This window comes from Hemitrygon akajei, chromosome 18 (genome assembly GCF_048418815.1).
Source record: "Hemitrygon akajei chromosome 18, sHemAka1.3, whole genome shotgun sequence".
In the NCBI taxonomy this organism is placed as follows: Eukaryota; Metazoa; Chordata; class Chondrichthyes; order Myliobatiformes; family Dasyatidae; genus Hemitrygon; species Hemitrygon akajei.
The window spans coordinates 38,563,066-38,851,423 of record NC_133141.1 but is presented as its reverse complement, the minus strand read 5'-3'; the positions used below and the strand labels follow the sequence as shown (position 1 = coordinate 38,851,423).

Genomic DNA, 288,358 nt, shown 5'->3' with positions numbered 1-288,358 from the left:
GATATAAATAATGCCCTGAACACCAGTGATAAACATACATGTTCTTATATTCTTAAAAGCAGAAGCCCTTTGTTGACGAACAAGCACCTATTTACATTAATTGTGCACTAATCATATTTTTTATTCTCCCCACATTCCCATCAATTCCCTGCAGATTCTGACACTAACTTACTCACTTAGGGGCAATTTACAGTGACCACTTAACCACCAACCCAAGTCTTTGCAGTGTGGGAACAAAGAAACCCACACAAAATGCTGGAGGAAATCTGTAGGTCAGGCAGCATCTACGGAAAAGAATAAACAGTTGATGTTTTGGGCCGAGACCCTTCATGAGGTCTGGAAAGGAAGGGGAAAGATGCCAGAATAAAAAGGTGGGGGGAGGACAAGGAGGCTAGCTAGAAGGTGATAAGTGAAGCTAGGTGGGTAGGAAAGGTCAAGGGCTGGAGAAGAAGGAATCTGATAGGAGAGGAGAGTGGACCATACGGGAAAGGGGAGGAAAGGGGACCTGGGGAGAAGTGATGGGCAGGTGAGAAGAGGTGAATGGCCAGAGTGGGGAATAGAGGAAGAGGGAAGGAAGAGGGAAAGGCAAAAAAAAAGTACCAGAACAAAGTGTTGCATCAAGTGGAAACCCATGCAGTCACAAGGAGAACATGCAAACTCCACACAGACAGCCTTGTGGGGCCAGGATTGAATCCGGGTCAATGGTGCTTAAGGTACCATCTCTACCAGCTGTGCTATTGCACCGGCCATCATTTGGATTGTAAGTTCAGATCTTTTACATCCACCTGGGAGAACCTGTTTAGTGTTTCATCTGAAAGATGGATGAGGTTAGACTAACTCCACTTCAAATATTTGACTATAGCACAAATTATGCCATGTATAATTCATATTCTGAACTAAATTCCAGAGTGGAAGTAATGAATTAAATCATTTCTTTTTCTTAATCACTCTGGTGCTTGAACAGTTCAGAGCACAACAGATTAGCCAGATCATCTGGTGCATAGATGTGGTGATTAACCTGAACCAAACCCCCAGCAGGGCATTCTTACTTCTGAAAACATCAACTATACTTTCCTCCAATCTTTATGTTAAATAAATCTTTATTTGATTTTGAATTATTTCCAAATAACTCTAATGATTAGTGACTTCTGGAAACAGTGAAACAACCTACAACACAAGCTATTCAGAGGGCCATAAGACTATAAGACATAGAGCAAAATTAGGCCATTTGGCCCATCCAGTCTGTCCACTGATTCATGGCTGATTTATTATTCCTCTTAACCCCATTCTCCTGCCTTCTCCTTGTCACTTTGATGCCCTGACTAATCAAAAACCTATCAACCTCCACTTTAAATATATCCAGTGACTTGGCCTCCACAGCCGTCTGTGGCAATGAATTCCACAGATTCACCACTAAAGAAATTCATCCTCATCTCTGTTCTAAAGGGTGTCTCTCTATTCTGAGGCAGTCCTCTCTAGTCCTAGACTCCTCCATAATAGGAAACATCCCCTCCACGTCCACTCTATCTAAGGCTTTCAATATTCAATCAGTTTCAATGCCCAAAGCCACCGAACGCTCCTTTCATTCTCAGAATCATTCTCATGAACCTCCTTTGAACCGTCTCCAATGCCAACACATCTTTTCTTTGACATGGGGCCTAAAACTGCTCACAATACTCCATTTGCAGGCAGACCAGTGTTTTATAAAGCCTCAGCATTACACCCTTGCTCTTATATTCTAGTCCTAAATGAAGGTGCTTACCTTCCTTACCACTGGTTCAACCTGTAAGTTAACCTCGGGAATCCTGCACAAGGGCTCCCAAGTCCCATTGCACCTCTGATTTTTAAATTTTCTCTCCATTTTGAAAATAGTCTATGCTTTTATTCCATCTATCAAAGTGCATAGCCATACACTCCCTAACACTATATTCCATCTGCCACTTTTTTGCCCATTTCCCCTATCCTTCTGCAAGATTCCCTCCTTCCTCAACACTTCCAGCCCCTCCACCTATCTTTGTAGCATCCACAAACCTGGCCACAAAGCCATCAATTCCTTCATCCAAATCATTGGCATACAATGTTAACAAAAGCAGTCCCAACACTGACCTCTGTGGAATACCACTAGTAACCTGCAGCCAATCTGAAAAGGTTTCCAACAATGCAGCATGGCTCAATGCAAAATGGCTTAGATTTTAGTATTCAGGTCTCCAGAGCAGGATTTCAATCCACTGTCTTTTTTTCAGGAATTAGATTCAACCCAGTAGACTAGAGCTTTAGGATTAAAAGAAAGAATAACCAACAGTGCAGCTTATAATAGCAATCATCTGCAAAGTGCATTACTTACAGACTTCGCCCTTAAACAAAACTATGTTATTTTTACAGATAAAAGTGCTGTCAATGCTTACTGTCTCAACCTGCATGTGAAATATTGGTAAGAACAGAATAATACTTCTGCACCTGCAAAATCAAAATGTTTGAGATAGAAATGAAATATAAAGAGTCAAGCTTCCTGTTGAGTACAATGAGCTATCAGATATTTTAGCTTGACTTGTTTGAGTGGAGCAGGAAAAATTATTGTTATTTGGTTTGTGTTATCTCAGCCAGATCTCATGTCAATTAAGGTAAACCTCCCTCCTATTGCATCACACTGTCCCAAAGAAATTCATGCCCAGACCAATATTTAGAGTCATGGATTCATAGAGCAATACAGCACAGATATACTGCAAGTCTAAACAGTCCATAGTGACTAGGGTGCCCGCCCAGCCAGTCTCAGTTTCCTGCCCATATACTTCTTTGGCTTGCTCTCTATGTACTTACTCAATTGCTTCTTAAATGATACGATTATTTGTACTAGCCTCAACCACTTCCTCTGGCAGCTCCCTCTAAATGAAAAAGTTCAAATTCAGATTTACTTATCACACGTACATCAAAACATACAATGAAATGTGTCATTTGCATTAACTACAACCAACACACCCAAGGATGTCCTCCAGACTTCACCCGGTTTGATCTTCAAGCCTCTACTTCTGGACTTACATGGACCTCATCCTCCAGACTCACACAGACCTCCAGGTTGCTCCTCAGGTCCCTTCTAAACCTTCCTTGCTCATCCTAAATCTATACCCCTAGTTTTGCACACCCCTACTCTTGGGAAAAGACTGTTACTGTCCACCTTACCTTATTAACTTCTATAAATTTTCCCCTTATTCTCTCACAATCCAAGGAATAAAGATTTAGCCTGGCCTATCTCTCCCTATCATTCAAGCCCTCTAGTCCTAACAACATCTCTGTAAAACATTTTTTTATATTCTTTCCTGTGTAACCAGGTTTTTCCTATAAAAGGATAACAAAACTGAATACAGTACTCCTATACTCAAGGCCGTGACTGATGAAAACCAGCATACTAAGTGCCTTTCTTGCCACCATGTCTACCTGTGACTGGTTTCAATGAACTATGCAGTTATACCTTTGTACCTTCATTCCTTGGTCCGTCTGTTTCCTCCTGTTTATCCTCAACAAGCACCTACAAATTTATTGGCAAAGTGATTGCAACTTGTTTTTCCTTCAAAATAATGTCATGTCATTGACACACACAGGTCATTGAATGAAGGGCACTTTGGAATGCAAGTCTTTCCTTCTCTTTCTTTTCAGTGTAGCAATCAAAAGACATAGAGGAGCAGAATTAGGCCATTTGGCACATCGAGCCTTCTCCACCATTCCATCATAGCTGATTTATTATCCCTCTCAACCCCATTCTCCTCCTTCTCCCTGTAACCTTTGACATCGTGACTAATGAAGAATCTATCAAACTCCATTTCAAATACACCCAGTGACTTGGCCTCCACAGCCGTTTGAGGCACAGAATCCCACAGATTCACCACCCACTTGTAAAAGAAATTTCTCCTCATCTCTGTTCTAAAGGTACGTCCTTCTATTCTAAGGCTGTGCTCTCTGGTCCTAGACTACCCCATTATAGTAAATATCCTCTCCATGTCCAATCTATCTGGGACTTTCAATATTTGATAGGTTTCAATACGTTCCACCACCCCCCACCACTGCCATTCTTCTAAACTCCAGTGAATACAGGCCCAGAGCCATCAAACCTCATATTAAATGCGTTCATTACTCTTAAGTGAAGATGAGTCTGTACAAATTGAACTGCTTAAAAACAAATTATATCATACATTGCACTTTCTTTTGTTTACAGAATCATCAGAAAAGACTTCAAATTGTTGAGGCGATTTTGTATTTTTGTTCAGGAAACAAGGAGAATTAAGCCTGGGGGAAATTATGAACTTTCTTTAAGTTTATTATTGTGATGTGTCAAGTGTTACGTGTAAGAGACATCTGATAAATGACAAGGGAGAGAAATAAAATGTTGGCTTATTGCCTTGTGATGACGAACGTCAGCACATTGGTTTCAATAAGTTGATGTAACATATCTATCTATTACAATAGATCAGATATGTTCATGAATGAATCTTCTCTACCCCATGGACCTTTGGATGTGTAGTCACTGAAGGTATTGAAGGTTAATAACTTAAAGATATTGGATTTTATGAGAATCAAGGGATTTTGCACTTGAATTACATTTGTATGATATTCAATGGTAAAGCAGACAGGAGTGACTTAATAACCTTCAAAAGCCTCTATTAGTTTTATGAAAGATCTGTGACATTTTATCATTAACATTAAGCCAATGTGTATTAGATTGCCAAAATGCAATGACAGAACACAGACTGTTGTATATTATCAATTTGCAGCTGTGTGATGTGCACTGAAATATCAAAATAAATAAGAGCAAATAAAAGTGGAGCTCAGTTCCAGGAGCCAATTCTTGCTGGCACAGTGCCCCCGCCCTGCACCATGCCGACTGACAACTCACTACCTTCTACTTGATCTGGATGGAGTGGGCTCACCTCACTGGCCCAAGTGCTGGTAAGGCCTTGAACGGTTCTAATGCGCAGAAACATTTGAATGTGGGTAACTAACTTTTTAAAATAAATATTTAAAAATATAAGACACAAGAGATTCTGCAGAGGCAGAAGTCTGAAGCAACACACACAAAATGCTGGTGGAACTTGGCAAGTTGGGCAGGATCTATGGAGGGAAATGAACAGTCCTGGTGAAGAGTTTCGGTCCACAGCATCGACTGTTATTTACCTCCATACATGCTGCCTGACTTGCTGAGTTCCCCCTGTATTTTATGTGTGGTGCTTTTAAAATATAAAATCAGTTTAAATGAATATTGGAAATAATTAAACATAATTGAAATGACTAAAAGGAAAGAAACTTAATCCCCTTTGCTTTCTTTCCTGCTGCCCTACTAGCCTCTTTGGAATCAGCTGGACCATGGATGTACAGGTGTACTATGGAGAGCATTCTGACAGGTTACATCACCGCCAAGTCTGGAGGCTCCAATGCACAGGATTGGAAAAAGCTGCAGAGGGTTATAAACTCAACCAGTTCCATCACAGACACCAACATCCCCACCATTGAAGACATCTTCAAAAGGCGATGCTCCAAGAAGTTGGCATCCATCATGAAAGACCCCCACCACCCAGGACATTTAAGAGATTCTTAGATAGGCACATGGCTGAAAGATAAATGGAGGGCTATGTGGGAGAGAAAGGTTAGATTGACCTTGGTGTAGAAACATAGAAAATCTACAGCACAATACAGGCCCTTCAGCCCACAATGCTGTGCCAAACATGTACTTACTTTAGAAATTACCTAGGCTTTACCCATAGCCCTCTATTTTTCTAAGCTCCATGTACCTATCCAGGAGTCTCTTAAATGACCCTATCGTATCCATCTCCACCACCGTCACCGGCAGCCCATTCCATGCACTCACCACTCTCTGCATCAAAAACTTACCCCTGATATCCCTTCTGTACCTACTTCCAAGCACCTTAAAACTATGCCCTCTTGTGTTAGCCATTTCAGCCCTGGGAAAAAGCCTCTGACTATCCACATGATCAATGCCTCTCATCATCTTATACACCTCTATCAGGTCACCTCTCATCCTCCATCGCTCCAAGGAGAAAAGGCCGAGTTCACTCAACCTGTTCTCATAAGTCATGCTCTCCAATCCAGGCAATGTCTTTGTAAATCTCCTCTGCACCCTTTCTATGGTTTCCACATCCTTCCTGCAGTGAGGTGACCAGAACTGAGCACAGTACTCCAAGTGGGGTCTGACCAGGGTCCTATATAGCTGCAACATTACCTCTCGGCTCCTAAACTCAATCCCACAGTGATGAAGGCCAACACACCGTATGCTTTCTTAACCACACAGTCAACCTGCGCAGCAGCTTTGAGCGTCCTGTGGACTCAGATCCCAAGATCCTTCTGATCCTCCACACTGCCAAGAGTCTTACCATTAATACTATATTCTGCCTTCATATTTGACTTAACAAAATGAACCACCTCACACTTAGCATCCTATCAATGTCCTGCTGTAACCTCTGACAGCCCTCCACACTATCCACAACACCTCCAACCTTTGAGTCATCAGCAAACTTACTAACCCATCCCTCCACTTCCTCATCCAGGTCATTTATAAATATCATGAAGAGTAGGGGGTCCCAGAACAGATCCCTGAGGCACACCACTGGTCACCGATCTTCATGTAGACTATGACCCGTCTACAACCACACTTTGCCTTCTGTGGGCAAGCCAAATCTGGATCCACAAAGCAATGTCCCCTTGGATCCCATGCCTCCTTACTTTCTCAATAAGCCTTGCTGAAATCCATATACACTACATCTTTTGTTCTATTTTCCTCAATCTGTTTAGTCACATCCTCAAAAAATTTCAATCAGGCCCTTGACAAAGCCATGCTGACTATTCCTAATCATATTATATCTCTTCAAATATTCATAAATCCTGCCTCTCAGGATCTTCTCCATCAACTTACCAACCACTGAAGTAAGACTCACTGATCTACAATTTCCTGGGCTATCTCTACTCTCTTTCTTGAATAAAGGAACAACATCCGCAACCCTCCAATCCTCCAGAACCTCTCCCGTCCCCATTGATGGTGCAAAGATCATCATCAGAGGCTCAGCAATCTCCTCCCTTGCCTCCCACAGTAGCCTGGGGTACATCTCATCCAGTCCTGGAGACTTATCCAACTTGATGCTTTCCAAGAGCTCCAGCGCATCCTCTTATACCTACATATCTACATATGTACATGCTCAAGCTTTTCAGTCCATTGTAAGTCACGCCTACAATTGCCAAGATCCTTTTCAATAGTGAATACTGAAGCAAAGTATTCACTAAGTACCTCTGCTATTTCCTCCGGTTCCATACACACATTTCCACTGTCACACTTGATTGGTCCTATTCTCTAACGTCTTATCCTCTTGCTCTTCACATACTTGTAGAATGCCTTGGGGGTTTCCTTAATCCTGTCCACCAAGGCCTTCTCATGGCCCCTTCTTGCTCTCCTAATTTCATTCTTAAGCTCCTTCCTGCTAGCCTTATAATCTTCTAGATCTCTATCATTACCTAGCTTTTTGAACCTTTTGTAAGCTTTTCTTTTCTTCTTGACTAGATTTTCAACAGCCTTTTTACAACACGGTTCCTGTACCCTACCATCCTTTCCTTGTCTCATTGGAACATACCTATGCAGAACACCACACAAATATCCCCTGAACATTTGCCACATTTCTGCCGTACATTTCCCTGAGAACATCTGTTCCCAATTTATGCCTCCAAGTTCCTGCCTGATAGCTCCATATTTCCCCTTACTCCAATTAAACACTTTCCTAACTTGTCTGTTCCTATCCCTCCCCAATGCTATGGTAAAGGAGATAGAATTGTGATCACTATCTTCAAAATGGTTTCCCACTGAGAGACCTGACACCTGACCAGGTTCATTTCCCAATACCAGATCAAGTACAGCCGCTCCTCTTGTAGGCTTATCTATATATTGTGTCAAGAAACCTCCCTGAACACACCGAACAAACTCCACCCCATCTGAACCCCTCACTCTAGGGACATGCCAATCAGTATTTGGGAAATTAAAATCTCCCACCACGACAATCCTGTTATTATTACCCCTTTGCAGAATCTGTCACCCTATCTGCTCCTCTACATCCCTGTTACTATTGGGTGGTCTATTAAAACACCTAGTAGAGTTATTGACCCCTTCCTGTTTCTATCTTCCACCCACGGAGACTCCGTAGACAATCCCTCTATGACCTCCTCCTTTTCTGCAGCCGTGACACTATCTCTGATCAACAGTGCCGAGCCCCCACCTCTTTAGCCTCCCTCCCTGTCCTTTCTGAAACATCGAAAGCCTGGCACTCAAAGTAACCATTCCTGCCCCTGAGACATCCAAGTAGTTTTAAGGGTCGCCACAACATTGTGGGCCAACGGGCTTGTACTGCGCTGTAATGTTCTATGTTCTATATTGTTATTACTGCATCAGGGAGGAGCTACAGGAGCCCAAAGACGGACACTTCAATGTTTTATTTATTTAGCAATACAGCGCAGAGTAGGTCCTTCTGGCCCTTCATGCCATGCTGCCCCAGCAAACCCTGACAAACCAATTAACCCTAACCTAATCACAGGACAATTTACAACGACCAATTAACCTACCCAGCACGTCTGTGGACTGCAGGAGGAAAGCAGAAGACCCGGAGACAGCTTCATCCCCCCACCAATTTCTGAAAGTCCATGTGCCCATGAACATTACCTCTCCATTTTACTCTCTTTTTGCACAATGTATTTATTTTTGCATATGTATTATTTTAACTTATAGTTTTTTTGTGTGTATTGCTCTGTACTGCTGTCACAAAACAACAACTTTCAGGACTTATGTCAGTAATTAATAAACCTGATTCTAATTTTAATTCTGTTTCTGATCCCGCTCCCTGGGGTTGATCAGACTCCAGCGCCAGACACTGAGAGTGTACAGAAGCAGAGTGTTACACCACATCCAGCATCCATTACTGCTGCGTTTATTCAGACTTTGATAGCTGGAAGAATTTAAGATGCTAATAACTGTTCAAAGCTGTCAGTATCAGCAGAAACTAGGTCAAAGTGTTAACATAAAGCAATTGCTTACACTATGGTAGTTAGAGATTTTAGTTTCTTTCATTTTTCAAGAGGATTTATGTTTTCCTTTTAACAACAGTCCATAGTTCCTGCGGCCAAATGGAATGCCTCCCACCAGGCAGAAGATACAAAAACTTGGGAATACATACAGATTCTATCCTGCTGTTGGAAGACTCGTGCGTGGATCTGCTATTTACAGAAGATGAACGTTTTATCTTTCATTTTATCTCATCATGGCCCTTGCGCTTCATTTGTCTACCTGTACCACATTTTCTCTATAACTGTAACACTATATTCTGCATTCTTTTTCTTTCTTTATTTATTTAGAGATACAGCACAGTAGCAGACCCTTCTAGCTCATGAGCCTGCACTACCCAGTTACACCCATGTGACCAATTAACCTACTAACCCACATTGCTTTGGAATGTGGGAGGAAATCAGAGCACCAGGAGGAAACCCACAAGGTCACATGGAGAATGTAGAAACAGCGGCCAGATTCGAAGCCAGGTCACTACCACTTCAATAGTTTTACATTAACCGCTATGCTTTAGAACTACATTGATATACTTATGTATGGTATACACGAGGAAATCCGCAGATGCTGGAAATTCAAGCAACGCACACAAAATGCTGGTGGAATGCAGCAGGCCCCAAAAGTTTATTCATTCATCAGGGACCTCTCGACCTACGAGGGGGCGCTTGACGCCCTCAAAAGACAGTACCTGTGGCCAGTGAACGCAGTTTATGCCCGGCATCGCTTGGCAACACGAAAACAGCGGCCTACGGAGTCGACTGCTGAATTTCTCCGAGCTCTACAGGCACTTTTGCGGACTTGTGACTGCAAAACGCTCACAGCGGAACAGCATGCGGAACTCTTGGTCCGAGACGCCTTTGTGACCGGAGTCAAGTCAGTGTATTTGCGCCAGCGGCTGCTGGAAAAAGCTGATCTGACCTTACGCTCAGCGATAGAGACGGCTGATACGTTGGAGGCTGCACAGCTGTACGCCGAGGCGGTCCAGCCGTGCGATTCCCCGGTTCCGAGCGAATTCGCCAATGCCGCTGCCAGTCGCGGTATCACGAACTCCTCGAACTCGCCAGGCATAAAACTCTGTTACTTTTGTGGGCTTCGGAAACATTCCAGAAACAGCTGCCCGGCTCGCGAAGCGACTTGTTCCAGCTGCGGGAAGAAGGGCCATTTCGCCAAGGTCTGTAAATCTAAACCGCGCCCGGGGTCGAGTAGCGCTGCGTCTGAGACCTGGGGGCCGCCATTTTGCATGCCCGGATGTGAATAACCATCTTTGCCGGCGTCACCATGCCCCGCCCCTACCTACCCGTGTGCGACCTGGGAGCCGCCATCTTGCATGCCCGGATGTGAGCGGCCATCTTTGCCGGCGTCACCAGGCCCCGCCCCCGACTCGCCCCGTTCAACGCTGGCTACCGTGACCCTCGATCAAAGCGCTCCGCACCAGCTCGCAAGGTCGATGATGGACATCCTGGTGGAGGGACACAGGACTAACTGCCTGTTTGACATGGGCAGCACTGAGAGTTTTATTGACTGGAAGTTAAAACATGGAAACCGTTTTACACCCAGAACGTTTAGATTTGGACCCCCAAGACCCTGAAGCAGCTCTTGCAGTCGCGATATTTCTCGTCGGGCAACGATTTTGAAGTGCAGCATCCAGCAATGGAGGGATTCAGAACAGGCAAAACCAGCTCCTACCGCAGGATGTTTGCAGAAAAACCGATCAAAGTTACAACCAGCCGTCGCAGCTATACGGTTCGCGGGAGTCCGCAGAGCTTGATCACCACTTACCCCGCCAGAACGAGTTACAGTATGCCAATCAAGGCGAAAACTACGAGGTTTGTGAGGAGCAGTGGTCCGATTATGGCTTCGAGCAGCAACCTCAACTTCGCTGTAGTGGATGCCCTGAACACGGAGTTTAAGGTGAACCGCAGCAATGAAAAGGCTGAGATGATTGAGCTGAACGACCGCCTGGCCAGCTTCCTCGACAAGGTGAGGGCACTGGAGCAACAGAACAAAACCCTGCTTGTCGAACTGGAGCAGCTGAAGGGTAAATGGCCATCCAGAAACGGAGACCTATATGAGCAGGAGCAGTCAGCAGGGTCTGTGGGAGGAGCCACAGGAGCAGTCCAGGTGCATTCCACCAGCATTTTGTGTGTTTTGTTATGTATGGTATGATCTGTCTGGATGCCTTGCAAACAAAAGCTTCTCAGTACATTTTATTTTGTAAAGGAGTGGTGTTATTCTTGCCAAGATTTAACCTTCATACAATATTAATGACAGCAAGTCATGTGGCAGCTACATAAAACTTTGGTTAGGCCACACTTGGAGTGTTGCGTGCAATGCTGGTCGCCATGTTACAGTAAGATGTGGAGGGTTTTGGAAAGGGTATGGAAGAGATTTACTGGGATGCTGCCTGGATTTATACGTATATTATACATAGCTATAAGGAGAGGTTGGACAAATTTGGGTTGTTTTCTCTGGAGCATCGGAGGTAGAGGGGAGATCCTAAAATTATGAGAGGTACAGACAGAGTGGACAGTCACAATCTTGTTCCCAGGTAGAAGTACTAGAGGAAGTGCATTTTAAGGTGGGGGGGGGGTAGTGTAAAGGAAATGGGTCGGGCAAGCATTTTCCATTGAGAGTGTTAGGTCCCTGGAACTAGCTGCTGGGGAGAGTGGTGTTAAAGAGGCTGATGAATCTGCAGGGATGGAGGGGTATGAGTCATGTACAGCAGGAGTCACCACCCTGTTTTGCACCGCGGACCGGTTTAATATTGACAATATTCTTCCGGACCAGCCGACGGGGGGGAGGGGGGGATGTTAATCACGACTGGAACATAGGTGAGTCTCTTATAAATGGGTAATAAACTTAATTTTGTTTCTAAAAGGGTTTATCTAACAAATTTAATATTAAACACACAGCACATATTTTCCTCGCATGAATATAGTGATAAATCACTTATAAGTCAATAGCATCATAACATTTTAAGCAACGTTTGGATATTAAACACACAGCACATATTTTCCTCGTATAAACATATAAAATCATTGCAACACGCTGAATCAGTGGGAGCCCTGGGCTTGTTTTCCTGCAACAAGACGGTCCCTTCGAGGGGTGATGGGAGACAGTGATACTCAAAGGGGGTTCCTTATGTCCAGTCTATCCCACAATTTAGTTTTCGTGGCTCTCAGCACTTGCTTCTGTCCCACTTGCTCAGGTTTTTCTGCTCAAAAAACTCAACGGGTTTGTCTTTAAGTGCAGGGTGCTTGGACTTAAGGTGCCGAAACAGTTTTCAGTGCTTCATTAGACAGCCGGCGGGCCCGAACTCCAGCCTCCCGCCCGCCCGTCGCCAGATGCCTTGGCCAGGTGCAGCTGGTCGTGGGTGGGGTGAGAGGACAAGATCAGGCTAGAGGTCCCTGTGCCGGGGCCGGGGCCGTTGCAGTCTGGAGAGAGCGACCAACCGAGCGAGGAGGAGTGCGACAGGGTGCCCCCCCACCCCGTAGGTATGTAGGATCTATCGGCCGACAAAAGTTTGGCTCGAGGGATGACTTTCAGTAGATCGCAGCGAGGTAGCTGCTCTGCTACTTATGAAGCCCTGAACCCGAATTAGGTCATCTGCGAATATTTTAGCACCGGGCTCCTCACAAACGTTCGGTGTGCTAATCAGGTTTAGAGGCAGCGCCCATCTGTCTGCACTCCAGGCCAGTAGCAACGGCACTTCTCGCCGGCCAGAGACCAACCAGTGACCCCTGGCGCAAGGGTGTCAGTGCGTTTAGGCGACCGATGACCTTGCGTGGGTAATGACTTCGCGTGCGTTCAAGTTAAACAGTGGGCGTGACAGGGAATGAGGAAAGGTGCAGCTGACTCATATCATTTCATATTGCCAAATCATATCACTTCCTCGCAGCCCGGGGGTTCGGGACCACTGATGTACAGGCAGAAGAGATGTTGTTTAATACAACATCATGCTCAACACATATATTGTGGGCCAAATGGCCTGTTCCTGTGCTCTATATTTATGTTCCATTGTAGCGGTGTGCTACACGCAGCACTGAAATAACGACACGGAGTCAGTGAGCTGCAGTTGCAAAAGAGATTTATTGAAACTTCATGGCCTCCCTTTAAAGCCTTCCTGATCCCGCCCTCCCCGGGCGGGAATGCTGTATTCACAGTCCCGTCCTGCGCGCAGGCTTGGCGCCCTCTTTGGGACCGGCCTCAATGCCGGCGCGCGCCGCTTTGTGAGCCGGTTCGAGTGCGCTGGGAAGTGGGTCGCCACAACATGACAATTAGGAAATTTGATGGTCCTTATAGCCAGTCATATTTTGTGTCATATTTACTTAATTAAGCAGTTTGAAATTCCTCAGCTGCTGTAATGGACTTTGAATTCATTTTACTGCATCATTTCTCCAGTCCTCTGGAATGCTAGTTCAGCAACACAAATACTTGGCAATCATTGCCAAAATGACTGCATATACATACAAAGAAATAAATGTTATAAGTAGCAGGGATCTGAGGATCTTGGAAGAGAAGACAGAAAACCTGCCAAAAAGTAAAATGATGAAATGCAGAGCATTGTTTGTCAAGAGTACTGAGATAAAAGTCAGAGGAAATCAGCAGTTACTGATTGGCCAAAGTTCAGAAGAGAATTTATGGACATACAGTAATTAAAATGTAAAGGAAATGCATGCAGAGGACGCATGTAAGGATTTACTGAGATGAAACAGGACTGAATTAAATGATCTAAAATGCAGAGGCAACCCTGACAGAGCATGAACAAACATGAGGACATGAAAGGAATGTAAGCCATGCAAGTCCATTAGTGAGCCTCCAGAGAAATGTAGAACTCCGTGGAATACTCTAAAATAGTAAAAGCACTGTACGTGCACTTTCGGAGACTCTCGTTCTCTTCATTTTCAATGTTGTCCCTCAGGACTAACCCGAAGGCACTGTCGTTCTGTATAGCTTCACATCCAAATCAGTTGCCTGGACTGTTGTCTTTTATCATACACTGCAACTCTCATACAACTGATGTTCAAGTAAAAATCTCTGCACATAAAGACTGCCTTGATCTTTCATTGATATTATCTCTATAGTTCCTTACCCATGAATCCTGGGAGTGTACAGAAAATTTCATAGCTAGGAAATGTCACATCTGCCCAGCAGCCGAAATCAGCTCAATCACATGTCAGCCATATGAATATATTCTCATAAAGAACTCCACAACAAAGTCTGTTCCAGGAGCTGAATCATAGTTTGTGAAAAGAAAGAGCAGGTCATTAGTCAATGAAATTTAAGAAAGAAATTGCATTGATTGCAATATCTTCCTCTTCTCCAGAACATCCCACGTTCCTTTGCACTTGAATTGTTCAGAACTAAGTGTATTGCTGTAACGATAAGGCATATGATAACTAATCTTCACACAGGAGCCTCTTACAAACCATGACGAGGTAAGACATCATGTAACTTGCTTTTAAAGATAATGATTGAATCTTAAACATACATTCAGTGGCCATTTTATTAGGTACACCTGTGCACCTGCTCATGTATGCAAATATCTAATCAGCCAATCATGGGGCAGCAACTCAATGTAGAAAATCATGGAGACATGGTCAAGAGGTTCAGTTGATGTTCAGACCAAACATCAGAATGGGGAAGAAATGTGATCTAAGTGACTTTGGTCCGTGGAATGATTGCTGATGCCAGATGGGGTGGTTTGAGTATCTGAGAAACTGCTGATCTCCTAGGATTTTCATGCCCAACGGTCTCTACAGAAAATGATACGAGAAACAAAAAACATCCAGTGAACAGCAGTTCTGTGGGCGAAAACAGCTTGTTAATGAGAGAGGTCAGAGGAAAATGGCTAGACTGGTTCAAGCTGACATGAAGACGACAGCAACTCAAATAACTACATGTTACAACAGTGTAGAGCATAAGAGTATCTCTGAATGTATAACACATGTCGAAATGGGTGGGCTACAAAAGCTATACACTTAGTGGCCACTTTATTAAGCACAGAAAGTACCTAATAAAGTGGCCACTAGGTGTATGTCGAGAGACCAAGGAAACAATTTTGCTGTTGGATCTATATCAGTGGGAATTTCCTTCTGATCCATCTGGGAAGGAAGGAAGAGTCTGGTTTAAAATTCCATTGAGAAGAAGCAGGCAGAAGTACTGCCTCATTTGGATGTGCTAAATGCATAAAGTAGCCATGCATTGACTTTGATTGAAAAGACTGGAATAGAATGGATATACATTAGTCTAACATGCTTTTAACACATTGCTGATGTCAAATTTGTACCTCAGCACCTCCGGCAAGACCATAAGACCACAAGGCATAGGAGTAGAATTAGACTATCTGGCCAATCAAGTCTGCTCCGCCATTATGGCTGGTCCTTTTTTTGTTTTATCTCCTCCTCAACCCTAGTTCCCGGGCCTTCTCCCCATAACCTTTGATGCCATGTCCAATCAAGAACCTCTCAATCTCTGCCTTAAATGCACCCAATGACCTGGCCTCCACCGCTGAATGTGGCAACAAATTCCACAAATTCACCACCTTTTGGCTAAAGAAATTCCTCCGCATCTGTTTTGAAAGGGCGCCCCTCTATCTTGAGGCTGTGCCCTCTTGTCCTAGACTCTCCCATCATGGGAAACATCCTTTCCACATCTACTCTGTCTAGGACTTTCAACATTTGAAAGGTTTCAATGATTTCCTCCCCCCCCCCCCCCCCCACCATCCTTCTGAATTCCAGTGAGTACAGACCCAGATCCATCAAACATTTCTTGTATGATAATCCCTTCATTCTTGGAATCATCCTTGTGAACTTCCTCTGGACCCTCTCCAATGCCAGCACATCTTTTCTAATATGAGAGACCCAAAACTGCTCACAATACTCAAGGTGAGGCCTCACCAGTGCCTTATAAAGCCTCAGCATCACATCCTTGCTCTTGCATTCTCGACCTCTTGAAGTGAAATGCTAACATGGCATTTGCCTTCCTCACGACCGACTCAACCTACAAGTTAACCTTCAATGTGTTCTGCACAAGGACTCTCAAGTCCTTCTGCATCTCAAATTCCTGGATTTTCTCCATTTAGAAAATAATCTGCACATTTATTTCTACTACCAGAGTGCATGACTATGCATTGTCCAACATTGTATTTCATTCGCCACTTCCTTGCCCATTCTCCTAATCTGTCCAAGTCCTTCTGCATCCTACCTGTTTCCTCAAAACTACCTGCCGCTCCAATAATCTTCGTATCATCTACAAACTTAGCAACAAAGCCATCTATTCCATCATCTAAATCATTTATATACAGCATAAAAAGAAGTGGTCCCAACACCGACCCCTGCGGAACACCACTAGTCACTGGCAGCCAACCAGAAAAGGATCCTTTTATTCCCACTCGCTGCCTCCAACCAATCAGCCAATGCTCTAACCATGTTAGTAACTTTCCTGTAAGACCACGGGCTCTTAACTTGGTAAGCAGCCTCGTGAGTGGCATTTTGTCAAAAGCCTTCTGAAAGTCCAAATATACAACATTCACTGCATTTCCTTTATCTATCCTACTTGTAATCTCCTCAAAGGATTCCAACAGGTTCATCAGGCAGGATTTTCCCTGAAGGAAACCATGCTGACTTTGTACTATCTTGTCCTGTGTCACCAAGTGTTCCATCACCTTGTCCTTCACAATTGACTCTAACATTTTCCCAACCATTGAGTTCAGGCTAACTGGTCTATAATTTCCTTTCTGCTGCCTTCTTCCTTTCTTAAAGAGTGGAGTGACATTTGCAATTTTCCAGTCCTCTGGCACCATGCCAGAGTCCAATGATTTTTGAAAGATCATTTCTAATACCACCACAATCTCTAACACTACCTCTATCCGTCACGAGGTGGGGACAAGGGTGCTGGGAGAGGACTCACACGCAGGACACAAACACATCTTTCTCAGGTTCAATAAAATAGCGTTTATTACTCACTACACAGAAAATCAGGAAATCAAGGAGGACAAAGAGGAACACGAACCTCGGACTAGGGGACTAGGGACTTGGATCACCGCAGACCTTGGACTTGGACAGTGGGAGCATGGACAGCCGCGGACCTTGGACTTGGACAGTGGGAACATGGATCGTCGCGGCCATGTCTGGGACCCTGGGGACTGGGACCGTCACGGCCTTTGGACTTGGAGACTGGGATCCATGGATCGCCGCAGCCGGGAACGTGGAACCTGGATCGTCGCGGACCCTGGGCTAGGAGACTAGGGCCTTGATTCACCGCAGCCAGAAACGTGGACACCATGGATCGCTGCAGCCAGAAACGTGGACACCATGGATCGCTGCAGCCAGAAACGTGGACACCAAAACACAGGACAGGAACATTGAGCCAGGACTCCTCCTCCAGATCAGGCATCGAGCCGGGACTCTTCTTCAAGGGGTAGACACAGACAATGGGCATGAACATTGAGCCAGAACTCCACCTTTCACTCAGGCACCGAGCCGGGACTGTTCGAGGGGTAGACATGGACAATGGGCATGAACGTCGAGTCAGGACTCCACCTTCAACTCACCCCTGGTAGACTGACCTTGCCCGGACCCACTCTGGAGACGGAAGGTGAATTGCTGGTACTCCGATGCGGGCTGGATCACTCTGGCTTGTCGTAGCGCCAGCGACTTGCTAAGGCTTCTTAACACTCTCGCCCCGAACGGCTAAAGCCAGGGGCTTATAAGCTGCCGGTTCGGGTCGAGAGTAGATCACCTTAATTGCCAAGCTCAAGGGACACGTGAAACGGAATTAGAAGGGAACAAAGAGTCAATGGTCCAGATCATAACGCAACCTAACTAAATTTAAAGGGGAACTAATCCGGACCATGACACTATCAGAACCCTAGGGTGCAGTTCCTCTGGTCCGGGTGACTCATGTACCTTTAGGTCTTTCAGCTTTTTGAGCATCTTCTCTCTTCTAACAGTAACTGCACCCACTTCTCTTCCTTCACACACTGCAACATCAGGCACACTGCTAATGTCTTCCACAGTGAAGACTGATGCAAAATACTCATTTAGTTCATCTGCCATTTCTTTGTCCCCCGTTATTATTTCTCCTGACTCATTTTCCCATGGTCCTATACCCACTCATGTCTCTTTTATTTTTAACATACTTGAAAATGCTTTTACTATCCACTTTGATATTGTTTGTTAGCTTGCTTTCATATTTCATCTTTTCCCTTCTAATAATTTTTTTAGTTGCTCTCTGTAGGTTTTTAAAAACTTCCCAAACCTCTATCTTCCCACTAATGTTTGCTTTGTTGTATGCCCTTTCTTTTGCTTTTACAATAGCTTTAACTTCCCTTGTCAGCCATGGCTGTGCTATTTTACCATTTGAATATTTCTTCATTTTTGGAATACACATGTCCTGCATCTTCCTCATTTTCCCCAGAAACACATGCCATTGCTGCTCTGCTGTCATCCCTGCCAGCATCTCCTTCCAATTTACTTTGGCCAACTCCTCTCCCATACCACTGTAATTTCCCTTACTCCACTGAAATACTGCTGCATCAGACTTCACTTTCTCCCTATCAAATTTTGAGTTGAACTCAATCATATTGTTATCACTGGTTCCTAAGAGTTCTTTTATTTTAAGCTCCCTAAATGCCTCCGGTTTGTTACATAACACCCAATCCAGTATAGCTGATCCCCTAGTAGGCTCAATGACAAACTGCTCTAAAAAGCCATCTCTTAGGCATTCAACAAACTCACTCTCTTGAGATCCATTATCAACCTGATTTTCCCAATGGACCCGCATGTTAATATCTCCCATGACTACCATAACATTGCCCTTTTGACTCGCCTTTTCTATTTCCTGTTGTAACCTGTGATCCACCTCCCAGCCACTGTTGAAGAGGCCTGTATATAAATAGCATCAACGTCCTTTTACCCTTGCAGTTTCTTCACTCAACCCACAAGGTTTCAACATCTTCCGATCCTATGTCACATCTTTCTACTGATTTGATGCCATTCTTTACCAGCAGAGCCACACCACCCCCTCTGCCCACCTTCCTATCCCTCCGATATAACGTGTAATCTTGGACGTTCAGCTCCCAACTACAACAATCCTTCAGCCATGATTCAATGATGGCCGCAACATCATACCTGGCAATCTGCTATATTGCAACAAGATCATCCATCTTATTTCTTATACTACACACATTTAGATACAACACCTTGAGTACCATATTTGCTATCCTTTCTAACTCTGCATCCCTAATGATTTGATACTCAGCCTATTGGCTGCAACTAAGTCCCATCACCTGCCTGCCCTTCCTGACAGTCTGACTGCACGCTATCTTTACTTTTTTTTACCATTTGTCCTATCCTGAATCCCTTCACTCCAGTTCCCACCCCCCCCCCACCCCCAAGTTAGTTTAAACCCTCCCTAACAGCTCTAACAAACCTGCCCACAAGAATATTGGTCCCCATCAGGTTCAGGTACAATCAGTCACTTTTGAATTGGTCATACCACCCCCAGAAGAAATCCCAATTATCCAAGAACCTGAAGCCTTACCCCCTGAACCAGATTTTCAAAAATTTATCTGCCAAATCATCTTGTTTCTACTCTCACTGGCGCATGGCACAGACAGCGATCCAGAAATTAGCAGCTGGGAACACAGAGATCTCAGAGGGATGAAGAGACAAAAGCTGAAGGAACACAAAGATCTCAGAAAGGTTGAAGGAGACAAAAGCTGGAGTAAAACAGAGATCTCGGAAGGCTGACATGACAAAAGCTGGGAGAACACACAGATCTCAGAGAGCTGAAGGAGAAAAATGCTGGAGGACACAGCAATCTCAGAGGAACACAAGGTTCTCAGAGTGTGGACGAGACAAATGTTAGAGGAACAAAGAGATCCCGGAAGGTTGAAGGAGCAAGAAGCTGGAGGAACACAGCGATCTCAAAGGGTTGAGGAGACAAAAGCTGGAGGAACACAGGGTTCTCAGATGGATAAAGAGGCAGAAGCTAGAGGAAAACAGGTTTCTCAGAGTGTGGAAGAAACAAAAGTTGGAGGAACACAGATCTCAGAGGGCTGAAAAAGAGAAAAGCTGGAGCAACACAGAGATCTCAGAGCACTGAAGGAGACAAAAGCTGGAGGAACACAGAGATCGCTGAGGGTTGGCGAGACCAAAGTTGGAGGAACGCAGATCTCAGAGGGATGAAGAGAGAAAAGCTGGAGGACTACAGAGATCTCAGATTGCTGGAGGAGACAGAGGCTGCATGAACACAGCTATCTCAGAGGGTTGAAGGAGACAAAAGCTGGAGGTACGCAGCTATCTCAGGGATTGAAGGAGATATAAGATGGAGGAACACCGAGATCTCGGCGGGTAGAAGAGACAAACCCTGGAGGAACAAAGTGCTCTCAGATGGTTGAAGGAGGCAAAAGCTGGAGGAAGAGAGATATCTCAGAGGGTTGACGAGATTAAAGTTGCAGTAACCCAGACATCTGAGAGGGTGGAAGAGACAAAAACTGTAGGAACACCAAGATGTCAGATGGTTGAAGACACAAAAGCTGAAGGAACACAGTGATCTCAGAGGGTCAAAGGGGACAAAAGCTGGAGGAGCACAGAGATCTCAGAAGGTTGGAGGAGCAAAAGCTAGACGAAGACAGAGATCTCAGAGGGCTGAAGTAGACAAAAGCCGGAGGAACACAGATCTCTTAGGGTTGAAGGAGATAAATGCAGTAGGAACATGGAGATCTCAGAGGTTTGAAGAGACAAACTGTGGAAGAACAGAGAAATCTCCGGGGGTTGAGGGGACAAAAGCTGGAGGAACACAAGGATCTCCAAGGGTTGAAGAGACAAAATGTTGGAACCACACAGATCTCAGATGGTGTCAGTACCTCCAGTTGAACTTTGGCTTTTTGTGTTATCCTCCTAGCTGTCAGTCGGTTGTTTTGTATTGCCATGTGCTCTTGTTTGTTTTCATGCCCCATGTGCTTCTGTCCTCATGTTGTAGGTTCTTGTCAAGAACACAGAGTCTCAGAGGGTTCAAAGAGATAAAAGCTGTAGAAACACAGATATATCTGAGGGAAGAAGAAGACAAAAGTTGGAGGAACACAGATATATCTGAGGGAAGAAGAAGACAAAAGCTGGAGGAACCCAGACGTCTCAGAGGGTTGAAGAGATTAAAGGTGGATGAGCACAGAAATCTAACAGGGTTGAAGAGACAAAGGCTGCAGGGGCATAGAGATCTCAGAGAGTTAAAGGAGACAAAAGCTGGAGGAATACCGAGATCTCAGAGGGATGAAGGAGATGAAAGCTAGACGAACACAGAGATCTCAGTGGAATCTGGGGAAACACAAAGATCTCAGAGGCTTGAAGGAGACAAAAGCAGGGAGAACATGAGATCACAGAGGGTTGAAGAAACAAAAGATGAAAGAACACAGATATCTCAGGGGGATGAACAGACAAAAGCTGCAGGGACACAGGGATCTCAGAGGGTTGAAGAGGTAAAAACTGGAGGAACACAGACATCTCAGAGGGAAGAAAAGGACAAATGCTGGGAGAACACAGAGGTCTCAAAGGGTTGAAGGAGAGTTGAGAGATGAGCAAGGGAGTAGGTGGATCTTAAAGCATGGACTGAAACATTGCTCTACTGGGAGCTAAAACTAGTGAACAAGCATGTGGATGACAGTTGAATGGAATGGCAAAAATTAGTTGAATTAGGAAGACCAGTCTGGAGGCCATTAGCGTGATCATGCAAATTGATAAAAGAAGTAATAACCTGCGTATGTACTGAGGGGGTCAGCAGAGTCAAGCAATGCTGTTGCAATAACTGGCAACAATCGGTGATTTGTGGCTCTTGGGGAATGGGGTTAAAATGCAAGCACCAATCATGAAATGAATTAATGGTCCTGCATTAAATTCCATTTCCACTACAGTCAAACAACACACACAAAACGCTGGTAGAACACTGCAGGCCAGGCAGCATCTATAAGGAGAAGCACTGTCGACGTTTCGGGCCGAGACCCTTAAAAGGAAAGTCTAAGGTGCAGCTCAAAGGGCCAGGAGGGCCTATTCCGTGCTGTATCACAACAAATAAATAAATAATATGCAGGAAGAGTTCAAATGACAAAAAGGTTGATGGTGGTGGTAATGAGAAAAAAGATCCCTTTTTGAGTTCATTTTCCACCATCAACCCGACTGGTCCCTTCCCAGCCTTTAATTGGTTTCTACTTGGTCTGAGTTACATTACTGGATGAGCAGAAATTTCCTGCAATTAAATATTAGAAAAAAAAAAGCCCGAGTCTTCATTCACAAGTAAATTGTCTGTTCTAGTCTTGCAATTGTCTACATTCCTCTCTTCAATGCAGGTCTGAAAATCAAGAAGGTTACTTGCAAACATTGACTGTAATGGAGCAAACACGAGGAAATCTGCAGATGCTGGAAATTCAAACAACACACACAAAATGCTGGTGGAACACAGCAGGCCAGGCAGCATCTATAAGGAGAAGCACTGTCGACGTTTCGGGCCGAGACCCTTCATCAGGACTCTCAACATGCATCCTCCATCTTATGGTCTTTTTCTCCTTCACCCATACAATTCTCTCCCTAATGCACTTCTGATATGTTGTAATTAGTTTGAAATCTTACTGCTGTCCACTGATGCTTCCTAATTTGCTGAGTGCTTCCAACAATTCTTGTATCCATTCTGATTTGTTGCTGCGCATTGTTGCATATGAAATTCCAGCCATCGGCTGGAAGTATATCAATTACTTATCGTGTGAATATATTGCAGATAGGAATTTATATTTTAAAAGCAGCACCAAATTGTTTAAAACCACGCAGCTTTAGTTAAGTTCTGTCCTGTTGTAACTGATGTTCGAAAAAATGCTTCTAATCATTCGGAGCTGAATGATAAGAGGTAAATGCAATGGCCGAAAGAAATGTGTCTTGACAGCCATAAACTATCATCCCATGAGAGATGCATGAGTGGATGGCACAAAAATGTGATGCTTTTAAATTTTGATAGCTGCATCAATGTGTTGACGTCAAATGCAGTTTTCTGAAAATAACATCCGCAATTCTCAATGCTTTATCAGAAATATGGTGTTCTGTAAAAAAGTATCATCTTCATGAAAAAAATATTAAATGGAAGTGGCTTGTCAGCCTGAAAATGCATAAGATATCAAGTTAATGCAAGAAGGATGAAGTGGAAACATAACAGCTTGTCTTGATCCTAAATATAGAATCACTTTTTACTTGATTTGCAAGTGTGTAAACAGAGACAATGTAGCTTCAAATGAATGAATATACTTAAGCTTATAAACTTCAGCCTTTCACCATCTTCCAATGTGCCTTCCTTTCAGATTCATTTATTTATCACATGTACATCAAAACATACAGTGAAATAGGTCATTAGTATTAACAACCAACACAACCTATCGTGCTGCGGGCACATGTCGCCACACATTCCAGCGCCAACATAGCTCAACATAACACAGAGCCCAACAAAACAGTACACAACAAGCAACAAAACAACAAAAGCAAAACAAGCCCCTTTCCTCCCACAATCCACCCGTTTCTTTTGATGGGTAGTCACAATTGTGACAGAGGAAGTACAGTAACTGCTTCACACCTAGAGAAGATTCACAAACAGCAGCATGATAATTACCAAATTATCTAAATATAGGTGTTGGATGAGGGATAAGTACTTCAGCCAAAAACCAGATACAACACTCTTGCCATTCTTTGCTATATCCTACATACAAAAAATTGTGGAGGCCAAATTTTGTACTTTATTTATTTCCTTCCAGTTTAAGATAGTGCTGGTGAAGTATAGTGATGCCTTAGTGGCAGTAAACAAAACTAACTACTCTACTAATCACACTTTTTCTCAAAAGCGATCACTGCAATCAATAGTCTGCCACTTCCCTTTCGGAGTGGAGCTTTATGACCTGTATGACCTGACATTTTTGCAATATGAACTGAAGTCTCGGAAGGTGCAGAATGGTTGCATCATGGTGTGTATGGGCTGAATTGAGGCGGCAGGGCCCGAGATTGGGGAATGAGCCAATGTTTGGCCATTGCTAGAGCGGACTTGGAGCCGATTCGAAGTGGCAGGTCCGAGGTGAGGCAGAGTCAAGGCGGCGGGGCCTGGGCTCAAGAACAAGGAAAAAGCTGATGTTTGATTGATGTAAGCACCGGGCCACATTGGAAAGGTCGAGTATGGGCTGAATCGAGGCAGCAGGTCCCAGGTCCGAATGTGTATCGAAGCGGCAGCAACGAACCACTGTTTGGCTGATTTAAGCACCGGGCCAGAGTGAAAAGGTCAGGGTGTCAGTGCCGAAACAGAAGGACAGGCCGGAGTTCATCTCACTGCTTCCGAGGTTTACTTGTCTCAGCACTGAACTGAGGTGGTGGCCTTCAACTGACATGCTCCGGGACTAGCTGTGACTGGCTTTGTTGTTGTAGACTCACTTTCATGAACTTCAGTTCTGAATGTTATTTGCTTACTTTTATTGTTTTCATGATTTGTTTTTTTGGGCACTTTGGGTGTTTGACAGTCTTTTTCCATGATGAGTTCTAATGGGTTCCTTTGTTTTGTGGCTGCCTGTCAGGAGTAGAATCTCAAGGTTGTAGCAATAGTATACACACTTTGTTAATAAATGTACTTTGAACTTTTCTTTCAAGCTTGGCAAGCACATTAGTCTGCTAACTCGGCCTTTACAATGATTATGCAAAAGACAAACTGCCAAAGATCAAAACATTTACACTAGATAAGCACCGAACAGCATCATGAGCAGCTTGGAGGAGAACAACAATCAACTGTACACACCCAGCATTATATATATATTACAATAGAAATGGAGTGGATACAATTGTATCAGAACCTCAGCATAGATTAAATCTCTGTAGGTTCTAGTGAAAAAATGAGACTGCTAACTTCAGCTGAACTGAATATATAGCAAGCATTTTTTCATAAAAATACCATAGCATAGAAGGAGAGCATTCATCCCATTAGAATCCAAGCAAATGTATTGAAGTCCTCCTGCTGTCCATAAGACCATAAGATATTAGAGTAGAATTAGGCCATTCAGCCCAGCGAGTCTGCTCTGCCATTCCAGAATGGCCGATTTATTATCCTTCTCAACCCCATTCTTCTGCCTTCTCTCCATAATCTTTGATGCCTTTACTACTCAAGAACCTATCAACTTCTGTTTTAAATATATTCAACGACTTGGCCTCCATAGCCATCTATGGCAATGAATTCCACAGATTCACAACCCTCTGGCTCAAGAAATTCCTCTTTATCTCTGTTCTAAGTAGACGTCCCTCTATTCTAAGGCTGTGCCCTCTGGTCTGAGACTCACCCATCCACAGCATCCATTTCACATCCTCTCCACATCACCCTATCTAGGCCTTTCAATATTCAATAGGTTTCAATGAAATATCCCCTCATTCATCTAAACTCCAGTGAGTACAGGCCCAGAGCCATCAAATGCTCTTCATACATTAACCCTTTCATTCTCAGAAATTTTCTTATGAACCTCCTATCGATCTTTTCTAATGCCACCATGTCTTTTCATTGATAAGGGGCCCAAAATTGCTCACAATACTACAAGTGTGGGGGACTAGTGTCTTATAAAGCCTCAGCATCCTCATTCTTATATTCTAGTCCTCTCAAAATGAATACTAACATTGTATTTTCCTTTCTCAACCTGCAAAATAGCTTTTAGGGAATCCTGCACAAGGACTCCCAATTCCCTTTGCATCTGGGATTTTTGAATTTTCTCCCCATTTAGAAAATAGTCTATGCCTTTTTCCTTCTAGCAAAGTGCATACTGATACACTTCCCTACACTATATTTCATCTGCCACTTTTTTTGCCCATTCACCTAATTATCTAAGTCCTTCTGCAGATTCCCTGCTTCCTCAGCCCTACCTGCCCCTCCCCCTATCATCATATTGTCTGCAAACTTGGACGCAAAGCCATCAATTCCATCTTCCAAATCATTGACACTAATGTGAAATTCTGTTTGGCTTCTGGTGACTTATGGTGTTCTACAGGAGTCAGTATTGGGACCCCTGTGGAACACCACTAGTCACCAGAAGTCAACCAGAATAGGCCCCTTTTATTCCCAATCTTTGCCTTCTGCCAGTCAGCCAATCTTCTATCCATGTTAGTATCTTTCCTGTAATACCATGGACTCTTATCTTGACTAGCAGCCTCGTGTGCAGCACTTGGTCAAAAGCCTTTTGAAAATCCAAGCAAACAACACTGACTCCTTTGTCTATCCAGCTTGTTATTTCCTCAAAGAATTCCAATAGATTTCCCCTGCACAAAACCCTGTTGACTTTGGCCTACTTTATCATGTGTCTCCAAGAACCCCAAAATCTCATCCTTAATAATGGACTCCAATATCTTCCCAAACACTGAGGTTAAACAGACCTATAATGGCAGGATACTTGGTAGTGTGGAGGAGCAGAGGGATCTGGGGGTACATGTCCACAGATCCCTGAAAGTTGCCTCACAGGTAGATAGGGTAGTTAAGAAAGCTTATGGGGTGTTAGCTTTCATAAGTCGAGGGATAGAATTTAAGAGTCACGATGTAATGATGCAGCTGTATAAAACTCTAGTTAGGCCACACTTAGAGTACTGTGTCCAGTTCTGGTCGCCTCACTATAGGAAGGATGTGGAAGCATTGGAAAGGGTACAGAGGAGATTTACCAGGATGCTGCCTGGTTTAGAGAGTATGGATTATGATCAGAGATTAAGGGAGCTAGGGCTCTACTCTTTGGAGAGAAGGAGGATGAGAAGAGACATGATAGAGGTGTACAAGATATTAAGAAGAATAGACAGAGTGGATAGCCAGCGCCTCTTCCCCAGGGCACCACTGCTCAGTACAAGAGGACATGGCTTTAAGGTAAGGGGAGGGAAGTTCAAGGGGGATATTAGAGGAAGGTTTTTCACTCAGAGAGTGGTTGGTGCGTGGAATGCACTGCCTGAGTCAGTGGTGGAGGCAGATACACTAGTGAAGTTTAAGAGACTACTAGACAGGTATATGGAGGAATTTAAGGTGGGGGGTTATATGGGAGGCAGGGTTTGAAGGTCGGCACAACATTGTGGGCCGAAGGGCCTGTAATGTGCTGTACTATTCTATGTTCTATGTTCTATGTTCTATAATTTCCTTTCCTCTGCCTCCCTCCCCTTCTAAATGAATGGGGTGACATTTGCAATTTTCCAGTTCTCCAGAACCATTCCAGAATCTAGTGATTCTTGAAAGATTATTACTAATGCCTCCACAATCTCTTTGGCTACTTTTTTCAGAACCCTGGGATGTAATTCATCTAGTCCAGGTGACTTATCTACCTTCAGGATTTTCAGCTTCCTAAGCACCTTCTCCTTCGTAATAGCAACTGCACTCACACCTGTCCCTTGACACTCCTGAACTTCTGGCATACTGGTAGTGTCTTCCATAGTGATGACTGATGTAAAATATTTATTAAATTCATCTGCATTTTCCTTGTCCCCCATTACTACATCTCCAGTGGTCTGATATCCACTCTCGCCTCTCTTTTATTCTTTATATATCTGAAAGAACTTATGGTATCCTCTTTCAAATTATTGGCCGGCTTACCTTCGTATTTCATCATTTATCTCCCTATTACTTTTTAATCACCTTCTATTTGTTCTTAAAAGCTTCCCAATCCTATACCTTGCCATTAATTTTTGCTACATTATATTTGCTCTCTTTTGCTTTTATGGTCTCTTTAAATTCTCTTGATGATTGCCTCATCCTCTCTTTTGAATACTTCTTTATCTTCGGGATGTATCTATTCTGTGCCTTCTGAATTGCCCCCTGAAACTCCAGCCATTACTGTTCTGCCATCATCCCTGATAGCATCCCCTTCTAATCAACTTTGGTCTGCTCCTCTCTCATGGCACAGTAATTCCCTTTACTCCATGTAATACTCTGAATTTATCTTCTCCCTCTCAGACTGCAGGGTGGATTCGATCATGCTATAACCACTGTCTCCTAAGAGTTCTTTTACTTTAAGTTCACTAATCAAATCTGGTTTCAGAACTGTCTTTCCTCTAGTGGGCTCAAACATCTGCTCTAAAAAGCCATCTTGTAGTCATTCTACAAAGTCCCTTCCTTGGGATCCAGCGACAACCTTATTTTCCCAATCTAACTACGTATTGAAATCCACCATGGCTATTGTAACATTACCCTCATTACAGGCCTTTTCTATCTCCTGTTGAAATTTATGTCCCACATCCTGGCTACTGTTTGGAGGCCTGTACATAACTCGCATCAGGGTATTTTTACCCTTGCAGTTTCTTAACTCTACCCACAAGGATTCTACATCTTCTGATCCTATGTCACCTCGTTCTAAGGATTTGATTTCACTTTTTCCCCCAACAGAACCACCCTCCATACCTACCTGCCTTTCAATACAATGTGTATTCTTGGATGTTAAGCTCCCAACTATGATCTTCTTTCAGCCACGACTCAGTGATGCCCGCAACATCATACCTGCCAATCTCTAACTGTGCTACAAGATCATCTACGTTATTCCACATGCTATGAGCATTCAGATTAACACTTTCAGTCCTGTATTAATCCCCCTTATTAATTTTGTCCCTCTGGTAACTCATCTCACTGACTGCAATTTTGCCCTATCTGCCTGTCCTTTCTCACAGTCTCACTGCACACTGCCTCTACTTGTACACAATTGCCCCATCTCTTTGTACAGATCATACCTTCCCTTCCCTTTCAAAGAAATAAAGACCTAACCTAGCCAACCTCTCCTTAATTCATCTATTGCCCCCAAAGTCCAACTAAATAACAAACATAGTCCATGTTCCTTTGCTGCCTGATCTGCTAAGTTCCTCCAGCATTTTGTGTATGTCACTCTAGATTTCTAGCATCTACAGAATCTCATGTTTATAATAGTGGTGAATGGCCTTGATTCATGAATCTATGGATTACAAGGCTAGCAACTTTCCTTGCACTGTGTTAACGGGTGAAAACTAGTTTCATGGTCATTATTCACTTGCTCTTCAAATTTCGAGATTTATTTAGTTGCTTGATTTTGAATTCTTCAGCTACCGTGGTGAGATTGAACTCATTCCCAGATCAATAATCCAGGTCTCTGAATATTAGTTCAGTGATTTAACCAGAGATACCAACCCAAGTAGGCATAATTTTTTTAAAAAATTTGTCCTAAACTTCCCTCTGAGATCCTCAAACTTCTCTTCTAAGAACATAGTGGAAATAACTATTCAAGAAGTTATCTCCCCATTTAGTTTTTCTATGTGGCCTTTAAGCATGGTCATTAGATAGATAGATAGATAGATAGATAGATAGATAGATAGATAGATAGATAGATACTTTATTCATCCTCATGGGGAAATTTAACATTTTTTCCAATGTCCCATACACTTGTTGTAGCAAAAACTCATTACATACAATACTTAACTCAGTAATAATATGATATGCATCTAAATCACTAACTCAAAAAGCATTAATAATAGCTTTAAAAAAGTTCTTAAGTCCTGGCAGTTGAATTGTAAAGCCTAATGGCATTGGGGAGTATTGACCTCTTCATCCTGTCTGAGGAGCATTGCATCGACAGTAACCTGTCGCTGAAACTGCTTCTCTGTCTCTGGATGGTGCTATGTAGAGGATGTTCAGGGTTTTCCATAATTGACCGTAGCCTACTCAGCGCCCTTCGCTCAGCTACCGATGTTAAACTCTCCAGTACTTTGCCCACGACAGAGCCCGCCTTCCTTATCAGCTTATTAAGACGTGAGGCGTCCTTCTTCTTAATGCTTCCTCCCCAACACGCCACCACAAAGAAGAGGGCGCTCTCAACAACTGACCTATAGAACATCTTCAGCATCTCACTGCAGACATTGAATGACGCCAACCTTCTAAGGAAGTACAGTCGACTCTGTGCCTTCCTGCACAAGGCATCTGTGTTGGCAGTCCAGTCTAGCTTCTCGTCCAACTGTACTCCCAGATACTTGTAGGTCTTAACCTGCTCCACACATTCTCCATTAATGATCACTGGCTCCATATGAGGCCTAGATCTCCTAAAGTCCACCACCATCTCCTTGGTCTTGGTGACATTGAGACGCAGGTAGTTTGAGTTGCACCATATTAGATGCTGGCCTTCCAGGGGCAGCCATGCTTTTGTGTGAACTGTTTAAAGAACAAAATCTTTCAATTCTGTTTACTTTGCTTAATGTTGTCAAACACCAACTTAGGTTTTCTTTTTAGCCCCTGTCTCTTTCCACTGCTCCCACGACCACTTTACAATCTACTCCTACATCCATTTCTAGTTCAAGGGATGGAGCTTAGTCTTTATTGAATTCCATTGACTACTGATTTCCCAATCTGTGGGCATTATCAAACTGCCATCATAGATTCCTCCTTTATTATATTTTATCTTGACCATCTTAAAACAGAATAAATATTGCTACACATTCAAGATGCTGGAGGAACTCAGCAGGTCAGGCAGCATCTATGGAGAGGAATAAACAATTGATGTTTCAAGCCAAGATTCTTCATCAGGACTGGAAAGGAAAGGGAGAAGAAGCCAGAATAAGAAAGTGAGGGGAGGGGAAGGAGTACAAGCTAGAAAGTGATAGGTGAGGCCATGTGGGTAGGGGAGGGGGATAAAGTGAGAAGCTGGGAGGTGGTATGTGGAAGAGGTAAAGGGCTAATAGGAGAGGAGAGTAGACCATTGGAAAAAGGGAAGGAGGGAGGACACCAGGGGGAAATGATAGATGGGTGAGTAGAAGAGGAGAGGTAATAGGGGAGCTAGAGCTGGAAGTGGAAAAAGAGAGAAGGGGGAGGGTGGAAATTGCCAGAAGTTAGAGAAATAGATGTTCATGCCATCAGGTTGGAGGCTACTCAGATGGAGTATGAGATGTTGTTCCTCCACCTGAGAGTGGTCTCATCATGGCAGTAGAGAAGGCCATGGACCAACACGTCAGAATGGGAGTGGGGAATGGAACTTAAATGGTTAACCACCGAGAAAACATGCTTGTTGCAGACAGAACAAAGGTGCACAACAAAGAGGTCCTCCAGTCTATGTCAAGTCTCCCCATTGTAGAGGAGGCCGCACTGGAAGCACCTGCTACAGTAGCCAACCCCTACAGATTTTCAGGTGAAATGGTGCCTCATCTGGAAGGACTGCTTGGAGCCCTGAATGGAGCAGAGGGAGGAGGTGAATGGGCAGATATAACACTTCTTCCGCTTGCAAAGATAAGTGGCAGGAGGGAGATTAGTGGGGAAAGATGAATGGACAAGGGAATCACGGAGAGAGCGATCCCTGTGGAAAGTGTTGCGTGGGGGAGGGGGAAGTAAAGATGCATTTGGTGATAGGATCCTGTTGAAAATGGCGTAAATTGCGGGGAATTATTTGCTGGTTGCAGAGGCTTATGGTAGGAAAGGACAATATAACATTGGTTCGATGCAATCATATCCTGTGCAACAAACTATCTGCTGGAGGAACTCAGCAGTCTGAGCAGCATTGGTGAAGGGCAAGTTATTGTCAGCATTTTGTTTCAAAGCCTTACATTCTTTTACCCCCGCAGATGCTGCCTGGCCCACTGAGTTCCTCCACTAGATTGTTTGTTGCCTCAACCTCCAGCACCTACAGTCTCTTATGTCAACATAAAACCACTTTTTCATCTGTGTTTTGTTTACCTTTATGCCTCTGCCTTATTTTTAAGGACGCTTTCAGCTTTGCTCTGCTTTTAAAATGTGTTTCTTTGTTTTCTCCTCAAAAGCAAAGCGATTTAGTTGCGAATAATGACTAAGGAGGTAAGAGGCAAATCTGAAGTCCATTTCTTTAAGGATAAGCACCACCGTGCACAGTGGAAATGATTTTGATTCCAGCTCAGCCTGTGAACCTAATTCTGCCAAAGCCTTTCATCTGTGAGGATCATGATAAACCCTGTCAGTTTCTCCTGTTCATCAGAGCAAATTAGACAGACGTCAGAATGTCAATATGATTCAATATCTACCCAGCACTGAAAATAGCTTAATTCTGGTCTTCACCTGATAGGGCTCCAGTGTGTGCATGTTGGCTGCTGAGCATTGGTAGTTTCATGTCAGTAGTTTCATTGGTAGTTTTATGTGTTCATAAATGAAAAATTACTGAAACATGTCTTAATAATGGCATTCACCCTTAAAATACTTTCTCCCTCCTTCGAAGATCTTGTTTATAAATTGTGACACTGTTTGTCAGCACAATTTTTCTATCTTGGTTAAAGTTAACAAAGGCAGGAGAATGGGATTGAGAGGGACAATAATGATCGAATGGTAAAATGGAGTTGATGGGCCAAGTGGTCTAATTCTGCTCCTATGTCCTACGGTCTTATGATCTACATTTAAATTTGAACTTTAGAAGTTCGGAAGTTCTGAAATAAGATGAGGCCTAGAAATAGTCATAGAGATGTACAGCAGGGAAAAGGCCCTGCAGCCCATAGTTATCCATGCTAACCAAGGTTGGAATTGGTCACATGTACCAAGATACAGTGAGTGAAAAGCTTGTCTTGCGTACTGTTCATACAGATCAGATCATTACACAGTGTAGTGAGGTCAAACAAGGTAGAACAATGACAATGCAGAATAAAGTGTAATAGCTACAAAGAAATAGTGGTGGCACTGCACTGTAATGGTTAGCATAATAACATGCCGATGACTAAGGTTCAATTCCCTCTGCTGTCTGTATGGAGTTTGTACATTCTCCCCGTGACTGAGTGGGTTTCCTACAGGTAGAAACTACTACTAGTTTCCTTCCACATTCCAAAGAAGTAAGAGTTAGTAGGCTAATTAGTCACATGGGTGTAATTGGGCAGCACAGGCTCATTGGGCAACAAGGACCTGTTCCCGTGCTGTATCTCTAAATAATATTTTTTTAAAAATCAATGATCATAGATGTATATTCAATCTAATCCCATTTCCCAGCACCTGGCCCAGATCCCTCTAAACTCCTCCCATCCATAGATCTGTCCACGTCCCTCTTAAATGTATGTACTGTACCTGCCCCAACTAGTTGTTCTGGCAACTGGTTCCATATATCTAACACCATCAAATTCTGTATGCTTAGCATATATCCTGATTGCTTTGTCTGTTATTTACTAGGTTTCCTGACTTTCATGTATTAACTTGCATATGCACAGCTGCATCTGGGCGATGTCATTATGACAACTTTGGGGCACTTAGGATCATAGGGATAACTATAGTGAGGTCCCATATTGGTCCAATTGGTAGTGAATGATTGGCAAATAAAAATATCTGCTGCCTAAGATGATTGTTGATATGATTATGAATTGACATAATTATAAATTCTACTTTGAGTGGTGCTGTTGTGGTAATTGGTGACAATGGCACAGACAAAGCTCACCCCATTATTTTTTACATTTACAAGGAGCACTGCCACAAGAAAGCAGCATCCATCATCAAAGGCTCTCACCATCCAGGCCTTGGCCTATTCTCACTACTACCATTGTACAGGAGGTAAGGATCTTTAAGTTGCACCACCAGGTTCAGGAACAGTTATTACCCTACAACCATCAGGCTCCAGATTACTTCACTCACACTACTCCAAGCTGATTCTATGACCTACAGACTCACTTCTAATGTAAGTCAACTTGTCAAGTCAAATTTATTGTCATTTAATTAGACACACGTATACTATCACAGGGGTCACCAGCCTTTTTTGCACCGTGGACCAGTTTAATATTGACAATATTCTTGTGGACCGGCTGACGGGGAGTGGGTGGGGGAGGAGTGTTAATCACAACCAGAATATAGGTAATAAATCAACTATAAGTCACTTATAAGTGGCTAATGCACTCAATTTCGTTTCTAAAAGGTTTATCTAACTAATTTAATATTAAACACACAGCGCATATTCCTCACATGAATATAGTGATAAGTCAATTATAATTCACTTATAAGTCAATAGCATCATAACCTTTAAGTAACGTTTGGATATTAAACACACAGCGCATATTTTCCCCGTATGAACATATAAAATATTTGCAACACACCAGTGAGAGGACAAGGTAAGGGCCGTAGGTCCCCGTACGGGGCCGCAGCAGTCGCAGTCTGGAGAGAACGACCAACCAACCAAGGAGTGCGACAGGGTGCATGCCCACCCTCCTTGTAGGTAGGTAGGAACTATCGGCCGACAAAAGTTTGGCTCGAGGGATGACTTTCAGTAGATCGCAGCGAGGTAGCTGCTCTGCTACTTATGAAACCCTGAGCCCGAATTAGGTCGTCTGTGAATATTTTAGCACCGGGTTCCCCACGAATATTCGATGTGGTAAACAGGTTTAGAAGCGGCGCCCATCTGTCTGCGCTCCAGGCCAGTAGCAACGGCACTTCTCACCAGCCACGCGAGGTGGCCGATTACCCGAGGCCAACCAGTGATCCCTGGCGCTAGGGTGTCAGTGCGTTTAGGCAACTGATGACCTCACGTGGGTAATGACTTTGCATGCGTGATGACCTGGCGTGCGTTCAAGTTCAACAGTGGGCGTGACAGGGAATGAGGAAAGGTTCAGCTGACTCATATCATTTCATATCGACAAATCATATCATTTCCTTGTGGCCCGGTACCGGTCCACAGCCTGGTGGTTGGGGGCCACTGTACTATCAAACACGACAATGTTTCTCTGGACCAGGGTGTAAAGCACACTAGTACACATAACACTCATGTAACACACAATAACTTGGGAAAGTAAGAATTAAATCTACAAATGAATTACACATAAATAAACAAAGTAAAGTGCATAAATTAAATATTGCCAGGTACAGAACAGATTAATCAGTGACTCTTTGGATACAATGCGGCCGGGAATTCAAAGGCTGAATGGACTGGGAGAAGAAACTGTTTCTCATCCTGACCATTCTTGTTTTTGTGCATTATAGTCTCCTGCCTGATGGCAGAAAGTCAAAGAGGATGCTGGATGGATGGGTGGGATCCTTACTAATACTAAGGGCCCTGTGTGTTCCTGATAAATGTCTCTGACAGATGGTAGGGAGACCCCTATGATCCTCTCACAGTCCTTTGTAGGGACTTCTGGTCCAATGCTCATTTTCTCAGTATAATTCTCATTTGCACATTAGTTGTTTGTCAGTATTTTATATATTTTTATTGTATTTATTTTTCCTTGGAAGCAGCCTGCAAGAAAATGAGTCTTGAGGTAGTATGTGGTACTTTGATAATAAATTTACTCTGAATTTTTGAACTTTGACAAGCATGAACAAAAACTATCCAGAATGTCTTCAGTAATAAGGTTTGCATATCATGGAGTTTTGGAGATACTTTCTTTTGATCTGTGTAGCAGCATCTTTTGCTGAGACAGCTGAATTTCATTCATTCAGTCTTTCATGATTGCATTAGTTCTATGGTGGCATAGTCAAATCCAGGTGACCACAGTTGGTGTTTGAAGTTTTAATTGTTTATTCAAATCATGGATTGAGGATGTAGAAAGGTTAGAACTCTTTTTGATTAGAAATGTCATTGCAGTAGGAAAGGAGTATTTTATTTTGTTCTCATCTGCAGAAGCAAAGACAAACAAGTCGATTTAAAAACCAGGAGAGGAGACATTTGAAAATCTTGTAAACAAACTGAGCAGCGTGAGTGCATTGTTAAACAGTACAAGTTTACAAAGCAGAATCAGCCAAAATGAGGTAGATTGTGGGGGCCAGAGTCCATCTTCTTAAACAAAAGTCTATTCAATAATCTTGCAAGAGCAGTGTGGATGTCCTTGAGCCTAGTGGTACATGCTTTCAGGTTTTTGTATCTTCTGCCCGATGAAGAATCCCTTAATTGTTCCTATTAAATGACCCTATTGTATCAGCCAATTAGTCAGTTTTCCATAAGTATCCACAAGATTATTTTATCATTAGTCAGAAAGTGCAACAAATCACTTGATAAACTAACTATACCTCTGCAGTATTGTAATGAATTGTGTTAATGAGAGTTAATTAATGTGAATATACAATTATTATAAGACCATAAGACATAGGAGCAGAATTAGGCCATTTGGTCCATCAAGTCTGCTCCGCCATTATGGCTGATACTTTTTTTGTTTTATCTCCTCCTTAACCCCAGTTCCCGGCCTTCTCCCCAAAACCTTAAATGCCATTTTCCAATCAAGAACCTATCAATCTCTGCCTTAAATACACCCAATGACCTGGCCTCCACAGCTGCACGTGGCAACAAATTCACCACCCTCCGGCAAAAGAAATTCCTCTTCATCTCTGTTTTGAATGTATGCCCATCTATCCTGAGGTTGTGCCCTCTTGTCCTAGACTCTCCCACCATGGGAAATATCCTTTCCACATCTACTCTGTCTAGGCCTTTTGACATTCAAAAGATTTCAATGAGATCACCCCTCATCCTTCTAAATTTCAGTGACTACAGACCAAGAGCCATCAAATGTTCCTTGTATGATAACCCTTTCATTCCTGGAATCATCCTTTTTAAACCTCCTCTGGACCCTGTCCAATGCCAGCACATCTCTTCTAAGATGAGAATCCCAAAACTGTACACAATATTCAAGGTGAGACCTCACCAGGGCCTTATAAAGCCTCAGCATCACATCCCTGCTCTTATAGTCTAGACCTCTTGAAATGAATGCTAACATTGCATTTGCTTTCTTCACCACTGACTCAATCTGCAAGTTAACCTTCAGGGTGTTCTGCACAAGGACTCTCAAGTCCCCTTGCATCTCAGAGTTTTGGATTTTCTCCCCGTTTGGAAAATAGTCTGCACATTTAGTTCTAGTACCAAAGTGCATGGCCATGCATTTTCCAACATTATATTTCATTTGCCACTTTCTTGCCCATTCTCATAATCTGTCTAAGTCCTTCTGCATCCTACCTGTTTCCTCAAAACTACCTGCCCCTCCACCAAACTTCGCATCATCTGCAAACTTGGCAACAAAGCCATCTATTCCATCATCTAAATCATTGATATACAGCATAAAAAGAAGTGGTCCCAACACCGACCCCTGCGGAACACCACTAGTCACTGGCAGCCAACCAGAAAAGGATCCTTTTATTCCCACTCGCTGCCTTCTTCCAATCAGCTAATGCTCTAAACATCTTAGTAACTTGCCTGTAATACCACAGGCTCTTAACTTGGTAAGCAGCCTCATGTGTGGCACCTTGTTAAAGACCTTCTGAAAGTCCAAATATACAACATCCACTACATCCCCTTTATCTATCCTACTTGTAATCTCCTCAAAGGATTCCAACAGGTTCGTCAGGCATGATTCTACTCTCTCTATACACATGACTGTGTGGCTAGCCATAGCTCAAATACCGTCTATAAATTTGCTAACGATGCAACCATTGTTGGTAGAATCTCAGATGGAGACGAGAGGGCGTACAGGAGTGAGATATGCCAACTAGTGGAGTGGTGTCGCAGCAACAACCTGGCACTCAACATCAGTAAGACGAAAGAGCTGATAGTGGACTTCAGGAAGGGTAAGATGAAGGAACACATACCAATCCTCATAGATCTCTGAGGACCTAACCTAGTCCTAACATATTGATACAGCTATAAAGCAGGCAAGACAGCGGCTGTACTTTATTAGGAGTTTGAAGAGATTTGGCATGTCAACAAATACACTCAAAAACTTCTATAGATGTACTGTGAAGAGCATTCTGACAGGCTGCATCACTGTCTGGTATTGAGGGGCTACTGCACAGGACTGAAAGAAGCTGCAGAGGGTTGTAAATTTAGTCAGCTCCATCTTGGGTACGAGCCTACAAAGTACCCAGGACATCTTCAGGGAGCGGTGTCTCAGAAAAGCAGCATCCATTATTAAGGACCACCAGCACCCAGGGCATGCCCTCTTGTCATTGTTACCATCAGGTAGGAGGTACAGAAGCCTGAAGTATTAAAATATTAATACTGGACCTGTATTAAAATATGATATTGCTTTCACTGTATTTATTTTACTTACAATATAAGAATATTGCTTGTTGAAGTTTCATAAAGGCCTCTTAAGACATTGTAAATTGCAGTCAGTCTCTCAATCAGATGAACCTGTGCTGGAATCAGAAGTTTCCTCACCTTCTCCTGGAAGCTATTGTAATAAAGGACATTCTTTGAAATGATATGTTTCCAGCCACTGTTGGTCTTGCTTCTCAACATGGTAAAGAAGTAAATTTGTAAGTAAGTACTTCTTGTACCTAATAAAGTGGTCACTGAGTGTGTGTCTGTGGTCTTCTGCTGCTGTAGCCCGTCCACTTCAAGGTTCAATGTGTTGTGCAGTCAGAGATGCTCTTCTGCACACCACTGTTGTAACTTGTGGTTACTTGAGTTACTGTCACCTTCCAGTCAGCTTGAACCAGTCTGACCATTCTCCTCTATCCTCTCTCATTGACAAGGCATTTTCATCCACAGAACTGCCACTCACTAAATGCTTTTTTTTGTTTTTCACACCATAATCATAAGCTCTAGAGACTGTTGCATGTGAAAACCTCAGGAGATCAGCATTCTGTGGTCAAAGTCATTTAGATCACATTTCTTCCCCACTCTGATGTTTGGTCTGAACAATGACTGAACCTCTTGACGATGTTTGCGTGCTTTATGCATTGAGTTACTGCCACATGATTGGCTAATTAGATATTTGCTTGAACAAGCAGGTGTACAGGTGCCTAACAAAATGACCACTGAGGGTAAGTTTTACAGTTTTATTATTTTGGGGCAGTATTTATGCTTTACTAATTTTGGTGTTCCTTCATCCAAATGAAGAGGAAAGAGACGCGACATCTTTAGGGCACTTGGGATTCTGAGCAATAAGCAATGCTTATTGTGCGTTCAATGTGCTCCAGTACATGAGTGGTACAAATTAAAGCTGGCTGCTCTCCAGCACTAGCATGGAGTAGTTCATCCCACAGTGATGACTGTATTTTACGTCATTTCTACAGTGTTTGAATACATACTAAAAAGTGCTTTCGTGAAATACAAACAGTATGCAAAACTGCTTTCTATATCACTTCTACCAATTTGAACCAGACAAGCAAGCTGTGTAGGTGGTGTGGGCATTCACACTGAAGCAGGACTTAACCAGAGTGTTGAGGTCAGCCTCAGCCTTAAATAGGGGTTTACTTTTCCATTTAAATGTTGTAATGGTCCCTTAAACCAAATTATGTTGAAGGTTAAGGCCTCATCAATGATACCTGTGTCATACAACTCATTACTGATTTGTCTATCAAAGTGTAATCTGGATGGATGTTGAGCTGACAAGCGTTGTGGGCAAATAGCAGCATGGACAAGGGCTCGGAGGTCCATGCAGTCAGGAAGCACATGGGCCAGTGACCCTCTAGGTACGCAAGTGGCAAGTCCAGAGTTCAAGGCCTAGAGTTTGGAGTCTCGTCATTGGTGAGTCCTGAAGTCTGGACAGAAAATTGAAGAATGAAGGTCGATCAGAAGTTGGGAAGCCGAGGCCCGATGGCCAAAGTCCTGGGTCTGCGAGTTCATTGGGGAAGTCAGAACCCCAATGTCCATGAGTCCACAAGTCCACTGGAGGCTGGAGGCCTGTCCTGGGATTGGAGGATTCTGTGTGTGTGGGTAGGTGGGTGGGAGGGGGGGAAAGGGGACTGTTTTGCTGTTGTTGGTTTGTTGCTGTTGTTGTTTGTGTTCTGCTGAACATTATAGGCATGTTATGTTGGTGCCAGAATGTTGGCGACACTTACAACACACACACAAAATGCTGGAAGAACTCAGCAGGCCAGGTAGAGTAAACAGTCGATTTTCAAGCCAAGACCTTTCATCAAGACCCTCCAGCATTTTCTGTGTGTTGAATGAATTTCTCTTGGATTTCTCTTCCTGGGATACCTACCCTGAAGAAGTTTAAATCTTCTTTTAAAAATCCTGATGAAGGGTTTCTGCCCAAAATAGCAACTGTTTACTCTTTTCCATAGATGCTGCCTCTCCTTTCAGATTCTCCCTTCTCCAACCCTGTATCTCTTTCACCAACTTCCCAGCTCTTTACTTCATCTCCGCAGCTCACAGTTTCACCTATCACCTACTATCTTGCATTTCTTCCTCCCCACCTTCTTACTCTGACTTCTCATCTTTTCTCTCCAGTCCTGAAGAAGGGTCTCAGCCCGAAACGTCGACTGTTCACTCTTTTCCATAGATGCTGCCTGGCCTGCTGTGTTCCTCCAGCATTTTGTGTAAGTTATTATCTAAACAGAGGTCATCTTGCACTAAACAATAATCCTCTGAAAGTTTCAACCTTTGGGATATTTCTCCAGTTTGTTTTCCTTCTCACAGTAATGTTGTTCCCACCACTTTCCTTTGTCAAAGTACTGGGACTAAAGTTGGTGTTTTGGGAGCCCACTGTTCTCCAAATGTAAGTGCTACAGCCATCAGACTGAAACCTCAGCATACGGTGGGAACAAAAAGATTAATTATCAGGTCACAATCTAATTATTTTTATGAATATATAGAATAAATTTAAGGCATAGGAGCAGAATTAGGCCACTCAGCCCATCAAGTCTGCTCCATTCTGAAATATAAACCGCATTTGCAATTAATAACTTTCTTGAAGAGCAGATGTAGTCAACTTTACAACATTTATACAGTTATCTCTTTTTTACAATGAACTTTATGAGAATTTGTCCACTTTCAGAATTGGTGGGAGGATTGTTAATTATTATGTCTCCAAATTGACAATATGAAAATATTAAGTGTCTCTGGGTGCCTTTGTTAAGTTAATGTATTACATTCCATTAGTGTTTGAAATACAGGGCTCCATGTCCTCCATTGCATACTCAACTGCCCTATATTTCACAATGTTCAAAGTTCAAATTAAATTTATTATCAAAGTACATACATGTCACCCTTTACCAGCTTGAGATTCATTTTCTTGCAGGCATTCACAGCAGAACAAAGAAATGCAACAGAATCATTGTAAAATTACACACAAAGACTGATACACAACCAATGTGCAAAAGAAGATGAACTGTGTGGAAGCAAAAAAACAAACTTAAGTAAATAAATACGGAGAACATGAGTTGTAAAGTCCTTGAAAGTGAGTACTTAGTTTGTGTTTGGTGATCAGGTCAATGTTGAGGTGAATGAAATTGTCTACGCTTGTTCAGGAATCTGATGGTTGAAGGGTAATAACTGTTCCTGAACCTAATGGTGTGGGACCTAAGATTCTGTACGTTCTTCCCAATGGCAGCATCAAGAAGAGGGAATGGCCTGGATGATGGAAGTTCTTGATGATGGGTGCTGCTTTCTTGTGGAGTACTCCATGTAGCTGTGCCTAATGGTGGGGAGGGCCTTCCCTGTGACTGACTGGGCTGTTCCCACCATTGTTTGATAAAAACTATTATAAATCAGCAAAACCTGACCAGCTTCTGAAAAAGCCCGCTTGATATGATAAACCTGCAACCTTAATTTTATTTCTAAAAAGCTTTCTTGAAATGCTTTATGCAAAAGTCTGAGATTTCCTTTGACATGTTAACAATGTTGTCATTACTAGCTCCATTGGATGTAGAATTAAGCACAATAAGTTTAATTCCCAAATCACAATTTAATTATTTCAATCAATATACAGAATAAATGTAACCTGAAATACAAATATGAATTCATTTTAGCAACAGGAAGAGATATTGGCATTGACATTAGTTATACATTATCATCTTTACAATATATATTTTTAGGCAGATTTGCAGTTTAGTTAGACCATTAAAGTTCCTACATACCTTTTGCTAAATTTGGAGTTATCTAACACCACATTAATGTGTTATTCTGTTAGCAAACCGAGCTGAAGTATCGAATTTCACTGCAGCTAACTGTTTAATCTGACTAATACTGCGTTATCAAAATCCATGCTGATGTGGGAAGATAGATTCAAGATTCAAGATTCAAAAACTTTATTGTCATTCTAACCGTACATCAGCTCTGCAGGGCAGAATGAGACAGCGTTTCTCAGGAGCAATGCAATCATAACATAACAAACGCAACACTAAATAATAAACATAACAATAAATAGTAAAACACAACAGCCACATGTCAGTTAAAAACAAGTTAAAAGTGTCCAGTGCAAGTTAAAAGTGTCCAAAGCATAGTCAGGTAAAGCAGCTATTTAGCAGTCTGACTGCCTGTGGGAGGAAGCTGTTTAGTAGCCTTGTGGTTTTAGTTTTGATGCTCCTGTAACGTTTACCTGATGGCAGATGAACAAACAGTTCATAGGGAGGGTGTGAGGGGTCTTTAATGATGTACCGTGTCTTCTGGAGGCATCGACTCTGAAAGAGGTCTTGGACAGAAGGTAGGGAGACCCCAATAACCTTCTCTGCTCCCCTAACCACCCTCTGCAAGGCTTTTTTGTCGGCAGCACTGCAGCTGGAGTACCAGGTTGTGATGCAAAAGGTCAGCACACTCTCAACCACGCCTCTGCAGAATGTAGTTAAGATGTTAGTGGGGAGTGATGCTTGTTTAAGCTTCCTCAGAAAGTGCAATCTCTGCTGGGCTCATTTCACAATCCCAGTGGTGTTCCTGGAATCAGAGAGTCAGCACCTACTTCTTGTACCAGTGAATAAAAATGAACTACAGCTTTAACTTGACTGTTTGTAAAGCCAATTTAAAAGCTGTAGATTCACTTCCTCAATCAATATGCTTTCAAAGGAAGTCAATCACTAAATTTAGCCCTAACTATACTGAAATGGCTCTTTCATTCTGGTTAGTGACTCATCCACATCCTCCCTTTGTGCAGATGTTTTGTTAGAGCCAGCAAGCTAATCTCAACTATAGTCCCATAAGGTGGGTCTGTTTCTATGTTGTAGGGAACAGGCACCAAGAGTCAGTAACGTGAATAACATCGATAACATGACACATGGATGTTACTTGCTGTCTCTCCCTATCCAAACAGACCAAGTGGCAACTGGAAAGCCCTTTAAATTGATAAAGTCCCTGAACATAATTGCCTTGTTAGAACACCAACTGCTACTTTCCTGATTAAAAGATTAAAGTTTTTCTTTATCTGTCACATGTACATCGAAACATTGAAACATACAGTGAAATGCATTGTTCCTGTCAACGACCGACACTGTCATGGAGGAAAGACAGACTCTGATATAGGGATGGCGATGAGAGTTTATTCATAAATATTCCAAAAGAACATCAGTAGCTCAGCCAAGTGACACCGAGAGAAGTAACATTCTCAAAACTAGGACCCAGCGATCAGTGCGAATTGGGCATCCACTTAAATAATATAAGTGTCAGGGTCCGGTCTGGTCCAGAATCCATGTTCCGGGTCTCGATCCGGTCCGAGGGCTCCGGACTCCGGGTCCTGCAGTTGTCCCTCCCGTCACCCGTGATCTAGTTAGGACCATCCTGGCTCAAGGAGGCACACCTGTGACTCATTGAGCTGCAGGTGTTTATAAGGGGCCTTGGGACTGGGACCAGGCAGGTGGTTGTTTTGTTGTTTCTCCGCCAGCTTCGAACTCTTCTCTGCATTCTGTTATCCTGCCCGGGCTCAGATCTACTCCTCATCATGAGTCTCTGCCCCGTACCAGTAATGCCAGGTTGGTCCTCTCCCCCACCTTTCTTCCCATGCGTTGGTCCCGCTTCTCCGCTCGTTTGTTTTGTTCGCGCGGTCGCGCCGTCTGCCGGCCGTTTCCGATTTTCCCGCTATCATGGCTGTTGTGTTGGTCACCCTGAACCTATGCCCGTTCCTACCCCTTGCCTCCGTCGGGCAGGTCCGACCAACCTTCTGCTGCCTGGCGGTGGTTCTGCCCCATCTTCCTCTTCCGCCCGAACCCTGGGATTGTGCCCCGCACCTGCCTAGGGGTCCGCATCGTGCCCAGGCCTCCAATGTTTCCACCTGGGAGGCGGCCCTACCCGGGATATATGCCCAGGGAAGGCTCTCTTCTGCCCCATCCTCTTCCGCCCGAACTCTGGGATAGTGCCCGCACCCGCCTAGGGGTTCGCGTCGTGCCCAGGCCTCCGGTGTTTCCGCCTGGGAGGCGGCCCTACCCGGGATATATGCGGCCCGCCCAGGGAGGGCTCTCCGCCAGCCTATCGCCACCTAGACCTGACTGCCTGCCTGAGCCCCAGGGACCTGTCTGCCCACCTGCCTGAACCCCGGGGACCTGTCTACCTGAACTCGAACTCCGGGAGCCCGCTCTGCCCTGCCTGCCTGACACTCTATCTACCTGAACCCCAGCTCTACCCTTAAATGCCATGGTATCCCCATCCTGTCCTCCCCCTAGTTCTTCAGTGTCTGCGTCCTGTGTTTGGGTCCATCCGGCCGCGTTCCTAACAATAAGTCTATCCAAATAAACATAACAAGCTTAAACAGAAGGCACCAGAAGACCACAGAACAAAGAGCAAGTAGCTCAAGAAAAACACAAGGAGCTCTAAACAATTAATGATTCTCGTTAAATAACAATTAACCAATTCAGGTGCTCAAAAACCCTCAGAGCCCAACAGTCTCTGGCGCCCCACACAGACCCGAAGTACTCATTACAAACACAGTCCAAGAAAATGCTGGTGACAGTCAGCAAATCAAGACGCTTAGATATCAGAAGGTCAGCAAAAGCTGAGTTGGAACGTTCAGATATTGTTGGCATTCAGTAGAGTACTACTGCTTCTAAACTGAACTCTGTGTACATGAAAGAAAGAAATGAAATTTCCTACCACTAGAAGGATTTCTACAAAACATCTGATTTGAGCTATCCGCCCAGTCTCTGGAAAGGTTCATTCCCTGAGCTCCAGTGCTGTGTAGAATTAGTTAAAAGATAAGCTAACATCGGCCAACATGTTGTAGAAGTATCTGCTGGAGTTGATCTTGTCAACTAATGCTACAATGGATAATGCAACATCCAACAAACAAATGGGATCAATAGGTCATTTAAAAGGATGCTGCCTTTAGATGCATTTATAATTCCCTGGAAATGTGTATATATTAACCACTTGGATGATCACCTGAAATTCAGCTCAATCTCAGAAACATGTTAAAGCTAATTAACTTCATGCTTGTGCCTTTATTTAGGAACTAAAGTGAGAACTACTGTATTTCTGAACCACTTCTGATGATGAAACATACTCATTTACTACACATAAATAGGTTAATTTGGAATGCGTAGCGGTTAGCTCAGGGCGTCAGAGTTTGGAGTTCAATTCCATTCTCTTCTGTAAGAAAGTTTGTATGTTCTTCCCGTGTACACGTGGGTTTCTTCCAGGTGCTCCAATTTCCTCCCACAGTCCAAAAACGTACTGGTTAGTAGGTTAATTGATCATTGTAAATTTTCCTGTGATTGGGCTAGGGTTAAATTGGTGGGTTGCTGGATGGCTCTGTATCTCTGGTATTCTGAAATAAAAGTATCGATATAATTGCTAAAATTAAACTATTCCTCGTGTAGTTTTCTTTAGCCCCACATCCCCATTCCACAGTACACCTCACTTCCACAAGATGCAAATTAATTCAGATCCTGCCCAGCCTCCTTGGAAGAAGATAAATGATTAGCTTTTTTTTGTCACATGTACATTGAAACATATAGTGAAATGCATCGTTTTGCGTCAGGTCAAATCAGTGAAAGTTTGCTGGGCAGCCTGAAAGTGCCACCATGCTTCCAGTGCCAACAGAGCATACCCACAACTTACTAACCCTAAACATTCTTTGGAATGTGGGAGGAAACTGGAGCACCTGAAGGAAACCCACATGGTCACAGGGAGAACATACAAACTCCTTACAGACTGCTGTAGGAATTGAACCCCAAACTTACAACTGACACTGTAATAGAGTTATGCTAACCACTACACTACTGTGCCCCCGCCTTCCAAAAGCCATTCTTTATACTTGCAAGCATAAAATTCCCCCCTCTACAATATGATTATTTTTCAGGTTTAACTGTTCAACGATTTACATATTAATTTTAATGTGTGTCACGAGAACAGTGATTGCTCACAATCTTTTGACTGGATCTTTCCAGTGACTCATATTCCTTTCCAGGACCTCTGCCTCAATCATAGGTCCCTGAATGGCAATTATATAACTCTGAGTGGCCTCTTATGTTTTGTAACTTCAAAACATTAAATGAATTCCAAGGAAGACACTGGAGTCCAAAATCTGAGTCAAACTTCGAGTTTACTTTAAGCGAGGTGCACACGTATCACATGGTAGCGTGAAGACTTATACGATTCACGTATTTATACATATAACCTGTAATTAATTATCTAAAAGAACAAGAATGCTTAATATGGGCTAGACAAGAGCATTAAGGTCTAGACTGGTGGTTACCATGGTCAGCACAGACGAGTTGGGCCAAAAGGTCTGTTTTCATTCCACTTGACTCCATGACCCTGACTCTTTTATCTTCTAACTCTGAAACCTCAAGAGTAATCTTTGGTGTCATGCCACCACTTTATACAGGCTTTTGTCTTGTAGATTTGCTGTTTGCCAATGATCACTTGCTACTGCAAATGTCCGTCTACAGGGATGGATGTAGAACTTCTTGCACCCATAGACAACTGCCATGTGTTGTTTTTTTTTTGCTGTAAATCTTGTTTCTGTGATGTGAGTGCTTTGGCTGCATGAGTTACCGTGGTGCAAAAATTGTTGTGTTGTGTAGATTTATACCTTTATCACACTATGATCTATTTTCTTTGCTTGTTGATATTCTAGATAATTATATATAATAAACAATCAGATAAAACTTCTAAGGATATATTTTCATCAATGAAAGCAGGATTCAGCATTCCATGTGACCATATGCAATTCCGATCGGAAGTATATGCTACTAAACTTAAATGAGAGCTCAACTCAGAAAAACGAAGATATCATCACTATTGAAGAAAATGCTAACCAATGGAAGAGCGTGACCCTTCATGGAAGACATCTCCACAATCTGAGCAGTTTAGATGTTGACAATGAAGCATCAAATGCCTGGCTTAGAGTTGGAGACCTCTTCCCAGAAACAGAGAGGTTTCTTTGTGGCAATTCAGGAACAGGTGGTTTACAAAAAATTATCAAAAATACCTATTAAAAGACCAACAAGTTCAAGATGATAAATGCAGAAAATGCCAAGAAAAACCAGAAACAATCCAACAAGTTTAACTCAATCTGATTACTTACACAGGCACAATTAAGTGGAAATCACTAAAATCTTGCTTTGAAATACAAATCAATAAAAGAAATCATACCTTACTATAAGTACAAGTCTGTATTAGAGTCAGAGGTCAGAGTCCTATAAATTATATTACGACCATTCCATCGTTACAGATAGGACAATCCATAATAATCGTCTGGACATAATAATGCAGGATAAACAAGCGAGAACAACTTATTTAACAGATATACACCACTAAATGTAAATGAAAGCACAACCCAGAAAAATAAAGACAATATCACTATAGAAGAAAAAGTTAACCGGTGGAAGAACATGACCCTCCATGGCATATATTCCCATGATCTGAGCAAAAAATACCGACTGTTTATTCCTCTCCATAGATGTTGCCTGACTTGCTGAGTTCCTCCAACATTTTGTGTGGATTACTGTAGTATACAAATAGGAGGGAGCCCTAGACATTGACTGTAGAGTGCAATACTTAATTTAAAAATTATAATAAGAAATATATATATTATATAAGTTAGATAAATACTGCAAAAAGAGAGCAAAACATGGTGAGATGGTGTACATGGATTCATTGTCCATTCAGAAATCTGATGGGGTAGAGTAAGAAGGTGTTCCTGAAACACTGAGTGTGTGTCTTCAGGCTCCTATACCTCCCCCTTGATGGTAGCAATGAGAAGAGGAACATGTCTTGGGTGATGGGGTCCTTAATGATGAATGGAGCTGGTTGAGTTTGCAACTGCCTGCAGCTTTTCCCGATCCTGTGCAGTGGCCCCTCCATAATAGTCGGCAATGCAACCAGCTAGAATGCTCTCCACAGTAGATATCTCAAGTCTTTGGCAACATACCAAATCAGAAACTCCGAATGAAATATAGCTGCTGCTGTGCCTTCTATGTAACTGCATCAATATGTTGGGTCCAGGATAGATCCTCAGAGATGTCAACACCCAGGAACCTGAAACTGTTCACCTGCTTCACTGCTGACCCCTCGATGAGGAATGGTGTCTGTTCCCTCGACTTCCCCTTCCCCTTACTGGGTGGGGGACTTAATTACCCTTGGTGATGTCGGCACAAGAGTGACTGAACTGGTCATAGCTGCTAGGCTGGGTCTGTGGCAAATGGTGAGCAAACCAATGCTGCTGGATGTTCTCAGCAGGTCAGAGAGCATCTATGGAGGGAGAAGAGTAATATCACCTGAACTGCCAAAATGATAGAGCTGGATGCTTGGACAAAAAAAATGTGTTGTATGAATTCACAGACTACTGGGGTATTTCATGGATTTGACAGAACCTAGGCTAAAGAATATATGTTTTCATCAATTACACACAATTAATGGGGCATCTAATTCAACAGTTGCAGAATAACAAATCAAGATCTTGGTATTGGTTCATTACAGGGGTCAACAGGCTTTGGCAAGAACAGGTGGAGGCAATAATTAAGTTTCAAGTAAAAAAAAAGTCTCTCTTTCTTTGCTTAATAGTGCATAGCCAATGCATTGAGAATGGATCCAGGGTTAGAGTTCTTCGTGTGAGATGTGGGAACTCTAAGAGACCTTTAATATCCCTGATAACTACTGTACATATGCATGAAGTGCATTGAGCTGCAGCTTGATGACCTTAGGCTCATATGGACAATGAGGAGGTGATAGATAGGAGCTACAAGGTTTCCCCCGCTATCCGAAGGTAGAGCGTTCCTATGAAACGCTTCGTAAGCCGGAATGTTGTAAAGTGAAGAAGAAATTACCATTTATTTATATGGGAAAAATTTGTGAGCGTTCGCAGACCCAAAAAATAACCTACCAAATCACGCCAAATAACACATAAGGCCTAAAATAACAGTAACATATAGTAAAAGCAGGAATGATCTGATAAATACACAGCCTATGTAAAGTAGGAATACTTTTCTGCAATTATTGCAACGAAAATCTCACGCAAGTGCTCTCGGCAGCACTCGCGGCAAAAACACTCGGCGCAAGTGCTCCCGGCAGAAGCTCTCTTTCTAGTAATCTTTAAGCTATGAAGCTGCTGAATAACACATAAAAATACACAGCCTATATAAAGTAGAAATAATGTACGTCCAGTGTAGTTTCACTTACCGAAATTGGGAAGGCAGCGAGCACACTGATGATGGTGTGTTTGGCTGAGTCGTCGGAGGTTGGGGTGGTGGGACACTGGGGTGTCATCTCATCGTCGTCTGTTTACATCAGGGCAGGCAGGTCACCTTCTTCTATGTCTGCCTGCCTGGATGTCGCAGGTCGAGTTTCGTCGTCTGATGTGGCTGATGTGGAAGGCTTAAAGAACGACAGTATGCTTGACTGCTTAGCCTCACACATTTTTCTATCATACAGTTCTTTGTTAGCACTCAAACCATCCTGCAAATATGCCCTAAACCTACGTACCCTTTCAAAATTAAAGTCATACTTTTCTGCAATCATTGCAGCGTTGTCAATCACAGCTAATATCTCACGCAGTTGCTTCACGTTCAGTTCCTGGACGACTTCACTTTCGGACCATTCGCTACTGCGTTCGGTTTCAATTATTATCCTTTCCTCTTCATCAGCTCTTCATCTGTCAGTTCTTGGTCATGGGATGCCAAAACCTCTTCAACATCATCTTCGTCAACTTCCACAAACCCTTAGCCAAACTTCGTTCACCACGATCGAAACGCTTTATTATGTCTAGTTTTACGCTAATTGTAACACCCTCACGCGCTCTTTTAGGCTTTTCCGATACCTTAGAACTCATCTTGCCAAAGGATGCACAAAATAAATCGACATAAAGCACATCCACATCCATTAGTCAAAAGCGTGTGTGGGTTGGGGACTACCGCTGGCCTTTTTTCGTAACAGTGAAAACACCTTCTGTTAGCGAAAACAGGTAGGTCTTTTGTAACAGCGAGGTGTCGTAAAGCAAACATTCGAAAAACAGGGGACACCGTACACGGAGGTAGTCACGCTTAAATTGCAGAAGCCAGGTAGCTGGGTGGTTGTCAGGAAAAAGAAAGGGAAATGGCAGCCAGTGTAGAGTACCCCTGTGCTTGATGCCCTCAATAATATGTATACCACTTTGGATATTGTTGGGGGGGATGGGAATGACCCACTGGGGGGAGCCACAGCGATTGGGCCTCTGGCACTGAATCTGGTGCTGTGGCTCAGAAGAGGGGAGAAGAGGAGTGCAGTAGTGATAGGCAATTCCAAGTAGACACGGATTCTGTGAACGTGATAGAGACAACCGGTTGGTATGTTGCCTCCCAGGTGCCAGGGTCAGGGATGTCTCAGATCAGGTCCACAGCATTCTAAAGGGGGGGGGGGGGCGTGCACAGCCAGAAGTCGTGGTATATAACGATACCGATGACAAAGGTAGGAAAAGTGAGGTCCTGAAGAGAGAATATAGGGAGTTAGGTAGGAAGCTGAAAAGCAGGACCTCCAAGGTAGTAATTTCTGGACTGCTGCCAGTGCCACATGCCAGTGAGGACAAGAATAGGAGCATTTGGCAGATGAATGTGTGGTTGAAGAATTGGTGCAAAGGGGCAGGAGTTCAGATTTCTGGATCATTGAGATCTCTTCTGGGGAAGGTATAACGGGTGCAAAAGAGAAGGATTACACCTGAACTCCAGCGGCACCAATATCCTTGTGAGCAGGTTTTCTCGAGCTGTTGGGGAGAGTTAAAACTAATTTGGCAGGGGAATGGAAGCTGGAGTGAATGGGCTGAGACTGTGAGGAAGGACAGGCAGATGATGGGGCAAAATTGCAGTCAGTGGGATGAGATGAAGTGCAACAGGGGGCCAAAATCAAAGAAGGGTGATGAATACATGACTGAAGCTGTTATATTTGAATGCCCACAGTATGCAGAATAAAGTAGATGATTTTGTAGCACAGTTAGAGATTGGCAGGTATCACATTATGAGCATCAGTGAGTCATAGCTGAAAGAAGATGATAGTTGGGAGCTTAACACCCAAGGATACACATTGTATCAAAAAGGACAGACAGGTAGTCAGAGGGGGTGACGTAGCTCTGCTGGTTAAAGATGAAATCAAATTATTAGAAAGAGGTGACATAGGATCGGAAGATGTAGAATCCTTGAGGGCAGAGTTAAGAATCTACAAGAGTAAAAAGACTCCGATGGTTGTTATATACAGGCTTCTGAACAGTAGCCAGGATATGGGCTACAAATCACAATGGGAGATAGAAAGAGCATGTAAAGGGGGCAATGTTATGATAGACTTGGGGATTTTCAATATGCAAGTAGATTGGAAAAATCAGGTTGGTGCTGGATACCAAGAGAGAGGATTTGCAGAATGCATATAAGATGGCTTTTGAGAACAGCTTGTGGTTGAGCCCACCAGGGAAAAGGCAATTCTGGACCGAGTGTTGTATAATGAACTGGATTTAATTAGGGAGCTTAAGGTAAAGGAACCTGTTATAAGGCTCACCCCTTGTAATAATTATCAGGGTGGCACAGAGAGAATCTATATTTACTGACAAGTAACCTTTATTGTCTCAACTAAAAAGCATGTGGGTTCACAAACTAGCTACCTGTGTGCACCCCACTAGAAATCCCTGACCCTCCATGAACAGTCAATGAAGAGAAAAGGCATTGCCCAGGAAAGGAGTCTATGCTGACCAGGCATTCCTCGTGGTCCTGATCTCCATGTGTTGGTGGGGACCTCCTAATCTGTGATGGTTATTCTCTGGTTGCTGAAGAGTCATCACAGCTATGTATTTGGAGCTCCTGACTCTTAGAGTGTTCCTCGTCCATTGAAATGATGGATTTCCATCCCATTGGCTCAAAGTCACCTGACCTATCTGGGTCACTTTCTTGCTGGCTCTAGTCCAGGGCTACAACCAACGTTGTTCTATGGTTTTGACCCCACCCTAGCCTTGTTCCTTTCATCTCTGATTGGTTCAAACTAGTCAAACCTAGGTGACCTAGACTCTGAGACTAATGAGATTACAGATCACTTCTCCGGTAAGTCTGCCACTTTACGTAATGAATAGCTACTCATCTGAGGCTACGTCCACACTAGACCGGATAAATCCATAACCGAAGCTTTTTCTCTTCATTTTGACCCTCTGTCCACACCGAAACGGCGTTTTCTTCCCCCAAAAACGGAACTTTTCTAAAACGCCCTCCAGATTGTGTAAATTTGAAAACGCCGATTGGACAGAGTAGTGCGGTCGAGCTAACCGGAGATTTTTTAAAAACGCTGTCATGATGTGCTGGAACAGATGGTGGCAGCAGCACGGCATTTCATTGTTTTCTTGAAAGTACTTCTCTGACAACAGATGTATAACAGTCTAATGTGACATTGTATGGAAATACAAGATAACACTGATGCAGACATGTTTTATACATTTAACAAGGTGCTTTATTAATGCAACAGAGTTAGTCAGTTTTTCAATGTTCGTCATCAGCCGGGTCAATCTGTCCGTGAACTCCCTGTCGGTTGCCTCCATACGCTCCAGTATTTGTTTTTTTTAGTTTTAAGTCCTCCTGCGCAAGAGCCAACAGCTGTCTGTCATTTGGCAATTTCCTTTTAAATTTTTCTAGTCTGTAACTGCACAAGCACACACTTTCACAGCGAGATTCGACACCAAACATGTCGCTTGTTTTCTGTAGAGGTGTCCTGCGCATGTGCAGTAGTAGGAGATTCGCCCAAATACCCTTTTTAATGTGGATGGAGTTATTTTCAAAAGCGCTTGGTGTGGACGCCTATCGTTTTTACGTGAAACCGGCCTAGTGTGGACTTAGCCTGAGAATGGTCTCAGGTTTAGCAGGTCATTAGCTGAAACTGAAGTCCACATTAAGTTGCTCTGATTAGATCATCCAGAGCAAGAATCAGTTCAGAGTCCACAAAATGGGGGAGGAAACAAAGACAATTGGTTTGTTTGCTTCCCCTGTCCTTGATTAATCCGAAACCACTAATTTGTAGACTGTAGTTCTTTTTGTCTATTTCCACTGTCCTTGATTCATTCAAATTCACTAATTTGTAGAATGCAGTCTCTTCTGGCCACAAACCCTTAGGAGGCAGTGATCCAAATCCTAAGGACTTTCTACAGGGGCACAATTGAGAGCATCCTGACTGGCTGCATCACTGCCTGGTATGGGAACTGTACTTCCCTCAATCGCAGGACTCTGCAGAGAGTGGTGCGGACAGCCCAGCACATCTGTAGATGTGAACTTCCCACTATCCAGGACATTTACAAAGACAGGGGTGTAAAAAGGGCCCGAAGGATCATTGGGGACCCGAGTCACCCCAACCACAAACTGTTCCAGCTGCTACCATCCGGGAAATGGTACCGCAGCATAAAAACCAGGACCAACAGGCTCCAGGGCTGATACAATTGTATTTCTATGTTATATTGACTGTCCTGTTGTACATACTATTTATTGCAAATTACTATAAATTGCACATTGCACATTTTGACAGAGATTTAATGTAAAGATTTTTACTCCTCATGTATATGAAGGATGTAGTAAGTAATAAAGTCAACTGAATTCAATTCAATCATAATATAATAGAATTCACTCTGCAGTTTGGGAGGGAGAAGACAAAGCCAGATGTATCAGTATTACAGTTGGAGTAAAGGGAATTACAGAGGCATGAGAGAAGAAATGACCAAAGTGGATTGAAAGGGGACACGAGCAGGGATAATGGCACAATGGCAATGGCTGGAGTTTCTGGGAGCAATTCGGAACGTGTGGAATAGATACATCCCAATGAAGAAGAAGTACTCAAAAGGTAAGATGAGGCAACGTGACTGACATTAGAAGTCAAAGACATCATAAAAGCAAAAGAGATGGCATATAATAGTAGAAAAATAGTGGGAAGTTAGAGGATTGGGAAGCTTTGAAAAACTAACAGAGGGCAACTAAAAAGACATAAGGAGAGAAATTATGAAATATGAAGGAAAGTTAGCCCATAATATGAAAGAGGATGCAATTTTTTTCATAGATATATAAAGAATAAAAGAGAGGCAAGAATGGATATTGGACTGCTGGACAGAAACGCTGGAGACGTAATAATGGGGGACAAAGAAATGGGGGACAAACTTATTAAGTATTTTGCATCAGTCTTCACTGGGGAAGACACTAGCAGTGTGCCAAAATTTCAACAGTGTCAGGGGCAGGAGTAGTTGCTATAACTAAGGAGAAGGTGCTTGGGAAGCTGAAAGGTCTGAAGGTAGGTAAGTCATCTGGACCAGATGGACTACACACCAGGGTTCGGAAAGAGGCAGCCAAATGGGCAAAGAAGTGGCAGATGGAATATCATGTCAGGAAGTGTATGGTCATGCACTTTGGTAGAAGGAATAGAGGGGAAGACTATTTCTTAAACAGGGAGAAAATTCAAAAAGTCAGAGGTGCAAAGGGACTTGGGAGTCCTCGTGCAGGATTCCCTAAAGGTTAACTTATAGGTTCAGTTGGTGGTAAGGAAGGCAAATGCACTGTTAGAACTCATTTTGAGAGGACTGGAATATAAGAGAAAGGATGTGATGCTGAGGCTTTATAAGGCATTGGTCAGTCTGCACTTGGAGTACTGTATTAATTACTATGATTTTCCGATTTATTTTTGGATAATTGTTTTATGTCTTTTGAACAATTATCTAATAAATATAATTTGCCCAGATTTCATTTTTTTAGATATTTACAGATTAGGAATTTCTTAAATACTGTACTTCCTACTTTTCCAAATTTTGTGTCTTCAGGTATTTTGGAGAATTTGTTTGAACTAAATCCTTCTCAGAAAGGGCTAATATCAAAACTTTACAATATAATTATGAAGATACGTTCAGAGCCCTTCTATAAGATTAAAAATGATTGGGAAAGAGAACTTAACCTTACTATCCCTATTGAGAATTGGGAAAAAATTCTTCAATTAGTTAATACATCATCTATCTGTGCTAAACATTCATTAATACAGTTTAAGGTTGTGCATAGGGCGCATATGTCCAAGGATAAATTGGCTCATTTTTATTCCTATATAAATCCTATTTGTGACAGATGTCATTCTGAGATAGCGTCTTTAACTCATATGTTCTGGTCGTGTCCGCTTTTGAAAAAATATTGGAAAGACATTTTTGATATTATTTCTACGGTATTGAACATTGATTTACAACCTCATCCTATTACTGCAATTTTTGGTTTACCAATGATGGACTTACTCCATTTATCCTCTTCCGCTTGTCGAATGATTGCATTTCTTACATTAATGGCTAGAAGATCTATTTTGTTGAATTGGAAAGAAATTAATCCTCCTACCGTATTTCATTGGTTTTCTCAAACTATGTTATGTCTAACTTCTATTAAATTTGAAAAGATACAGAGACCATTTATTCAATATTTTCATATGATGTAATATGACCTTGTTCCAAGCCTATTTGTTTTTCCAGTTTCGATTTTATATATGTTGAGAGGATCGGAGTTGATGACACTGATGATTTTGTATTTTTGTGAGATATTATAAACAGCCCTTTTTTCATTTTTTCTTTTTCTCTTTTTCTTTTTTTGTTTTTTTTCTCCTTATTAGTTATTAGATTATTAGATTAGGTTTTTTTGCATAATTTTTTTTCTTTTTCTTTTTTCTGTTTTTTTTAAATATATATTATGATATACCTAGGTTTGCCTTGTTTATTTGCAAATTGTATCGTCCATGATTTGGAAATACTCATTTATACTGTAACCATTGCTTATGTATTCTTTCATGTTCAGTTGAAATGTGTATGTTTGTAATCCCATTATCTATGTATCAATTTTATCTTGTTGATATTAATAATAATAATAATAAAAAGATTGGAAAAGAAAGAAAGAAAAGGAGTACTGTATTGTGTAAAGATGTGTTGGCATTGAAAAGGGTCCAAAACAGGTTCACAACAATGATTCTAGAAATGAAAGGACTAACATACAGTATGAGGAGCATTTGATGGGCCTGGGCCTGTATTCACTGGAGATATGCAATCTGCTGAGAGTCAGATCAAAGGCATTCTAGTCTGGAGACCAAGCAAGTCCCAAGAGATACAGATACAATTCCGGACTAAACTTAGATCAATGAAGGATGCTTGACAGCTGTGGCAGGGCCTGAATGCTACCACCACCTACGAAGTGAAAGCGGCACAGGTGACATCAGGGCTTGGCTTCAAGATGAGCTCAATGCCAACTATGCTTGTTTTGACCGTCAAAACATGGAGGAACATCATGAACTCCCAAAGCCCCCAATGATCCTGTGAGTTCAGTCTCTGAGGCCAATGTGAGAGCATCCTTCAGGAGGGTGCACCCACGGAAAACATCTGGCCTGGATGACATACTTGGCCAGGTACTGATGACCTGTGCTAATCATCTGGCTCTTTAACCTCTCGCTTCGATAGTTTGAAGTTCCCACTTGCTTCAAACAGGCTTCAATTATACCAGTGCCTAAGAAAAACATGGTAACCTGTCTCAATGAATATCATCCAGTAGCACTTGCATCCAGAGTGATGAAGTGTTTTGAGTGGTTGGAGATGAAACATATCAACTCCTGTCTGAGAAGCGACTTGGATCCACTCCAATTTGCTTACAGGCACCACAGGTCCAAAGCAGATGCCATTTCATAGGCTCTTCACTTAACCCTGGAGCATCTGGACAGCAAAGATGCATATATCAGGATGCTCTATATCAACTACAGCTCAACATTCAATACTATCATCCGCTCAGAGCTAATCAATAGGCTTCAGGATCTTGGCCTCAATAACTCCTTGTATAATTGTATCCTCAATTCCCTCACTTGCAGAGCCCAGTCAGTTCAGATTGGTAATAACATCTCCTCCACAATTTCCATTAGCACAGGTGCACCAAAAGACTGTGCTTAGCCCCCGCTCTACTCACTTTACACTTATGACTGTGTAGCTAAGCACAGCTCCAATGCCATATTTAAGCTTGCTAACAACCCCATTGTCATAGGACGAATCAACATACAGTAGGGAGAATGAAAAATCTGGCTGAGTGGTGCCACAACAAGACCAAGGCGATGATTATTGACTTCAGGAGGAGGAAACCAGAGGTCCATGAGCCATTCCTCATCAAGGGATCAGAGGTGGAGAGGATCACCAACTTTAAATACCTCGGTGTTATCGGTGCAATTACGAAGATAACATAACAGCACCTGTGCTTCCTTAGAAGTTTACAAAGATTCGGCATGTCATCTAAAACTTTGATGAACTTCTACAGATCTGTCGTGGAGAGTATATTGACTGGCTGCATCACAGCTTGGTATGGGAACACCAACGACCTTGAATGGAAAATCCAACAAAAAGTAGTGGATACTGCCTCGTGTGTCACGCTACTTTTTAAAAAAGGATGTAGGCAAAAGACGGGCAACTATAGGTCAGTTAGCTTAACATCTGTAGTTGGGAAAATGCTTGAAGTTGTCATTAAGGAAGAAGTAGCGAAACATTTAGAAGGGAGTGGTTCTATTAGACAGATGCAGCATGGATTCAGAAAGGGCAGGTCCTGTTTGACAAACTTACTGGAGTGCTTTGAGGACATGAGTGCAATGGATAGAGGGGAATAGGTGGATGTCGTATACTTGGATTTCCAGAAAGCGTTCGATAAGGTGCCACACAAGAGACTTACAAATAAGATACAGATGCATGGAGTTGGAGGAAGTGTATTGGCATGGATAGTGGATAGTTAACCAATAGAAGGCAGAGAGTTGGTATAAGTGGGTGTTTCTCTGGCAGTCTGTGGTGAGTGGGGTGCCGCAGGGGTCGGTACTGAGTCCACAGCTGTTTACCATTTACATTGATGATTTGAAAGAGGGGACTGAGTGTAGCATAGCAAAATTTACTGATAACACTAAACTGCGTGGAAAAGCAAATTGTACAGAGGATGTGGAGAGTCTGCAGAGGGATATAGATAGGTTAAGTGAGTGGGCCAAGGTCTGGTGGATGGAATACAACATTGGTAAATGTGAGATCATCCACTTTGGAAGAAATAATAGAAGAGCAGATTATTATTTAAATGGTGAAAGATTGCAGCATGCTGTTGTGCAGAGGGACTTGGGAGTGCTTGTGCATGAATCACAACAAGTTGGCTTGCAGGTACAACAGTTTATTAAGAAGACAAACAGAATGTTGGCCTTCATTGCTAGAGGGATTGAATTCAAGAGCAGGGAGGTCATGCTGCAACTATACAGGGTACTGGTGAGGCCGCACCTGGAGTACTGTGTGCAGTTCTGGTCTCCATACTTAAGAAAGGATATACTGGCTTTGGAGGCAATGCAGAGAAGGTTCACCAGGTTGATTCCAGGGATGAAGAGGTTAACTTATGAGGAGAGATTGAGTCGCCTGGGACTATACTCTCTAGAATTCAGAAGAATGAGAGGGGATCTTATAGAAACATACAAAATTTTGAAAGAGATAGATAAGATAGAAGTAGGAAAATTGTTTCCATTGGTAGGTGAGACTAGAACCAGGGAACATTGCCTCAAGATTCAGGAGAGAAGATTTAGGATGGAGATGGGGAGAAACTGTTTTTCCCAGAGAGTGGTGAAGCTGTGGGATTCTCTGCCCAGGGAAGCAGTTGAGGCTTCTTCACTAAATATATTTAAGATATAGTTAGATAGGTTTTTACATAGTAGGGGCATTAAGGGTTATGGGGAAAAGGCAGGTAGATGGAGCTGAGTTTACGGACAGATCAGCCATGATCTTATTGAATGGCGGGGCAGGCTCGATGGGCCAGGTGGCCTACTCCTGCTCCTGTTTCTTATGTTCTTATGTAGTCCATCATGGGTAAAGCCCTCCCCACCTTTGAGCACATCTACACAGAGCATTGTCACAGGAAAGCAGTATCCATCACAAAGGAACCTCACCACCCAGGTCATGCTCTATTCTCGCTGCTGCCATCAGCAAGAAGGTACAGGAGCCTCAGGACTCTCACTTTCAGGTTCAGGAACAATAATTACCCCATCAGGCTCTTGAACCAGAGGGGATAACTTCACTCAACTTCACTTGTCCCATTGCTGAATTGTTCCCACAACTTATGGACTCATTTTCAAGGACTCATTATCTCATGCTCTTGATATTTATTGTTTTCTTAATTAATTTATTTATTATCTTTTTCCTTTCTTTTTGTATTTGCACAGTTTATTGTCTTTTGCACACTGGTTGTCTGCCCTGTTGAAACGGTCTTTCACTGATTCTATTACTATTATTAGACTTATTGAGTATACCTGCAAGAAAATGAATCTCAGGGTTATATACGAGGGGTGATTGATAAGTTTGTGGCCTAAGGTAGAAGGAGATGAGTTATTAACTTCAAACTTTCTTCATTTTCACTCGAAGAATAAACTGCATGTGCATGTAACGAGAGCTGTATAACTCATCTCCTTCTAACTAGGCCACAAACTTATCAATTACCCCTGCTGTGTACCACTTCTACAAAGAAGGGATCCGTATGCTCCAGGACCGCTGGACTAAGTGTGTAAATGTAAGAGGGGACTATGTTGGAAAATAAATGTGCTAGGTTTTCTGAAATTAACTCCTACTTTAGGCCACGAACTTATCAATCACCCCTCATATGTGACATATATGTACTTTGGTAATAAATTTACTTTGAACTTTGAGTTTGGAAGAATGAGGTGGAATTTCATTGAATAGTGAAAGCCTTAGGTAGAGTGGACATGAACAGGGTATTTCCTATAGTGGATGAGTCTAGGACTAGAGAGCACAGCTTCAAAATAGAGGGACATTCATTTAGAACAGAGATGACTGGAATTTCTATAGCCAGACGGTGGCGAATTGTCACAGGTGGCTGTGGAGGCCAGGTCATTAGGTATATTTAAAGTAGAGGTTGATGGGTTCTTGATTAGTCAGGACATCAAAGGTTTCAGGGAGAAGGTAGGAGAATGGGGTTGAGAGATCTAATAAATCAGCCATGATCAAATGGCGGAGCAGATGTGATGGGCCGAATGGCTTAATTCTACTCCTATGATTTATGATCTATTATTGTCACATGTACCGTGATACAGTAAAAAGCTTTTGTTTTGCAGACCATCCAGACAGATCATGCCATACACAATTACATGGTGGTACAGAAAACAGAATGCAGAATAGTGGTGCAGTGGAGAAGACAATCGGAGTGCAAAGTCTATGATGCGTTAGGTTTAGAGCTCAACACTACATCTTCTAGCATATGGGAAGTCCATTTAAGAGTCTGAAAGCAGTGGGATAGAAGCTGCAAACACAGCTCTTTGTATGCAATGCATAAAGTCAATTTGGAAAGTTCTTCCTGTCCATTTATATAATAGCACTTAAAACTCCCACCTAAATCTCAACAGGCTGCAGAAGGTACCCACCATTGAGAGCATTTTCAAAAATAGGTGCCTCAAAAATGCAGCATTAATCATTAAGGACCCCCATTTCCAGGCCATGCCCTCTTATTGCTACCATCAAGGAGGAGATACAGGAGCCTGAAACTACACACTCAACTATTCTGGATCAGCTTCTTCCCCTCTGCCATTAATTTCCAAATGGGCAATGAACCCATGAACACTACCTCAGCATTTCCCCTTTCTTTTTGCACTACTGTACTTATTTCATTTTTTATATATTTTTATTGTAATTTATATTTTAATTATCATTGTACTGCTTTAATTATTATTGTATTGCAATGTTCTGCTGCCGCAAAACAAATTCCAGCAGAATGCCAGTGATATTACTTCTTTTTCCTCTCTGCTATGATATTTCTGAACAATTCATGAATAATGTCATTACTTTTCATTTGTAGTTATTTATTTTTGTAATTTATTGTAATTTTGTCTTTGCACTGTACTACTGCAGTAAAACCACTTCATAAAACAGTGATAATAAACCTGATTCTGACAGTTGAATTCCCCGACTGCAAGCTAAACTTTATATAGCAACAAAATATAAATAAAACTATTATAATTCTCAACAACAAATTATTTTATCGCTATAGTCTTCGCTTTTATGTATTTCTGCAGCAGACCTGCTTGTTACAAATACTCCAGAAGACTCCCGCCAAACAGCCAATAACTATGTCCCAACCACCAATCAGAGCAAGAGAGGCGGGATGATGGCTTAGAAACATCCAATCAAGACGGCGTTGGGCCGGCTGGCGCCAAATCCTGAAGTTACTTTTTCGCGGCAATCGGAGCCTGAGTGTGGAGAGTCGGCTAGTGTTTCTGTCCGTGTGGTGAATTCAGCGGTTATCGAGGGTAGACGGCGTCCATAATCTCGGCACCGGGTCATTTCCAACATCCAGTCTAGGCAGAAGCAGCATCGAGTACCTTCCCGAACGGAGCAGCAGCCGGTGAGTGGCGGAGGGTGCAGACCGGGCCGGCTTGCTATGGCGGTCCGGGGTAACAGCCGGTGAGTGGCGGAGGGTGCAGACCGGGCCGGCTATTGCTGTGGCGGTGTAGGTCTTGAACGGAACAGTAACCGCTGGGGAGCAGCTTACTCTTTGATTATTTGAGGCTTCATCGTGTTAAGGGGTTACGTACAGGTTTCGAAGGGCCAAATAGTCTTCGACACATGTTCTCAATGATGACTGTTTGTCTCGCAGATTGTACCCAGTAGCTATCGCCAGCATGCCCACCACCAATGCCCGCTTTCAAACTACCATCAATTTCCCGAGAAAGAAATGGCATCGCAGTTGCAAAGCGACTCCGGATATTAACAAGGAGCTACCTCCACCCAGAGAGCTGCCTCTCAGCCCCCGCAAGCGCCTAGGTAATCTTTTATTTCGGTCTAATATTTGTCCTGTGTGTAGAACTTTATGGGGGGGGGGGGACGAGGACGATTTGTCTTTGCCTACTTAGTTATTTTTAGTTTTAATATTTATTGCTTTATTTTGTTTACTGAACGTTTTCGGTAGTTTTTGGTTCTTTAACTTCAGCCAAAAATAGCCTATCAATATCTCACCACTCATTGCTGTGTTAAGTACCTTCCCATGGCCTCTATTAGTAGTCTGTTAAATTTAGGAATATTTTCCATGATAACGAGAACTGTGAAACCTTTTTTTTAAAAAAAACAAAATTTTGTTAGTCTGATTTCCAGGTAAGAAAGGTCTATTCGGTGCAATGTTAGCATTGGTTTGGAGAGGGCTAGATGTAATGCTGAGGATTTATAAGGATTGGTCAGATCACATTTGAAGTTTTGCCAAAGGTTTTGGGCTCCATAGATGGGATGTGCTGGCAATGGGGAGAGTAGGGTGGAAGTTTGAGAATGAAAGGGTTAATGTAGAAGCACTGTTTGATGGCTCTGGGCCTGTACTAACTGGAGTTTCGAGGAATGTGTGGGGGGGGGGGGGGAGGGATTCTCGTTGACACCTATGGAATATTGAAAGGCCTTGATAGAGTAACATAGTTGGCGAGGAACTTCTTGGGCCGGGGTGGTGAATCTGGCATTCAATGCCACAGATGGCTGTCGATGGCTATTTTAAAGCAGAGGTTAGTAGGTTGTTGATTAGAAGGTGGTCAAAAGTTAAGGGGTGAAGGCAGGGGAATGAGATTGATGGAGATAGTAAATCTGCAATGGTGGAATGGCGGAGCCGTCTCATGGGACCAAGTGGCCTAATTCTGCTCCAATACCTTGTGGTTGGCAAGAGAACAACGCAAATTTGCTGTGGCATCCTGCCTGCTCGAATATAGTGATGGAGAAGGAAACCTCTACACTCTACAAGTTTAAAACTGTATGAAAGTCTGAAATCATGTTGGGAGTACAGCATTTGTGTGATTAAATAATGATATTTGTGGGGAGAGTCTTAAATATTGAAGAAACTAGTCCGTACAAAGGCAATGAGTGATCGATCAATAAGTTCTGACAGCTAGTGATGTAAACCACAGTAAAAAATGAAAGTAACGATTTTGATTTTGGCGGGATTCCAAGTCATGTATTTGGTGGAATTGTTGATCAGAGATTCCTTTTTACATCAAGGTTCAAAGAATATTGCTTTTAATGAAGTGTCTTTAACTTTAGGTGGTGAAAACCTGTGTAACATTCCTCAGTCTCTGCAATGCTCTCCCTCAAAGCAGAAGAAGGAAAATCAGCCTGTTACTCCTTCAACACCTAGGGGTCGGAAGTTGGAGTTTAGTAATAGTCCATTAAAACACTCTCCAGGAAAGCTTGAACTATCTGCTGAGAAATCACCAGAGCGGCCATTGTGTCTCCCCCAGAAAGGAGATGAGACCCCTTGTTCAACGGTGCGCTCCTGGCGGATGGTGAAAAGTCCTGTAGAGCTTTTTAAAAAGAAAGGTGTGTTCAATATTCTGTTTACCATTGTTTTTCCTTTTTCTTAGCGTTCCTCAATTGTCAAGTCATGGAATGATGGGTTTTAATAACACTGGTATTGTTTTAGGGAGGTACTGGAGTTTCGTTTACTTGGTTTGAGTTGTGACCAAATCATGAGATGTAGGAGAAGGGTTATTTGACCCATCAGTCTGTCCTGCCATTTGATTTAATGTCCCTCTCCTGCCTTCTCCCTGTAGCCTTTGCTGCTCTATAATCAAGAACCTATCAACCTCTGCTTTAAATGTTCGTGCCTTGCATTGAATTGGCAGAAAGTATAATGTGAGACCTGTTAGCTTAATAAATTAGAGAATGTCACGCAAAATTTGGTCCGATATCTGCTTGAGCCAGTTGATTTAGTGGTGTGCAGCAGGCTGGAGGTATTGAAGAGGATGCCTGCCATCTTGGGCCATTCCACTTTCTCTTCCTTTTGGGAGAAACACAGGAGTTTGAAAGCCCAGACACTGCAGCTTCTGCACCCCTATAAAACCTCTGAAACAATCATCTTGCACCCCTTCCCATCAGTGATCACATGTTCTTGTATTCTTGTAAATTGTCCTGTGATCTTGGGGTTAAATCGGTGGGCTGCTGGCAGTTCGAAGGGCCTGAGCTGTATCTCTAAATAAATAGTTTGCCTTGGTTATTCTATTACTGGCACTAGCACTTTTGTATTAAATCAGGTTGCTCTACAATCTGGCTGTTTGACATTTGTGTGCTTATTGTATTACTGTATATACTGTTGTTTTTTGTGAACAAAGCATTTAATTGGACCTCAAGTATATGACAATAAACTATCTACTCTGTATTACAATCGTATGGGTTTTGTGAAATGTATTGGAGTGCAAATCATAGTTGGCATCTTTAACACCAGTCCAGTGTGCAACGTTGTGATTCAGCAGAGACCAATGGAACTTCAACTAATTGCTTTTTTAAAAAATTATTTCAGATCTATGTTACCAACAGACCAAGCAGGTTTTAAACACTGCCATTCCTGAGCGTATTCTGGCACGTGAAGATGAGACCAAAGCCATTACCCAGTTTCTGCTGAACCATGTCTGTGAGGAGGAGCCAGGCAGTCTGTATATTTCTGGAGCACCTGGTACAGGAAAGACAGCTTGTCTGAACCGAATTCTTGCAGACCTGCAGGTATTACTGTCTGGAACCTGAAAGTGGTTGATTTGAGTTTCCTTAATGCCTTGGCTGCATAAACTTGAGTAAATACATCAGGGGTGTGGTTCTCAGATTGAACTTTTTTATGTCTTAGTCAACACTTAGGTTAACCACTTAGGCAGTGGTTAAATTTTATGACAGTAGCCATGGCTTGCAGAAACTGTTGCAGAGATGGGATTGGCTTTATGCCTTATCCTAGACACTTGACACAATCCAAGGTTACTTGTTATATAATTAGTATCCAAGACTGCAAAGGATTGCGAGGTGATATTGCGTTGTGCACATTGTTCCAGAGGAACATTCATGCATGTGCAAATGGTTTTGATCAATTATTTGCCAAGTTACAGCATGTGAGGTTGCTAAAGCAGTCTATGCTAATTCCGTGCTGCATGAGGTAATTCCACCAAGAATAGGCCCTGAAAATTCAACGAATATGTATTTTTTGTTTAGAAAATCAGGTTGAGACCTGTTTAGTTATTGGATGGATTAGTCAAGTGGGTGTAATTGGGCTAGAAAGGATTGTTCCTGTGCTGTGTATCTTTTTTAAATGCTAGAAGTGCTTGCCTGGTTAAGTAACATCTGCAGAGAGAATTGGTGTTCGAGTTAAAGTCATTGATGAAGTATATTTACACTTTCCAGTGCTGGATGGCTTCCTAGACTGAATAGCTTGCTGACTTGTGTTTAACAGTTCATCTATCAAGAGCTGCTTGGGTTATGGTAGGAAGTATGATGAAGATATGACAATAAAATCTACTGTGATTTCTATGCAATCTAATTTTTAACTTTATTGCAGGAGAAACTTGGTGCCTCTACACAAATTTTCATTAACTGCATGTCACTGAGGAGCTCGCAAGACATTTTTTGTACTGTCGCAGACAAACTGTTTGGAAAAGGCAAGCTGAAATGTGCAGGAAAAGATTTTCCAAAGAGACTGGCAAAAAAGTTAACCAGCGAGGGTCCGATGGTGTGAGTTGTGCCCACTGAGACGGGCAATTATTTTCTTTTTCCATTGGGTGTGGTAAAGGAGGGTGTGGGGCAATTCATTAGAGACTTGTGAGTAATGAGGGATTTTGATTATAGAAAAGATTAGGTTCTCTAAGTAAGGTTGGTCTGAGGTTTATGACTGTGAGGAACGTTGGACTTGGTAACTCGTGTGCTCTGCCTGAAAAGGCAAAGCAGATTTGACAAAGTCTCAAGATTAGGCGTTAACTCTGGGAAAGGGCAATGGATGGGGATTAATGTAGCTCAGTATTAAATTATTCTGCTGCGTAATTTTGTACATCAAAGGGAATTCACTGGGGTATGAAGTAGAGGTAGTAGAAACTGAGTAAAATTGCTCTGTATTAACATCAAGTCACTGCTTTTTTTATTATTAAATGTTTGAGTGAAATGTTGGTGTAGTTATTTACTGTTAGCAGCTCAAATATCTATACTGAGAGCACAGTTGAAAATGTGCATGAATAGTGGTATAAATTTTAACAGTAAAATATCATCAAGCTTATTTGAAAGAATCACCTGCCACTGCCACTACCACCAATGGAAAAGACTCACTTCTACTCTTCCAATGAAGGGTCTCTGCCTGAAAAATAACTGTTTTATGTTTTCCATTAATGCTGTCTGCTCCAGCATCTTGTGTGTGTTGCTTCAATTTCCAGCATATGAAGGTTTTCTCTTGTTTGTGACTGCCCTGTCCCATTTATTTGTGGTATGCAGCTGTGATGTAAATATTAATGTGATCTTGAATGTATAAATTTAAATTTAGTTGTATGTTGTGGGGATGTTTTTAAAAATGTCTCTTGAATGGAAATTTTCTACTGGGGAAAATAACGGATTTTGGTGACTACTAATAAAAATGTAATTAAGTACCCCCGTGCTGAATAAGAATAAATTCTAGTCCCAGGTATGAAGTATACTGAACACCTGTTAGTAACCCAAAGCTATTGTTCATTAAAAATAGTGGCCAATAAGGGGGAAAAACACTTTCTCCACCCACCTGAGTAGCTTGTATATAGAACAAGGAAAGTAGCCTCAAAACCTTAATTGGGTGGTACACAAGTCTGTTAGTAAGATAGTAGAATGTGACTTCTTTTGAGCATAAACATTGAATTGATTAAGCCAAATGGATTTTCACAGATATATATATATACCAGGAATATTTGATTTGTCTATCAAACTCCACTACTGTTTACTGTTTTTTAATGGTCAATTTTCTTGCAGCCTTTTGGTGTTGGATGAGATGGACCAGCTGGATAGCAAGGGTCAAAGTGTCCTCTACACAATATTTGAGTGGCCACATTTAAATAACTCAAGGCTGGTTCTAATCGGTAAGTTTGTAGTGTGCCCTGCTGTTGATGCTTTCTGGACCAGTAAAAATCAGTGCGAGCAATATTAAAGAATGGTGGTGTCCTGGTTTTGTAAACATTTAATTCAAGCTATCAATTGAATGATATTAGGCACAAGAGTAATGTCAGAAAATAGCAATCATACAACACTTTGTCAGCTACTAAATGTCATTTAAGCAGAAATGGCAGCAGGATTAGGTCATTTAACCCCTCGAGCCCACTCTACCATTCAATGCAATTGGCTGATTCTCAATGTCAGTACCATATTCTTATCTCCCCATACTTTTGTCTGGAAAAATTATTTCCTTACAATTTATTTAGTGACAATTCCTCCAGATTTCCAGGGTAGAAAATTCCATAAGCCAGACACCCTCTAAATAAAGAAATTTTGCTCCCTGGTCCTGAGACTGTGCCCCCTAGACAATGACTTGGGTTGGGAGGCACCCTCTGTTCCCAGTTTGTCAGGACTTCATATACTAGTGAGATGTCCTCTGTTCTTCTGAACTCTATAGAGTATGATCCTTGTCAATCCAATTGCACAGATAGATCTGCCATCCTGGGAATCTCTGCACACTTATGACAAGTGTATCTTTTCCAAGGTAATGAGAGGAAAATTGCATACTGTTTAAGGTGTGGTGTCACCTAGACCCTGTACAACGTAAGAGGAAATCCTTACTCTTCAGTGGTTTATATATCAGTTGCCTTTTTAACATGAAGTTCAGAGTATGGGAGCAGCATTTTCTGTGCAACTACAGTATGTGATCAGAGCTTGTAAATTCTGAGGTGGACCATTGCCATTCAGAAACCAATCATCTCTACAGAAAAAATAGCTTTCATGTTCTTTCAAAACCGTTTCTGTTAAAGCCACTGTTCAGTCAACCTCTTGGCCAACATCAGCCATTCAATGGTGACACAGGTGGCAGAATCAATGTGAACTTCTCTAGTACTTGCAAATGGTTGTACAGATTGAGATGGTGCAAATTTATTTCTCAGGAATTGCAAATGCTCTGGATCTCACGGATCGAATCCTGCCTCGACTGCAAGCACGCCCCATGTGCAAACCTCAGCTGCTGAATTTTGCTCCGTACACGAGGGACCAGATTGTGACCATTGTACAAGACCGGCTGAATCAGGTACAAAACTTGAGGGTGGTGGCCAAATCTGTAAATCCCATACAATGCAGAGTTGGGTGTAAAGCAGCTTCAAGTCTTCGATTACCCATCCTAAACAGACTACAGTTTGGAAGCTGTGTAATGTTGGCGTGATGTTTTGAAACAAACAACCCCTCAAGATTTGTGGACTGCAGTGGTACCCAGATGCAGTGGAAAGCCTGTCTTGCATGCTGTTCATACAACTCAGTGCATTGAGCTAGAATAAGCTAAAACAATAACAATGTAGAATAGTGTAGAAGCTTCTGAGGGGAAAGATGTGGTAAATGATAAACTGCAAAATGATGATGTGGAGTTTGAGGCCACAAGTCTATCATATACAAGAGGTCCATGCAGGATTTGGATGGGATAGTTGTTCTTGAGCCAGGTGGTACGTGCTTTCAGCCTGTTTTGTCTTCTGCCCAATGGGAAGGTGGGAAGAGGGAATATCTGACTCAGATCTCCTGCCCTCCTCCCCTACATTGACTGCTGGGTTCCATGTTGCCTGCTACTCTTCAGCCACAAAGGTCCTAACTGCCCGTGAAGACAGAAGGTCTGGAATCAAAGCATGGATGTTATGCATGCTAACTTTTGCTTTCCATAACTTGCAAGAGGAGTTTTTTAAGCGCTGTTGTTGACAATGATTAGGATTGAGAGTACAGCCTATCATTCTGGATCTCCAGCTTCAGAGATTTCTGTTAGGTGTGGAGACAGACAAGTGCAGGATCGATAAGTTGCACCATTTGTGCAGAGTTGATATGTACATGACTGATCACCACGTATATCTGGTATCCTGTGACCTTTGATACGTGCCATAAACTGCTGATTGAGATCCAAAATGTCCTTAATACTGTCTTCTCTATTCATGAGAAATTAATTCTAGCCATGCTCAAACTTGAGGAATTAACAAGTTGCACCCTGGCAGGTATGTGGAGTGAGTGGTGCAAGTATAGGACTAATCGCATGTCAGTTTATCTCAATTTTGTATTCTTAACACTGGGATGAAAATCTGTCTGATGTTAGAGACCAAAATCAATTAAGCTCAATCAGCCTGCCTTGTTCCACCCCCACCTTCTGATTCTATGCACTAGGCTCTGAGATTTTGATGAGTTTCTCTACTAAATTAAGGTACCCGGCGAGAGGGTCTTGGATGCTGCTGCCATTCAATTCTGCGCACGGAAGGTTTCATCTGTATCTGGTGATGCTCGAAAAGCCTTGGATGTGTGCAGGTAGGACATGGAAATTGAAACTAAAGATACATATGTTAACATAGATTACTTAGCGATTCTTTTTTAAACAGGAAAAAAATATATAATTTTACAAAAAACTATTCATAAACAGACAAAACTGACAAACTTGTCCATTTGTTTCCTGATCTTGAATTGGTGGGGAGTTGAAGAAGAGGAGAATGAGTTGAGCATTGATGCAGGGTACTGTTGTGGCATTAAAGTTTTCTGGAGGCTCTGACAAACGAGCCAGAGGCTAGAATTCCAACCTCACTGGCAGGTCTAGAATTTAATTTCTATAGATCTTGTAACTATTTGATAACCAGAAAAATTACCGCATTGTCAAAACAAATAATGTCAATTTTAAACCTCTGAGGCACCATTCTTTAAAAGCGATGCAATCCATAGGTTGTCCCTTGTACTTAACAACAAAAATTCCCTGAAATGCCTCAATGGTGGCATTGTTGATATGAAAATGGTGGTTACCATTTTCTCAAGGGAAAAGTTGGGGGTGGTTACTGTTGACCATAGACATGGGAGCCTTTCGGCTACTGCTCTGTTCGATCATGACCAATTTATTATCCATCTGGACCTCATTGTCCTGTCTTCTCCCTGTAACTATTGTGTCAATCTATATACAAGAACTTGTATAAACTCTGCTTTAAATATACCCAGTGACTTAGCCTCCACAGCCATCTGTAGCGATGAATTCCTCAGATTTACCACTCTCTGGCTAAAGAAATTCCTTCAGATCTCTGCTCCAAAGGGCTGTCCTTAAATACTGAAGCTGTGCCCTATGGTCCTAGACTCCCCCTCTATAGGAAACAGCCCCTCCATATCCACTCTATTCAGGCCTTTCAGTATTCCATAGGTTTCAATGAGATCTCCCTTGATTCTTTGAAACTCCAGTGAGTGGAGACCCAGAGCCATGAAAAGGTGCTAGTATGTTAACCCTTTCATTCATGGGATTATTCTTATAAACCTCTGGGGTCCTCTAAATGGCTGTTCTTTACCCTACCTTTTATTGGCTGAGTTGTCACGCACTTATTTATATATATTTTTTAAAAGTTCTCCCTTCTGCTCTGACTACTACAAATGGTGGAATAATTATTGCCCAGGTCTGGGACAATTAAATTATTTCACATTTCTAATTCATCAAACTCCCATTGCAAGGGGTGAAGAGCAAAGCAAGACCCCAGTGAGGATGCAGATCTTAATATACCTCTTTTCAGTATTACGTTCGGTTCATATGATGTAAATAATTGAGTGGACTTGGGGTTGGAGTGACCACGTGGGTTTCCTCACATTTCAAAGATATATTGGTTAGATTAATTAGTCACATGGGTGCAATTGGATGATGCAGGCTTGTTGGGCTAGAAAGACCTGTTACTGTGCTGTATCTAAATACAATTTTAAAATCGCTGCTCTTTTTGGGTAGACTCATGAACTATTTTTTAATTGCATTTATGTATTCTGTTGCTAAACCTACAGGCGAGCAGTGGAGATTGTGGAATCAGGCGTTCGAAATCAGGCAGTCGTGGAATGTAAGTTACTTTTGGAAGTATTAGCTGTGTATCATGCTAGTATCAACATTAAAAGAATAAAAAAACTTTATGTAAGGTACCTTCAAGCTCTAGGGAAACTTGCTGTCAGTTTTAGACACAACAGTGGGATTAAAGGGCAAGGGTAAGGGCAAGGAAACTCAGGACAGACTGGAGAACTCGTCTAGTGAGGCATTATGGGTGGAACTCAGGAATAAAAAGGGTTAATGGGTCTGCATTAGAGACCACCCACCAGTCCTAGGAATTTAGTGGAACAAATTTGTAGAGAGATCAGACTGCTGCAAGAAACACAAGTTTGTTATAGTGGGTGATTTTAACTTCCCACGTATTGACTGGGACTCCCATATTGTAAAAGGACCAAATGAGATAGTTTGTCAAGTGTGTTCAGGAAAGTTTCCTTAATCAGTATATAGAACTCACAACAGGAGTGTGCAATACTTGACCTGCTATGGGGGAATGAGACCAGGCAGGTGACAGAAGCTTGTGTAGGAGAACACTTTGCACCTAATGATCATAATGCCATTAGTTTCAAGAGATTTTGAGGCCCTGGTTAGGAAAAAGGTGCATAGCAAGTATAGGCAGGTAGGAACAAATGAGTTACTTGTGGAGTATAAGAAGTGCAAGAGAATACTTGAGAAAGAAATCAGGAGGGTTAAAATAAAGCATGAGGTTGCCCGAGCAGACAAGATGAAGAACAAAGGGATTGCAAAAGACAAAATCAGTCTTCTGGAAGATCGGGATGGTAATCCATGTGTGGAGCCAAAAGAGATGGGGGAGAATCTTAAATGGAATGGTTTGCATCTGTATTTCCTCAGGAGATGGACACTGAGTCTATAGAAATGGGGCAAAGCAGCAGTGACGTCATGGACTCTATACAGATTAGAGGAGGAGGTGTTTGCTGCCTTGAGGCAAAGTAGGGTAGATAAATCCTTAGTGCCTGACAAGGTGTTCCCATGGATCCTGTGTGAGGCAAGTGCAGAAATTGCAGGGGCCCTGGCAGATATGTTTAAATCATCCTTAGTGACGGATGAGGTACTGGAGGAATGGAGGATAGCTAATGTTTCACTGTTTAAGAAAGATTCTAAAATAAATCAGGAATTTATAGGCCAGTGAGCCTGACATCAGTTGTGGGAAAGTTATTGGAAGGTATTCTAAGGGTCCGGATATGAGTATTTGGATAGACAGGGACAGATTAGAGATAGTCAGCATGGCCTTGTGCATGGTAGGTCATGTCTAACCAATCTTATAGAGTACTGGATCAGTAAATTTGCGGATGACCCTAAGAATGGAGATGTAGAGGACAGCGAGGAAGGCTATCATGGCTTGCAGCTGGAAAAAAATGGGCTGAAAGATGGTACTTAATCCATACGAGTACAAGGTGTTGCGCTAACCAGGGTAGGTCTCACACAGTGAACAGTAGGGTACTGAGGAGTGTGGTAGAGCAAAGGGGTCTGGGAATATAGGTCTGTAATTCATTGGAAGTGGTGTCCCGGGTAGGGTTGTAAAGAAAGCTTTTGGCACATGGGCATAAGACATTGGTGAGGCCTAATTTGGAGTATTGTGTGCAATTTTGGTCACCTACCTACAGGAAAGATTTAAGTAAGTTTGAAGGAGTACAAAGAAAATTTACAAGGATGTTGCTGGGAGCGGTGGACCTGTGATATAGAGAAAGATTGAATAGGTTAGACTTCATTCCTTGGAATGTGGAAGATTAAGGTGAGATTTGATATTTAAGTACAGATGGCGTAAATGCAAGCAGACTTTTTTCCATTGAGGTTGGGTGGAACTACAACTTAGAGGTCATGAGTTAAGGGTGACAGATGAAAAGATTAAGGGGAACATGGGAAACCACTCAGTGAATTGTGAGTGTGGAACCTGCTGCCAGTGCAAGTGGTGCATGTGAGCTCAATTTCAAAGTTTAAGAGAAGGTTGGATAGGTACACGGATAGTAGGGGTATGGAGGGCTATGGTCCTAGTGCAGGTTGATGGGAGTAGACAGTTTAAATGGTTTGGCACAGACTGGGCCGAATGGCCTGTTTGTACTTCATGGCTCTTGGGTTATTTAAGGTGTTTGTATGTGGACACAATCTGCAAGGGCATTGTAAAGCTGTCCTAAAAAAGTATTCTGCCAAGAGGGGGCCATTCAACACTGGTTTTTATCTTGTTTCATGTTACCATGCTGAAGTCCAATCCAGGGAAACTATTGGTTTCCTGCCCTGTTTTAGAATGCTTTGTTCCTCAGAACAAATCCAAGCCTTCCAGTCCAGGAATGTAATGGGGCCAATCCCTGGTCTTGATGGGGAATGCTGCTATTACTGGTACAGTCCACAACAAATTGACCATGCTTTAAGTTTCTAATCACCCATCTCTTTCCCTAACAATGCACATGATATATGGTGGTATCTCAGTTTGGGATTAGATATTAATAGAATGTGAGGTAGGAATTCTATATGGGGAATTGTTCACAAATGCAATGAACCAAAATCTTTTGCATCATATCCATGCCCATGGATGGAAAATGTGTGGTTTCAGACCCATGTCAGGTGTAGTACAGGAAGTTGCAAAATAGATATTAACAATAATTCATGCTTCTAAAACTGCATAGATACCAAAATTGTTATGTCAGGTCTTATAATTCTGGCTGGTTATATTCATGCCAAACTTTTTGCCTATTTACACTGATCTTATTTACCTGTATTGGGATCATATCCTTCTATGCCTACCCATTTTTAGGTATCTGAATGTCTCAAATGTAATGATTGTATCTGGCTCCACCTCCAGTACATGTAGTACATTTCAGGTATCAACCACTTACATTTTTAAATGGAGGGGCTTCCCCCTCAGATCTCCTTTAAATATCTTCCTTCACATTAAATTTATGCAATATTATTTCTCTCTTGGGCTCAACTTCCTTATCCCTTGATCTTAAATAGTAGAATAATTTAAATTGCTGGAACTAAAAGCTACTACCGATGATCAGGGCATTCCTTGTCTGCTCTAACCCATAAGTGACTTTAGGCTTGACTGTTAATTTCAGCCTCAAATGAAATGGGGAAGGAATATAAAAGCCCTTGGGCAAAAATGAGTCTTGAAGATTAGAAGGTTGCATTTTATGGTAATACCATTTGGATTTTTCCCCCCCCCCCCAAAGCTAAATCTCCGGTCAAGACTCGTAATCCAGGCCTAAAAAAGGTTGGGTTGCCACACATTTCCCAAGTAATCTCTGAAGTGTATGGCGACCGGATGACACCCAGCTCTGGGTCAGAGTGCTTTCCTCTGCAGCAGAAACTCCTGGTCTGTTCACTGCTTCTCCTAACCAGGCGGTCCAAAGTGAAAGAAGTTGGTCTTGGAAAGGTAAGCAAATCAAATTGTTGTGAGCTTAATCTTCAAAGAAGAATTCTATTTGTTATGCAACTTTTCATTCTCCTGGATGAGATGTTAAAATAAATCCATCTGGACTTTTGGGGATCTCTTTTAAATGGACATTCCCACCTGAACTTTGAAGAGCTGTAGAGTTGTTTTAGATTTGTTTTCGGATCCAGGAATTAATTGACCTGGCCAATATTTAACTTTGTTTGCAAGTTAGTGGCATTTTAAAATGGTAACAAGACCAAAAATGCTGACAAGATGGATGTTAAGTTTTATTTTTAATTGGGGAAATTGTAATATGTAGTTTTGCTAACTTTAAATTAAAATGTGCGTGAGTGGGCGGGGAATAGTAAATGCAAGTCGGCACAGAAACGTGATGTAAAGTGTTTTAAAGTGGTTGTACTGAAAGAAGACGGTGTCTCCTAAATGCCAAGGTTTGAAAATTTCACAGCTATTGGATCAGTACAACAAAGATCAATGACTATTGCTATTTTAGTTTAATTTTATAATGACAGGGTTTGAGTAATATTTATTATTCCTTTTGTGTGCACTGAAAACCTAGTTAAGTCGTACTTTTCATCACCACTACTCCAACCCCTTGTTTATCAATGAGCAAATAATGTGTATCATCAGTTTTACATTGTTGCTAAGCAGGGAAAAGCCTGGGGTGACACAAAACATTTCCCACTGGGGTAGAGATGTTTTCCAGTTCACTAACTATTTTGTAAGGTGAAAACTGTCAAATTAGCCTGGCTAAGTAAATGTGAGGGCGTGGCTTTGATTGACCTAACACCAACTGGGGTACAGGGTCCCAAGTGGCAGCCTCTAACAACTAGTGTGATGTAAGCAAAGCAGAAGGTTAGAGGTTAAAGAAATTCGGACGTGAGGAAGAGGTTCAATGTACAACTACGTTGACAGTGCACAGAAATGGATAATCAAATGTGATCAGAGATTAGACCGAGTCAAGTTTGTTTTTCCCCTGTTGATGTGGTGTTGAAATGGTAATCCTGCTTAGTGTGAAGGGGGCTAAGTGCAGACTTTGCCTGATAATCTGCAGTGGACTGTAACCACTAGGATAGTGGGACAGCAGAGTTACTTTAGATTCTCCTGTGCTCTTGTGCTACTTAAGACCTGCAGCTCCAGCTTGGCACATTAACCCCATATCTGATGGCTTCATGACCAGGCAGTTAGTGAACCGAAGCATGGAATTGCTCAGTGGTTTCTATTTGAAACTCTGGTGTTTTGTGATCCAGTCAGAATGAGGCCTAATAAATGGCAGTAAGCAACAGTTTTAAGTGTTAACGAGAACAAGGGAGAGCCAAGACCAAGTTGTGGTCATCCTCCACAAAATTCTAGTGATGAGAATTGGTCTATAAATAGCCAGATTCAGTATTTGACACCTGCTACAGAAAATCTAAGAAATTTCTAGAACAATCCAGAGGCAACTGTACTGCATTTACTGGAAAATTCACTGAACAGTTACAAATAATTGAGGTGGATCCTGAAGAAATTAATACCATCCACAAACCCATAAGGATGCTCAAGTAACAGCTTATGTGGGTTAAAGGTGACCTGGGACTCGGATTCCCTCTAAACCAAATGAGATGCATGGTGGAAATCTGCATCAAAGAGGACAGGAGTGGTATCCGTTTGGGTTACCTGGAGAAATCGGTGGTAGTAGGAATGACTTCAGGACAAAACTACCATGCTGTGCCAATGGCTTGTAAGAGGGATTGGCCACAAAAGTCTCGCTGCAAATTTAGGGAACAGTGAGACCACATCTGGAGTAACAAGCAAAGTTTTGGTCTAATTTTTTAAAAAAAGGTAATATCGCAGAGAGTTCAATTCCTGGGGTGAAGAATGTTGATTAGCCCTGTACTCCTAATTTTCAGAAATAAAATGGAAATGTACAAAATTCTCAGGGATTTGATCAGTGTCATTGCTGGGTGCTGGTATGTCTTCTGTCTTTCTTTCTCATCTCTTCTCCCCCCCCCCCCCCTCCCCCCATTGACTTTAATGAAGGAATTTTTATCTTTTGTGGGCTACTAATTTTTGGACCTGGCAGAAGTTATTTTGCTTTGGACTTTTCCCATTTGCTGCCCATTATAGGCCAGGATCAATTTAGTTATATTTTCATTGAATGGCAAAAGGGCCACAAGGGTTTCCATGGGCTCATTGGTGTTCTATGTTTCAGCTCCATGACACCTACAGCAAAGTTTGCAGAAGCCACCAGGTGACTGGGGTTGACCAGTCGGAATGCTTGTCGCTCTGCAGCCTTCTGGAGTCGAGGGGAATCGTGTGGCTCAAGCAATCAAAGGAAGCTCGGCTCTCAAAAGTAAGACGGCTGAGTTTAGATTGTATTTAGAAATATCCTGATTCAATTTTCCAAGTTCAGAGAGGACCAACAGGGTCAGTAGAGAAACTCTTCACTGATTGGAAACTGGGGCCGAGGGAAGAGTTTTAAATTAAACCTGTTGTTAAACCTGTGTAAATAGAAATTTGTATTTCCCACAAGCTAACATTGATGCTTATTTCATTTTAACCAGTTTGGGTCAAAGGTGAGAGTATTCAGGTTTTTCCAGATTTATTTATCACACATAGTAAAACACATCGTTTGCATTAATGAACACATCTGAGGATGTGCTGGGGGCAGTCTGCAAGTGTTGCCACACATCACAGCACCAACCGCATGCCCACAATGCTCGGTGGATCACAGCAAAACAGAACAAGCCCCATTCTTCTCTCCCGATCACCCATGCACATACAGTCTGCAGACATTAGGCCTTTAACTTCCCCAACGCATTGCAGTCTAATTTACTGCATAATATGCCAAAGGGTTTTCCAAGGTTTTTCTTGTTCCTAAGTAATGTATGACATTCTATTGTGTGGTAGTTCTGCAATTCCCTCCCCAACTCACTTGACATTTTCCTCCAAGATTTTAAAACTTCTCTCTGGATCAGTACAGTATTTCAACCTGCTGAGTTCTTCCAACAAATTGTTTGTGCTCCAGGTTATGGCATTTGCAAACTCGTACCTCCTTAAAATGTTCCTTAGACCAAGCCTATGATCACCGACCCAATATTTAATTTAGGATCACATAAAATGTCATTTAGCATTGCCAGTGAATGGTATTTCTCTGGTATAGATGGGGAACTGCTTTGTTGAGCATCTTCACTCTGTCCACCACAAAAGGTGAGATTTCCCAGTGGTCACCCATTTTAGTTCAACTTGCCATTCCTATTCCAACATGTCAGCCCATGGCCTCCACTGCTGCCACAATGAGGGCACACTCTAGTAAGAGGAGCAACACATTTTGTATGGGTGGCATCCAACCTGCAGGCATGAACTTTGGATTTTCTCAAATTTCCAGTAACTGCTTTTTTTTTCCCACCCCGTTTCTCACCCCCCACGCCCATTCTGGTTCCCCTTCTCACCTGCCCAACACTTCCCTTTGGTTCTGTTCCTCTTTCCTTTTCCATAGTCCACTCCTATTAAATCCCTTCCCTTACAGCTCTTTACTTCTATCTATTCCTCCCCCTCCCAGCTTCTTACTTTGCTCCTCTTCTCTCTCTCTCTCTCCCCCCCCCCCCCCCCCCCACCCACTTTTCCCCATCACTTGGTCTCATCCATTATCTGCAGGCTTGTATTCCTTTCTCCTATCCCTACCTTATTCTGGGTTCTGCCCCTTTCCTTTCCGGTCCTGATGACAGATCTGAGCCCAATGTGTCAACTGTTTATTCCCCTTCATAGGCACTGCCTGATTTGCTGGGTTACTCCAGCATTTTGAGCCTGTTGCTCAAGATCCATACAGAATCTCCTCTTTGTGAATTGTATTTGTGGCCAAGTGTCACCACTAGATGGGGCTTTGGAACTACTGTTTATTCCAACTGCAAAGATGTGCGCGCTTTCCTGTGTCCATGGCGGAGACTTGTGCCTCCAGCATGCAGTCCTTCCGAAGTGGAACTCCTGATCTGTATGAACCAGCTAACCACTCAGTCTGCCTGCACCCAAGAACTTTTCATTTGTATCACACTGAGAGGTAGCACTGCAACCTTGTTCATCTCCTGGCTGGGCTGCAGAGGCTGGATCCACCACAGAAAATGCCCTATAATCATTGTCCAAGTGGAGATGCGTACTCATTCATTTATCATGTGCATCAAGACGTACAGTGAAATGCATTGTTTGTGCTGACAGCCAACACGGGGGCATCCTGCTAATGTTGCTGTATTTTCCTGTGCCAATATTGCTTGCCCACAATGTTCAGCAGAACAACAACAAAAACAAGCCCCTTTCCTCCCATCCACTCACACACCAACAAACCTCCAGTGGACTCGCAGAGATCCTTTGCACCACCGGTTTGCTTGTATTCTTAGAGCCAGCTGGGTGAACACTGACTAGTTTCCTCAGGACGAGAAGTGTAACCTTGGACTCGTGCCACAAATGTTGGTTCCCTTTTCCCATTGTGTTGTCGACCTTGTCCATGCTCTGAGCTTTGAGAGATTGGGGATGAGTAACACTCTTGATTTGACTGCAAGGTTGTTTTAATGACTGAATGCTCACCAAACGCGTGGAACAGCTACTGGTGTTGAAAGCGCTGGGTCATGGGGAAACTCATTTCGTGTATCAAAGCAGAAAGGGTGATACCGTGGGCGACACGTAAAACAGCTGTGCCTTGCCTGGTTTCTAAAGCATTCAACACAGGAGAACTCCAGGTCAGGCAGTGTCTGAGCTTCATTGGGACCTTGGTCGGAAACATCAACTGTTATTCTTCTACTCTCTAACCCCCCGCCAATAGATGCTGCCTCACTCACTTGCTAAGTCCCTCGGCACTTGTGTTTTGCTCAGATTTCTAGCATCTTGTGTCCTAAAGCAATCAAACCCTTGTTTCCAAATGGCTGGGTCAAGAGAACTGTTTTTCTTTTCCCCAAAGGGTGTAACATGATCTTTATTTGTGGGAAGAGGAGAAGCAATAGGTGGTAACCATGATTGTTCTGATGGAGATGCTGTATTTTAACAGGTGGATACCTGTTCTAATTGCCCAACTCTCTCCTTAGGTTGGCCTGAAGATTGAAGAGGAGGATGTTGAACATGCTCTGAATGACAAAGCCCTGACAGGGAGCATTTTACAAAGAGGACTGGAATATTTTTTAAACTGATTGTTTTTAATAATTCCCATCACCTTGGTTCTGTCAGTAAAGCAACAGTGTCACAAACATGCTTTCAGGAAAGTATTGTTGCATCTATTCGATAATTTGTCATTTTCTGAGCTGCTGCTGGGTTTCAGTGCTGAACCTTGTTTTGTACACTATTTCAAGTACTTGGGGAGTGATGAATTCCAGTGCCCATCAGGTGTACACAGCACAGTTGATAAAAGCATTGGCCAGCTTAATGAGCTGCCAGAAATCAGCAGTGTGGAAGAGAGACCAGCTGGAATATTTACCAACACAAAAGCTGGGGCTTTTAAAATTGGTACTTACAGCAGCACAGTTTTAGAATACTGCTGATGGAGGTGTACATTAGCTAAGTGGCCTCATGTTGCTATCCTTATTTTGTAAAAGGTTGTACGAGATGGGTTTCTTGTGTAATTCTTAATGACATCCCTTTGGGAGGTTGGTGTTTTTAAATATATTTATAAAAATGACTTTGCTTTTGAGTAATCTCTACAAAGCAATAGCTTGTTTATGTTGCAAGCTAGTGGATTCTTAACTGAACTAAGACTATTATCTCGTCCTATTTTTAAAATCCAAAGGAGAGATCCTCTTGTTTAAGCTTTTGTTTTGAGGCACAGGGCAAGAGATTGATAAATATTTTGGCTGCATAGCATTAACCTTTGTTTCAATTTCCATCAAGACTATCAGTGTGAAGATAAAGCCTGCAACTTGAATTTTGACATCAATAGATTGTTCCATGCATCTGGTGAACAACTGAAAGAATGTTTAACATGGGAATATTTATTTTTGTCAATCCCCTTGTATTGCAGAAACTTGGAAAATAAAGAACCTTTAATGTCATGCTATAGTGTGGCTCTCAGTTTTTCTATTTCCCTGTTCTGATGTGCCTTTTATTTATTTCTCCCTCCCTCATGCAGATCAATTGTTTATCAAATGTCCCAATCTCCTGATCTTTGCCCTATTGCAGATGTTCTCTAAATCCTCCAATCTCATACCCCTTCTTTCAATTAGTGTCCAGATATATTTTACTGTGGGTCTTTAATGTACTCACCAATTGGCCTTCCACAGGTTACTCAGGTAGTTCCACAATTTTGCTAAAATCCATCCTGAATGATTGGTATCTTTGATAGACTACTCCAAGGACCTTAACCTGTGGAAAGTCTTCTGAGCCACTTAGTGCTTTGCTCCTGGTAGGGTCATCCATGGCAGTAAGGTCAAGTGAGTAGTAATGATCCAACAAAGACCTCAGTGGTGGATGGTGACACAATGGCAGGGGAAGGTCTACAATCTTGTGTTCCACACTACTGGGGCTGGTCTGTCAAGGATCAAGTGATGGATGCCCACGCATCATCCTCCTCACATTACAACAGTCAAGCAGAGGCACTGAGGGAATCCACTCTAACAACCCCTTCGATGAACATCATGTGTGACTCAAATGCACAATGCCTACTAGAATCAGAAAACTACAGTGCGGAAACAGGCCCTTTGTCCTATTTAGTCTGCTGAACTTACCCTTCCTAGTTCCATTGTCCTGCATGCACCTGGACCATAGCCCTCCATACCCCTCCCATCCAAATGTCTCTTAAATATTGAAATCAAACCCATATCCACTTGAACTAGCAGCTTGTTCCACACTGACCATGCTGTAAATGAAGTTTCTACTAATGTTCTGCTTAGACATTTCACCTTTCAACCCTAACCAGTTCTTGTCTCATCCAACCCCAGTAGAATGAACTTGCTTGCATTTACTCTGTCTATGCAAGTCATAATTTTATATACCACTGTCAAATCTCCCCATATTCTATGCTTGAGGGAGTTAAGTTGTTAAGCCCTCTTAGCATATGTTTTAATGGAGTCAGCGATCAATTTCCCAGTATTAAGGAGTGAAATTTGAGAAAGAAGCAAAAGGAAAGTTCAGAAAAGGGTTGAACATTAATGGCAAAATTGTTACTGGTGTTTAATGACCCTTTAAAGTGGTGGTTATGGTCCAGTTATCAATTCAAAGTTGAATTGGAAATTCTTTGATGTTAATAAACCTTGTTGTGTGCTTTAGTAACCACAAAGTGGCAGCAAAGAGCCAGGAAGCATTGGTACCAATTCATTTGGTGGAGAAGAGTGAAAGATCACATGTCTGGTTTCCCCCACTTTCATGGAAATGTCTACGCCACACATTTTCCACTCATTTTAAAAGATTTTTAAAATCTTTGTTTTAAGGTTCTGTTCAACTGAATAAAAAGGAAACTGTCAAAAAGACAGTTGTGTGGATACATGGATTAGAAAGGTTTAGAAGGTAAACCAAGTGATGGCAAATGGGACTAGCTTGAATGGAGCATCTTGATTGCCATTGGACTGAATGGATGTTTCCATTCAGTAAAATGCATTGACTTCACAGAAACTGGCAATCTAGCCCTTGTACATAATTCAGATGAGATTCCTCATTCTAGTTACCCCCACTTACCCCCTGTATATACTGGATGTGTAAATTTTGACTGGAAAATGACTAATTGATTAAAGCTACAGCAGGAAGTAGACTTTGTACTTGTCTTTGGCAAAGATTGAAAGAGAAAGGTCTAAGGAATAATGGGAAGTTGCATTGATTTGTGAGGTTCTGAAGGGATGTATTGGGGTTGTATTCAGAATGGTGAATTTTGATTTGACAGTGGATGAGACAAAACTTTTTTAGTTGGTGTCCTGACCAAGACCTATTGTTCAGCTATACAGGCAGTTCCTGGGTTACAAACGAGTTCCGTTCCTGAGTCCATCTTTAAGTCAGATTTGTACATAAGTAGGAACAAGTACATCCGGTATTATTTAGCATCAATTAGTCAAACGTTTGTCTTAGTATATATTTTACCTTTCTATGCATATAAAACACTTAAGAAACATATGTATTTCAATAATTAAACCACTGTGTTGCTTAGTAATAATTGTAGCAATCATCGGGGCAGGGCCTTCCACATGCTCCATTATTCTCACTTTATCCGTTATCCTTTAAAATTGTTCCGATCGTTGACCGACTGTAGCCTAATGCTTTTCCAATGACCGATGGTGTTTCACCTCTTTCCAAACGCTTTATTATTTCCACTTTATTTTCAATCGCGATTGCTTCCCATCAGTGGAACAGAAACACTGAGGGTGGCAGATCCCGAGCTGTGCTGGCTCCCGAGGTCAGCTGGGTCATAAGGACCACCACACTGAATTCCCCGGGTCCGAAAGTCCATCGCACTGAGACAGGCTAAATGGGACAAGTGGGGGCTGTGCTGGGTTTGGGTATTTGATCCTCCACAATATTCTGCATGGTAATTTAAACTGGAGGTGGCAATGTTTTCTTTTTTTACGAGGTCGAGTTGCGAGCTCGACATCAACCCAGCACGGATGGTATGGGAGTCACTGGATCGAACTTGGGAACCTCCGTTCTCCAGCCTGGCACTGATCTCACTGCGCCACCAGCCAACTGGAACGAGGTCAGGGTGAATCTTACTAAGAAAAATTTAAGCCAAATACAAAGTTAACACTCAACACAGTGTCAACGGCAACGACTTAAAATGGCGGACGGCGTTCTCCTTCCTCGGTTCGTAAGTATGAGTTGTCCCTAAGTCAGATGTTCATAACTTGGGGACTACCTGTATGTCCTAAAACATTTGGTCATTTATTTTTGAAAATTGATTTCTCTAAGCTCGGTAATTCAGAAGCAGGTTTATTATCATTGGCACGTGTCGTGAATTTGTTAACTTAGCAGCAGCAGTTCAATACAATACATTATATAGAAGAAAAATAAGTAAATTGCCGTACATGTATATTGAATAGATCAAAAATTGTGCAAAAACAAATAATATATTTTTTAAAAAGTGTGGTAGTGTCCAAGGGTTCAATGTCCATTTAGGAATCGGATGGCAGAGGGAAGAAGCTGTTCCTGAATTGCTGAGTGTGTGCCTTCAGGCTTCTGTACCTCCTCCCTGATGATAGCAATAAGAACAAAGCACGTCCTGGATGCTGGAGGTCCTTAATAATGGATGCTGCCTTTCTGAGACACTACTCCTTGAAGATGTCCTGGGAACTTTGTAGGCTAGTACCCAAGATGGAGCTGACTAGATTTGCAACCCTCTGCAGCTTCTTTTGGTCCTGTGCAGTAGCACCCCCACCCCCATACCAGACAGTGATGCAGCCTGTCAGAATGCTCTCCATGGTTCACCTATAGAAGTTTTTGTTGACCTACCAAATCTCTTCAAACTTCTAATGAAGTATAGTTGCTGTCTTGACTTTATAGCTGAATTGATATGTTGGAACCAGGTTAGGTCCTCAGATCTTGATACCCAGGAACTTGAAACTGCTCACTCTCTCCACTTCTGAACCCTCTATGAGGATTGGTATGTGTTCCTTTGTCTAGCTCTTCCTGAAGTCGGCAATCAGCTCTTTTGTCTTACTGACGTTGAGTGCCAGGTTGTTGCTGCGGCACCGCTCCACTAGTTGTCATATCTCACTCCTGTACGCCCTCTCGTCACCACCTGAGATTCTACCAACAATGGTTGTATCGTCAGCAAATTTATAGATGGTATTTGAGCCATGCCTAGCCACACAGTCGTGTATATAGAGAGTAGAGCAGTGGGCTAAGCATACAACCCTGAGGTGCACCAGTGTTGATCATCAGCAAGGAGGATATGTTATCACCAATCTGCACAGATTGTGGTCTTCCGGTTAGAAAATCGAGGATCCAATTACAGAGGGAGGTACAGAGGCCCAGGTTCTGCAACTTCTCAATCAGGACTGTGGGAATTATGGTATTAAATGCTGAGCTACAGTCGATGAACAGCATCCTGACTTAGGTGTTTGTGTTGTCCAGGTGGTCTTAAGCCACGTGGCGAGCCATTGAGATTGCGTCTGCTGTTGACCTATTGAGGCGATAGACAAATTACAATGGGTCCAGGTCCTTGCTGAGGCAGGAGTTCAGTCTAGTCATGACCAACCTCTCAAAGCATTTCAACACTGTAGATGTGAGTGCTACTGGGTGAAATACTCATTAAGGCAGCTCACATTATTCTTCTTAGGCTCTGGTATAATTGCTGCCTATTTGAAGCAAGTGGAAACTTCCGCCCATAGCAGTGAGAGGTTGAAAATGTCCTTGAATACTCCCGCCAGTCAGTTGGCACAGGTTTTCAGAGCCTTACCAGGTACTTCATCGGGATCTTCTGTCTTGCGAGGGTTCACCCTCTTTAAAGACAGCCTAACATCGGCCTCTGAGACGGAGGTCACAGGGTGCAGCAGGGATCTTCACAGCTGTGGGCATATTTTCCCTTTCAAAGCGGGCACGTGGTTTTTAATGAAGTTGGTAACAACTGCAGCATGCTCATCCAGAGTCGAAGATGAATCCCTGAATAGAGTCCAGTCCACTGATTCAAAGCAGACCTGTAGGTGCTCCTGTGCTTCCCTTGTCCATACCTTGATCCTCACTGCTGGCGCTGCAGTCTTCAGTCTCTGCCTATACTCAGGGAGTAGAAGTACAGCCAGGTGATCGGACTTCCCGAAGTGAGGGCGTGGAATAGCACGGTAGGCGTTCTTGACGGTGGTGTAGCAATGGTCCTGTGTGTTGTTTCCTCTGGTATTGCAAGTGATCTGTTGATGGTAGTTGCTTAGCGACTTTTTTTCAGACTGGCCTGGTTAAAATCCCCCAATACGATGGTGAAGGTGTTAGGATTCACTGTTTCGTGCATGTTGATCGTATTGCTCAGATCATCTAAAGCCTGATTGACATTGGCCTGAGGTGGAATGTACACTGCTACCAAAATGATCACGGAAATCTCCCATAGCGGGGAAAATGGATCTCCCCCTTTCTTCTTTTTCATTCCCTGTTCTGGCTCCCCTCTTAACCCTTCTCTTCTCACCTGCCTATCACCACCTTCTGGTGCCCCTCTTCCTTCCCTTTCCCCCATTGTCCACGGTCCTTTCCTACTGATTCCTTCTTCAACCCTTTACCTCTTCCACCTATCACCTCCCAGCTTCTTACTTCATCTCACTCACCCACCTACCCCCTCACCTGTCACTTGCCAGATTGTACTCCTTCCCCTCCCCTACCTTCCTGTTTTGGCGGCTTCTCCCTTCTTTTCCAGCCCTGATGAAGGGTCTCGGCCCGAAGCATCGACTGTTTATTCCCCTCCGTAGCCGCTGCCTGACCGGCTGAGTTCCACCAGCATTTTGTGTGCGTTGATCAAGGTTTCCAGCATCTGCGGTATCTTGTGTGTTTACTGAGGCATACAAAAATGCACAGAAAGTAACACCTCCCAGCTAGTGTCTATTGCTGACATACAGCTAGCTCAGTATATATGAAAAAGTACAGGCCCGATACTGAATGAACCTTCACTATATCATATGAGATTAAATAACATGTATTCAATGAACAATTTGGATTGAATTTGCTACCTTTCCTACATAATGCCATAAATGAGAACTTCCTCCCTCGGCATTTCTGCCTCTCCATCTCTCTTTAAACCTCTTTAAAGAGGGTTGTAGTCATCTTTTTTGACATTGCCTTGTGGGTCTGAGTGCTGTGTTGTGTTTAAAACCCCTGTGAAATACCATGCTATATAACTGTTGTTAAACTGACTGAAATATTCCCTGCTGATGTTGCCTGACTTGTTACTGCCTGGCAGTCACCATAATGATGTGTCTGTGAAGTGACTACACTTTTTTTGAGCTGTATAATGTGACCTGAATGACGGAAAAGAACTGGGGCTTAAGGGGATAAACATTTTGATTGTGATTATTGGGTTTGCCTCTGGGCTCCACTTCAGAGTTAAGAAGTTGGTTTTACATGAGCTGTCTGGAAATGGGAATGGATTCTAGTTTGTGTTCTACAGAATGGTCACACGGGAGCAGTACTGAAATTCTGCCAGGGCCAGTATTTAATCTTAAACACCCAGAGTTAATAAACTACAAAGTTAATCAATAAAAGTGAGGCTGGCATTAAAGAGACACATTAAATAGAAAGCAGGTAACTAATACACTCTTTCATGTGTTACTTTTTAATTTTGAAGCAAATGTTTTAAACTTATCGTCATGTCGCCTTTCTACTGAGCAATTTCAATCAGTTAAACATCTGTACAGGATAGTGAAGCCTTGACTATGTTTTAAGGTCATTATGTCTCATCTGGGATTGTTAAATTTTAAGCAGTTTTGTCTCTTGTTACTCCTGTGTTTTATCCTTCATACCACCTGCAAACTTCAGAATATCTACCCTTGAACTTTTCTGTTGGGGTGTGACGTAGAGTGCAACGGGGTCAAGAGATGGATGCGAGTTGGATGGAAATATTACCTATAATATACAAATGTAGGATCATAGAATGGTTATGGCATAGACAGAGGTAATTCAGTTATCAAGTCCGCCAGCTCCTAGTAGAACAATAATAATGATAGATCAGCTTTATTTGTTACGCATACATCAAAACATACAGTGAAATACGTTGTTTGCAACAACACAGTCCGAAGATGAGCTGGTGGCAGTCTGCAAGTGTTGCCTTGCTTCCGGCACCAACATCACATACCCACCATTTACTAACCCTAAACTATATGTCTTTGGAATGTAGGAGGAAACCTATGCGATTACAGGGAGAACTTGCAAACTCCTTACAGCAGTGGGAATTGAACCCTGATTGCTGGCACTAACCGCTACGCTACTGTTAAATGTATTAAAATGCTGGAAACCCTCACCAGATGCTACCTGACCCTCTGAGTGTTTTCAGCATTTTGTTTTTATTTTAGACTTCCAACACTGCAAATTTGTTCATGTATTTCCTAACCCCATCATTCCCATTTTACCCTATATAATTCACTTCTGGGAACAACGGCTAATTTCATTGTCACAAGTCCGCACAAGCAGTGAATTCAAAATCATAACTTAAAAAGTTTATGATATCAAGTTTATGATTTATGATATCATAAAAAGTTTCTTTCTTTGTAGCAATAAGTTTCTTTCTTTGTAGCAATAAGTTTCTTCCTTTGTACACACTCACTCATTCCATTCATCTCACACGCACACGTACGTATGTGTGTGTGTGTGTACCCTTAACTCCTGGTGGAGTCGTCGGGGCGCCGTCATGACAAGCTTTTTGCACCGAATTTTTTGGTGTGCTCATCGTACGGAGTGTCTTGGGTATCTGAAACCTGGCGGAGCCCATCCCTCTCCAGGTTTTTTAACAAGGTCGAGTTGCTAGCTTGGTACTCAACCCAGGCACGGATGGAGAGCGTGCAAGGGAGCCGGCCGTATTCGAACTCAGGACCTCTCGCCCCGAAGTCCAGCGTTGATGCCACTACGCCACCAGCTGGCCTATATATTTTTTCACCACCTATAGATGCCTCTCTGGGTCACATGCCACCCTAACTTTGGCTTTATAAGGTGTTGGTCAGACTGCACTTGTAGTATTATCTTAGAAAGGATCTGCTGACATTGGGGACGGTTCAGAGGATGTTCATGAGAATGATCCTGGGAATGAAAGGGTTAATGTACAGTATGAGGAGAATTTGATGGCTCTGGGCCGCTACTCGCTGTAATTTAGAAGAATAGAAGACGGGGCAGATAGAAGATTGGCTGGCCAACAGGAGACAGTGGACATACGTAGATCATTTTAATTTGGCATGATGTAATGGAAGGTGTGCTAAGTTGTGGTCACCAAGTCAGATCACTAAATGCCCTTTCACACTCATCTTACACTAATCACTAATGCCATTTTACAGTCACCACAGGCCCTTCATCTCTTCCCCCCCCCCCCCCCCCACCCACACACTTGGGAAAATGAACAGTTAACCTATCAGCCCACATATCTTTGGAACGTGAAAGGAAGCCAGAAAACATGTGCAGTCACAGGGAGAGTGTGCAAATTCTACAAAGATAAGTGGCAGTGGTTAGCATAACACTATTACAGCACCAGTGACCTGAGTTCAATTCACTGTCTGTAGCAAGTTTGTATTTTCCAAAGGTGAATGGATTAATAGGTTAATTGGTTGTTCATGTGGATGTAATTGGGGGGCGCAGGCTTGTTGGCCAGAAAGGCCTGTTACCATGCTGTAGTTCTAAATACACACTGTATTGTTTCCTTATTTGAGGAAAATTGTTAACATATTTGAAGCAGTTAAGAAAATAGTTACTGGACTAATGCCTGGAAAGTGTGGGTTGTCTCATGAGGAAAGGTTGGACAAGTTAGATTAGTTATTGAATTTTATTACGAGAGTAAAAAGATGATTTGATTGCAACATGTAAGATCCTGAAGGACAGAGATGTTATGGATAGGTATTTCCCGTTGTGGGAGAAACTAGAATTAAAAGTTAGTATTTAATCATTTCAACCATTATCTTCTTAAGTAGTTGGGCAGCCTGAAGGGATGGAGTAATGTATCATACTCCGCCTCCTAATTTTCTTATTTATGTGTGATCTTATTAAAGCCAGCCAGTGGCATCTGCACTAGACTGAGGCAAGTGGTCCCAGGTTCGAATCTGGCTGGCTCTTCGCTCACTTTCCATCCGTGCTGGGTTCAGCGTCGAGCTAGCAACTTGGCCTTGTGAGAAAACAGACAAGTGCTAAAAGAAACAGCAAGATTGCCATCTGATGCGCCACAAGGAGTGGAGAGGACCAACAACAATTTTATCAAAGTGAAATATTGCAATCTTCCATTTTTGATGGGATGATTGGTTACACAGAGTATAGAAAAAGATGATTTTGTTTCTCCTCTTATATTTTTCTCTTTTCCAAGATGAAAGTCGTATCTTATATTTTGATTGTAACATATAAGATCCCGAAGGGCAGGGTCATCCTGAAGGTATTTCCTGTTGTGGGAAACAACAAGCTTTGACACAGAAAGTTGAATCAGAATGTGAACTCGAAAGGCATCATTTGTTGAGAAGTCCATTCCAAGAAAGGGTGGGATTGACTGGATGAATTTGTTGATCGTCATTAGTGAATAAGGTTAAATCAGAACACTATTTTTAAGAAAAAATCAATTTTCTGTAAAGAAAAAAGATACTGCTTTCATTGGGGAAAAATGTTGCAGTGTCTCCAGTTTTTCTTACTTCCTTTCTTTTCTGAGTAAATTGACTTTGATAACTACACAATCAACCCATTGCTTTGAGCCAAACATATACCCCACCCTATCTCCAACTTATTTGCCAAAACAATAGTGTCAAAAGTGAATCAGATCAAACACTGCCACACAAGGAATACAACAGAACCCTTTGTTTTTATGTTTGTCATTTATATAAAGTTCCATTTCTTTCTTCAAATACTACAAGAGCAGGCAGTATATAACTTAAAGATTAGTAAGTTTACATAAAATGATGTTTCTGTTTCCTGGAATATCGAAGGATGTTGTGTTTTTACTTTATTCTGAAAGCTATTTTCTCCCAATGGTGGCGATACAGAATAACATTAATAGCTTGCTAATGTAAAATTCTGTGTATGCAGGAAATCGGAACTAAAAGACAGAAAATGTTTTAAAATCATATTGTCAGGCAGCATAATGAGAGAAAAAGTTAAGATTTCAGATTTATTGTTAAGGGGATTGAATGCAAAGGAGGGAGCTTCAATTCTATAGGGAATTGATGAGACCACATCTGGAGCATGGTGAACAGTATTGTTCTCCTTACTAAAGGAGGATGCTGGTTCATTTGAAGCAGCTTGAGAAAGTTTACTGGACTAATCACTAGAAGGGTTGGATTTTCTTAGAAAGAAAAGTTGGTTGTGTGGGAATTTAGAAGAGTGAGATTTGATTGAAAGATATAAGACCTTGAGTGTTCTTGATAGACTGATGTGGAGAGATGTTTCCTGTTGTGGGAGAATCTAAAGTTAAGGGTGACCTAGTAAAAGGAAGGGATGACCCACTGTATATAGGACTGAGAATATTCAGCAGGACAGCACAAGCAACGAGCCCCTTTCATTCCTCCCACCTACCCACCCATCCACTTGCACATGGAGAGTGTTCTCCAACCACAGGACAGGCCACCACTGGGCCTCCAGTGGACTCGCAGAATCATAGACCCAGTACTTTGGCCATCAGACCTCAATTTCTGGACTTCCAATCGACCTTTGGGCTTCAGTCTTCAGTATTGACCCTAGGACTTGCCGATGACAGGAACCCAAATTCCAGATTCAACAATTTGTGTACCTGGGGGGGGGGGGGGGTCATCATCCTTGTGCCTTCTGCCTGCATGGACCTCTGATCCCAGGACCTGCTGATCTGGGATACCACCAACCCACCAACCCTTGTCCTCATTGGTCTTCATACACAGGAGTAATTTTCACAAAGGTATATGGTAATTATTTTAAAATGAGCAATTTGCTAGAAAGTGGGACGGAAAAAGGAATGAATCTAGTTGGAATGTTTTGTCAATGAGCTAGCACCAATTAATGGCCTGAATAGTCCCCATTCAGGTGATTGCTGACACTTAACAAGATATTGTAACTAGGTTTGAAGTGTACTCTAATAATGCCTGATGCCATCGTTAATTAGCTGTAGTGACTCAGTGGCAGCTCTTTCAAGTCTGAGTGCCTGTCAGGAAACTGAGGAGATCAGTCACTTGCAATGTGTTCAATGATAGATTCTATTTAAGTCAATGAAGAGTATTCAATCATTAGTTTCCTGTTTGGTAAGTTAAGTTAATATGACTTATGCTAAATACTAAAACTTGACATTATTCCAATATTATCTGGAGAGAAGGAACAGAAAGCTTATAAAAGCCACTAGCTATTGGTTGAATGTTTTCATCTTTTTTTGGTTCTTTATTATAGAACGGAACCTTTCTTTGTTCCCGTAGCCAATAATAGTCACTTCTGTTTGGTGTGCATAACTGTAACTTGAGACAATGTTACATCTGTTGTGATAACTTGCATCCTGAAAGGAACATTACAGCTTCTAAGAAAATCTCAGCCAGGGTTAATTCTGGAACAAAGAAGTGAGATGATGAAAATCACATCAGGCGGCAGATGATATTGAATCAATCTGTTCAAATCAAAGGTTACACCTCAAATGTCAATTTATCAGGGGTGCTGACTGACATGGGAAATATCTGCAGCATTATCTGTCTTGTTTCTGACATCTCTGGTCACCTGTTCATCTCTGAGGCTGAGGTACGCAGGTGTCTCCAACGAGTGGACAGTCGCAAAGCTGCGGGACCGGATGGCATCCCAGGGCGAGTACTCAGGATGTGCACAGCACAACTGACAGGTGTGTTTACTGACATTTTAAATCTCTCCCTCTCCCAGTGTAGAGTGCCTTCCTGCTTCAAATTATCCACATTGTCCCTGTACCAAAAAAGACCAAGGTAACATGTCTGAACGACTGGCGTCCTGTTACATTCACCTCAATAATAAGCAAATGGTTTGAGAGGCTGGTCAAGAACTACATCTGCAGCTTGCTACCATCCAAACTGGACCCCCTACAATTCGCCTACTGACACAACTGATCAACAGACGACACAATAGCCACTACTCTACATATCGTCCTTACACATCTGGAGAAGAAGGATGCTTATGTGAGAATGCTGTTCTTGGACTACAGTTCAGCATTCAACACCATAGTTCCATCCAGGCTTGACAAGAAGCTCAGAGACCTTGGCCTTGACCCTGCCTTGTACAACCGTGTCCTGGACTTCCTGTCAGATTTCCGGCAAGTGGTAAGAGTGGGCTCCCTCACCTCTACCCCTCTGATCCTCAAAACAGGAGCCCCTCAGGGACTGTGTACTAAGTCCCCTCCTTTACTCCCTATATACCCAAGGCTGTGTCGCCACCCACAGCTCTAATTTGCTAATTAAATTTGCCAAAAACACTACATTAATCAGTCTAATCTCAAACAATAACGAGGTGGCCTACAGGGAAGAAGTCACCTCTCTGACACAGTGGTGTCAGAAAACAACCTCTACCTCAATGTTGTGAAAACAAAGGAGCTGGTTGTGGATTACAGGAGGAATGGAGATGGGCTAACCCCTATAGACATCAATGGATCTGGGGTTGAGAGGGTAAACAACTTTAAATTCCTTGGCATACACATGACCTCATGTGGTCTGTACACACCAGCTGTGTGGTGAAAAAGGCACAACAGTGCTTCTTTCACCTCAGACGGTTGAGGAAGTTCGGTATGGGCCCCCAAATCCTAATTGTGCCATTGAGAGCATCCTGACTGGCTGTATCACTGCCATTGTGAAATTGTGCCTGTGGATGTACACTGTAGAAAGTTCTTAGTAAGGATTAACTTACGCTGATTTGAGTGTATTTCTATGTTACATTGACTGTTCTATTTATTATAAATTACTATGATTGCACATTGCACATTTAGACAGAGACATAGTGTAAAGATTTTTACTCATGTATGTGAAGGAATAAAGTCAATTCAATTTGCAATTTTTTTTTGTTGTTGGTCTCTGTTTCTAGATGAAATGATAGAGTTGAGAGGGTGGTGGTCTGGGGAGTGGTCCTTTCAATCCAGAATGCTTGATGGTTTCTATTGCACTTATTGAATCAAATAAGTATAAAGTGAGATTAGGTTTATTTGTCACATGTATACTGTATTGCAACAATGAAACACACAGTGAAATGTGTCATTTTGCATCAACAATCAACACAGTCTGAGGATGTGCTAGGGACCATCCACATGGTGTCAACATGTGTCTTGGCACCAACATCGCATGTTCACAACTTACTGACTCTGACCTGTATGTCTTTGGAATGTGGGAGATTGCATGAACCTGAATTAGCATTATAACATTTTTCCAACAAGTTCAAGTACATTAGACAAGGTTTTTGTTCAACCTTGAACAAAAGATAATGCACAGGAAACAATAATTAGATCCTACCTTTGAGTTTTACTCCATTATAGCTGTTCCACCATAATTATCATAGAGACAATTACACTCAGTGGCTACTTTATTAGGCACACCTGCTCATTAATGCAAATATCTAATCATCCAATCATGTGCAGCAACTCAATGCATAAAATTCACAGACATAGTCAAGCAGTTCATTTGTTGTTCAGACCAAACATCAGAATGGGGAAGAAGTCCTGATGAAGGGTTTCAACCCGTCAACTGTTCACTCTTTTCCATAGATCCCGTCTGGCCAGCTGAGTTCCTCCAGCATTTTGTGTCTGTTCATTAGAATGGGGAAGAAATGTGATCTGAGTGACTTTAACCATGGAATGAATGTTGGTGCCAGATGGGGTGGTTTGAGTATCTCAGAAACTGTCAATCTCCTGGGATTTTCATGCAAAACAGCCTCTAGAGTTTATGGAGAATGGTGTAAAAAAAAAAAAAAAAAAAAAAATCCAGTGAGTGGCATTTCTGTGGTCAAAAATACTGTCTTAAATAAAGAGGTCAGAGGAGAATGGCTAGACTGGTTCAAGCTGACAGAAAAGTGACAGTAACTCAAATAACCATGTGTTACAACAGTGCTGTGTAGAAGAGCATCTCTGAATACACAACACATTGAACCTTGAAGTGGGTGGGCTACATGGCAGAGGTGCCAGGGGTTTGGAAAGTGACAAAGACTCATAGAGTAAAATAGCATACAAGACCACACCGGCTTCCACTTCTGTACCTAATAAAGTGGCCACTAAGTGTACATTGATTTCCGATATCTAATATAGTCAAAGTGCTTCCTCAGGCCCATTAATTAAAATGAAACAGAAAATTTAACATTGAATTCCCTTCTTTCTATAAACTGCTTGCTGGCCTTGTGTCATTCCAAGGTGTAATTCAATGATTCTATGAGTGGCTGTCAGATGTAATATGTAAAAGAACTATTGCTTCTAGTATTCATTTGAAAACTCAGCCAGCTCCATCATGGGCACTAGCCTCCCCAGCATTGAGGACAAAGATGATGCCTCAAAAAGGCAGCATTCATCATTAAGGACCCCTATCACCTAGGATGCTGTTTATTACTACCATCAGAGAGGAGATACAGGAACCTGAAGATACATACATCAACATTTTAAAACAGCTTCTTCCCCTCTGTCATCAGACTTCTGAACAGACTATGTACCAACCCATGAACACCCCCTCTCTATTTTTGCTCTCTTTTCGAGATTCAAAGATATAAATGTTCAAGATTTTTAAATGTCATTTCCTGTACACAAGTGTAAGGAGAATGAGATTAGTGGGTGGAGGCGTTGATCACCCTTACTGCTTGGGGAAAGTAACTGTTTTTGAGTCTGGTGGTTCAGGAGTGGATGCAACATAACCTCTTCCCTGATGGGAGTGGGACAAACAGTCCATGAGCAGGGTGGGGGGTCCTTCATAGTCCTCGTGTGGATGCTACATAACCTCGCAGGAAAAAGAAGATCCTAGTGGAAGGAGTGTGTGGACAAAGGGAAAGAAATAGGGTGTTTGGGGGGGCAGGTGGGTGTTAGAGTAGAAAAGGGATGGGAGGAGCAGTTAACTTGAAATTGGATCCCCTTTGTCCCTTTTCTCTCTCCTAATCTACCCTGTTCCTCCTACACCCATAAGAAGGTAGTAAGATGTGGCATGGGACCACCAAGAGATAAAAGTGATCCTTCAAAGAGGCCCATAGTCTTGTCATGGTTTGGAGGCTTACGTACCTCAATGACTCGGAGAGCTATGTTGGCTGGAGTCAGGGTTTTATGCTTTGTCTCTTGGTAGGGTCACCCATGCCAAACAGATAGAGGCCAGACTAAGATTGGTCCACCAGATCTCCTGGATCAGGGGTTCAGCTCAGGGCTAACAATCCTGACTGGTAAAACAAAATTGTAATGGAAACAGCAATGAAGAATCCTTCTACATCTGAGTGTGACGGTATTCCTGAGTCTCCACCTGGAACTTGCATGACTGACAGTAGTGAAAACTACTAGAGGAAGCCACTGACATGATGAAGGAAGTGCTGACCAATGGCAGAAATGGAGGACCTTCATTGCTGCCCTAAATATTAATCAAAATAAAGGCAGTGGTAATAAATGGAGTGAAATTGATATACAGGATGTGCTGGAAAGGCTGGTTAACTGTAGAGATGATACTTCATTAGGTTTGAATGGCTTGCATTTGAGGTTGCTAAGGGAAGCAGAGAGTTCGCAATAATATTCAGTCTTCTCTAGACATGGCAGAGGTGCTAGGGGTTTGGAAAGTGACAAAGACCCATTGAGTAATACAGCACAGAAACAAGATGTTCGGCCCAATTTTCCATACTGACCATGATAACCATCAAAGTTGGTTCCATTCGTCCCATTTCTCTCTAAACTTTTCCTATTCATGTACCTGCCTCAACCACATCCCCTGGCAATTTGTTCCATACTTGCATGATCCTCAGTGGGAAGAAGTTGTCCCTCAGGTCCCATTTCATGCTTTCCTCTCTCTCCTTAAATGTGGCAACTGTTTTCAAAAAAATGGCAATTGGACATTTCTCATACCGACAGGATGGTCTGATTATTACCATTGGTGGATGAAGTTTCAGAAATACTAATGAGGGAAAATCTGACAGGAACTTAAGAGTTGATTGAGCTAATAAAAGTGAACTGGTATAGATTTGTAAAAGCAGATTAGATTTGACTAATGATTGAATTTTTGTAGCAATTTGGTCAAGGAATGTAGTAGATGTTGTAAAAATGGATAAACAGTTGTATTTAACAAAGTACCACATGAAAGGCTGTTTAACAAAATTAAGATGAGACCCAGCTTGAAAAATAAATGACTTAAGGACAAAAAACAGATAAACAAAGTAAAAGATTAGACCATAAGACATAGTAGCAGAATTAGGCCATTCGGCCCATTGAGTCTGCTCCACCATTCCATGGCTGATTTATTTTCCCTCTCAACCCTGCCTTCTCCACATAACCTTTGACACCCTTACTAATTAAGAACCTAATAACCTCCACTTTAAATATACCCAATGACTTGGCCTCCACTGCTGTCTGTGGCAACAAATTCCACAGATTCACCACCGTCTGGCTAAAGAAATTCTTCCTCATCTCTGGTCTAAAGAGGTGCCCTCTGGTGCTAGACTCACCCGCCATTGGAAACATCCTCTCCACATCCACTCTATCTAGGTCTTACAATATTCAGTAGGTTCCAATGAGATCCCCCCTTGTTCTTCTGAACTCCAGTGAGTACAGGACCAGAGCCATCAAACACTCCAGATTATTTTACTATCTGGAGGATCGCAAAGAGTGGTGTGTCCCAAGTGATAGGACCCTTTAGTACATATAAGTGTCCTGGAAAGTGGAATGCAGATAAAATTTCAAAATGTTTTTATGATATTAAGGTTGAGGGTGAACTTGATGGCAATAGGCTGCAACATGATATCAATAGGTTAAGTGGAATGGGCAGAGAAATAGCAGACTGAAATTTTTTTTACAGAGGAATGTGGTGTGATTTTTCTGGCAACTAGGGTGTGGTGAATCAACATAAGCTTATTGGCACAGTTCTTAAGAGCATACAGGAGCAGAATACCATGTCAATAGATCTTCGAAGATAGTAAGACAGAGTGAGAGAATAGTAAGTTAAAACATGTGAGACCAAGGCCTTCATAGAAGTATAAAATTCTGAAGCAGGAAAGTAATACCGAACTCCATTTATCACTGGTTAGGTCACAACTATAGTTTGCACCAATTTCCAGTCCAATATAATATTGGATGTGAAGATCTGTGAGAAGTTGTAAATGAGATTTCTCAGAATGTTTTTGGAGTTGATAGATTTTAGCTACAAATTGAGGCTGGAAAAATCAAGCTTGTTCTCCTTGGACCAAAGGAAAGTTGCTTTGGTTATGACACATAAAGCAAATCCTATTGCACTGATGCAATGACACAAGGAGTCAAGTTTAAAATTTTGGAGACACTGGACAAGTGGGTTGTGATGAGGAAATTTCTGTATACTGTGAGGCAGTAATGACCTGGAACTCTATAAGAGTGGTGACAGTAGAAATAATCAATGATCTCAGGAGGAATTTGGGTAGGTTCTCGAGGAAAATAAAAAATGGGACTTAATGCATTGATTGAGAGCTGGGCTAAGTGGCTTCCTTTTGTGTTGTAGGACAATAAGATGTTTATTCAGATTGTATTATGTTGGTGGGGTTAAACCAGAATTGTTGATTTCAACCTAAAGGGCACAAAATAATGACATTTGGTAAAGGCGAACATTTGGACTTACCACATCCAGATAATTAGAAACAAGCATCCTATAATCAACTGATGGAGAGATAAATCAAAAGATGAGCAAAAGGAGCAAGGTGAAAGAAATGTTGCAGTGAAAATGAGATTAGGCATTTGATAAGGTACCCCATGCAAGGCTTATTGAGAAAGTAAGGAGGCATGGGTTCCAAGGGGACCTTGCTTTGTGGATCCAGAATTGGCTTGCTCACAGAAGGCAAACAGTGGTTGTAGACGGGTCATATTTTGCATGGAGGTTGACCAGTGGTGTGCCTCAGGGATCTGTTCTGGGACACTTACTCTTCATGATTTTTGTAAATGACCTGGATGAAGAAGTGAAGGGATGGGTTAGTAAATTTGCTGAAGACACAAAGGTTGGAGGTGTTGTTGATAGTGTGGAGGGCTGTCAGAGGTTACAGCAGGACATTGATAGGATGCAAAACTGGGCTGAGAAGGGGCAGATGGAGTTCAACCCAGATAAATGTGAGGTGGTTCATTTTGGTAGGTCAAATAGGATGGCAGAATATAGTATTAATGGTAAGACTCTTGGCAGTGTGGAGGATAAGAGGGATCTTGGGGTCTGAGTCCATAGGACACTCAAAGCTGCTGCGCAGGTTGACTCTGTGGTTAAGAAGGCATACAGTACTTTGGCCTTCATCAATAGTGGGATTGAGTTTAAGAGCCGAGAGGTAATGTTGCAGCTATATAGGATCCTGGTCAGACCCCACTTGGAGTACTGTGCTCAGTTCTGGTCTTCTCACTACAGGAAGGATGTGGAAACCATAGAAAGGATGCAAAGGGTGCAGAGGAGATTTAAAAGAATGTTGCCTGGACTGGGGAGCATGCCTTATGAGAATAAGTTAAGTAAACTCGGCCTTTTCTCCTTGGAGCGATGGAGGATGAGAGGTGACCTGATAGAGGTGTATAAGATGATGAGAGGCATTGATCATGTGGATAGTCAGAGGCTATTTCCCAGGGCTGAAATGGCTAACACGAGCGGGCACAGTTTTAAGGTGCTTGGAAGTAGGTACAGAGGAGATGTCAGGAGCAAGTTTTTTATGCAGAGTGGTGAGTGCGTGGAATGGACTGCCGGCGACAGATACGATAGGGTCATTTAAGAGACTCCTGGATAGGTAAATGGAGCTTAGAAAAATACAGGGCTATGGGTAACCCTAGGTAATTTCTAAGGTAGGGACATGTTTGGCACAGCTTTGTGGGCCAAAGGACCTGTATTGTGCTGTAGGCTTTCTATGTTTCTAAAATCAAGTGTTGATGGCAAGCCTCTGCACCCGAAAATGTGGGTCCCTTTAAAAATAAAAAAAAAGGGGTGAGCACATAGCACGGCACATGGACAGGCCCTTCAGTCCGTGATGACAATGAAGAACTTAAACTAATTCTGTCGTCCTCCATTCCCTTCATGTTCATATGCCTGTTCCCAATGTCTCTTATACTAGCGTTTCTGCTTCCGTTACCTTCCCCAGCAGCCCATTCCGGGCACCTACCATTCTCTGGAAAAAAACTTGTCCTGCACAACCTCGTGGGTACTACGTCCTAGCAGCCGTTGGAAATCTAGGTGGGCATTAGGACCTAGCAGCCGCTGATAACATCGCAGGTGCCCGAACCGAGCGGTGATTGTAACACGGTCGGCGCTAAGACCCAGCAGCCCGCGGTAATCTCACGGGCGCCAAGACCCAGCAGCCTATGGTAATCTCGCGGGCGCCAGCACTGAATAGCCGGTCAATGACCTCGCGAGCGACAGGACCAAGCAGTTGACGGTGGTGACCCGGGCAGGCGCTAGGGATCAACCCCCACCACCTCCATCAACAGCTGGTGGTAATACGGCGGGTATCAGGACCTGGCGGTGCTCCCGCCTAGAGGCAGTCAAGTCCCCCTCAGAAGCGCCGAACTGTGTGCGAGGATTCGGCTGCGTTGGAGCCACCGTTGGCCGCTTGAAGGTGGTAAGTACCAGCACCCCGGGCCCGCGTGGAGCTGCACGGTCTGATTCTTCTCCCTGCAACCCGAGTATGCTCACATAGCCTGGTTCCGGCCCGGCTTCAAACGCTGCGCCAGGCCAGGCGAGACCCACGGAGTGGCAGGGAAGAGGCAAATCGAGAGGCGGGGCTGCAGGGAGCCTCAGGCGGGGCCTATGAGCTCCATGGGGAGGGATTTAAAGGTAACCAGGCAAAGTTTTACCGGATCGTCCCAGCAAAACTACTCCCAGTTGGGCTGAAGCCATGATACCCACCCCTGTGAAAGTCAATCTGATCGTCACTCAGCTCTGGACCACTCCATGATGCTGTTCAGTTCACACTCCGTGTATTTGTCACTGTTTGTTGCAAAAGACTGTTTACCCATTAGTTAATTTATTAGTCTTCATGATGTTTTGAGATGAACATCATTAGCGTGGATAGTCTTTGAAACTTCGTTTATTTTGAGAGTCGAGAATCCTGTTTTTCTAGTGATACAGAATCTAATGTTGGACAAGGACATAGTTCCTAGGGTAGTAGTTCTTACTATGGACTTGAGTACAAAAATCCAGACTGGATAGAAAGGATGGAGGCTGCCTATCAGTTTAGATGTTAAACGGAAACTCTATGCCATAGAGGGCTTATTTTCACTTGGATATTTTTCCTCATACTTTTCACATGGATGCAAAATACATTCTGTTAATGTTGCAAGATGGTATGGAACTTGAGAAGGTCTCGGCTATATGGAGTTGAGCCACTGAATGATGGATTAGGCACAGAGCTAAGTAACCGTTTTGAAGAAGGGCTGTGTTATATCTATTGTTCTGGTTGCTGTTATACTTTAAGCATAGACACGAGATTTTGCAGACGCTGGATAATGTTATACAGTACATTAAACAATTGCTTGGGTTGGTTAAAGGTATTGTTGTTTGTGTGAGTATATTGTGGACAAATTGTCAGCTTTGCAACAATAGGTGGGCATTAGGATGCCTTGAGGTTGTGAAGGCAGGCCTGTCTCTCAGTGGCTGGAGTCTCATTCATGGATGGCAGCCACTCTCCAGTGTTCTATGGAAGTGGTTCATTTGTAGAAACAAGAGACTTCAGATGCTGGAATCTGGAGTAACTCAGTGAGTCAGGCAGCATCTATGGAGAGAAATTGCCAAATGAAGGATCTTGACCCAAAATGTCAACAATACATTTGCCCTAATAGATGCTGCCTGACCTGATGAGTTTCTCCTGTTCTCACATCATTAATGTTATTAGCTAAAAGTCAGGACTAAGAACTTGGTTTTTTTAATAGAGTGAACACAAAACATGGATCATGGAAAATTCAGGTCAAATATTGAAGGTTTTAATCCTGTCCTTGGAAACTAAGATGATAGTGTGGAGTCACGAAGAATGCAGATTCTGGAATCAGTAAATGTGCGACGAAGGAAATCTGTGGAGTAATGTTTGGCTAGCAAGTGCTGTGGACAAAGACCAATGAGGACGAGGGCTGGTAGTGAGTTCCTCCAGGTTTGTGGATCCCGGAGTCAGGTCTGTGCTGGCAGGAGGCACGAGAGCTGGTGATTCCCGAGGTACGTAAGTCAGCGAGTCTGGAGTTCAGGATCCTATCATCTACAAATCCTGGAGTCGATACTGAAAGTCGATTCGACGTCTGGAAGTTGAGGCCCAACGGCCAAAGTCCTGTTTCTGGGTGCCCACTGAGGAAGTCAGAGGCCCAGCATTCACGAGTCTGCTGGAGGTCTGGAGGTTGCCTGTCCTGGGGTTGGAGGACTCTGTGTGAGAAGGTGGGAGGGAGGAACGGTGCTTGTTTTGCTGTAATTTTGTTGTTATTTATGTTGATCTGCTGAACATCTGGAATGTGTGGCAACACTTGCTGACTGTCCTCAGTACATCCTTGGGTTATATTGGTTGTTAACATAAACAACGCATTTCTCTGTATGTTTTAATGTACATGTGATATATAAATTAATCTGATTCTAGAACAACACAACAGGTGCTAGAGGAAGTTGGTGGGTCTTAGTCCTTATTCCTCCATAGATGCTGCCTGACCCCAAGATGATTTATGCTGAGTTATTTGGTTGAGGGGATGGTGGAGGAGAGCTGGACCATTAATAACGACGACCATTGCTGGAAGTGCAAATATATGAATTTTGAATATACACTAAACGAGATTTGGTATGATATCCTCCAGGGTTGAATGGCCCGTCAGTGATGGCTCTTTGGATTGGCATGTTGAATGTTCCTTGAGTGAAATAATAAATGGCAGAACTCTTACAAAAGTCTGTTCTTGATAAAAGATTCCTGGTGCTAACAGTTCTGAACCAAGATTAACCATGTTAGTTTATCATTGATTATGATGCTCTTAAAATTATTAAAATCATTACTGTCACATCTTCTAACACCATCTGAGTTCTATGGAATTTAGTTCCTCATAATGAGTCTGAGGTAGTCTGTTCTTCTCTGCACGAATTGCATTGGTGATAAAATTTCTCAGTAATAGAATTATTTTCTCAATCAACTTTTAGAAAGCAACGTAGTAGTGATTTAAGCGTCAGCTGAACATATATATCTTATCAGTTATAGGCATTGTTATGGTTGGAGAAAATGAACTATTTATGTGAAATCTATGTTGTATCCAGTGGACAAGGATTCTGTTAATTTAGTTAAAATTCTGATTAGTGGACATTCATTTTATTTTTGCATTTATCTACCTAACTTGTATTTAGGCTTATTTAAGTAAAAACATGAACACAAAACAGTTTCTGAGAATTAATGTGTTGAGGAGTACCTTCCTTTTATTGTCTTAGAACAATAATATCTAAGATTGAGTTTCATCTTTGTAATTGCTTCCAAATTTTCATCAAAGACATGCTCAAAATAAGGTTATTGCAGTTTGATTTTTGAAGCAACTATTGATATATTCGTCCCTTTACCAAATTCTTTCACCTGTTCTGGCATTTACATCTTGGTGCCTTTGATCCCATCACTGAGCTCTTAAATTCTCACCCCCCCCCCCCCCACCTGCTTTCTCTGTATCTTCATCCCCTAACTTTTTCCAGTTCTGATGAAAGGTGTTTCTCTACAGAGACTGAACATTTCCAAGTTTCTGCTTCATTTCAGGTTTCCTACATCTGTTTTGGAATGTTTCCCAAAAATGTTTTTGAAGGTGCAACTCTTGGTGTGCTGAAACAAAAGATCAAATTTACATTTTGATCAAAGTCTAATCTGTGGCAGGTCGCATCTGCAGTGTTGTAGTCTGAGCTAATGTTTTCAATGCAGCATTGAGGGAATGTTACATTTTTAATGGTTTTGTCTTTTGGAGACAGCATTAATCTATGCCCCTGTTGGATGGATGTCACAGGGTTCATGAAACACAAATAGTATTAGAAGGTCCTCAGTGTTCCTAGCTAAAGTTTTTTTTGGCAAACTAACACCATTCAAGTAGATTGTGTAATAATTTAATTAAGTGCGTTTTGTGGAAACTTTGTGCGAATTGTCTATGAGCCTTGAGACACAGGATAAGAAGTTTCATATCCACTTTTTCTAAGGCAGAGTGATGGAAGTACAGTGGATTCACTTTAATTGGGACACATCGGGACCAGTATATTTTGGTCCTATTAAGTGGCTGCCCTGATTAGCTGAAGTTTCCTGGAAATAATAAAAAGGCAGAAATAAAACAAGCTACTGTTTAACTGAGTAACAAATTATGTATTTAAATGAAATATATATATAAAATACTTAAAATTCTTCATAGTTCCTAACCTGAAGTAGTGAAATCATTTCATTTTCACTCCTGGCTGTCTCTGCTCCAAGCCTGAATGCTTGAAACCACAGTGAGCAAAACAGTTCTGAATTACTGCTTATTTCTTGCTAACTATCAGTGACAAAAATCAGTGCTTTTTGAACACAAGCACACACAAATGACTGCTCTAAGTGTGGTGTAGTGTCTAACAGCCACATGAGTGCACGCAACTGGCGCTTGTTAGAAACTGTAGCAGGATATAACGTACCTCAACATCATTTTGTTGTTTTCTCTAGTGTCATTATGTTTGCATAGTTGTTCATTACAGTTAATGGGGCTCTCCAGCGAATTGCAAAACAGGTAATTTTATTCTTCATCAATGTTTTGCTTAGAAAATTTTATTTTTCATGTTATGCTACTGTGGGAAATTTGATACTTTTAATGACACAATTAAGTTAATATTTTCAATTTTCTACATTATGCAGCGTATACTTGATTGGTAGTAGTGTGATCACTCAAGCCGAGTATGATGTTCTCCAAACAGTTTGTCTATTGGTGGGTCCTTGGGTAGAGGCTGTAGAGGCCAATCTGGGATCCACATAACCAGGATGTTTGGGTGGGTTCCCTTAATGGAGAATGCCTGTGCATTAATTTGTTTAACATGGGGAGGCTGATGCACAGGCAGCTACTGCACTATCCTTGACAGATCGGGGTCAGGGTCCAGTGACGTGGAATGCAATATGACTGGGGACCCTTTACTGCTGCATTGTTCCTCCACCTTCACTGCAGTTGTGATGTGTCATTATCTCTACCATTGAGGTCTTGGTTGGATTGCTGTTTGTCTGGAAGAGCTCGAGTCTTGGTACCAGGCAAAAAAACCTTTTCCTTAATGTCAACAAGACAAAGGAGATGTTTATTGACTTCAGGAGAACTTGCACCACTCACACCCACTTTACCCCTTGGCGGCACAGCAGTTTCAAATTCCTGGAAGTGCACATCTCGCACAACCTCTCATGGTCCCGGAGCACATTCCACACAGTCAGGAAAGCTCACTAATGCCTCTACTTTCTGAGGAGGCTGAAGAGAGTTAGACTATGTATATCTATACTCACATCTTACTACAGATGTGCAGTAGAGTACATCCTAACAAACTGCATCACTTTACGGTATGGAAACTGCACTGCAGCAGACAGGAAGGCTCTACAACGTATCCTTCTCTGTGGATTGTCACCTTGTGGTGACTCAGCAATTTTTACCATTTACAAAAGGAAAGGCGATCGATCTGAATGCGGAAACTATCGTGGAATTTCCCTGTTAGCAACAGCAGGAAAGATCTTCACCTGCATCATGAACAACTGGCTCAAGCCTTTAGCTGAGAAGATCCTTCCGGAGACACAAGCTGGTTTTACACCATTATGTGGAGCAATCGACATGATCTTCACAATGCGACAACTACAAGAAAAATGTCGTGAACAACTTCAACCTTTGTACATGGCATTCATCGACCTCGCCAAAGTATCAAGGGAACTCCTATGGGATGTCCTGTCCACCTATGGATGCCCTGAAAAGTACATTTGAATCCTGAGACGACTCCACGATGGCATGCTTGCGACAGTCATGGTCAGCAAAAGTAACTGTGAGCCTTTTCAAGTTAGATCAGGAGTAAAACAGAGATGTATGATTGCTTCAACTTTGTTCACCATCTTCATTGTGACAATCATCCACATCATCAAGGACGACCTACCCCCAGGAATCGAAATTGTCTACAGAACAGATGGCAGACTTTTCAATCTTGCCCGTCTCAAGTCCAAAAACAAGACATCCATGAGTTCCCTCATCCCGGTCCAATATGCAGATGACAACAGTGTTGCAGCTCTTTCAGAAAACCACCTACAACAGATTCTGACTGCCTTCAACCATGCATACACGAAACTTGGACTTACCATCAATTCCAAGAATACTCAGATCATCTACCAACTGTCACCAACTGAGACAAATTGGATAGAACCATCAATTCAACTTGGTGAAACAACTCTGGAAAACGTGGACCACTTTCCATATCTTGGAAGTCACCTCTCCTCCAATGTTGACCTTAATGACGAGATCCAACATCGTCTTAAATGCGCTGGAACAGCTTTTGGATGTCTCCGAACAAGTCTTTCGTGATCATGACATCTGAACAGACACCAAAATGTTAGTGTACAAAGCAGTGGTGATCTCAACGCTCCTGTATGCATCAGAAACCTGGACAACATACCGACGACATCTGAAGGCACTTGAAAAGTTCCATCAACGCTGTCTTTGAAATATCTTAAATATCAACAGGGAAGATAGAAGAACTAACATTAGCGTGCTAAATGAAGCAAGAATAACAAGCCTTGAAGCCTACGTCATCAAGAACCAACTAAGATGGAGTGGTCATGTTGTTTGAATGAAAGACGAATGTCTGCCGAAACAAATCTTCTCCCAGCTTAAAGAAGGTAAACGTAAAAGAGGCAGACACCAGAAGAGATTCAAAGACGTCTTAAAAGCCAACATGAAGAAATGTAACATCGACATCAACAATTGGGAAACCAATGCCAAGGACAGGAAACTTTGGCAAGCCGTCATCCGAGAAGGAACAGCAACTTTCGAAGCCAACAGATGTGCAGAATTAGAAGAAAATGGAAAGAGAGACAGCAACAACCAAAGCCCGATCTGCCATCTGGAACTACCTGTCCTGAATGCGGAAGAACTTTCAAAGCCAAGATTGGATTCAAGCCACTTGAGAGCCCATAAATAGATCAACGGAATGAAGACCATCATCCTTGACCTCGAGGGATAGCCACGATGACGACCACAACGCATCACTGGCACCAGCCTACCTGCTATCAAGGACATGTATACAGAAAGGTATTTGGAAAAATGAAGGATCCCACACACCTTGCTCATGGACTATTTACCCCACTCCCATCAGGGAGGATCCACACCAGGACCACCAGACTCAGAAACAGTTACTTTCCCTGAGCAGGAAGGCTGATCAACATGTCCACCCACTAACCCACCCCTAACATGCTCTCCACCACTGTTACTTTATCATTTCTTGTAAGAGTAGTTATGTATTTATATTTATTGTGTTTTTTAATTATTGTTTTCTTTATGTTCTTGTGCTGAATCAGATCCGGAATAACAATTATTTCATTCTCCTTTATACATGTACCGGAAATGACATTAAACAATCTTGAATTTTGAACCTTACCCTTGACCATACTGCAGTGGGTGACCCTACCAGGGTCTAAGCTCCAGATGGCATCACTCTTGGGACCTCAGAAACTCACAAGCTTCTTCACCCATGACAAGGTGATGATCCTCAGAGAAGAACTTGAGTGATTAAAATGCAGTTCACATGACCAAGAGCTCAGTGATTAGATTACTGCGTTGAAACTACTTGTACGTATCCATTGTTCCTTACAATGTTCTGTCTGAATAGAATAGATTTCGGTGAGGATGGTTATGATGTGCAGTGGCAAACAACAAATCAACATGTTGATGTCCTCATCCTTAAAATCAGAGATTTAAGAAGATTTAAATATCACAATTTGAAAACATTTGGTTTGCTCATAATTTTTTTAGTACTTTTGTTTTACAATTTGCTAACGTTTAAGAATCGTGGAGTGAACATAGTGCAGAACTACGATCTGAGTCTGCACTGACTGTCGTGCAGGTGTTTACACTAATCCTGAATTAATCTCAATTTTTATTCTTAGCAGCTCCATCCAGATTGTACCACTTATTCTGGACACTGCAGGGACAATTTACACTGACAAATTAACCTGCCAACCTGCACACCTTCAGGATGTGGGAGGAAACCAGAACATCCAGAAGTAACTCATTGGGTAAAAGGGAAATATTCAAGCTCCATGTAGGTAGCACCCAAGGTCATGATTGAATTCTAGTCTCTGTGGCTGCAAGGCAGCAGCTCTATAAGGTTCACCACTGGGTTGCAGAGTTCACTGTTTTTATTTGTAAATAATGAATACGGGTGTCACATTATCTCAGCACAGATATGCTTTGTCCATTTATCATCATGTGGTGCTTTCAGTTTGTTGTTTTCCTTAATGAAAGTGCATGATTCGGTTCCAGCTTGGTAAATTGGCAATATTCACTCAGTGGCCACTTTATTGGGTATACCTGTACATCTCATTAATGCAAATATCTAATCAGACAATCATGTGACAGCACCTTAATGCATAAAAACATGTAGGTGTGGTCAAGAGGCTCAGTTGTTGTTCAGAACAAACATCAGAATGGGGGAAAAATGTGCCACAAGGGGTGATAGGAGTATCTCCGAAGTTACTGATCTCCCAAGATTATCACACACGACAGTCTGTAGAGTTTATATGGGAATGGTGTCATAAGCAAAAAAACATCCAATGAGTGGCAGTTCTGTGGGCAAAAATGCCTTGTTAATGAGAGGGCAGAGGAGAATGGCCAGTCTGATTCAAGCTGACAGAAAGGGGTTGCCAATGCAAATAACCATGTGTAGCAACAGTGGAGTGCATAAGAGCATCTCTGAGTGCATAGTATGTTGTACCTTGAAGTGGATGGGCTAAAGCAGCAGAAGACCACACTGGGTTCTACTCCTGTACCTAATAAAGTGACCACTGAGTGTATACAGACTAATATGAGGTTCCTGTAGTGCATGTGCAAATCCATTCAACTTTAAATGTAACTTTACAATCTAGAAGTTAATATATTATTCCTTAGCACCGGTTGTTGACATCATTATGCATACTGTCTTAGAAACTATGTTATGGATATTGTATATCAGAAACCTGATCTTAGATCTAATATCCTTTTTTTTTCTGTTTCTAGGACTTTGCTGTGCTTGTTTGCTGCTACATTTGTACATATTACAACAGTGAATAGAATTCTGAAACAAAATTCATTAGCTGTGAGGTTGTAAACAGTGCTATGTATATGGTTTGGGGGCTCAGCTGTTGCTGTGTGCGTGAGAGGTGATGTCTGAAAATGAAAAATGATCTTTGACACATTTTGACTTGGGAAAGCCGTTGAAGTACCTATTCATGAAATCAGTCCCTTCCTTTCTGATTTGAGAATCTGGTCTCACTGAGGAGAAAGTAACCTAGTTTGATTTATAAATGTAATTAACAATCTAGTAATGAAATTGTAAATTTCAAAGCCAAGTAACATTTTGGCACCTTATTTCAAATATTCGTTCTTAATGTGTGAACTTCTTTCTTGAACTCACCATCAGAATTGGAGGACTCTGCGCAAATTTTGATCTAGCCTTGACTCCACTATCATTCACTTGAAGCTTGTGGTGTTTCCAATGAGAATGTTAGCCTTGGTCAAATGTGTAGTCAGTTTAACCGTGAGGGCACTGAGATCAATTGTTACACCCTTCCCAGTTACAGCAACTAATTTTACAGAGCATGATTGAAGCAGAGAATTTTCTGGTCTGTTTCAGCTGTGCCTTGTGTCACTCACCACCTAACTGTAGATCAGAGGGTAGAGGATTTCTGATTATTTTTTTTCATATAAGGTTTAAAACAAAGACTGAAGGAATACATTTGTTGAGGGTACTCTGTCAACAGTTCTGTCTGACCTCCATCATGTACTATTCCAATAATTCCTGATAGGTTGCCTGTGGTGAGAAAATGTCTGGATTGTACACTAGTCAGCAGAAAACTCTTAACTTAAAAAAAAATATGCAGTTGAGTTATTTTGGCTTCTGAAACTGGTGCTTCCATGAAGCATAATGCAATATCAGTTTTAGACTTTGAAGTGTATTGTTAACAGTTTTTTCTCTTATCTTCCCCCTTTGCCTGAATTTATGTGGGGCTTCTAAATCAGAGGAAATGTGACTTGAACTCCTAATCTGGACTGGCATTCCAGAGAACAATCTAAGAAAGCATCTGATCACCATATCCAAGCTCCAACACAATATTCAAGTTTGCTGATGATATCACTGTTATGGGCCGTATCAAAGGTGGTGATGAATCAGCATATAGGAGGGAGATTGAAAACTTGGCTGAGTGGTGTGATAATATCAACCTCTCATTCAATATCAGCAAAACTAAGGAACTGATTGTAGACTTTAGGAGAGGGAAATCAGAGGTCCTTGAGCCAGTAATCATCAGAGGTGGAGAGTGTCAGTAACTTTAAATGTCTGGGTGTTACTATCTCTGAAGACCTGTCCTGGGCCCATCATATAAATATAATTGCAAAGAAAGCACAAGAGCGCCTCTACTTCCTCAGGAGTCTGCAGAGATTCAGCATGTCATCAAAAACCTTGCCAAACTTCTAGATATGTGGTGGAAAGTGTTCCGATTGGCTGCATTATGGCTTTTTATGGGACAGCAATGCCTTTGAATGGAAAATCCAACAAATTTGGCACAGTAAGTCATGGGTAAATCCCTCCCAACCATTGAGCACATCTACATGAAACTTTACTGTAGAAGTGCAGCATCCATCATCAAAGATCCCCACTACCCAGGCCATGCTCTTTTCTCGCCGCTGCCATCAGGTAGAAGGTACAAGAGCCTCAGGACTTGCACCACCAGGTTCAAGAACAGTTACTACCCCTCAACCATCAAGCTCTTGTTCAGGAGTGGATAACTACATTCATTCTACTTCTGGGGTTCCCACAATCGATTGTCTCAATTTAAGGACTCTTTATCTTGTTATTTCATGCTCGTTATTTATTGCTATTTATCTATGTTTCCATTTGCACAGTTTCTTGTCCGTTGATTCTGTTTACAGTTACTGGTCTATGGATTTGCTGAGCATGCCCGCAGAAAAAGAATCTTGGGGTTGTACTTGGTGACGTGTATGTATTCTGATAATAAATTTTACTTTGAACTTTGATCTGCAGTCTTTCGGATAAGTTGTTAAACTAAGAAACGGGCATCCTTGGCTGGGTAGTGCAAGATCACTTGTGGCTAACTGTTTTTACTTTGAATTAGCTCAACTAGTGCTTGACGTTTTAGATCTTCCTGGATCTAAGTATGCCTTGATACTATACAGAGTAGTTCTTATCTGAAAGTTTATTCAGATCTGAAAGTTTATAGATAAGTCATATTCATGTGTATTTATTTTCTGTAATATGGATTGTAAAATCAAATCACATGTTTTTTGTTGTATCTGCTAATCTTTTGAACTGAAAAAATTGACAGTTTGACATTGGGGTCCTTTATACAATAGATTTCCATGATCTGGGGATTAAGTTCATGTGACTTAAAATGATTGAAAATTAACGAACACTTTAATCTTACTGATCTGTCCCAGTTTCTGAGATAAATGATGAGACACTACTGTTCTTAGGGCGACTTTACAGAACACCCATTCATTTTGGGCTTCATATTATGTTTGGTGCTTCAGTAGGATATTTTGGTGAAGTGTACCTTTTAGCTCTAAAGCTTTCTGTACTAATACAACTGCAGATGTTTGTTGAATTGTTTTTTTTTTGCTGAAAAAGTTGTATCTTTTTTGGGCTGATGGAATGTTCAGTTTTACCATAGACAATGCTGAGTGTATTTAAAGGTGCTGAATAGAGAGATCCATGTGGCTGACAAAAGGAGTTACGGACTGCATAAAAGCCAAGGAAAGAGCATATAAGGTAGCAAAAGTTGATGATTGGGAAGCTTTTAAAATCCAACAAAAGGCAACTAAAAAGCTATAAGAAGGGTTGAGGGCAGACTAGTCAATAATATTAAGCAGGAAACCAAAAGTTTTTTCAGTTATATGAAGAATAAAAGGGAAGTAAGAGTTGTTATTGGACTACTGGAAAATAATGCTGGTGAGGTAGTAATGGGGGGACAAAGAAATGGCAGATGAACTTAATGAGTACTTTGCATCTGTCTTCACTGTGGAGACACTAGCAGTGTGCCAGAGGTCCGTGAGTGCCATTGCTATTACAAAGGAAAAAGTGCCAGGCAAACTCAAAGATCTTAAGGTGGATAAGTCACCTGGGCCAGGTGGATTACATTCCAGAGTCCTGAGAGAGGTTGCTGAAGAGATAACAGATGCATTGGTCATGATCTTTCAAGAATCACTTGATTCTGGCATGGTCCTGGAGGACTGGAAGATTGCAAATATCACTCCAGCCTTTAAGAAGAAAGGAAAGCAAAAGAAAGGAAATTATAGGCCAGTTAGCCTAACCTCAGTGGTTGGGAAAGTGTTGGAGTCTATTATTAAGGATGAAGTTTTGAGGTATTTGGAGATTAATGATAAAATAAGTCAGTCAGCATGGTTTCTGTAAAGGGAAATCTTGCCTGACAAATCTGTTGGGGTTCTTTGAGGAAGTAACAAGCAAGGTGGACAAAAGAGAGGACGTGGATGTCATTTACTTAGATTTTCAGAAAGCGTTTGGTAAGGTGCCACACATGAGGCAACTTAACAAGATAAAATCCTATGGCATTACAGGAAAGATACTGGCATGGATAGTGAACTGGCTGACAGGCAGGAGGGCAGCAAGTGGGAATAAAAGGAGTTTTTTTTCTGGTTGGCTGCTAGTGACTAGCGGTGTTCCTCAGGGGTCAGTATTGGGACCGCTACTTTTCACATTGTCAATGATTTAGATGTTGGAATTGATGGCTTTGTGGCAAAGTTTGTGGCTGATAAGTGGAGGGGTAGGTAGTGCTGAGGAAGCAATGCAATTACAGCAGGACTTAGACAAATTGGATGAATGGACAAAAAAGTGGCAGATGGAATACAGTGTTGGGAAATGTATAATAATGCATTTTGGTGAAATGAACAATAGTACGGTCTATTATCTAAATAGGGTGAAGGTTCAAATATCAGAGGTGCAGAGGGACTTAGGAGTCCTCATGCAAGTTTCCCAGAAGGTTAATTTACAGGCTGAGTCTGTGGTATAGAAGGCAAATGCAATGTTGGCATTTATTTCAAGGGGAATAGAATATAAAAGCAAGGAGATAATGCTGAGCCTTTACAAGACACTAGTCAGGTTGCATGGAGTATTGGGCCCAATATATTAGAAAGGATGTGTTGTCATTGGAGAGAGTCCAGAGGAGGTTCACGAGGATGATTCTGGGATTGAAGCGGTTATCATATGAGGAGCATTTGGCAGCTTTGGGCCTGTACTCACTGGAATTGAGAAGAATGTGGGGGGCTCTCATTGAAACCTACCGAATGTTGAAAGGACTAGATAAGGTGAATGTGGAGCGGATGTTTCCTGCGGTGAGGGTATCCAGAACTAGAAGGCACAGCATCAAAATTGAGGGGCGACCCTTTGGAACAGAGGTAAGGAGGAGTTATTTTCACCAGAGAGTAGTAAGTCTGTGGAATGCTCTGCCACAGACTGTGTTGGAGGCCAAGTCCATGATAATATTTAAGGCAGAAGTTGATAGTTTCCTGATCAGTTAGGGTGTCAAAGGATATGGCGAGAAAGCAGGCGTATGGGATTGAGTAGGATCTGGGATCAGCCGTGATGGAATGGCGGATCAGACACAATGGGCTGAATGGCCTAATTCTGCTTCTATGTCTTATGGTCTTATGCAGATCATGCACAAAATGTCAAAGTATATTGAGTTAAGTACAATTTTATTTCGGTATGGCTGCAGTGCTAAGTGAATTTTAAAGAAAATACTTTTAGACATGGGAATGGTGTTATGGCAGAACATCTGATACTCCTGACATTAAATTACACTCCGTGCCAAAAATTCACTATAGAACATCTCATCCAGGTAGTCTGAGCTGTAGCAAGTATGATTGTGGTTGTTTTATTTTAATCATTTGCTGCCAACTTCATGTCCTTTTCCAGACAAATTTCAAAATACCTAAAGTAATTTGTCCTCCTTTGCACAAAAATGTTCCTCAAATTTCACTGGAATTTTTCTCAGTGTTGTGATTGTTAATTTTGTACTATCATATTCACAGGTTTGTAATGATGAAACTGGACTACTTTTGCTTTGCATTTTAATGTGATTTGTGCTACTTCTGTTGCTGGATTTTCACTGTGAATCATATTTGCATTGACGCATTGGTTGTTCAGCTGGTGGAAAACCATCATTTCAGTAGGGTTCCCAGGTGTTTGATAATGTGCCTGTTATACTTGATATAAAATCTCTTAGAAGAGGGGAGGAAACCTTTTTTTTAATAAATCTTAAAATTTTGGTCTGAATCTCCTTGATTACTGAAGTGAATCAAAGATGCATCTTGAAAGATATTCTTGTTGCACCTAAGTGTTATTTAGCTCTGGAGCCCATCTGAGCATCAGTTTTAATGTTTGAGGAAATAAACGTTTTAGGAACAGTTTCTTTTTTCTTTTCTTATCGTGTATTGCTGCTGCAAAACAACACTGGGGCACTTATCTGTTTTCATGTGGATGTTTGTGAAGTAAAAGAATTTCAGGATGTGCTTATTGAACCTATTGATTTCACAACATATGTCAGTGATATTAAACCTGATTCTGATTTTTGAAATGTTCTGTATGCATTTAACATAAAGGACTTTTAACCACGCCACAGGTTTATTCTTGGTTTAAAAATCTTTGTTTTCAACAGTAGAATTTTCTGAAATGTCAAATGTTGGGTAAATTGATGAATTGGGGAGAAAACATTTCGCAGATGGAATAAGGGAAAAGTAGGACATTTTCTCCAAAGGAAGAAAGTTCTGTTGTGGTTTTTTAATTAATTTCTGAGAAAAAAACATTTCTGGTTGATAGAAATTAATAGCACTGTTGTTGCTTCAGCGGAGATAGAAATATCTTGCCAAAGACTAATTATTATAGAACTTCCCACTGCTACTCTACATAAACATCTGCTCATTCCAAACTTCGTTGCCTGCATTTTGTTCACCGATTATGCCTGTGTTTGTGAACTCGTACCAGATTCAAATCCGAATACATTTCAAATATGATATCTTCATCATCTTTGTTTTCAAGTTTCCCAATCACTTCTCTTTCTACCCACTTCCATCCTTGCAACACCTTCCAGTCCTCTAAATCTTGTAGGTTCCTTTCCTCTGGTTTTGGAGGTGGGTTCTTCTGTTATTAATTGCCCTATTGGTGGCTGTTGGTTTCAGCTCTGGAAATACCTCCCTCTTTTCTTCCTTCTCCTCCTTTATCTTAAAAAATCATTCTTCCCTTGGAGGCTTTGATGATCTGCCCTGATATTGCTCTCTGACTTGATCTTAAAGATTTGTCTGATACTATTAATAGGATGTCATGGTTGCACCCTTGTTTAATATAGTGGCTAAATGAGGCAGAAGTTGCTATTTTGGAGGATGATGGGATGTTTGTGTTAGACCGTTCATACATTGTAGCTGGTTTGGATAATCAAATTATAGATGGATTTATCTTCCTCATTCACAGATATCAAGTCTCGGATAACTGTTTGGTTTTCTGGAAGGGTTTCCACTTTTTATGATACTCCATACTTTCTTGATTTCAGTCCCTTTGTTGCATAACATTGTATTCTGCTGTTGTGAGCAATGCCATGGGAAGTAGGCTGATATATAAAAAAAAACTAGTCTTGTTTCTGACAGGTACTTTTTATAAATGTCACACATGCTTCCTGACATACTTTCCCTTCACACTTTGATGATGACATGCTATTGCCTGACTCACCACCAGCAATAACAGACTATAAAAGAAAACAGCTGCAGTGATCAGCTGGGGGCTTTTAGATGATGGTTATAAACCACAGGAACAGTTTGAGATTATTGCCTTGTAAAATCATTGGAGTGTAACACTCCAATGTATCTTTTTATTCTCTTTCTAGCCTTGTACAGGATCATTTTACAGTGATTTTTCATGAATATCTTTGAACAAAGACTGTAGAATTGAAGTATCAGTCTGAGAAATGTAGTTAATAAAACCAGCTATAAAGTATTTGCACCTATGTAATTTGACATTTGCTAGAAAAAAACATATTTAAGGAATAGATAATAAAGTATTTTGTGTAGAGGCCAGTGTATCAATGGATCTGTTTGTCTTTGTCATGCATGAATGTCTTTTTCTCTTGTATGTGTACTTTACACCTGTTCTCTTATGTCAATTTTTTTGCCCATGTGCTCTACCCCTTTCTTCCTTTTGGTGTGTGTCTGTCTAAATGAATGACATGGTTTTGAAGGTGAACAGGGCACTATTTATGGCTTTTTCTCCTCTTTGGGAATCCCTAGAGCTCAATGATGACTTACTTCCACTCCAAGTCTCTGATGAGGCCAAAATGGGACCAGCAGACGCTACCACACGTGGGGCAGGTGCTGCCTGATATGATGGGTGGATAGATTGTGAGCTGGTTCCCTCTGCAGACAGTTACTTTTAGCTCCTACATGTATTTATCCCTCAGTCAGCAGTACTGAAATACACCAGTACCTTTCATTATGTCATCGCGACTCATAGGAACATATCTGCAAATTCAAAACCATCTTTTCCACGTGACAACAGTGACCACACTTCAGATAAATGCAAATAAAATACTTTAGGTTAATCTTGAGGTTATGAATGTAGTTTTTAAGAACTGTATGCCTGCTTTGAACTTTGGAATTTTTTTTTTGTTTCTGTTTTTCTTTTGCCAAAAATAGAGACTGTGAAAAAAACAGTGTTACTGACTGTTCAGGATGCCAGAGGGTGCATGTATACTTATTCAGTGGGCAAGGGATTAGGTGTAACGTGGCTATCAAGAAAACTTGGGTAGTGTGGGAGAGACTGTTTGGGACACCAGAGGGTGTGTGTATATTAATTTAGGGAATTCTTTGTGTGTGTCTATGTGTGGGAAAACCTGAGAATCAAAGCCTCAGATAGGCAAATGTGCAGAAGTATTTAAATTTCTACATAAAAGGGATACAGCAACATCATGGAGTCAACTACAAAGGGGGGAGAACTCACAGAGCACATGCTCCATAAACTTGAGAAGGTTGAACGTTGAGTGAACGGAGCCTGGTGGGTTAAGACCTGGGGCCCAGAGGAACATTGGTAGTGCTGGAAAAACCAATCAAAGAGGAAGGGAGATAAAGCAGCAGTTGTTCTGTGCCATGTATATTTGCAAGAGAGAACTAAGTGTCTGGAATAACATAGTATACACATAGTAGAGCTACAGAGGAAATACAGGGAACCGTGAACTGGACAGATTGAAGGAACAGTTAGAGAGAGAGCTGTTGGTGAAAAATAGGCTGAACAATTAGAACAGTACAAGAATGAATTAGTCAGGGATCTGGGCAGAATGTGATAAGGCCTAGCAGGTGACCACTCCAATCATCAGGGACTGGAGCCAAAATGGTGTATACGAGTTACTTGTCACTAGTTCCAAAATATGTGGGCCAGACACAAGCAAAATTGTGGTCAGGTGAAGATAAACCCAGTTAAAATAGAGGGGGATCTGCATAAACCCCATAAGCATTATCCTATGAAATCTGATGCACTGACAGCTGTCCAAAGTATAGTGAAGATACTAAAACACCAGAGGATATTACAAGAGACCTCATTGACCACTAACTTGCCTAAATGGCCAGTAAAGAAACCCGAAGGATCATCTCAGTTAACAATAGACTATACCATCCTCAATAAAATCACACTGAGATGGCATCCCATTGTGGCCAACCCTGCCACAATCCTGAATAGCCTGTCTCCAGAACACAAAATTTTCGGTCTTGGACATTAATAGATTTTGGGGGCTCCTATTAGCACTTGAGTCCCAAGACCAATTGCCTTCAGTGTGAGTGGACAGCACTATATGTGGACCAGACTTGCCCAGGGTTCCACAATAGCCCAGCCATTTTTCATAAGGTTATGGCACAGACTTTGGTTCTCAGTTTAACACCTAACTGCTCAACCATCTTACAATATGTAGATGATCTACTAATTGCCTCGGAAGATGAAGCAGGAAACTTGGGGGCGATAGCCAGTGTTTTAGAAATAATGTGGGATGAAGGGTTTAAAGCTAGCCTACACAAGGCTCAGATAGGGAAGCAAACTGTACAGTACCTAGGATACATCTTTTTGCAGGAAAGAAAGGACATGTCAGATGACAGACATTCTGTAATCAGTTCCATGCCCTGGCCAGTCAATGTAGGTAGGGGAGTGAGGAAGATGATGGGTCTATTCAATTACTGCCGTAACTCCACTAGTGGCTCCAATACAGATCTTAATCAAAGGAGGGAAGCCCCCTCTGGAGGATGTAAAGTGGGATCCAGATGAGGACAATGTTTTTACAGATAATCAATGAGAGGACACAGTCTTGAGGTGCTTGGAAGTAGGTGCAGAGGAGATGTCGGGTAAGTTTTTTACGCAGAGAGTGGTGAGTGCGTGGATGGGCTGCTGGCGATGGTGGTGGAGGCGGAAACGATAGGGTCTTTTAAGAGTCTCCTGAATGGGTACCTGGAGCTTAGAAAAATAGAGGGCTATGGGTAATGCTAGGTAATTTCTAAAGTAAGTATATGTTAGCATTGTGGGCCAAAGGGCCTGTATTGTGCTGTAGGTTTTCTGTGTTTCTATAAAGAAAGCCCTGGTCTCTGAACCTGCGCTAGGGTTACCCGATGTGGCTCGCCCCTTTCACCTTTACTGCAGCAATGAGGGAGGGTATGTCAACGCAGTGGTGGTGCAGGCCCATGGAGACACAAGAAGACCGGTGGCATATAATTCAACAAAGCAGGCACCTGTTGTAGCCACTGTGTAGCAGTGTTAGATTGTTGCAGCGTGGGCAGTGCAAGAATGTGAACCTGTTGTGATGATGGGTCAACTTGTATTGCACACTCCCGATACCATTATAGAGCTTCTAAACACATGGAGGCTGAGAGCAGTCACCAACAGCAGAAGGGCTGCTTGGGAGGCAGTTCTCATCCCCAATAAATCAGTGACAATAGTAGTAAAGGACACTGGAGTGGACCCCACAAGCACCATCCTAACAGAGGTGGAGACACACGAGTGCCAAATAGAAGTAGCAGGAAGAAGATATCGGTGTGACGGAAACACTTCTGGAAGGGGAAGCAGAGGAAATTTTTATAGAAGGGTTTCAGCGGTACATAGATGGCAAGTCACAGACTGAATGGGCCAAGGTGAAAGAACCAGGTGAGGAATTAGATGCAGGAGCACTGCCAGGAGGTTGCTCAGCTCGGGTGGTGGAACTGGTGTCCCTGATAGACGCACTGCACTACAGTAAGGGTAGATGAGCAAATATATGTACAGGCAGCCGGTATGCCTTCGGGGTGGTGCATGATTATCTGATGGTTTGGGCATGACGAGGATTTGTAACCTCAACATGAGCAGATATACAACATGGACATCTATGACAACAACTGCTGGAAGCCTGGGGTTGCCAGCAGAGGTGGCAGCGTTTAAAGTAAAGGCTCACCAGAAGGGAAATGAGTGAACAGATATCAGGGCAAAAAGGGCAGCAAAAGGACAAGAAGCAACTGAAATTGCAAGTGTGCAGGAAAAAACTACTGCAGCCAGTTTAGTAAAATTGTATGAAGGGGTGGAGGCAGAAGAGAAGGAGAAATGGAGGAGAGAGGAAGCAGATGGGAGCTGGACTCAATGGGAGGCAGGAGTCGCGGTAGCCCCACCATGTATTAAGCAAATACTGTACTACTGAAGTTATATCTTGGGGTAATGCATCATGGAAGACACAGCATGATTGTGACCCTCTAGCAGGTGGCCAGGGTTGGGCAGAGATGTTGAGAAATTCTGCCACTGTTGTATCATTTGTGCCCAGGAAAACCCCGATATGGGCATAAATGTGCAGTTGGCAAATCAGCCACGGCCAAGGGCACCCTGGGAAAACATCCAGATAGACTTCATGGGACTCCTGCTAAAAAGCAGGGGGAGAAAGCTATTGTCTGGATCACTTCACCCGGTGGATAAAGGTTTTCCCAGTGAGATTGCACTGCCAGCACAGTGGTACGGATTTTAGCTCAGGAAGTTATCCCCAGGTGGGGAACCCCAGTCCAGGTGGATTCAGATCAAGGAGCATATTTCACAGAGAAAGTGATGAAGGAAATGTGCTGACCGTAAGTGGTTTAGCAATTCCACATACCCGACCATCCTCAGAGTTCAGGAACGGTAGAAAGGATGAACCGAAGAATTAAAACTGCCTTTGCTAAAGTTATAACAGAGACGAGAAGGGCATAGGTTGATGTGTTGCCAGGAATCCTGATGAGATTGCAAGCAACCCCAAACAGCACGCTGAGTCTCAGCCCCTATGAATTACTGATGGGCGAGCAATACAACTCCCTTATGGGGTGATTATGGGTTGTGGTGAACCTGGAATGTGAAGGGATAAAATGACCCAGTAAGTAAAGGACCTGTGTAACCAATTTAGTGTTGAGGGACCGAGCAAAATAACAGCAATGCATTGTTTATTAGAGAGTTAGAAGGAGAAAAGACAATCCCCCCTCAGCTGGGAGACCAAGTCTTGATAAGGGAGCTACCTGAAAAGGCAGGGTTTGCTCCCAGGTGGACAGGCGATGCTTCTGATACCTGACACTTGTGTTTGTGTACAGACCCAGCGAGGCAGCCAGTAGAAATGCTGGACTCGGATTAAACCGTATGACTCACCTTTTTATCGCCCCAACAGACGGAACAAGGGATCAAGTCCACTCATTAACGGTCATTACAGAGAAGCTAAGTGATGAACACCAGCCTGCTGTATCATGTCTGACCATACCTGATAGAAGTAGATCTGCAGATGAAAGAGAATGGAAACATAAGTACGGGAGGGAGTGGGAGAGTGTCAGTGAACTGTGAATAAAGTTTAAAGTATGATGGTAACTATACTTCATAATGCACGGTGGTTCTTGGATGTAGATGATTAGTTGTAAGGATTAGAATAGAAGGATATTGGAGGGAAAATAGATGAGAAGGGATCAGAGTTAAGGCAGAGATGTCAAATTCCACAACCTCAATGGCAGAGCAGACTGAGAAAGAGAAGAAATCGCACACAACGTCAAAATGGAGTGACACAAATAAGCTGAGCTCTTTCAGTGGTTGGGCCAGCGATTGAAAGGACAATCCAGGAGGAGGTGCCACCAGTTCAAGGTCCTTGCAACTATTCAAGTAGAGACCACCCTAAACCACCTTAAAGATCAATTAAAAAGACTGTCAGGATCTCATTCTGATAATTTTTTTGTCATGGCATGGAATGTGAGCTGTTGCCTGTAAACATGAAACAAAGTTACCCTCCTGTGACCCTGCCCACAGAGTAATTACTGACAGCCACTACTGATATTTTGGCTATAAGAGATTGAAGGGGCGAAGATGATGTGATCAAATTTCTGGAGTATTTTATTGCTATCTTTACGCAGTGTTGTGGATAGCCATTTAGGGGTGTTAGACAGTGTAGATGTAGGTACACGTAGGTTAGTAATTGGGGAAGGGATTTAAAGTGAAGAGCATTTTCACTGCCCCACTTAATTAGATCCTGCTAAAAGTTTGGCCTTCATGGGACAGATTTCTGTTCAGGGACCAAGAGGAGAGCATGTTGGGGAGTAATCTAGAGTTGTGTGAATATAGCAGATATCAATTCAAACAAGAATCAGGCTTCAGTTCTTATTGTAAATGTAAGTAAGTTCAGGAAGCTTGCAATTAGCCTTCTGTATTTTTTTGTAAATTGCAAGCAGTAAATTGAAGTTAAAAGCACAGGCTTCCCCATAGACCAAGAGATTGCATATGTAAGAGCCAAACATTAAAACAGTTGAGATTGTGTTAATTGGTTTGCATCAAACCAGGCAAAATGGCTAAATTTATTTGCTCCACTGTGACCAGAGTGATGTTGTCACTTAGCATATCAAACATGGCCACAGGTATAGGCAATCAATGGTTTTTGTGTACTTACCATATTTGTGTACTCAGACAGCCCTGACAACATTAATTTTGGGTGTCTGTCTCTCTTGTCAAAAGACTTTAGAATATTTGTGTTAATTAGTTGCTCCCAAAGGTGTTTGGACCTTCAGAGGTGTCTTATCAATTACAATGTGCTTCCACTATGTACCTCAAAGGAGCCATTTGTCAACCCAAAGGATTGAAGTAAACAAACCGTTTTGTTGTGAAACCATACTCAATTATCTACTTTTCATCACAAATATGGGAAACAGGAAGAACAGCGTAACTGATTATTTTTCCCTCTCAGTTGCATGATTCTTAAAAGATCAGTTGTAGTAAACTCCAAATGTAACTTCATTCAGATTTTTCAGCTTTTATTTAAATGCTTATTTCAAATGTCAAGTTAAAATTGACTTGGAATGCCATAGATTCTGTCAGATGTCATATGGTATATAGTGTTTGCTTTTTAGTTATGGACTTTGGTCTTTCAACATTTTTTAAAAGACCAGCAGTGGGATCATATAGTCTTTCTTGCTTAAAACTATTAAATCATATACCAGAATTGTTATTTTAGATATGATATCATTTAAAATGTTGTCCATCTTGGAAGCATGTGCCAATGGTTGACCTTTGGTCAAAAGCTTGTTACTTTTTCTCTGCCATGGGAGGCAAGCATAATGGTTGATAGATTGTTATGTGTTTGGTGAAACACTAAAATTTTATGTATACCTCAAGGGAAAGGCACTCGAGTTGTTGTCCTTTGCATACTGGTTGAACATCCAAGTTGATGCGGTCATTCATTGATTCTATTATGGAGTATGCCCGCAAGAAAATGAATCTCAGAGTTGTATATGGTGACATATATGGTCTTTGATAATTGATTTTGAACTTTGAATATATTCAAAGTCAGAAAAACAGAAGCTAGTGCCACAGGCTTGGGATGGTAACACAGTGATATCTTGGAATCCTAAAGGAACAAATTTTGATACAATATTCAAAAATTTCTTTGAATGTTTATGAAAATGTTGGCAGTTAAAACTAATTATATTCAACAGAATTGCTGTTCACTAAGTAATTCTATCCAAAGTAATCCCAGATGGGCGACTGAATTTTGGTGTATGGATGAAGAGGTTCTGAAACATCCTTTAACTTCATATCAGTTTTAACTCGATAAATTGCTTCATTTTCTGTTTTGTCTTTAAAGGCATAGATGGAGTCCTGCCAATGTGAACGGATTTTTAAACAAATTGAACAATATGTCAATGTCAATGGAAGATAGACATTTCAATTAACATTCTAGTAGGGGACAAAGCTCTCCAGATGGACAGACTGTCAATGCAGTAATAAAACTAGACTTTTATTGGAGTAGATGATCCCATTTTCTTTAGCTAAATGCCATCTTACCTTATCTATAAAGCATACTTTGTGTGCATTGATACCTCACCAATATTAACTCCTCAGTTGGTTTCTTAAACCTAGTGTTGAATATCAGAATGTTGCACATGGTAATATGAAAGAATATAATTTGAGTTCATAACAAATGTGCTGGGCTAAGGGCAGAATTCTTTAATCATTCTTCCTTTGACGGGCATAAGAATGTAAGAATTTGTGCTCAAAGGCTGGAGAAGTGTTTGAGTCTATAGAACTTTAGGTTTTACTCATGAGTCAACTAACTCATGTACTGTTGTATTTAACATAGAATAGTACAGCACATTACAGGCCCTTCGGCCCACAATGTTGGGCCGACCCTCAAACCCTGCCTCCCATATAACCCCCCACCTTAAATTCCTCCATATACCTGTCTGGTAGTCTCTTAAACTTCACTAGTGTATCTGCCTCCACCACTGACTCAGGCAGTGCATTCCAAGCACCAACTACTCTCTGAGTGAAAAACCTTCCTCTAATATCCCCCTTGAACTTCCCTCCCCTTACCTTAAAGCCATGTCCTCTTGTACTGAGCAGTGGTGCCCTGGGGAAGAGGTGCTGGCTGTCCACCCTGTCTATTCTTCTTAATATCTTGTACACCTCTATCATGTCTCCTCTCATCCTCCTTCTCTCCAAAGAGTAGAGCCCTAGCTCCCTTAATCTCTGATCATAATCCATACTCTCTAAACCAGGCAGCATCCTGGTAAATCTCCTCTGTACTCTTTCCAATGCTTCCACATCCTTCCTATAGTGAGGCGACCAGAACTGGACACAGTACTCCAAGTGTGGCCTAACTAGAGTTTTATAGAGCTGCATCATTATATCGCGTCTCTTAAACTCTATCCCTCGACTTATGAAAGCTAAAACCCCATAAGCTTTCTTAACTACCCTATCTACCTGTGAGGCAACTTTCAGGGATCTGGACATGTACCCCCAGATCCCTCTGCTTCTCCACACTACCAAGTATCCTGCCGTTTACTTTGTACCCTGCCTTGGAGTTTGTCCTTCCAAAGTGTACCACCTCGCACTTCTCCGGGTTGAATTCTATCTGCCACTTCTCAGCCCACTTCTGCATCCTAAAGAGGCAAATTAAGTATATTGTTGGAGACAAGTGTATTCATTTATTCATTCCCCGCTGTTGTTGTTAAAGAGTTAAAGTCTGCCCCGAGCCTTATAGGCTCATCAGGCCAGTTTCCATGGCATGAAGCGACTGAGAGTACGAGACCTCTCTCTCTCTCCACCGCCCCTCCCCCCCAAGATAGGACCCCAGTGTATCACGAGGATAACCCCCAGCATTTTGCTGGTACCCATTTTTAGCTGGGTGGACTGGAGCAATGTGTGGTTAAGTACCTTGTTCAAGGACACAACACGCTGCCTCGGCTGGGGCTTGAACTCACGACCTTCAGATCGCTAGTCCAATGCCTTAACTACTTGGCCATGTGCCATGCTGTTGTTGCTATCTTTGTAATATTTGTCCTTCAGCATTGTAGCAGAGTAGAAGAATAACCCTTAAAAACTTGGAACTCCCTTCTAAAATTGAGCAGCTTTGAATTTTTGTCTTTTTAAATTACAGGATGTGATGTTGCCCCTAAGGGCCAACACTTATTATCCATTCCTTTATGCCCTTGACATGGTGGTGAAGAGCTGCTGCCTTCAGTTGCTGTAGTCCTTATGATGAAGTTGCTCCCATTATGTATTTGAATACTCAAGTTCATTACTCATGAGGTAAAATGGGATGAGCATTCCACAGATGAGGGAAAAAAATGGGCCTACCATTCAGGCTGAATTGACTTATTTACAGCAGTAAACTCCTCCAGCAAATTTCAGCTTGTCCAAACCTGCTGAACCATGCAAGCCTTCTGGACCCCAGATCTTACTGCAATCCCAGATGCGCTCCTGACCCCAGTGTTTCTGACCTTGACCTTAGGTTGGCTGTACAGTGACTACTGTTAATTGATTACCTGACACAAGACATCAAATAGAATCCAAAACATGGAAAACAGGATTTGCTGACATTTACAGTAATACATAACTGATCTTGTGATGATGAAAATCTGAATAATAGTAAGTCAAGATATAATAAGGACTTAATTTAGGGAGTTATGAGATTTAATTCTTTTAACAATGAAGGAATGATAAAATATTTTCAAGGTGGGATCGTTGTGAATTGGAGCATCATTGTTCCTATGAGCAAGGACAGAAGGTGTTTCTTGCTGGTAGAGTTCACTGGCTTGAAAGGTGGTATTGGAGTGGTCCAGGTGAGTTGTGCTACATTTCTGTAGATGGTACCAACTGTAGCCAAAATGTGTTAATCATGGAGGGTGTATTGCTTGGGATAGGGATGAGATGCCTGGATGATGTAATGCTCTTTATTGGATTGTTGTTGGAATTGAACTGATTCAATTCCAGTTTTGAACAATGGGAGCAGCCTAGGATGCTGATAGCAAGGAATTCAGGGATTGTAATACCATTGAATGTCAACAATATCTTGTTGCCAAACCCTAGCTCATTGTGGGCACTAGCCACCCCAGCATTCACGACATCTTCAAGGAGCAATGCCTCAAAAAGGTGGCACCCATCATTAGGGAATCCCCATCATTCTGGACATGCCCTCTTCTCATTGCTGCCATCAGGGAGGAGGTACAGGAGCCTGGAGAGTCTTCAGGCAGGAATATCTTCTTCCCCTCTACCATAGATTTCTGAATGTGCATTGAACTCATGAACACTACCTCAGTACTGGAAACAGTGAGGTCATGCGTGGAAAGATGAACAGTGGTTCAGGTCAAACTTTAAATGCTTCATTTTCTTTAATGAAACGTATGGCATCTAATTATATTCTCAGCACCAAGTTGTCCAAGAGCCATTGTTTTTAGTGTTTCATTTGTAGCTTATTGATTATGGCAAACTGACACACTCCTAGTATTTACACTTGTCTATCAAATTCCAGCTTTTGAAGAGGATGTTAGCTGATTCTTTTCATCTGTACTTAGATAAAGTAGCCAAAGTGTGTTCCATGCTCAGTGGAACTTATTAACATACTGAAGAAGACCCACTAACTCTTCATGGTTTTGGCATTTAAACTTCAGAGTTAAAATAATATAGGAGGATATGAATAATAGTACTGTAGGATAGCTTTAAATCTTGTCAATATAGAATTTTAGAGAGATCAGGGGTTGCCCTATAATTATGCAGTATTATAACATTCGCTTAATTAGCAGATGTCCAGTTCCTGTTCTGTTTTAATGTGCAACTTGGGGCCATTAGACTCTGTAATTATTCTTAACTGTACTTACTTCCCTTGCAGCTTGACTATTATGCCAGGACTTATTAGTAAGAAGCTAAAGATAGCTTGTGTTTGGTATGATATAACTAAGTTGTCATTATTGTTTTTTCTTCCCCTCTTGGTAGGAAACCTCAGCTAGTGGCTTAGAGTACAACTGACAAAAATGATCTCACGCATAGAAAATCCAGCTGTAAATACAGCCTGCCACAGATGTCGAAATTGCTGTATTTCTGTAATTGCTTCATATCTAGCATATCATCAAGGGAATATAAATAAGCCAAGTTGTGTGAATTAGGATGGGGGATTTTTGATAACAACATTGTGTGCATTCTTTCAAATTCCACTTTTCAAGATTCCAGATTTTTTAATGTCATTTCCTGTACACAACTGTAAAGGAGAACACAGTAATTGTTACTTCAGATCTGATGCAGCACAAAAAACATAGAAGATAAAGAACATGTTAATAATAAAAGACAATAAATGTAAATACATAAGAAAGCTTATACACAGAGATCGATTGTATGTCTAAAATTGACACTAGGTTGTACATAAGGTGACTGAAAGGGAATAATAAAGTGGTGGTGTTGGAGTTAGTGGGTGGAGATGTTGATCAAACTTACTGCTTGGGGAAAGTAACTGTTTTTTTGAGTCTGGTGGTCCTGGCATGGTTGCTATGTAGCCTCCTCCCTGATGGGAGTGGAGCAGTTTGCGAGCAGGGTGTATGGGAATCTTCATGATGTTTCTGGCACTTTTCTGTATACATGTCCTTGATGGTGGGTAGGCTGGTGCCAGTGATGTGTTGGGCAGCTTTGGCTACCGGTTGTAGAGCCTTCCTGTCTGTTGCAGTGCAGTTTTTCGTGCCATGCAGTGATGCAGCTGGTTAGGATGCTCTCCACTGCGCATCCGTAGAATGATGTGAGTATGGATGTGCAAAGTTCATAATATAATTGCTTTATTAGAAATTGACTTTTAACATCATAATTATTCCTGGAGTTCAGTTAATGTTTATTTAAGGAAATGAAGCCTGGAACCTGATCAAATTGTTGAATATTTTCACAGAAGCCATTGGAAATGGGAATGAACCTTTGATCCACCATGTCTGCACTGACCATCAGACACCCAGTTTCTTAATCCTGTTCTTTAAATCTATATTACGTATTCCCCTTCCTACCCCAACTCTTGTGTCACTCCCTTTCCCCAGGGGCAGTTTAAAATCGCTGATTAGACCAGCATTTCTTGGCATGTAGAATGAAACTGGAGCATTCCGTGGAAAGGCATGCAGTCATAGGGAAAATGAAGACCACACAATGTCTCTCTGGTTATGAGGATTAACAGTGCTAACCTGTGGTAAACTAACTAGTTTGAGAATACTAGCTGATTGTTTGGTAAAGTGGTTTTTTTTAAAATTACGGTATAAATTTAGGTTCTTATTTCAAATCTGTTAAATACTTCAAGAGAGAAAATGAATGCCATTGTGATGTTTTGTTTACGAAAATTCAAGTCTGCAAAATCCAGTCTTGTTCACTCCTATTGGTAATTTGCAGATGAGGTTTGATACAGAAACCTTTAACACACTTCCTGAGTATCAGCTTGAAGCCCTGAACAGTGAGCGTCAACATGAATGTAATTTGATCTACTGATTAAACACTTGAGTTATCTGCAGAAATGCACTTTAATGTAACTAGAAAGAATAATTTAATATAATTGACTGGAGAAGGTTTAAATTTTAGAAATAAATGTAATACCAGTAAATGTAATACCAATAAATTGTAGAATCCTGTTTTATTCACAATTTATTTTTTTATATATGGGTAAAGCATATAATTTTGTGGCTTTTAAGATTTCTGAATTTATTTTCTGAAGTCTTTCAGAATGTATTAAGCTGAAGATGCATTTACTGCCAGAAAAAGCGTGGTTTGGACATTCCACACAAGAAATGAGGATAGAACAGGTGCTGAAGTTCATGTAGTGCTAAAGTTCTGTGCCTGGGTGGTGCTAGTGTGCTTTATAATGAACTCCCAATGCTATTGTTAACCTCTGGTACAGAAAAGCTAGCGTTAAAACTGAATATTTAATAAAAACCAATATCATTATGAATGAAATATTCCTTTTTATCTATGAAGACTTTCATGTAGTTCTAACTATAATTCTGTAACTGTGCTTAGATTTGCAGTGCTATTTTTAAAACTAATATCTTTTTGCCTTTGACAAAGTGCACCGGAATAAACTTGCATAATACTGTTTATGGCATGGCAGGTGCAGTCATGTAGAAATATTGGCATTTGCTTTTCTAAGAAAAGGTTAATGAATGCTCCCATTTAGTGGACCCCTTTGGAAGTCTTTTATTCATACATTTCATGCAGCACTGAGGAAAAATAATATTTTATTTTATTTAGTGATACCGCAGGGAGCAGGCTCTTCTGGCCTTTTAATCCATGCCGCCCCACAACCCCAATTAACCCTAACCTAATCATGAGACAATTTACAATGACCAGTTAACCTATCTGGTGCATCTTTAGACTGTGGGTGGAAACCAGAGGACTCAGGAAAAACACACACATTCCACAGGGAGGACGTACAGAGACTCCTTACAGATGGCGTTTGAATTGAACTCTGTAATGCCTCAAGCTGTAATAGTGTCCTGCTAACTGCTACACTCCTGTGGCATAATGTAGTAATAATAAATTAACAGGTGAAAGTTACCAGGTTGGCTCTCCTGAGGACTACATCAGTAAAGGTGAACCTGAAACTAGATTAAATTAGCTTTATTTGTCACATATACATTGAAATATACAGTGAAATGTATTATTTGGCATCAAATCAAATTAGCGAGGATGGACTAGGGCAACCTGCAAGTGTTACCATGCTTTTGGCACCAACATAGCATGCCCATAGCTCTCTAACCCTAACCATATGTCTTTGGAGTGTGGAGGAAACTGCAGCACCTGGAGGAAACCTATGCAGTCGCATAGAGAACATATAAATTCCTTACAGCCAGTGGTGGGAATTGAATACCAATCAGTGACCGCTGGTGCTGTAAAGCGATGCGCTACCTGCTACTCTACCGTGCTGCACCCCCAGCTACTGATTTTTTTTCATTAACACTCATTTCATGGAAAGACTTTTCCTGTTTTACCTGTTCTGAGGTTAAGTATCACCAGATCCAGAGCAATGTGGTTGACTCATCTGCTCACTGAAATGGCCTAGTTAGGTGAAAAGACCAAAAGACATAGGAACAGAATTAGGCCATTTGGCCCATCAAGTCTGCTCCACAAACCAGTTACAAGTATTAAAAGCTATCCAGCTACCCAGTCATTTAAAACTGTTTTGATCACCTATTATGTGTTTATAGCTCTGTTAATTTTTGCTCAACATTTGGAATGTTTCACTGCATTGAAAGTATTATGTAAATGCAGACTTCGCTGTGTATTTGCTATTGTGTTTGTGTACATCATTTTTTGATATGTGACCTCCAGGGAAAGTTGGAGTAGCCACTTAACACTGTTCTGCTCCATTCCTCCATTGATAATTGGACCCTGTCGTACTTTGTTTAATTTGACAGTTTGAGGAGCGAATGGGGACAGGGAATTCTCCTGCAGAACCATTTAGTGGAAAATAACATTTTCAAAACAGTGATGCATTGCACTTTTTGTTAACAGTAATTGTTGATTTTGAGGATTTCCTTGCTTTCTGGAGTCTGGAGAGTAGTTGTTGAGATTTATGGATTAGATGTGACCACTTCTAAATTGATGACAGCAGTCAATATAAAGTAAGTTAATGTACTAGCTGGTAGTGGATTTGTGCACTCACCTGTCTGTTGTGGAGTTTGATTGATTACAATTGCAATTGATGTAATTGTGCAAGAAATTTAGGCATTTTCTCAAAACTAATTTTTTGTATTTAAGTTCTTTGAGGTACGAAGCAAATCATTTCATGGGTAGTAAATGTACTTATGTCTGTTGCTGAGCATCCAGTAGTCCATTGATAGGTATCGAGCAGTTCAGTCGAGATTTTGGTTCTTAAAGGTTGATATAGCTGGAGGACATAGTGGGGAAAAGCTCCCGCTACCTGTTAAATGCTCCCAATGGCATGTGTCTCAAATAGCCTCTGACAACCAAGTCCAGTTCCTGGTCTTCGCATGTGGCTTAGCTACTAAGCCCAACAGAACCATTTCTACTGACAGGAGAAGGGGCAAAGGCAGGATACCGATGCCTTAAAACCATTTGCTTCGGGCAGATGGGGCTCATCAGCCATAGTTTGCAGCTCATCTAGGAGAAGGAAAATTTGAGTTTCAAACCTCCGCTGCCTTGCAGCTACATCCACTCATGGGGAAGGCTTCAGGAGTAAACTCTGAGGGAAAAACTCCAGAGCTGGAGACCCTAAGGCAGTCCTACATTGAGTTCAATGCTGACTGACAACTCGTGTGACGCCGCTGGTGCCCGCTCCTTTGGATTCATCAGCTGTGTGGAGGGAGGAGCCTGCTACATGGGAAACAGCTTGCTCTCCATATCATACTGTCCTGCCATGTGCACTGGCTTGCATATCATGTAGACAGCTGGGACACAACATCCATCTTCAACCTCGACCAATAGAGGGCCTCAATCTGGTATTTAAGTTTTGGCATGCATGTCATTAATCATATCAGTGCTCATGCATAATTCTTTGTATATGATATGTGCTAAATAATTTTTTTAAGAAATTATTCAGGGATGCAGCATAGTAAAAGGCCCTTGTGGCCCAATGAGCCCTTTCTACCCAGTTACACCATGTGACCAATTAACCTGCTAGCCTTAAATGTCTTTGGAACATGGTAGGAAACCAAAGCACCAGGAGGAAACACACATGGTCAGGAGAGAATGTACAAACTTCATACAGACAGCTACAGTAATTGAACCCAGGTTGTTGGTGCTGTAATAGTGTTACACAAACCACTATGCTACCTTGTTGCTCAAAAACATCTCAAAAGATGTTTTTGTTTTGATCACTATAACATAATTAAGATATGCATACTTTGGTTTAAAAATCCTTCAATTATGGTGTATTTATCTATTCGGCCATGTAATTTCAAGGAAGACAAAAGGACTTATTCTGTTGATTTAAAAAGTCTTGGGCCTTGAGGGGAAATAAAAATAATTAGTGTTTGATTTGTTAGTAGCTTTGTTTAGCTCAAAAGTCATATTTGGAAAATGAGGAACTGCATCATGTCTGACTTTATATCAGGGTGTTGGCTTTGGTACAGTGATAATAGTTTTGCCTCAAATATCTTGTGCTCAAGTCTCAGCCTATTATGTGTTTTTTTAAATAAGGCTAATGCATCATTGCTGTACTGAGGGAGTGCTGCACTGTCTCAAATTCTATTATTTTGTTGGTTTGATTGGCTCAGTTTGCACATTTCTTCAAAGTGATGTTATGTTGAGTTAACTGACTTTGGTTGATTTATTTCAGTATGAAGCTGACCCTTACAAAAATATCAACTTTCCCACTATTGCCTAATCTGTATTAACAATGCTGTGAAGTATATTTTATGGACAGTGATGAATTCATATATAATGGAATGGAGAAATGCACCCATGTCTGGACTTGCATATGAAGGACAGCTATAGATGTAAGATATTAAAGTCATATGGAGTTATGTCTGAGAACATCAAGAAAGAAGTATGGTTTTAGCTCTAACCGGGAATGAAATATACTTTCTCTGGACAAACTTGTTTGCTGTTCCATGATCATTTCTGTAAAGTGTATGTAGATATTAAATCAGGACATTTTTGATAAAAATAGAAGAGACTGCAGATGCTGCAACAAATAAGGCCTTCTGTTGGTGGGGGCCAACCATGAATATTGCATCCGAGCTGTCTACGTGGTAGACAAACCAGGGCAGTACAATACGGAGTATTAGCTGTTGCCCATGCAGCAGGCTGCCCTTCTCCGCAAATCCAAAGGAACGGCAGAGACCAATACAGTTTGGCATCAGTGGCATTACAGGAGTTACCAGTCAGCCTTGAACTCAATGTAGGACTGCCTTATGGACTCTAGCTCTGAATTTTTCCTTGGGGTTTGCTCCCGAAGCTTGCCCTATTAAGGCAATGGAGGTTTGAGATGTGAATTTTCCTTCTCCTAGATAAGCTGCCAACCACACCTAATGAGCCACATCTGTCCGAAGTAACTGTTTTAAAGCGCCTTTGCCCCTTCTGTCATTAGAAACTGTTCAGTCAGGTTTAGTAGCTAAGCCACATGTGAAAGCCAGGGGTTGTACTTGGTTGTCAGAGGCTATTTGAGACCCACACTATTGGGAGCATTTAAAAGGTAGTTGGAGTTTATCCCCACCTACCACCCGGGCTATGACAATCTAAAGGAACCAGCAAACAACAAACTGTTGGAGGGACTCAGCAGGTCAGGTGGCATCTGTGGGGGCAAAAGGAATTGTCAACATTTTGGATTGACTAAGTGCAGAGAGCCTGATGCAGGGCCTCAGTCTAAAACTTTGGCAATTATTTTTCCTGCAAGAATGCTGTACAACTTCAAGAGCCTCCACCAGTTTGCTCTTTTTTTTATTTGCTGAGGACAGTTGTGTGTTTAACTGTATTTTTATTTTTGGCTTTGCTTTTGGTCTATTTACACTTGGTCAAACTACTACAGAGCTGGTGATAACTATGGTTCTGTAGTTCACTAAAAGATGGTAACAATGGCAGGACTGAAGAAAATTCAAATGTAAATGACTTAAATTTATCGTCCTTGAACAGAGAAATTTAAAAGCTAATGAATATTGGCTTTCCTGGTTTTATCTTGTGGATTATGCTGGTATGAACCAGTGACTTTGTTCTGGAATGAGGTGTCTGTGTCTGTCTACAATGAACATGCTTCATCCTGAAACAAACTAAATGGTCTCTTCAATTGCACTTTAATGTAAGCACTGCCGTAGAGCTGCTTTTGTTCTTTAATGCATCCATTCCTTTAATGTGCTCAGATGAATAAGGAGGACCTTTGTGGGTCTGCATTTACTTAAAGTTTGTTCTCAATGGATTTGGTTTACTTTTAATGTTTGTGGGGGAGTTAAATGATTGAAGTCAAATCAATACCCATCACATTCACTTAGCCATAGTCCAAATTAAATGTATGGGTTTTATGGCTTTTCACTCTGAGTTGATGCCTGATCTTTCACCTTGCAGAGGTGGTGAGCAAGAAAAAATGGAGTAAGGATTCAATTGACCTTAAATTCAAAGATTTTGCACAAGTGTATTAACTGTTTCAACATCAGTGTATTCTGCACATTAAAAATAATCATCAGAATTTGAGCTTTATATTTTTTTTTAACAGACCATCGTATTTTGAAAATCATTGAAAGAATATTTTATCTTTTGTAAAATGGTCTTTTTTCCAATTTTTTTTTGATTTCTTGAAGGCATATTGTTCTTCAGATAGCAATTGCTGTGATGGGAAGAGCTGTTGGGATATTTGGCCGCAATGTATAATAATTCTTATTCACGTATTATCATAGCCATTGATCATGATCAACATACATGCATGATCAACAACATACCCAGACATGCACAAGGGTAGCCAACTGGCCTGAAAATAGATTATGCAAAACTGACTGGGTATCAAATATAAGTGATAGTATAAACTATATTAGTCAGCACCCCAAAGTAAGAAACTTGCTGAGTGACACAGATTAGGTAAACTTGTTTCATTAGTGTTACTGTAATTTTATGTATGTGTTGAGGCATGCAACACAACAGTGGCTACAAAGTTCTGCTGCTCCTAACTGAGCAGCCAGTGTCTGTAACAGCAGCAGACATGAGAAGGACTGCAGAGTCAACTCCCCAAGGACGGCCAGACAACATCCCAGGCTGAGTACTCATAGAGCATACACATCAGCTCACTAACATCTTCACAGACATCTTCAACACTTCACTCATCCAGGCTGCTGTCCCCACATGCTTCAAATCAGCCACCATCATCTTTGTACCAAAGAACTCTGCACCTTCAGAACTAAATGATTACCGCCCAATGGCATTGATGCCAATCATCATGAAGTGCTTTGAATGGCTGGTAATAACACACATCAGAACTCTATTCCTGCCATGTTGGACACTCACCAATGTGCTTACTGACAGAATCGCTCTACGACAGATGCCAAAGCATCTGTCATGCACCTAGCCTAGACACGTGGAGAAAACAAGGACACTTGCATCAGAATGCTCTTTCTGGATTTCAGGTCAGCATTCAACACTGTTGTCTCACAGAGGTTAGCGAACAAACTCCTGCTCCTCGGACAAAATACACCACTGTGTAACTGGGTGTTGAACTTCCTAACCAACAGACCTCAGATAGTCAGGATGCACAACTGCTCCTCCCTCCTCACGATCCTCAGCATGGGTGCCTTCTGCCCCAGGACTGTGTGCTGAGCCCATTGCTGTACACTCTGCTCACACGTGGCTACACGGCCAAACAGCAAAGAGATCACATCGTCAAGTTTGCTGATGACACGACAGTGGTGGGGCTCATCACCAATAACAGAGATGGCCTACAGAGAGGAGGGGGAAAAGTTTGAGGCCTTGTGCCAGGCAAATAACCTTTGTCAACAAGATACAGGAGATGTTTATCAACTTCAGGAGAACTCGCAGCAGTCTCACCCTTCTGTGCACCAGCGACACAGCAGTGGAAACTGCGAGCAGTTTCAAACTCTTGGGAGTGTACACATCTCACACAACCTCTCATGGTTCCAGAACACATTCCACAGAATCAGGAAAGCTCACCAACACCTCTACTTTCTGAGGAAGCTGAAGGGAACTGGACGATGCAGATTTATACTCGTGTCTTACTACAGATGTGTAGTAGAGAGCATCCTAACAAACTGCATCACTGTGTGGTATGGAGACTGCACTGCGTGGATAGGAAGGCTCCACAACAGGAAGTCAAAACTACCCAACACATCACTGGCACAAGCTGACACACCATCAAGGACCTGTATATGGAAAGGTGCCAGAAAAGGGCCAGTAACATGAAGGATTTCACCCACCCTGCTCATGGACTGTTGGTCCCAACACATTGGATAGGAGGCTATGTAGCATCCATGCCAGGACCATCAGACTCAATAACAGTTACTTTACCCCAGCAGTAAGGCCAATCAATACCTCCACCCACTAACCCACCCCTCCACACCTCCAGCCTCCACTACTTTATCATTTCTTGTCAGCCACCTTGTATATACAGACACTGCTGTGCCTAGTGTCACTTTATGGACATGCAATCAGTCTATGTAAACTATCTTATGTGTTTATGTTTGTTATGTTTTTATTCTTGTGTTCTTTAGCTGATTGTGTCTTTTGTGCAGCATCGGTTCTGGAGTAATAATTATTTTGTTCTCGTTTACACTTGTGTACTGGAATTGACATTAAACAATCTTAAATAACTTGTATTGGACATTTAAGACTCATTGAAGTGGTGGTGAGCCATCCTAAGCTGCTTTAATTCACCTGGATCAGTGTTGTTGTACAGAGAGTTCTGGGCTTTAGATGTTGTGATAATAACAGTACATTTCAAAACAGTGAATAAGTAGGAAGCAATTTTGCTGGGTTGGTCTTTCCTTGTACCTACTGCCCTTATCAATAGTGATAAAAATCATGGTTTTAGGAATCTGCTGAAAAGCATTGACAATTAACTAGAAAGCTGTTGATGTACTATTAATATTCAGCATCTCAAGCATGTTTCATTGTATTATGACTCATTCTTCTGAGCTGGAATGTGTTTAAGTCTAACCAGCCCAATTCAATAGCACCATTATATCTTAGTAGATTAAGAAAAAAACCAGATAAAGGAGTAACATTTCAGATGCAGTATAATCTCATAACAATTTATGAAATGCAAATTGGCTATTTGGCACTTCCAGTTTGCTACAATATTCATTAAGATTTTCGCTGATTTATATCATCCTGGGTGAGTGACTGCATTCTCCTACATGCTCTCCCTAAACCTTGACTCTCCTGTAGACTAAAAATCTGTCAATTTCAGCCTTGAATATGTATTCAATGATTCAATCATCACAGCTGTCTTGGGAATAGGATTCCAAAGATTCATGAGATGAGATCTCCTGGTCAATATGTTAATTGGACGATCCCCTATTTTGAAGCTACACTTCTTGTAGATTAAGAGGAAACGTGTCAAGCTCCATCAGAATCTTCTGTTTCATTGGACCATCTCTCATTCTTTTGACCAAGGATGTATACAAGCATAATTAGCTCAACTCTCCTTTGTAAGGTAACACCAATATGTCCTATAATAATGAACCTCTTGGAACTTATTGCAGAGAAAGTGTATCTCCTTAAGTAAGTAGATTAAAACTATGCTGTACAGGAGTGTTCCTCACTTTTGTATTCTATCTCCTTTGCAAGAAAGGACAATATTCCACGTCTTACAATTAGTACTGTACCTAGTACGGACAACCTGTGTTTCATGTACAAGAGTCTCCAATGCACCACTCTACCAGAACATTCTGTAATCACCCTCTAGTTAAACAGTATTTTTTTCTGACTAAGGGGAATAACCTCACATTTTGCAATGCTATATTCCATCTGCAGATCTTTTGCGTACTGTCTTAATTTATCTGTTTTTGCAGACTGTCTTCAACCTTCTTGCAATATGCTTTCCCACCTATCTTTCTATCAAGAGCAAGTTTGACACAATATACTCCGTCCCGTCATCTCGATCATTAATATTGTTTGTAAATCGTTGAGGCCCCATGCTGATCTCCACTATTTTCAGCTTGCCAACTTGAAAATGGCCTCTTTATCCTGACTCCTCTTCTTCTAGGAGTAGCTGTATATGTTCAAAGCTCGAAGTAAATTTATTTATTGTCAAAGTATGTATATGTTTCCATAGCCTACATTGAAATTCATTTTCTTGCAGATGTTTACAGAAAAAAGAAATGCAAAAGAATTTTATGAAAAGCTATGCATAAACAGGCAAAAATTGACAAGCAAGTAATGTGCAAAAAAAGACAAAGTGTGTAAATAAAAAAAAATACTGAGCACATGAGTTGTAATGAGTCCTTCAAAGTGAGTCTGCAGATCGTAGAATCAGTTCAGAGTAGTAGTGATTGAAGTTATCCATGTCGGCTCAAGAGCCTGAATAGAGGGTAATATTACTGTTCCCGAACCTTTTCTATGATGGACTTGGCTGTATCCACCAATTTCTGTAGCCTTTTCTGTACCCGGGCATTGGTTTTTCCCATTCCAGGCCATGATGCAGCTGGTCAGGATACTTTCCACCATCCATCTGCAGAAGTTTGTCAAAGATTTTAGTGACATGCCAAATTAATGCAAATTTCTAAAAAGCAGAGCTGCTGTTGTTTCTTCTTTTTGATGACACTTACATGCTGCTTCCAAGAAAGATCCTCTGATATGTGAACTCCAAGGAATTTAAAACTAATGACCCTCTCCACCTCTGTTCCCCTAATAAGGACTGGCTCATGGAATTTCATTTTCTTCCTCCCATAGTCAATAATTGTCTTATTGATTTTGCTGACATTGAGTGAGAGGTTGTTGTTGTGGCACCACTCAGCCAGATTTTCAGTCTCCTTCCTGTATGTTGATTCATCACCACCTTTGATTCCGCAACAACAGTGGTGCCGTCAGCAAACTTGAAAGTGGCATTGGAGTTGTACTTGACCTCGTAGTCATAAGTATAAAGCGAGTAGTGTAGTGGGCTAAGCACACGGCCTTGTGGTGCACATGTGCTGATAGTGATGATGTAGTGTGGTGACCAGACTGCATGCAAGACTCCAAGTGTGGTCTCACCAATGTTTTGTGCAGTTGTAACTTGGCATTCTAACTCTTTGTATTCAGTGGCTTGGTTGATTAAGACAAGAATACCATACGTAAACTCAGTGGCCATTTTGTTAGGTGCAGGAGTGGAACCCAGTATGATTTTTCTGTTGTAGCCCATATACTTCAAGGTTCATTCAGAGATGCTCTTCTGCACATCACTGTAGTAATGTGTGGCAGGAACCTCACCCTTTCCTCCAGTAACCTTAAAACTATGTCCTCTTATATTTGCTTTTTCATCACCGGAAAAAGGTGCTGACTGTCCACTCAGTTTCTTATCATTTTGTACACCTCTATGAAGTCATGTCTTATCTTCCTATGCTTCAAGGAGAGAAGCCCTAGCTTGACAACCTTTCCCCATAAGACATGCTCTCTAATCCGGGCAGCAACCTGGTAAAACTCCTCTGCATCCTCTCTAAAGCTTCCATATTTTTTCAATAAAGAAGCAACCAGAAGTGAACATAATACAAATTTGAAATGTGGTTTGACCAGAGTTTTATAGAGTTGCAACATTATCTCATGGCTCTTGAATTCAACCCCCCAACATATGAAGACCTACACACCACCCTATCAACTTGTGCAATACCTTTGAGGTATCTGTGGGCATAGACCTAAAGAAACCTCTGTTCCTCCACACTGCTAAGAATCCTGCTTTTAACGCTATACTCTGACATCAAGTTCGACCTTCCAAAATGTATCACTTCAGTTATCTGATTGCACTCTGACACTCCCCAGACCATTTCTGCATCCTTTCAATGTCCCGTTGTAACCTACAACAACCTTCTACACTATCCGCAACACCATTAACCTTCATATCTTCTGCAAATGTACTAACCCATCCTTCCACTTCATCAGCCAAGTAAGTTATAAAATTCACAAAAGCAGAGGCCCCAGAACAGAAGTCCCTGCTGAACACCACTGGTCGCCGACCCCCAGGCAGAATAAGTTCCATTTACTACCACCCTCTGCCTTCTGTCTTTTTTTTAACAAAGTTGACGATTTTAAATTTGGAGTTATTGGGAAATTAGGAAATTGGGAGTTATAACTGCTTGTGAAGGTCACTGAGCATAATGCTAGGGGATGATTGGGGCAAAATAAAGGTCACATAGTTTTTAAGATGGTAGATTAATTTTATATTAGTGAAGTTTTTTTTACAATGAGAATTACTGGAATCTATTCAAAAAATTCTGAAGGTTGTTTGTCATTTTATTTTATCAAATGATTTATACAACAAAATATATATTTAAGTATTGCCGTGTAGAATGACGTCAAATGAACACACAAAGCTCCTTTCTATTAATAGGCCACTCACATAAACATAATAGCTTCAGACATGTTCAAAATCCTCCTCTAGACCTTACAAGATTTACCAAACATTGCAAATGAACCAGTGGGAAAAAACATAACCTTGAATGGAAGCGAAAGTAATATGTAGCTCCTAAGTTTAATATTAAACTGAAAAAAAAGACCTTGATTTTACTGGACCTGATAAGTTTTGAGATTAAAGGACTTTTGCAAACATCCCAGACTGGCTGAGGTCTACAGGCTGTTTCTGGCTGAAGTAAAGCTACTTGTGCTGAGAGCCTGTAGCAGATATGGGATCTGCAAGCCCATTCATTTGAATAATGATTGTGTGTCATGTGGAAGATAAAGGAAAATGAGTAATATGCCTTTAAACATTTGTGCTTTGTTTTAATATTCTTAATTATTTAAAAGCATTTTACAGGTTTTAGTTGATTTATTTTCTTAATTTAATAGCACAAGAACTTTCAATTATTTATTTCAATTTTAAGCAATCTGAAATGTTTTTGAATGTCAGAAACATTGTAGAACCTTAATAGTCAGACTGCCACCTACAGTGGGTGGGGTCTCCATTAGCTGTCAAGGATTGCAGAAAAGTTCTAGGGGTGGGGTGTGTTTGGTCCTGGCCATGTCACTTAATGGCATTGTTTGAGACCCTGCCACTGGGTAAACTTATGCTTGCCCTCAACGCTGTAGATAGGGTACAATGACAGAGTGGTTAACTTAGTATTTCACATTCTGGAGACAAATCCCACTTCAGCGATGTTTTTGGTTCCCTACCGAGGGGCTACTGTGAGTCTCCATGTCTTCTCTACCATACAGTAAGATTGTGACTGATCTTTCACCTAAGAAGCCATTTTCCAGTACTAGCTAAATATCCCTTTAATTTCCTTAATACATTAAAATGTATCAAAGTTCACCTTGAATACTGTATACTTGATGCCTGAGCCTCCACAGTCCTCTTGAGTAAGTGTGCCTTCCATCAGCTCAAGAATGCATTTCTCATCAAAGCCAAAATCAAAGCTGAGTTTATTATCATATGCACAAGTACTATACAGGTATGTTCAGGTGGAACAAAAAACTTAATTGCAGCAGCATCACAGGCACATGACATCAGATAAGCAGCATTCACGATAAAAATATAAATGATATACCATTTTTACAAGAAAGAACACAATTAGAACAGACAAAAATCCATTGTAATGCAAAATGGTCATAGAGTTCCTATTCCAAGGTTGTGCAGGTTGGTTCAAGAATTGAACAGCTGAGGGGAAGTAGCTGTACTTGAAGCTGTTGGTTTGGGCATTCAGGCTTCTGTACCTCTTGCCCAATTGTAGCTGTAAGAAGATGAGATGTCCTAGTTGGTGGAGATCTTTGAAGATGGATGTTGCTTTCTTGAGGAAATGCCTCAAGTAGATACGACCGATGGTGGGAAAGGATGTACGTGTGATGTATTGGGCAGATTCTCCTACTCGCTGCCATTCCTGTACATTCAAATTGCCATACCAGACCGGCCCTGAATTGTCTTATTTTGAGACTGTGACTCCAACATCTGGGCACTCTAAGCCAGAGGAAACATCCTTATCATGTCAATTTTCTCAAGTCATGTAAGAATTATATTTCAACAAGAATGTTGCCTGTACTTCCAAACTCAAAACAGAAAAGACATAGTCTGTTTGATCTTCACACGTATAACCTGCCATCTCAGGAATCAACCTGGTGGATCTTCATTGTATTCTATCGAAAATACACTCAATGGCCTAATGTTTCCTTAGCACATCTCTTCAAGGTTTGACATGCTGTGCATTCAGTGATGCCATTTTGCATACCGCTGTTGTGACCCAAGATTATTTGAGTTACTGTCACCTTCCTGTCAGCTTGAACCATTCTGGCCTCTCTCATTAACAAGACATTTTCGCCAACAGAACTGTCGTACACTGGAAGTTTTTTAGTTCTGTTTTTCACAACATTCTCTATAAATTCTAGACTTTTGTGCGTGAAAATCCCAGATCAGCAGTTTCTGAGATACTCAAATCACCCCGTCTGGCAGCAACATTCAGTCCTGATGAAGGGTCTTTCCCCCAGCATTTTGTGTGCATTGCTTGGATTTGAAGCATCTGCAGATTTTCTCGTGTTTGTGATTCCATGGTCAAAGTCCCTTAGATCACATTTCTTCCCCATTCTGATGTTTGGTCTGAGCAACAACTGAACCTCTTGACCATGTCTGCATGCTTTTAATGTATTGAGTTGCTACCATGTGATTGGCTGATTAGATATTTGTATTAACGGGCAGGTGTACAGATGTACCTAATAAAGTGGCCACTGAGTGTACAGTTCTCTTTGCATAAGGAGGCCAGACTTGTGCACAATATTTCAGATGCAGTCTCTATATAATTGGAGTTCTTGTGCTCAAATCCTCTTGTACAAAAGGCACACGTCAATTCTGCATCTGCATGTTAATTTACATGCACACCTCTCATCAGTTACAAGATACTTCACATTCATCCTTCTGTTAAAGAAGCTATGTACAGGAATACAGAAAATATAGGAATACAAGAAAGCTGCAACACCTCAGCAACTCCAGTTTCTCAGGAGGCTAAAGAAAGTTGGCATGTCCTCTTTGACCTTCACCAATTTTATTGATGCACCATGAAAAACATCCAATCTGGATACAGCACAGCTGAGAGGGATTGTCTACTGAGCCAGTGTGGGTGGAAGTCAGAAACAGGAAGGTAGCAATCACTCTATTGCAAGTATGCTATTTGCCTACACCCCCCCCCCCCCATTCCCCAATAGCATCAGGGACACTGAGGAGCAGATGAGTAGGCAGATTTTGGAACAGTGCAAAAATAACAAGGTTGTTGTCATGGGTGACATCATCTTCCCTAATATTGATTAGCCTCTCCTTGGTGCAAGAGGTTTAGATGGGGCAGAATTTATTAGGTGTGTCCAAGAAGAAAGGTGATAGGGATGAGCCTGGGAATTATAGACCAGTAAATCTTACGTTAATGGTGGGCAAATATTGGACAGTATTCGTAAAGACAGAATTTATGAGCATTTGGAGAAGTACAGTCTGATGAGGGATATTCAGCATGGCTTTGCGAGGGGCAGGTCATGCCTCATGAGCCTGATTGACTTTTTCAAGGAAGTGACAAACAGATTGATGAAGGTAGAGCAGTAGATGTGGTGTATATGATTTTTAGTAAGGCGCTCAACAAGGTTCTCCATGGAGGCATGAGATTCAGGGAAATTTGTCTGTGTGGATTCACAATTGGCTTACCCGCGGAAGGAAGTAGGTGGTAGTAGATGGAGAATATTCTGCCTGGAATACCAGTGGTGTTCCACAGGGATCTGTTCTGGGACGTCTGCTCTTTGTGATTGTTATAAATGACTTGGATGAGTAAGAGGAGGGATGGGTTAGTAAGTTTGCAGTTGACATGAAAGTTGGTGGTGTTGTGGATAGTGTAGAAGGTTGTTGTAGGTTACAGCAGGACATTGAAAGGATACAGAAATGGGCTGAGAAGTGGCAGATTGAGTGCAATTGGAAGACTGAAGTGATACATTTTGGAATGCCGAACTTGAAGTCAGAGTACAGATTTAATAGCCAAAATCTTAGCAGTGTGGAGGAGCAGAGTTGCATAGATCCCTCAACGTTGACTAATTGGGGGACTGAATTCAAGAATCATGAGATAATGTTGCAACTTTATTAACCTCTGGTTAGACCACATTTCAAATACATATTGTGTTCAGTTATGGACACATCATTATAGGAAAGATGTGGAAGCTTTAGAGAGAGTGCAAAGGAGATTTACCAGGTTGCTGCCCGGAGAAAGGTTGTCAAGCTATGGCTTTTCTCTTTGAAGTGAAAAAGGATGAGAGGTGACTTGATAGAGGTGTACAGGATCATAAGATGCATAGATAGAGAGGACAGCCAGTACCTTTTTCCCCAGAGTGGCAGTGGCTAATATGAGAGGACTTACTTTTAAGTATAGCAGGATATCAGAGGCAGGCTTTTATTTTTACACAGAGTGGTAAGTGCATGAAACACATTGCCAGGGATGGTGGTAGAGGCAGATACATTAGGGAGATTGTGGAGACTCTTGGATAGACACACGGATGAAAGAAAAATGGGGGGCTATTTGGGAGGAAAGCACTGGATTTATCTTGGAATAGGTTTAAAAAGTCGGCACAACATTGTGGACTGAAGGGCTTGTGCTATATTTTATGTTCTCATCCAATTTGCTGGTTAATTGTCTTAAACACGGATTTGAGTTTTGGCCTTGGATATGCTGATTGAGCATCCACAGTTCTGATCAACATAAGGAAATTTCTAATTATCATATTCCTAAATAACTGACTTGCTGTCCTGACTCTGTTTTTTGATGTTTTAGACTATCTAGCCTGAGGGAAAATGTCTCTCAGGATCTACACTGCCACTCCCTCTCAGAATCTTCTGTTTCAAGACATAATCCTCCTTTTGAAGGTTGGCCTAAAATAAACAAGCTTTCACTTTCTTTGAGTTACCTTTAAACTTGGCCCATAACTCATTGTTGCAATTTGTCAGATATGTGTATGTAATAAATAAAAGTATCTTTCTGTTTTTGCTTATCTCTACCATTTTTCGATCAATATTTTTAAAAAATCATCCAATCTGCATATCAACTGGAAATGGCAATTTAGCTTTCGTTTGGAAAAATCTGTCAATATCTTTGTGCTCTTGTCTTTCAGCAATGTCTGTGAAAAGATGTTTTTGGATCAGTGGGCATTTAATGGCACTCAGTGAGCATGAAGAGTACATATTGCTTCACTTTTCTACAGGATAATATTGGATTTTCAATTTATGAGAAATAGAAATCCTGAAGCATTGAAATTTATTGTTATCTACACAAAATATATTGTGGCAGTTGCTGACCTGTTATTTTATCTTAATATGTAAAATTAATTTTAAAGTTTATTAATCTTTTTTTTCTAGAAGTGAAAATCTCAAAAAGTAGGGGTTGAGATCAGTTCCAGTTCTTTGGACATGGTTAATAATCATCAAATAAATATATCAATTTGCTTATTTTTAGTTCCCAGAGAACTAGTGCTTAAAACCCAGTGCAACAGTTAGGCCATTTAGCTCAAAGCTAAGGATCGGATTCGTAGTATATAATGATTTAGCTGAATCCAGTTGGGGGCTACGATCAGAAAGATGTCAGGCACATTCTTGCTCTCCTTTCTCATTCATTTGCTATGCTACAAAGCTCTTAATGTCAATTATTGGACATGAATAGAGAAATTATTAACAAGTGATCAAAACTGAGACTTGTCCAATATAGGAACACTTTTTTGAACTGCAGCTGTAAAACAGCATCTGTGTCTTTTTTAAAAACAAATCATTCTCAAGATGTCAATGTTGATGGCAAGACTAATATTTATTGCCCTTCTTTAATTGCTTTTGAACACTTGAGTCTGTTTGGATAAGAATGACAGATTTCTTAAAGGGCATTTAATGAACCAAATAGTTTGATAGCTTTCTGCTCACTGTTGCTAGTTCCAGCTTTTGATTTTCAGGCTGCTGCAATCGGATGTTTTTACCAAGTCTGTGGATTGATGAGCTATTGAAGGATATGAGGATCAGTGTTGGAGGAGTTGAGGTACACATTAACCATGATCAAATGAATTGATGCAAAATAACTTGGAGCTAAATTACAGATAAATATGTTAATATCTGGTTGAAAGTACAGACAGTCCCCGAGTTACGAACGTCCGACTTACGGACAACTCGTACTTACAAACGGCCTGCCATAAAGCCTATTACATTGAAAATCCAAGTTACTGTAAATACAGTACAATGGTTTGTAGTAACGAACGCACGCACTACGTTGTGATGCTCATGAAAACATTGCGCGGCTTCAGCAGTTCGTCGCCTCGTGGAAAGCTGTCCGGCCATTTTAAGTCGGATCATGTTGCCGTTGACACTGTGCTGAGTGTGTGACTTTGTATTTGGCTTAAATTTTTCTCGTAATTACCCTTGTAACCATGTCTTCAAAGCGTAAATCCAATGCAAGTGTTGGTGATGCATCAAAGAAAAGGAAAACGATCACAATTGGGGGAAAAAAAAGTGGAAATAATAAAGCGATCGGAAAGAGGTGAGACGCCATCGGTCATTGGAAAAGCGTTAGGCTACAGTCGGTCAACTATCGGAACAATTTTAAAGGATAATGTGAGGATAATGGAGCATGTGAAAGGTCCTACCCCGACGAAAGCTACAATTATTACTAAGCAACGCAGTGGTTTGATTATTGAAATGGAAAGGCTATTGTTAATTTGGTTAGACGATCAAAATCCGTGTAATATTCCTATTAGCCTTACTTTAGTGCAAGAAGAGGCTCGAAGCCTTTTCCATGATTTAAAAGCTGCACGTCCAGCAAGTGAAGGTGCTTGTGATGAAGAATTTGTTGCGAGTAGGGGTTGGTTCATTCGTTTCAAAATGAAGGCAAATTTACATAATATTAAAGTGCAAGGTGAAGCAGCGAGTGCCGATGTAAGTGCTGCGAGTGATTTTCCTGAAATGCTTAAAAAAAATTATTGAGGAGGAAGGTTATTTGCCAGACCAAATATTGAATGTAGATGAGACTGGCTTATTTTGGGGGGAAAAATGCCTGAAAGGACCTACGTTTCGAAAGAGGAAAAAAGTGCACCAGGGCATAAGGCATCGAAGGATAGACTAACGTTATTGCTTGGGGGTAATGCATCCGGGGATTTCAAGCTCAAGCCTTTGCTTGTGTATTGCTCCCTAAATCCGAGGGCACTTCGTCATATCATTAAGGCATCTCTTCCCGTTATTTGGAAGGCAAATTCAAAGACTTGGGTTGCAATTGCCGTCTTTGAAGATTGGTTCTTGAACCATTTTGTTCCTGCTGTTGAACGTTATTACTTGGCCATGAAAATTCCTTTCAAGATTCTCCTTGTGCTTGACAACACACCTGGACATCCGAGCATTTTAGATTACCTTCACCCCAATGTAAAAGTCATATTTTTACTCCCCAACACCACATCGCTACTTCAGCCCATGGATCAGGGAGTCATAGCCTCCTTGAAGGCAGATTATTTATGGCGAACCTTCTCACAAGCAGTCAGGGCTACCCAAGATGATGTGATGAGCTTAAGGGAGTTCTTGAGGGATTATATCATCTATGATGCCATCAAAAATATTGCTGATTCTTGGGATGAAGTGAAACAGTCAAATATGAAAGGATTGTGGTTTAAATTGTGCCCGCAGTTTGCGCATGCTTCTCAGGGATTTACAGCTGATGACATCGCCAAAGCCAGGCAAACTGTGGTTGATATTGGTAATGAACTGCAGTTAGACATCAGTGAAAATGATGTTGTAGAGTTGCTTGACTCCCATGCCGAAGAACTGACCAATGAAGACCTTATGTAACTAGAGCAGCAGATGATAGCGTTTGAGAAAAAAGAAGACTGTAACCTAGGAACACCGGAACCAAAAGTTTGTGATGAAGAAGTTAGCTGAAGCCTTTCGTCTCATTGAAGCAGGGATGGCAAAGTTAGAGGAGCAAGATCCTAATACAGAGAGGTTCACCAAAGTTTACCGTGCATTTACCGAGAATCTCAGCTCCTACAAGGCCATTTATGACGAAAAAAAGAAAAGCTCTGTACAAACCTCCCTTGATGTCTACTTCAAGAAATTGACTCCAGTAGTAAACCTGCCCTCTCCAGCAGCAGAATTAAAACCTGACTCTCCAGCACCTGGTCCATCATAATGTCACCTCACGAATGCCCCTTCCGGTATGCAAGACATCAATGCAACTGTATGTAGTTACTTTTATTATTATGGTATTATTATTATTATTATGCACAGTACTGTATTATTATGTTTAAGATGTTTTAGTGTACGTATTTGGGTCAGCACCGCCCCCACTTGTCCCATTTAACCTGTTGCAGCACGGTGGATTTTAGGACCCGGGGCAGCTCAGGTCGCGTCACCCGCGGTGTACAGTACGTACTGTTCTGTATCTATTCCATTGACGGAAAACGATCATGGTTGAAAATACTGTAAGGTGGAAATAATGAAGCGATTGGAAAGAGGTGAGACGCATTCCGTCATTGGAAAAGCGTTAGGCTGCAGTCGGTCACCGATCAGAACAATTTTAAAGGATAAAGTGAGAATAATGGAGTATGGGAAAGGCCCTGCCCCGATGAAAGCTACAATTATTACTAAGCAACGTAGTGGTTTAATTATTGAAATATATACTGTGCGTTTCTTATGTGTTTTATATGCATAGAAAGGTAAAATATATACTATATACCAAGACAAACGTTTGACTAACTGACGCTAAATAATACCAGATGTACCTGTTCCGACTTATGTACAAATCTGACTTAAAGACGGACTCAGGAACGGAACTCATACGTAACCCGGGGACTGCCTGTACAACTGTTTTGGTCAGAGGTGAGAGCATAGAATAATGTAGCATGGAAACAGGCCTTTCAGCCCAACTTGGCCATGTTGACCAAGATGCCTATCTGATCTAGTCCTATTTTCCCACATATGGCCCATATTCCTTTAAATCCTCCCGATCCATGTACCTGTCCAAATGTCTTTTAAATGTTGTTATACGTTTGCCTGAACATGATAGAGTTTAATACTGGGAGCCTTCAGAGTGTGAAGAAAGCCAGCCATATAGCACATGAAACCAGAGTGACTTTTGACAAATTTCTGCAATGTTTCTAGAACAACAGTGAGTAATATTTTGGTTTATTTAGTCCAGGAAGGCAAACAGTGGCACAGGGGGTGGGGATAGGAGAAGTTGGTAGAAATAGATATCTTAAACAGTTTATGTAATTTCATATATTGTCCTGAATATCAATGCAAGAACTGTGCAACAGTTCCAAGCTACTCCGTTGTTCATAAAATCAGCATTTCTATATGGTCATTAATTCTTCATCTGCTAGATGTTCAGTGTTGAACCATTACAGATGACTTGATGACTTCTTGCTCTCACGCAGAACCAGAAAATTTCATTATCTTTGTCAGTTTCCACGGTCCATATGCATTCAACACCAGTACCTTCTGAAGAGTTCTTCCCTTTTTCATAACTGTGGCTTTCCCCAATAGTTCTTAACCATGTTGTTTGTATTTCTGCCTTCACTTTTTCCTCTGCTTCAGAGCAAGGATGGAGTTCCCCTTGCCTTCTCACCCCACTGATCCCCATTTTGAATTGATTGAGTTCCCATAGTTTCCATCACCTTCAACAGGATTTCATCACTGGACACCTCCTCCTCTTCCCTCTTAACATTCTGAAGACTGTTCTCTCTTCACCTCTTTGGTTTGTGTTTTCATCTCAACAAGCCACTTTGCTCCTTTTCCCTTTTCCTATACCATAATTCCACAACCATAGCAGTTTTCCAGCTTATGCAGGGAATCAGTTGCATTTCTAATTTATGGTATTGCATTCAACACTTATGAGCTAGTCTCCTGTACATTGAAGAAACCAAACACAGATTGAAGGACCACTTTGCAGAACATTTCCATTTCCATTCACTAAGGACAGCCTTGCACTTGTAGTCACCTGCCACTTTGATTGTCTGGCTGCTCTGAACTCCCTACATTGCTCTGATGATGTCCAATGTAAACTTGAGGAATGGCACTTCATCTTTTCTGTTGGCATGTTCTAAGGTTTGGGGCCTTCTGATGAATTTAACAATTCTGAATACACGTATCCCCCGCTTTACGAAAGTTCACTTTATGCCACTTTGCTTTTATGAAAGATCTACATTAGTACCTATTTTCGCTAACCGAAAGAGATCCGAAGAGGATTTTCAATTTTACGAAAAAAGGCGAAAATAGCGTTCAGCATTTGTTTTGCAGCGAGTCATTAGAGGCAGCGTGCACCCCGAGCAGCACCGCCAAGCTCCTTCCTCGGGAACTACACTCAGCATCAAGCCGCCATAGCTTAGAAACGTGTCTGTGAGCATCTGTGCTTTATCTCGATGTATTTTGTGCATCCATTAGCAAGATGTGTCCTAAGGTATCAGAAAAGCCTAAAGGTGTTACGCTTAGCATTAAACTGGATGTAATTAAGCATTTCGATCGTGGTGAGTGAAATCTGCCGCAGCAGATGACGAACCTCGACCTTCGACATTGAGGCAGGCAGACATAGAAGAAGGTGTAGATGTTAGTGACCTCCCTGCCCTGGTGGATTCAGACGACGATGAGATGTTAATAGATGACCCTCTTGCTCTCCCTCCTACACCCCAGTCTCCTGTACTTCCCACCACCCCAACCTCCTCTGACTCAGCCTAACACACCATCATCAGTGTGCTCGCTGTCTTCCCAATTCCGGTAAGTGAAACTACACCGTACATACGTTATTTCTACTTTATATAGGCTGTGTATTTATCATATCATTCCTGCTTTTACTATATGTTAGTGTTATTTTAGGTTTTGTGTGTTATTTTGGTATGATTTGGTAGGTTATTTTTTGGGTCTGGGAACGCTCAAAAATTTTTCCCATATAAATTAATGGTAATTGCTTCTTCGCTTTATGACATTTTGGCTTACGAAAGGTTTCATAGGAACGCTCTACTTTCAGATAGCAGGGGAAACCTGTATCACCCCTTTTCATTGAATGTGGCTGTGCTTTTATTTCAATGCATTTTCCTTTTTTTTAAAATCTAATTTCTTTTTTTAAAGTTATTACTTTGACAAATTTGGCCCATTCTCTGTTTTCCCTTTTTTCATCCCACCCCCAAAATTTAAAATATGCTTGTCTTTTTTTTGGTCCAGTCTTTGACCTGAAGAATTAAATCTTGCTTTTTTCCTCATGGTTGCTGCCTGACCTCCAGTGTACTTCCAGCATTTTGTTTTGATAGAATAGTGGGTGGTGTTGACAGAATTCATTATAATTTCCTATCTTTATTCAATGGACTTTGCAAGAAAATATGTGCAATTGGATAAGAATTAGCACTACAGATGAAGAGTGTAGCTAGGCAGAGCTCAAATGCCATTCATAAATTTGCTGCCGATACAACTATTGTTGGCAGAATTTCAGATGGTGATGAGAGGGTGTAGGAGAGCGAGATAGATCGGCTAGTTGAGTGGTATCACAGCAACAACCTTGCACTCAGTGTCAGTAATACCAAAGAACTGATTGTGGACTTCAAAAAGGGTAAGACAAGTGAACACACAACAGTCCTCAGACGGGCAGAAGTGGGAAGAGTAAGCAGCTTCAAGTTCCAGACTGTCAATATCTCTGGGGATCTGTCCTGAGCCCAATATATTGAGGCAGCTACAAAGAAGGTATGACAGTGGCTATATTTCATTAGAAGTTTGAGTATATCACCAAAAACTCTTGCAAATTTCTACAGGTGGACCTTGGAGAGGATTCTAACTGGCTGCATCACAGTCTGGTATGGGGGTCCAACACTACACAGGATCAAAATAGCTACAGAGAGCAGAGAGCTGTAAATAAAGTCCAGCCACAAATTCTCAATTGGATTGAGGTCTGGACTCTGACTTGGCCACTCCAGGACATCAACTTTGTTGTTTTTAAGCCATTCCTGTGTAGCTTTGGCTTTATGCTTGGGGTCATTGTCTTGCTGGAAAACTAATCTTCTCCCAAGTCACAGTTCTCTTGCAGACTGCATCAGGTTTTCCTCTAGGATTTCCCTGTATTTTGCTGCATTTATTTTACCCTCCACCTTCACAAGTCTTCCAGGGCCTGGTGCAGTGAAGCATCCCCACAGCATGATGCAGCCATCGCCATGCTTCACGGTAGGGATGGTGTGCTTTTGATGATGTCTGGTGCTAGGCTTACACCAAACATAGCATTTAGTCTGATGACCAGAAAGCTCAATTTTGGTTTCATCAGACCATAGAACCTTCTTCCAGCTGACTTCAGAGTCTCCCACATTCCTTCTGGCAAATTTTAACCAAGATTTCATGCGAGTTTTTTCCATCAGTGGCTTTCTCTTTGACATTCTCCCATAAAGCTGTGACTGGTGAAGCACCCGGGCAACAGTTGTTGTATGCGCAGTCTCTCCCATTTCAGCCACTGAGGCTTGTAACTCCTTCAGAGTTTCATAGGTTTCTTGATGGCCTCCCTCACTATTCCCCCTTCTTGCATGTTCACTCACTTTTTGAGGACTGCCTGCTTTAGGCAGATTTACAGCTGTGCCATATTCTTTCCATTTCTTGATGATTGACTTGACTGTACTCCAAATGATATTCAGTGACTTTTCTTTTATGCATCTCCTCACTTCTGCTTTTCAGTAACCTTTTCGTGGAGTTGCTTGGAGTGTTCTTTTGTCTTCATGGTGTAGTTTTTGCCAGGATACTGACTTACCAGCAGTTTGATCTTCTGGATACAGGTGTACCTTTACTGCAGTTAATTGAAACACCTTGACTGCACACAGGTCTTCAAAATCAGATCTAATTATGTGACTTCTAAAACCATTTGGCTGCACTGGTGATGATTTGCTGTGTTTTATTAAAGGGGGGGGGAGGTAAATACTTATGCAATCAATTATTTTGTGCTTTATATTTGTAATTAATTTAGATCACTTTGTAGGGATCTGTTTTCACTTTTTTTTGTTGATCTGTGTCAAAAGAGCCAAATTAAATCCACTGTGATTTAATGTTATAAAACATGGAAACTTCCAAGGGTGATGAATATTTTTATAGGCACTGTATATCATGTGTTCAGCCGATGGCGTTAGTCTAGGGGAAGACAGTCTCTGGCTCCGCCATACTTGAGAAATCTCATCTGTGTGGATGCTGCGTGATGTTTTCCCCTGTTACAAATCAGTACCATGAAATAACAAACAGTACACCATATGCAATTAAACAATTGAGCTTTATAATTCTTACTTCAACTATAGGGTTAGTAAAGAAAACAAAAAGAAAAAGGGCTTATTTTAATGAAACAGTCTAATGCGTGTGTTGGAGCTCATGATTTTCCCGTTCGTTCTTCATCGATTTCCCCAGGCGTTGTTGACTCCCGACCCCATTCCAAGTCCACTCCGTCCTGTAGTCTATGACCTTTCCATTCTGGCATCTTCTCTCTCCATCTCCTGCTGAACAAAAGCCCGCGAATACCTCGCTCTTGGGCACACAAGAAAGAAAAACATCCCCTCAGTGGATGCCGCACATTCCAAAGCCCCCAATTTCTCTAGTCATAACCCAAACACTGCTGCTACAGAGAAACCATTATATTAGCAGTGAAGTCTTTCCCAGGGCGTTACATGTGCATGTATATAATATATATAAATATACATTTGGCCCTCCTTATCTGCGGGGGATTGGTTCTGAGACCCCCCGCGGATACCAAAAATCGCGGATGCTCAAGTCCCTTATTTAACCGGAATCAGTGCAGTGGTCTTCAGGACCCAGCGAAACCCCGGACTTTATTTAACATGTTCAGAGCGGTGGGCATTAGGACCTGGCGTAGCTCTGAATCCGCGGTGTTTCTGTTCACGAAAATAATCATGATCGTGATTGAAAATAAGGTGGAAGTAATAAAGCGATCGGAAAGAGGTGAAACACCATCAGTCATTGGAAAAGCGTTAGGCTACAGTCGGTCAACGATCGGAACAATTTTAATGGAGCATGTGAAAGGCCCTGCCCCGATGAAAGCTACGATTATTACTAAGCAACGCAGTGGTTTAATTATTGGGTTTTGGGGTTTCGGGTTTTTGATCCTCCACATCAACCTGGCACAGTGGAGAGTGCACTCGGGAGCGATCTGTCCCGAGTCCCGAGAACTTTTGTTCCTGAGCCCGGCGCTAAAACATACATCCTTAAGTGTTTTATATGCATAGAAAGGTAAAATGTATACTATATACGAATGCAAACATTTGACTAACTGACGTTAAATAATACCGGATGTACCTGTTCCGATTTACTCAGTAAGAGAACTTCTGATTTTTTTCAATCCCGATCCACGATAATCCATGCACATCCTCCCGTATACTTTAAATGATCTCTAGATTACTTATAACAGCTAATACAATATAAATGCTATGTAAAAATAGTTGTTACACTGCATTGTTTAGGGAATAATGACAAGAAAAAGAAGTCTGTACATGCTGAAACAACAAGTGCTGGAAGAGCACTTCTGGGTTTTCTCGATTCGCGGTTGGTTGAATTCGCGGTTGCGGAATTCGAGGATGCAGAGGGCCGACTGTATATATTATGTGTGTGTGTGTCACACACACACACACACACACACACACACACACACACACACACATTTACTATATATAGTGCTTATAAAATATTCATATCTATATCTCATGTAAATTCATATTTTCTTATTTATTATGATGTATTGCATTGTACTGCTGCAGCAAAGACAACAAATTTCACGATGTATTTCGGTGATATTAAACCTGATTCTGATGCCATGCCAGACAGAATAGGTGCAGATAGGATCTATGTAATATTGGAAATGAGGGAATAGCTTAATCAGAAATAAATGTGTTTCTTAACAGTTGAGTAGTACTAAGCTGCTTGTACCTCAATCACCTTCGGATATAGATACGTTGTTGCTGTGATTATTTGCTTAGTGCCAGGAAGCTTGAATTCAATTGGCTTCAAAAAAATCTCTGCATTCGATGGAAATTGAGCTTGTTTAGCTTGCAGTTTTAAAAAAGCAACTTTTCTTCCCATGCATTCATATGGATATCATGAATGAGTTCTCTCTTAAGCTGCTCTGCAGTATAGCTATTTTCAGATGGCATTTCGCCACAGAAGGCACTGCAGTTTGCCAAGGTGCTGATTGCTTACTGAGAAAGCAAACGCTATGCCCTGTGGCAAACACCTGCCCATTAGATTGTTCCAACAGAAGGGATTGGGATTCTACAGATCCCAGTCAACACCCCACAGCTGTTCAGTGTACATGCAGAGAGATTGTATATTCATGATTTGTAATGCATCATTTTATTGTAATTGAAAAGCCTTACCGAGAAACTATGTTGCCTTTTGATAGCTGGCCAAGGACAAGTACCTGCACTTTGAATTTTTGAGGAGTCCCTTTATCCCATGTACAAAAAAATGATAGTTTAATTTCTAATTAATTTTAGAAAATAAGTTCTCCGTTCCAGCTCATTTTGTTGTTCAGTGGAAGTCTTGAGGTTTGAAGTAACTATCAAGGAAAGATGTAGCCATGAATCTTGCCTAAATAAGATCACTGGAATGGTTTATGAAAGAAAACCTCTAACCTGTTTTTGTAGTTTATAGTATTTGTGTGAACTAATCCAATTTAGTTCTTGGACACTAGCCACCATTAATTGCAACTGGAGCACAATTATAACTGCCTGCAAAGCCCCTTGTTAAAACTGAATAACTGTCTGCCAGGGGAGTAAGACTATTTGCATAATTAGCACATTTCTCAAAGCAGGTTTTGGGGTGAAAAAGGTCAGGGCAGGAATTATTAAGATTAGAAAATGAGTTATAATATTCACTGAAGGATCTAATGATGACAGAGCTTTTAATAAAGTGAATTAGTCAAATGATTCATAAAAATAAAATAACTTCTCAGATATCCCAAGGTAATAAAGATATTATTCTTTTATTGTTGGATTCATGCCTGGCTAACTGTAATTCATTTTTTCTCCTTTATAACTTAAGTAATAGTTTTCCCCAGTTAATCACAGAGCTGATGATTAAGTAAATTATTTGAAGTACTTACTAATTGGTTGTTGAATACTGCAATACACCTAGATAGAGGTGAAGTACTGTTTTTCAAGTTTATGTTGGGCATCACTGAAAAATAAAGGAAGCCTGTTATTTTACATCTAGACCATAGCCATAGGAGCAGAACTAGGCCATTCGGCCCATCCAGTTTTCTCTGCCATTCCATCAAGGCTGATTTATTATCTCTTTCAACCCAATTCTCCTGCCTTCTCTCTGTAGCTTTTGACACCCTTACTAATCAAGAGCATCTGCTTTTAAGTATACCCAATGACGTGGCCTCCTCTGCCGTCTGTAGCAATGAATTTCACAGACTCACCACCCTCTGGCTAAAGAATTTCCTCCTCATCTCAGTTCTAAAGGGACGTCCTTCTATTCTGAGACTGTACCCTCTGGTCCTAGACTCCTCCACTACAGGAAAAAATCTTCTCCACATCCACTCTTTCTAGGCCTTTCAGTGTTCAATAGGTTTCAGTGAGATCTCCTCACCCCATTCTTCTAAATTCCAGCAAGTACAGGTCCATAACCATCAAACAATCCTCATACATTAGCACTTTCATTTCCAGAATAATTCTTATGAACCTCCTCTGGACCCTCTCCAATGCCAGTACCTCCTTCCTTAGATAAGGGGCCACACTGTTCACAGTATTCCAAATGTGGTCTGACCAATGCTTTATAAAGCCTCAGCATCACATCCTTACTCTTATTTTCTAGTCCTGCAGAAATGAATGTCAACATTGCATTGGCTTTCCTTACCACCAACTCAACCTGCCAAGTTAACCTTTAGGGAATCCTGCACAAGAACTTTCAAGTCCCTTGGCAACATTAGACTGCAACATTAACAGTCAGTTTTCCCTTTCCAAAATCTATTATTTTGTCATTAATCATTAAGGTTATCACAGCTTGGGAGTGGGGTAGTGGAGATAAGTTCCCACTATCTATTAAATGCTCCCAGTGGCATGTGTCTCAAGTAGCCTCTGACAACAAAGTCCAGCTCCTGGTTTTCATGTGGGGCTTAGCTACTAAACCTGGCAGAACAGTTTCTACTGACAGGAGAAGGGGCAAAAGTGGATTACTGGCACCTTTATACCAATTGCTTCGGGCAAATGGGGTTCATCAGCATAGCTGGCAGTTCATCCTGGAGAAGGAAAGCTCTGTTTTCAAACCTTTGCGTCCTTGTGGCTATACCCATTCATGAGGAAGGCTTTGGGAGTAAACCCTGAGGAAAAATCAGGAGCAGAGCTCCTACAATGAGTTCAACGGTGACTAGCAACTCTACTGGTGCCAAATTGTATCAGTCTCTGTGTGGAGAAGGGATCCCGCTGCATGGCCAACAGTTTGCTCTCCATATTGTACTGCTCTGGCTTGTGTATTGAACATAGACAGCTAAGATGTGACATCCATAGTCGATCCCGACCACAGAAGGCCTCCAACATGGAAAATAAATCGTATTTACAGGACAGGGACTATTTTGCATCGATTGGTAGCTGCATATCTGACCAAACAAAAGTGACGTGAAGAGTGCCTCAACAGTCCATACTAGGGCCTCTTCTGTTTAACATATACATGCTCCCTCTAGCTCAAGTCATGGTAAGCAACAAAACAGCTGGCTATAATTATGCAGATGACACTCCGATTTATTTAACAGTGTGATCAAGTGACTATGGTCCATACAGTCACTAAAAGAACTGTATTGAACAAATCACTGATTGGATGAGCTGAAATTTCTTCCAGTTAAACAAAGAGAAAACAGAAATAATTGTTCTTGGTGCCAAAAAAGAACGATTAAAAATCAGTGGCAACACGAGTGACGCAGTAGTGAATTCAAAGGCAACACGAATGACGCAGTAGTGAATTCAACATCAGTGCTCTCTTCGAATCCCTGTGTTACAGACCACAAACCAAGCCAGAAACCTTGATGTTGTGATAGACTTAAATTTAAATTCTAACTGCCACATTAAGACAATTACAAAGTTAGCCAACTACCATTTTAAAAATAGCGAGAGTTAAAGGGTTTATGTCTCAGCATGATCTAGAAAAACTCGTCCATTCATTTATTTTTAAGTAGACTTGACTACTCTAATGGCATTTTCACAGGTCTCTGTAAAAAAAAAATCCCTCAGACAGCTGTAACTCATTCAGAACGCTGCTGCTGGAGTCCCCACGAAGACCAAGAAAGTAGAAGACATCACTCCAGTTCTCAGATTGCTACACTGGCTTCTTGTCCATCAGAGGATTGACTTTAAAATACTGCTACTGGTTTATAAAGCACTGGATGGTCTACGGCCGAAATACATCTCCGATCTATTGCTGCATTATGAACCTTCCCAAGCTCTCCAGTCGTTTGGGGTGGGTTTGCTTACCAACCCCAGGGTCAAAACTGAACATGGTGAAGCAGCTTTTAGTTACTATGCTCCACATACCTGGGAATAACCTTCTAGAGGATCTGAAGTCTGCCCCAACTTTAAGCTCTTTTAAATCGAGGCTTAAAACTTATCGCTGTAGCTTTTAATTAGAATCTCCTGCTCTGTAATTTATATTTATCATCAATGTTTTTGTAATTTTATTTTTTGTCTATTATCTGAAATTTGATGTTTGATTTATGTCTTGTTCTATATAAAGCACTTGGAACTACCTTGTGTTTGAAAAGTGCTATACAAATCAACTTGCTTGCTTGAAAGGGAATGAAGTCAGCCCTGGCTAGGGGAGGAGCTGCTACTGAACACAAATAATTCAAAAGTAGAAGGGGTGGGGGGAAGAGGGGGAAAGATACAAAGGGTTGAAGATAAGGAAATAATTTGGTATTATTACTTGTAAATTGGCAGGGTGTTGTAACTTGGTCAAACACCATAGTGATGTGCTGTGAAGTTAAAACAGCGTGTTCTTCAGCTTTGACCTAAAGGCTCAAGTTGTTTAGTTTTCTTATCTCATTTGGGAAGTATCTATATTTGCAGGAATCATACGCAGTTGAAGTGATTCCAGCCCCACAAAATCCTCTTCCAGAAGCTAAATTCCACAGTTCAGTGATTTCTGCACAGGAATGGCCCTATCTGCATTTACTTTATGGGTTAAGGTGGTGGTGGTGGTCTGTCATATCTAATAATGACAGGAAGCCTGTGCGGCAGAGCTTTTAAAGTGGAAAACCCATTGTACAGGGGCAGATCCACTCTCTCGACCTCAAAAGTCTGGGTGCAGTGGTATGAATAGTCGTCACAACTGGGGTCTTCCTTGGTTGCAGTGGATGACCGTAACTACTTCTGTGCCTCGTCATGCCTTTGTGTTACAAAATCGCCTTCTTGGTCGTTGAATCTCACTGTAGATTTTTTCTGCTGAAGCTGACTTTGCATGCTAGTACAGGCACATCCCTATGTCATCGGGCTATAAGGCCCACCAGCTAACCTGGTTTAGCCCACCTGTCGAAGCAGTGTATTATCGGGGTGTGGCCGCTGTTGCATGCAAAATAGCTACTTGGAGTCACAGGTGACAGCTGAAAGTTCGGTGAATGAGCTGCCCCTTTACCAGAGGTGGTACCCCTTCCTGGACACCCCATACACCCCATGCGTTAAGGTAGCAAGCTTAAAAACTGATAGCTGTAAAACTGAAAATACATTCAGTGGCCATCTCTGAACACACAACCTGTCAAACCTTGAAGCGGATGGCCTACAGCAGCAGAAGACCATGAGCACACTCGGTGGCCACTTTATTAGGTACAGTATCTACCAAATAAACTGGCCATTGAGTGTATATAGACTGCATTCAGCATCAAAATATTTAGGTTCAAATATGAAATTGCTATTGAACTATTTATAATGAAATCTTACTTGAAAGATTAGCTCCAAAATCATTATACGCTATGTGGTGGTTTAGCATCTGTGTGTCAGTTTAGACACCAGGCACACACATCCTCACAGAAGGACATTGTAGTATTAAGGAGTTAAAAGGCTCATTAGACAAGAAACTGCCAAGCTGTATTAAATAATAGTGCCGCTCCATTCTCCTGTGAAGAGAAACAGCCTTTTGTTTTCTTGATTGTAATTTTGAAACAAATCATTGTCACAAGCCACATTGCTTGAGGGCCACATTACTGTGTTTACCCAGAGATAAATCTGGCTGAGATGAACAAGAAATTAACACAAAGGGGGAATGCACAGCTGCAATTTCTTCTACTGCCTTACAATTTAGGCTGCAAAATATTGTTAGGCTCAATCTTTTCTGTGTCAGTTATTCGTTTTCTATTATTTGCTATGTACATAGAATAATAGAAATGAACAATTATGTGTGGAGTTTTATGGATAAGTGGGAATGATTCCAATGTAATAATCTCATTGGAGTTCAGATCACTCTTTGTATCTGTCATTTGAATCTTGAAATAAGGTTATAATAATTATTCCATGGAGCTTTATAGCAGTGTTAATGTTGTATTTTTTGAGTCACTGTTATTACCACCTTGATGATTCTTACCTGTCAATGTATGTTGTGCCAAATAGTATCCACAGTAAAGACTACTAATTACAATGAAGTGATTAGCATTTCATTTTCAGGAAATGGTCATAATTTTAAATTATCTAACGATTTCACCTGAATTTTTATTTATCAACAGAGCTACAACCCGAATGTCAAGGTTATTAACACCTGTATGCAATCAGATAATGTTAAGTGTATTCATGAGTCTTTGATTATTTAGCATGTGTTGAAATTGAACACAACAAAAAATAATAACATAAAAAGTGTTTTGCAATATTATTGCTTGTAATTTTAATGCCAGTAAATTTTCAAATAAATATCTCAGGTTTTATAAAGTACATAAAAATGTGAGGTTTTTTTTGTTAAACTTGTATTGTTTCTTTTATGTAATGTTAATGCACATGCTAGAAGTAGAACTTCAACAATGTATGTTGACTCAGATCAGGATATATTGACCCATTGCAGGATCTTTTTCTAATAGCTGCACATTGGATACAACTGGAGAACTGCTGGGGAGACCATAATGATGCCTCCTGATGCTGTTAATATTGAAAGTTCCAGTATATTATAAGAAATTAAATTCTAATAATTTAGGGAATGAAATAAATGTAGTTTATGATGTAGGATCTTTAATGTTACTCTTAAAAGTATTACACATTGATAATCATTGTTTATGTCTGTAATTATAAATACAGCATCTGTCACATTGAATATACTAGAGGATATTTGAAGACTACATAGCAGTGCAAAGTCGTTAGAACAGAGTTGAATCAGGAGGTTTAAAAAAGTGTTTAAATCACGCATTTAACATAAAGAGACAGTCCAAATCACTTGATGTAGGTGTAATTGGACAGTAAGTAAAAGATAAGTTGTTAGGCACAATCATACATCATAAATGCATTTTAATGAGGACTTCAGACAGTAGCAAGACGAACAGGTAGCAGCAGGTGTTTAATGAGATGGCTACAAATGAATAGTTGGGGGGGTGTTACACAAGAGTCCAGACTTTGGGCGGATTGAATGCTGTTGCTGATTAGATTGGGAAGGTTATGAAGAGATTTTAACGCAAATGGTTTGGGTGGAATTTGGGTAAGTGTGTGCTTTTTGATGGGTGCAGAGCCAGTAGGCTGAAGGGCCTCTTTCTCTGCTCTCTGTTCTTATTACTCTATGACCAAGTTGTGAACGTTGAATGTGAGGATTTGAGTAGACATGAAGCCACAAAGACAATGTGTGGATAGGACAACTGACAGTGTATGGAGCATGGAAAATAGATAGCCTGCCAGTAAGACTAAGGGTTGGTGATATTTGTTAATGATTATACTATTCCATTTACAACTCTTCAGATACAGCAAGACCTGGCATCAGAAAGGCATGAGGCAAAAAGGCAGATATCAACTTGTAGCTTTGGGAAGGAGGTTCCAAGTACAGACAAATAAAATTGAATGAGGCAAATAATACTAGAGTAAGCAATAGATGCTTCAAACTTGGTAAATAAGCTTGGTGAGCTCCAGGTGCTAATCACTATATTTGATTGTTCAAAGTACGTTTATTATCAAAGTATGTGTGCAGTATACAACCCTGAGATTCGTCTTCTGCACAGGTAACCACGAAACAAAGAAAACCATGGAACCTATTCAAAGGAAACCATCAAACTCTCCCCATGTCCTCTTTCCCCCCCATCCCCCACATGCTAGAAAAAAACTGATTGGCAGCAAAATAAATGAGCAAAAACATAGAATATAAAACACAAAATCAAAAGTAATATTTCAGTTCAGATCTGTGTTCATTATCTGCAGGCTGGCTTGATTCAAAAAATCTCCCAAAAATAGCAACAAAAAATGAGCAACCAGAAACTAGAACACATCATAATATGAATTAGAGTCCAACCTACAAACCCCGTTGATTTTACCTTGCTCCGGTACCATCCTCCAACAGCATCCAAGGAGAGAGTGAAAGATAATTTAAATGCGAGGACCGTGCTTCCTGAGCAGTAATAGCGAATTGTAGGAGAGGCTGCTCAATGTTCCTAGATAAATTGTTCAGGAAAGAAAAGAGTGCCTGTTGCTTGATTGGTTCAGGGGAAAGTGCTGCAGTTCCACATGGAGAAAATATCTTTGCGATGTCAAGGACAAAACCTGCGCTGCATGAGCTGAGAAACCATGACACAACTTTTATTGTTCTTTCGGCTTTCATCTAGAGGAATTAATTTGGAAGAGCAAATTTGCAGTAAACTTTTGGGATTTGGGGGTTATTATCATGTGTGATACCTGTTATCCATCCTTTCTTGTCTGAGAAGAAGTTGGTGAGCCATTGGGAGGCTTGCGAAGATGATCTGAAATGTGGAATGAAAAGAGAAGGAATGCTCTTGTCTTAACCATATTAAGAGGACTGAGTATACCCTGTAATCCCAGCAGGTTTATTTGTATGTTGTAAACATTGTAACTTGCAAGTACTGTGTAGGTGAGGGGTAGAATCAAGAGGGAATTGGTGGGAATATGAGGAGAATAAATTGTGTAAATGGTTTCTTGATGGCTGCTGTGGACTCAGTATGTACCAAAGAGCTTATCTCCATAGTATATGACTGACTCTGTTCTGAATTTTAGCTGGTGCTTGAGCTGCAGGTCACAAGTCAAAGTGGAGGTTGGAGACTCATCAGGTCAGTTGAAAAGTCCTCTGTGCATTCAGGGAAGAAGGCAATGCTTCTTTAAGATCCGTAAGAAAAATTGTAGCCTCCTCTACTCCAGACTTCCTCCAGTATTCCTCCTGATAGGCCATTAAGGGAATGGATGGCATTTTAATATTTAATATATGACAGAATTTAAGAAGGGTTTAGATGAGCACTTGAATTGCTTCAGCATTGAAGGCTGTGGGCCAAGTGCTGGGAAATAGAAGGGTGCCCACTGGATGGTGTGCTGACAAATGGGCTCTTTTCTATTGTGTATGATGACCCTATTGTACAACTCCCAGAGGTCCTTCTGGTTAAGTTATGTTGACCAACATAAGTTCCTTCTCTATTAATAGAAGTATAGTGCATGATCAGCTGAGAGATCTGAAAAGAAAATGTGCAGCCATCTCCTTTTGCAGCATCATACCAAGATCTTTTAAAAAAGCAAGAAATTGCCCTTTGTCCATTAACCTTTCTACTGCCAATAACCTTCTAAGATGCATTCTTCTTTTGTTTAATGGTGCTTTTGAAAGGTTAGCAGCACAGGTAAAGCCACAAGAAGTAATTATTTATGAAATTTTGCTGACTACCATTGCAAGTTCAGTAGTATTCACAATGTCAAACTGAGATTTCCATCAGTATTATTCCTCTTCTTGAGATGACACTGTTTAGTGACAAAAGGACTGAAATCTGGCATTTTAAAAGCTTGTACAGTAATGGTGATAATCAGAAGCTCAATACATTCATTTAAAACTCAATTTTTGGCTATTTTACAAGAGGAATTAACCCAATAATTTATTTTAAATGGTTGAACATCTGTGCTGAAATAACAGAGAGCATACTGAATGCATTAAGCAGTCGTAGTCTATTGACCTGTACTATTTGAACACCAGAGAATTGTTTGATAGTTTGTTGTGTACAAACCTTCTTTCTCAACCATTCAGTTCCATTGTAAAAGGAGATCATTGACATAGCATCAGCTGTTTTTAATGGGATCTTTTTTCTACATTTCTGCCACACTGCAGGGGAGAAAATTCTTCTGATCTTGTGCCTTGCTTGAGGCTTGTCAATTTTGTTAACATATTCTCTGGTTTTGCAATCACTGTTTAATGTAGACTACTTACATCCACATTAAATACAATTTTGGAATCTGCAATGGCTGAGTGCCATTTGTAAGAAAAATATATAACAAAATAAGGAGAAGCGAATAGGCATATAAAAATTATATCATTTTCACTTTTAGAATTAGAAGTAAATGTGGCCATTGAGTTCACCTCTGGGCCATACTCTTTCCATATTTTCATCATCCATTGGTTGTGCATGAAGTCAGCCTTCCCACAAAAATAGCTCTTGTAAGTCGCTGCTGCTAATGTTGCAATATCTGTTTGCCCATGCTATGAGTTTAGTTGAAGATGCAGTGATTGATGTGCAAGAAAAGATTTAAAAAGATGAGATGGAGACCTAAGTTTTCTTCCACTGAGTTACTTCCCACCACGGTAATGACATTGGCTATGCTGGTGAGTGTTACCAATGGTGTGGTTGCATATACTGGCTCTCTTGCTACTTGCTATTCTGGGCAAAATACATCGGAACATTGAGGGATGTCGATACTGTAGGACTTGCATAATTTTCACTGAACACTTTAAGTTTAGAAATTTTGTGAACCTTGTTGGCTCATATTGGGTTGCCTGTTTTCATGGATCAGAGCCACTTCCACATCACATTGCTCATTGGCTAATGCAATACCAGTTCATTTGAAGGATAAAAAGACGAAAAGGTTTAAAACAAATATGGTTTTATGGACCACCTCTGAGCTGCTCATAACTTGATGTTTGCCATTCCGTGGGTTAGAAATGAAAGTATTTCCTTACTTTCAGATTATGCAATTTGGAATTAAAGTCAGAAATCCTGGACCCCAAAGTCAAAGTTATTTTTTTCAAAATCCAGAAATATTGCTCAGTTTAAAAATCTTCAGTCTTTTGCACAGCCTGCTGTTGGGACTGGCTGCATATATGCAGGGTTGGTTGTGCTAGTTGCAGTTGGGAATGAGGAAAAAAAGCACCCAGCAAAAAAAAATAGAAGAACATTGAAGTACCTTTACCCATGAAAATTAAATGAACAGTTTAATTGCATTTAACAGGAAATATCAGTTGTTATGCTTGTGATATAAATACTTAATGGATAAAATTTGAAATTTGCTATTTCCATTTAGAAAGGGCTCTGCTTATCTTCATTTAAGCCTCTCTTCCAATTATTCATTGTTTAAATGTGTTCCCTGGAGGAATGTTTGGTGTCTCAACCTTGCACGATGTATTATTTTTTTATGTAGACAAGCAGTTGGACTAAAGTCCAGTTATGCTGTCTAAATGCTTTCATTGTGAACTAAATATTTGCTGCATGTATCTTGGTTTCTATTTTGCGAAGTGATGTCTGGAAAAGCTGGTCCCTCTGGCAGCCATATCATTCATGGCATGAAGAATTAGAGAGAGATCTCTTCCTCAATTGTAATTGTGATCCATTTTTGTTAATTAAAAAAAATTAAGTGTTTACTTATGGCCAGAATGTCACAGCATTTTGCAGCTGACATTCTGAACATTGCTTTTGCTATTTTTTGCTATTTAGTCAGCAACAACAATCATACTTTCCCCTCATTTTCCCCCCTACACAAGCCTCTTACTCCACACTGGATAATTAGCTTGTTCCCAGGAATCATTTTGGGATTTGTGCAGGAATAATAAATCTGTCTAGTTTTTTTTTGCTCTTTTTCTGAAGGGGAATGCCAACAATTATGTGTGTTCACACAATTTAATTCCATGCTTTAATAAAATTCCAGGTGACTTAATTAAATTCATGTAGAATGCCTCACTGAAATTAGTGCTGAAATAGAACTCCCACTGGTGTTTCTATCACTAGCTGTGTCATAGGTTTGCATGACAATTAAGTCAACAGTCAACTCCTGCAAGGCAAAGGTTCTCTATCAACCTGTTGCCATTCTCTGACAATAAAGATTGCCAGATAAATGTAAACTGCCTTTCATGTCCTGGAGCTACCTCTCATTGGTGGTCAAATTTGCCATTACCTCAGTGCACCAGCACATCCTTTGGTTGATAGAGGGAAAATGACTTTAAAGATGAAGACTTCAGACATCACAAAACTCATCATCCACCAAGTGGTGATCATTGCTCTCATGTTTCTGAGTCCTGGAATCCCAAAAAGAGGCATTTCCAGAATGATACCACCAATGCGCCTCCTCAAAATTCTTCAAATCCTTGGTAAGGATAAGTGAACGTCGGCTTCCTCTACCTGGCCAATATTCCCTTCATTAAAGCCCTAATTACAGTATCAGCTCTGTGGACGTTTTTCATGACACCAGACTCCTAAACCAAGGCTCTATTCTAAGCTCTGTCACTGAATAGGTTATCAGTTTAACTGAAGAAGAGATTCAAGAATGTTCTCAACATGTCCCTGAGCAATTGTAGCATTGCTGCTGACAGTTTAGGATTTTAAGTTCTCGACTGCTCAAGGGAAAAGGAGCAGTTAAGGCAGTATCAAAAACCTGAAGTTCGTGTATCAAAAACACACAAAAGACAAATGTTCACGACAGAAGGAATGAACTACCCCTCAAACCACCCACCTGTTCCGTTGGGCACCTCGTGACCCATCTGTGGAAGTGTCTGTGGTTTCCAACTCGTCAGTCCTCTCAGAACTCAAAACCGGAATGAAAGCAAGAAATCCTTGATCCTGTAGACCTGCCTCAGAAAAAAACTGTCAGCACAAAATGTTTCAAAATTTTGTCCCACTCTCCATTTCACCATTTAATTGGATCTTCAGTGACTAATTTGTTCACTTCCACTCATGTATCCAAGAGTCTATTTTGTAAAGTGATAATTTAAAAAAAATCTTAGTTATTTACATATAGTTACTTTGAGTAGTATGTAGCACAGTGTTGTTGTACTATGCTACGTAATACGTATGTGGATCCTTTACCAGGTAGGAACTTGACATTACAGTGTGCCTTCTCTCTACCTCCTTTTCCTCCCCCCCCCCCCCCCCCCCATCCTCAAGCCACAACAGCTGAGCTAGGCGGAGCCAGGAGCTCTGTACAGATTTGCTCACTCAGAAAGTTGATGCATTTGACACTATTCATTTTTTTGCTCATAAACTATTCAGTTATGAGCAGCTTTTAGGAACTGAGCCATGTTGTAACCTGGGAAAGATCTGCATCCCATTTCGTAGGAAAACTAATTGAAATATAAAGTATACCACCAGGATTAAGTGTTTAGACAAACTCTTCGCCTCACCATACTTCTGGAGTGATAATTATAATTCTGTTTTAGTCAAAACACGGCATTGTAGTGTAGTGGTCAGCACAATGCTTTACAGTACAGGTGACCTGGGTTCATTTCCCACTGCTGTCTGTAAGGAGTTTGCCCATTCTCCCTGTGACCACCTGGGTTTCCTCTCACAGTCCAAAGACCTACCAGTTGGTAGGTTAATTGATCATTGTAAATTGTCCCATGATTAGGCTAGAATTAAATCGGAGGCGGCATGGCTCGAAGGGCCGAAGGGCCTATTCTATGCTGCATCTCAATAAATAAAAATATTCTCACCAGATTTTGTAGAAGAAATTAAGTCCTGTAAAATAATGCAAGGTTTGAAGAAGTGAATATTCCCTTGTGTTAAATGTGAATGCAGATAATGTTGGTCTGTACAGAGGAGGAAGGTCTTGAAAAGTAGTTTCACTGTGAATAAAGTTGATCAAAATACTTTATAATAACAATATCAAAACACAAAATTCTGACAATACACCATAACAGTATCAAGGCAGGAGTGTTGGCACTGCCGTTGATAAAGACAGCTGTAGTTAAGTTCAGTTGATAATGTAGTTAAACCTATTTTTGGGATCTGTTGTTGGCAAAATTAAAACAGGTTAAAATTGCAACTGAAATACAATATTGCAAACCCAATTTATTGCAAGTGATTACAAGTCCAATGGAGTGAAGTTTTGCTAGAAAAAGACCAAAGTGGTGTATTTTGCCGTGGGATTGGTCTGTGAAGCTGTGGAAGTGTTTCATTCATGACCAAAAGGAAAGGTTCAATGAAAGACTGAATGTGGTATTTTATATTAGCGTGTGCAGGCTTAATATTTTCTGCTGACATGGGGATACATCACGGAGAATTAAAGGATGTAAGATTGTTGTTTTAAATTTTTCTCTACTAAACATTGAAAAGCCACCAGCAATACAACCTCTGATTATATCTGCCGTTCTTGACTTACAAATGACAGATTTAGAGACACCTGCACAAATGAGCAAGCTCCTTATAATACTACTTATTCAGAAGTCTGATGTACACACATAGGTTCATTCCAATGAATGGCAAATCTAGTTTTCTCTCTCTTCGTAATTGTTCTTTCTTTTCAGTCTTGTGTTTTTGATGCCATTCATTACAATACTACGGAGATATAACTATAAGATCATAAGACATAGGAACAGAATTAGGCCATTTGGCCCATTGAGTCTGCTCTGCCATTTCATCATGACTGATTTATTTTTCCTCTCAACCCTATTTACCTATCTTCTCCCCATAACATTTGACACCCTTACTAATCAAGAACCTCTGCTTTAAATATACCCAATGACTTAACCTCCACAACTGTAGCAATGTATTTCACACATTCACCACCCTCTGGCTAAAGAAATTCCTCCTCTTCCATTCTAAAAGGTTGTCCTCTTCTGAGGCCATGTCCTCTGGTCCTAGACTCTCCCACTATTGGGAACTTCATATGGTTGCCATGTTGAGTGATTTTTTTTTGTGTGTATTTTCCGACTTGAGGTTGAAATCAACTTAAGGATGTCCGTATAAAAATAATCAATTCATTTCCTGAAGATGCTCTGTAATAAGAAAAGAGAAAGAAAACACAATGGAAACAAATGGAGCATCACTTTGTCATGCTGATATAGGGAGATTAGGAAGAAAGGGATGGATGGTTCTTTTCATTGTTTGGGAATAATGATTGCAGGAAATGTGGGTATGGCATGGATAGCAAAGAGATAGAAACATAGAAAACCTACAGCACAATACAGGCCCTTCGGCCCACAATGTTGTTCCAAACATGTACTTACTTTAGAAATTACATAGGGTTATCCATAGTCTTATATTTTTCTAAGCTCCATGAAACTATCCAGGAGTCTCTTAAAAGACCCTATTGTATCTGCCTTCACCACTGTTTTCGGCAGCCCATTCCACTCTCTGCTTTTTTTTAAAGAAAACAACTTACCCCTGATATCTCCTCTGTACCTACTTCCAAGCACCTTAAAACTGTGCCCTCTCGTGTTAGCCATTTCAGCCCTGGGAAATAACCTCTGACTATCCACATGATCAATGCCTCTCATCATCTTATACACTTCTATCAGGTCACCTCTCATCCTTCATCGCTCCAAGGAGAAAAGGCCGAGTTCACTCAACCTATTCTCATAAGGCATGCTCTCCAATCCAGGCAGCATCCTTGTAAATCTCCTCTGCTCCCTTTCTATGGTTTCCACATCTTTCCTGTAGTGAGGCGACCAGAACTGAGCACAGTACTCCAAGTGGGGTGTGACCAGGGTCCTGTATGCTGTAACATTACCTCTCAGCTCTTGAATGCAGCCCCACAGTTGATGAAGGCCAATGCACCGTATGCCTTCTTAACCACAGAGTCAACATGCGCAGCAGTTTTGAGTGTCCTAAGGACTCGGACCCCAAGATCCCTCTGATCCTCCACACTGCCAAGAGTCTTGCCATTAATACTATATTCTGCCACCATATTTGACCTACCAAAATGAACCACTTCACATTTATGAGTTGAACTCCATCTGCCACTTCTCAGCCCAGTTTTGCATCCTATCGATGTCCCACTGTAACCTCTGACAGCCCTGCACACTATCCACAACACCCCCAACCTTTGTGTCATCTTGGGAAGAATGACTTCCTGATTTGTCAATCTATTTAAATTAAAGAATGGAGGGAGACATTGAGTTATATTTGATATGGCTTTATAAATCTTCAGTTTTCTCTGTGTAAATGTCTCCCTGATGATGAAGAATACATGTGACATTCTAACCTTCTTGGGTTGGGACATTGAATACAAGTGTAAGAAAGTCGCACTGCAGCTATAGAAAACTTTGCTTAGGCTACACTTAAAGTATTGTGCAGAATTCTGGTCGACCTGAAAGGATGTGAAGGCTTTGGAATGGGTGCAGAAGTAGTTTACCAGGATGGAGAGTATGAGCTATAAGGAGAGGCTGGACAAACTTGGGTTGTTTTCTCTGGAGAGTCAGATACTGAGGGGAGATTTGAAAGAAGTTTATACAATTATGAGCTAGGGTAGACAGTCAGAATATTTGTCAGGACAGAGATGTCAAATGTTAGAGAACATGCATTTAAAGTGAGAGAAGAAAAGTTTAACGAAGATGTGTGGGGCAAGTTTTTTTTTTGCACAGAAAATGGTAGGTGCCTGGAATGGACTGTCATGAATTGTGGTGGAAGCAGATGTGATAGTGGTATTTAAAAAGTATTGGACACATGAATATACAGGAAATGGAGGAATATGAATCGCATAGAGGCAGAAGTTTAATTGGGCATCATGTTCAGCACAGACATCATCGGCTGAAGGTCCTGTTACTGTTCTGCACTGCTCTATGTTCTGGATTTTCCTGGATTCTCTGCAGCCAGATGCACGCCAGAAAAAAATCAGTTTGAGATGCAATCAGGAAAGTAAGTATTCTAATGTATGGACTTTGTAAAGGAGATAAATTGGGACACTGATTCTAATATTTGTATATTTGTTAGAACCAAATATATTGTTCAGGAATGATGGCAAAATACTTGCAGGTCAGACAGCAACTGTGCAAGGAGAAACTATTAATGCTTTGGGTTGTTAGCCAGTTCTGATGAAAGATGTTATATATTTGAGGTTGGACAGTGAACTGCACTGAGCACATTAGTAAGCTTGAACTGTATTAAGTGTAGAAGATGAGCTTTGAAACTGGTTTATATTCTGGACTGACAACAAGTGGCTTTCTCATCTTATGCCCACATAACATATTTACATATTATACAAATACACTACAGAAGGTAAAATATTCACTGCTGCTCCATCCACAGATGCTACTTGGCCTGAAAGTTTTCAATCATTGAAAAGCAATTGAAGTTTCAGCATTTTCTATTTTTATTACCTTTCATTTGGAATGGTTAATAGGGTTTCAGTGAAATGAGTTTTTGTAGTGTTATAGTTGTAAAGAAAAGCACACTGTACAGTTATTGGTCCTTTACCTTTGTTATTAGAAGGATTAGTTCAGGCTGTACAGCAAATAGATGAGGGTTACACTTTGGTAGTTGCAGTACTTGGGGGAAATTATGGACAGTTTGTGTGTGGCCTTTTGTCTGCAGTAGATACTTTTCCCGTGTTGTAGTGGTGTTGGTAGGCTAAATATTTGTAAAAGTTAAGTTTTTATTGTTTGGAAAGTTTACTTGAAGCTGTTTTTCAATTTCTGCCACTAATTGTTTCCGAAAATGATGCCTACTAGTAGGTTTCATTTTGTTGCAGGAACTGAGACTTGTGTTACTCTATTCATCCCATGAACTACCTCACAGAAAGCTGCAAAAACATAAATGTATTTCAATAAATAGTCAGGGGACTAGCTTAAATTCTTAGCTCATGACTCTTTTTGACACTGAAATTTATATGAACATACATTTTCAATTTTGAGATTTTAGCATGGAGCTGAAATGGAAATTTGTTTTTTTCCCTAGATGGTAAGTCAACATGCAGCCATAGCTGAAATACTATATTATAATTATAGGGTGTATAATATTAATGAGTCATATTTAGTAATCTTAAGCTAGTCATTGTTAAACTATTAAAACTATCAGCTTGTCTGAGAACTTTATTGCTTCAAGAACTTGGAGGTATTAAAATGTCCTCCATGTTTGTAATAAATCAGGCTAGGAGCTCCCCTGATGCTTAACCTGAATAATAGTGGCTGCTGTAGAACTGTACCTAGCAAGTCTGAATATACCTCCCTTGTTGAATTACCTTATTTGGACCAGGCTGGAAACAAGAGTTCTGCAATCCATTTAAACTAGGTAGATTGGAAAATATTTCAGCCAGGATTCCCACTTCTGATGGTTGCCCAATAAGTCCTGTGAGTAAAATAAGCAACGCAAGGATTGGGTCTGCTGTGAGGTCCCCTGCAATGGATTAACATGCCAGCTCTCTTGTGTGGGCTGTTTCCTAACAGTTCTCCAAGTGTTTTTGCATGCAAGGTAGAGTGATTATATTCATTATTTTAATAATGGTGGATCTGGTTTTGTTTTGTTGACAAACTATTGCTTCAGAGCCCAAGATTTTGTTTCTTTCAGCTGCTGCCCATAGTATTTTTGCAGCCTATTTTTAAACTTGCAGTTTATTGGCAGGTTAATAGACTACTGTACGTGCAGGCTGACATGTGCAGTTGATTCAATATACAGGACTGGATTTTGTGAGAGCTTTGAACTCAGTTAAAGTTACTTTCAAGGGTTGTTGAACTCCTTGGTGAATCGGGACTGGCGTGCTTTAAATTGGCAGGAATTTTGTATATTTTGGCTTGGAAGTGGATTTCACAATGTCTAGGAGAAACACACTGTTCCTCTGTTGAATCTGTAGGGAACATAAACAATAAAACAAACAGACAGAGAGAGGCCCAGCTCATTGAGATATACTCACCAGCTCAATATTTGTCTATATTTTAATTTTCATTTATGGCTTGTACTTATTATGTGTGAAAGTAGGATGCCTATACTGTGGTCATGCAGCATTTCATGTTTTGAGCCTTCGTTCTATGAAACCCAAAAGATTGGGGAGCTGGTCCATTTTCTTGTCTGTCTTGTGCCCTCTATATAAATTATACTGGAGAAAATATAAGGAATATATTAAACAAAAATATTAATTAGGACAGGTGTATTTTTATAGAGATATGGGAACATTTACTTTAATATGTGGAGAACAGAGGTCCCACAACACCTACTATTCTCCATCTTAATAACAACATTGAGCTAAAATTATTTGGTTTTTATGATCCACTGTTAGGGCTATACTTCTTTGCCCTGTTGAACCCTACCCTAGTTTGAAAACCTAGCGTTTATAATCTTTTCTGTTTGCCTAAACACTTTTCTTAGAAGTCTTGGGTACACCAGAATGTTAATTTGCTTGAAGAAACATTGCTGTTGTAAAAATGCCTATAAGTATAGGCATTATTATCTGTTTGGGGTGTTGATGTGGTAGATAAGGCAATGATGTAATTTTTTTTTATTGTCACGTGTACCAAGGGACATTGAAAAGGTTTTGTTTGCATGCCATTCAGAAAGATCATACCATACAAAAGTGCATTGAAATAGCACAAAGTGGGGGGAGGGGAGCTAGAGTGAGTGCAGTCCAGGTAGACTAAATGCCAGGACCATGATAAGGTAGATTGAGAAACCAAGAGTTCATTGTTAGTGTATGAGAGATCTGTTCAGGGGTCTTACAACAGCATGTTAAAAGCTATCCTTGAGCCTAGAGGTACATGTCCTCAAGCTTTTCTATCTTCTGCCTGATGGGATGCAGGTGGAGAAGAGAGAATGATCAGTGTGGGAAAGGTCCTTGATCAAAACTGGTGGTGATGATTTTTCTTTTGTAGATTAAACAGGTCGGGGATTTGAGTTTAGTGTAGGAAAATGATGCTGAGGTGTAACATCAGCCAGAAACATTAATTGGCAGAACAGGTTGAATGGCCTACTTGTACTTCAGTTACTCATTTTCCCAGCTTGCCCCTCTGGTGCCCCAACCCAGGACGTCCTCCACCTGGTGAAAACATGCCCTCTCACCAAGGTCCAAGACAGCTTTACCACAGTCCATCGATGCAGCCACAACTGGAGGTGTGGCTTGACAAAAAAAAACAAACAAAAGTGTGAAGAGGAAAACACCTGCCATACGAAACAACAACAAACTCTTGTTTCTTGCACCTCACTCCATTCACTCCACCAGCCACTGGCAGCAGTGACTTTAGATGTTGAGACCCCAAATCTGCAATTCCTTTGTTTTATGGAGCAGCCCACTCCACAGTCAGGCAGTCACCTGTTCCTAATTAATCTCTGCCTTTAAGGCTGTTACTATGTGCAACCACTAAATGATCCCAGGAACGAAAGGGTTAGCATATGAGGAGTGTTTGATAGCTCTGGCCCTGTACTCGCTGGTGTTTAGAACAATGGGAGTGGGTGGCAGTTGAAACCTACCAAATATTGATAGGTCTAGATAGAGTGGACTTGGAGAGAATGTTTCCAACATTGGGAAAGTGTAGGACCAGAAGGCACAGTCTCAGAATGCAAGGATGTCCTTTAGAACAGAGAGGAGGAGAAATTTATTTCGCCAGACGGTGGTAATTACCACAAGATGGCTGTGGAGACCAACATATTTGGTATATTTAAAGCAGAGGTTGATAGTTTCTTGATTAGTAAAGGCATTAAAGGTCAAGGGAAGAAGACAGGAGAATGAGATTGAAAGGGAAATTAAATCAGCCATGTTCAAGTGGCACAGCAGACTCAGTGGGCCAAATGGCCTAATTATATGATCTCACCACATTTGTTTGATAACTTATTCAGCATTCATTTTGGATCCTTGGGGCATGTTGAAGAAGTTGTATAAATGCAACTGTAAATTTCTAATATTTTTGACATAAAAGGTTCTATGGTGGGTGTGACAGGATGTGTGAACAAGTGGTGTTTGCAATGGTTCATTTTTTTTGTTTTCTTTCTGTGCAGCATTTTGCAGTGTGTGTTTCACTTGAAACAAGGCTTGAGAAACTCTTGATAACTCCTTCATCTATGCTGCTGCTTCACATCTAGTTTGAGTGTTCACCTACTCAGGTAAGCAAGCACAAGTTATTGTAGTATTTGTTACGGTAGCTGCAACAAAACACAACCTCAAGGGATAGCCACGATGGCAACAAAACATAGAAGCCAATCTGAAAATCATAAAAATAAACCTGAAGTGAAAATAGGAATTGCTGGAAGTGTTCAGCAGGTCAGGCAGAAGAAATGGTGTTAATGTTTTAGGTTGAAAACCCTTTGCTTTTGCTTTTGACCTAAAATGGTAAATGCCTCTGTTTCCACAGAGTGCTCCCTGCCTAGTTGAGTGTTTCCAAAAATTTCTGAAGGTAGCATGAAATTGTTTTAAAATGTTTGAATTTTTGTTGGTACTAAATAATATTACACATTGAGGAATCTATCTGTGGACCTGTCTGATTTATAGTTATTTAACTCTGGTTTGTCATCTTTAGTAGTCCTTTGGTGTGGAGGGTGGCTTTCTTCTGCTCACAATTCTGAGAGTTCTCAAAGCTGAAGAGGCATATGCAGTTTCTGTTGTAGGTGAGGGAAGAGATGCTTGTCTGGATGGTTGCATAGGTTGGTTGTTTGAGAGGTTCTGTGCCTTCTAGTCTCACCTGGCCTGTATGTACTCCATCTGTCAAAGAAACACAATGTTTTCTCAGATCCTATTGTACAATGTCTGGTGTATGTTACTAAAAAGGGCTTCTTTGGTTTGTTACGAGTAGGAATGTTTCTCCTCCCGACTCTCCAAAGTCCACTCCGCTCACTACGCATGTGTACTGTACCGGTACACCTTCAAATCCGCACCAGCGAACAATTTTATCTCTGTCCATCTCTGCTCACTACCTGCACGATTCCACAGCCCCCTGACAATCCAATCCCGACGAGCACCCCACAAATGTAACACTTACCCAACAGGCTGGTATATGTCTAGGGGAAACGGAGATCCAGCCACACACCAACCCACCTCCCGTACACGCAGGTGCTGTGAGAATCGAGTTTATGCCTCGCGCCACTCACCGTATCAACTTCACACCAAATACCGTTATGAAATACACTTTATAGAATTTACTAACATAACTAAAGAAGTATTAGGCAATACAATATATATATATACAAGGAAAGAAAAAAACAAAAGGCGCCAACTTATCAAAGTTCAGTCAGTGTAGTGCACATCATAGGAGCTCAATCAACGAATCATCCGACAGCCACGTCGTCACCCCTGGGACCACCCCGGTGGTCTTACGAGCCATCCAGCGCCCGTCCACCTTCCTCGTCCGTCTCTCCTCCCGACTCTCTTCACCCCCAAGCCCGCACAACCCCTCCCCCGAGTTCCCAGCCTCACAAAACTCAATAACATTCCCCATTGATTAACAAATGAATACAATTACCATATCAGCCATTCTAAAGCGAAACAACGGCAAGAGAAACATTTAACAGACAAAGAAACATTCCTACTCGTAACAAACCAAAGAAGCCCTTTTTAGTAACATACACCGGACATTGTACACTATATTTCCATGAGTAGCCAGGGATTCCCCTGAATTGAAGAGGACGAAGGGAAGTTCTAAAAACTTCACTGAAGCAGGTTCTCTGTATTCCTGGAAATCTCTTATTATAATGGAACTTGATTTGTATTTGGGAATGGGGTTGGCATGAGAATGACATAAGTATAGAAAAGAGGATCGTCAAGCTGAATGAACTTACCCCATGTAGCCGAGAGTGAAAAATGTATGTCATTGACTCATTTTCTAGCAACACTCTTGAAAGAGATGCCAGAGAAAGGAAGGAATGTGAGGGAAAAAATGGTGGTTAATTTGGGTATAATATGGGGAAGGCTCCCAAGGAGATTATGGCTGCCCATGCCTCATAGCACAGTTGATTAGCAAATCACACAATTTCATGAAAAGTGTCTTTGAGAGTGCTATTGAGTAGCACTTGCTTGCCAATGCCTGGTTTGGATTTTGACACAGTGCCCCCACTCTAGACGTGTTCACAGCTCAGTTGAGGTAGGAGATAAATTCCAAACGTGTGGTGTGAGCAACAGTCCTTGGGCAAGCATTTAAATAAATGCAGTGTCAAGGAGCTCTACTTAAATTGAAATAAGTGAGCTTTGAGAGGAAAACACACGAATGGTTGGGGTCATTCCTTGCACAAAGAAAGATGCTTGTGGTCATTGGATGTCAGTTGTCCCACTTCCAGCACTTGACTGCAGTATTTCCACAATATGTCCTGGGTGCAGCAATCTTCATATGCTTTTATCACTAACCTTCACTCCATAATAAGTTCAGAAGTAGAGTTCTTTTCTGATGGTGAAACAATATATAATTTCAAAGTAGTTTATTATCAAAGGACATATATGTCACCATATGCAACCCGAGAGTTGTTTTCTTGCAGGCATATACAGTAAATTCTAGAAATAGTTGAATCAATGAAAGACTGCGCCCAACAGGATGGTCAAACAACCAGTGTGCAAAAGACAGCAAACTATACAAATACAAAAGAAAAGATAATAAATAAGCAATAACTGTCAAGAACATGAGAAGAAGAGTCCATGAAAGTTGGTCCATAAGTTGTTGGCATAGTTCAGTGAAGTTATCCCCTATGGTTCAAGAGCCTGATGGTTGAGGGGTAATAACTGTTCCTGAACCTGGTGGTGTGGGTCGTTGGGCTCCTTTACCACTTTCCTGATGGCAGCAGCGAGAAGAGAACTTGGCTGGGTAGTGAGGGTCCTTGATGATGGGTGCTGCTTTCGTGTGACTGCACTCAGTGCAGATGTCATCAATGCTATGGAGCGCTTTACCTATGAAGGGCTGGGCCACATCCACTACTTTTCGTAGGATTTTCCGAACAAGGACAATGGTGTCTCCATACCAGGCTGTGATGCAACCATTCAATATGCTTTCCACTACACATTTATAGAAGTTCAATAGTTCCTTTTAATAGCTGAGAATGTATACAATATACAACTCGAAATTCTTGTTCTTTGCAGACATCCATGAAAACAGAAGAGTGCCCAAGGAATGAGTGACAGTAAAAATGTTAGAACCCCCCCACTTCCTGACCACATACAAGCAGCAGCAAACAACAACCCTCCCCCTCCTCACTTACTTTAGCCAAAAATGTTTCAGCACCCTCCATCCACCAAGCAGGTAACAGCAAAGTCCTCAAGAAAGACCATGATGTGCAGTACAACAAAAACTGTTTGTTCACTCGACAATTTGACATACCACAGGCTCTCTCTCTCAGCCTAATAGGTGCCCCCCATTCACAGTGAGAGGGGAGAGCAAAAAGACAAACAGCTCGCTGATTTTCAGTGTTAAAGTCTGCTGCGTCACTTTTTCCAAGTTCTCTGACTCGAGAATCGGCCACAAACTTACCCCCCACCAGCAAGAGAAAGAGAGAGCAAGTGATTTGCTGAGTACAGGACGCCCAACAGCTGACCCGCTGTTTTGTTTTCTCCCATGATGTTTCAGTCAGTAGCACTGGCATAGAATCAGCTTGTTCCCAAAGCCTTGGAACCCCAAAGGAGTGCTCGTCTTCTAGGCCGCGTCCTTGGGATATCAAAAAATGGCTGGTTGATGAGCCCTGGGAGCAAGTCCCACCACTGCAAAGACCTAAGGTTTGAGTGTAGCTCTAGGTCAGGGTCTTCTACAGAACCCCATCCACCTTGAAAAGGAAAACGAGAGAAATTAAAGGTAGAAATTAAGCTGTTTCCGCAGATGAACTTGAAGGAGTCGCTGTCAAACACCGATGTAGCTCCGCTGTTGTCAGAGTTTTAGATGTCTTGCCAAATATTCGCAAATCTCTGCAAACAAAGCAGTCTTAAGACCTGCATGCAGAACGATCAAGTCAATTTTCAGTCCTGCTGAAGGGTCTCGGCCTGAAACGTCAACTGTACTCTTTTCCATCTGCTGCCTGGTCTGCTGAGTTCCTCCAGCATTTTGTGTGTGAACCTTACTACAATATTCTTGCAACATGATTATACTTTTCAAAATCACTTTCTTCTTCCCCTCATCTACTTTTATCTACTTTGTAGTATAGGGTGGACACACATCTCTTCTCAAGCCACCCGGTTACTTTTTCTCAATGTTCCATATAAATATGTCAATCTAATTTATTTCACATCGAATTGATTTCTAGTTGGAATTGAGATTGTTAGTCCAGCATTATCATTTGGTCATAATGCCATTTGCACAGACCAGGTACCTGTAACCTTCAAACCCATGTTTTTCCCCCAATAGTGAGACTTGTTTTTACAATTGGATCCTGCTTATTCTGTATTCCTTTTACTACTGGCTCTCAGACTAGATTTAGTTCTGCAAGAAAGTGATGATCAAGTTCAGTTTTCCAATAGGAGAGAGGTGCAACTTCTTTAAAGCAAATGAATAATTCTGCTTTGATATTATCATTTTGGGCATAATCCAGGAACTTCTCTGTGGATTGTCACCTTGTCGTGGTGGAGAAGCTTGTGTGGTCCTGAGATCCCGAGAGCAATGCCGTCTGGAGCTATGCTCCTGGTAGGGTCACCCATGGCGGTAAGGTCGAGGGTGAGGTCCCTGACAAAGAACAATCCAACCAAGACCTCAACGGTGGAACAGGCGGACAAAGTTACTTCGAACTCAATGGCTGTGGAGGTGGATGAAGGCTGGAACAAATCCATCAGCTCCAGTCGTCGTGGTTTTCATGCCATTGGAATCAGTTGGTTGATTTGTGAAGTATCGTGTGCTTCTTGGAGTGCAACATCAAGTACACGTTAAACAAATACACGCATAGGCGTCTTCGCTCTGTGGGCCACATCTTCAACTGATCAACAGAACGAAAACCATCATCCTCAACCTTGGGATAGCCATGACGACGAATCCAGGAAGTATTTTATTCAAATTAGAATGAAATTTTCAAGGAAACTGGAAATCCAAACTGCTTTGTAGGGAAGAAGTTATAAATTGCAAAGAGATTTTTGGCAGTGTTATTATGGGGTTATGTATGGTTTTCTTTAAAAATCAAAGTTTGAATACCATGAAGTATCTGGGGTGTATTGTAGGTCTTGTCTGTATTAGAAAGGTGTGTGTGTGAAGTAATTAAATCAGCCATTCAGCGGTGCTAGTGATAGCTTCACTAATGTTGATGGATAAACTTCATTTGATAGTTCTGGCAAGTTGCCTGTGTATTGCTGATAGTAATGGTCAGTTTGTCGATTTGTGAGAGTGGGAATTGTGATGGTGCAGCCACAGATGGTGTTATGGGAGAGAGAAAAGAATTTATGTTGGAATTTGGTAAAGCTTAAGCCATAAAACTGCCAAAGAACTGAAATTATTCCGATTGCGAGACCCATTTGTAGTGATCCTGGTTTTGTCTGTTCCAGCTGAATATAGAGGGCTGTGGAAACAAGATCATTTTTATCAGCTGCTGCTTCCATTGGATTAAATTAATTGGATACAACTGCATTTTGAGATTTTCCTTCTCTATTTCTGCACCGTTGCAACAGAAAGCCTTGTTAATGAATGCAGAATACATCTGTACAGAAACTAATCACTGGGGACATTATTATCTCTTGAATATAACATGACTGAGGGGCTACTGTCAGATAATTGACTATCCAGAAAAAGAGTTTAATTCCATTTGATTATGTGTTTTTTTTTATAGCCTTAGATTTTACCTGGGCCAAATGTGATCCAATGTTACACTGTTTCCTTATCATGTACTTCTTCAGTGAAGTATAATATTTCATAGCATTGGCAAACAACTTGTGCATTTATCCAGCTGTACAATACACTTGTTAGCAAAGGTAGTTGGAACTTACTGAATGATTCTTTCTTTTAAAAAAGGTTGCTTTTGGAACAACACACACAAAATTGCTGGAGGAACTCAGCAAGTCAGACAGCATCTACGGAGAGGAATAAACAGTTAATGTTTTGAGCTGAGGCCCTTCAATATTGGCTAACTACTTTTGTAAGAAAATATTGCTTTTTAGAATTAAAATGTTAAAAGTAAAGTAAAGGGGCTTTTTGATTAACAGGATATTGATTTTGATGATAAGATGATGTTATTACATGTAACTTATTTTCATGAATGTATTCCTCTCTTGCATATGGTTAAAAGGCTGGGTGGTCTTGTTATCTAAGATGCTGCTCCAAAATTAATGAAAACTGTAGGCTTCTTTGCTGGTTACAAAAATGTCTGAATTTAGAGTTAATGAAAGATAGATGTAAGTTTATTTAAAAAGAAATCTATGTTTATTTCCAGTTGCACAACTCAGCTTCCAAACTGAAGATCAGGTAAAAGACCAGTGTATCCACTATTGGTGAATCATTGAAAGCAATAACGGATATGACATTTGGGGAAAAATTAATCCATTGACAGAAATATTATTGTACAAGTCTGCACCTCAACAACACAGACTGAGTGGGAAATGGAATTGGCATGAACTTGAAAATGAATGAGTTTTCAAAGAGCAAGAATGACTGAACATATGAATTTCCCTTGTTATAATATTGCAAACTTTGTATTTGCCGAAAAATATAATTATTTGTAGTTTCAAGCAGAAATACTCTCATGTGGAATAGAATACCGATGTAAACAAAGGTTTCAGGTTTGATTTTTCACTTTGGCTGGGTAACTGATTTTACTTCATTGTCAGAGTCTGAAGCCTATGATTCCACTCCAGATATCTGAACGCATAAGTCCAGGGCTGGCATTTCAGAGGGAGTGCTTCATTGTTGGATGTGTCTCCTTTCAGGTGAGGCCCATATTTTCTATCAAATTAATGTAAAAGAACCCGTTACAATATTCCAAATAGGTAAGTTATCACAGGATTCTTGCCCAGTCTGTTCTCCCCTCCTCAGTCATCTTCTCACATCCCAGGAGTTAATCTGGAGAATATTCTCCCAATCACAAGTATTTCCTTTATTCGGTAGGGAGATAACAGGGTCCTAAATAGCAATAGGTGGACTTCACTCAAATTCTCCTGGGCAAATGTACTGTTTTCTTTCCTAATTGCTGTGCATATGAACCATGTACAAGGACATCCAAGTTCTTTTGAACACAGACCTTTCCAGTCTCTTGCTGGTTATATATTTTTTTAAAAGCCTCTGCTTGTTTGTTTTTCTATTTCTGCTACCATATTTTTCCACATTATGTTCCATCTACCAGGCCCTTGCACATTCACCCAGTTTATGCCCCTTGAAACCTGTCTACACTATCCTCACAACTAACTCTGCTGCCTTAGTCTGTATCAGTAATCTTAGATAAATTATGCTTGGTCTCATTCAAATCATTGATTATAAATCAGAACAGCACCAGTCTCCAAGTCACAGCCTTCAAACGCAAGGTGAGCCATCCACTGTTCTCTGTTCATTAATAACTAACTCTGGGGTTCCGGTGACGTCATCGTCGAGAATGGCAGCTTAAGTCACGAGCTGCTCTGGAAAAACGCGTATTAAGCCCTGTTAACCCATCAAATAATAATATTTTTCGAAAAATATTTGAACTGAAAAGAGGGGCAATAATGGGGAAAAGGAATGGAAATAAAAAAAGCGACGCTGCGGAGCCTGCGGCCGAAAGGAGTGCAGCGGGCGGCTCTCCTACCCGACCGCGTGCTAGTGAGGTGGACACTGGGCCTCGTTCAGGCGAAGCGGCGAATGTGATCGAAATCCTGAAAGAAATAATGGAGGTCCAGAAAGATATAAAGCAGCAGCTCCGTGATATTAAGTCAGAGCTCGCCAGCGTCAATCAAAAAATAGCGGTGGCAGAGACTCGAATTGAGAAGGTGAAAGATCGCGTTCAAAACGTGGAACGGATACTGAGTAAGACGATAAAAATATTAAATCACCAAGAAGGTAAACTGCTTGACCTGGCGGGAAGATCACGGCAGAAAAATATCAGAATCTACAACGTTCCCGAAGGAGCGGAGGGCTCGTCTATGACGGAATTTGTCGAAAAGTTACTGCGGGACACGCTGGATCTTCCCCCGGCTATGGAGCTGGAAGTTGAAAGAGCCCACCGCGCGTTAGTCCCAAAACCTACCCAGGATAGAAAGCCACGCTCAATAATAATTAAATTCCTTTGGTACAGCACCAAGGCGGAGATTCTACGAAGGGCTTGGAGTAAGAAGAGAGTGTTTTTAGAGGATAAATTAATATATTTCGACCAAGATTCCCCCCCCCCGCGGTCCTCCAGAAACGCAAATAATACTCCGAAGTAAAGCGAGTACTAAAGCAAAATAAGATTAGATTTCAAACTCCATACCCTGCTAAACTTCGAGTGTTATATGACAACGGGACGCGGTTGTACCAGACAGTGGAAGAGGCGTCTACAGACATGAAGGCCGGAGGGTTGCCCGTCAGCATGACCAAAACGAAGGAAAGCCTGGCTGAGGAATTATCCCGCTCCGCTTGGGAAATAGTGCGAGAAACGAGAAGGCAGGAGACAGCCGAGAGAAATATATCAGGAGGAGACCAGGAGTTTCCCAAAGACAGTCCTCATCCTCTTCAGAAGAGCCATAAGGTTTGGCTAACTTTAAAAATGTTGAGAAGCTAAACGGAAGCAAAAATACACGGTGATATACCTATCTCGAGAAATACTTATTATAATGTGGATTTTATATTCTTTATTCGCTCACTTACTCCTTTTTCCCCACCAAAATGAGAATATATATATATATATGTATGTGTGTGTGTGTGTATATATATATATATATATATATATATATATATTTGTGTGTGTGCATATATGTGTATATATAGGCGGAGTACACGGAAATATTTTCTGTGTAAGGATTTGTTCACTGACTTTTATGAATACTGCAATGGGGGCCCTCAACTCACAAGTAGGAGGGGTTATCCCCCACAGCTAGACATTTCCTCTAGCTCAACGCAGGGTCAGTTACTAGAGACCTCAGCCTTGGAATCACACATTCGTTGCCATTTTTGTTATTATTTGCGTTTCTTGGTTCTTATTTGTTCAGGGAGTAGATCGATTAAGTTTTATTCTAATTTCAATGATACATTGACAGATAAATACAGAAGGCTATTAAATCCAATCAAACGTAAGAGAATTTTATCCAAAATGAAAAAAGAACAAGCCAATGTAGTATATTTACAGGAAACTCATTTAAGTGATAATGAGCATAAAAAACTAAAGAGAATGGGCTTCACTAATCTGTTTTTTCTCTTCATATAAATTAGGACATAGGAGAGGAGTTGCTATTCTTATCTCAAGTAAGCTAACTTTTGAAAAAGTATTCGAAATGGGAGATAAAGAGGGCAGATATATTCTGGTAAGGGGGAATATAGACGGCAATTCAGTTACTCTATTGAATATATACGCACCTCCGGGAAGTGATATTGGTTTCTTCAAGAAAATTGCTGATATTATGGTAACGGAAACAGAGGTCTCCTGATATATGGGGGAGACTTAAATTTACAATTACAACCAAACTTAGATCTCCAATAGAAAAACCTATGAAACAAAATCCTTACATAAGAAAGTTAATACACTTTTTGAGGATGTTGGTTTAATTGATATATGGAGGGACCTTTTCCCTGACAGAAGGGATTACACTCATTATTCTGCTCCCCATTCTGTATATACAAGAAAAGACTATTTCATAACATTTGGAAAAGACAAAGACAAAATAAACACCTGTGGAATTGGGACAATAGATGTAAGTGACCATGCACCTATATATTTATCTGTTGATTTTGACCTACAACCAAAGAATACTATTTGGAAACTAAATTCAAGTCCACTCAATGATCCGTACTTTAAGGAACAAATTAAAAAAGAAATTGGTCTCTACTTAGAATTTAATGATAATAAAGAGGTGTCGCCTCCCATTTTATGGGATACTCTGAAGATGGTCTTAAGAGGGAAAATTATAGCGATATCTTCATATAAGAAAAAAAAGGAATAAAACATTAGAGGAATTACAAAATAGGCTGAAGGAACTAGAGAAAAAACACAAATTGAATTTGGTACAGGATACATTAGGGGAAATGAAAAGAATTAGGAATGAAATAAATAATTTGGCTACGCAAATCAGGAAAAACTTAATATTTCTGAAACAGAGACATTATGAAAGTGGATCGAAATCTATGAAAATACTGGCGTGGAAACTGGAAAAAAAAGATAGCAGAAAATACAATTCATAGAATTAGGGACCCAAGAACAAAAATGATAAAAAAATAAGCTAAGTGAAATTCAAGAAGCTTTTGAAGTGTTTTACAAAACTCTATATTCCAAAGTTCCAGGGGAAGCAAAACCCAAACTGACACCTTCTTGAATTCTCTAGAGTTACCCACTTTAAGCGAAGAACAAAATAGAACGATGACTGCTGACATAACTGAAGTTGAATTAAAAGCTGCAATTAGTAGGCTTAAATTAAGCAAGTCACCAGGATCAGATGGGTATACGGCAGAGTGGTACAAAGAATTTAAAAATGAGTTAATTCCTGTTTTACTCCCCACACTGAACTGGGCTCTAAAAAAAGGCACAAATGCCACCCAGTTGGAAGGAAGCGATAATCTCAGCTATACCGAAAGAAGGCAAGGATAAAATGGAATGCGGGTCATTTAGACTAATATCCGTTCTTAATGTAGATTATAGATTATTTACCTCCATCATGGCCAAACGATTAGAGGAGTTTCTACCCATACTGATACATAACGATCAGACAGGTTTTATACGACAACGCCAGACACAAAACAATATACAAAGGACACTTCACATTATGGATCATATACAAAAAAATAAAATTGAAGCAGTAGTGATAAGCGTGGACGGTGAAAAAGAATTTGATTCGGTTAATTGGAATTTTCTTTACAGAGTTTTACATAGATTTGGTTTCCAAGACACAATTATTAAAACTATACAGACACTATATGACAATCCTACTGCTAGGATTAAAATCAATGGATATTTATCAAATAGTCTTACCCTAGAAAGGGGCACGAGACAGGGTTGTGCATGGTCACCACTACTCCTCGCGTTATATCTGCAACCATTAGCTCAATACATCAGACAAAATGAAGATATCAGGGGAATTACTATTAAAGGGACAGAGCATAAATTGGCTTGTTATGCAGATGACATTTTGATCTATCTAGGGCAACCAACATACTCTTTACCTAAATTGATGCAATCTACATGGTCAATTATCAGGATACAAGATCAACATAGATAAAACCCAATTACTTTCATATTACTATAGCCCACTAAGAGAAATTGAAAGTAGTTATCCCTGGGCATGAAACACAGAGTCTTTCAAATATTTGGGCATCATTATGCCAAAAGATTTGGCAAAATTATCAGAATGTAATTATCAGCCTTTATATAAAAAAATTAAGGAAGATGTGGCAAGATGGAACCTGATTCCTTTTTTCAGTCTCAGTTCAAGGATTGAGTCTATTAAAATGAATATACTACCCAGACTGTTATATCTCTTTCAGACCCTGCCAATAGAGATTAATCAAAATCAATTCAATGAATGGAACGTGATGCTATCAAGGTATATTTGGCAGGGTAAAAGGCCTAGAGTTTGTCTCAAAACTTTGCAATTAGCAAAGGAAAAGGGGGATGGGGCTTACCTTCTCTTAGAGATTATTATTTTGCAGCACAGTTGAGAGCTGTGATATGTTGGTGCAACCCATCATACGACGCTCAATGGTAAAACATTGAGGAGTGGGTACTTCCCATCCCCATACAAGCAATTTTGGCTGATAACAACCTGCAAAGGTACATAAATACTATTGATAACCCATGAGTGAAATTGACTCTTAAAATCTGGAAAACTACTATAAAAGAATATAATCTAGAGGGAGATATTGCAATTCTTAAATGATGTGCATATGATTCGGATTTTACACCAAATAAATTGGATGCTAGATTTAAGGACTGGACAGCTAAAGGAATAACAGTTCTTTGCAACATAATGAAAGAAGGAACACTGTTCAGTTTTGAAATGCTTAAAGAGAAACACTTATTCGAAAAACAGGATTTTTATCGGTATTTACAGATGCGACAATATGTTAATAAGACGCTTAAAAATGTAACTAAAGCAAATACATGCTTGATAGAGCTCTTTAGAAAAGCATATAATTCAGATAATGGTAGTAGAATCATTTCAAGCATGTATAAGGGGTTGTCAAATCTTAAAAAACATTTGACTTCATACATTAAAACAAAATGGGAGAAGGAAGGAGGGATAATTATATCTGAGGAAGAATGGACAATAATATGGAGATATCAATAGAAGTGTACCAGTTCACAGAAATGGAGGGAGCTTGGATGGAAAAACTTGATAAGGTATTTTATTACACCCTCTCAGAAATCCCATTATGATAGTAACCTCCCTGTTTGCTGGAGAAATTGTGGAAATCAAAATGCAAATCATTATCATTTTTTGGGACTGCCCTGTTATCAAAAACTATTGGAGGGGGATACACAATGCCCTACAAGACATCTTTAAATGTGAAATACCCTTGGAGAGTAAGACCATATATTTTTGATATATACCTCAAGAATGGTTGAAAAGAGATAAATATTTAATGAATATCCTGTTGGTGGCTGGTAAAAAGACTCTTACTGGGAAATGGTTATCACAGGAGAGCCCAACTTTAAATACATGGATGGAAATTACAATGGACATTTACAAAATGGAGAAGATAACAGCATCTATTAATCATAAGCTCTAACAATTTGATTCATACTGGGAAAAATGGTTTAACTACATAATGCCTCATAGGCCTAATTTTATTCTCACAAATCAATGAAACTGTTGTGGGGAAAAAAGATCTCTCCCTACTTGTACATAGTTCTTTCCTTTTGCTTGTTTTTTTCTTTCCACTCTTTTCTATAAGTGTATACCCCAGATAAAGACTTTGTGGAGATTTTGTGATATATATGATTATATGATATATATGTACAATGTCTGAAATACATCTTATGGAAATGTTTTTTTTTTAAAAAAACTAACTCTGGTGCGTTGTCCCCCAATTCCATGTGCGTTGCTTTCTAGTGCACACCATTATTATAAATCTTTTGAAAGTCCAAATATACCCCATTCCCCTGTCACAAACAAAAGAAAATCTGCAGATGCTGGAAATCCGAGCAACACACACAAAATGCTGGAGGAACTCAGCAGGCCAGGCAGCATCTATGGGCCGAAACTATTCGACAGGAGGGTCAGCCGTTTCAATGTTTTGGTCTGAAACATGGACAGTACTCTTTTCCATAAATGCTGCCTGGCCTGCTGAGTTCCTCAAGCATTTTGTGTGTATGTTGCTCCATTCCCCTGTCACCCTCCTCTATTCTGTTTCTTAAACCCCAAAACTGAAACAGTCTTTCAGTGGAGACAGAAGAAACTGTAGATGCTGGAATATGGAGCAACAAACAACTACTGAAACATCAGCAATACCTTTCTCCCAGAGATGCTGTTTGACCTGCTGAGCACTTCAACAAATCGCTTGTTGTAGACGATTTTTCAAACTTAGTTCCCCTTTCATGAATCCCTGTTAACTCTTCCCAGTACTATTATTATTTTCTAATTGGTTACAACTTAATACTTTTTATTTTATTATTTAATTTTATTTAGAGATACAGTACAGTTGCAGGCCCTTCCAGCCAAATGAGTCAGCACCACCTAATTACACTCTTGTGACCAATTAACCTACTAATCTTGTACATCTTTGCAATGTGGGAGGAAACCCACGCGGTCGTGGGGAGAACGTACAAACTTCTTACAGACAGCAGTGGAATTTGAACCCAGGTCACTGGGTATATTGTTATCCTAACTGCTACACTACTGTAACTTTCTATTTTCACTCTTTTATTTAAAGAGTGGGGTTACATTTGTTGCCTTCTAATCTCTTGGAATCTGTCTGTAATGTATGACAGTAGTGCATCAGCTATCTTCACAACCATCTCTTACAAAATCTTGGGATATAGTTCATCAGACCTGGGGAATTTAAGAACTTTCTGTTTCATAAAAAGCTAGATTTTTACTATTATGATTTTTTTCAGATCCTTGTACACTCTTAAGTTTTTTCTTCATTATTTCCAAGAAGTTTTGTGTGTCATTTTCTATGAAGATGGCTTCAAAGTTTTTGACTAATTTCTTTGCTGCTTCCATATTTTTCAACATAAATTCAGTCTGTAAAGGATTCCTGTTATTTTTTGCCATTATTTTCCTTTTAACTTATTTACAAAAGTTTTGACCATCTGTTTTTATGTTTTACATTACTTTACTCTTGCATTCTCCTTTCTGTATCATTATCAAAGTCTTGGTCCTCCTTTGAATTCTTAAGTTTTGAAATCTAAAGGAATTTTGGTCCTTTTGGTGGCATTTGGCCTTTTTTCTTTGTTCTCAATTTTTTTTTAAACTTGTTAGCTCCAGCTGAACTACATCTCCTGCTACTTTTTGCTTTAAAGTGAAATACATTTTGTAAGCTGTTTAAGTGTTTTAATGCATGTTTGTTGTCATATCTTTTTAATGTAGCTTCCTAATCTATCAGAGCTAACTCATGCCTCATGTATGAGGTGCTTTGTTTGAATCGAAGATACTGAAATTCAAATCACTTTTATCCTTTCAGATGTTGTCCTTTGATGAACACAGTTCCATTAGGGTCCCTTAGCAATCAGATATATAATTTGTATTGTATATTAAGGCAGAGTTAGATCTAAAAGATCTGTTCCTTGTTTCCACAAAATACTTATCTAGAAAACTATTGTTTAGACTTCATGAATTCGTCCCCCACAGTATTACTGTTAATTTGGTTTCCCCTATGTCTTTTTGGATTAAGGTCCCCCAGGATTCTTTCATTATGTTTGTAGGAACCTCTAGTTCACTAATTAGTATTTTACCATACATTATCCTACTGTTTGGAAGCCTATAGATAACTTCCAATAAAGATATCTGCACTTTTCCATTTCTTTATTCTTTTTTACCTCTCCAATATTAATATTTTTCTTGATACTTTGATCAAATATTAATTTTCTCTAGTGTCTTTATCGCCCTTTTTGTAATAAAGACAGCCCTTCAGATTTTCTATTTTGCCTGACTCCTTTAAGAATTAAGTTTTCTGGAATGTTTTCTGGATATCAGACCACTGGAAAATGATGTAGTATGATGAAGAGGTAGTAATGGGGAACTGTATGTTGTGGAAGACACCAGCCGTATGGCAGAAACTCGAGTGTCAGGGGGCAGAAGTGAGTATAGTTGTTATTATTAAGGAGAAAGTGCTTAGGAAGCTGAAAGACCAGATGGACTGCACCCTGGGGTTCTGAAAGGCAGCTGAAGAGATTTTGGAGACATTAGAATTATCTTTCAAGAATCACTAGATTCTGGAATGGTTCCAGAGGACTGAAGAATTTGCAAATGTCACTTGACTCTTTAGGAATGGAGGTAGGCAGAAGAAAGGAAATTCTAAACCAGTTAGCCTTACTTCAGTGATTGGGAAGATGTTGGAGTCCATCACTAAGGATGAGTTTTCGGGGTACTTGGAGGCACATGATAAAATAGGCCAAAGTCAATTTGGGTTCTTTAAGGGGAAACTTGCCTGAAAAATCTGTTGAACCTCTCACACTCCTTTTACATTAGTGACACAACAGTGGAAACTGCGAGCAGTCTCAAACTCCTGAGAGTGCACATCACACACAACCTCTTATGGCCCCAGAACACATCCTGCACAGTCAAGAAAGCTCACCAATGCCTCTACTTTCTGAGGAGGCTGAAGAGAGCTAGACTTCGCATCCATACTCACATCATTCTACAGATGTGCAGTAGAGAACATCCTACAACTTACATCACTGTATGGTATGAAAAACTGCACTGCAGCAGACAGGAAGGCTTTACAACCGGGTAGTCAAAACTGCCCAACACATCACTGGCACCAGCCTACCCACTATCAAGGACATGTATGCAGAACGGTGCCGGCAAAGGGCCAATAATGCCATCCAGGGTCCCACACACCCTGCTCATGGACTGTTTGTTCCACTCCCATCAGGGAGGAGGCTTTGAAGCATTCACACCAGGACCACCAGACTCAAAAACAGTTACTTTCCCAAAGCAGTAAGGAAATGTTCAGTCAGGCACTTTGGTAGAAGGAAGTCCTCTGGTGCTCCCCTCCCCCTTTCTTCTAAGGCCTTCCATCCTATGATACTCCACCTTCTTCAGCCTTGTATCCCTTTTGCCAATCAACTTCCCAGCTCTTAGTTTCATCCCTCCCCCTCCTGTCTTTTCCTATCATTTCGTGTCTCCCCCTCCGACTTTCAAATCTCTTACTATCTCTTTTTTCTGTTAGTCCTGACGAAAGTTCTCGACCCGAAACGTCAACTGTACTTCTTCCTTAGATGCTGCCTGGCCTGCTGCATTCCACCAGATGAAATCAGAATCAGGTTTATTATCACCGGCACGTGTCGTGAAGTTTGTTAACTTAGCAGCAGCAGTTGAATGCAATGCATAATATAGAAGAACAAATAAATAAATAAATAAATTGCAGTATACATATATTGAATAAAAATCATGCAAAAAAACCCAGAAATAATGTATATTAAAAAAGTGAGGTAGTGTCTAAGGGTTCAATATCCATTCAGGAATCAAATGGCAGAGGGGAAGAAGCTGATACTGGTTTCTGTACCCTGGGTGCAAGAGGTCCTTAATAATGGACGCTGCCTTTCTGAGACACCGCTCCTTGAGGATGTCCTGGGTACTTTATAGGCTAGTACCCAAGATGGAGCTGACCAGATTTACAACCCTCTGCAGCTTCTTATGGTCCTGTGCAATAGCCCCCCCCATACCAGACAGTGATGCAGCCTGTCAGAATGCTCTCCACGGTACATCTATAAAAGTTTTTGAGTGTATTTGTTGACATGCAAAATCTCTTCAAACTCCTAATGAAGTATAGTCGCTGTCTTGCTGCCTTTATAATTGCATCAATATATTGGGACCAGGTTAGGTCCTCAGAGATCTTGACACGCAGGAACTTGAAACTGCTCACTCTCTCCACTACTGATCCCTCATTGAAGATTGGTGTGTGTTCCTTCATCTTACCATTCCTGAAGTACACAATCAGCTCTTTTGTCTTACTGACGTTGAGTGCCAGATTGTTGCTGCAACGCCACTCCTCTTGTCACCACTCCTTTACGCCCTCTCATCACCATCTGAAATTCTACCAACAATGGTTGTATCGTCAGCAAATTTATAGATGGTATTTGAGCTATGCCTAACCACACAGTCATGGGTATAGAGAGAGTAGAGAAGTGGGCTAAGCACACATCCCTGAGGTTTTTGTGTTGTCCAGGTGGTCTAAAGTCGTGTGAAGAGCCTTTGAGATTGCATCTGCCGTTGACCTATTGTGATAATAAGCAAATTGCAATGGATCCAGGTCTTTGCTGAGGCAGTTCAATCTAGTCATGACCAACCTCTCAAAGCATTTCATCACTGTTGATGTGAGTGCTACCGGGCAATAGTCATTAAAGCAGCTCACATTATTCTTCTCAGGCGCTGGTATAATTGTTGCCTTTTTGCAAGTGGAAACTTCCACCCGTAGCAATGAGAGGTTGAAAATGTATTTGAATACTCCCGCCAGTTGGTTGGCACAAGTTTTTAGAGCCTTATCAGGTACTCCATCGGGATCTTCCGTCTTGCGAGGGTTCACTCTCTTTAAAGACAGCCTCTCATCGGTTTCTGAGACAGAGATCATAGGGTTATAGGTGCTGCAGGGATCTTCACAGCTGTACTTAAATTCTCCCTTTCAAAGCGGGCATAGAAGGCTTTGAGTTCATCTGGTCGTGAAGCATCGCAGCCATTCATGCTATTGGGTTTTGCTTTGTAGGAAGTAATATATTTCAAACCCTGTCAGAGTTGTCGTACATCTGATGTTGCCTTCAACCTCATTTGAAATTGTCTCTTCACCCTTGAAATAGCCCTCCGAAAATCATACCTGGTTTTCTGGTACAGGCTGGATCGCCAGACTTGAATGTCACAGATCTAGCTTTCAGCAGGCGGCATACCTCCTGGCTCATCCACGGCTTTTGGTTTGGGAATGTACAGTAAGTCTTTGTAGGCACACACTCATCCACACAGATTTTAATGAAGTCGGCACAACTGCAGCATACTTATCCAGGTTAAAAGATGAATCCTTGAATGCAGTCCAGTCCACTGATTCAAAGCAGTCATGTAAGCACTCCTGTGTTTCCCTTGTCCATACCTTCTTGATCCTCACTACTGGTGCTACAGTCTTCAGTCTCTGCCTATACTCAGGGAGTAGAATTACAGCCAGGTGATCAGACTTCTCAAAGTGAGGGTGTGGAATGATGGTGGTGTAACAATGGTCCTGTGTGTTGTTTCCTTTGATATTGCAAGTGATCTGTTGATGGTAATTGCTTAGTGATTTTTTTTTTCCAGACTGGCCTGGTTAAAATCCCCCAAAACGTTAGGGTACGCTGTTTTGTGCATGTTGATCCCATTGCTCAGATCATCTAAAGCCTGATTGACATTGGCTTGAGGTGGAATGTACACTGCTTTCAAAATGATCCCAGAAATCTACCGCGGTAGGTAAAAAGGAAGGCACTTAACTGCTAGATATTCCAGGTCTGGTAAGCAAAATTAGGACAGCACTGATATATTTGTGCACCAAGAAGAGTTGATCATGAGTCTCTGCTTTTTAGAGACTCTATAAGATCTATCCTGACGGTGTATAGTAAAACCATCGATCTGAATCGTTGCATCTGGTACGGAAGGGGTTAACTAGGATTCTGAAAGAAAGGACACATGTGGTCCTAATGTCCCTCTGATTCAGCACCCTAGCTCTGAGATCACCATTCAGTTAGATTTTTAATCTCCTTCCTATATGCTGATTCATCACCATCTTTGATTTGGCTTGTAATATTGGCTGAGTCAGTGGTAAGGAAGGCAAATGGAATGTTAGCATTCATTTCAAGAGGACTAGATTATAAGAGCAAGGATGAGGCATCCTTATCTAAGAAAAGATGTGCTGGCTTTGGAGAGAGTCGGAAGGGTTTTTGCGAGAATGATTCCAGGAATAGAGGTGTTAATGTATGAAGAGTGTTTGATGCCTCTGGCTCTGTACTTGCTGGAGTTCAGAAGAATGGTGGTGGTGGGGAGAAACTCATTGAAACCCATTGAATATTGAACGGCCTAGATAGAGTGGATGTAGAGAGGATGTTTTCTATAGTGGTTGAGTCTAGAACCAGAAGGCACAGGCTCAGAATAGAAGGATGTCCCTTTAGAACAGAGATGAGGGAGAATCTGTGGAATTCATTGCCACAGACAACTGTGGAGGCCAAGTCATCGGGTATATTTAAAATAGAGGTTGATAGGTTCTTGATCAGTTGCAGCTTCAAAGGTTATGGGGGAAAGGCAGGAGAAAGAGGTTGAGAAGGGTAGTAAATGGCCTAATCCTGTCTTATGATCTTGTGGTCGTATTCTATTCCTGACAGTACAGTACAGCAGAAGAACAGGCCTTTCATCCCATGATGTCTGCGCTGATGGTGATGCCAAATTAATCTCATTTTGCCTTGCATTTCAGTAATGGCAATTAAATCATGTCTACCTCCTTTTAAAGTGTGTTATTGATTTATCCATATAATTTATGTGGCATCATTGGTAGCATAGTGGTTCGTGCAATACTATTACAGCATGGGGCATGGGAGTTCTGTGTTCAACTCCAATGTCTCCTGTAATGAGTTTGTACATTCTTCCTGTGATCGCATGGGCTTCATCAGGGTACTCCGGTTTCCTTCCAGCGTAAAGACATACTGGTTAGTGGGTTAGTTGGTCATTGTAAATTGTCTTGTGATTAGGCTAGTGTTAAATATATGGGTTACTGGGTGGCACGACTCATTGGGCCAGAAGGGCTGTATCGCTAGATAAAATAAATAAATAAATCTTATGCTGTATGCTTTCAGATACAGTGTCTTTAATTTTGACTTTTTAATATTTTACTCTAATTTGACTCTAATTGAAAGTATACTATTACGTTTATGTGCTTTGTGTCCCTTTTTGACAGGTTTGGTTAGCATTGTCCATTTTGCTGACCTTCACTACTACATTGCCTTTTTCTTCAGCTTGCTTGTTTACTGGTCTCAGCATGCTTCAAGTGAAGTCTGTACCAAAGAAAGAGCTCCCTTTTTCTCTTCATAAATGTTAATACTCCATGAATTGAAACCCATTTCTACCTTGCTAATCTTTAGGCCACACATTCCTTTCTGAATTTCCTAAAACTATATTAATTCACATGTTACTCGGGTACTTTTGCAGTAGTTATTACTTTTGTGGTGTGCCTTTTAATTAGGACCTTCACTACATATAATATTTCAGCAGAACCTTGGTGTTTTTACAGTTTCCTATGAGGTGAATGTTGTTTGCTGATTACTCTTTGCTCCACTTGGGGTTTTTTTGTCTATGGAACTATTTTTGAATGAGTGATTTGGGTTTTGCTTTAACACACTGCCCATCTATTACAACATTTAACCTTTACAAACTGACATTTTTAATTGAGATTGCTATGGCCTATGCGACCCTGCATAAATAAAATGTTTTGATTATGTCTAAACAAAAAGAATAGAAGGATCTTGGGATCAACGTCCATACATCCCTTAGAGTTGTTGCACAAGGTCATTGGGTAGTTAAGATGGCATATGGAGTGTTGGCCTTCATTAGGCATGGAATTTAAGTTCAAGAGTCATGAGGTAATGTTGCAGCTCTATAAAACTCTGATTATGTCATACTAGGAGTATTGTGTTTTGATCTGGTTGCATCGTTACAAAAAAGATGTGGAATCTTTAGAGAGGAGATTTACCAGGATGCTGTCTGGATGAGAGAAGATATCCTATGAGGATAAGTTCAGTGAGCTCGGGCTTTTCTCTTTGGAGTGAAAGAGGATGAGAGGTAACTTGATGGAGGTGTGCAAGATGCGAAGAGGCATAGATCAAGTGGATAGCCATAGAATTTTTCCCAGGGCAGAAATGTCTAATACAAAGGGCATAATTTTAAGGTGATTGGAGGAAAGTATGGGGAGTGGGTGTCAGAGGTAGGTTTTCTCAAACAGAGTGTGGCTGGTGTGTGAGTGTGCAGCCAGGGATGGTGGAGTGCAGGAGCTTGGCGAAGCGGTCTCCCAATCTACGTCGCGCTTCACAATCTACGTCACACCTCACCGATACACAGAAGGCCACATCGGGAGCACTGGATATAGTAGATGACCCCAGCAGACTCACAGGTGAAGTGTTGCCTCACTTGGAAGAACTGTTTGGGGTCCTGAATGGTTGTGAAGGAGGAGGTGTAGAGGCAGGTGTAGTACTTGTTCCACTTGCAAGGATAAGTGCCAGGAGGGAGATCAGTGGGGAGGGACAAGTGTGCATGGGAGTTGCGTAGGGAGCCATCCCTGTGGAAAGCAGAAAGTGAGGGGGGGGGGGGGGGAGTTGTGCTTGGTTGGAGATGGCAGAAGTTACGATGAATTATGTGTTGGATATGGAGGCTGGTAGGGTGGTAGATGAGGATAAGAGGAACCCTATCTCTGGTGGGGTGGCGGGAGAATGGGATGAGAGCAGACCTGTGTGAAATGGAAGAGGTGCGGTTGAGGGCAGCATTGATGGTGGAAGAAGGGAAGCCCCTTTCTTTGAAGAAGGAGAACATCTCCTTAGTTCTTGAAGGAAACGCCTCATCCGGAGAGCAGATGCGGCAGAGATATCAGTGCATATCGGTGAGACCTGAAGCAGATGCGGAGACTGCTTCACCGAGCACCTCTGCTCCGCCCGCCAGAAAAAGCGGTATCTCCCAGTGGCCACCCATTTTAATTCCACTTCACATTTCCATTCTGACATATCATTTCATGTCCTCCTCTACTTTTGCCATGAGGCCACATTCAGGTTGGAGGAACAACTTTTAATGCCCCCCACCCCCTTAAGCATTTCCCATTCACATTTCCTTCTTTCATCTTATCATCTCTCTCTGGTGGTGTTCCTCCCACTTTTCTTTCTTTCCTGGTCTTCAGTCCTCTCCTATCAGATTCCCCCTTCTCCAGCCATGTATCTCTTTCACCGATCAACTTCCCAACTCAACTTCACCCCTCCCCCCCCCAGCGGTTTCACCTGTCTCCTTGTGTTTCTTCCTCCTCTCCCCCCACTTTCTTTCTGATTCCTCATCTTTTTTTCCCCAGTCCTGACAAAGGGTCTTGACCCGAAATGTCGACTGTACTCTTTTCCATAGATCTTGCCTGGCCTGCTGAGTTCCTCCAGCTTTTTCTGTGCATTGTTTTGATTTCCAGCAGCTGCAGATTTTGTCTTGTTTTATGATTGATCTATCAATCTCTGCCTTAAATATACCCAATGACCTGGTTTCCATAGGTATCTGTGGCAATGAATTCCACAGATTCACTGTCCTTTGGCCAAGGTTCTTCCTCATCTCCATTCTAAATTAACATCCCTCTATTCTGAGGTTCTAGTCCCACCATAGGAAACATAATATTTAAGTTTATAAATTTAAAATAATACTGACAAGTGTTTGGTAGGAGTGCCTTCAAAAATATTTCAAACCAGCAGGACTTGGAAAATAGACAACCCAGCTCATTGATAGTTGCAATGGTTAACCAATATAACAGCAGTGGTTGAAAGATGTACAGTGGCATGCAAAAGTTTGGGCACCCTGGTCAAAATTTCTGTTACTGTGAATAGTTAAGTGAGTAGAGGATGAACTGATCTCCAAAAGTCATAAAGTTAAAGATGAAACATTCAGCATTTTAATGAAGATTAGTGTATTATGTTTGTTTTGTACAATTTTAGAGCGAGAAAAGGAAACGAGCACTGTGCAAAAGTTTGGGCACCGCAAGAGATTTGAGCTCTTGGATAACTTTCTCAGACCTTAATTAGCTTGTTAGGGCTATGGCTTGTTCACAGTCATCGTTAGGAAAGGCCAGGTGATGCAAATTTCAAAGCTTTATAAATACCCTGACTCCTCAAACCTTGTCTCAACAGTCAGCAGCTATGGGCTCCTCTAAGCAGCTGCCTAGCACTCTGAAAATTAAAAGAAATGATGCCCACAAAGCAGGAGAAAGCTATAAGAAGATAGCAAAACGTTTTCAGGTAGCCGTTTCCTTAGTTCGTAATGTAATTAAGAAATGGCAGTTAACAGAAATGGTGGAGGTTAAGTTGTGGTCTGGAAAACCAAGAAAACTTTCCAAGCGAACTGCTCGTAGGATTGCTAGAAAGGCAAATCAAAGCCACCGTTTGACTGCAAAAGACCTTCAGGAAGATTTAGCAGACTCTGGAGAGGTGGTGCACTGTTCTACTGTGCAGCAACACCTGCACAAATATGACCTTCATGGAAGAGTCATCAGAAGAAAACCTTTCTTGCGTCCTCACCATAATATTTGCAAAGGAGCATCTAAACAAGCCTGATGCAGTTTGGAAACAGGTCCTGTGGACTGATGAAGTTAAAATAGAATTTTTGGCCGCCATGAGCAAAGGTATTTTTGGAGCAAAAAGGGTGCAGAATTTCATGAAAAGAACACCTCTCCAACTGTTAAGCACGGGGGTGGATTGGTCATGCTTTGGGCTTGTGTTGCAGCCAGTGGCACGGGGAACATTTCACTGGTAGAGGGAAGAATGAATTCAATTAAATACCAGCAAATTCTGGAAGCAAACATCACACCGTCTGTAAAAAAAAAAAGCTGAAGCTGAAAAGAGGATGGCTTCTACAACAGGATAATGATCCTAAGCACACCTCAAACTCCACAATGGACTACCTCAAGAGGCGGAAGCTGAAGGTTTTGCCATGGCCCTCACAGTGCCCCGACCTAAACATCCTCGAAAATCTGTGGATAGACCTCAATAGAGCAGTGCATGCAAGACGGCCCAAGAATCTCACAGAGCTAGAAGCCTTTTGCAAGGAAGAATGGGTGAAAATCCCCCAAACAAGAATTGAAAGACTCTTAGCTGGCTACAGAAAGTGTTTACAAGCTGTGATACTTGCCAAGGGGGTGTTACTAAGTACTGACCATGCAGGGTGCCCAAACTTTTGCTTCAGGCCCTTTTCCCTTTTTTGTTATTTTGAAACTGTAAAAGATGGAAATAAAAATGTAATTTTGCTTAAAATATTAAAGAAATGTGTCATCTTTAACTTTATGCCTTTTGGAAATCAGGTCATCTTTTACTCGCTTAGCATTTCACAGTATGTCACAGAAATTTTGACTAGGTGTGTCCAAACTTTTGCATGCCACTGTATTTTGATCGTGCTGATACCAGTCAGGTAATAGTAGAAACTGAACACCATGTAACCTGTGATTTGATACCTTGTGCTTTGTGCAACATCATATTGCTGCTATGAGCATGGCATACAAAATCTAATGGCATGAGGTTTGCATAGTTATGGAACTGATGCATTGAGCTTTTAGCTCTGAATATTAGTGTTGCTGTTTAAGAAGCAGTCAGTACCATGGTGTGAAAATATCATTAAATAAAATTTTTAAAAATCAGTTTCTCTGTGTGTAATGTCATCAGAATTAAACAGGCACTTATGTCAATTGAAAAAATAGAGAAGAGGCCGAGAGAATCAATAAATGGATTCATCACTTTGGAAGAGTAAGTGGCAAATCTCATGAACAGCAAGCTACAGATTTGAGCGTTTTGGTTCAGTTCTTGGTATAGTTAAATCTAATTTTATTTCATCCAATACTGGAATTTAACAACTAGCTAGAAGCTGTAGTGACTAAGTAATTGAGTACTAGATTTCTGATGTTGAAGTGCCTTCAATATTTGTCATGTAAAACTTCACTCTCAATTTGAAAGAATTATTGGAGCAAGTATGTTTCATTTTCTAGAGTTTGTAGGTTCAATGTTTTTCTTTGCTTTGAATATCTAGTACTTCATTTCAACTTTTGTTTAATTAGGGGATGTTAAATAAGTATATCTGAAAATGTTAATTTCGGTATTTCTAATGTTTGATATATACTTAGTCCAGTTTGCTAACTGAAATGCAAATGGATGTAATTAAAATTTGTTACTCTGCTGATTTGCTTCTCCAACTTGCTGAACAGGATGCCACAGGTAAGAAGTCTGCTGTTTCGGTCTCCCTTGTGCTATTTCCATGGGTGAAATATTTATTTTTGGGGGAAAAAATAGCAAATTACATTGCATACTCTACCACCCCCCCTCCTCTCTCACCCCCCCCAACCCCGTACACCAACAGGACTTAACTGCAGTAGGGTATAATTTAATTGCAAAATTCTTGAACATTCTGTTACTTCTTTGGTACCCGTAAAGCCACCTGGAGTTCCATGGGGACAAGAGCTGTCAAGGAGTAAAATCAGGACACTGATACTCTGCTTGATTTATTTATTTGGAGCAGTGGGGAGAGCAGACTGAAATCCAAGTTATGCATTTGAACATAAATGAATTAAGCTGCTTGTCAGGTGGAAGGGAACTGAATAGACAGACCAGATGTAATGCTGGAGGCAAGAACTGCAGCACTGCACCATGTTGTAAATATGTAACGACAACATTAAGAGAGATGTACGTGTGATATAAAATTTGCACTTGTGTATATATGTTTTCAGCCTTTTACTTTATCAACATGTACTGATTTACTATAAGTAAACAGGATAATTTATTATAATTAGCAGTTTTAATCACCTACTTTTCTGCTTGAGTTCTTTTTGCAACAGGATTAGCATTTTATTTTGTTGGAAGTGCATGTCACAGGCAATGATGGCATTTATTTCCTACTTCTGTTGCCCTTGTGAAGGTGGCGTGAGCTGTCTGCATTGCTACAGACCCCATACAAAAGTTTCTCCTGCAGCACTTGAATGTAGGAGATTCCAAGATTTTGACCCAGCAGTGATGAAAGAAAGACATAGATATGAATTTGGAGCTGATGGTTTGGCCTTTAGCTTTGAACAAAGCTTGTAGGCTTGAGAAGCCATGTTGCAGAGCATTGGTAAGTTGCTGCAGTGGGTTTAATGGATGTTGCAATGATGAAAGAAGTGAATATTTGGGGTGATGGCTAGGATGCTAATTTATCTGGACTGCTTTGCTTTGAATGGTATTGGGGTTCTTGAGTGATGTTGGGACTGACTCATTGAAGTGGTGAGTTTTCCACCATGATCCTGAGTTGTGTCTTGTTAATGGTGGAAATGTTTTAGGAAGTCAGAAAACTTGTCACTTAGCCTTAAAATTCAAGTAGCTGCCCCAGTTATGTTTCTGGTCAATTGTTAATCAAAGTATGTTGGCGTTAGAGCATTTAGCAACAATGAATATGGACTAGTGGTCAGTCTCAGTTCATTTTTGGATAGCTATGCTGTGTCTTTTGCAAGCTCCTTCTGAATGATGACATGCATGTGCCACTATTTGGCTTCACTAAATTGGCATTCTTTTTTTTTAAAAGTAAGTCTGGCGCCGCTTATGGCATGGTTTTCTATGTTCTTCATTGAACCAGGTATTTTGCTTTTGCTAGAGTGAGAGGTATGCCTGGCTATACGTTTATAGTTTTGGTCATAGTTTTGGTCAGTACAATTCTGCTCTTTCTGCTGATGGTCTCCGGCGCAATTTTAAATTGCAAGATTAAATTAAGCACTACAGCCAAATGCTGCAAATCATAACTAGAAGAATAAAACTAGAAAGAGTTGCAAATACTCAAGTCAGATAGCATCCTTGAAGAAAATAACCTTTCAGTAAGGAAACTGTGTTCCAGATGATGTTGGGACTTTATTTCTACTACGCAATTGTGGGCACCACCAGTCTGGTACTACTGAGCCACTCTTGCTGATGGACATTGAAGACTACCAGCAGAGGTTCCTTCTACGAAGTCATGGTTTTCTGTGTTTCCAAGTGGCATTCAGATGGAAGAATCTACAGTTCTGAAGCTGTTGTATGCTTGTGTGTGAATATGTAGTGATGATCTTTTACCAGACTGTTAAAGAGAGAAATAAAGAGTTGACTTTTCGGGCCAAGACCCTTCATCAGAACTTGATGAAATATCTCTGCCTGAAACATTGACTCGTTATTCCTTTCCGTAGACGCTGCCTGACCTGCTGAGTTCCTTTGCCATTTTGTGTGTGTTACTCTGGATTTATAGCATCTGCAGAATCTCTTGTGTGTATGTTAAAGAGAGAGCTGCTCAGCATCATTTTATGAAGCAAAGATATTATGTCTGAACATTGAATTTTTGTGTTCTGTGACAAGTTCTTTGTGAGCTGTGGTACAAAACATCTATTTTTAATAAGCTGAGGCCACAATGAAATCATTTGTTTAAAAATGTGTTGCTACATTTAATCCTTTGTAATACTTCTGGTTCCAAAATACCTCCTCTTAATTTCAGATAACACCTGTAGAGAATGATCCACAGAACTCCATAGAGTTTCTTTTTTCTTGAATTCTTGGTCCCTTGGGGAGCAATGTTTGAAATTAGGCCACAGCTGATGTGCTTGAGAGAGGCAGCCATTTACTTGTTTAATTCTTGAAGCCACCTAGGGTAGTTGCTGTGTGTTGCTGGGACTGTCTGCACACCAGGTAGAGGACTGCCAAAACCAAGATTTTATATTCATATATGATTGGCTGGGCTAGGGTGGGTCAAAATGGCTTTTGAGGCAGTTGGTTGAAAGTGGGGCAAGGTGGTGGACTTAACTACATATTCTCAATTGGTTGAGGCCACATTGAAATAATTTGTTTTAAAACTTGTTGCATTTAATCCTCTGGTTCTTTTACCAGTCCTGATGCAAAGTCAATTCATTGACAGTTCCTCCTCACCACTGCTCCCCTGGCCCCACAGATAATACTCAACCTGCTGAGTTCCTCTAGCAGTTTGATTCCAGCATCTGGACATCTCTTGTGTTGCTATCATTATCAGTTTGTCCTAATCTAGAATGAGTTACCATTTTGAAGGGGTTGTAGAATTCCATTATAGGTAGAAAATAGCAGCAAATTTAGCACAATTGATCTTGTGCAGTTCTCTTAACTTTGTGGTGAAAACAGTAATAGTAGTGCTGGTAGTTAGCATGTCAAAATATAGAACTGAGATTTTGGCTGCTGGCATGATAGCATTGTAGCTAGTGTAATACTTTACAACACCAGTGATCAAGGTACAATTCCTGCTGCCATCTGGAAGGAGTTTATATGTCCTGCCTGTGGCCCTGTGGGTGCCCTGGTTTCCTCCCACATTCCAAAGACATACAGGTTAGGGTTGACAAGTTGTGGACATGGTCTATTGGCGCCAGAAGCATGTCAACACTTGCCCCCAGCACATCCTTAGATTGTGTTGTTCATTGACATAAATGATGCATTTCACTGTATGTTCTGATGTACATATGACAAATAATTTAATCTTTCTTTCTAGTTGAAATTGATGGGTTCTTTGCCTATGAATTTAGCACTCAATTCCGTTTTGTGGAAGGATCTATAGTTTTATTGTCATTACGATGTATATTGATTTAAGAGTCTTGATTCAGTCTGTGTCTGGGGGGGCAGATATTTTACTTCATCATGGGCTTCTCAAAAATCTTTCTCCTCTTAACTAACAGTTTTCATAGCACTAAGAAACATAGTGAAGAGAAAGTAAATGATGAATATTTTCTAAAACCACTTGCTCTCATCTTTACTGAGATGGTACAATATGAGTTTCATCTTGGCTGACAGCCATAGTCACTAAAGCGTGCACAGATTCTGCCAAACACTATTAGGCAGAGTCACCCTGAAGGCAGCTTCCATTTCAGGATTCAGCTAACCAGTGATATTTTATGTTTTCTCTAAATTCCATTAAAATATATTAAAAATGTAGGTATCGTAAGAGTGGTCAATAATACATTTCTGCTCATCCTATATGTTGGATTTTTGCTCTTGCTCAAGTTGGTCTGTTCAGCCAGGAGATTGAACTACAGCACAGAAATAGACCAGTGGGTCTATTGCTCCTGTCCTAACGTCCAACGAGATAGTCATTTAATCCATACTCCTGCCTTTGTCCTATAGCCATGCAAGTGTCTGATGCTCATAACTTGTCACTTGAAAGATTTTATTGAATCTGGGTTTGCTTCTTATCTGGTGTGAAAAATGAGGGAAACTATCATTGTTCTGTACATTTCCATGTTGTGAATCTCCTGCGAGGATGAATCATTTGTCATCCTGGGTTTTGATCCTGAATGGGGCCAAAATCGTAAAAGAAGGATCAAACAGAAAACCAGGCTTTAATACTTTGAACCCAATGATGGCTATTTCTTTTTGCCTCTGGGTGTTCAGATGAGCAACAGTAACATCTGGTATTCACTTAGGCACTTCTCATGTTACATCTGGTGGATTAAAATAAAAATAGAAAAAGGTGGGCATTGCTGATGCCATGATAAGATAAAAGGCTATTGTATAAAATAATAAATTAAAAATGACAATCTGACCAAAGATCTTTGACCCGAAATGTTACCTCTGTTTCTATTTCCATAGATGCTGCCTGACCAGCTGAATGTTTACAGCATTTTCTGTTTTTATCAAATGACTATTGAAGACTCTGATCTTCAGCTAAAACAATTTATATTTTTCTACAGGTCTAACCTTTTGTGTATTCATTTTCTGATTCTCAGCATTTTATAGCTTTAATCAGAGACTCTTAGTGTAGCAGTTAGTTTAACACCTTAAAGTGTCAGTGAACCAGGTCCATTTCCCACTGTTGTCTGTAAGGAGTTTGTATGTTATTTTTGTGACCATGCGGGTTTCCTCTGGATGCTCTGGTTTTTTTTCCCCCATGTTCCAAAGATGTACAGGTTAGTAGATTAATTGGTCATTTGGGTGTAAATGGGTGGTGAGGGCTCATTAGGCCAGAAGGGCCTGTTACAGTGCTGGATCTCTTTTTTTTTAAAAAAAGAAAGTATGAGAATAATGCAACACACACAAAATGCTGGAGGAATACAGCAGGCCAGGCAGCATCTATGGAAAAGAGTAAACAGGACTGATGAAGTGTCTCTGCTCAGAATGTCAACTGTTTACTCCTTTCTATAGATACTGCCTGGCCTGCTGTTGTTGCTTTTGAATTTCCAGCATCTGCAGATTTTCTTGGGTTTGTGAGAATAATGCTCGATCAGGAGTAATGGTAGCATGCTTGCCCTGCTTCATTTCCCATTCCTGTTGAAATGACTATGCTAATTTACTATAACAATAAACTCATTGAAAATGTCCTTCGCCTATGAAGAACATGAATCAGGTATAGTGAGTACATTGTGCGACAATATTCGGAGCATATTCTAATTGTTGAACTTGTTCCTGAAGGCCAGAAGACAGACCAGTTTAAAATTAATATCTGAACACTTCATTAAACATCCCATCTATTCTTTCCGATGTAATATTCTAAAGCATTTTCTAGGTGAGCAAAAGAGTTTTAATGTCCTCATCAACATTTATTTCTCTATTAACACTCAATGATTTGATTCTTTATCTGTTTGAATCACCTTAATGTACTTATATGGTTCCATGTGCTACATTATGTCACTTTGGAGCATCCAGAGGTGGTAAAAGATGCTGTCTAAATTGACAAACCATATTTCTTTCACTCTTTGAGAAGATCACAAGACTGAGGATTATGCAATTAGGGCTTTCAAAAGGTAGATTGGTTCATGATGAAAGGTTATGTAAAATGGGAAGGGAAGGGGATAATTGAATTGTTTAAAAAAATTCTGTGCACTTGAGCTGAATGGTCTCTTGACAGTATGATTTTTTAAGGCTTTCTCATGGTGCAGCCAACACTTATTTCTCAAATAATGACAAAAAATTATCTCACTTGCATATAATGCATGTCCCAAATGGAAGGAGCTTTTGACTGCAAAGCTAGTGATCACAATTTAGAGTTAATTAATTGGTTGCAGGGTACAGTACATCAAATGTTTCAACAACAGGTGCTGTATAAATGCAAGTTTTAAAAGAAGAGAAGATTAGTTAGATTGTAAACTGATTTCTGTTGTTGCCAGGACTTGAGAAACTGAGTTACAGAAAAAGGTTGAATAGGTTAGGACTTTATTCCCTGGAGCGTAGGAGAATGAGGGGTGATTTGATAGAGGTGTATAAAATTATGATGGGTATAGATAGAGTGAATGCAAGCAGGCTTTTTCCACTGAGGCCAGGGGAGAAAAAAAACCAGAGGTCTTGGGTTAAGGGTGAAGGGGGAACAGTTTAAAGGGAACATGGGGGGGGCGGGCTTCTTCACACAGAGAGTGGTGGGAGTGTGGAATGAACTGCCAGATGAAGTGGTGAATGCGGGCTCACTTTTGACATTTAAGAAAAACTTGGACAGGTATATGGATGAGAGGGGTTTGGAGGGATATGGCCCAGGTGCAGGTCAGTGGGACTAGGCAGAAAAATGGTTCGGCACAGCCAAGAAGGGCCAAAAGACCTGTTTCTATGCTGTAATGTTCTATGGTTCTACAAATTGCTATTTGTAAAAGATTCCATCACCACTTTGCTATCTGGTGTTGTCCACCACCTTTAATCCACTGGGAGACTTTAACTTGCATGTTAATAACTTTACTTGAAAATTAATGCATTGAGTTGTGTGGCTATATGGCAAAATGTGGCTCCAATCATTTTGTTTTCTAGTGTTTTTCTATCTGAGGAAAATAAATGTTTTTTTTTTGTAGAAGCATATGCTGCAGTTAATTTCTTCTTTCCACAAATGTATCAATTAAACAGTCTTTATGAATATTAGTGTTCTCTCTGTGATCATTACTGGCATAAACAATGGGAGGAAGCAAACTTTTATCTGTTGCAGTCATTATGCTGCAGCTGTACATAGGATTATACAATGTTTGCAACAACTGAATGGTCCTTTTGGCTCAAGTGACCATTGCTGTTGTTTATGCTGCACACAAGCTTCCTCTCCTGCTCTCTCTTCATCATCGTATCAGCACTTCCTGTCCTTTTGTATTTATTTAGTTTGTCCTAAAATGCATCTACATTATTTGCTGCCTTGTGGAAAATTCTCCTACTTGTTGGTGACTGTTTTATACCATGATCTTCGGTCTGAGTCTCCCACGACAAATTTGCAGGATCTTTTCTGACTACCCTGTCAACCCTTTATCAATTTTAAAGACCTCTGTTAAGTCACCTGTACTAAAGAGCTGTGGTTTGTTGCTTTAAGCTGTCAGCTTTGGTTTCATCCTTCTCCAGTGTATGGGACCTTGAGCCTTGTATGGTCCTCTGACTTGTGTTTTAACAAAATATAGGCATAACACCCTTCTCCTTTTTTGAATTGCATCAATGCGCAAATAAGCCCTGGCATTTTGCTATTTATGTGCATTGCTCCCTTTTAAATTAGATGCTGTGATCTAATCCACTAAATAAATGCCTGTGTGTACGGTGCATTATTAGATCTGTTCATCCCAGTAAGGAACAACTGAGAACTTGTTAGGCTGGACTAGACCATTTTGAAGTTTAATTATCAAATGACCTGTAACTTTCTCACTTCTGAAATCCCTTGCAAAAATGTTAATGAATTATTAACATCATTAATAAGCTTTGCTCAAAATAATTTATTTTAGTAAAATGTTATGAGTACAGATGGAAATGTGGCACTTCAGCTTTTCAATGATCACTTGTTATGGGTATTAACAATATTGCAATATAACCCTTTTCAGTTTATCTGCTTAGTTTTCCCAGATCAGAAACCATAAAGGTTTGTTAGAATGCAGCGGAGCTTGGCTTGAAATTAACATGATTCTGAGCACTAATTGCTTCCTGTTCAGAAGTGATAGTTTTGCTCCCATTATATTAGGTCATAAAAATACTAGAGTGATTTTTTTCTCTGTTTTCTGCAATCGTACAAAGAACTAAAGCCTTTTTCCATTCTTAATGAGGGGAACCAAATAGACTATGCTGAACTTCCATCAAAATATCTGAATTTAAGGATTGAAAGATAATGAATATTAGTATGTTGGAATCACTGAACAGTTTCTGTGAACATAAAAGAGCAGATTTCAGAATGAGCCCTTTGAACTGTTCTATTGTCTGTGAAAACAGTGTAACAGTGACAAGAACCTTAAAAGTGGAATCAAATCCATTGCTTTCTATTCCTTGATTCTTATTTGCTAACACTGGATAGCTTTCCATTATATCAAAGCGTGTATTATTTCATAGGTGAGGCTATGTAGTGTGTGTAATTGAAAATCAAAAATACTGTAGATGCTGGAAATCTAAAATGAAATACAGAATTCTCAGGTCAGGCTGCATCTATGGAAAGAGAAATAGAGCTAATGCTTTGGCTCGAGTGCACTTGTCAGACCCTCTTCTTTCCACATAACCACTTGAAAAGTTATTTTACTTCCTACAGATGCTGCTTGAACTACTGAGTATTTACAGCATTCTCTGCTTTTATTATAGTGAGTGTAATTGTGCTTCTGGTCAACTGAATAGTACAAGTTGTTATTTGGCACATAAAATTAAACCTAATGTGCCATCAATAGGTTGATCATTGTCTCATGTAAGAATGTCTTTTGTATTTAATCATTTTATTTATTTATTTATTTGTTTGTTTTTGTGTATGGGTGGGTGGGGGTTCACTGGGAAATCTTCATAAGTTGTTACATAATACCCAGGCCACATACAATACACTCAGTGGCCACTTTATTAGCAACCTCCTGTTTATGTGTATGTTTATGGTCTTCTGCTGCTGTAGCCCATCCACTTCAAGGTTCGATGTGTGGTGCATTTAGAAATGCTTTTCTGCATGCCGCTATTGTAACACATGTTTATTTGAGTTACTGTCGCCTTCCTGTCATCTTGAACCAGTCTGGCCATTTTCCTCTGACCTCTCTCATTAACAAAGCATTTTCACCCACAGAACTACTGCTCACTGGGTGTTTTTTTTTTTCACACCATTCTCTGTAAACTTGTGCATGAAAGTTCCAGGAGATCAGCAGTTTCTGAGATACTCAAACCACCCTGTCTGGCGCCAAATATCATTCCATGGTCAAAGTCACTTCGATCACATTTCTTTTCCCAGATTTTCGGTCTGAACAACAACTGAACTTCTTGTTCATGACTGCATGCTTTTACGGATTGAGTTGCTGCCACATGATTGGCTGATTAGATATTTGCATTAACAAGCAGGTGTACCTAATAAAGTGGCCACTGAGTGTTTATCTAGAAACATTAATAATTGTCCAAGGATCAATCTCGATCTCGTCAGTATGAAGTAGTACCAAACTGTCTGATATATTTACCCACTAAACAGATACACTGATCTGGATGAATCATGCTAAATTAGCTCGCTTATGATTTGCTTTGCTTGCATTTAAATTGCATCTTATTTGACAGTTGCCTAATGCTTCATTCACCAAAAGCACATTGGTGTGGTATGCTGCTGTGCCAATCAGAAAGACCACACAATCAATACTTGCAACTGTCCCTGATTTAGGAAAGAACCTAAACCTGAACCTGATAGCTATTGAACACATACCATTGATGTGGTTGAGGTAATGCACAGGAAGAATTAGGCTCAGTTGAAATACTTTCCAAAGTTGACTGGCTTTCTGATTCGTGCTACCTTCAAAGCAGTTGCTGTTTTGGTAGGTTACAAGAGAGCATTGCTCTTTGGTAACGTGAATCCATCTGTAGTTCATTTGTGGAAATATTATTCCTACTACCTTGTTTAATTCTGGAAAAATAACATTATAGGACATAAATGTAAGAAATTCACGCATGGAAGTTTTCATCAGGTCAGTCGGCATCTATGGAGGGGAATAAACAGTCAACATTTAGGGCCAGAATCCTAATGAAGGGTCTCAGCCTGAAACATTTGTGAATTGAAATTCTTGTAACTTAGCTTAAAAAAAATTTTCTTCACTGGTCCCATGGTCGTGACTCCTCACTAACCTGTGCTGTTCTGGACAAGGAAAAATGGCCATAGTTGCACCTGACTGAAATTCCATCAATGGGAGAAAACCTTGATGAAATGGTGTTGAGAAGTGGGAGCAGTAGGTTGCAAAACACCTAATCTGTCTGTGTCATTCTTTCACAACTGATTGTCAAGTTCCATAGAGATTCTGCAGATGCTGGAAGTCTTGAGCAACACACATAATGCACAGTAAGTTGGGTATCATCTATGGAGGGGAATAGACACTAGACATTTTGGGCCAGGACCCTTCATCTGGACTCTAGTTCAAATTGCCTGTCACACTGATCCCCATATTGCTTGATTCAGTTTGAGTTCAGAAATCCAGTAAGAGCAACACTGGTGAATTTTAACCTCACTTATGGCTTGAGATTCTTGCAAGCTGGAATAAGATTTTCACTCCAACTAGAATGATTCTATTTGCATCCCAGCCTTGCCTGATAGCTGGTATTGAAGCTATACATCTCTGTCAGCTTATGAGTAATAGCAATTTCAAGTTACGATTTGTATTACTCAAGCATATCTTCCAGCAGGTGAACCAGAAGGCACATTCAGTATTTTGAAATAGAATGGGCAGGATTGTCATCAATCTGGACCTGTATACACTTTGTTTTGCTTTTCCTGTAGCTTCACTTTTTGTGCTAATGTGAGACTGATTACCCTGAGGCCTGACTGCCGTGGCCATCCCATGTGGTGGAGTGGGTTACAAGTAGTGACTACTCTTTGTGATAAATGCAAAAGGGGTGAGGCCTCTCTTATTCATATGTACTGGTTCTGTCCTAGCTTGGAGAAATTTTGGAAAGATGTCTTCATAACTTTATCTTATATTCTGAATCACCATTTAGAACCTAACCCTTTAATTGCTTTGTTTGGTTTTTTGGGTGAGACAGATTTACGTTTGAGTTCGACTAAGTGTCGAATATTATCTTTTGCTTCTCTTCTGGCTAGACGTTTAATCCTCCTTAGATGGAGAGATGTTGCCCCACCCACGCATGCTCAATGGCTTAATGATATTATGTCCTGCTTAGACCTTGAAAAAATTCATTATTCAGTTCTTAATTTGGATATAAAGTTCCATAAGGTCTGGGGACCTTTTATTGAGTACTTTCATAACCTTCCTCTTAACTAAGGTTTTTTTTTCGGTCCCTTGCTTTCAGCTCTTTTTTTTTGGTAGTAAGCATTATTATCTTTTTTTAAGTGTATTTACAGTTTTGGGGGTTTGAATGTCCTGATTTATATTCTCTATATTGTGTTGTGGTTGGTCTGGAGTTTTTTTTTGTTGTGGGGCTTGGGGAGGATACCAATTTTATATGTCTTCAATTTGGGTGCTTTCTCAATTATCTTTTTTGTATTATATTATTGTATGTTTATTTTTGCACTGTATTAATTTTCTTCATTTTGATTTGGGGTTTTTTTTCTATCTGTAGCAATGTAGAAAATGCATTAAAAAACTAATAATAAAAAAAAAACAAAAAAACAAGTAGTGACTAGGGCCTGGGCAGCATATCTAAGGCCATGCTCTGAATTTTCTTGATCGCTTTTTTAAAGTTTAAAATTCAAAGTTAATTTATTCTCGAAGTACATATATCACTATACACAACCCTGAGAATTATTTTCTTGTGGGCATTCACAGTAAATACAAGAAACAGAATAGAATCAATGAAAGACCGCACCCAACAGAACAGGCAAGCAATCAATGTGCAAAAGACAACAAACTGTGCAAATACAAAAATTAAAAAAAACCAATAAATATCATGAACATGAGATGAAGAGTCCTCGGAAGTGGGAAATAGGTTGTGGGAATAGGTCAGTGTTGAAGTTGAGTGAAGTTATCTCCTCTGGTTCAAGACCCTGATAGTTGAGGGCTAACAGCTGTTCCTAAACCTGGTGGTGTGAGCCTTGAGACTCCTATACCCACTTCATGATGGCAACGGCGAGAAGAGAGCGTGGCCTGGATTGTGGGAGGTCCCTGATGGTGGATGCTGCTTTCCTGTGACAGCGCTCCATGTAAATGTGCTCAGTGATGGAGAGGGCTTTACCCATGATGGGCTGGGCTGTATCCACTATCTTTTATAGGCTTTTCTGTTCAAAGGCATTAGTGTTTCTATACCAGCTCGTGATGCAACCAGTCAGTATACTCTCCATTGCACACCTATAGAAATTGATATGTTTAATCGCCAAGCTCTCAACGCACTTCATCATTGTGGATATAGATGCTACTAGATGATAGTCATTGAAACAGGTTACCACATTTTTCTTAGGCACCAGTATAATTAAAGCCTGCTTGAAGCAGTTGGGTACCTCACACTGCCAAAGTGAGAGGTTAAAGATATCAATTGATCAGCACAGGTCCTTAATAGTCCGCCAAGTACCACATCAGGGCTAGATGCTTTCTGTGGGTTCACCCTCCTGAAGGATGCTCTCACATCGGCTTCAGTGACTGAAATCGTAGGGTTGTTGGGGGGCTGTGGGAGTTTGTGAAGGTGCCTCCATGTTTTGACAGTCAAAGTGAGTATGAAAGACATTGAGCTCATTTGGGAGCAAAGCCTATTGTCACCTATATTGCTTTATAGGAGGTGATAGCATTCAAGCCCTGCCACAGCTGTCGAGCATTCTTCAGTGATTCACATTTGGTATGGAATTACTACTTCGCATGTGATTGTACCTGAATCTTTTGTATTTTGCTTGGTCACTAGACCTGAATACCACCAATCTGGTCCTCAGCAGATTGCGGCTCTCGTGGTTCACCCGGGGCTTCTGGTTGGGGAAGACTGAATGATATTGTGAGGACACACTCATCTACGACTGTTTTTATAAAGTCCATGATAACTGTGGTGCATTGGTTCAGATCCTCTGACGAGTCCTTGAACACAGCTTAGTCCACCGACTTGAAGCAATGCTGTAGCCGCTCCCCTGCCTCCCACAGTGAACACAAAGCCATTGAAAGGCTTTGAATTATGATTATCAGAAACATTTAAAACCAGTTCAAATGTAGAATTTAAAAGATATTTAAATTTTAAAAACTGAACATCCTAAAATATAAGAAGCTCATTTAAAAATAAACAAAGCAGTGAAATAAAGAAAAGTAAATAAACCACTTAATTGCAGTTGCATTTCTAATCAAGAATGACAACTTCCATGAGGCCGTGCTCTATCTACTAGCCATCCCTGGACTGGATGTGGAAAGTATTCAGCCAATCGACACAAAGACATTTGTGCTTCTCCAGCATTCCTGAGTCCATTGGTAGAACAGAAGGTTAGATGTATTGGCATTAACACAGCTCACTTCTGACTTGTGTGTTGCGATGTACAGGTGCTAAAGTTGGAGGTGAGTTGACCCATAAATACATTGCCAACCATCAAAGTTGAGCTGTCTGCATAAGTTTTGCACCCAGAGAGAATGATGATGTAAATTGTTTGGCCTTTTAGAAGGTTATGTCACCCACATATGTGCTTCACATGAATTGGGAATAGAAAAGGACTCCACCATATGCTAAATAATTAGATTAACCACGGCAGGCTCAGTTTTTAATAAACACACATGAACTGTGCAAAACTAACCACATTTGTTCAGCCTAATAGACAGGCACTGAAAGCTGAAATATCTTGCTGCATTAGTAAAAACAAACTTGATTTATTCATTTCTCAGAGTGCAGACATTTCTAGTTTGACCAGTATTTATTTACCCATTTCTAATTGTCCTTCAGAAACATGAGCCATTTTCAGTTATTCTGCAATTGAATGACTTTATTTAATCATTGTTTGGAAGGAGTCAGTTTGGCCTATCAGGTCTGTACTAGCTCTTTACCAGAATAACTCATTCATTCTAGGCTTGGTACCTTCACTGAAACTTCGCAAGTTTCTCCTCACCATATACTTATCTTTCTTTTTACAATATTTTTATTCAGAAGAAAAAACAAGATTTACAGAGTGCAACACATAGATACATCTCAACATAAATTGTGTACATTCATATTGTAATAAAATTAATCAAAATGTTACAGCATATCACATAAAGGTATACCACTCTGTAATCAAAAATTTAAAGACAGGTCATACATCATAAAAGAAATTTTTTATATAAAAAAGTCGACCCCCTACCAACTACCAAAGAAAAATGCTGATGGATGATAATGGATAATTAGAAAAAAAACATATTCGCTTAAGAAGAGAAGATAGAAATATACATAAAAGTCTGTGCACTGCTAAACTTTATAAGTTGGAAAAGTAATTTAGGAAAGGTCCCCAGATATCATAAAAAGATTGTTTTGAATTTAAGACTGAGCAGCGGATCTTCTCTAAATTTAAATAAGACATAATATCACGTAGCCATTGAAGATGTGTAGGAGGGGTAGACTCCTTCCATTTAAGCAAGATTGCTCTCCTTGCTAAAAGAGAGGTAAAAACTAAAACCTGTAGGTTAGGAGTACTTAAAGTTATATCTTCATTTGCAATAATACCAAACAAGGCAGTAAGGGGATTAGGGTCAAATTGGACCCTAAAAAGTTGTGAGAAGGTATGGAATACTTCCCGCCAAAACTTTTCAATTTTAGGGCAAAACCAGAACATATGAATTAAAGAGGCATCAGCAGAGTTGCATTTATTACAAAGTGGAGAAACGTTCGGATAAAAACTGGACAGCTTCTGTTTAGAAGTGTAAGCTCTATGAACCACTTTAAATTGTAGAAGAGAATGACGGGCACAGAAAGATGATTTATTAACCCGTTTAAGAATTTTATTCCATCTTTCATCAGAAATCTGACAATTTAGGTCATCCTCCCAAGCTTTTTTTATTTTATCTAAAAAGTCTTGTCTAGAATCAATCAACAAGTTATAGATACTGGTAATAGAACCATTAACGAAAGGTTTTAAATTTAAAAGATCATCCAGTAAATTTTTATCAGGACCTATAGGAAAAGTAGTTAATTGGGAACGTAAGAAATCTCTAACTTGAATTATGTGGAAAAAGACGCTTTCTAAATGGTCTCTTCTTTCTTTATCCCTAATTGGCCAAATTAATTTGATTAAAATGAAGATTCTTCCTAAATTTTTATATCTTTTTCAGGCTTTACCTATTTTTATTCCTAAGACCTACTTTGATTCTTTAGATTCAATCTTATATTTGGAATAATAAACAAACTCGTTTAAGTAAAGTTTACCTACAAAGAAATAAAGAGATGGGTGGATTAGCCTTACCCAATTTTAGGTTTTACTATTGGGCCGCCAGTATAAGGAATATTACTTTTTGGTCCTATTACATTTATCATAAAGATTGCCCATCATGGGTCTCCTTAGAAGTTAATTCTGTAAAAAATTCCTCTATTGTCTCTCTTGGATCATACTCTTCTTTTTCAGCAAATAAAACAACAAATAACATAATTGTTAAGCAAAGTTTAAGGATCTGGTCTCAATTTAGAAAATTTTTTGGTTTAGCGAATTTTTCATTATCATCTCCCATTCTCCTTAATTATTTTTTTATCCCTTCCATGACTGACAAAGTCTTTAAGGATTGGGATGAACTAGGTATTAAGTGTTTTTGGGACCTGTTTATCTCAGGATCTCTTGCTTCATTTGACCAATTGTCAACTAAATTTGCACTGCCAAAAACACATTTTTACAGATACCATATACTTATCAAGATCAAAAAAGTGCATTCCAGATTTCAAATAATAAAAAGTTATTCCTCAAGCTAGGATCAGTCCTCTGCCCATTTATACTTACAACCTGTGGTCCTCGAGCTCTGCACTAAAGGAAGCAGCCTATCAGTATTCTGCTCTGTCCAGAGATAATTTTATATACTTCTGTCAGATATTTCCTCAGCCTTCACTTGAAGAAAATAGTCCTTACCTGTCGTGTCTGTTCTTGTAACTATAGTTACTCTTTCCAGGAGGTACCATTGAAAATATTTTCTGGCCCTTTCTAATGCCTTCACATTCTTCCTGCAATGAGGAGGCCAAAACAGAAAGCAGTACTCAAAGACTGAGCCTGTATTATAAAAGTTCAAATGATTTCTGTATTTTATGCTGTATGTCTCTATTGATAAACCTAGAATTGTGTACATCTCATTGCCCTGCAATATTCTATGACTTGTGCAACTCATCTCTAATCCCCTCAGCTTCTGCACTCCTTTTGAGATTTACTTTTAAGCAATTCCATATCAGTTAATTACCAGATCAAATTTTGCATTTGCTGTGGTAGGATTTGAATTCACATGTTTGTTAGTCCATGCCTTCATCATTCCCCATTAGTTGAGAATGAAGGTAGATATTCTTTGTGCAAAGTGGAGCAGTCTGCACCTTGCATTTGGGCAAATGTTTTATCCTTAAATGGTGTTGCTATGCCAGACTTTGATTAGCACAAAAAATACATTGAATATATGAGGCAAATTGGCTGGGTGTTCAACCAATGGCGATGTGTACTGGAAGGCTGGGGTTGCTTCGCTTAGCCTCCTGTTAATACAAAATGTTCAAGCAATTGGTTCTTTGAATTCAAACTTACCAGTGTCATTAAATCTGGAGTAAACTTGACTGTTCTCTCCATCATTGCTGACTGGCATTTTTTTCTCTTGATCTTGCTGCTTTAGTTTCCTCTTGTCTGTAGCTTCCAGTTTCTTGCTGTTTTGGCAGAGTAAATGATTTCCCTAGCAGAGTTCAGAAAGTTTGTGCCTGAAATCTGCACTTCAGGATTTTCATTCAACAAGTGCCTTTATTTAGGTGATATATTACTTAAGTTTAAAATTTGCTTGCACCTGGTATGGCACGGTACTCTGTATGGTTCAGTCGCATATTTGTTAACGCAACACTCTACACCACCAGCAATCACCAATCGGGACTCAGTTCCCAAAGCTGTCTGTAAAGAGTTTGTATGTTCTTCTTGTGACTGTGTGGATTTCCTCTGGGTGTTCCAGTCTTTTCCCATATTCTAAAGATGTATGCGGTAAGGTTAGTGATTTGTGAGCATGCTATGTTAGCACCAGAAGCATGGCAACACTTGCAGGCTGCCCCCAGCATATCCTTGGGCTATGCTGGTTGATGATGTACTGTATGTTTCAATGTAATGTGACAAATAAAGCTAATCTTTGAATCTTTATTTTATCCATATACTTAAATACATAGAAATACATAAAATGTACAGCACAAAGCTGGACATTGGGCCAACAAGAATTATCTGTAAAAGCATCTATCTGCCTCTATCAGCATTAGCAAACTTTCCTCTAACATTCACTTGTTTATTTGTGTGTATATTCAGTATTAATCTCACTCATTCTTTTTGAAGCAGGTTTCACATTTTTAGCCATTAATGAATGTTACATTCATGGCCTGAAGTTTTTATCTTCCACACAATGCCGTACCTATTAGTAAAATTTTGAAGCCATTGTTCAATGTGTGACCTGCTGATGTTTATGCCTTGATAATTGCAATGTACTAAAAGGATTAACATGATTTGCATTTATTCCACAAAAACTGGAAAGTTAATCCTTGGAACTGAAATATTGGGACAAATTTTTTGGAGTTGGCAAATGTGTGTTATTTGTTATGCTCTTGTTGAAGTTCGTAGTATTTCATTCTACTTAATTTTTGTAGTGGAAAGGGAAGTTCCGCTCTCTGTCAAAAATTTGCTTCTTTCTTCCTCACGTTTAATCAGACCATAAGAGATGGGAGCAGAATCAGGCCATTTGGTCCACAGGGTCGACTCCACCATTTCATCATGGCTGATCTATTTTCCCTCTCAGTCCCAATCTCCTGCTTTCTCCCTGTAAAGTTTCACACCCTAACTAATCAAGAGCTTATCGACCTCTGCCTTAAATGCACCCAATGACCTGGTCTCCACAGCTGCCTGTGGCAATGATTTCCATGGACTCACCACCCTTGGTCTAAAGAAATTCCCCCTCATCTCTGGTCTAAATGATCATCCTTCTATTCTGAAGCTGTGCTTCTGGTCCTAGAGTCCCTCACTATAGAAATATCCTTTCCACATCCGGCCTATATTGGCCTTTCAATATTAGATAGGTTTCAATGAGATCCACCCTCATTCTCCTAAATTCCAACGAGTACAGACCCAGAGCCATCAAGTGCTCCTCGTACAATAACCCTTTCATTCCTGGAATCATTCTCATGACCCTCCTCTGAACCCTCTCCAATGTTAGCACATCCCTTCCTAGATAGTGGGCCCAAAACTGCTCTCAGTGCTCCAAGTGAGGCCTCACCAGTGCCTTATAAATCCTCAGCATTATATCCTTTTACATTGTAGTCCTCTCAAAATAACTCCTAACATTGCATTTGCCTTCATCACCACTGATTCAACCTGCAAGTTCTTTAGGGAATCCTGCACGAGGACTCCCAAATCCCTTTGCACCTTGGATTTTTGAATTTTCTGCCCATTGTATGTGTTTGTTCCTTCTGTCAAAGTGCAAGTCCATACACTTCCCAACACTGTATTCTATCTGCCTCTCCTTAGCTCATTGGTCTCAAACTTGGCCTCAAAGCCATAAATTCCATCATCCAAATCATTGACGTATAACATAAAAAGAAGTGGTCCCAACACCAACTCCTGTGGAATACCACTAGTTACCAGCAGCCAACCAGAAAAGGCTCCCTTTATTCCCACTCTTTGCCTCCTGCTAATCAGCCGGTCCTCTATCCATGTTAGTATCCTTTCTGTAATACCATGGGCTAAATCTTCTTAAGCAACCTCGTGTGCAGCACCTTGTCAAAGCTTTCTGAAAATCCAAGTACACAACATCCACCAATTCTCCTTTGTCTATCCTGTTTGTTATTTCCCTAAATAATTCCAACTGATTTGTCAGGCAAGGTTTTCCCTTAAGACTCCATGCTGACTTTGGCCTATTTTATTATGTGCCTCCAAGTACCCTGAGGCCTCATCCTTGACAATCAACTCCAGCATCTTCCCAACCACTGTGGTCAGGCTAATGGGCCTATAATTTCCTTTCCTCTGCCTCACTCCCTTCTTGAAGAGTGAAGTAACATTTGCAATTTCCCTGCCAGAATCTAGTGATTCTTGGAGCATCATTGCTCATGCCTCCACAATCTCTTCAGCTACCTCTTTAAGAACTCTGAGGTTCAGGATAAGGTCCCCCATGCAAGGCTTATTGAGAAAGTAAAGAGGCATGGGATCTAAGGGGACATTGCCTTGTGGATCCAGAACTGGCTTGCCCACAGAAGGCAAAGAGTGGTTGTAGACAATTCATATTCTGCATGGAGATCGGTCACCAGTGGAGTGCCTCAGGGATCTGTTCTGGGACCCCTTCTCTTTGTGATTTTTATAAATGACTTGGATGAGGAAGTGGAGGGATGGGTTAGTAAGTTTGCTGATGACACAAAGGTTGGAGGTGTTGTGGATAGTGTGGAGGGCTGTCAGAGGTTACAGCGGGACATTGATAGGATGCAAAACTGGGCTGAGAGGTGACAAATGGATTTCAACCCAGATAAGTTTGAAGTGGTTCATTTTGGTAGGTCAAATATAATGGCAGAATATAGTATTAATGGTAAGACTCTTGGCAGTGTGGAGGACCAGAGGGATCTTGGGGTCTGAGTCCATAGGACGCTCAAAGCACCTGTGCAGGTTGAATCTGTGGTTAAGAAGGTGTATGGTGCATTGGCCTTGATCAATTGTGGAATTGAATTTAGGAACCGAGAGGTAATGTTGCAGCTATTTGGGACCCTGGTCAGACCCCACTGGGAGTACTGTGCTCAGTTCTGGTTGCCTCACTACAGGAAGGATGTGGAAGCCATAGAAAGGGTGCAGAGGAGATTTACAAGGATGCTGCCTGGATTGGGGAGCATGCCTTATGAGAATAGGTTGAGTGAACTCGGCCTTTTCTCCTTGGAACGATGGAGGATGAGAGGTGATCTGATAGAGGTGTATAAGATGATGAGAGGCATTGATCGTATGGATAGTCAGAGGCTTTGTCCCAGGGCTGAAGTGGTTGCCACAAGAGGACACAGGTTTAAGGTGCCTGGGGAGTAGGTACAGAGGAAATGTCAGGGGTAAGTTTTTTACTCAGAGAGTGGTGAGTGCGTGGAATGGGCTGCTGGCAATGGTGGTGGAGGCGGATATGATATAAGAGACTTTTGGATAGGTAAATGGAGCTTAGAAAAATAGAGGGCTATGGGGAAGCCTAGTAATTTCTAAGGTAAGGACATGTTCGGTACAACTTTGTGGGCCGAAGGGCCTGTATTGTGCTGTAGGTTTTCTATGTTTCAGGTGACTTGCCTACCTTCAGAACTTTCACCTTCCCAAGGGTTGCCATATGAGGATTGATTGATGGCTGTGGGCCTGTACTCGAATTCAGAAGAATGGGGCGGGGGGGGGGGGGGTTCTCATTGAAACTTTCTGAATGTTGAAAGGCCTTGATAGAATAGATGTGGAGAGGATGTTTCCTATGGTGGGGGAGTCTAGGACCAGAGGGCACAGCCTTAGAATAGAGGGATGTCCATTTAGAATGGAGATGAGGAGGTTTTATCTTTAGCCAGAGGGAGGTGAATCTGTGAAATACATTGCCGCAGGCTGTTGTGGAGGCCAAGTCATTGGGTATATTTAAGGCAAAGGTTGATAGGTTTTTGACTAGTTAGGGCATGAAAAGCTATGAGGAGAAGGCAGGAGAATGATGCAGAGAGGGAAATGGGTCAGCCAGACTTGATATGCCAAATGGCCTGCTTCTGCTCCTCTATCTTATGGTTATCTTCTTCCTAGTAATAGCAATTGCACTCACTTCTGCCCCTTGACACTCTTAAACTTCTGGTTCAAGTGTGTTCCACAGTGAAGACAGATGCAATATACTTGCTTCATCCCCCATTATTACCCCTCCAACTTCATTTTCCCGCGGCTTGATGTCTACTCTCACTTCTATTTTACACCTTATGTATCTGAAGAAACTTTTGATATCTTCTTTGATATTATTGGCTAGCTTACATTCATATTTCAGCTTTTCCCCCCAATGGCTTTTTTATTTGCCTCCTGTTGGTTTTACAAGCTTCCGAATCCTCTAATTTCCCACTATTTTTTCCTCTAATATATACCCTCTCTTTTGCTTTTATGTTGTTTTTGACTTCCCTTGTCAGCCACGGTTGCATCATCCTGCCTTTAGAATACTACTACTTCTTTGGGTTATATCTGTCCTGCACCTTCATAATTGCTCCCAGAAACTCCAGCCGTTGCTTTTTTGCCATCATCCCTGCTAGTGTCTCCTTCCAATCAGCTTTGGCCAGCTCCTTTCTCATGCCTCTATAATTCCCTTTATTCCACTATAATACTGATATGTTTGACATTAGTTTCTCTCAAATTGCAGGGTGAAGACTGCCTCTTTTAGGGTTCCTTTACTTTAAGCCCTGTGATCAAACCTAATTCATTACACAGCCCTATCCAGAATTGCCTTTCCCCTAGTTGGCTCAAGCAGGAGCTGCTCTAAGAAGCCATCTTGTAGGCATTATTCAAATTTTCTCTCTTGGGATCCAGTACCAACCTGATTTTCCCAATCTATCTGCATATTGAAATCCCCCATGACTATCATAACATTGCCCTTCTTACATGCCGTTTCTATCTCCTGTTGAAATTTATATCCCACATCCTGGCCACTGTTCGGAAGCCTGTACGTCAGGGTCTTTTTACCCTTGCGGTTTCTTAACTCTACCCACAAGGATTCTACATCTTCCAATCCTATGTCACCTCTTTCTAACGATTTGATTTCATTTTTTACCAATAGAGCCAACCCGCCCTCTCTGCTTACCTGTCTGTTCTTTCGATACAATATGTATCCTTGGATGTTAAGCTCGCAACTATGATCTTCTTTCAGCCACAACTCACTGATACCCACAACGTCATACCCATCAATCTTTAACTGCAGCACAAGATTATCTACCTTATTCCATATACTGTGTGCATTCAAATATAACACCTTCAGTCTTATATTTGTCACCCTTTTCTATTTTGTCCCTATGTTGCACTGCAACTCATCCCACTGACTGCAATTTTGCCCTGTAATCTCTCTGTCCTTCCTCACAGTCTCACTGCACATTGCATCTTGTTGTATACCATGTTAATAATGTCATTTTTTTTAGCGTGCATGTGTAAGTGTGCTTTTCACATCTAATTGAATGTATTCTGGATTTTTATAATCTGTTTAAATATTGCAACAACAGCACTACTCACAGCACTGGATTTCATGTATTGGTCTTGCAATGGTTTCCATATCTGTGTCTTGCGTATCCCATCAGATTTACTTTTGGGAGTCAGATTCACCAGTGAGACATTAGTTGTATGAAAGCAACCATAACTTTTCTATTGAACCAAAATGTCAGATATCATGGAAATCCTGAAATAAAACCAGAAAAATACAGAAGCATTGAGCTGGTCAGACGGCATCCATGGAGGGGCAAGCAGTCCACATTTCTGTTCAATGTGCTGTGTAATTTTGATATTTTTTCAGTGCTTCGTCAGTTCTGAAAATTAACTTCCTGTGTTTGTGATTTTTCTGTGGCACTTCTCCATCCTTGCTAACCGAGAAGTGTACTTCATTATCTGATTGAAATAATCCAGTTTGATAGATTCATGCAATAAGACCAAACATGGTAGATTTTAACTGTACATGTAAGGAACTTAAAATTAATATTTTCTTAGATGATTGTGTTCCCCCGATTATGTTAAATAACCATAGATGCATACTACATATCACATGGGGAATAGAAGATCTCCTAAAAGCATTTTGGTTGTTTTATTTTCCTGTGAATTGTGCACAAAATTAATTGCAAGTACTGTGTGTGTGTGTGTGTGTGTGTGTGTTTACGCACACACATATACTTAAGTGTGATGTTCGTCTACTAGGTTCTGCAGCAATGTCTAGAAAATGAGAATGTCAGCCTGTTGTGTGTGATGGTTTTGTTTCTATGTGAAAGCACACACCATGAACTTCTAACTGAGGTTTTGCTGGAAGTCAACTTTTGTAATATTTCACCCACAGTTCTACTTAAAGTTTATCATAGGTTCATGACATTGTTTCATTTTTTTAATAATTTTTAACTGTGATCATCATATATCATTTACAGCTGGAATAATAACATTCAAGAATTTTTGAGGTTATTAGTTAAGACCTTCATTTAAAGCAGCAATTTCTCTACTTAATTTTCATTGCAGCTGACAATGGTTGTAGTGTTTCAATTATTTTTACAACTGTAACAGTTCTTTTCTATTATCATTTATGGTTGAATTTAGTAGCTACAATTATGGAAATATGAATTACTTAGCCATGATATATTTCTGTGCTTGAGTACTTCCTGATTATAGGTTGTAAATCTTTTTAGTTTGATGCTTTCCTTAAATATCCCTAATGTGCATGCTGTAATCACACATCCTATTGCAGATTAGAACTTCAGAGAATTGTAGAATGGTTAGAGCATACAAAGTAAGAAATAGTGTGTTGCAAAATATGTGAAGTGAGGACACAATTGAGATTGGTTGTGATGCCTCATGTTGATTTGTACTGTATTTGCTTGAATGTGCTGTGATGCCAAATTAGTATACTTAACATAGCTTCAACATACTTAAGCCTTGTTCACCAGTCAGCTTCCAGGACCAGATTTCTAGCGATTGCTGCCACTGTCTGTAAGGAGTTTGTATGTTCTCCCTGTGACCTCATGGGTTTCTTCCATGTGCTCCAGTTTCCTGCCACATTCCAAAAATGTACAGTTAGGGTTAATGAGTTGTTGGCACCAGAAGTGTGGTGACACTTGCAGGCTGCCTCCAGCACAATACTTGCTGATTTAGTTTGATGCAAATTATGCATTTTAATGTATGTTTTGGTGTTGCAATGTACATAATGACAAATCAAGCTAACTTTTAATCAAACTGGAAGTAGTGTATTGCAGGTTAAGGCAATACAGCTAAGCCTTGTGACAATGAATCAAGGCATAAAGAGGCACGAGGCAACTTTCGTTACACCAAAGTTGTTCATGTTGTTGAGGTCCTCCTTGACTTAAGTATAAAGTTAAACCTCACTGCATTTCCTTTCTGTGTAACTGTAGGTTTTAAGTTCAATTCAGATTAGTTCATTGTTATATACACCAGGATGCAATAAAATCTCATGCTGAGTGGTGTTGGTGGTTGGTTCCCCACAGTTTGAACCAGATTAAGTATGTCCAGTTTTGAGGTTGTTGGCTCAATCTTTTTTTATCTGGCGTACCAATCACCTTGTATTTTTGATACCTATGTATTATATCCACAGGAAAATTTGCTCCATCTTGTATTGCCTGGACTAAAGATCCTCTTAAGGAAGCATCGACCTGGGTATTTGGAAATTTAAAGCCAGAGAGTGAATATGCTTCCTTTAAATGCACATTTACTATTTCTCCTTGCAGTTTCACTCAAGAAGAAAATAGATATTATGGCTTAAGATGAAATATGAAATCTATTTATTTGCCTCAGCATTTTGCACTTGCCTATGATGAATAGGCACTTTTTTTTTCTGGTCAAATCTGGCAGTTTGCACTTTCTAAGTACTTTCAGAATTTTAGTTGAAATTTCATGAAGGACAAGTATTGGGGAAATGGTATGAAGGTTGTCAATCCATTATTGCAAATTTATATTGCATTTTACTTTGTTGCATCTCTGGTTGTCTTTTTTGTGGTCCTTTTTTCTCAAAGGCTCCATACTCTTGTGTGCTTGTATTGGTAAGCTTATAAAGGTAATTTTTATTTGGCATTATGCTCTGGTTTGTTGCCATAAACTATGAGAATTAAAAAGAAAGTCTGAAAAGAGCACTCTAAGATCATGAAGAATAAAAATTCCATAGAGTCATGACGTCTGAACCACTGAACCCTCTTTATGTTTACTTGATGGGTTTTCAAGATTCTTTTGAGTGAATATTGCTAATATTTTTCAGGCATCAAAGTTCAATAAATGCTCCATATAGCTTATATATAAATAACAAAATTATGAAATAAGTTGGATCTAAGAGTTCATACTTTTAAAAATTTGTCTTAGTAAGAAAGGCGGTGAAATAATTCATTGAGTATCATGGTTTAAATCTTCAAAAATGTACCTTTAATGTTTTATTGATAGTTCCAATTTATGCCCTTGTATTTAGGAAGTGAATCATGTTGGGGTCCGAGTATCATATGAATCGCCTAAGACCCCATAGACTACAGTGTAGAGCTTCATTTACTTGATGGTTTTTCATATGGAACCCTAGTTAATAAGCAAGAGGTTTCTGTAGCAATGAGTACTGGTGTAAATACTCATAGGATTTTTGGCAGGGGACATTAAATGGCAGAGAAAGACCTTTTTTTCCTCCCCTGTTCTTGACTGGTTATGATTGGGCCAATTGTAGTATTTGTACTATAACTCTTATTCATTATCTGTAAAATCAATACAGATTAATTCCAAACTTTGTAACATCATGCAGTATTTTTACTTCATTTGCCATCTTTGAAGCTGCTGCCAAAAAATTCATATTGCTAATGTTAACAGATGAACACTTGGTCCTTTGTATGATATCGTTTTGATGTTGGAAAGGAAGAGTTTCCATACTAATTTAAAACGAGCCTGCACTGAAATTGCCACATGTAATTTATCATTTCAAAAGAAAACTTTTATCTTGGTTAACCTTGAGCTGTTCAAATTTTTTTCATCTATACCCCCCTTTCCCTCCATGTAGAATCCTAATATAATGAACACAGAGCATAGAACAGGGACAATAGAAGTTTTTTTTTAGGTATTTGTAACAGTACAGTAAGACTGTATAATTTGTTAGGACTTTGCAACAGTTTTGCTGGAAGTATGAAGTTTTCTGATTCCCTTTGTCTGGGGATGCCAGGTATTTAATTTGAATTGTAGTAGAAAAACAGGCCAAACTAAGGAGAATAATGTGGTTAAAATTGAACTGTTCATGTTACTTTCATCTTTGAATTGTTTGTGCATATCCAACCTTGAGTCAAATGAGAATTAAAGGGTAATTTGATTTGCAGGCTTCTTGCTGAACAAAAGGATGAAAATTACCATCAAGGAATGATAATGATTTGACGTGGGTACCAGAACAATATAAAGTTTAGAGCAGAAGTTAATGATGTGGCACACTCAGTTCATATCCCTGGTTGATTCCACAGCAAAGACCACCAGTGTATAACCATCAGTGCTTTACTGCAGATCCGCGTATACTTTCTGGGCAAAAATCTATATTTGAGGGAAAAAGAGTAATTCTCTGGAGTGCTTTTGGAATAAAAGAGTAGACTTTCGGTTCAGAGCATGAAGAAAAACCAATTTTAGTTTTGAGGAGCAATATTCCATGACTGATTAGTGTTGGAATGCTTAGAGTGTGGATATACATGTCCAAGTAGGTTTAAGCATACAGCATTGAGGGCTATAAAGGTACCTTTTATTCTGGACATAACAGATTCTGCAAATGCTGTAAATCTTGAGCAGTATATATGTACAAAGTGCTGGGGAAAGTCAGCAGGTGGAAAGGGAGGGGTAGAAGCCAGAATAAAAAGGTGGAGGGAGAGGGAGCAGTACAGGCTGGCAAGTGAAACCAAGTGAAGGGGACAGTGGGTGGGTGGGGGAGGGGAGTATGAAGTAAGAAGCTAGGAAGGGAGGTGGAAGAGGGCTGAGAAAGAAGGAAATAAGTTGCAGTAATTGATGCAGATAATATGGCTGTGTCATGTGCTACAATATTCAAAGAAAATCTGCTCCTCTTGTTCACGGATGTTATTGAGTGTGAAAGCTGTATCTTACAAATAAGAAAAGTTCCAGATACAATTAATGTCCTATTTTAAATCAGTGGACCCGAAGAGAAAAGCATCCTCATGGTTGAAGCATTTCCATTGGTTATAGCCATGTGATAATGGACCATGGCACTCTGGATTGACTGGAAACTTGAATTAATTGAGAATGATCTTCTCTTGAATTTCTATTGACATCCTTTTTCAGGGTGTAATGGATTTTGTTCCAGTGTGCATTTCTGTTAGTTCTCCTCTAGGTGTCATTATGAACCAATTGGTAGAGTTGTTCAAAGTACGTTTATTATCAAAGTACGTACATGTCACCATATACAACCCTGAGATATATTTTCTTGAGGGCATACTCAATAATAACCATAATAGAATCAGTGAAAGACAGCACCAACTTAGGCGTTCAACCAGTGTGCAAAAGGCAACAAACTGTGCAAATACAAAAACAGAATAATAATAAGTAAGCAACAAATATCAAGAACATAAGATGAAGAGGCCTTGAAGTAGTCAGTTGGTTGTGGGAACATTTCAATGATGGGGCAAGTGAAGTTACCCCCTCTGATTCAAGAGCCTGGTGGTATGAGAACTGAGGCTGCTGTACCACCTTCCAGATGACAGCAGCAAGAAGAAAGCATGACCTGGGTGGTGGGGGGGGTCCCTGATGATAGATGTTTTTCTGTGACAGTGCTTCATGTAGATGTGCTCAGTGCTGGGGAGTACTTGTAAAAACAAGAGATTCTGCAAATGCTAGAAACCTAAAGCAATGCACAAAATCCTGGATGAATTCAGCAGGTCAAGCAGCATCTATGGAAGGGAATAAACGGTCAACATTTATTTCGACGAAGAGTTTTGTCCCGAAATGTCGACTATATTCCCCTCCATAGATGTTGGCTGACCTGCTGAGTTCCTCCAGCACTGTGTGTGTAGAGTTGATTAACTGGAGGTGTCTAACTGTTGGACATGTAGACTCGCAAGAGACTGCAGATGCTGGAATCTGATGCAACACTTAGGAGCTGGAGGGGCTCAGTGGGTCAAGGCAGTGTCATGTGTGTTGGAATGTCTGCTGGTTTCCTTTGAACTGACTTTGCCTGTGATTATCATGACATTGACAATTTGGGAAATTCTTGTCCTTGTAGATCAAAAAATTGAGTCGTTGATGATTGGCATGGACATGGTGGGCAGAGGGCTGGACTCTATAACCGGGATGGTAGTGACTGAAACATGGTGTGCTTTGTTCAAAAGCATTCTATTTAAAAAAGGTGCAGAACAGCAGTGGTTGATGCAATATTGTGATTTAAAAAATTGAAGCAATGTCACCTGTAACTCATGAAAACAAGTTCTGTTTTGGAATGAAATGGGTATACTCAAGTGGCTTGATATTGCATTTTCCTTAGTTTTATTTTTTATATTTTTCACTGAGTAGTCACCATTTCTTAACCAGCCAGGACTGTTTTGCTCCACCTTTGATACAAACATTGATCACAGGGCTGAATTTCACACAAAAAAAGGTGAGTGTGGCTCTCTTTGACACTAGGAAGGCATCTGAACTACTTTGGCTTGGAGAAGCCTTGGTAGAGCTGGAGTCAAGGGAATAGAGGTTGAAGTTAGACCTCACATAAAGGAAGATGCCTGCAGTTGTTGGAAGCCAATTATCCTAGCTCCAGGGCATGCATCACTGTGGGAGATCCTTAGGGCAGTGTTTCAGGCCCAATCATCTTCAGCTGCTTCATCAGTGACTCCCCTTCAATCATGAGGTCAGAGTGGGGTTATTTGCTGGCAAAAGCGCAATCTTTATTTCCATTTACAATGTTGCGACAAATGAAGCTCATACCTGCTTGCAGCAAGATCTGAACAGCACAGGCTAATCACTGCCAAGTAATATCGGTGTCCAAATAAGTTGCATCTCAAACAAGAAAGACAGCTATCTACCCTCGATATTCACTGGAATAGCCATTGCCAGTCCCCCACTATCACGGAAATGGTGTTCACCATTGACCATAAACTTAATGGACCAGCCATGTGACTATCAGAGCATGTCAGAAGCTGGGCATCCTGTGGTGACTGACTCACCAAGTAACACCCAAAATCCTTTCCAAGATATTCTCCAGATCTCATCTAAGTCTTGATCCAAACATGACAAGCGAGCTGAATTCAGGATGAGAGTGACTGCCTTGGTGTCTAAGAGCCCTGGCAACAGTGAAGTCAATGGGCATCAGAGTAAAAACACTTAAGTTGCTGGAGTTATACCTCATTCCCGCCCCAATGTACCACTGTAAGGATTCCTCAGGACACAGTTGTAGCCCAGGTGTAATCAGCAGCTTCCTCAATTACTTCCCTTCTGTTATAAAATAGGATGTTTACTGATCATTAGGGTCTTCAGTTCTGTGGCAGTTTCTCAATAGATGATCTTGATAATGTTAAAGTATGGGCTGAAAAGTGACAGGAGACATTAACCATCCCTAACAAGCAGCAGTCTGACCACCTTCAGTTAACACGTAGTCATGTTACCTTCACAGAGTCTTCCCCTGTCATCATCCTTGGGTCACATTGACCATAGATTCAACTGGGCCTCTTTCATAAATTCCCTATAGGTTGGATAGAGGCAGCTTATCAGGAGGTAAATGACTCATCACCTGACACCACAAAGCCTTTCCGTGGGCACAAGTCAGAAGTGGGGTCTGGTGCTCTCCACCTGCCTGGATCGGTGCAATTTTAATTTTCCAGAAGTTTGACACCATTTTGGCAACCTGTTTAATTGGCACCCCATTAAACATCTTGACTGTTCATACCCTTCACTATTGATACACCATGGCTATAGTGTATACTATTTTTTTTTGTAAGATTAGCTTTATATGTCATATGTGCATTGAAACATAGAGTGAAATGCATTATTTGAGTCAACGACCAGCACAGCCAGAGGATTGTGCTGGGGGCAGCCTGCAAGTGTTACCATGCTTCCAGCTCGAATGTAGCATGCCCACACTCACTAATCCTAACCCATATGTCTTTGGAATGTGGAATGAAGCCGGAGCACCTGGAAGAAACTCACGTGACCTCCCCGAGAAAATGTACAAGCTCCTTACAGATAGTGGTGGGAGTTAAATTCCCCATCGGTGATTGCTGGTGTTGTAATAGTGTTACGCAAAGTGCTGCACTACTGTGCCACCCACAATTCATTGCAGTTACTCACTTGGGATGTTCCAGTGATAGATTCCAAATCAGTGAACTCTACCACCAAGAAAGACAAGAGCAGCAAGTGAATGGGAATTCTGGATTTCCCTCCGAATTGCATGGTATGGTGACCTTCAAATACGTTGATTATGACTACCATTATCAGAAGGATTGCAGCAGTTCAACAAGGCAGTTTACCACTACCTTCTTGAGGAAATTAGGTATGGACAAAAAATGGTGGCCTTTTGTTTGTGGTGCCCAGATCCCAAAAATATGAATAAATGTATTTCACCTGGGACAATTATATTGTTGCTCCTGGACATGATTCAAATTTACAGTGCCTTACTGATGTAGTCAGGTTGGTGTGGAGTGGATGTGGGGCAAAAGCTGGATTTGGTCATGATCTGCTTCCCAGCACTATGTAAACCAGCTAGGTACTTTGAGAGCCATTAGTACCTAGATTAAGCATTTTAAGGAGAAAATTGGGTGTTGAAAAACAAACAAGTCTTACTGACAAAAACATTCAGCTTCTCTTCCTGTTCTGTAGCAGCTGGGGGGGAAATTGCTTCAGATGGTTCCTATTGACTCATCATATCAGGCAGTAACAAAACTAAGGGTGACTTGTTAAATGAGATGTTATCCAGCAATTTCTTGTGAAATTGTATCATGATTACGGTAATTGTGAAGGGAAAAAAAACTAGGTATTTCTCTGTAAATGCAATCATCATATCATCTGACGTTTCAATGCAACATTTTAATAGTGAATATTGAATATAATCCATTTTGTCATAATTTAATGTTTTGTATGGTGAATGTTGAATTTGTTGCACTATTTAATGGTTTGTAATATTGTGCTGCAATTATCTTAAGCAAAGCCCCTAACTTCCCATTACTTTGGTAGGAATATGTGGAATGTGGATTATTCTAGAGAGCTACAGCACAAAAACAGGCTCTTCACCCATCTAGTCCATGACAAACTCTTAATCTGCCAAGTGCCTTTGACCGGCATCTAGATCATATCCCTCCATACCCCTCCCATCCATGTAGTTATCCAAACTTCTCTTAAATGTTGCAGTTAAACCCGCATCCACTACTTCTGCTAGAAGGTCATTCCACACTTCCACCACCTTCTGAGTGTGAAGCATCATGACGTAGTCAGTGCCTGCAAAAAACAGTGAATTGATAGGTGAACATAACAATTGATATTGAGCTATTGTAGATTAATGGTTTTGTTTATTTTCAACATACAATATAACTATGGTTTGAAATAACAGAAACAAGCACTTTGGTTACACCATCAAGCGACCATTTAAAAAAAAGTCCGACTAAGTTCACCAGCGAGGCCAGTCTTGCTCAACACTCAGATTTTTCTGTAGCATGTAGTCTTAGGTAATAATGACTGGAGAAAAAAACCAGAAATGCACATTCCAATGATAAACATTGTGTGAAAAATGAATATTTAATATAAATATAGCCAGGCTGCGATGAGAATTGACAAAGTGACTCTGGAAGCCAGTTTATTGCAAATGGTGGTATGGGACACAGTTGCTAAGTGGTTCCCTGGAATTGAATAGAAATGGGGCCGAATAAGCCTGGAGGCTTTAGCTGTCAGAGTATGTAGAAACCTGAGTCCTGACGAAGGGTCTCGACCCGAAACGTTGACTGCTTCTTTCAGCGGATGCTGCCAGACCTGCTGGGTTCATCCAGCTTTTTTGTATGTCTTGATTTGACCACAGCATCTGCAGTGTACTTTGTGTGTAGAAACCTTTGTTAGCTGGGGCATAGAATATAAGAACAAGGTGACTATAGTACATCATTGTAAAACATTGGATAGGGCACAGCTGGTATACTGTACATACTTTATCGCATGTGGTCTCCCTGCTGGAGGGATAGGTTGGTGCTTGGTTCAGTCATCAGTGTCCCTCTTGGGCTGATGGGTCCACTAGTTCCAGACACTAAATGTGATTTTCTTGCAGAGCATGCAGAGGAAGTACACCAATATGTTGGAAAACACCAGTACCCTGCTTGGGATGGAGTGTTGCAGTTTTAACAAGAGTCTGAGTAGGCAGGATTTGTTTCCCTTGAGCAGAAGAGAGTGAGGCAGTCTCGATCACGGTATAAAAACAATGAGGGTCACAGATGGGGTAGAAACATTTTCCCATAGCAGGAGTTATAAAATCAAAGGGGGCATCCTTTTAAGGTACGAGTAGAAAGTTTAGAGGGGATCTGAGGAAGATTTTTTTCACCCAGAATGCACTGGTGGAGGCAATAGACTACCATAACCTTTAGAAAGTATCTATATGCTAAGGCATGGAAGGCTATGAGCCAAGTGCTGGAAAATGGAATGAGCATAGATACTCCATGGTCAGCATGGATATGGTGGGCCAAAGTGCTGTATGACTTTACCTATGCCTCTTAAAATAAATGCTTAATTACATTTTGGGCACTGGAAGTTTTCACAGAGATATTTCAGTCTTGTGATGGCAATTGACTGCAGTGTATTAACGGTACCCATGGGGGTCACTATTACTTCGATTGTAATTCTGCAAGCATATTTGGAGCAGTTCTATGCATTGTTCCACTGAGGTAACCTTGATCTGATTTCAGAAGAAATGTTTTTTTCAGAACTAGAGGTATATTAAAATCTCAACAATGAAAATGATATGTGTAGTTTGGAGGAGCCCCATGTTCAAATTTGTGTTGCCATAACTTTTTATGAATGGTGTTTGAGCTTACAGTTGTCTGCAGTATGGATCTGCCATTTTCAGAATCAGGTTTATTGTCACGAACATAAGTCATGAAATTTGAGTTTTGTGGCAGCAGTATAATGCAGGCATAACAAATTACTATAAGCTACAATAAAAAAATACTAGAGAAGTTCCGAAAACATTGAATGTGAGCCTTCAAGCTCCTGTACTTCCTGTCTGATGGTAGTAATGAGAAGAGGGCATGTCCCAGATGTTTTGGGTCCTCCATTATGGATGCTGCTTTCTTAAGGCACCGCCTTCTGAAGATGGTGTGGAGGCTTGTGCCTGTGATAGAGCTGACTAAGTCCACAACTCTCTGAAGCATCTTCTGATCCTGTACATTGGTGCCTCCATACCAGGTGATGATGCAACCATTCAAAGATTCAGAAGTACATTTATATCAAAATATATATAACTTATGCAACCTTGAAATTTGTCTGCTTACAGGAAGAAAGCCCCAAAGAAGCCCCAATTTAAAAAAAATACAACGACCAACACCCTAATACGCAGAGTAAGACAAAAACCACAAATCATACAAAGAATAGAAACACGTAACAGCATTCCAAACGAAATTGCATCCTTAGATCTGAATCCCTGGTGCAACTGGAGTAGGCCCAAAGCCTTAGTCTCAGTTCATCTTATTTGCAGGGCAAATTGCTATGAAGCTCACAGACACGAAACACAACAGCCGGGACTGTCTCACAGCCTCAGTGTGAATCGGTCTGACTCTCGCCTCCTGTCCTGACATCCTTCCTCTCCAGTCTATCTGGACTGACATTTAAATTGTCCAAACAGTGGATCATGCCTCTCATTAGGACTGGGCTCTGCCACAGTGATGCGCTCTGGGCCCAGACCTTGCTGCCCAGCCCTTGCTGCCCAGCCCAAAACCGTTCTTGACCTCTCCAAATCGGCTCAGCGTTTAGAGCAATCCAACCTCACACCTGGGTTAGTTCGACGGCCACGAAACTCCTCCACCTCACCGACTCCTCTCCGAATCGCTCACTGCAACTCCCCATCTGCGACACCATCTCGAACACATTACGCTTCAGCTTTGCAGCGCACCAGCATGGTTCAACCCTCCAATCAGCTTCACCTTTGATCATCTCTTCATTGTTTGTGGTGATAGTTTATTACAATTTACTTCTGAAAAGATGTGATTAATAATGTTTTTAGTCAAATTTCTTGCCTTTCGAACTACCAGTCTTTCGCTCGCCTTCAGTAGCACCATCTTAAACTGGAAGTTAAGGTGATCGTACAAAACTTCAGAATGCTCTCCACAGTACATCTGTAAAAACTTGCCAGAGTCTTTGGTAATATATTATATCCTCTCAAACTTTGGTATGTGGTGGTAGTTGTCTCAATAATACAAGTGCATGTAGCAGGATATCTCCTGAATGATCACCTTTGGAGGATTTGGCAGCTTTATGTATTTAGTCACAGTTGAAATACACACTTTGAAGGGCTGCACATGAAGTGCATCCAGCTGGAGGACCATGGAAATGTACTGTTGTCTGTCAGTTATTGAAAGGAAAAAAATGCTCTAAATACAATACAATATATTTTAAATGTCATTTCTGTTTTTTTCTTTCATTAAAAGCTCTGAATTTACCTCTTTGTAACTGTGCAAATTATAAATTCACCTTAAAATCCATTTAAAAGATAGTTTTGTAGAGAAGGAATCCGTTTAATTGCCCACCACACCAATCTATGGAGCAACAATCCAGTTAATTCTGTTCTTCGTCTCTTCTGCCACAGTTTTGCAAATTCTTCCATCTCAAGTAGTCACTCAGTTCTCTTCTGAACATTGCATTTGAGTCTACCTCCATCGCAGTGCATTTGCAACTCCAGCCATTGGCTGTGGCATGTCACTTTAATTTCTTTTGCCAATTCTGTGCCCTCTCATTCTTAACTCCTTCATCAAAGTGATCAGCTTCTCTCGATCTGCGCTGTCTGTACCATAACTTAAAATACCTCTACCATACCTTATTTGTTTTGAGAAGAACAACCCAAGCTCTTCTCCAGTCTATCCACATAACTGAAGTCCCTAATCCCTGGAAAATCTCTTCTGCATCCTGCTAAAACCCTTCACAGCTTTTCTGGAGAATGGTGACCAGAACTGGAAATAATACTCTCTCCATAGATAGATAGATAGATACTTTATTCATCCCCATGGGGAAATTCAACATTTTTTCCAATGTCCCATACACTTATTGTAGCAAAACTAATTACATACAATACTTAACTCAGTAAAAATATGATATGCATCTAAAATCACCCTCTCAAAAAGCATTAATAATAGCTTTAAAAAGTTCTTAAGTAGTTTACTTAAATACATTGAGTCCTAACCCCGCCACTTTAACATATCTTACTCCTGGCGGTTGAATTGTAAAGCCAAATGGCATTGGGGAGTATTGATCTCTTCATCCTGTCTGAGGAGCATTGCATCGATAGCAACCTGTCGCTGAAACTGCTTCTCTGTCTCTGGATGGTGCTATGTAGAGGATGTTCAGGGTTTTCCATAATTGACCGTAGCCTACTCAGTGCCCTTCGCTCTGCTACCGATGTTATACTCTCCAGTACTTTGCCCATGACAGAGCCCGCCTTCCTTACCAGCTTATTAAGACGTGAGGCGTCCCTCTTCTTAATGCTGCCTCCCCAACACGCCACCACAAAGAAGAGGGCGCTCTCCACAACTGACCTATAGAACATCTTCAGCATCTCACTACAAACATTGAATGACGCCAACCTTCTAAGGAAGTACAGTCGACTCTGTGCCTTCCTGAACAAGGCATCTGTGTTGGCAGTCCAGTCTAGCTTCTCGTCTAACTGTACTCCCAGATACTTGTAGGTCTTAACCTGCTCCACACATTCTCCATTAATGATCACTGGCTCCATATGAGGCCTAGATCTCCTAAAGTCCACCACCATCTCCTTGGTCTTGGTGATATTGGTTCTCCATGGCAGAACCAGTAATTTATTATGGTTCATAGTAGTAGTGTGATCACTCTAGTCGAGTATGATGTTCACTAAAGGGTTTGTCTATTGGTGGGTCCATGGGTGGCTGAAGAGGATGATCCAGGATTCTCTTTACTGGGATGTTAGGGTGGATTCCCTTAATGGAGAATTCTTGTGCATGACTTTGTTCAATGTGGGGAGGCTGATGTACATGCAGCCACCACATGGTCCTTGACAGATTAGGTAAGGATCCAGTGGTATAGAGTGCATGACGACTGGGGACCTTTACTGCTGCAGCCTTCCACTACCTTCATTGCCATTCTGATATGTCATTACCTTCCGCCACCTCCACCTTTGAGGTCTTGATAGCTCTTTGTCCAGAACCTCCCCTTGTCCTTACTGCTGTGGGTGACCCTACCAGGAGCTAAGCTCCAGATGGCATCGCTGTTGGAATCTCAGGACTTCACAAGCCTCTCCATCATGACAAAGTGACGATCATTGTAGTTGTGGTCAAGTTTACATGCACAAGTATGTGTATGCATGGGTGAAATGGAAGGCTTACTTACAGCAACATCCTTCCTGGCTCTTGTACTTTTCACCTTTTTGATAAAGCCCAAAGTACAGCATGACTACTTTGCAAACTTGCTCCGCCACTTTCAATGAACGATGCTCATGTACCCTAATCTGTGTTAATTCAAAATTATGCCCTTTTTCAATCTTACTTTCAGAATTTACCATTTCATGTACCTTGGATTAAATTTCATCTGCTATCTATCCACTCTGCAAACCTATTGATAACTCTCTTCATTTCAATATGCTACCATATTTTGTGTTACCTATAAGGATAACATCTCAGAAAATATTGTTCATCATACATTGATTTGAGTGAATCAATTACAGTGGGAGAAGATAATATAATGTCAATGGCAAAATTGTAAATGTAAATTTAATAAATTGCATTAAATGGTTTTGTTAGACTTAGTGCAGCTGTCTTTGTACTTCTACTTCAAGTATAAGTTTATTGTCATTCAACCGTACACATGTATACAGCCAAACGAACCAATGATCCTCAAGGACCAAGGTGCAAAACACGGTACATGTATCACATACAGCACATAAAATAGTATTAACATAATACTTTTAACATAAAAAAGAGAAAAGAAATTCTGTAGAAGTTAACATCTAGCAACTTAGGCAGCGATTTTTAGATTTGGGGTATTAAAACAGCCTCTTCAAAATTGAGCAATTAGGAAGACTTATGTTTTTGATAAAATAATATCTGCCCTCCATGGCCTGCAGCAGTGAGCAAAGTAGAAGATGATGAGAGAACAATAATATGGAATAAATTTAACTTCAAGCAATGCTGCCATTTCATTGGAATATTCCATTGGGGAATATTGTACAAGTGGGATTTTTAGAAATTCTGATCCGACTATGTTGTAAATGATTTTCTAATTATCAAGTAAATTATTTGCTTGAGGGTTAACACAAGTTATTTTAGTTGTGCAACACTGGTTTTCACTTCCTTGGTGACTTCTGTCATCTAGGGGTCAATGCCTTGCCACCACAGCCCTTGATTAATTTCAAGCATGTGAATATTCTGTTTATGGCACAACCAGTCCAAGAGCTCTTTAGTTTACAAAAGCAGTTCCTCAGAGATTGGAATCTCTCTCTCTGTTTTAGCTTTTTGGGGATATCAATTCACGTGGAGTTGATTTCTTCTTTTCCAAGTTAACTCTTTGCAAGCCAGTAGTTTCATAATTTAATTTGCAGTTCTATTAACCATTGTAGATATTTGACAACATTAATAAGTATCAATATCTACATATTTCAACCTTTGAGGAACTGAAATATTTTTCTATATTTAAAATATGTGGAGAAATAAAATTTGTAATGAGATTGATGTTGTAATTGAAGATGGGCATCAAATAATTTACAGCTAAGATCATTAAATGTGATATGTCCAGCTACTGTTTCAGTAATGATAAGGAGGAAACCAGTTAAACTCCTTCTGTTCTTTGAAGGGTGCATTAAGATCTTTCATGTTTGTCTTAAGTAGGTCCTTGGTTTAATTCTGCATCCAAAAAGTTTTATAATTGTGAATGTTGCACTGAACTGCCATAGAGATGGAGACAGCCCCTAACCTTTTGGAGGTGAAAAGGCTTGCACTGATCCAACTGTTGTAGTAGTATAAACATCCAGGCCATGCTCTCTTCTCACTGCTGCCATCAGGAAGAAGGCTCAGGGGTCTCAGGACCCATACCACCAGGTTCAGGAGCAGTAATTACCCTTCAACCATCAGGCTTCTGAACCAGAGGGGGTAACTTCACTCAATTTCATTCTCTCCATCACTGAACTGATCCCACAACCTACAGACTCACTTTCAAGGACTCTTCATCTCATGTTCTTGATATTTATTGCTGATTTATTTATTTATTATTATGAAAAACATTTTTTTCTCAGCTCAAGCTGGTAAAACCTGTGGTGCAGGCATAGCCAACCACGCTCATTTCTCAATTGCTGGGAACGTTCAGATTATTCTAGTTGTGTTTAATATTTTGGATTTCTGAAAATGTACATGGATATTGCTGTGTAGTCCAGATTGTGTAATGCGATTGTGTAGTGACTTTGTGATGATACCAGTTGTAGATATTACTATCGGACGATGTATACCCTGTTCATGTTCCAGAGTCTTTCAATTTCCTCTTTTAATTCAGCATATATCTGGTGTTTTTCACTTATTGATTTCTGTATGTTGTGTATTTGGAATGATTATATCTATTAAGTAAGTTGTTATTGCTTGTTTATCCTGTAATATTATATCAGGATGGCTATTGTGGATTGTCCAATCTGTAATAACAGATTGGTTGTTATATAGTTTGTGATATTCTGACTCGAAAACTGGATCAGGATTGTATTTATATTAAGTGTGGTTTCTTCTATGAATTTATTTTTTATTATTTTTTTCTCTTTTTGTATTTGCACAGTCGATTGTGTTTTGCACATTGGTTGGTTGTCCGTCCTGTTGGGAGTGGTCTTTCATTGATTCTTTTGTGTTTCTGGTCCTTACTGTGAATTACTGCAAGAAAATGAATCTCAAGGTACTTTGATGATAAATTTACTTTGAACTTTGAAGCAACAATTCTATTCTAAGACTTGTGTATATTGTTAATGTATGTTGCAAATTACAATTTGAGATGGAAAAGGCATTTAAAAAGGGCTCACTAGGGGAACAGGAATTCTAGATTGGGTGATACATGATGGCCCAGATTTGATTAGGTGGTTAAGGTAAAAGAACCTTTAGGAGTTGATCATATGATAGAATTCACCTTGCAGTTTGAGAAGGAAAAGCTAAAATCAGATGCATCAGTATTACAGTGGAGTAAAAGAAATTACAGAGGCATGAGAGAGAAGCTGGCTGAAGTTGATTGGAAGGGGACACTGGAAGGGATGATGGCAGAACAGCAATGGCTGGAGTTTCTGGGGGATATTTTGAAAGATGCAGAAAATAAACATTCCATGGCTGACAAGGGAAGTCAAGTCAGCATAAAAGCAAAAGAGAGGCTATAGAATATTGCAAAAAATGAGTGTGAAGGTAGAGGTATCACAAATGTGAGAAAATCTGCAGATTGCTGAAAATCCAAAGCAACACACACAAAATGCTGAAGGAAATCAGTAGGCCAGGCAGCATCTATGGAAAAGAGTAAATAGTTGATGTTTCGGGCTAAGACCCTTCATTAGGACTGGAAAGGAAGAGGAGAAGTCAGAGTAAGGAGATTGGGGAGGGGAGGAAGAAGTATAAGGTGGATTGGAAAGCTTTAAAAAAAAACAGCAACTTAAAAAAGCCATAAAAAGAAAAAAGATGAAATATGAAGGTAAGTGAGCTAATAATATAAAAGGTATTTGAAAGCACATGATAAAATAGGCCAAAGTCTGCATAGTTTTCTCAAGGAGAAATTTTGCCTGACAAATCTGTTGGAATTCTTTGAGGAAATAACAGGTGTGGTAGACAAAGGAAAGTCTGTGGATGTTGTTTACTTGGATTTTCAGAAGCCCTTTGACAAATTGCTGCACAAAAGGCTGCTTAACAAGTTAAGAACCCATGGTATTACAGGGGAAGTGCCAGCATGGATAAATGATTGGCTTACTGGCAGGAGGCAAAGAGTGGGAATAAAGGGGGCCTTTTCTGGTTGGCTGCTGGTGGCTAGTGGTGTTCTGCAGATTCTGTGTTGGGACCACTTCTTTTCCCGTTATATGGCAATGATTTGGACAAGTTTGTGGATGATATGAAAATGGGTGGAGGGGCAAGTAATATTGAGGAAAGAGGGTGTCTACAAAGGACTGAAACAGAATGGGGAAATGGACGAAGATTGGCAGATAGAATATAGTGAAGGCAGAAGAAATAAAGGTGTGGACTATTTTCTAAACGGGCAGAAAATTCAAAAAGCAGAGGTGCAAAGGGACTTGGGAGTCCTCGGGTTGGATTCCCTGAAGGTTAAGTCGATGCTAAGGAAGGAAAATGCAATGTTAGCATTGATTTCAAGAGGACCAGAATACAAATGCAAGGATGTATTGCTGAGGATTTCTAAGGCATTAGTCAGGCTGCACTTGGAGAATTAGATGTGTTGGCATTGGAGAGGATCCAGAGGTTCATGAGAATGATCCCAGGAATGAAAGGGTTAACTTATGAGAAGTATTTGATGGCTCTGGGCCTGTACTCACTGGAGTATAAAAGAGTTGGGGGGGGGGGGGGAGGCACGCGAGATCTCATTGAAACCAATCAAATATTGAAAGGCTGAGAAAGAGTGGATATGGAGAGGATGTTTCCTACAGTGGGTGAGTCTAGGATCAGAGGACACACCCTCAGAATTGAGCGATGTCCATTTAGAATACAGATGAGGAAAAATTTCTTTAGCCAGAGGGTGGTGAATCATTGCCACAGGCAGCTTTGCAGGTCAGTTCATTGGGTATATTTAAGGCGGAGGTTGATCAGGGCGACAAATGTTACGGGGAGAAGGCAAGAAAATGGGGTTGAGATGGATAATAAATCAGCTATGATGGAATGGTGGAGTAGACTTGGTGGGATGAATGGGCTTATTCTCCTTCTATCTCTTATGGTCTTGTGTCAGAGATCCACACATTCAGTAAGTATAACAATCATTTCCTTTGCCATTTTTCAGTATTTCTTTTACTTTTACCACATGGCCATTCTCCAGATTAGACCTGTGAGTACCCTACTAAGATTACCACAACTCACCTCAATCTTTTTTAAAAATTTGATGTTAATGTTTGCACCTTGATGATTAGTGGTCTTTAACTGGAACATTGTCCTGGGGTAAAGAAACTATATATAACACCGAGAACTAAAAATAAATCTAATGCAGGGCCTTTCTGGTTTATAACTTCTTGCTAATTAACTGGATCCATGGTGGTGCTTCTGAAGACCATCTGTATGTCAATCCCTATTAACACCTTTTAATAATTAAGTACGCAGTAAATAAAGAATTTTAAATATTTATTCATGTTTATTTTGCCTCTATCTACTCAATTGACTTTCCATTTGATTTGCTGAGTTAAGCCATTACTCAAGACATAACTGTAAAGCACCAGAGAATGGTACAGCACAGCACAGGCCCTTCAGTCCTAGTTTGTGCTGACCCTTTAACATACTACAAGATAACCTAATGCTTTCCTTCCCAATAGCCCTCCATTTTTCTTTCATCCATGTGCCTATCTATAAGTCTCTTAAATGTCTTTAATGTATCTGCCTTTGCCGCCACCCCAGGCAGCGTGCTCCACTCATCTACCACTCTCTGAGTACAAAAAAAACTATCTTTGATATCCCGTAATGTATTCCTTCAATCATCTTAAAATTATGCTAGCCTTTTCTGCCTTGGGGGGGGGGGGGGGGGAATGTGCTGACTGTGCATTCTATCTACGTAGGCCTCTTATCATCTTGTACACCTCTATCAAGTCACCTTTCATTCTCCTTAGCTCCAAAGAGAAAAGCCCTAACTCAATCAACCTTTCCTCACAGAACATAATCTCCTCTGCACCCTCTCGAATCTCCTCTACAGCCTCTCTAAAGCTGCCTTATCTTTACTAAAGATATCCTGTCTGTGTGAGTTTACTCACAGTTGTAGCAATAGTTGTTTGAAAAAGATGTTTAAACATCTCTGGGATAGAACAAGCAAAGGGAGATTTTTGATGTCTTACCAAATCACATTTTAAACTTGTAAGGCACAAAGAATCTGTAGGTTATTCATGCACCTGTACACACAAACTGGGCTGTCTGAAAAGCAATCAGGAAAGGGATTATTGGTGGATGTTTGAAACTAGAGTAGAGATATACAACACATTTTCACTGTTCTATCTAAATTAAATACATTACATACATTGTGTATGATTTTGAATGTGTTACAGGCCTGAAATAGTTAAAACTAATCTCCAGCTATTTTAACAGCAATAATGTTTTATTATTTTTGGATTCAATCATTATGTCTGTAGACTGAAAGTTGCAGCCAGATAAACCCCTCTCACATATTAATTTTAATAGGTCCAGTTCCTGAGATACTGGTTACACCCTTTGTTTTGATCCTGTCTGTTATATAATTTCCCTGCAAAGTCATGCAAACTGGTTTTCTTCAACAGACAATGGTTACCAAGTGTTTTAGTTTTTTAGACAGGGCTGTGATTCCTGAATTTGATACTGAAGGGGAATACAGAAATTAGATCCTGTATTTGTGTGACAATGCTGCTCTTTGCTATCATGTTCCATATACCACAAGCTGAGATGCAAATAGAAATCAGCTGCCCATGGTAGAACTGTGCTATGTAAACCAGGAAGGCCCTGGCTTGTATCAGCTGTGTGTATGGGGTTAGCTAATCTTGGCTACAGTTAGCCTCATTGTATTTCTCTGCAAAAGGGAACAGGATAGATTCTGGGATTCTTGCTGGAAATGGGAAGATTGGAGATTGGACTTGGTTGTGAAAGCACGCAAAGCTGAATAATGAAGGAATGTTAATTATCTTAGCTGTTGCCAAAAATCATAACTTGAACAAGGTTCCAGGAAGGCTGGCACACTGTAATACTGGATTGTCAAGACACAATCTAATTTTATTGCTGTATTTTCTTCTTTTAATGTTCTTTACACACGTCTACTTCCAACGTTTTCTGATGCTTACTATCCCCAGGTCTGGTGTCTGAGAGAAACCTTTTCATTAATTCTAATTAGCATTTGGTGGTCTCTGATGGGACTGAGAGGGATGAAGATGAAAAATTGATAAAATTTTGACAAAACTGATGCCTATAATGAACTTCTGAGTTGCTTGTTTAAAGCTTTGATCATTAAGCCTAGTCCACCATAGGCTAGTCTGCAGTAATCTAGGCCAGAAAGCTAGATCACATATGCTCGCCAGTTGCATACAAATTTGGCTTGGTGGTAGTGAAGGGGTGTTTTACAGATCTTTGACCAGTAGTGTGCCACAGGGATTGGTGCTATGTCTACTATTGTTTGATATGTATATTAAAAATGTATTTGGCATGATTAGTAAATTTGCAGATAACACCAAAATTGATGGCATGTTGGACAATGAAGAAGATTGTCTAAAGGTTACAACAGGATTGAGATCAACTTGGAAATTGGGCCAAAGAATGGCAGGTAGAGTTTAACTTGGATTGGCAGCAGGGGAGTGGGGTGGTGGTGGTGAGGAGTGTGAAGTGATGCATTTTGTGAAGTTAAACGAGGGCAGCACTTCCACAGTAAATGGCACGGCAGAGCGATCTACAAGTATAAGAATGTGGGTGCCACGGTAGTGTAGTGGTTAGCGTGACACTATTATACCTCAGGGCATCAGAGTTCAATTCCAGCGTCATCTGTAAGGAGTATGTATACGCTCCCTGTGGAATCTCCAAGTCCTCCAGTTTCCTCCCACAGTCCAAAGATGTACCAGTTAGTAGGTTAATTTTTCATTGTAAATTGTCCCATGATTAGGCTAAGATTACATCAGGGGATTGCTGGGCAGTTTAGGCTCAAAGGGCCTATCCCATGCTGTATTTCAATCAATCAATAAATAACTAACTAAATGTAGTGCCCTGAAAGTGGCAACAGTATTAAATCAGGTGGTGAGGAAGGTGTGTGGCACGTTTGCCTTCATCAGATATGTCACTGAGTGCAAGGGTTGGGACATTGTGTTACAGCTGTATGAGACTGCACCTGGAATATTTTCTGACGTTCTGGTCATGATACCACAGGAAGGATGTGATTATGCTGGAGGGGGTGCAGAAAAGATTCACAAGCAAGTTGCTGGGACTAGAAAGCTTAAAATTATTTAAAAAAACAAGATCTGGATGGGCTGTGACTTTTTTCCTGAAGTGAAGGAGGCTCTGTGGTGACATTATAGAGATTTACAAAATCATAGGGGTGGCACGGTAATATAGCAGTTAGCATTGCACTATTACAGCACCGGCAACCTGGGTTAATTTCTGCCACTGTCTGAAAGGAGTTTGTATGTTGTCCCCACACCCCCCCCCCCCCCCCCCCGCCCCCATGACTGCTTGGGTTTCCTCCGGGTGCTCTGGTTTCCTTCCACAAAGATATACGGGTTAGTAGCTTAATTGGTCACATTGATGTTATTTTGTTTGGCACGGGCTTGTTAGGCTAGAAGAGCCTGTTACTGTTTTGTATTAAATTTTTAAAAAATTGTCAGTTTCTTTTTTTCCCACAGTAGGTAGGGGAGACTAAAACTAGAAGGTATAGATTTAAGTTGAGAGTGGAAGATCTAAGTGAGACCAGAAAGGCAAGTTTTTCCACAGAGAGTGGTGGGTATATGGAACGAGCTGCCAGAGGAATCTGTAGAGATCGGTACAATTACAGTGTTTAAAAGACATTTGGACAGATACATCAAATACGAATGACATATCCCTCCCATCCATCCAGCAATCTTTTTGACTCCCTACCATCAGGCAGGAAGTACTGCAGCTTTAGGGCAAGGACTGTTCGGATGGGAAACAGCTTCTTCCCCAGGCAGGAGACTACTGAACTTCTTGCCACCACCCAGGTCTCATCGCATATGAAGTGTCAGTAGCATACACTATTCACTTTTTAAAGTTGTGCCCTGAATGCACCTTATTATTTGTTGACTTATTGTGTTGGGTGCCTGGAATGCATGGCCAGCGAAGGTGGTGGAGGCGGATACAGTAGGGTCTTTTAACAGACTCTTAGGTAGGTACATGGAGCTTAGAAAAATAGAGGGCTATGTGGTAGGGAGATTCTAGGCAGTCTCTAGAGTAGGTTACATGGTCGGCACAATATTGTGGGCCGAAGGTCCTGTAATGTGCTGTAGATTTTCTATGTTTCTACGTTATAAGACATAGGAGCAGAATTAGGCCATGCAGCCCATCGCTTCTGCTCTGCCATTCCATCATGGATTACTTAATATCCCTCTCAACTCCATTCTCCTGCTTTCTCCCTTCTCCCCATAACATTTGACACTCTGACTAATCAAGAACCTATCGACCTCCACTTTAAATCTACCCAATGACTTGGCCTCCACAGCCATTGTGTGAGTTATATGTATTGTGTTGTTCACCTTGGTCCATAGGAACATTGTTTTGTTTGGCGGTATACATGTCTTTGGTTGAATGGCAATAAACTTGAACTTGATTTGGAGGGCTGGGCCAAATGCAACAAATTGGACTAGCTCAAGAAGACACCTTTATCGGCATGACAATTTTGGCTGAAAGGCCTGTTTTAGTGCTGTTTAACACTTGGACTCTTTGACTTTATTTTGGGGAACATAACATTTTTGCTCATTATGTACAAAGTTTGTAGATTGCAGAGGTAACCAGGGAAAACCTAGCCTTAATTGTCCCATTAAATGAATGTTGAAGATGGAGAAAGATTTGTGAAACTGGATCATGGTAACTCAGTGGGTTTCAAATTAGTATCTGATGCAACAAACACTCTTCGGGGAGCGAATAATCTGATGTAAAATAATTTTAACTGGCAAATTTTCCTTTACCAGGAAACGGAGTATGGAGTGAAGAATATTGAATCATAAGACTGGGTAAGTACAACCTTTCACTTGGTTAAAACATATTTGAAAGCTCAATGGTGGCAGAATTCTGCAGGAAATAAAACAGTTTGGCAAGATTGTAATTTCAATTTTTTAAAAATATTTCTCAAATGTAACATCAATGAAACAAACATCTGGAATTAACATTTATTAAAAGGATGTAACTGTCAAAATCAGTGGAGTAGAACTCATAACCGTTTTCAAAATGCACTTAAATTAGTAATTTGTTTTAAAAATTTAGCCAAACGTGGCCCATGGTTAAGAGTTTAGGAACATTGCAATCTAGTAACAGTTTTGTTTATAATATTTACGCTGTGGATTCCCTGAAGTTTGTGATTTAACAATAGGCTTTTGTTCTTGCCTTGTTTCTCACTGCATTTTGTTAAATGGCATGTTTTCTGTGATGATTACAGCATGTGATACATTTGTCAAGTGATAATCACATGGAAAGGCGGTGTGTGTTGTTTTTTTCTTGGAATGGTTGGTTTTTACATCGTTTTTCATCAAGGGGAATCCTTACCATACACAAGGACAAAGGAGGTATTAATTGGATACAAAATTGGGATATTGGTTTGATTTGTTAACCTTGTATTTTGTACATAGGGAATAGAAATTAGAAGATTAGAAATTTAGGCTGGATTATGCTGCAAGCATTCCTGTTTGTGCTAATAGAACACATAGAAACATAGAAAACCTACAGCACAATATGGGCCCTTCGGCCCATAAAGTTGTGCTGAACATGTCCCTACCTTAGAAATTACTAGGCTTCCCCATAGCCCTCTATTTTTCTAAGCTCCATGTACCTATCCAAAAGTCTCTTAAAAGACCCTATCGAATCCGCCTCCACCACCGTTGCTGGCAGTCCATTCCACACACTCACCACTCTCTGAGTAAAAAAAACTTACCCCTGACATCTCCTCTGTACCTACTCCCCAGCATCTTAAACCTGTGTCCTCTTGTGGCAACCATTTCAGCCCTGGGAAAAAGCCTCTGACTATCCACACAATCAATGCCTCTCATTGTCTTATACACCTCTATCAGGTCACCTCTTATCCTCCGTCACTCCAAGGAGAAAAGGCTGAGATCACTCAACCTGTTTTCATAGGGCATGCTCCCCAATCCAGGCAGCATCCTTATGAATCTCCTCTGCACCCTTTCTATGGCTTCCACATCCTTCCTGCAGTGAGGTAACCAGAACTGAGCACAGTACTCCAAGTGGGGTCTGACCAGGGTCCTATATAGCTGCCACATTACCTCTCGGCTTCTAAATTCAATTCCACGATTAATGAAGGCCAACACACCGTATGCCTTCTTAACCACAGAGTTAACCTGGTGCAGCTGCTTTGAGTGTCCTATGGATTCTGACCCCAAGATCCCTCTGATCCTTCACTCTGCCAAGAGTCTTAGCATTAGTAATGTATTCTGCTTTATTTGACCTACCAAAATGAAGTACTTCACACTTATCTGGGTTGAACTCCATCTGCCACTTCTCAGCCCAGTTTTGCATCCTATCAATGTCCTGCTGTAACCTCTGACAGCCCTCCACACTATCCACAACACCTCCAACCTTTGTGTCATCAGCAAACTTACTAACCCATCCCTCCACTTCCTCATCCAGATCATTTATAAAAATCACAAAGAGTAAGGGTCCTAGAACAGAACCCTGAGGTACACCACTGGTGACTGACCTCCATGCGAATATGACCCGTCTACAACCACTCTTTGCCTTCTGTGGGCAAACCAGTTTTGGATTCACAAAGCAATGTCCCCTTGGATCCCATGCCTCCTTACTTTCTCAATAATGGGGAAATGCCCAGCATATCGGGCAGCATCAATGGAGAGAGTTTTAATAGATGGCCTTTCATTACGTTGTTCTTTGCACTGCATCTATTTCAAATGTTAGCACCTCATGCAAGTAGTGCTAGATTATTTCATTTGTTTAAGGTATGCAGCTTTTTAAATCCTAAGTATGTAAAGTACTGCCGTGTAAGTAACTTTAATTGAATATATTTTCCTTTTTCATGAACATTTGCAAAAGTGAGTGCAGTCCTAAAGCAATAAAATTTGATCTGTGCTCAGGTATCCTTCCTACTACTGTTTAGAAGCATGTGCCCAACATTGCCCGAAATAGGACAGCAGTGAGTTGTTAGCTATTTTGCACTCAATTATGCCTAAATCATGTTTTTTTGCAGCCGACCTTGAGGTGTTCAGTTTTCCCACAAAGGTCGTTTTCACTCTTACAGCCTAGGTGTGAAATCGCAAGAGTACAGTGGTTTACCGAGCTTTGTCCACCACTGAGAGTTGAACCTTTAACCACAGGAGAGCAAAGTAACGCATAATTAAAGTTTTTGAATCTCTATGTATGAAGTTTTAACTGAATATGCAGTTTTCTGGTACTTGTGCTCTTCTATTTACAGTCGGCCCTCCGTATCCGCGGGTTCTACATCCGCAGATTCAACCAACCACGGATCAAAAATATTCGAAAAAAAATTCCAGAAAGTTCCAAAAAGCAAAACTTGAATTTGTCGTGCGCTGAGCACGACACTGAATCCACGCAAATGAAGTGATGTGTAGGCATACCCTGCTGTAGCTTCTCGCCATTTCACAGATCCTCAGTCTCTCTCCAGCACTCGTTGTTTATTGTTCGCCTCGCATCTCGTTCATTCGCTCCTTGTTTTGTGAGCGAGAGGAAGGAGTTTAAGGCTAGTAAGGGATGTCTGGCTAGTTATGTAAAGCGCTACAGCCTCAAGAACTTAAAGATCACGGGAGAATCGGGATTGGCTGACGCCGAGGCGGCATCAGCGTTCCCAGAAGAGCTACGATGGTTGCGTCCGTACTGAACATGTACAGACCTTTTATTCTTGTCATTATTCCCTAAACAATACAGTATAACAACTATTTACACAGTATTTACATTGTATTAGGTATTAGATGATTTAAAGTATACGGGAGGATGTGCGTAGGTTATATGCAAGTACTACGCCATTTTATATAAGGGACTTGGGTATCCGCGGGGGGTCCTGGAACCAATCCCCCGCAGATACTGAGGGATGACTGTATTTACTAACACAGAAACACGAGCAACATGCACAGAATTTCAGAGTTCGGAGTTCAGTTCTGACACAGTCTGTTAATAAAAAAAAGTTTGTATGAACTTCCTGTGGGCATGTGGGATTCCTCTGGGTGCTCTGGTATCCTCTCACGGATTGGTCATTGTAAATTGTCCTGTGATTAGTCCAGAGTTAAATAAGTGGGTTGCTGGGTGGTGTGACTTGTTGGGCTGGAAGGACCTGTTCCGCCCTGTATCCCTAAATAATAAATAAATAAATACAGTTTAGCAGGCTGTGCAGCATCTATGGAGGGGAATAAACAGTCAGTGTTTTATATTTTAATTTTTAAATTGTCAAGCCATGCCACCCAGCAATCCCCGATTTAATCCTAGCCTAATCATGGGTCAGTTTCTAATGACCAATTAACCTCCCAATTGGTAAGTCTGTGGGAGGAAACCAGAGCACCTGGAGAAAACCCATGTAGTCACAGGAAGAACATATGAACTCCTTAAAAGCTGTGGCAGCAATTGAACCCAGGTTGCCTGGACTGTAAAGCATTGAGCTAACCACTATGCTACTGTGCTGCCCTAGTTTTGGGCTGAGACCCTTCATTGGGACCAGAAAAGAAGGGGGGTGGAAGCCAGAATAAGGAGGGGAGAGGGAAAGGAGTACAAGCTGGCAGGTAGTAGGTGAGACCAGGTGAGGGAGAAGGTGGTTGGTTGGGGGAAGTGTCTCAGTCCAAAATATCGGCTGTTTATTCCCCTCCATGGATGCTGCCTGACTTGCTATTTATTTACTGCTTGTTTAAAAATTAAATTCTGTTGACATCAATGTGATTTGAAGCTTCACAAACAGACTGCTAAGTATGCTTGAGTACTTTTGACCACACTCCAGAATGAGAATAGCCCAGCTACAGAAGTCTGTAGTGTTCATGTGATGCTTCCGTTTGCCACATTCTGAAGCCAAGCACCAGGACAGTGTCAACTCATGCATTGAAGCAAAAGAGAAAATGGGCCTTGCAGTTAATACCCCCAAGATAAAGGTCCCCTACCAGTCTGCCCAGCTGCACCATAGTGCCCAGTAAAAATGAAGGTTCCTGCATTGAAATGTTGAGATTTTCCTAGTTTAGGTTGTTATCAGTGATTAAATTCACCATCCTCTTCAGTGCTCCAAGGTTGTAATCAATGCATTGTTTCTGGTGCCACAAGCAGCGAGTATATAGGAATAACAGGATATGTCACATAAATGTGTGGCTAAAGGAATGGCACAGGAGGATGGCCTTCAGGTTCATGGATCATTGGGAGTGATTTTAAGGAAGATGTGACCTGTCTAAGCAGGTTGTACCTTAACCAAAGTGGGATCAGCGTCCTTGCTGGGAGGTGTGAGTGCACTGTTGGAGAAAGTTTAAACTAAGTTGGCAAGAGAAAGGGCCTTGGTAGATGGAGAGGTACAGTCACCTAGAGGAGAAATAGTTAATAAGTCCAGTAGGCAGAATAACCAAGTAAGGAAATTCAAAGATAAATTGCATCTATTTTAATGCAAGTAGAATGACTTCAGAAGTTTTTATTTATACGGAGGGGTATGATATCATGGTCATATCTGAGACATAGAACAAAGTACAGGGACAGGCACTTTGGCCCATAATATTGTGCTGAACTAATTAAATTAATGATCAAGTGCCCAACTAACCTAAACCCCTCTGCCTACACAATATCCATATCCTTCCATTTCATGCACACATCTGTGTCTATGCAATAAATGCCTCTATTGTATTTGCCTCCACTACCACCCCAGGCAGTGCATTCCAGGCATCCATAACTCTGTTTTTTAAAAAAAAAAGAAAGAAAATTACTCTGCACATCTCCTTTGAACTTCCCCTCTCACCTTAAATGCATACCCTCTGGTATTAGATATTTCAACCCTGAGAAAAAGATACTGTCTGTCAACTCTGTCTATGCCTCTCATAAATCTTATAAACCTCTATCAGATCTCCCCTCCGTCTCCACTGTTCAAAAGAACAACCCTGGTTTGTCCAACCTCTCCTTATAGCATGTCCTCTAATCCAGAGCGCATCCTGTTAAACAACTTCTGCACCCTTTTCAAAGCCACCCTCCCTTAAGTGGGGCAACCCTTTATATTGTTGGCTCTTCGATAGACATGGTCGAAGGATGGGTATTACTGGCAACTCAGTAACCCAGGGTATAGAATTTTCAGCAAGATAACAGAAGAGGGAGTATTACACTGTGTAAGTAGAGATTAGAAACAATTAAGGTGTTGTCACTTTGGGGTGTATTACAAATCTTCCAACAGTTAAAAGGAGAAGGAGGAACAGATAGGTAGGCAAATATCAGAGGCACAATAAAAATAGGGTTATTGTACTAGGGATTTCAACTTATCAAGTATCAGCTGGGATTGCCTCAGCATTAAAGCCTTGAGGTGCGTTCTTGAGAAATGCAGCTGGTCAAGTGGAGGGGAGTATCAGTAAGCGATTATTTTGGAGATGGTTATAATTCTGTATATTTTAAATTGGTTACAGAAAAGGGTAGGGATGTATCAATAATAAAGGTCTTAAATTTGGGTAAAGCCAATTTCATTAACATAAAGTTGGACCTGGCAAAGGTGGATTGGGAACATCTATGTCTGCACAACAGGATGTATTCAAAAGAGAAATAACAAAATTTCAAGTCGAACACATTCCTGTAAGGGCAAAAGCCAGGGATAACAAGTATCAGGAACCCCAGATATTGAAGACTGTATAAAGAGATAAAAGGAAGCATATGGTAGATATAGGGAGCTAATGACTGAGGAGGCCTGTTAACAGTGTAATAAGTGCAGGGAGGTGCCTTTTTTTTAAAAAAAAGGAAACTTGGGGAGGTTGAGATTGGTCAGATAAGATTTAGGTAAATATGATGGTGTTCAATAAGATTGAAGTATATAAAATAATGAGGGGTATAGATTAGAGAGACCGCAGGAAACTGTTCCTCATACCTGAGGTGATAAGGGGTAACATCCAATCTGATGGTATGAACATTAATTTCTCCAACTTCTGGTAATTTCACCCCCCTCTTCTCTTTTTCCATTCCTCTTTCTGGTTACCCTCTTATCCCTTCTCCAACATGTTCATCACCTCCTCATTCCCTTTCTCCCATGTTCTATTGGCCTCTCCCATCAGGTTCTACCTTCTTCAGCCCTTTAATTCTTCCACATGTCACCTCCCAGCTTCTTATTTCAACATTCCACCCATCCACCCACCCAACTTCCCAATTACCTGGTTTCACCTCGCTCTTGCCAGTTTGTACGCCTTTCCCGCCTTCTTATTTTGGCTTCTACCACTTCCTTTTCAGTCCTGATGAAGGATCTTGGCCTGAAACTTAACTTAGTTCCCCTCCAAGAAACACTTGCTGTGTTTCTCCAGCAGTTTGTGCGTGATGCTCAAGATTTCCAGCATCTGTAGAATCTCTTCTGTTTAATTTCAGTAGAAGAGTTTGAAGGTGCCTTGTAGGCCTGATCAGTCATCTCAGAACCCATAAAATCACAATGAAAACAAGTTATCCTGGAACCCAAAGGTCTGTTTAAGAAGACAGACTAATTATTCCTTTGAATACGATGTTGTAAGTTGTAACACATAAAAACAGAACTCAAAATGTTACTTGACAAAATTTTAAATTAATTTTTGATTTTTTTTGGTGCTGCCATGTCACAATGAAGTATTTGAATAGATCAATTGTAATAAAAATATTCTTTAAATGAATTTCCACAATTGAAATATCTATGTTTACACTAAAACAGTGGTGAACTTTGTGCATACACACAGCTGTTGTTTAACAAACAGCTTTGGAGAGGGGAAAATGCGAAATGATAGGAGAAGACCGGAGGGGGTGGGGTGAAGCTGAGAGCCGGAAAGGTGATAGGCAAAAGGGATACAGAGCTGGAAAAGGGAAAGGATCATGGGACGGGAGGCCTAGGGAGAAAGAAAAGGGGAGGGGAACACCAGAGGGAGATGGAGAACAGGCAGAGTGATGGGCAGAACGAGAGAGAAAAAAAAGAGGGGGAAAAAGGAGGGAGGAGCTTCCAGTAGAAGTGGTAGAGGCAGGTTCGGTATGGAGGGTTATGGGCTGAGTGTGGGTCAGTGGGACTAGGTGAGAGTAAGCATTCGGCACGGACTAGAAGGGCCAAGATGGCCTGTTTCCATGCTGTAATTGTTATATGGTTATATAGCTACATGCATTCTGGAGTTGTTGCCCAGTGTGTTTTAATTCTAATTGAGGAGGGCTTGGTTAACACTTGCTGAAGTTCTTGCAAAGCCTATTCCTTATGTGCTAGCCATTGGAGCAAGAACTGAGGTCCAACACTTGAACATTCTTTTCAGCTCATATTTTAGTGTTTTTTTTTCTCTGCCTCTACCTTCACTCCTTTCCTGAATGTAATAACTCTTGCTATGTTGACACATTTTTCAACTATTGTGGTACTGCAGTTAGAAAGTCTCTTCTTGATGCATCGCACATGCACTTTGTACAGCTATCACATTGAAACAAAGACTTTGTTGTTTTAGATACTGTTTGATCCCTTCAGCGTCCATGTTTGAAGCAACCTTACTGCACAGGCATCATTATTTGTGAGCAGGGAAGGCAACCAGATTTTTGCTTGATTCTTTTAATATTTGGGCTGAAGAGGCTTCCGTGGGGCAGTGGGCCAATGGAACTGATGCAAGTTGGGGGAATTTCAATGTAGGATGGTGTAAGGGATTAAGGACATGATAATATACACAAGGACAATGAACTCTGTTAAATTGCAGAATTAGAATCATTATCACTGACAGAGGTCATGAAATTTGTCACTTTATGGCAGTAGACATAAAAATATAAAGTGTAAGCTAAATAAATAAGGCAAAAAGTGAATAATGAGGAAGTGTTCATGGACTATTCAGAAATCTGATAGTGGAGGGGAAGAAGCTGTTCTTCAAATGTTCTTCAGGTTCCTGTCACACCTCCTTCATGGTTATTCCTTAAGGAGGTTATGTCCCAGATGGTGAAAATTTTTAATGATGGATGCCACCTTCTGGAGGCACTGCTTCTTGAAGATGGCCTTGACAGTGGGGAGAGTTGTATCTGTGGTGGAGCTGGCTGAGTCTACACCCCTCTGCAACCTCTTATAAATCTGTGCATTGTTCCATCAGAAACTAGGCAGAATGCTCTGCACTATTCTTTGTGATTACAAGATATGAAGATTGTGAATGTAAGATGCAGAAGTGCTTGATCTTGAAGTTGAGGATGTCTCTCAATTACTTTACTTTAATATTGATACTGTATGATCTTGCCAGGCAACTCTTGGGCAAGAAGCCCTCTTGGTTCCTTCGCAATCCAGTATGTTAGTACTTGTTGAGAGAGAAGAGCAGTTGTCTTCTATTCAGTTATTGTTAAATTCAAGCTGTTCCATTTTTTGTGAATTCAGCATAATTTTGACTGGCTGTGGCAGGATGTTTATATGAAAAATGTAATTCCCTGAAGATCTTTATCAGAATTGGCTAATTTTGTAAAGCAAATAAACCTAAGCATAACTTCATTTTTGAAGTCAGGATCATATTAAAAGCATTTCCGCAAGCACACTTATGTCACTGAGGCCATTTCCTTTTGACTCTTAGTGGCTTAACCAGAGAGGAGGTGTCAGAGTTTGCATGGATAGATGAAAAAAATGAAGCTAGATTTGGTAACAGGCTTGCTTTAGCTCCTGTTGAAAAATGTACAATTGTCATTGTAATCTGTTTCCACGGCGATTTGTTTGTTCAGTTTCCAAAGATACGTTATCTGCAGTACTTAATCACTTGCTGGTAATATAATCTGGTTCCTTCTGAACAATTAAACTGGTCATAGAGCACTGGTCCATTTGTAACGGAATTAAGGAACCATTTAAGAGCTACAAAAATACTGTTGTTCAAGGAAACTTTAGTCATGGATGGCAGATAGATGACCATTAACCATTAAAGCTGATACAGAGTAGGGTCAGGCAGATCACTGAAGTTTCTTTCCTGGTTAATTCCCAGGCCATTAACTACAGCGGCAAAGCAATTGGAATGAGCAACTCTAAATGAAAATGGCAACATTTAGCAGTGGTGACTTCTTCCATGATTATCTGTTGGATTGTGTATTCTTCTGGATGTTGCATACAAACATAGTTTGATTGAATCTGTGTTATGATGTCCATATAAATAGGCAGCATGTTTTATGCTGCTGAATACATGTTAATGCTACATTATTGGAAACAGACATGAAGATTGTCTAATTTGGACAAGGTTAGCAATTGGCACCTTTCCATAATAAAAGAATTTGTGTTTCCCATTATATTCATTACCAGAGACATTTCTAGTTTGATAAGTGACATTGTAATACACTTTCATACATCTGTAAAATTGTTACTTTGATGGAAATATTCTTGCTAGTACTGAAGTTTAATTTCCAAATGACTATGTATCCCTGCTAATAAGTAAACAGATTTCAACTGCAATATTTGAAGATTTCAGAGCCAGCACAGAAATAATTGGCCAACAGCCTGTTATGCTTGTGATTTTATGATGTTCTCCCTAATCTGTCTAATGTGTGGATGCTGTGCTTCAAGATGCCATACTTTGTTGCAAATAAAACTTTTTTTAAATGGCATTTGCTCCTGACTGGCAGGTAAGAATCAAATGATGGGCTCCAAGTGTTCTCTGACAAAGCACTTTGCTAACTTTGAACTTTGTCTTATTGAATAAACATTAAGCATTGACCTGGGAGAAGCAATGCATCTTAATAATTGAACTCCAGAATCCAGGAATTGCTGGGTGAGACATCTCCACTTGGACAACTGAGATCATCAATACCGTGCACTCCTCTTGCCTGCAACTGAAGCGATGGCCTTGTTGGTCAAGACCATTCTGGAGCAGAGTTGGCCGGGGCCTTGAATAATATAATTTGATGATAAGGATAACTCTGACAATGTCCACTTCAAAGTTCCTGTGAAGAACTCTGGCAACAAAGTCCTGCCTCCAGTTTTTCTTTTTACCAAAGCTGTCAGAAAACTAAAAGAATTACAGTAATTGCATAATTTATATATATATATATATATATATAAAGGAACTTGTGCTTTCATTTCTTCCTCACAGCTACACAATTTCGGTTGTTAAATATGGGCTTGTAGATCAACCTTTTGCGAATTCTGGAGCAGGTCATTGTGTAAATGCCAGGGAAATCCAGCAAATTCTTGCTCTCTGCGAAGATCTGAGTGTTATAGCACAGCCTGGAAGTCATTGGCAGCACATGCGGGGCTTTTGTGTTTGAATGAGAGTTCAGAGGTTGACAACAGCTATGAGGATAAATGCCAGTAGTTCCTTATGGAGCCGCTGGATGAACACTAAAATCCAGGCTAGTTGGACATTTTTACTAAGTCAGCTATGGTTGTTACAGTGGCACAACTCTGGCCTCACAATGCCAGAGAGATCAGTTGCCTCAATTTTCTCTAGGGTTTAGGTAGATGTTGGAATCTATTTCTTGTAAATAGATTCTTGTAAACATAATTTATGTTTAAAATATACTTTTCTTGTGAACACTGCTTATCTGATGCTGTGTGCCCATGATGCTGCTGCAAGTAAATTTTCATTGCACCTGTGTAGATATGTACTTGTGCATATGATAATAAACTCAACTTTGACTATGAGAATATGGAGAGAACAAATATGGGTGATGGTCAGCTTAGACTCAGTGGGCTGAATGACCTATCTCCTGCTATTTGTCTCTATGACGACAGCAACATTTCATCTATTAGTAATATTTTAAAGGTCAATGTTTTGGGGAACATTTGGCAACTGTTATAGTGCACCTTGTTTGCCAAAAGAGGTTACTTTATCCATTTGTATAGGGTTCAAGATAGATGTGAATAAAAGAGCAACAAATGAAGAATTTATTATGAGCAAAATTATGCCAGTGAAATTGCAGAAAATAAAAAAGACAATGAAAATGTTCAGTAAAAATTGTCTGGCAATTTTTCTTCATGAATTTTAGCTCATGAAAATAAGGTGTTTAGTGTATTAAAATCCAAGAAAATGACCCATTTAACAATTTTGACTGGAAAATTCTCTCTAATCTCTCGGTATCTTTTTGGAGATGACCATTTTCACTGGCTTATTGCATTTTGAGATGAAGATGAATAACAGATGCCTTTGCCTGTATTTCCAATGTTATGTGTACTGGAATCTTCTAGCATTTATGGATTTTATCTACAGCCACTTGATGCATGTTTTTCCTGACAGTTACACAACCTTTACTCTTCCAAACTGACACAAAATTTGCATGGTATAAACTGTTGAAATGCTTTTGGAATAACTTTTCACAGGAAAACAATCTTAAAATATTATCAAGAGAGAAAAGTTGGCTGAGAGAGGAAAAATGATGGATAGAGGCCAGTCATTCCAGGACATACTTTTTAATTGTTTAAAGTGGAAACTCTAAAGATTGGTCATGTTGGATTAATTTATTTTCCTCACTTAAAAATGTTATTTTTTTCCTTGAGCAATAATAGTAATTGAGTTTGCTTTTCCCAACCAGCTGTTGCATGAATTTAGGCTAATTTTTCATTTTGGAGAGAGTAGCTAACTTTTATTTGTATGTAGAGCCCATTGATGGATAACATCATGCTGAGGTCCTCTGGTATTGTACTAGGGGTTGATCTGATGAGACACAACCTAATTGATTTCAATGGAGATTTTGTAGGTCATTGCATGGGGTGGCAAAGGGGAAAGCAAGTTACTTCAGAATTACTTTGCTTTGTATTAATGTTTTTGTGATTTGAGTATTTTTAATCAATTTTTATTTCCAATTTTAATCATTTTTAAATGTCCTTAATTTCCAAAGTGAGAAATACAGTGATAGCTTTCATAGCTGGCAAGGCAGCTCTCCCAGCTGTGCTGGCTTTTTATAATAAAGATTACCTTTCCATGTCAAATGTACATCAAAACATTGAAATATACAGTGAAATGCATTGCTTGCTTCAATGATCAGCACAGTCCAAGGATGTGCTGGGAGCAGCCTGGCACCAACATAGCATGTCCACAACTTACTAACCCATACATCTTAGGGATGTGGGTGGAAGCTAGAGCACCCAGAGGAAACCCATGCAGTCATGGGGAGAAGATACAAATTCTTTACAGAAAGTGGTGAGAAGTGAACACCAATCACTGGCACTGTGAAGTGTCAGGGTTTAGAAAAGAGCAAAATAAGCATAGACCTAATTTTTATTATAGGTTTCACAATCAGTTCAGTTGTTCGTCTGTCACACAGCCTCTTGTATTTTTTTCCTCTCTGGACATGCAGATTATTGTTCCAGACATTTGGACACTGAGCTAGCATGCACACTTATAGTTATGCAATCAATGTATAACTTAATGAACACTTCTGTACTATCCTCCAATCTGCATCAGTCTTGGTAGCCACCAACCTGATGGCATGAACATTGATTTCTCCAACCACTCCCCTCTGTGGCCCACTCCCTTGCTGCCGGCAGTTTTCTCTCATCTCTGTGGCCTTGTTACCCTTTCTCTTTCCCCTACCCCATGACCTGCCCATCATCTTTACTTTCCTCCCTCTGGCACCTGCCTCCTTTCCTGGTGTACTGTTTTTCCCTATCCAGGTTCCTCTTTCTTCAGCCCTTTGTCTTTTCCACCTATCACTCCCAGCTTCTCACATTGATCCCCCCTCTTCCCCCCACTCTTATTCTGCCTTCTGCCCTCTTTTCCAGTCCTGATGAAGGGTTTAGCCTGACATTTGCCTGTTCATTTTCCTCTCCAGATGCTGCCTGACCCACTGAGTTCCTCCAGCATTTTGTGCTTTTTTGAAAAAAATATCATATAACCATATAACAATCACAGCACGGAAACAGGCCATTCCGGCCCTCCTAGTCCGTGCCGAACTCTTAATCTCACCTAGTCCCACCTACCCGCACTCAGCCCATAACCCTCCACTCCTTTCCTGTCCATATACCTATCCAATTTTACCTTAAATGACACAACTGAACTGGCCTCTACTACTTCTACAGGAAGCTCATTCCACACAGCTATCACTCTCTGAGTAAAGAAATACCCCCTCGTGTTTCCCTTAAACTTTTGCCCCCTAACTCTCAAATCATGTCCTCATGTTTGAATCTCCCCTACTCTCAATGGAAACAGCCTATTCACGTCAACTCTATCTATCCCTCTCAACATTTTAAATACCTCGATCAAATCCCCCCTCAACCTTCTACGCTCCAATGAATAGAGACCTAACTTGTTCAACCTTTCTCTGTATCGTTAGGCAGTAGAATAATCCTGCTACACTGCAAATTGTTCCTGTGGTTGGAATAAACAATTCTTCTGAACCTTTCTGTAAGCATTTTTGTGGGTGATTTTCCAGTTCATGTAAAAGCAACAAATAATCTTGCAGCTGAAGGAAATAAAACTCTAGACTATTGTGCTAAATTAACATACCAATGTGAAACTGAATTGTCCTTCTGGTACATTAAAAATGTAAAGGAATTTAATTTTAATTATGATTAAGAGAACTAAATATAATGTGATAAGATGTATAGTTAGTTATTGAAGATATACAAGATCCAATGCATTTTGCATTTTAAAATTAAGAGTATAATTTGAGATTACTTTATTGGCATTAAGATTGCCATTGTTCTTTCTGCAAGCTGTTTGGGTTAGATCCACCTTTGGTAAGGACATAGGCGTGCCCGGTATTACGAAGATGACTGGTGCAGAACTTCTGTTGGCTTTAAGCAATGAGTGTAGTTGATTTAAGTGCATTCTGTCCAATGGGATTTGCTTCATCTTTGTTTTTTTCTCCCTCTGAGTACTATCAATTTGCCCCTCCATTTGAATTCCTATTCAGCTGTACTCAAAAATTACAGTTTTGATTAATTTAAAAACTTTGCCTTTCTCTATTCTCAGTATGTTAATCTCTTTTGTTTTGATGACTCTATTTTTCACCGATACTTTTTTTCATCATGGCCAAAGTTTCTCTCTCTCTGAGTAACCATTTTCCTCCAGTTTCTTAGACCAAGTGTTGCATGACCACCATGACAGTGTAGCGCTTAGCGCAATACCAATACAGCTCAGGGTGTCAGGGCACCGGAGTTCAATCCTGACATTCTCTGTAAGGAACCTGTCCTGGTTCCTCCAGTTTTCTCCCTCCAAAGACATGCCGGGTAGGTTAATTGGTCATTGTAAATTATCCCACAATTTAGGGTTAAATCAGGGTTGTTGGGGTTTACTGGGCAGTGTGGCTCAAAGGGACAGAAGGGCTTATTTTGCATTGTATCTCTGAATAAAATAAATGGAACTTCGCCTGACTGTTTGAATCCATATTGTCTTCCATGGCTTAATCATTTTCATATTATAGGACACCCTTTAAATTACTAAAACATTTCAAGGTGGTTAGTAGGAGTGTTTTGAATCAAAAATTTGACACTGAGCCACATGAGGAGATACTAATTCAGATGATCAAAGAAGCAGGATTTATTGAGCCTCAAATGAGGGGGATCAAGCAATTGAAAGTGCAGCTGTTAATGGCTGGACAGTTACAATTAGGCAATGTAGGAGGCTAAAGTTGGAGAATTACAGAAAATTGGAAAGTTGTAAGCTACAAAGAGTGATGAGGAGGGAGAGGCCATGTGGGGTTATGAATCTTAAGGAAAAAAAGTTAAAATCTGTACACTGACTGAGCTTGAGTCAGTATGCTTAGTGAATAAAGGGGGTGATGGGTGAACGGTGAATTAATTTGTAGGCAGTAGATTCAATTTGACTATTTTCCCTTCTTTGCTCTTTATACTTTCAATTGCTTCTCTTGTAGTTTCTCTGCAACACAATTTGCTCATCAATTCACCTGATTATTATTCCCATTTCACCTTACAAATCAAGACATTTGCATGGATAAAAATATTTTACATTTAAAGTAACTTCATTGTATGCATTTTAACACTTCACTGTGCAGTGTGTTGGGAAAAGTTCTTTGAAGGGCCATTGTGTCCATCCTGTTGCTCCATCAGCACTCTTTCATCACAAGGTAATTGCTAATCAGGACGGTTGTCTTATCTGATCCAAAGTGAGCACAGACTCTTTTCCCCTCTCCCCCCTCCCCCAACAAACTTGCAATAAGCTCCCTAATTATTTCTCATTTAACTCCAAGGTTGTAATAGTGACTAATCTGCCAAGAAGTCTATTGCATTTATTGGTCATTTACTATGTGCCTGACAAAAGGCTAAATCTCCCCTTTGCTAATTTAAATCTTCTATGCTTAGGAATTAATTTAGTTCGGATTTTTAATTGACTGTTTTGATTGCATTACCTTGATCCACTTATGGTCATTGGATTCGGATATTAGGCACAACGTGTTAATTCAAGTTCTTTGTATTACCTATGTTATAAGTAACTTGTAATCATGCCTTTTTCATCCTACCCCCACCACTGCCATTCTGTCTCTTCTTCCATGTAAGTATGCTGTTTGACTGAGTTGTTCACAATTGCTAATGAAAATGCCCTGAGAGAAGTTTAGCTGAAAGTATGCACCTTATCTTTCAGTTGGAATTACGGCATGATGATGGATGAAGTCCAGTGAAATTACTGTTTTTCTTAATTCTCTTAATGAGAAAGCCTGTCAACAGTGATTTATTTGATACTGGCTGTAAACTGTGTTTCGTTTGATCCCATTATCTGTGCTCTCGAACTATCTCTTTGCCTTGCAGCTCACATTGTGCAAGGAGGCTAGTTGATATATGGCTTTTTTTTTGGCGGGGAGAATGTTGCTTCAAAATTAGCGGAACAGGTTGCTGGGATGGACTGGTTATAGGGCACAGTATTTTTTGTTTCTTCCTGTTATCTTCGGTGAGGCATTGCCAAAGATCGGGATCTGACAGTCCTCTTTTTATGAGACCTATCAGTAACTGTATAGATAGATCTCATTCCCAGCTTTTAAATTAAGAGTAATGGCCCATTAATCAGAGCTGCTCCCATTGTCTGGTCAATGTGGTGTGGAAGATTTACACAGCTTTGGTCAGAGGCTGCAGACACTGACATATTTTTCTCCTCAATGCTCCAAGCTGGTCATTTAGAAAAGACTTGGAAACTGCTGAAGGCTCATCTTTGTCTCTTTGGTGAAATGCCGTCATCTAAAGAAGCAATTACGGTTGTTTGATAAAGTGACTTTTGTAACTTTCATAAATGACTTGAAAATGTGCAAATACATACTTTAATTGAATCCCTTCAGATGGATGGACATGTATGACCAGGAGAATCTCTTCCACTGAAAAAGGTTGTGCTTTGAATTAATAAATGAGGACATCAAAGATTTTGTGATATGCTTTGCTGAAATCACATTGTAATGTGCTCTTCCTGTACAGTAACTATTATTGGATAGATCGTAATTCATTGTCACCATGAGTATTGGGTATAATGGACATTGCTTAAGGCTGTCTAATTTATAACATACAATATGTATAGCAAAGTGGCTTTGTACTCATTCTCTGCTATGGTTGGCTCCCAGTGCTCTGAAATGGCCCTATTTATAATCCATGATTGTGCACTTACAATAATTTAAAATTTTGTTTGTTAGTGTTTAAAACTACAGCTTTAGATTTCTGTTTGATTGTTCACTAATATCAGCATGAATCAGTGGTATGAAAATGCAGATTGCTGGTAAAAAAGGACAGTGGGAGTGGGCATGTCAGAGGGGCAGCTTAATATAAATTGGCTGCCATGGGAACTTCGCTTTAAGAAGTTGGCATTGAAAACAGCTTCTAATGTAAAAACATGTCAGCTTCCAAGTACTGCAGTGTTTTGATTTTCAGTTGTATTTAGTATTTCCAGTGGAATGTATTCCAAGTTGTTAGCGCCAAGCAGGTGCATTGATAATAATACAATATAAGTTAGGATAAAGGAGGGAACAAGACATTAGGAAATAAAAAGCACAACTGTACATTAAATTATACCTATCAGAATGTGCCAGAGAGTATTGAAAGTGTAGTTATTGTGGTTATATTGGAACATGACAGCCGATTTGTTCACAGGAAGTTTCCACGGACAATTACAAAGCAATTTGTTTTGGAGTTAATTGATTGAGAGATGAACACTGACCAGAGCAGTGGGAAAGGGGTGAGAGAGAGTAAGTGGTGTCTTTTTTCTGACATAATCATCTTTTTGAAGAAACAAAAAGGTCAGATGATGTCTCAGTTTTAACTTCTCACCTGAAGGGGAGCATCTCTTCAGTATTGTTTGCTTCAAAGTATTTGATCTGAAAAGGGGGTACAATATTTTTAAATAACTTGCAGTACATTTAGGACCATTGCAATGAGAAAGCATTTCACTTCATAGACATTATGTGAGAAATTACAGGTGAATGGTTGTCAATATCATTTGCAAAAGTGGAAGGCAAAGGCTAAAGCTCTCAATTGTCAAGCGGCACCATGATATTTTCTGCAGAGTGTGTTGTTTCAGAAGGTCCAAACGTTTAGAAGAGGGTTGTTAATCTATTCCTTGCTGTCATGTATTTATGATAGAAAATTGAAATTTGAAGCTTGGAAAAAGCAAAAGCAATTGCCCAGCAGCAATGTGAAAACAGCTGTCACTGACCACGTAGAAACATGTCTGAGTATCGATTTCCCTTTCTTGGACATCTGTTGGAAGCAGGAGCCACCTTTGGGGCACCTGTGGCATCCAGCAACAATGATATAGTGAAACTGGCTGACTAACCAATCAGACTGAATAATTCTAACACTATAAACCACCAAGCAAAAAGCTCCCATTTCTAAATACTTTTAAAATATTTTACAGAAATTAAAACAAGGCTTGGGACATAGACATATTTAAGATAGAAAAATAAAACTTCACAAACAAGGTTAATTTTTCTGAAGAACACAGAATTTTTCATTTGTTTCAGTCAACATGCATGTTATTTGCTTTTCAAGACCTGAGCAGCTGTTGAGTAACAAAGGCCAAACATTCATCATAAAATTAGGTACACCTCATCTGTGAGGCTGTAATTATTGAAGTGATAATATGCATTTGTGTAATTTCATTGATTCTGAACAGATTGCTTGGTGCAGGCTACAACAATGCATTCAGGAAGCAATAAATCAATAATTGCAATAACGGTGTATTATGATGCATGTAAATAATCTAGACATTGCTGTTGGATCTCTTTCTCTTCACATCAATTCTTATTACAAATTGCAGACCATTAGTTCTCTGGAAAAATGTTTTTGTAAATACTGCTTGGAAAATAATCTGCTTTGAAAGTGTATTTTTTGACCTACATTTTGTAGTGCTGCTTCATGTTTCCCTCCCTTAGGGTACATTTATTTTCTTCCTTTTGCTGTTGCCCTCTCTGTCCAATGGAACTCACTCAGATAAAGGTAACCTTTTTTTCTGAACTTAGTAGAGAACCATCAGGGTTTTGTTGCAATCCTTCCTAAGTCTGCACTGTTGAGGCGTATCATTCAGTATGTAGAAAAATTCAAGCACTCATTTATTCTCACTTTTGACACACTGAATGGCTGTTCCCAATCTATTTATTATTACTAACTCTACTTGTATCATTGTTTCACATATTTAACATATGCTAATTAAAGTTAATTTTATAAAAATGATTTGGGACTTGCTCATCTTCATTAAAAGTACCAATTATAAATATTCTAACTGGTTGTGAAGAAGTAGCCTAGCCTTAATATATATGGGAAGAGAGTTGGTATTAAAAATAGTTCAGGATTTTAAAGCTATAGAGAAATCAAGTGGATCAACAAACTGAGATAAAGCCAGTATTATATTTCCCCTTAAGACTAGATCAAAATCAATTTGGAAAATTTCCTAGGAATTTTAGAACAAATTTTAATTCATGTCCCTGGGTTGAAAGGCTTAAGTCAAACCCACTCCACTGCACTGGCCAATTTTTGTGATCTGTTGTACTTTTAATTGTTCGCTCTTCTGTCCAAATGCATGGTTTGCATTTGGTATAGCCATATGATCTTTGGCAGCGTGAAGCACCTGATCTTGGCAATGTGCTAATGATTTGACATTCTGTATTATCTGATTAGTCTAGCATGACAATGAGGCATGTAATTATTAGACAAAAAAGACTGCAGATGTGGATTCTGGAACATGAAACAGGAGGTTGGAAGATTGTGGATCAAGTAGCATCCATGAAAGCCAAACGTACAACTTGATATTTCAGGTTGAGACCCTGCTTTACTTTACTTTAGTCTTGACCTGAAAATTTGACTTGCACCTTTTGCCTCCATTGATGCTGCTTCACACTTTTGAATTCTTCCACCCTTCTATTTTTTTTTGTTCCAGAATTAGCATCTGCAATCTCTTTTGTCCTTCTGAAGTTATTAACACTATAAAATACAATGCAAAGCTTTACTCTACCTGACTGACTCACTACTCCCCCTCCCGCTGACCATTAACTTTATTGAAGGCCTGTTTGTGCCTGATGTGTTTTATTCCATTATCAATACTTATAATTTAATATGTTTGAGGATATACCAAGCTTTACAATTTTATATTTTAGTTATATATTTGAAGCTTTTCTCACTGCTAAATGCAGAGGTAAACTTGGAACAGCATTGTGCAGATTTGAAAGAGCTTAAGCTGTTAAAGACAAATCAGTCTTGTTCTTTTAAAAGAACTAATATGCTATGAAGTGATCTATGTGAGATAATGGAAAGATTAATGCATCTTGTGGAAAAATAAGACCCCAGATCAGATGCAAGAGAAGGAGGAAGAACACCCAAATTCTTCCTCCCAGACTGGACAACAAAGGTTTTGTTTCCTAGATAATTTTGGATGTATCTGATGGATTTTGGGCTGCTGATCATAAAAATCACCATGAAATATTGCTCTCACACACCATTTTTTTGAAGACGCCTATATTTGTTATTTCAATTCATAATTCAAGTCAGTAAAACTGATGCCAAGATTAAGGAAGGCTTTTTATTGGTCCACAAATCCAACAGGTCATCAATGGCAAGCAATTTGAAGAACTTCTAGAGGAACAGGAGAAAATTGCATGGGAGGCATTCAAGGATGTTGTTGAAAATTTTCTTCTAACTACAGAGCACCAGACTACATGCAGCTGGTTGACAACATGCTTCAAGCATACAAAACCATGAAGTGCAACATGTCACTAAAGATTCATTTTCTGCATTCCCATTTAGACTTCTTCCCTGCAAATCTTGGTGCTGTCAGTGACGAGCATGGTGAAAGGTTTCAGCAGGAAATTGCAGTCATAGAGAAACGGTATCAGGGCAACTGGAAGCCATCAGTGCTGGCTGATTATGGTTGGACACTTACAGTGGCATGCAAAAGTTTGGGCACCTCTGGTCAAAATTTCTGTTACTGTGAATAGCTAAGCGAGTAAAAGATGACCTGATTTCCAAAAGGCATAAAGTTAAAGATGACATATTTCTTTAATGTTTTCAGCAAGATTACTTTTTTATTTCCATCTTTTACAGTTTCAAAATAACAAAAAAGGAAAAGGGCCCGAAGCAAAGGTTTGGGCACTCTGCACGGTCAGTACTTAGTAACACCCCCTTTGGCAAGTATCACAGTTTGTAAATGCTTTCTGTAGCCACCTAAGAGTCTTTCAATTTTTGTTTGGGGGATTTTCGCCCATTCTTCCTTGCAAAAGGCTTCTAGTTCTGTGAGATTCTTGGGCCGTCTTGCATGCACTGCTCTTTTGAGGTCTATCCACAGATTTTCGATGATGTTTAGGTCAGGGGACTGTGAAGGCCATGGCAAAACCTTCAGTTTGCACCTCTTGAGGTAGTCCATTGTGGATTTTGAGCTGTGTTTAGGATCATTATCCTATTGTTGAAGCCATCCTCTTTTCATCTTCAGCCTTTTTTTTTTACAGACAGTGTGATGTTTGCTTCCAGAATTTGCTGGTATTTAATTTAATTCATTCTTCCCTCTACCAGTGAAATGTTCCCCGTGCCACTGGCTGCAACATAAGCCCAAAGCATGATCGATCCACCCCTGTGCTTAACATTTGGAGAGGTGTTCTTTACATGAAATACTGCACCCTTTTTTCTCCAAACATACCTTTGCTCATTGCGGCCAAAAAATTCTATTTTAACTTCATCAGTCTATGGGACTTGTTTCCAAACTGCATCGGGCTTGTTTAGAGGTTCCTTTGCAAACTTCTGACGCTGAATATTGTGGTGAGGACGCAGGAAAGGTTTTCTTCTGATGACTCTTCCATGAAGGTCATATTTGTGCAGGTGTCACTGCACAGTAGAACAGTGCACCACCACTCCAGAGTCTGCTAAATCTTCCTGAAAGTCTTTTGCAGTTAAACGGGGGTTTTGATTTGCCTTTCTAGCAATCCTATGAGCAGTTCTCTCAGAAAATTTTCTTGGTCTTCCAGACCTCAACTTGACTTCCACCGTTCCTCTTAACTGCCATTTCTTAATTACATTACGAACTGAAGAAACGGCTACCTGAAAACCCTTTGCTATCTTCTTATAGCCTTCTCCTGCTTTGTGGGCATCATGTATTTTAATTTTCAGAGTGCTAGGCAGCTGCTTAGAGGAGCCCATAGCTGCTGACTGTTGAGACAAGGTTTGAGGAGTCAGGGTATTTATAAAGCTTTGAAATTTGCATCACCTGGCCTTTCCTAACGATGACTGTGAACAAGCCATAACCCTAACAAGCTAATTAAGGTCTGAGACCTTGGTAAAAGTTATCTGAGAGCTCAAATCTCTTGGGGTGCCCAAACGTTTGCATGCCACTTGTAAGTGAGAAGCCTCAGACACGGAGTACAAATGAAAATCATCAACAAAACATTTTTGGCTTAGTTGAACTACTGCAAAGCGTCAGCACCATTATCCAATTAAACACGTTATATTCACAACAGTTAATTTCTTGCTTCTGCAAATTCTCATGTTACAAGTAGTCTGAAATTATGTGTTTTCAGCTTCAAACAGTCTATAATAAGCAAAAAAAAAATTCTGAGGAAACAACATTTTTGAAAAAAATTGTTGGCTAGTGCTATTGGCTATTGAGTGACCTAATGGAGCCTTACTTCTTACAGGGAGCCAGTAGTCCATGGATTTTTCAAAATGGAGTAAGACCAGATGGAATGGCATTTGGAACCTCAGAGCCATGCCTGGGGAGTGCTGACACCAAGTTAGTGGCAAAAGGAGTACACTACCTCACAAACTGCCTGCATGTCCTATAGGGTATATCCTGTTCCAGCTGTTGAAAAGTCTGAAGTTGCTGGTCCTTCTGTTTATGCCGGGTTTATGTGTGTTCCTGATTCTAATGTATTTAGTTCTCATATCATCCCAGCTACTCCTCCACTTTCAAAGATTGTTGGTCAAGGATTCCATGAGTCATTGGGGATGCTGCAATTTCATTCAAGGAAATGTTATGAACATCTGGAAGTCTTGGGAATGAAAGTTATATAGTTTGATGGCTCTGGGTTTGCATACATTGCACTTTAAAAGAATGAGGTGGGATCTCATTGAAGCCTACTGAATATTGAAAGGACTAGAGGATGTGAACCAGAGCATTAGTTCGGAACGTGAAGGTTGGAGAGGAAGGTAGATGTAAGGGCTAGTAAAATCAGGCAGGAGCAAAGTAATAGATACAATAGGACATATAGTTGAAAGTGTGTGTATTTTAATGCCAGGAGTCTTATGGGTAAAGGTGATGAACAGAGCATGGATCAGTCTCACATCAGTGGTAGCAAGGTTACTGTAGAGAAAAATAGGATTTATGAGCACTTGGAAAACTATGGCCTAATTAGGGACAGCCAGCATGACTTTGTACAGGGCAAGTTGTGTCTTACTAACTTGATTGAGTATTTTTTTGATGAGGTGACAGGGTGATTGATGAAGGTAGAGATATGGATTTTAGTAAGGTGTTTGACAAAGTCCCTCATGGGAATCTCATCTAGATGATTAAGATACATGGGATCCATAGTGAATTGGTTGTTTGAATTCAGAAATGGCTTGCCCATTGAGGACGAGGTAGTGGTTGAAGACTTATTCTAGCCAGAGGTCTGTGATTAGTGGTGTTCCACAGAGATCTGTACTGGGATCTCTGCTGTTTGTGATGTACATAAATGACCTAGATGAAAATGTAAGTGCTCGCTTCGGCAGCACATATACTAAAATTGGAACGATACAGAGAAGATTAGCATGGCCCCTGCGCAAGGATGACACGCAAATTCGTGAAGCGTTCCATTTTTTTTTAAAAAAAAGAAAAAAAAAGAAAATGTAGATGGATGGGTTAGTAAGTTTGCAGATGATACAAAGATCAGTGATGTTGTGGATAGTGTAGAAAGAAGACTGGCTAAGAATGCAGGGGGATATAGATCAGTTGCAGATATGGGCAGAGAAATGGCAGGTGGATTTTAATCTGGCCAAATGTGAAGTTTTGCACCTTGGTAGGTCAAGTGTAAAGAGACAGTACACTGTTAAGGGAAAGACGCTTAAAAGTGTTGATAAACAGAGTGATATTGGGGTCCAAGGTTATGGCTCCCTGAAAGTGGCTACATGGGTTGATAGGGTGGTTAAGAAGGATATCCTTTATTAGTTGAGGCATTGAATTCAAAAGTCAGGAAGTTATTCTGCAGCTTTATAAAACTCTAGCTAGGCTGCAGCTTTGGTATTGCATACAGTTCTGGTTGCCCCATTATAGGAAGGATATCATGGCTTTGGAGAGGATGCAGAAAAGGTTTGCCAGGATTTTGTCTGGATTAGAAGGCACATGTTATAACATGCCCTCTAAACTATGTGTTGGACAAAATCTGGGTGTTTTCTTTGGAGCTGCAGAGGCTGAGGGGAGATCTCAAAGAACTTTATAATATTATGAGAGGCATAGATAGAGTAGACAGCATCTTTTTCTCAGAATTGAAAGGTCTAATACCAGAGAGCATGCATTTAAGGTGAGAGAGGGTATTTTCAAAGGAGATATGAGGGGCAAGTTTTTTTTTAACACACAGAGTGATGGGTGCCTGGAATGCGTTAACTGGGATGGTAGTAGAGGTGGAAACTTTAGGAACCTTTAAGAGAAGTTTAGATAGGCACATGAATGTGAGGGAAATGGAAGGATATGAACAACTTATGTCAGCGGAAGAGATTAGTTTATTTAGCCATTTAGCTTGTTTTGGCTGTAGGTCGTGTTCCTTTGCTGTGCTGTTACATGTTCTGAATAGAGAGGACAATGTTGCTTATTTTTACATGTTTCTAGTAGTGAGCGAGTCTAGGACCGGAGAGCACAGCCTCAAAAGAGAAGGACGTTGCTTTAGAACAGAGATGAGGAGGAAGGTGGTGAATCTGTACGATTGATTGCCACCACTGGCTTGCAGACCAAAACATTGGGTATTTTAAAGCAGAATTGATAGGTTCTTGATTAGTAAGTGTGTCAACGGTTACAGGGAGAAGTTAGGAGAATGGGTTTAGGAGGGACTATAAATCAGCTATGATTGAATGGTGGAGCAAACTCTGGGCCAAATGGCCCAATTCATCTCCTATATCTTATGGTTTTGTGTTGACAACATCTGTCCACTTGCTAATCTTTTCCTATGGCAGAGCTTGGAATAATGTCCTTTTTTGTGGATTTGTTTTTGGACGTATGATCAATATGGTTTATTGAATGGAGCTGATTAAGGTTAATTGGTAAAAGATGTTAATATTGAGTCTCATATTTTGCAAGTGGATTTGGAGTATTTTGCAGAGAAAATTATAGTATTTTCATTGTTTGCAGAACCCTGCAGCAGGTTTCAGGAAAGTACAGGAGGATGGTGTTCATTGTTGGCCAGTGGAGGACATGTTTTGTGCTAGGTTGGAGGTATTGATATTCAGATATTCTGTTCCTCAATTAACCAAAGGCTAGCTGGCACATCGAAGACAACGGTGAATTTCATTATTGCTATCTGTACTATCACAAATGTTGCATTGATCCACTGAATCTTCATATCTCTGAAATGGCTGTTGTCTTCTACTGCAAGCTATTTGCAAACAAATTATTTCAGAAGCAATATTCTTTAGAAATTTTTGAGTTGACATTTTTTCCCTCTCTCCCAGCACTTTACAAAGTGTAGTGCGCTCAGGAAGCACTCTTTTGACTAAATTTCCTTTTGGATCTCATAGCTGTGGACGAGATGAAAGTTGAGCATTGCATGGAGATGCTTAATAGTAGGAGAAGAAATAACATGATGGACTAAATCTTTGAATGAGTTAGTGAAAGAGTCATGGGAGAACTAGAATTGATTTCTGCAGAATTTATTTCTGCATTCCTCTGAGTGCCTTTGTAGTAAGGTTAATTTATGGTTGTTTGAAATAGTCATTTCTCTTTCCAGCTGTTCCCCATAACATTAGATTCTCCACCACACAAGAAGCTGCCTACCTCAGCCTTGAATGTATTCAATGATTCAACCTCCATGGCTGTCTGGGGTAAGGAATTCCAAATATTCACAAGCCTCTGATAGCAACATTCCAAGTGGCAGTCAGAACACAGTTTATGAAAGGATGATGCCATCTGCTAAACACAAGATTCTGCAGATGCTGGAAATCCAGAGTAACACACACACAAACCTGGAGGAATTCAACAGGTCAAGCAGCATCTATGGAAATAAATAAGCAGTCAAAGTTTACAGATACCATGTGATCCCACATGGTATCTGTAAACCATACCATATGTTATATGGAGGAAGGAGTTGTGAAGAATGAAGACGCAAGAGTAAAAGGATCCTGAATATTGTTGATTCAACTTAATGTCATTGATCATTAGCATCCAGTTTGTTATCTTTGTTTATTCATGTACTGGGCATATATCTACAAAATAATTATGTTTTTATTTGAAAAGTGGTCAATTACTTAATATGTTACTTTCTTTAACAAAATACAAAATTTCTCTAACATTTAAATTTTTTTGGAAAATAAATATATGGAAGTCTAAAGTTTGCTCTTTTCTATTGACACAGTAACGTAATGCAGAAGACAAAAAAAATCTAAAACAAAATTTATATGAAAAGTCTAGGATGTCTAAGATTTTTGCAGAGTACTGTATATATTGGGACATTTGGGCGGGGTTCCTCCTGTGACTGTTGGGGGGGGGGGGGGAGGAAATAAGATAGGCAGCCAGTGCAGAGTAACCCCTGTGGCATTTCCCCTAAATAACAGATATACTGCTTTAGGTACCATTGGGCAGGTGGGAAGGGGAGGAGTGACTGAACAGAGTAAAGCCAGAGTGATCAGGTGTGGCTCAGAAGGGAAGGGGAAGATTGGGCAAGCCATAGTAATAGGGAATTCATTGGTTAGGTAATAGACTGTGGATGAGAACAAGATTCCTAGATGGTATATAGCCTCCTGGGTTCCAGGGTTAGGGTTATCTCGGATTGAGTTCTCAGCATTCTTAAGTGGGAGGGTGAACAGCCAGAGGTTGTGGCCCATGGTTGCACCAATGACATAGGTAGTAAGGGTGACGATGTCTTGTAACATGAGTTCAGGGAGATGGCTGCTATGTTAAAGGTCAGGATCTCCAGGGTTGTGATCTCAAGATTACTACCCTTGCCTCGTGCTGATGAGGCCAGAAGTAGGAAGATCATACAGTTTAATACGTGGCTAAGTGGAAGGTGCAGGAGGGAGGGCTTCAGATTTTTGGATCATTGACCTCTCTTCCAGGGAAGGTGGGACCTGTACAGAAGAGACAGATTACACCTGAACTGGAGGGAGACTAATGTTCATGCAAGAAGGTTTGTTAGAGTTGCAGGGAATGGGAACCTGAGTGCCAGGGCAGATAGTGGAGTGGTTGTGGGGAAAGATGTTATTAAGCCTACATACAAAGTCAGCAATCAACAGGTTGAGCATGGTGGGGCTAATGTTCTGAGTTGTGTATATTTCAATGTAAGGAGTATTGTCAGAAAGGCAGATGAGCTTAGGGCATGGATCAGCACCTGGAATTATAATATTGTAACTACTGTATTAGTGAGGCTTGGTTGCGGGAGTGGCAGGACTATCAGCTCAATGTTCTGGGATTCATTGTTTTAGATGTGATAGAGCAGGAGGGATTAAAGGGGGAGGGGTGGCATTACTAATCAGGGAAGCAGCACAGCTGTACTCAGACAGGACAAGCTAGGGAGCTTGTCTACTGAGGGTGTATGGATGGAACTGAGGAAGAAAGGGATGGCCACATTAATGGGATTGTATTATAGACCACCTAATAGTCAGCGAGATTTAAAGGAGCAAATTTGTAGAGAGATCGCAGACTTTTGCAAGAAATATAAGATTTTTATAGGTGATTTTAATGTTTCACATATTGACTGAGTCTCCTATACAATAAAGGCGCTGGATGGAATAGATTTTGTCAAATGTATTTTTTAAAAATGTTCTTAATTAGTGCGTAGAAGTCCCAATGAGAGAGTGTGCGATACTTGATCTCATATTAGGGAAAGAAACAAGGCAGGTGACAGAAGTCTGTGTAGTGGCACACTTTGCATCTAGTGGTCATAATGCCATTTGTTTCACGATAAGTATAAGAAAGATAGGTCTGGTCCTTAGATTGAGATTGAAGAAAGGCCAATTTCGATGGTATTAGAAAGATCTGGCAAGTGTGGGCTGGGACAGGTTGTTTTCTGGCAAAGGTGTACTTGATAAGTGAAAGGCCCTCGAAAGTGAAATTTTGAGAATACAGTGTTTGTATGTTCCTGTCAGAATAAAAGGCAAGGATATCAGGTTTAAGGAGCCTTGGTTTTTGAGAGATATTGAGGGCCTGGTTAAGAGGAAGGAGGATGTGCATCGCAGGTAGAGGTAGGAAGAAACAAATGAGATACTTAAGTACAAGAAATGCAAGAGAACACTTAAGGAAATTTAAAAGGGATAAAAGAAGGTATGAGGTTGCTCTAGTAGATGAGGTGAAGGAGAATCCCAAGGACTTCTACAGATATATTGAGAGCAAAAGGATAGCAAGTGACAAAATTGGTCCTCTGGAAGATCAGAGTGGTCATCTATGCATAGAGCTGAAAGAGGTGGGGAAGACTTTAAATGGATTTTTTTTCCTGTATTGTCTTGGGAGATGGACACATAATCTATAGAAGTAAGGCAAAGCAGTAGCGAGGTCATGGACCCTGTACAGATTATGGAGGAAAAAGTCTTTGCTGTCTTGAGGCAAATTAAGGTGGGGAAAATTCCCAGGGCTTGACAAGATGTTCCCTTGGATCCTGTGGGAGGCTATAGTGTAGAAATTGTAAGGGACAGCGGAGATATTTAAAACGCCCTTAGCCACAGGTGAGGTGCTGGAGGATCGGAGGATAGCTAACATTGTTCTGTTTTTTTTTAAAAAAGGGCTATATGAATAAGCTGGGAAATTATAGGTTGGTGCGTCTGACATTAGTAGTCAGTAAGTTATTGGAAAGTATTCTAGGTATTCTAAGCAATTGGGTATAATAAGTATTTGGATAGATAGGAACTGATTAGGGATAGTTAGCATGGCTTTGTGCATGGTAGGTTGTGTCCAAGTCAAAATGTCTTTGTACATGGTAAGTTGTGCCTAATCACTGAAATAGTTTTTCAAGGAAGTTACCAGGAAAGTTGATGAAGGTCAGACAGTGGATGTTTTCTACATGGACTTTAGTAAGGCCTTTGACAACGTCCTGCAAGGGAGGTTGGTCAAGAGAGTTCAGTTGCTTGGCATTCAGAATGAGGTAGTAAACTGGATTCGACATTGGCTTTGTGGGAGAAGCCAGGGAGTGGTAGTCGATGGTTGTGCCTCTGACTGGAGGCCTGTGGCTAGTGGTGTGCCACAGGGATCGGTGCTGGGTCAGTTGTTGTTTGTCATCTGTATCAATGGTCTGGATGATGACGTGGTAAACTGAATCAGCAAATTTGTGGATGACACCACAAATTGCAGGATTGCAGGCATAGTGGACAGCAAGGAAGACTATCAAAGCTTGCTTGCTGAACCAGTTGGAAAAATAAGCTGAAAAATGGCAGATAGAATTTAATGCAGTTAACTGTGAGGCATTGCACTTTGGGAAGACAAACCAGAATAAGACTTGCACAGTGAGCAGTAGAGCACTGAGGAGTGCGGAAGAACAAAGGGATCTGGAAATACAGATCCATAGTTCCTTGAAAGCAACATCGCAGGTAGATAAGGTCATAACTAAAGCATTTGGCACATTAGCCTATTACCCTTCATAAATCAAAGTATTGAGTATAGGAGTTGGGATGTTATGTTGAAGTTGTATAAGACATTGGTGAGGCCTGACGTGGAGTATTCTGTGCAGTTCTGGTCACCTACCTACAGGAAAGATGTCAATAAGATTGAAAGAGTGCAGAGAAAATTTACAAGGATGTTGCCAGGACTTGAGGACCTGGGTTGTAAGGAAAAATTGAATAGATTTGGACTTTATTCCTTAGAGCGTAGGAGAATGAGGGGAGATTTGATAGAAGTATACAAAATTATGAGGAGTATGGATAGGGTGATTGCAAGCATTTTTTTTCCCACTGAGGTTGGGTGAGACTAGAACTAGAGGTCATGGGTTCAGAGTGAAAGGTGAAATGTTTAAGGGGAGCATGAGGGGGGAACATCTTCACTCAGAGGATGGTGAGAGTGTGGAACGAGTTGCCAGCACAGGTAGCGGATGCGGGTTTGATTTCAATATTTAAAGGAAATTTGGATAGGAGAGGTATGGAGAGTCTTGGGTGCAGGTCGGTGGGATTGGGCAGACTAATAGTTTGGCACAAATTACATGGGCTGAAAGGCCTGTTTCTGTGCTGTAGTGTTCAATAATTGTTGAGATAGATGTTTGTGGCTCCAGATGACTGAATTGCAGTTGTTAAATGGTTTGGGCTTCGCTCTCTTCGACATTGATTAGATCAGCCATATTGAGATGGTGAAAGTGTGCTATGAGTGTCCATTAACTAATGGAACATGTGTAGCAGCAACATTATCTCATATTCACAAAAGCAGTTCGAACATCAATATTTACCTTTATACACCTTTTCCAATTGGAAAATCCTATTTTAATGTCTAAAATTTGGCTTAAAGAAATGTATATTGAGGAATAGCTATATTGTACCTTTTTTCTTATGGAAGAAAGGCAGTGCAAAATTACCTTATGTTTTTCAGGAAGAAAGGAAAATGAGTAAATGGGGAAAAATAACAGGGCTTTTGGTCAACTGAGTCAGTGCTGACCTTCAAATACACTTTTATACCCATCCCATTTTTAAAATTTCTTCCACATTCCCATCAACTTCCTCAAGAATCTACCACTGATGGAGACAGTAGGGGCAATTTTCTTTAGTCCTATTTTTGCCTGCATACCTTTGGAATTTGAGTGCAAACTCTTGTGAGAAACCCAGGTTATAACATGAACAATATGCAAACTCCACACAGTACCAGTCATAATCATGGACCAGAGCAAACGAGAGAAAATCTGCAGATGCTGGAAATCCAAGTAACACACAAAATGCTGGAGGAACTCAGCAGGCCAGACAGCTTCTATGGAAAGGAGTAGACAGTCGATGTTCCGCGCCCAAAACATCGACTGTACTCTTTTTCATAGATACTCCTTGGCCTGCTGAGTTCCTCCAGCATTTTGTGTGTGTTGCATGAACTAGAGCAGGCTGTTTGACTATTTGATCCCAGCTCTATAGCATTTCTACTTTCCAAGCCAAACAATCAATTACATTCTCAATCACCATGGGTCTCTAACTGCAAGACTGGTTTGAATTCAGAAGTAAGCTAGGTGGCCACTTTATCATTAATGCAAATATCTAATCAGCCAATCATGTGACAGTATCTCAATGCACAAAAGCACACACACGGTCAAGAGGTTCAGTGTTGTTCAGGCCAAACATCAGAATGGGGGAAAAATGTGATCAAAGTGACTTTGACTGTTGGTGCCAGACAGGATGGTTTGAGTATCTCAGAAACTGCTAATCTCCTGGGATTTTCATGCACAACTGTCTCTAGAGTTTACAGAGAATGGTGTGAAAATTTTTTTTAAAAACATCCAATGAGTGGCAGCCTTGATAATGAGAAAGGTCAGAGGAGAATGGCCAGAATTGTTCAAGCTGACAGGAAAGTGACAGTAACTCAAATAATCATGCATTACAGCAGTGATGTACAGAAGAGCATCTCTGAATGCATGCCACATTGAACCTTGAATTGGATGAGCTACAGCAGCAGAAGATGCAAACACACTCAGTGGCCACTTTATTAGGTACAGGAGGTACCTAACAAAGTGGTCACTGAGGGTATGTGAGGAATGGGTTTCATGGATGGTAAAACTCAATATTACTTGTCATGTCACTGTGGTGAACTACATATACCTGTCTGGACACGCCCCCCCCCCCCCCCCCCCCCCCCCGCTGACTGCTCCTGTGGCTCCTCCCACTGACCGTGGCTCCTCCCACAGACCCCGGTATAAAGGTGATTGGAGCCTGAGCCCTGCCCTCAGTCTCCAGGATTTAGTATGGTGGTCAATTGCTGCTTGTTCTTTCTTCCAGCCAATAAAAGCCTATATCTCGCCTCACGTCTCGGAGAGTTATTGATGGTGCATCAATTTTATTGGCTGGAAGTTTAAAACATGGACAGCATTTTACATCCGGAAAAATTAGACCTTGATCCTCAAGACTCCGAAGCAGCTCTTGCCTTTGAACTCTGGCTTGCATGCTTCCAATCATACTTGGAACAGATTCCAGTGACTGAGCCTGCCACAATGTACAAAATATTACTATCCAGAGTAAGTCCGAAAGTATTCTCCCTTATCAGGGACCTACCGACCTACCAAGGGGCACTGGACGCCCTCAAAAGACAGTACCTGCGGTCGGTGAACACTGTCTACGCAAGACATCGCTTAGCGACGCGGCGACAGCGACCCGACGAGTCGAGCGCCGAGTTTCTCCGAGCCCTACAGATACTTGCGAACTTGCGACTGCAAAGGTCTGACGGCGGAACAACATGCGGAGCTGCTAGTACGAAACGCCTTCGTTACGGGGATCAGGTCAGTGTACGTGCGCCAGCGGCTGCTGGAAAATGCCGATCTTACCTTATGCTCGGCGATCGAGATGGCCGACACGCTGGAGGCTGCTCTGCACAACGCTGACACTGTCCAGCCGCGCGATCCCCCACCGGTTCCGTGGACACTGCAGACCCCGCCACTGCCAGTCGCGAGTCCACGAACTCCCCGAACCCGACCACAGCTGCTGCCAGTCGCAAGTCCGCGCAGTATTACTTCTGCGGACTCTAAAAGCACCCCCGAAAACACTGCCCGGCCCAAGAAGCGACCTGCTCCAGCTGTGGGAAGAAGGGCCATTTCGCCAAGGTTTGTAAGTCTGAACCACGAGCGGGGTCGGGCAGCGCTGCGTGTGAGGCATGGGGGCCGCCATCTTGCCTGCCCGCCTCGTGTGAGACATGGGGGCGGCCATCTTTGTTGGCGCCACCTCGCCCCGACCCCGACCCACCGGTGCTTACCGGGCACCAAGACGGCAGTTCAACTCTGGCCTCCGTAACCCTCGACCAAAGCGCCCCACACCAGCTTGCAAGGTCAATGATGGACATCCTGGTGGAGGGGCACAGGACTAGCTGCCTGTTTGACACTGGCAGCACTGAGAGTTTTATTGACTTGGACACGGCCGGTAGGCCAGTAGCATTCTTTTCTCATACCCTTCAAGGCCCTGAAATTCGGCACTCCGCGGTGGAGAAAGAAGCCCAGGCCATAGTGGAAGCTATTAGGCACTGGAGGCACTATCTCGCCGGCAAAAGGTTCACCTTGCTGACCGACCAGTGCTCAGTTGCATTCATGTTCAGCAACCAACAACGGGGCAAAATCAAAAATGATAAAATTTTGTGGTGGAGAATAGAACTCTGCACATACAACTATGATATCCTGTACTGGCCTGGAAGGCTCAATGAGCCCCCTGATGCCCTATCCCGGGGAGCGTGTGCCAGCGCACAGCTCGACCAGCTATACGCCCTCCATGCACATCATGGACAATGACCTTGAGGACATCAGGACGATGACCAGGGACTGCCAAGTCTGCGCTGAGTGCAAACCGCACTTCTACCATCCTGAAAAGGCGCAACTTATCAAGGCCACCCGCCCCTTTGAGCGACTGAGTGTTGACTTTAAGGGCCCCCTTCCCTCCACTGACCGCAATGTCTACTTTCTCAACATTATCGACAAGTACTCGCGATTCCCCTTTGCCATCCCCTGCCCCGACACCACTGCCACGTCACCACTGCCACGTCCGTCGTAAAAGTCCTGCGCCAGCTCTTCACTCTGTTCGGATATCCCTGCTATATCCACAGTGATAGAGGGTCCTCCTTTATGAGTGACGAGCTGTGCCAGTACCTGCTGGCTAGGAGCATTGCTACTAGTAGGACCACGAGCTATAATCCCCAGGGAAATGGACAGATGGAGAGGGAGAATGCCACGGTGTGGAAGGCCACACTTTTAGCCCTTAAGTCTAAAGGGTTGCCGGTCCCTCGATGGCAGGAGGTCCTCCCCGAGGCACTCCACTCTATCCGCTCCCTGTTATGTACATCCACCAATGCCACCCCTCACGAACGCCTATTTTCTTTTCCCAGGAAGTCTGCCACTGGGACCACCCTACCGGCTTGGCTGACATCCCCAGGGCCAGTGCTGCTCCGGAGACATGTGAGGAGCAATAAATACTCCCCGCTGGTCGAGAGGGTTCACCTTCTACATGCGAACCCCCAGTATGCCTACGTGGTCTTACCTGATGGGTGGGAGGACACGGTCTCCGTCCGTGACCTGGCGCCCGCAGGAGCAGCAGACCACTACCCCGAACACTCCACGGTAACTATGAACCCTGTACCTGAGGTGACACCGCGCACACCGAGCCCTACACAGACTCCTCATGACACTCCTATACCGGGCGCCTCGCACACGCATGAGGGATCACTGACGCCTAGTGGGCTGACACCTCCAGTTAGGCCGGAACCAGCACAACCACCGTTTCCGGTGCAATCACCACCGGCACCTGTGCAATCACAGCCGGTGCTACGTAGATTGCAGCGACAGATTCGACCACCTGATAGACTTAACCTGTAAATATACTTGTAAGAAACTTCGCCCCATGGGGACTCTCTTTTAAAACAAAGGGGGGGGGGTGAATGTGGTGAACTACATATACCTGTCTGGACACGCCTCCCCCCGCTGACTCCTCCTTTGGCTCCTCCCACTGACCGTGGCTCCTCCCACAGACCCCGGTATAAAGGCGATTGGGGCCTGAGCCCTGCCCTCAGTCTCCAGGATGCAGTGTGGTGGTCAATTGCTGCTTGTTCTTTCTTCCAGCCAATAAAAGCCAATATCTCGCCTCACGTCTCGGAGAGTTATTGATGGTGCATCAGTCACATGCTGTAACACAGAAGGACTAGGCGCCTAGGGAAATCAATAAACAGCTGAAGGTGTGAAGTACAGGAGAGCAATATTTATGTGCATGTAGTCCCAGAACATCCCAGAGCACTATACATCCAGTGTAACACTTTTGAACTGTAAGAAGAGGAATTCCAAGTTGCAAGTTGTTTATTAAAAGCCAAAAGTGAGGAGCAACTGGGAAAATAAAACTTAAATCCACAAGTTTTGCAGGGAGAAATACAAGACCCTGAGATATTTTAGTAACTGAATAGAATTAAATTGACTCATTAAAAAAAAACAAGGAGCAGTTTAAAGCAAAGGAAGTTGTGTAGCCTAAACAAAAGAAAGGCAGAGGAAATGGAGAAGATTAACAAAAATGTTCAAAATGTTATAATGGCAATGAATGGAGTGTGGGGAAGTTAAGCAGAGGAACTGGAACCAATTACTGTACTGGAAAATCGAGACATCATCATCACATCAATAAAATGAAAAAATGCATCTACAGAAATATGACTGCAAACTGGGAAAGAATGGAAAATAAGCAGATTGGGGCCAAATATATTTCAGAGGAAAAAGAAAACATGAGTGGGGACAAAGTGGAGACATTAATAGAAGAAGGAATACAAGTAATTAATAGTGACCAGGAAGGAGTAAAACCAAATATGTTTGGAATTCATTATGTTTTTATACATAATGCAACTGCATTGAAAATAGAAAATTAAATAGGAAATTTGCAGTAAGATTAAGGAGGAATAACAAAATTAGTGTTTGAGATTTTATTTAGTCACTTATGGCAAAGGTATTGTTGGATAAGATTATGAAGAGTTCAGTAAACTTTGAGAAGAATTTACATGGTATGAACCTCTTGGGAGCTGCAGCCACATAATGTTCAGAGTTATGCCTGAACTAGAGAATGAAGAGTTCACTATGTAAGCGAAGGTGAGTAAATAAGGCTGCTTTAGAGAATAAAATCAATGACATACTATGTGTTATCATAAGAGATAAAGTATAGTCAAGAGGGAATGTGCTTTGTATTTTAAAGCCATGCAAAAACTTAATTACTGTATGTAGTATGTATCCTTGGGTGCCTTGCTTTATTGAAGATTAACTGTAAATAAGTCTGAATATTTCAGGTTTTCGTCTTTTGTTACAAGATAGGACGAGGCTCTTTATCTCCTGGAACCTGTTTTCAGGACAATCTCACCTATTTCTTTGTAACTTATCCTTTCTCATGTCTATCTTCAACAACCTGACGGAGAGAACATTCATTTCTCTAACTTTGGTAATTTCTCCTCCCTCCCCTTTTCTCTCTTTCCATTCCCCATTCTGGTGACCCCTTCACCCTTTCTCCTCATCTACCCATCACCTCCCTCTAGTGCCTCTCCTTCCTTTTCTTTCATGGTTCACTCTCCTCTCCTATCAGATTCCTCCTCCTTTGGCTCGTTACCTCTTCCACCTATCACCTCCCAGCTTCTTTCTTCATCATCCTCACTTGCTCTCACCTATCGCCTGCCAACGTGTACATCTTCTCCCTCCCCCACCTTATTCTGGCTTCTGCTCCCTTCCTTTCCAGCCCTGATGAAGGGTCTCAGCCTGAAACATTGACTGGTCATTCCCCTCCATATGTGCTGCCTAACTTGTTGAGTTCCTCCAGCATTTTGTATGTGTTGCTCCAGATTTACAGCATCTACAGAATCTCTTGTTTTCCTGATTCACCTTGCTCTCCTCCATCCTAGGGGTAATTGGCAGTAAGCAATCAACCTCCCAATCAGAAACATAGATCCTACTGTACTTTGAGCATGTTAACACTTAACCTTACTTTTCCCCTTTTGCACTATTTATGACATGTCTTTGGCAATGGAAGAAAACCAGTGCCCTGTGAAGCATTTTCTTCACAATGCTGAAATATAAATATGGAACTATAGCACCCTTAAGAAGTGAAGTGATCAAAGAGAAATCATACAAATTCTGTGCAGACAGCACAGGTCGTCAGGATTGAACTGGGGTTTCTGGAGGTGAAAAGTAGCAGGACTAGCTGCTGTACCATCATGATGTATTCATTATCTCCATTAATTAAAGGGTCTGAATGAGGGATCATTAATGGAAGATTCCATTTATTAAGTTGAGAGTATCAAGAATAAATTTGACAGTGTTGCAGCATAGTCTTCCTTTTCTGTATTGAAATGAAAGGAATTAAAGAATATTGGAACTGGGCAAGTACTGCATGTGTGGTCACAACTGTTTGGTCAACATTCTAAATGGCTGCATCATAGCCTGGTATGTAGGCTTCAATGCACAGGATCAAAAGAGGCTGCAGGTGTTTGTAGACAGCCAGTTCCATCAGGGGCACAACCCTCACCACCATTGAGGACTCTTCAAAAGGTGGTGCCTCAGGGAGTTGGCATCCATTATTATGGACCTTCACTATCCAGGACATGCTGTCTTCTCATTACTACCATCAGGGAGGAAGTACAGGAGCCTGAAGACCCAGACTCAATGTTTTAGGAACAGCTTCTTCCCCTCTGCCATCAGACTTCTACATGTTCCATGAACCCATGAACTTGCTTTTTCCCTTTTGCACTATTTATTATTTATAATTTATTTTTAGTATAATTTTATTGCACTGTACTGCCACAAAAACAAATTTCTCTACATGTATCAGTGATGATAAATCTGATTCTGACATGAAGAGTAAATAGTTACATGGAACACAGAAATTGTTACCATTTTCTGTGGTATAAATTTGTTTTTCTAGGGATGTTTTGTGTACTTTAAAATTATCAATTTAAAGAATGATTATTGATCAAATGACTCGAGAACAGCTTCTTCCCCACAGCTATTCAACTAGCCACCAATTTTGCACTAATCTGAATCTGATAAATAATAAATTATAAAAACTATTTTTCATTTTGAAATACTTGTGTATAAGATGTCCTTTTGCAAGTGAACATGCTTTCCAAGATTGTTGGTTTCCTGTATTCTCAAGTTCTTAATGAATGAAATGGAAGCAATCTGGTGGGTTAATTGACAGAAAATTTCCAAAGGTAAAAGAAATTAATCATTTTTTTCTAGTAATTTCTAGTAATTTTTGGATTTGTGAGCTTTACTAGCCAGTCCTAAACAAATGTGCTTTTTCTGTTGATGCATTATTCTTCTAATATGAAAGTGTTAATAAAACCATTGAAACCTTTGAAGTGGAATAAAATTCCTTAATTATTTTTTAAGGTAAAGTGCAGTCAGTGAACCTCTTGGAGAATGCCCTATGTAATGCATTGTGATCAACTGTTTTTTTAAAAACTCTGAGCATTCTTAGAACAAATACACATTCTTTACATTTCTCTCAAGCATCAACACGCAGAGACAGTGACTAAATAATATGTATTTATTGGATGTGGGGATGGGGTATGTGCAGGGGAAAATAATAAAGACAGGAAAGATAGGGTGAGGTGCAATGGAAAATGATCTCTGAGAATATGCTATAAAATGGTTCAGGGAGGCAAAAAACAATTTTATCATACCTAGTATGCCCAGCAACATAGATTTATTGAAGTGAGATTGGCTGTGACCACTGTGAAGATCCCTGCTACACCTGATGATCCTGTGATCTCTGTCTCAGAGGCTGATGTTAGGCTGTCTTTTAAGTGAGTGAACCTTCACAAGGCGGAAAGTCCAGATGGAGTACCTGGTAAGGCTCTGTGCCAACCAACTAGCCCAAGTATTCAAGGACATTTTCAACCTCTCACTGCTACAGGCAGAAGTTCTCTCTTGCTTCAAAAAGGCAACAATTGTACCAGTACCTATGAAGAATAATATGAGCTGCCTTAATGACTATTGCCTGTTAGCACTCATCTACAATAATGAAATGCTTTGAGAGGTTGGTCATGACTAGACTGAACTCCTGCCTCAGCAAGGACCTGGACCCATTGCAATTTGCCTATCACCACAATAGGTCAACAGCAGACGCAATCTCAATGGCTCTCCACACGGCTTTAGACCACCTGGACAACACAAACACTTATGTCAGGATGCTGTTCATTGACTGTAGCTCAGCATTTAATACCATCATTCCCACATTCCTGATTGAGAAATTGCAGATCCTGGGCCTCTGTACCTCCCTCTGCAATTGGATCTTTGACTTCCTAACCAGAAGACCATAGTCTGTGTGGATTGGTGATGACATGTCCTCCTCGCTGACTATCAACAATGGCGCACCTCAGGGGTGTGTGCTCAGCCCATTGCTCTACTCTCTATATACACATGACTGTGTGGCTAGATATAGCTCAAATAACATCTATAAATTTGCTGACAAAACAACCATTTTTGGTAGAATCTCAGGTGGTGACGAGAGGGCGTACAGGAGTGAGATATGCCAACTAGTGGAGTGCTGTTGCAGCAACAACCTGGCACTCAACGTCAGTAAGACAAAAGAGCTGATTGTGGACTTCAGGAAGGATAAGATGAAGGAACACATACCAATCCTCAGAGGGATCAGAATTGGAGAGAGTAAGCAGTTTCAAGTTCCTGGGTGTCAAGATCTCTAAGGATCTAACCCGGTCCCAACATATTGATGCAGTTATAAAGAAGGCAAGACAGCGGCTATACTTTATTAGGAATTTGAAGAGATTTCTCATGTCAACAAATACACTCAAAAACTTCTATAGATGTACCATGGAGAGCATTCTGACGGCTGCATCTCTGTCTGGTATGGGGGGTGGGGGGAGTGGGGGAGGCTACTGCACAGGACCAAAAGAAGCTGCAGAGGGTTGTAAATCTAGTCAGCTCCATCTTGGGTACTAGCCTACAAAGTACCCAGGACATCTTCAGGGAGTGGTGTCTCAGTAAGGCAGTGTCCATTATTAAGAACGTCCAGCACCCAGGGCATGCCCTTTTCTCACTGTTACCATCAGGTAGGAGGTACAGAAGCCTGAAGGCACACACTCAGTGACTCAGGAACAGCTTCTTCCCCTCTACCATCCAATTCCTAAATGGACATTGGACCCTTGAACACTACCACACTTTTTATAATATACAGTATTTCTGTTTTTGCACGATGTTTTAATCTATTCAATAGAGGTATACTGTAATTGATTTATTTATTATTTGTTTTTGTTTTATTTATTTTTTTCTTCTATTTTATGTACAGTCAGCCCTCCTTATCAGCGAATTCCACATGTGCGAATTCAACCAACCACGAATCACGAAAACCTGTAAGTGCTCTTCCAACACTTGTTGTTCGAGCATGTACAGACTTTTTTTTCTTGTCATTCCCTAAACAGTGCAGTATAACAACTATTTTACATAGCATTTACATTGTATTAGGTATTATAAGTAATCTAGAGATCATTTAAAGTATACGGGAGAATGTGCATGTGTTATCATGGATCGGGATCGAAAAAAATCAGAAGTTCTCTTACTAAGTAAGTCGGAACAGGTACATCCAGTGTTATTTAGCGTCAGTCAAACGTTTGTCTTAGTATATAGTATATATTTTACCTTTCTATGCATATAAAACACTTAAGAACGTATGTTTCGGCGCCGGGCTCGGGAACGGAATTTCCTGAGTGCAATTCAGTGACAGACCACTTCTGAGCGCGCTCTCCACCGTGCCGGGTTGATGTGGAGGATCAAAAACCCCAAAACCCAATAATTAAACCACCGTGTTGCTTAGTAATAATTGTAGCTTTCATCAGGGCAGAGCCTTTCTCACTTTATCCTTTAAAATTGTTCCGATCGTTGACCAACGTAGCCTAACGCTTTTCCAATCACTGATGGCGTTTCACCTCTTTCCGATCACTTTATTATTTCCACTTTATTTTCAATCATGATTGTTTTCGTGAACAGGAACACTGCGGATTCAGATCTTTACCGCCGGGTCCTAATGTCCACTGCACTGAGACAGGTTAAATAAGGTCTGGGGTTCCGCTGGGTCCTAAAGTCCACCACATTGAGACAGGTTGAATAAGGGACTTGAGCATTCGCGAGGGGTCCCAGAACCCATCCCTCGCGGATAAGGAGGGCTGACTATATTGCATTGAACTGCTGCTGCTAAGTTAACAAATTTCACAACTCATGCTGGTGATAATAAACCTGATTCTGATTCTGTTCTGAGAGAACAATGAGTATATTTCTTCTGGGTATATTTAAAGCAGAGATTGATAGGGTGTCAAAGATTATAGGGCAAGGACTGGAAAATGGAAAAACCTTGTTTTCTGTGGACTAAAATAGTTTGTACATCAACTGAAATGATTCCTATCCAATGACTATGGGGATTCCAAATGCAAGATATTTCACAAGGTTTCAACCTAAGGTAATTTGATTGCACAACAGATAAATACTAACCTTGGAACATGTGGTGAACTACATATACCTGTCTGGACACGCCGCCCCTGCTGACTGCTCCTGTGGCTCCTCCCACAGACCCCGGTATAAAGGCGATTGGAGACATAGCCCTGGCCTCAGTCTCCAGGATGTAGTGTGGTGGTCATTTGCTGCTTGTTCTTTCTTCCAGCCAATAAAAGCCTATATCTCGCCTCATGTCTCCGAGAGTTATTGATGGTGCATCAGAACATGTCCAATCAGCCTTACATAGATGGAACAATTGATAAATTGGAGACTATGCTGAGGACAGTCACGTGCATTTTGCATGCCTTACAAGGCTATGTACATGTAATATGTACAAACTGATGTGAAGAATTTAGATTGTAAAACATCTTAATAAAAGAACTAAGGAAACTGTAAATTAATGCAAAGACATTTCCATTTATATAACATCTTTAACATGACAAAAGATGTGCATATTACCTGAACAATAATATTTATACAATAAATAATTAAGAAACATTGATCAATTTAGAAGCCTCAATTTCAGAGTTGCTTTTTGCTTGGAATACAGGTTGTCCCTAGGCAATGAATTGGTTCTGTTCTTACAGGTGTCCTTAAGTCCATTTTCTCCACAAGTTGAAAAATACACTCAAATCTCTCAATATGTTAACCAAACTTCCATAGTATTATAATAAATGACATCAAAAACTGACAAGACTGATGAGAAAGAACAATTTCCAGATAGATAGATAGATAGAGAACTAATTAACTAGTTTTGGCTCATTCATATGCAGGGATGTCCATAAATCGGGTGTTTTGTAAGTTGGAGTCAGTCCTGTATCTACTTATTATAAAATCTACATTCATACAGTTATCCTACATTGGTGAAATCAAATATTAATGGCGATTGTCTTCATTTGATTAACATTAATTTTGTTACCTTGTAAGGAGCATGTTTGGTAATTAATGAGAATAGGATTTTTTTCAACCCATTTCCTCAAGTGCCATTACTAATTAAATGTTTGATCAAATGGTGTATAATAACCAATTGCTTTTGGTGGATCCGTTGTTCTGATGAATAATTTTTAGGTTATGTTCTTTGCTAGTATGAAAATACAGTGACTTTCAAATTGCTGGTTCTGATTCATACTAATCTCCCTGCAGCTTGTTAATATTCCCTTCTGAATGACAGAAAAAAAGAACAATTACTTTTTAGTCTTGGTTATACCAAAATCAGGTTTACTTAATTGAATCCAGTTGTATTGGCTTCAGGGAAAGTGTTTCAGAACATAAAGCATCGTATAGCAGAATGATGCCAATTGTGTCATTGTGTGATGCATTTTGGGGTGCAGAATCCTGTATTGGAACAGGCTTGTAATTGTGCCCACAGCCAGATGTTTGACAAAAAGCTCACTGTATTGGTCTTGTTTGTTCTGGCTAACATGGAATGAAGCTGCAGGTCTTGTAATACACATCAGGGACTAATTTTTGTCATGCTGTGGAGCTCTCCCAACTTTCAAATTACAGTGTGCTCTTGGTATTAACAAGTAAGTATTGGTGGAGTCTCTAAGGCTCTGGGTATTGAAATGTTTAAAATTTAACATTTTTATACCGTGAAATAAAGCAAGCATGTGGCTCTGAAATCAAAGTACAAGCTTTGTAAAGGGAAAAGAGAGATAATGGAGCTAGCGGTTAGTATATAGTAAAAGTACGGGCTCACCCCACTACCCAATGTAGTACTAAACTGTATGGACTAGAGGTTCCCATGTTTTATTTTGGACCTGTACTGAGTTGACCTCAGACATAATGATAACTGGAGAATTGGGATTAAGATTTAGGATTAGGAAGGGAAGATTTAAACTAGGGTTTCCAGTCCCGATTAGTACTTCCATTTGGAAGACACAGTTCGATCGATGAGGCTTTTCCTTGTTGAAGTACATGCCACACTTGAGCTGATTCTAACTCTACGAAGACTGATCGTTTGGAAAAGCTTTTGCGTGGTAAACTGGTCCAGAAGGTTAAGGCACATTGGATCCAAAATGAGCCAGCAAATTAGATCCAAAATTGGCTTGGTGAAAGAAGGCAGTGGGTCATGATGGAAGGATGATTTTTTTGATAGGAAGTCTGAAAAGTAGTGTGTTGCAGGGATCAGTAGTTGTTTGTGATTTTCACTCAGTGAACACTTCATTAGGTACACCTGTACACCCACTCGTTAATGCAAATATCTAATCAGCCAATCATGTGGCAGTAACTCAATGCATAAAAGCATACAGGCAGCATTCAGTTATTGTTCAGACCAAACATCCGCATGGGGAAGAAATGTGATCTAAATAAATTTGGCCACAGAGTGATTTTAGGTGATTTGAGAATCTTAGAAACTGCAGATATGCTGGGATTTTGGTGAACATCAGTCTCTAGAGTTTACAGAGAATGGTGCGAGAAACAATATAAACATCCATTGAGCGGCAGTCTGTGGGCAAAAATGCTTAGTTAATGAGAGAGGTGAGAGGAGAATGGCCAGTGTGATTCAAGCTGACAGGAAACCAACAGTGACATAAATAATGATGCATTGCAACAGTTGCATCTCTGAACGTACAACATGTTGAACCTTGAAGAGGATGGGCTATAGCAGCAGAAGACCATGAACAAACACTCTGGCTACTCTATTAGGTACTTAATAAAATGGCCACTGAGTATATGCAACAACTTGGAATGTAAATGTGGGAGGTATGATTAGTAAATTTGTGGACATTGGTGTTGTGGATAGTGAGGTACCTTGTCTTAGGCTAGAGATGGATATAGATTAGATACAAAGTTGGGAAGATGGAATTTAATCCCAGTGACTGCAAGGTGATGCATTTTGGGAAGTCATGCAGGGAAGGTCACTGAGGAATGTTGATGAACTAAAAGACATAGAAGTCCAGGTCCATAGTTCCCTGAAAATGGCAACACTGGTTGATAAGGTATTGAAGAAGGCATAGGACATGCTTGCTTCAAAGCTTAGGACATAGAATATAAGAGTTGAGATATTATGTTACAACTTCACAAAAAGCTGGTTAGGCCACACATGAGCAATTGTGTGCAGTTCTGGTCACCACAGTACAAGAAGAATCTGATTACTCTGGAAAGAGTACAGAGTACCATGATGTTGCTCAGACTGGAGGACTTTAGTTACAGCGAGAGATTGGATACACTGGTCTTGCTTTTGCTGGAGTGAAGGAAGCTGAGAGGTAACCTAGTGGAAGTGTGTGAGATCATGAGAGTCATAGAAAGATAGATAGTCAAAATCTTTTTTTCCCTGATAGAGCTATCAAAAACAAGAGGGCATAGGTCTAAAGTGAGAGGAAGGAGTGCACCTCTATTTGAAGATATGCCCATTTCAATAAATTAAGTGAGAAAAGCAAAAAAT

At 40.9% G+C, this 288,358-nt stretch overlaps 1 protein-coding gene, 1 long non-coding RNA gene and 1 other non-coding gene across 4 annotated transcripts; all 3 read left to right on the top strand.

The window, feature by feature from the left end:
* The first annotated feature begins 61,349 nt into the window (after nt 1-61,349).
* On the top strand, nt 61,350-80,314 carry cdc6 (cell division cycle 6 homolog (S. cerevisiae)). Its single transcript, XM_073071880.1, has 12 exons — nt 61,350-61,510; nt 61,763-61,929; nt 63,178-63,453; nt 64,433-64,632; nt 65,450-65,622; nt 66,874-66,980; nt 67,992-68,131; nt 69,275-69,375; nt 70,864-70,916; nt 74,086-74,288; nt 76,498-76,638; nt 79,358-80,314. The coding sequence occupies exons 2-12, from the start codon at nt 61,788-61,790 to the stop codon at nt 79,457-79,459; spliced, it is 1,638 nt and encodes a 545-aa protein (XP_072927981.1). The 5' UTR covers nt 61,350-61,510; nt 61,763-61,787; the 3' UTR covers nt 79,460-80,314.
* An 18,985-nt stretch (nt 80,315-99,299) lies between these two features.
* On the top strand, nt 99,300-250,985 carry LOC140741334 (uncharacterized). Of its 2 annotated transcripts, none has more exons than XR_012102050.1 (4): nt 99,300-99,554; nt 173,566-173,670; nt 244,134-244,175; nt 246,602-250,985. It is a non-coding gene; the product is annotated as an uncharacterized lncRNA (long non-coding RNA). The 2 variants fall into 2 exon arrangements; XR_012102049.1 differs by lacking the exons at nt 244,134-244,175; nt 246,602-250,985 and adding exons at nt 179,460-179,583; nt 179,878-180,093.
* Nucleotides 250,986-267,381: 16,396 nt separating this feature from the next.
* On the top strand, nt 267,382-267,488 carry LOC140741654 (U6 spliceosomal RNA). The gene has a single exon (XR_012102111.1). It is a non-coding gene; the product is annotated as a U6 spliceosomal RNA (small nuclear RNA).
* The last annotated feature ends 20,870 nt before the right edge of the window (nt 267,489-288,358 follow it).

Bases quoted from the DNA above. Each gene is read 5' to 3' on its own strand.
- cdc6 (XM_073071880.1), top strand. From the start codon at position 61,788: ATGCCCACCACCAATGCCCGCTTTCAAACTACCATCAATTTCCCGAGA. The intron at 64,633-65,449 runs GTATTACTGTCT...ACTTTATTGCAG, and splicing joins GAATTCTTGCAGACCTGCAG to GAGAAACTTGGTGCCTCTAC. The intron at 74,289-76,497 runs GTAAGCAAATCA...TCTATGTTTCAG, and splicing joins AAGAAGTTGGTCTTGGAAAG to CTCCATGACACCTACAGCAA.